The 280,282-nt window shown below is 53.5% G+C and overlaps 7 protein-coding genes across 12 annotated transcripts in view; 2 read left to right on the top strand and 5 right to left on the bottom strand.

Moving 5' to 3' along the window:
- PFKL (phosphofructokinase, liver type) overlaps positions 1 to 5,097 on the bottom strand; it is a 27,732-nt gene extending 22,635 nt beyond the window's left edge. For both annotated transcript variants that reach the window (XM_036851041.1, XM_036851042.1), the window contains exon 1: positions 4,946 to 5,097. In XM_036851041.1, the coding sequence (XP_036706936.1) occupies positions 4,946 to 5,030 (85 nt within the window). In that variant the 5' untranslated portion in view covers positions 5,031 to 5,097. The remainder of the gene's footprint in view (positions 1 to 4,945) is intronic.
- A 9,153-nt stretch (positions 5,098 to 14,250) lies between these two features.
- Positions 14,251 to 24,804, bottom strand: AIRE (autoimmune regulator). Its single transcript, XM_036851097.1, has 14 exons — positions 24,552 to 24,804; positions 23,847 to 24,021; positions 23,448 to 23,603; positions 23,006 to 23,080; positions 22,288 to 22,401; positions 21,334 to 21,476; positions 21,082 to 21,162; positions 20,059 to 20,174; positions 18,886 to 18,985; positions 18,127 to 18,309; positions 17,328 to 17,449; positions 17,074 to 17,170; positions 15,621 to 15,689; positions 14,251 to 14,524 (listed from the first exon to the last, which is right to left on the bottom strand). The coding sequence occupies exons 1-14, from the start codon at positions 24,699 to 24,701 to the stop codon at positions 14,444 to 14,446; spliced, it is 1,662 nt and encodes a 553-aa protein (XP_036706992.1). The 5' UTR covers positions 24,702 to 24,804; the 3' UTR covers positions 14,251 to 14,443.
- An 18,581-nt stretch (positions 24,805 to 43,385) lies between these two features.
- DNMT3L (DNA methyltransferase 3 like) lies at positions 43,386 to 58,348 on the top strand. The gene is made up of 12 exons (XM_036849733.1): positions 43,386 to 43,494; positions 43,953 to 44,042; positions 44,372 to 44,416; positions 45,124 to 45,203; positions 45,279 to 45,391; positions 46,194 to 46,365; positions 48,629 to 48,716; positions 49,822 to 49,910; positions 52,160 to 52,235; positions 52,679 to 52,818; positions 56,178 to 56,263; positions 58,183 to 58,348. The coding sequence occupies exons 1-12, from the start codon at positions 43,386 to 43,388 to the stop codon at positions 58,346 to 58,348; spliced, it is 1,254 nt and encodes a 417-aa protein (XP_036705628.1).
- A 5,324-nt stretch (positions 58,349 to 63,672) lies between these two features.
- Positions 63,673 to 70,874, top strand: ICOSLG (inducible T cell costimulator ligand). Of its 2 annotated transcripts, XM_036849489.1 has the most exons (6): positions 63,673 to 63,880; positions 65,271 to 65,311; positions 66,206 to 66,571; positions 67,270 to 67,551; positions 69,583 to 69,753; positions 70,702 to 70,874. In XM_036849489.1, exons 1-6 carry the CDS (start codon positions 63,867 to 63,869, stop codon positions 70,851 to 70,853), a joined length of 1,026 nt encoding a protein of 341 aa, XP_036705384.1. In that variant the 5' UTR covers positions 63,673 to 63,866; the 3' UTR covers positions 70,854 to 70,874. The 2 variants fall into 2 exon arrangements, with proteins under 2 accessions (XP_036705384.1, XP_036705385.1); XM_036849490.1 differs by lacking the exon at positions 65,271 to 65,311.
- Positions 70,875 to 134,865: 63,991 nt separating this feature from the next.
- On the bottom strand, positions 134,866 to 144,766 carry GATD3A (glutamine amidotransferase like class 1 domain containing 3A). The gene is made up of 7 exons (XM_036850896.1): positions 144,535 to 144,766; positions 144,271 to 144,323; positions 142,755 to 142,868; positions 141,725 to 141,844; positions 139,265 to 139,357; positions 136,483 to 136,639; positions 134,866 to 135,383 (listed from the first exon to the last, which is right to left on the bottom strand). The coding sequence occupies exons 1-7, from the start codon at positions 144,691 to 144,693 to the stop codon at positions 135,255 to 135,257; spliced, it is 825 nt and encodes a 274-aa protein (XP_036706791.1). The 5' UTR covers positions 144,694 to 144,766; the 3' UTR covers positions 134,866 to 135,254.
- Positions 144,767 to 147,737: 2,971 nt separating this feature from the next.
- Positions 147,738 to 162,089, bottom strand: PWP2 (PWP2 small subunit processome component). 2 transcript variants are annotated; one of them, XM_036851287.1, is made up of 21 exons: positions 162,009 to 162,089; positions 160,363 to 160,475; positions 159,153 to 159,247; positions 158,765 to 158,864; positions 157,786 to 157,929; positions 156,800 to 156,935; positions 156,394 to 156,623; positions 155,936 to 156,079; positions 155,246 to 155,316; positions 154,759 to 154,895; positions 154,251 to 154,399; positions 153,945 to 154,092; positions 153,549 to 153,699; positions 152,722 to 152,902; positions 151,575 to 151,722; positions 150,885 to 150,993; positions 150,278 to 150,343; positions 149,560 to 149,778; positions 149,256 to 149,406; positions 149,030 to 149,104; positions 147,738 to 148,868 (listed from the first exon to the last, which is right to left on the bottom strand). In XM_036851287.1, exons 1-21 carry the CDS (start codon positions 162,024 to 162,026, stop codon positions 148,691 to 148,693), a joined length of 2,763 nt encoding a protein of 920 aa, XP_036707182.1. In that variant the 5' UTR covers positions 162,027 to 162,089; the 3' UTR covers positions 147,738 to 148,690. The 2 variants fall into 2 exon arrangements, with proteins under 2 accessions (XP_036707182.1, XP_036707184.1); XM_036851289.1 differs by lacking the exon at positions 150,278 to 150,343.
- A 613-nt stretch (positions 162,090 to 162,702) lies between these two features.
- Positions 162,703 to 254,813, bottom strand: TRAPPC10 (trafficking protein particle complex 10). Of its 3 annotated transcripts, none has more exons than XM_036850264.1 (23): positions 254,596 to 254,813; positions 225,306 to 225,387; positions 221,546 to 221,705; positions 212,812 to 213,008; positions 208,144 to 208,339; positions 205,845 to 205,956; positions 203,131 to 203,378; positions 194,966 to 195,112; positions 194,226 to 194,340; positions 193,160 to 193,236; positions 192,287 to 192,378; positions 189,797 to 189,937; positions 189,384 to 189,496; positions 186,369 to 186,883; positions 185,440 to 185,581; positions 183,796 to 183,954; positions 182,798 to 183,027; positions 175,089 to 175,189; positions 173,868 to 173,994; positions 172,658 to 172,828; positions 168,982 to 169,159; positions 166,325 to 166,519; positions 162,703 to 166,029 (listed from the first exon to the last, which is right to left on the bottom strand). In XM_036850264.1, the coding sequence occupies exons 1-23, from the start codon at positions 254,660 to 254,662 to the stop codon at positions 165,791 to 165,793; spliced, it is 3,804 nt and encodes a 1,267-aa protein (XP_036706159.1). In that variant the 5' UTR covers positions 254,663 to 254,813; the 3' UTR covers positions 162,703 to 165,790. The 3 variants fall into 3 exon arrangements, with proteins under 3 accessions (XP_036706159.1, XP_036706161.1, XP_036706160.1); XM_036850266.1 differs by having other exon boundaries at positions 182,798 to 182,904; XM_036850265.1 differs by having other exon boundaries at positions 165,791 to 166,029; positions 221,546 to 221,681.
- Between the last annotated feature and the right edge of the window lie 25,469 nt (positions 254,814 to 280,282).

The raw sequence follows: 280,282 nt of genomic DNA, 5'->3' as shown, positions 1-280,282 counted from the left end.
GTGACCCTGCCCTGTCTGTGGGTGGGACGCGGCCCCGCCCAGGGCTGCAGCTGCTGCGGGCCTGGACAGTGCCAGGTCAGGGGCCAGGTCAGGGGCCCTGTGCGGGCACCTGGGGCGGGCCCAGCCTCCACGCTGACTGCCACCTGGCTGGGGCCCAGGGACGGGCGAGGGGCAGAGGGTGAGGGGGCACGAGCCTGGAATCAGTGGCTGTAGGCAATTTGCCTCAAACCTTCTTGCCCGTCACAAAAGATGTCAGTGGTTCGATACAAAGGGGCAGGCAGTGCGGCCCCCACGTCCTCAGAGAGGAAGACAGCTGGCCAGTCACCTGCCCTGGGCTCCAGCCTCTGACCCTGGGTCTGGAGGCTGGATCGCAGACACGACCTGTGCTTGGTCTGGCCCCAGGACCACCCCTGCTCCCCCGGCCTTCCTCCGGGTGGTCCTGGCCCGGAGCACATGCACATCCCGTGGTCTGTCCCTAAGCTGTGAAAGCCTTTCCTTGGAGGGGGCGGGGAACCAGCCAAGTGTGGCCGAGGCCCCAGGAGCCCCGCCCCACCCCCGGGCCCTCTGAGCTGGTGGAGGGGCAGTGCCCATCAGCTTGGGCATCCTGAGGGCGTGCCGTCACCCCCAGGGTCCCTCGTAGCTTGTGTGGTCCACAGGGTGACCCTGACGTGATGACTCTGGACCTTTACCGTACTTACACTAGTCTCACCCTGTCTCCAGCCTGGAAGGCGGGCCGAGGGGGAGCAGGTAGCTCCCAGAGGACCATGGAGGGCTGTATAGCATATGGCACCTGAGGAAGAGCCCAGCGGGCAGAGCCTACCCCAGTGCAGGCTCACGGCACCGGGCTCCCAGGAAATCAGCCCGCTGTCACCGTCCCCATTCTGCAGATGAGAAACCGAGGTCCCAGAGGGAAGGCAGGGGAGCTGCTGGAACCCTGGCAGGTGAGGGCAGTGCCAGGATGTACCCTGGACCCTCCTTGGGCTCAGCAAGCTGCCCTGTCCCCAGCCGGCAGCCGAGGCTCCTGCTGTCTGACGTCCAGAGACAGGGACTCCCGGGGCAGAGGTGCCCAGATGTCACGGCTGGCAGAGCACAGAGGCCAGAAGGGCCCTGAGCTGGCCACGCTCACAGCTGACACACCTGCCTTTAGCAAAAGAACCCCATTTCTAAAGAAATCATAAAAGTCTCACGTCCCCAAAACAAATGGAAGTGGGGTTTCAGTGACTGAAGTTAGGGGTAGGAGCCCAGAGAGTGTACCCCACACACACCCTCAGACAGCCGGGCTGCCCCAGGAACCGGATCCGAAGGGCTGACAGTCCTGTTGCCTGAGGTCAGGGGGCCTCGAGCTGCAAGCTCCCTTTCCTGCCTGCCCTCCCTGGCCTGCCTGCCCTCGCTGGCGGGGGGCAGGGCAGGGGCAAGGAGGGAGACGAGACAGCTGCAAAGCTGCCCCCCCAGCCCCCAGCAGGCCCTGGGCCCTGCAGAAGCATTCGGCCGTCTCTGAGGCCTTGGGCAGCCCAGGCTTTCCACCCTTAGGTATCTGCCTCCCCAGCTGCCCTCGCTGGGGTGAGGCCGCTTTGGGCTCACTGCAGGCTCAAGGTCCAAGCCCCACCCCTTGGCAACAGGAGGGAGGCCAGCAGTTCCGGATGGGGTGGTGGGAGGGGCGGGGGCAGTGGCTGGAGACCCAGGCCACCATCCAACCCAGAGGTCCTGGCCATCTCACTAGCCAGCCTGGTGGGCTTGCCTGGAGCCCCACGGACTGCAAAGGGCCCCAGGCTTAGGGTAGTGTGCTCAGGCTTGTAGAGGAGAACAAATGACCATATTACAGGAAAACTCTTCAATCTTAGAATGGAATTGTGCCAGCTACCATGGATACGGAGGCCTGAGGGCGTGGGTTTCCCTGTAAACCTCACTGTAAGCTGCCTCCCTGAAAGGGCCTTTTTAATTGCCCTTTAATCTGCTTTTCTTCCTCAAAATAAAGCCAGGGTGGCAGCCACAAGCCCCACAGGGCCAGAGGAGCAGGGAGGAGAGCAGCTGCATCTCCCACTGATGGACCAGCCCTGGACCCCTCCACTCCACCCTCCGGCCTCCAATGGGCCAGGGAGACTGCAATAGATGACTTCCTGTTGGAGGAAATCGACACCACAACCAAACTGATGTCCGAAGGTGGATGCCTTTGTTCATAAGGTGACTTTTCATCACAATTAGTTTCCGGGAAAACAAAATGTACAAGAAAGAGGTGATCCTGGCAGGACACGGGGCCCCGCAGATTCACACTTAATCATCAGCTGATGTGAAGACGTGGATCCAGGCTGGGACATAATGAGATGGGGGCGGTCCTCACCCGCAAATACAGGACGTCAACGTCCACACTGATCAACCCAGAAAAGGCAGGTCCTGCGCGTAACTGAGGGACAGGGTGGGGTCCGCCCCAGGGGCGAGACCGAGGGGTGGAACCAGTGGGCGGCGGGGCTATGTTATAGTTTTCTAGTCACTTTTGCACAAAGTAACATCGGTAACGACCACCTTCCCTCAACGCACGGACACCTACTCCCCGCCAACGGGAAGGGCAGAGGACGTGACTTTCAGGCTGGCTTGGAGGAACCCGCCAGGTGGCTTGTCTTGTTTACAGAAGGGGAAACTGAGGCCCGAGGGACGTACTCGGGTCAAGTCAGAGAGCTGTCCAGGCCGGCCCAGCCGGCACAGGGTCTGCCCGCTGCCCTGCCCCCCGCCGCGAGGTGGCTTGTCTTGTTTACAGAAGGGGAAACTGAGGCCCGAGGGACGTACTCGGGTCAAGTCAGAGAGCTGTCCAGGCCGGCCCAGCCGGCACAGGGTCTGCCCGCTGCCCTGCCCCCCGCCGCGAGGTGGCTGGTCTCCACTCACTCCGCCAGACGCAGACTTGAGCCTCCGGGAGGCAAGTGCAGGTCGGGCTGGGTGCCCGTTCTCCACGGCGGCTGTCAGCCCCACGCCCACCCGGGAGGGCACGCGGGGAGGGCCCGCCTGGCACCATCAGGTCCCTAGAGGTCAGCCTCTAGTTGGAAGGCAGTGGGGGCCCCTGAGGGCAAACCGAGAACCCACCGTCTGGAGCCAGCTCCCCGGAGCAGTGCTGGCGAGAGGGCACGGGCCCGGGGCGGACACCCACAGGCTGGCCTTCAGAACTTACAATACAGAAAGGCTCCCTTCCCCCCAGAGAGCCAGCTGGCCCTGGCATCTTCCCCAAGGCATCAGCCCGGGCCCTAAACTGGGGAAGCTCGCGGAGCCCTCCTCTCTCGCAGCCCCGATCAGAAAACCACGTTACAGCCAGGGGTCTAGGGAAGCGAGGACACAGCGTGAGGTGAGGTGGCCGACAGCCCAGCCGGCGGTGCGCTGACGGCCACACTCCTGGGTGTCCAGGAAGCACCGCCCGTTCCATGCGGGGCATCAGGGCCGGGCTGGCCAAGGGGAGACCCACAGGTCAGACAGGCTTTGCCCTCCACTGGCCCACCGGCCCAGGCCGCTGCCCCCACTGATCCCTCGTCCTGTTTAGTCTGTGCCACCCACCGGCTCGGCTCCCCTGCCTAAACGTGCATTTATCTTTCCCAGCCCTCCCTCCAGAGCTGTTGTCTCCATGGTGCAGACAGGAGCCTGGGTGGAGACCCCTGTGCCTGCCCGAGCGGGGAGCGGGGGCCTCGCAGAGGAAGGGCCTCTCTGGAGAGGCGGGCCCAGCCTCTCAGGAAGTGTCTGTCCTCCATATACCAGGCCCTTCCCGTGGTCCGGTCTCACAGGACAATGCTTCCCCAAGACCACCCTCCAAGCCCACTCTCCTCCCGCCTGGCCCCGGCCCACTGGCCATGCCCTGAGAGGGAGCCGCCGCTGCCCAGCAACAGGCAAGGGCTCTGGCCACGCGGGGCCGCGGACGTGCAGCAGAGCACACTGTCCGCCCGCCAGACCAGGTCCGGAGGGCTCAGCCCGAACCCGCACAGGCCGGGACGCAGGCAGTGGCTGACGTCTCTGCCTTCCCGGGCTTGCTCTCCTGTGAAAGCCCCTTCCTCCTAGCTCTTCCCTGCTTCCGAGTGGCGAGCGGGGAGTCGGGGGCCTGAGGCAGGGAGAGGAATTGTGTGTCTGCACTTTCTGATCTGGAAGGAGGCAGACCAGGCCCGGCTGTGCAGCCTGAGAGGGCCGGCTAGGTTCCTTCCAGGCCTGCTTCCTGGGCTAGTCAAGGTGTCTCCTGAGGCTCAAGGTGTGTGGCGTGGCCATGCGGCCAAGCCCCACAGGTGTGACACTGGCCATCCCAGGCCAGAGGCGCCGGAGAGCAGCAGTCAGGACAAGTCCAGGGCACCAGGACAGACCCCAGGAGGGGCACTCAGCCAGCTCTGCCAGGTCCCGGCTGCAGGACCCTGGGCAGGCCAGCAGGCAGGCCACCGCCTTCGGCCTCCCGTGTACAAGGGGGTGGGAACAGCCCTGCACTAAAGAAAATGCCCCAGAGCCGCCCTGGAGGCAGTGGTTTCGGGGAAGCACTGTGCCCCCAGGTCGTGTTTCAGAACTAGGAAGAGCCCGCGCTCTGCGGGCCTGCGGGGACCTGCCCAGCCTTCAGCGGCCTCCAGGAAATGGGGCTTCTGACACGCGCCACCGGGAAGGGGTGCGGGGCGGGCCTGGGGGCGGCCGGCGACAGCACCCCGTCCCGGCCACGGCCGGCCGCGCGGACACACCCCCGGCGGGCGGGGCGCAGAGGCCGTGGTGGGCGGCACGTACGCGGGCCCCCGGCGCGCGGGGGCGGGTCCAGGACGCGGACCGGGAAGGGGACCGGGGCTGGGAGGGGGAGGGGGAGGAGGAGGCGGGAGGCGCAGGCCAGGAGGAGCACCCGCTGACCGCGTGTCCCAGGTGCCGGCCGAGGGTGCGGGCGCGCCCCAGGGACCCGGGCACAGCAGAACCCCCGCCCGCCGGCGATCGGCCCCCGCGTGCCCGCGCCCACCTTGCGCGTCGCCGCCGCTGGTCAGCACGCCGATGGCCTTGCCGGCCCCGGACATCCGCAGCTTCTCCAGATCCACGGTGGCCATGGTGGCGCCGACTCGGCCGCACTCGCTCTCCCTCCCGGCGCCGCCGCTGTCGCTGGTCCCGCCCCGCGCCCAGCGCTCCGCGCTCCGCCCCGCGCCGTGTGAGGTCACCGCTGTCCACGCCGGGGCGGGGCCGACGTGCGCCCGGCACCTGGGCGGGGGAACTGGGCCTCGACCCGGCCGTGCCGGCCTTTTTGTTCAAGTTTCTAAACCTGTTCAGTCTAACAAGGGGCGCGTTTATTGAGGGGGCGGATCGCGGCCGTCTGGGTCTGTTAGTCACAACCTGCGGCAAAGCTGGTCAAGCACGGTGACCAGACCTGAGGGAAGGCCAGCCAGGGGAGGCCAGACGAGTCCCACTGCCAATCGCTGCCTGCCCGGCTTCGCAGGAATTTGTTATTCTAGGCGCCGGTCTATTTCAACTTCGTTCATTGCAGGAGCCACAGAAGCCCTACCCCCGACTCGGGGCAACCCCGGTGATGGCCCTCCCACCCGGAGGGGTGCATGATTAAGATGCGAAAAGAGTTAAGAGGAAAACCAGCCAGCATCCGTCCATTCATTTATCCCTCACTTCAGCAAATGTTTGCTGGACCCTTGGAAAACCTGCACACCAGGCATCGTGTGGGGTGGGCACCTGGGTCAGGACAGGGGGCTCTACCTTGGGTGGTCAGTGGGTCAGTCACTTGGAGCCACGAAGCCCCTCCCCGGATCCAGGCCCCCCGAAAGGTGGGAATCCAGCCCAGTCACCAGACAGACTGGACCCTTGCCCTCAGGAAGACTGGTCGCTGGTGGGAGAGTCCCCATGAACCAAATCGGGGTCTTTGAGGAAAGGCATCCATCGTGACAGGGCCCAAGACACCCAGTGGGGTGGGGGTGGGTAACATTCTGTTTCTTTCTTTTTATTTATTAATTAATTTATTTATTTATCTGGCTGCGCTGGGTCTTAGTTACGGCACACGGGATCTTTGTTGCGGTGTGCAGGGTCTTTTTTTTTTTTAGTAACGGCACGCGGACTCTTAGTTGCGGCATGCGGGATCTATTTCCCTGACCAGGGATCGAACCCAGGCCCCCTGCCTTGGGAGTGCAGAGTCCTAACTGCCAGACGGCCAGGGAAGTTCCGGTAACATTCTGTTTCTTGAGCTGAGTGGTGACACAGGTGTGTTTGCTTTATGAAAATTCAGCAAGCTGATCACCTATGATTTGTGCATTTTTCTTTATATGTGTTATGTTCTAATACAAAATTTACGTAAAAATATTCCATTGTGGGGGAAGGGGGAGGTATGAGTCAAAGGGAGAGAGTTTCAGTTCTGCAAGACGAGTGTGTCCCAGAGCTCACTGTCCGGCCTGGTGCTGGAAGTTAATAATTCTGTAGTGGGCACTTAAAACGTGGCTAAGAGGGTACACGTATGTTAAGTGTTCTTATCACGAATAACAACAAATATTTCTTAAATTATCACAGAGGGGAAAGAGGGACCTCATTAGTCACAGCTGTGCCAAGTCAGGCACAGATAAGAATCTGGGCCACTTGACTGAACTTCTGGCCTCAGGTTAAGAAGATGGAAGAATGGCAGGGAATCCCAGGCAGTTCTCAAACTCTCCGTGCCCTGAGGCCCCCGTCCTGGTGTGGATGGTGGCCTCACCACTGGGTACACAGCTGTCGTCCTGGGGTCTCTGTCACCATCAGTTTGCCTTGTGGACCTCGTGGTCACCAGCTCCCAAATCGTCCTCCTTCGTTTGAGCAGAGCACATCCTCCAGGAGCTTCCTGAGAAAGGGCTCAGGGCGTTTTTGAGATTCTGCCTGTGTGAAATTGGCCTTTCTCGACCCTGGTACTTGATTGAAGACTTGGCTGTGTGTAGAATCTTGAGTGAGAAATCATCATCCTACAGAATTTTGAAGGTGGCTTCCATCATTCCTTGATTCCAGTGTTGCTACTGGGAAGTCAAAGCCGCCTGACTCCTGTGTGTGTGCACAGGACCCAATATTTCCTCCCTAGAAGCGTGCAGGACCTTCCTTTCCCGGGGGCTGTGAAATTCCACAGGAAATGCCTTGTGTGGGTCTGCTTCCCAGTGCAGGGCCGGGCACGTTCTGGGTCCTTCCAAGGCAGCAATGCGTGTGTTCTATCTGGGACAAGTTCCTGCACCATTTCCCCGACAACTCTTTCCTCTCTGCATTTTCCCTTTACTCTTTCTGGAACTCCTGGTATTTACATTTTGATATCCTATATAGTTTTACTTTCCATTTTTAGAAAGTCTTAGTTTGACTTTCCTATTTTATAACTCATTTTTGCTGTACGTTCAGAGAGCTTTCTTCAGCTTGCTATGCCAACCTGGTGTAAAGTTCTCCATTTCTGCCATCATGGTTTTGATTTCCAAGAGCTGTTCCTTTTAACAGAGTCTTGTTCTTGTTTCATGAATACAGGGCCTATCTCTCTAAGAATCTTATAGTTTTATTTGATTTTTTAACATTCATTCCTCCCTTCTGAGTCTCTTTTCATCTGTGCTGCTTTCTTTCTTTCCTTTTGTCTTGGTCTCTGCCATCCTAGGGGCCTTCTTTAATGTCTGGGAATCCTTGGCTGTCTGTGATTAAGAGGTAGAACCTCTGAATGTGACAGGTGACTTTTGGTTGTTGAGTCTTGCTGTAGGGTGAGCTTTCTGGGCCATTTTTTGGGTATCCCCCAGAACTGTTGTCCCTTTAGGTTGGTCAGATTCAAGAAAAGAATCTTCCAGTCTCTTGTCTGGCGGGAAGATCGGGTCAGGAGCTGAAGGAAGAGGGGGTGGAGCCCCGCATGCGGCCTTCTGCCTGCTGATCCGGCCACGCACTTTCCACGTGGACCCCTTGCCTCAGTTGTTTATGGCATTCCCAGGTCCAGACACTCTGCCTGACCTCCAGAGTAGAGCTCCTGACCTCTGCTGGGGTGAGGGAGGGATGTGGGGCTCCACTTTTCAGCCAGCCTGACCCCTCCTCTCCCACCAGGCACATCTGCTGAGGCCTCAGGACCACTCAACGCTTGGCCGGGGGGGGCCCGTGTTTATGCCCGGGGTTCTTCTGGAAGACTGTGAGGAGTAGATCGGCTTGCATACTGGGGGACCCCGACCTTGTACTGGCCCAGCCTGGTTGTTCGCACCGGCTGCAGAAGCACTTCAGATCCCAGCCCGTCAACCACAGGGACGACCCTTTCCTGGGTTCCAACCACAGGCCTTGTCTGCCTGCTCCAGGCTCATAGTCAGTGAGCCCAGGAGACACAGGTGCTGCACATGGGGTACAAAGTTGGACAGAGACGCGGGGAGGGGACCCTGCCCAGGGAGGTGGGGGACGGGTGGACCATGAGTGCTCAGGATGGCCCCTCCGGGAGAGAGGCAGGGCAGACCTGGCTGAAAGCAGAATAGGGGTTTTGATCATCCCCCTGCAACTCGGGAGAGCCTTGAAGGCCCGCGGTCTGGGGTCTGTTGGCTTGCTTTTCCATTTTGCCATGGAGGATTCAAGCGTGCACTGAGGCAGAGAGAGCAGTAAGATGGCCCCGTGCCCCCCTCTCCAGCCCCCCAAAGGTTCCGTTCAGGACAGGGTAGGCATTTCAGGAAGACGGCTCTGAGTGGAGGATGGAGGGAGGGGTGCATCTGGGGGCCATGAGCAGTGATGGCTGTTCTGGGGCGGTGACGGTGGAGAGGGGACGGATCTGTGAGGTGTCTAAGAGGCCCAGCAGGAGGGTCTGGGCGTGGGGGTGGGGGACGAGGGAGGGGGGCTCCTGCACCCCATGGGAGATGGGGAGGCAGTCGGGGCTGGAGATCCTCTTCCCCCTGCCGCCCTGCCCTCCTGGGCGCCCCTTTAGCTCTGGCAGCACTGCTGCGGCGCCTGTCCCACCCCCATCCCTGGGGCTGCCCCTGATCGCCCCCTAAAGTAACGTCGACCCCTCTTGGAATGACGGGAGCCATTTACAGAGAACAGGGTGCCAGGAGTTCCGCCTCCTTGGGATGGAACGCTGCCCTTCAACACGTGGGAGGAGGACGCCCTTGGCTTTCCCTCATCCGCTCGTGCAGGGATCCGGGGAGCCAGGCAGCTGGGCTCGGGGCAGAAGGGGGGCAACTGCCCAGCCACGGAGAGCACAGCCTGTCCACCTGCAGCGCCAGCCCGCCTCGGCCAGGACGCAGGGACACGGTGGGAAGCAGCTGTGCCTTTTGGAAATCATACTTTTTAAGTTATTTAAAAATCAACCAGAGTGACGGAACAGTTTACAAAGGAAAAATCATCTATAATCCTTGTTTCAATACAACTGTCTTCATCTTTTCAGTGTTTTCTTCCAGTATTCCCCTCTACACACACACATACACGCATATACACACACATGTACATATGCACATATGTACGCGTGTACACACACATATTCATACATATGTCTATATACATATGCTCTCTTTTTATATATATTCTGTCTATATATATAAATATACACTTTCTAAATGTATATGTATATACAGCGGACCCTTGAAAACATGGGTTTGAACTGTGGGTCCATTTAAATGCAGATTTTTTTCAGTAAATACATTGGAAAAACTTTGGAAATTTGTGACCATTAAAAAAAACTTGCAGACGAGCCACATAACCTAGAATTATCCAAAAAGTTAAGAAAAAGTTAAGTACATCATGAATGCATAAAATATATGTATATATACATATTACATACAAAATACACGTTAATCAACTGTTTATATTATCGGTAAGACTTCTGATCAACAGTAGACTATTAGTAATTAAGTTTCAAGGGAGTCAAAAGTTATGCTCAGATTTTCAACTGTACAGGGGTAACTCCTGAGTTGTTCAAGGGTCAACTGTACATGCTCTGTCATAGATAGATAGATACGTAGATAGATAGACACTTTCTAAGTACACACATACACGCTCTCTCTATACATAAAGAGATAAGGAGATGGATAAACAGAGTGTATATATATATATATATATATATGCACTCTGTGTGTATACATAGATTTTACATATATATAAATATAATTTAATAAGTATCTGTTCACCCACCGGGCTTGTGTTTATCATTCTTATTGTCTGTCTGGATAACATCCCAATCTCTGGGATTATTTCTCCTTGGATACTGAACGTTTAGTCCATTTTCAGAGTCGGATTCACTAATTGTGCGGCGCTGGCCGGTCTGGGCTCTGTGCAAACCTTCCCCTGGCACACGCTGTCTGGAGGGGATGGTCAGAGAGCAAGTGACCAGGCAAAGGGGACTGTGCCCTGAAGGGATGGAGAGGAGGCCGTGGCGAGAACGAGGGGGTTCCCTGAGACTGGGATGTGTTATGCTTGGGATGGGCGTCCTCTGGTGGGTGGTCTCTGTCGGAGGGCTGGGGGGCTTCAGCGGGGTTGCATGGAGCTCACCATTGTGGACATCAGTTACCCGGCAGCTTAGAGCCAGGCTGCAGGAAAAGCCGCAGGTGGAACAGAGCGGCCATCAGAGCCCCCCCGGGGACCAGGTCCCCCCTGAGTGCCTGTCCCCGGGACCCCTGTGAGACCCCTGCCTGCGGTGCTGCCACCAACCTCCCAGAGGGGCTGCAAGTCCCGAGACAATTAACAGAGGTGAGGCGACCATCCTGGAAGCTGCAGGTTGACGGTCAGATGAGCAGAGCTCGGCTGACGGGGTGAATGAGGCTGCGTCCAGTCCAGTTCAGACCACCAGCCAAGAGCTCAGCCCCGCTCGGTTATCTCGACTCTGACCGTGTCCAGAGCACTGTCTGCTCCCAAGCCCACCAAGCCCCCGACACGTCCGCCTGCACCGGGCTCTTCACTGCTTGTTAGCGATGACCCCCGACCCCGTCCAGGGGTCCAGCACGATACGGTATGAAATTCACACCCCTTGTTCACAAATTGTTATCAATTTCAGAACACTGACAGCTAAGCCTCCAACCAAGTGGGGGAAAATAAGACCTTTGCCAGCCTCGTGCAGATGGAAAGAGCGACGTTGGGGTCATGGCCAAATCCTGTTCCCGTTAAAGAAACAGGTACTCGTGACACTTGCTAAGGTGGTAAGGAACTTTATTCTAGGGGGACCCCTGCAATGGGGTTGGCAGGAGGGGAGAGAGGTCCGGCTCAACTCTGAATACAACCTGGAAAGTGGGGATTTATGGCCAAGGAGCAAGGTGAGGCCAGTGGATGGAAATTACAAAGAGCAAACGCTGAGGTGAGGGGATGCGGCTAAGCCCCTCGACGGGACCCTTCCTGAGGGCGGGCCAGGTGACCAGCTATTGAGGGTGGGGATGAGAAATGCAGCAGATATCGAGAGACATCAGAGTCCAAGGGTGGGGTTTCCCCGAAACTGACTTGGCAAGATTCTTGCCAGAACTAAGGACCAAGGACAGAGGCCGAGTCTGAGCCGACTCAGAGGAGCCTGAGCGGAGTCCGGTCGAGGACAGCGTCTGTGTCCCCACCCAACCCGCATGTTGAAGCCTCAGCCTGCGGCACCTCAGAACGTGGCTGCACTTGGAAGCAGGATCTCACGGAGGTGGCCAAGATAAATGGGGTTGTTAGGATGGGCCCCCGTGTCCTCATGAGAAGAGATCAGGACACTGACCTGCACAGAGGGACAACCATGTGAGGCCCCAGGGAAGAGACAGTGGTCTACACGCCCAGGAGGGGGGCTTTGGGAGGGACCAGCCCTGCCGCACCCGGATCTCGGACTTCAGCCTCCAGGACTGGGAGAGAATAGACGTCTGTTATTTGAGCCCCCCGGTCTGTGGCACTTTATCACAGCAGCCCAAGAAACGAGCCCGGGGACAGGATGTACAAATGACACCCCTGGCTGATGCCCTCTCACCCACTGGGCAGACACACGCTTCAGGGCGTTACGTAGCCGGCAGTCGTTCGGTGCTGGATGAGCAAGACCGGCTTCCAGCCCCACAGACAGACAGACGGGAGCAGGGGATGGGCGGTCAGCCCCTGAGGAGGAAAGCAACGCGCAGGGGCTGCAGCAGGGCAGGGCCTGCTCTGGACAGTCGTCCTCTCGTCCTCGTGTCCACTACGCTTAAAATGCGGGACAAACGCAGCACCAGCAAACTCAGGCTGCTGACGGCAGGGAAGGATGCAGCTCACGGCCCCTGCGTGCCTCCTGCTTCCCACACTTCCTTCCACGCACATCACGGACGGACAGACAGACGGACTCGGGACTGCCGTGAGCACCCCCCAACCCCGTGCTCAACTCCCGAAAGTGACGTTTCCTGAACTTGTGGGAAGTGACACGGGTGCAGTGCAGGCCACCAAAGGGAGCACTGAGCCCCCGGTGGAGGGTCTCCGTGGACCCGTCCGTAGAAGGATTCTGATGAGGCCGGGTCTCCAGAGCCCAACGTGAGACCCAGTGGTGCCGGGGCTGCAGTGGGCTCAGAGGAGGGCCGGCCGAGGCTGTGCTCAGCAGCGGTGGGGTTCCTGGGAGGGTGTGACAACGATGGGCTGGATGTCTGTGACACCTGGGTTCACCCTGGTCAGCTCCCCGGTATACCCCTCCACCACTGCCATGGTACCCACACCACATCGTCCCCACCGGCCTCTGCAGACTTCATCCAGCCCTGCTTCGTCCTGTGGGTGGGTGGCGGCCGGGGGCAGAGACAGCAGCTGGGCTCTGTGGGGAGGAGCAGCTCTCAGGTAAGCAGGGCCCCCCCCCAGTCGGGAAGGGCCTCCGCTCCATTCCCCCCCTGCCTTCCCCCCGCCCCGGAGGACCCTGCTCGGGGCGTTCCCCCCACCCGCCAAGCCTCAACTCTGGTCTCCTCCCTCCTCTAGCTCTTCCCTTGTCCGCAAACGTGATCCAGCCTCCAAGCTGGGACGCTCCACATGTGACCACGGCTGCTGTGTCCCTCCTGCCATCACTCTCCACTTCCCTCTGTCCAACTGCTGCCCGCCTAGCCGGGCCTGGCCTGGAACAGATGCCTACTCATTCATATGACACTAGTGTCCTCACCAGTGGGTCCCTGTTTGAATAAACGACTCGACCCTGTGGCCTGGGGCAGTTACCCCCTACGCTGGAGGGCATCGGCCAGCCCCTCCCCAGTGCTGTCCTGGGTGGGCTGACATGCCCTGTCCCACCCCCGCAGAGGCTACCTAATGTGTGCCCGGCACAGAGGGGCTCCAGAGGGTCTGAGTGAGCCACGAGACCCCCAGAAGTCCAAGGGCTGTGTGTCCTGAGCTGGGACCCCCATTCCTGCTGCTACTCTGTGCCGGTTCCCCCGCCCGGGGTGGGGACACAAGCCACAGGTGCCAAATCAGCACACATCCCACCTCTGCCCCCAACGCACATGAGGCCTGCAGCTACCCCTCCCTCCCCAGGGCTCTGACCCCCATCAGGGCTTCTACCACGGGGGTCTCTGCAGGTGGGGGCTACAACAGCCCTGCCATCTCCTTCCACCAACACCGACCCAGCAGCTGTGCCAGGTCCTGGGGACATGGCTGAGAACCACACAGGGTCCCAGGTCCCGCAGTGGCCGCTTTCAGGGGAGACAGACACCACTAGGAAAGAACTCAGTTCTGACGGGCTGTCTCCCAGTGGTGGGCGCCACGAGCAAAATAAACATAGCGCTGTCCACGGCGGCCCACTGTGCCCCCGTCACCTGACCTGATGTCTGTCCCGGACACACCACTCTAGCTTCCAGCCCCTCCCCTGGCACACTCCGGCCCCCTGACCCCTGTCCCGTTTCCTGCTTCTGTCTGAGGTCACCTCCTCTTGTGAGTGATCTGTCACCGGAATGTCCCTCTAGGACCCCTAATGCTCAGCGTATAGAAGAGCCACAGTAAAGGTTTCCCGAATAAATGACTCTGAATGAATGAATGAGGAGCTGAGATCTCACAGGTGAGAAAACAGGCGCGCGAAGCACCGAGGCAGGGGAACTCCGAGCAGAAGGGGCAGCCCGTGCAAAGGCCCTGGGGTGGGGATGAGCTTGGCCCTGCGAGGAGCAGAGGAGGTAGGAGCACGTGGCGGGTGGGCAGAGGTGGGCGGGACCAGACCACGCGGGGCAGGGGCTGTGCTGGGGGCGGGGCAAGGCCCTGGGGGCTCCAGCAGAGGATGGACCGGAGGGATTCTGCTCACAGCATTCCCTTCCCGTTACAGCCAAATCGGCCTACACGACGGGCACCAGAAACACAGGGCAACAGACCCCCACCCCCGAAACAAGCACGCTGTACTGGAGAGCATGTCGAACCCACACAAGTGACTTTAATTTCAGCGCACACGATGGCTTTGTGCCGCCACAGGCACGGCTGCTGACAAGCTGACTGTTGACGGCACTCGGAACATCTCAGTTCCTGGTCCTAACCTCCCCCTCGGTCCCTTTCCAAGCCAGTGGCCGTGCGTATGAGGTCTGCTCCGGCTCTGGCAGCGTCCTCCGGTGCCTCCCCTCCTCCTCCCATGCCGCCCGAAGGCTGGGGTCCTGGATCAGGAGGGGAAGGTGGGCGCCTCGGCCACCGGGCGGGACATGCTCTGGATGGCCCACTGCAGGATGCCGTCAAAGGAGTGCTGCGGGACAGAGCAGAGAGCGGGGCTTGGGCCCTGGCCAGAACCTCAGGGGACAGGTGTGCCTGCCGGGCCCACATCCGGCCTGCCCTGGCCTCCGGGGCCACCTGAGTCATAAACATCGTGATGGGAAGGCGCCATCCAACCCAGCCCTCCCATTCAAAGGTGCGGAAACAGGCCCGAGGCCCCACCGGACGTCGGTCGGGGGGCACGCCTCATCCCACGCTCCTCTGAGCTTCCCGCAAGCCCAGGCACAGCCACCACGGCTGTTCTGCCAACTGGTGGCCTCTTCCCGGGTGTCTCGGCAGGGCCAGCTCCTGCCCTCACTCTGCCCAGCTCTGCGCAGGGCCTGGCGCTCCAGCGGGACTGGGGGAGCCGTGGGAATGCCCGAGATTCCAACAGAACGGGGGTGGCCTGCTCCACAGGGGCTTGTGGATCTGCCCCACTCTGCCCACCTATATTGGCACCTCGGGTCACCCCTGGCCCTCTTGGGGCCTCTAAAGACAGCTTCAGTGTCTGGGACCTGCCCATGCTTGGCCCACCACCCAAGGCAGGGCCCCCGTGGTCAGCTGGGATCCCCACCGTGCCACGCCAGGGCCCTGAGGACACGTACTAGCCACCTGGGGTCTGGGGGTGGCTGGAGGACTTTAACCTTTTCTAAAAGCCACCTTTTCTTCCCCGTGATTCTAGCTGTTCATCGTTGGGTGGAGGGGCCTGGGTTGAGGAGAGGGAGGGAGGGATCTGCGAGGGGGCGTGGTCCCAGAGTGCCTAGCTCCCACCCCCACCCCCGGAGAGAGTCACGGCCTCCGCATCAGGCTTCAGTGGCCCTGGTGCCGGTTCCTGCAGCCGCCAGCTCTCCAGGGTCCAGGCCCCCGGGACCTCCAGGGCAGCTAGAAAGGGGAGCAGCTCGGGGCCCGCTCTGGCTCGTTGGTGCGTGGAGGGCCCAGCGCCATCTGGGGTGACGCGGGCCTGTGGTGTCCAGTGTGCCCAGAACAGGGGTCTCCAGCTGCTCCCGTGGCCCGGGAGCCGGCTGCTCCAGAGGCCGTGGAGGCGGAGGCAGAGGGGGGGCAGGTGCAGCCCCAGCCAGGTGACGTGTTACCTCACTCAGGAGGGACTCCAGGTCATCCCTGTGCAGAACCGGCTCATGAGCAGCAGAATCATCCCCCGCCTGGAACCCAGAAAAGGGAGGAGGTCAACCCAACTTCCGCAGCCCTGCCGGGCTCATCCCCTCGGAAGCAGGGCTCCCTACAGAGGCAGCAGCAGGGGTTAGGGCGGTGTCCGTGCCAGGGCAGTGGGGTGCTGCGCGCTCCTCCAGGCGGGACCCTGGGAACTGAATTCTAACATCCAGCTCCATAGGCGAGGGGGCGCAGGCGAGCTCGGGGCTGCCTGCCCAGGTCCCTGCCACCCCTCTGGGGCAAGGACCAGCTGGAAGGGACCCTGTCACCGATGGGAAACGTGAGGCCCAGACAGGAAAGAGCCTGCTCCCACGCCAGCCCTTCAGCCACCCAACAAGCCTGCGGGGCCAACCGTGCCCCTGAGGGGCGAGGGCCAGAGCCGGGGACGTGGCACACTCCCCCTGGCTCGCAGGCTAGGAGGAGCAAGGCCATACTAAGTGGAGCCATATGCAATCGCCCAGTTTGTAGCTGAAATCAGCCAAATCTCGGCACCTCCTCCAGCCCTTGACGCCACCAGCCCTGGGTGAGGGCTTGGCACGCACAGTGCAGAGGGGTGGGGATGAGGAGCGAGGCTTCCAGAAGGAGCGGAACGCCAGTAGGTGTGAGCCCTCTTGTGCCCAGTGCCTGGGGTGCCCTGTCACCCACTGTGTGTGCAGGGGATTACGAGGCGGGACTGGGAGGTAGGATGGACCATGGACGGGGGTAGGACATCACCACCCTGGGCCCCCGAGGATTCTTCAGGGGCAGGGATGTGGACAGGAAGGCCCCTGCTGCGGGCAGTCGGGGCAGATGCGCCACCTTCTGCAGGCCTCTGAGCAGGAGACACACAGGACCCCCCCCCCCACCCCGGCTCTGAGGGAGCCCTGGGAAGTGAAGGTTCAGTGAGGCTAGTCACTCCTCCCCAAGGTCCCAGGGCCCAAGGCTGCTGGAGGATTGGAGGCGAGATGACACGGGTGGAGCCACACGTGCTCACTCCTGGTGTGGCGCCTCCTCCCACTCTCCCCTGCCCCCGCCCCACCCCGAGGACGGCGCTCCCTGCACGGGGCACTCTGGGGGGTGCGGAAGGGGCCAGGGCAGCTGGGGGGTTAGGGGAGCTCTGGGCCTGCAACCAACCGGCGACTTCATAGCCACTGTGGCTTGGGAGGGTTGCCTTTTTCGGCAGATTTAAGTTATCAGACGGGAGTCGATTTAAACAAATATATCGTATGTACAGAATGAACACACGGTCAGGAGGTTTGGGGCACACCCGCGAAGCTGGCGCCCGGGGCCTCCCCTGGAGATGTGCTTCCCCACCCCCAGCCCCGCGGCGTCGCCCCTCACCTGCGCCCCAGGGCCGGCGGCGGCGGCTTTGGCGGTGACCTTGGGGGTCCCGGGAGCCGGGCGGGCGGGGCTCTGGGCGGGACTCGCGGCGGGCGCCCCCTCCCCGGGTGCCGGGGCGGGGTCTCCGGAGCAGGATCTGCAGCGCAGGGCGGCCCTGGCGAGCGGAGGAGAGGCTGCACGCTGCCGGGGCTGGGGCAGGGCTGGGAGTGCCCTCTGGACACCGGAATCTTAAAGCCGTTGGGGGGCGCCGGGCCTCCCCCCCCTCCCCCTCCCCCTCCCCCTCCCCCTCCCGGTCCCGGCCGCGCACTCACCCGGGCCGGGCAGCGCCGGCGGGGTAGTGGCAGCGCCAGTGGAAGGCGGCGGCGCAGTGTGAGCACCGAAGCGCGTCCGCGCCGTCCCCGCACACCCCGCACCTCGCGCCGGGAGCCGGGCCCTGCAGACGGACCACGGCGGGGTGACCGGGGGCCGGGGAGGGGCGCACGGCCCCGGGACCCCGCCCGGGCTTGAACGGCTGGGAGGGGCTCACGGGGTGGGGGGCGAGTCTGAGGTTTCGGGATCCAGGCCTGGAGAGGTCAAGGGCGCCCCAGCACCTTTGGGCTGCAGCTTGGCGAAACTAGGTGCCCCGTCTCGGTCCCCCTTGGTGGACCCGGACCCCCTTCAGGGCTAGTCAAGGGGACGCAGAAGGGCGTCCGCTCCAGAGGAGGCAGGAGGGGCTGGGAGACCTGGGGCTGCGATCTCTGCCCCCTTTATCGTCCTGCCCCTGTGAGGGGGCTTTCAAGAGCGATGAGAGATCGGTCGCGTCCTCTGGAATCCCTCCAGCAGACCCCTTCCCTTCACCCTCCCCCGCAGAGCCCGCACCTTGTTCTGCGTAATCTAGCAACCCCAAGAGCCCCTGGGCCTCCCTCCAGCCTCCTCCACCCGCCCTCCCCCGGCCAGCCTGGCTGCTCCTGGCAGCCCCCCTCCCCCGGCCCCCACCCCCACCCCTAACCTCCATCTGAATCCTGCCTCCTTACCCCCGCCTGTCACGGTCCTGTTTCAGGCTCGCCTGGCTGCCCCTGTAGACCCTGAGCTCCCTGAAGACAGCCACCCTGACCCCAGCACACCGCTCACCTGCTGCCCCTCAGGGCCCACACACAGCAGGGGGTGCAGGGCCGAGGGGTCCAGCACAAGCGGGGGGGCTGCAGGAGGTGAGGCCAGCAGGTGCTTGTAGGTGACCGCAACATCCATTCCAGCGGGGCGCTCCCTGGGCGGTCCCCTCGCCTCCTCTCCCGCTGACCTCAGTGCCAGGAGGACCTGGAACCGGAGGGTCAGTTCTCAGAGGTGTTGCAGGGGACTTGCCCAGCACCACCCAGGAGTTAATGACCGCTGGGGCCCCGGGAACCGGGGGCTGGTGTCGGGGGGAGGAGCGCCACACTAGGTGGGAAAGGCCCGGGTGCGGTTCCTGGCTCTGTGGTCCCAGCAAGTTCCCTGACCCTTTCCCCATCTAAAGGCGGGGCCCCGTGGCCCTCACGGGCTGTCAGAGTACACACTCGGCGTATGCTGGGGCACGCATCGTATCCGTTGTGACTTTGCGGTAACAGAACACTTAAAACATTTTTGGAGAATGTTATCGGTGGTCGAAGTGCGTCCCCTGTGTTGGGCTGACAGAGCTGAAGGCCCCCAAATCAGAGTACTGAGAAGCGGGGCCGTTGTAAGGGCCGCTTCCCGGTGGCCTGCGCCCCCGTGGCCCCACGGGCGAAAGTGGAATTGATGGGGCCAGGCCAGGGTGGGGGGCACATGGCTCTCTGGCTGGGGCAGCCCCGACCCACAGGAGTGGCCAGGAGGCAGGCAGCCGGCGGACAGAGGGCCTGGGAGTGGGCCTGTGTGTACCGGGGTCTCTGCAGGCGGCTCCTGGGGCCGGGGCTCCTCAGCCCGGGGCAGGTCCCGCTGGGCTCTTCCCTGGAGGCAGCTGGCGCACCGCCAGGTCCCGCTGTTCACGTTGTCACCGGCCAGAGACATGCAGGGCGAGGCAGAGGGGACGGTAGACTCCCAAGCCCGCAACACAGGGGAGGCCTGAGGGCTCCTCCAGGTCACCCTTTCCGTTCCCCGATGGGGAAACTAAGGGGAATGGGCGGAGCCACAGGGGAAGGGCCTGCCCGGCCGGTGAGCAGGAGAGCCCAGGATGCTGGGGTAGTTACCCCAGTGGGGCAGCCCTCGCCCGCCTGGCACGTCCCCCGCGTGCTTCTCAGATGAGCCCCAAGAATTCCCGACACCCGCAAACCTGCAGCGGCCTGTGCCTGTGCCTGGCTCTCACGGGCCCTGCCTTGCAGGCGGGGCCTCCCTAGGCTGGCCTCGTTACATCCCTGGGACCCTCCCTCGATTCCCCGGGGGGACGGTGCCCAGTAGAACAGGAGCCAGTCAAGGGCAGGAAGGAAGAGAATGGAAGACAGGCAGCATTGAGCGGAGACGAGGGATGGCCTGGCCAGAGCCCCTTGTTTTAGCTCAGAGAGATGTGACCCGGTCAAGGTCATGCGGTGAGCCGGGCAGGGTCGGGGCGAGAGTGCCCACCCAGTGCTCCTCCCCGCACCCAGGTCGCCCTGACCTGCGGAAGCTGCTGGTAGTGACAGCGCTCTCCCGGGGGGCCAGGGCAGGGGGCTTTGTGCTGGACCTAGGATGGGCACCCCCCGGTCCTTGGGGGGCAGCTCTGTGGCCTCTGTGCTCCCCAGCCCGACTTGGAGTCAGACTCTGCTTAGTGCTGGTGGTCAGCTGCTTGTGGCGGTTTGGGCTGGGGGAAGATGGGGCGAGATGGGACGGGATGGCCATTCCTTGCCTTGGGCCTCGGCCCTGCCGGCCAGGCTCAGGGGACAGCGTGGCCACGCGGGGAGGTGGGTGGGAGGATCCCGGGCCCCAGCCCCACCGCCCTGCGACCTGAGCCAAGGCCCCCCTCCCAGGCCGGCCTCACTGCCCATCCCTGGCGTAGAGAGACTTCTGGGCGGCCTCCCACTCAGGGCGGGCGAGTGAGGAGGCTGCGAGGCCGGGCGGGGAGGCCGGTGCCGGGCCCACCTGGGGATCCGGTGCAGCGGCGGGGTCAGGCAGGCCAGGTGGAAGGCGCGGGGGCAGCCGTCGCAGCAGAGGAGCTCCCCGCCGTCCCCGCACGCCGCGCACTCATCCTCGTTCTTCTGACACAGGGGAGAGACACGCAGCGTCTGGGAGACCCAGGATGGGGCAGTGCCCTCCCCGAGAGACTCCCCTCGCCTGCTCCCTGCTGAAACCCCGCCCTGGCTGCCTGCTCCCCAGGGCTCCCCAAGACCCCTCTGCCTCTGAGGCTCTAGCCCCGAACCCCTCCTGGGCCACCCCTCTTGGGAAGAACGGTCCCTAAGGGAGGCTGGTTCCTCGCGGGTGCCTGTGCTCCAGGCGGCCCCAAGACTGCACGCCCACACCCATGGGGCGGCGGAGGGGCAGGCCCAGCAGTGTTCCCGTGGGCCCTGGGCCCCCGCTGTCCCCTCCGCCTGAGGCCTGCTTGCGCCCTCGCCTGGATGGCACCCACCGTGCCCCCCTGGACGCCACTTCCTTCAGAAGCCCCCCGGGGACTACAGAGCTGGGCAGCCCCTCACAGTGACGGGCGCACTCATGGTAGCAATCGCCCCCAGACCCCACCAGCCCAGGAGCTCCTGGGGGCAGGCACGAGTCCTCCTCATTTCTTGGTTCCCCGGGGCCCAGCACAGCGCCTGGCGGATCCATGGCAGAAACGGTGCTGGGAGCCCAAGGGCGTACGTGGTGCTTGGGTTCCTGGCTGCTGGCAGGGGACACAGCCACACCAAGGGCCCACCTGTGAGGCGTGGGACAGCTGGCAGCTGGACCAAATGCTGTGGCTTTAAGAGCCCGGGAGGACTCACTTGCTCTAACTTACGTGAATTTTTACAGTTGGGTATTATCAGAAAAAAATACTATGAAAAATAAGGTGCTCCATCCTGTGAACAGAAGCTTAGACCTCTGCCCTCCCGCCCCTGGAGTGACTGCCCTGGACACGTGGCAAATCGGCAGGAGGCCCCGCCCTCAGGACCCTGGGGGTGCTCTGGGCGTTACCTGGTGCAGCTGGGGCTCACTGGGGAGGGCAGGGGGGCCCGGGGCCCTGTCCGGCTGGCCTGCCCTCGAATCGCCTCCACCCTGCCAGGGAGAAGAGAGAGGGTCACCAGCAGGGGAGGCATTCGGGCGGGAGGGGCAGTCCCCAGCCCCAGCAGAGCTCCCCACCGGAGGTGACGTGAAGCTGCTGCCCTGGGTGCTGGGGGAGGGGGCCGAGGGCCAGGCCTCCCCAGGGGCGGTCCCAGCAGCGCTTACAGGGGCAGGAGCCTGGGTCCCCTTGGCTCGGACCAGGGTCTTCAGGCTGCCGCTTCGGGTCTTGTTCTTTCCCCCACCGGGGTCTTCAAACTTGCTGGGAGTGTAAAACTCCCCCCCAACCTGGATGCACTTCTTGGAGCCACCTGGGAGGAGACGGGTCGGGGGGCCTGGCAGGGAGGCTCTACAGCTTGCTGTTCCTCCCCCACAAACCCCACCCCTGTCAGCTCCGGGCCCAGGGTCCTGGACACAGGAGGGATTCTCTGCTGGGGGAAGCACGTCTCCCAAAGTCTCGTCCGCTTGGAGTCTCGGAATGCAGCCTTATGTGCAAGTAGGGTCTTTGCAGATGTTAAGATGGGCTTGCCCTGGACCGAAGTCTAAGGACAGCATCCTTATGAGAAGAGAAGAGGACGCAGAGAGACACAGGGAGGAGGCTCTGTGGCGACGAGCTGGAGTGATGTGACTACAAGCCGGGGCATGGGGGTTGCCATGAGCTGCAGGAAGCAGAGAAGACTCTGCCCTAGAGCCTCTGAGGGAGCAAGCCTGGACCCGCCCACACCTTGATTTTGGCGTTTCTGTTGCTTTAAGCCACCCAGTTGGTGGCAACTCATCATAACAGCCCTCGGAAAGTGCTGGAGGGCTCCTTGGGACCATCCCTGGTGGGTGAGACTGGAGCCCGCATCGGCTCCCAGGGTCCTCGGCGTCCCCAGAGCGTGTGCAGCACACAGAGTGGAGGAAGGAGGAGATGCAAGGATGGGCGGGCGGGGCCGGGGCCGCAGGTTGTCCAGCTTAGAGTCCAAGGGTGCCCCAAGCCCTGCCCAGACCATCCCCTCCAGAGACGGCAGACCGCCTGCAGGGAGTGGGGGCTGCCTCGTCCATGTCCCAGCTGCTCTGGAGCCACCAGGGAGCTGAGCGGGGACGTGGATCCCCTGGCAGCCCCTCCCCAGCGCCGTCTACCTGCCTCAAACACCTGCTGGATGAGGATCCCCTCCACGGCCCCGCGGGCTCCTGGGACGTCCCCAGATGACACGGCCATGGCTCTCTGGACCGAAGCGGACATGGTCTGAATTCCTGGGGAAGGGAGCACCAAATGGGGGGTAACCTATTGGGATCCACCTGGGAGGAGACGGGTCCTCGCCCCGGGCCCCCCTGCCCTCCCCAGTGAGCCCCAGCTGCACCAGGTAACCTATTGGGGAGTGAGGGGTGTCTGGGCAGCAGAATCCTTCCTTCTTTCCACACAGGGCAGGCCGGGGAGGGGGTCCAGCCCCTCCACAGACAGACAGACAGCCCACATGTAAGTGCAGAGACGGGCCATGGAGTGCGTGTGCGTGTGTGTGTACACGTATGTGGTGTGGTCTGGTGTGTGGTGTACGAGCCGTCCGAACCCAGTTGGCAGGAATGAACAGAGACGCTGGGATGTGGCCCTGGGCTGGGCTGGGAGGGAGGCAGGGTCCCCAGGGCCTGCCCTCAGGCCGGCACCAGGGGCCCACGGGAGGTCTCCGGGTCCCAGGTTGCATCTGGCCAAGGGACAGGGGGGATTCTCCAGAGGAAGCAGAGTCCGAGCTGGCCCTGAAGGATGGGGCACTCAGATGGGCACAGGTGGGGTGACCCCAGGCCAGCATGGTCCCAGCTCCCGAGACGGGCCCCTGACCCCCAGACCTGGGGCCTGGCTCACCATTGCCCAGCGGGAGGCGCTGTGGCTCTGCGTTGCTCTCTGACTTCTTGGAGGGCTTGGCCTTGGCTTGGGATCCTGTGGGGGAGCAGGGACAGCCTGGCCCTCCTCCCGCTGCTGGGCCAAGGCCAGGGGGCAGGTGGGAGAGTGCCCGGTGGGGTCTCCCGGACTCTGGTGCGTCCTCTTGCTTTACCGGGCTCTGGTGTCCACATCAGGAGAAAGGAAGTACACCCACCTGCCTACTCACAGGGCCCGGGGGTCAACAAGGGCTGCGGGGCTCATACAGGGTGTCCATCCAAGTCCCCAGAGGGACCTCTGCCAGGCTGGCTCTGGGCCAAGCAGGAGGGACAGATGCGCCAGGACCAGGTCGGGGAGGGGGTGTGGTCAGGGGGTGTAGGGCTCCGTGAGGGGATCTGTGACCCCACCGGCTCCTCAAGCTGGGTACCTGGGCTGGAGGTGCCCCTCGGGGACAGAGCTGCTGGCGGGGTGGCCCTCGGCTCCTCCAGGGCCTTCCTCTTGGTGGGGGGCCTGGGCAGCAGCACGGTGGCCTTGGGGCCAGCCGGGGGCCTCCTCCCCTTCCGGGGCTGGCTGAGGTCCACATCTGCGGGCGTGTGCAGGGCCGGAGGCTGAGCTTCAAGCCCAGAACTGACGCCCCGTTTGGGCAGGTGAGGCCTCAGCTCTTTGCTCTTACAAGCCAAGATGGTCCAGGTGATGTCCGGGGCTCCCTAAACAGCCCCGCGCCTCCCCTCACACAGTCCAGCTGGGGCTCAGAGGATGACTCCAGCCGCCAGCCCCAGTGAGGGAGGCTGAGCCGGCCGGGACCCCAGCCCCCCGTGCCCCCCACCTTTGGGGAAGCTGTCCAGGATGGGCTGCAGCCGGGTGTATCTCTCCAGGTTGTAGTCCTTGAAGAGAACCCTCCAGAAGTCCAGGATGACGGCCGTGTCCTGGGTCAGGAGCCACGAGAGGAGCGCGTGGAAGGCCTGTGGGCAGCCCTGCTTCTCCTTCAGACGCAGCGTCTCCTGAAGCAAAGTGGGAATGGGGGCCCTGCTCTTCCCAGGTACCCCCCTTCCTGCCACCTCCACTGCAGGACCAGAGGGCAAATGCTGACCCCGAGGAGGCCACTGGAGACTTGGGCACCTGTGTCCATCCCCTTGACTTGGGGCAGGTGAGGGGATGGCAGGGGGGTGCTGGGGTGAGGTGGGGGCCACCTGGAATTCATCTTAGGGGACTGTGCTCAACTTGGAGGGGGGCTTGGGAAGGGCTGGGAGGGGGCTTTGGGGATCTGGGGGGGGCACCGGAACTTGTCTTGGAGACCATTCTCTCCGCTGGCGGGTGGGGCGTGGGGCAGGCTGCGGCGTTAGCGGCAGGGACCTTACCCCTGGCCCTGGGGCTTGTGGGCGGGGAGGGGCTTGGGGGCGGGAGAGTGGGGAGGGGCGGGGCTGGGTAGGGTCCCTCTGGAGCGGGTCTTCCGCGACCTTGCCGGCTCCTGGGCGCGGGCGCGGGGAAGGCTGGGGCGCATTGCTGGGTTGCTGGTCTGGTTGGGGCCCACCTGGAATCTGTCCTCGGGGACCACGTCGTGGTCGACCAGCGCGTGCAGCAGCGGGAAGGCGCTGTCCACGGCCACGGCGATCTCCGTGCGGTGCAGCCTCAGGAGGCGGCGCAGCGCCGTGTCCCCACCGGCCCGGGCCTCGCCCGCCATTGCGGGGTCGGGGACGCGGGGCTGGGGGCCCCCTCTCCCCGCCTGGGGTCCCGCGGCCTCGGGGTGCCGCCGGACTTGTGGGGTGTCTGGGCCGTGTCAGCCTCCTGGCCCTGGCGCGCCCCCTGCGCCGCCGGGCACCTGGGCGGGCACACCTGGCCCGGGAAGAGGGAGCCCCAGGCGCTTCCTTCGGCCTCCGCGGGTCTGAGCTCACGGCCCGGGTCTCTATTATACGGGGCTCTCCTGGGAGAGAGCAAAGGCCGCTCAGCCCGAGCCAATCAGGGTCCAGGGAGCTTCCTCAGGGGCAGGAACGGAAATTTCCCTGTAACCCGAGTGCGAGATGGTCCCAGCCACCTGCCAGCCCCCTTGTGCACCCTCCAGCAGGCTGCTGGCTTTTCTCTCCTTTTTAAAGAAGCCTCTGGACTCAATTTCCAAAATGTGCTTCCAGCCAGCATCCCACAGGGCCTGTTCAAATGGGGAAAAGCCAGGACAGGTGTCTTCACCTCACCTGGGGCCGAGTGTCAGACACGAGCAGGGGCTGCCCAGGTGCCCCAGCAGCTGGGGGAGGCAGCACGGGAAGCCTCCACGGGGCTGCGCGGGGGTAGAGTCCCTGGTGGGGAGTGGGCACCGCTGCCACCGCCGCAGCAGCTGCTCAGGGTCCCAAGCCTGGGGCTGTAGGAGGAGGTACCCGCCTGATGGAGGACCTGGGGTATGACTAGTGCATGTCAGTGGGTTCAGAGCTGGGCATCGCCTGGAGGCTGGTGATGCTGGGCAAGTTGCTTTCCTTCTTTGACCCTCACTCCTCTCATTTTTTGTTTGTTTGTTTTTTTATTATTGGGCTATAGTTGTTTTACAATGTTGTGTTAGTTTCTACCGTACAGCGAAGTGGAGTTCCCTGTGCTATACAGCGGGTTCTCATTAGTTATCTATTTTATACATAGTAGTATATATATGTTAGTCCCAATCTCCCAATTCATCCCACCCTCCCTTTCCCCCCTTGGTGTCCATACGTTTGTTCTCTCTGTCTGTGTCTCTGTTTCCACTTTGCAAACACAGGTTCATCTGTACCATTTTTCTAGATTCCACATATATGAGTTAATACACGATATCTGTTTTTCTCTTTCTGACTTACTTCACTCTGTATGACCGTCTCTAGGTCCATCCACATCCCTGCAAATGGCCCGATTCCATTCCTCTCCGTGGCGGAGCACTATTCCACTGTACGTGTGCACCACATCCCCTCTATCCACTCACCCGCCAGTGGGCACCTAGGTCGCTCCCAGTCCTCTCATTTTTAAAATAAGCACACTCCACTGGGAGTCCCCAGCTGATAGCCACCTTCTACTTCCTCCAGGTGTGTTAGAAAGTAAAGCTTCTAGAAGGCAGCTGGCCCCATGGACAGACATGCCTGTGTATGGGCCATGGGAACCTCTGTCCCTGTCTGGCTCACAGCCCAGGAAGGGGCGCCCCAGGAGTCTTCCTAGGTGGGGGACAGAGGCTGGGGGACAGAAGCTTCCGGGGGGGAAGTAGGGAAGGCTTCCTGGAGGGTCGCAGCAGGGGTCCCTAAGTCCGCGAGATGGGAACAGCATCCGAGGCAACTCGTGGGCAGGGGCAGTGGACTGGGGCGTCCAGGGATGCTGAGCTCGCGGGGGCCCAGACAGCATGGTCTGGGTAGGGGGCAGGGTTGCAAGACACAGTGGGAAGGACCATCCCTGTGGTCAGCCTGCAGAGTTGGGAGGACTTCTGGAGGAAGCTGTCTGGCCAGGTTGTGTTAGGGAGAGAAGCTGGGCGCCTGGGGACGGGGCTGGAGGGTGAGTGGGGGCTCCAGGAAGCCTGGGGTCAGGGCCAGCACTGGGCTGGGACCGGCCACATGGGGCAGGGGGAGGGACTCGTGACCGATGAGATGGGGGTGTCACCGAGACTTCTTACATGCGTCGGCCCTCATGTTTTACACTGAGGTGGGAGCCCAGGGTGGGGCACTGTGAGTCCCCTCCTGACCTGGGAGCCCTGCCTTTGTGTCCCCACCTCCAGGCCCGGGCCCCTGATGGTTCAGTTCTGGGCCTCGGGCTGCGCCAAGCCTGGGGCAGCGGCGTTGGAGGTGGAGACGTGAGCTCCGTCAGCCTGGGGCCGGCTCAGGGGGTGGTGGTGAGGGCTGAGGGCATTGTCCTCTCAAGGGCCAGGACCTGAGCGTGGAGCTCTCGGGCTAGCTCTCCTGTAGAATGTCCTGGGGACTGAGTCAGGAGCAGGGCCCTGGCACTGCCCACCTCCAGGGTGCCGAGCCCACAGGCTGCAGTGCCGTGGGTGCAGCCGTGGAGATGTGGGGCTTGGGGGCCATTCCTGCCTGTCCTGCGTGACCCCAAATTTCACACACAGAAGCACCCAGATGCCAGGGAGCTGTGTTTGTGGCCTTGGGGTGACCGGCCCGCAGCCCCGATTCAGCATCATGATGGCCATCGTCACTCTACACCCAGTACATTTTCTCCCTGGGGGGCTGAGTGGTCCCTAGGGAACGCTTTAGTCACAAGCCAACGGTTCAAGGGAAATTAAAAACTGCCAAGAAGAGCAAAGTCTTCACTTCACTGTTTAAAGCCCTGATACCCTTGCAGGTGCCTCTGTCGTGAGGCTGGCCTGGCTGCTTCGGGCGTCACGCAGGCTCTGGCTTGGAGATTAGCAAACAGGCTCCTGTAGAGTTTCGGACTTTCCACTACGCCGGGGGTTTCCGTAGCAGCCCCTTACCTGCTAGCAACCTGGAGCGGCCCAGGGTGTGTGGAGACGGCCTGTGCGACCACAGAGGGGCCCCCAAGGGCCGGCACTGCCTTCAGCCAGGTCACTGCCTTCTGGGCCTGAGCCTCAGCTCCTTCTCCAGACAGCGAGCAGCCCAGCAACTTGCCCACCCCTCAGTAGCGAACCTCTGAGCCTGTGTCCTCACCTGCAAGGGAGTGAGCACAGGAGCTTCTCCTGAAGATGAGACACGCCGGCCCCACTACACACTAGGCACTGTTCTGAGTACTTTGCAATTGCCCTTGCTTAATCCCAGAACCACCCTGTTTGTTCAACATTGTTAGCGTCCCCATTCTCCATATAGGGAGATTGAGGCACAGAGAGGTTAAGGAACTTGACCAAAGTCACACAGCTAGTAAATGGCCTTAGATGGATGGTGTCCAGGTCCATGCTCTCGGCACATAGGACACTCCTTGGGTGCCCAGGTCATGTCAGGCACTCCCAGCTTGCAAGGAGGAGGAAATGCTCCCTGAGTGATATGCCCAGATATCAGGGAGGAGGAGGCCCCAGTGGCAGGGTGGGAACAGGAGGGGGTCCTGTCCCTCGGCTGCTGGCCTTGGCCCCTCAAGGAAGCCTGGACACTACAATCTTCTCCTTTTGCCCCGGACGGAGGCTTCAGTCTCTGTGGCTCCCCAAAAAGGGCTGGGGTCCCAGGGGTCAGGAATCCTGAGTTAGAATGCCCTCAGTGTCCTCAGAATGCCAGCCCAGGCCTCAGCTGGAGGAGCAGAGCAGGAGAGGCCCTTGGCCTGCCCCCTGAGGCCTTCTTGGGTGGTGGGGCACCCGGGGAGGCTCAGTCTCCTGGTGACTCTCTGCCAGGACTTTAGCACCCTCTTGTCCTCCAGCTAGCTGTGTGACCCTCTCTGCACCTGTTTCCCCGAGAAAAGATGCTCAACATCATTACTCACTACGAAAATGCAAATTAAAACCAAATGAGATACCACCTCACACCCACTAGGATGGCTATTATCAAAAAACAGACAATAACAAGTGTTAGAGAAGATGCAGAGAAATCGGAACCTCACACGTTGATGGTGGGAACGTAAAATGGTGCAGCCGTTCTGGAAGAATGTTTGGTGTCTCCTCAATGAGTTAAACATAACATTACTGTATGACCCAGCAATTCCACTCCTAGGTGTACGCCCAAAAGAATCGAAAACAGATACTCAAACAAAAGCTTGTACACAAATGTTTATAGCAGCGCTACTCACAACAGCCAAAGGATGGAAACAACCCAACTGTCCCACTACAGAAGAATGGATAAAGTGGGATCCATCCATACAATAAAATATCGCTCAGTTACAACATGCATAAACCTCAAAAATGCTAGACTAAGTGTAATAAGTCAGACATAAGACGCCACCTATTGTGTGACTTCATGTATGTGAAATACCCAGAATAGGCAAATCCACAGAGAAAGAAAGCAGATTTCCAGGAGGTGGGGGCAGGGGAAGGAGGAGTCACTGCTTAGTAAGTATGGGGTTCCTGTTTGGTATGATGAAAACGTTCTGGAAATAGACAGTGGTGATGATTAATACAACATTTTGATGTACAAATTGCTCCTGAATTTTAAACTTCCAAATGGTTAAAATGGTAACTTTTATGTTATGTATATTTTACCACAATAAAATTTAATTAATTTTTAAAAATTCAACTGGGCATATTTGTGTGGATCTATTTCTGGGTTCTCTATTCTGTTCCATTAATCTCTGTGTATGTCCGTCCATCCATACCACAAATATTTGACTACTGTAATTATATGATAAATCTTGAAGCCCAGTAGACCAATTCCTCCCATTTTATTTTTTTTCAAAATTGTTTTAGCTACTCTTGTTTCTTTGATTTTCCATATAAATTTTAGAATAATCTTGTCTCTGTCTACAAAATTATTGCTAGGATGTTGATAGAAGTTACAATTTGGGGAAAATTGGCATCTTTATTACGTTAAGTCTTCTAATCCATGTGTGTATGTTTCTCCATTTATTTAGAACTTAATTGATTTCCTTTATCAATGTTTTGTAGTTTTCAGCACACAAGTTCTATACCTGTTTTGTTATACTTACACCTAAGATTTAAATTTTTGAGCAGGTGTAAGTAGTTTTGTGCTTTTAATTTTAATTTTTGTGTCTCTATTCATTGTTAGTATTTAGAAATACAAATGATTTTTCACATGTTCATCTTACATCCTACAACCTTGCTGAATTCATTTTATTTGTTCTAGGAGTGTTTTTATTTTGTTTTGAGATTTTCTACAAAGACAATTTTATCATCTGTAAATAGGAACCGTTTGATTTCTTCCCTCCCAAGCTGTATGCCTTTTTCCCCCTTTTCTTGCCTTATTGCACAGGCTAGAACTCCCAGTACTATGTTGAATAAAAGTGATGAGAGTGGACGTCCATGCCTTGTTCCTGATCCTACAGGAAAAGCTGTAGGTTTTTTGTAGATGTCCTTTATCAAGTTTACGAAGTCCCTTCTATTCCTATGTTTTATCAGAGTATTTATGATGAATGGGTATTAAATTTTGTTATATGCTTTTTTGGCATTGATTGATATGATCATATGATTTTTCTTCATTAGGCTGTTAATATGGCAAATTACATGGATTGATTTTTTGAATATTGAACCAAACTTGCATCCCTGGAATAAACTCCACTTGGTCATAGTATATCTTGTTGAATCTGATTTTCTAATATTTTGTTAAGGATTTTTGCATTTATATTCACAAGGTATTTTGGCTTGTAGTTTTCTTTCTGTGACTGTCTGTTTGGTTTTGGCATTAGCTTCATACAATGAATCAGGACGTATTCATCCTCTTTTATTTTCTGGAAGAGATTGTGTAGAATTAGTGTTAATTCTTTTTTAAATGTTTGGTAGAAACTCCAGTGAAACCATCTGGGCCTGGAGATTTTTTTTTTGAGGGGGGTTAAATTAGGAATTTAATTTCCTTAATAGTTATAGGCTATTTTCTAATTATTTTATATCAGGTTAGTTGTGGCAGTTTGTGGTTTTTAAAGAATTGGTTCATTTCATGTAAGTTGTCAAATTTATGAATGCAGAGTTGTTCATAATCTCCCCTCATTTTCCTTTTGATGTCCTTAGGGTCCACAGTGACACTGCCTGTGTCAGTTTTAAAATTGGAAATTTGTGTTTTCTCTGCCTCTTTTTTTGTTTTTGTTTTTTTGGGTCAGTCTTTCTGGACATTTGTTGATTTTTTAAAAATTTTCTCAAAGAACCAGCTCTTTGTTTCACTGATTTTCCCTGTTGTTTTTCAATTTTTAATGTTATTGATTTCTGCTCTTATCTTTACTATTCTTTTCCTTCTGCTTGCTTTGGGTTTATTTTGCTCTTATTCTTATAGGTTCCTGAAGTGAGTGCATAATTATAACCCTCTCTTCTAAAGTCTGCATTTAGCGCTATAAACTTCTCTCTCTCAGCACCGATTGAGCCACATCCCACAACCTTTGATATGTCGTGGTTTCATTTTTCGTTCAGTGATTTTTTGAGACTTTCTCTTTCATCCATGGATTATTTAGAAGTGTGATGTTTAGTTTCCAAGCGTCTGGAGACTTTTCTGTTATCTTTCTGCTATTAATTTCTAGTTTGATTCCAAGAGAACACACACTGTGATCAGAGAACACACACTGTATGGTTTCAATTCTTCTAAGTGTGTTGAGGTTTGTTTTAGGTCCTAAGAGATGGTCTATCTTGGTTTATGTCTGTGGACACTTGAAGAGAATGTGTATTCTGTAATCTGGGGGGCATGTTCTGTAAATGTTAATTAGATCCTGCTGACTAATGGTGATGTTGAGCTTCTCTGTTTTTTTGTCTCATGGTTCCATCAATTGCTCAGAGAAGGATTTGAAGTCTCCAATTACACTGGATTTATCTATTTCTTCTTTAGGTTCTATTAGTTTTGCTTCATGTATTTGCTGCTCTGTTGTTTGTTGCATACACATTTAGGCTTGTATGTCTTTTTGGTGGATTGACTGTTTTATCACATGATGATAAAGGGTCAATTTTCATTGTTCTGGTCATTTTCTTTGCTTTAAAGTCTACTTTATCTGGTATTAATGGAGCCATGCCTACTTTCTTTTGATCAGTGTTTGCATGATATACCTTTTTTTGTCCATCCTGTTATTTCTGATCTACTTTTATGGTTATATATGAAGTGAATTTCTTGTGCACAGCATACAGTTGGGTCATTTTTTAAAAACTACTCTACCAAATTCTTTTAGTTTGTGTGTTTAGAACATTTACGTTTAATGTAATTATTGATATGTTGGGCTTAAATCTGGCATTTTACTTTTGTTTTTTGTTTGTTTTCTCTGATTACCTTTTCCTGCCCTCCTGTGGGTTACCTGAACATCTTACAGAATTCTATTTTGATTTACCTGTAGTGTCTTTGAGTGTATCTCTTTGCAGAACTTATTTATTTATTTATTTTGAAGTATGGTTAATTTACAATGCTATGTTAGCTTATGCTGTACAACAAAGTGGTTCAGTTTTATATATATACATATATTATTTTTCACAGTCTTTTCTATGATAGTTTATTACAAGATTTTGAGTACAGTTCCCTGTGCTATACAGTAGGACCTTGTTGTTTATCTATTTTATATTCTTTGCATAAATTTTTAGTAGTTGCTCTAGGTATTACACTATCCATTCATAACTTATCACTATCTACTTGTCAAGATTTTACCAGTTTCAGTAAAGTGTAGAAAGCTTACCTGTCTTTACATCCTTTTAGCTTCCTCATTTATAATATAATTTTCTTAAACATTTATTCTAAATACTTTTAGAACTACATCAGAGTTATAATTTTTGCTTCCACTGTCAAATATAAATGTATAAAACTCAAGAGAAGAAAGAAAATGTTTTTACTCATATTTTTAGTCTTCTCATTGTCCTTTCTTCCTTTCTGATGTTCCAGAATTCCTTCTTTATCATTTTCTTTCTGTTTAGAGAACATTCTTTAGCCACTCTTTTAGGGTCGGTCTGCTGGTGACAACTTTTTTCAGTTTCCTTTATCTGAGAATGACCTGATTTCTCTTCATCCCTGAAGAAGGTTTGCACTGGATGTAGAATCCTGGGTTGGGAGGGCTCTTCTTTCAGCACTTGAGAAATATTGTGCCCCTTGTTTCTGACCTCCATAATTTCTTTCTTTTTTAAAAATAATTAATGTATTTATTTATTATTATTATTATTATTTTTTTTTTTTGGCTGTGTTGGGTCTTCGTTGCTGTGTGCAGGCTTTCTCTAGTTGTGGCGAGTGGGGGCTACTCTTCTTTGTGATGTGTGGGCTTCTCATTGTGGTGGCTTCTCTTTTTGCAGAGCATGGGCTCTGGGCATGCGGGCTTCAGTAGTTGTGGCATGCAAGCTCAGTAGTTGTGGCTCACGGGCTCTAGAGTGCAGGCTCAGTAGTTGTGGCGCACGGGGTTAGTTGCTCCGTGGCATGTGGGATCTTCCCGGACCAGGGCTTGAACCTGTGTTCCCTGCATTGGCAGGCAGATTCTTAACCACTGCGCCACCAGGGAAGTCCCTGGCCTCTGTAATTTCTGAAATTGGTACCATGCAGATTTTTAAAAAATAAATCTGTATTACTTTTTATCAAACTGTTTTTTTTTTCTATTATAGGCAAGATGTCAGATGTCTCTCATTGCTTTCAAGAATTTTCCATGTTTTCAGTTTTTAGAATCTATGCTATGATATGTCTGGGTGTGTATTTCTTTGGTTCTATCCTATATGTTCAGCTTCCTGAATGTATAGGGGTTTATGACTTTTGCCAAACTTTGGGAACTTTTCAGTCATTGTTTCTTCAAGTACTTTGTAGCCGCATCCTCTTTCTCCTCTCCTTCTGGGACTCTAAGGACACAAATCTTTTATGTAGCCCTGCAGGTCCCTTGGGCTCTGTTCACTTTTTTCAGTCTGTTTTCTCAGTGTTGTTTGAACTGGGTAATTTCTATTGTTCTATCTTCCAGTCTGCTTATCCTTTCATCTGATCCCTCCATGGTGGTTTAAAAATTTTAGTTATTTAGTTATGTTCATTTGACCCTTCTTTATATCATGTATATGTATATATATTCATATATATATTTTTTTCTTTTGTTGAGACTTTCTCTTTTTTTTTTGACCCTGCAGCATGTGGGATCTTAGTTCCCTGACCAGGGATCGAACCAGTGCCCCCTGCAGTGGAAGCACAGAGTCTTAACTGCTGGACCATCAGGGAAGTCCCCCAGAGACTTTCTATTTCTTAACTGAGAGTTGCTAACTTTCCATTTGTCTCTAATGTGTTTGTAATTGCTCACTGAAACACTTTAAATAAGGCTGCATTAGTCAGAGTTCTCTAAAGACACAGAGATTATATAAATAATATGTATTTGTTATAAGGAGTTGGCTCACATGGTTATGGAGGCTGAGAAGTTCCAAGATCTGCAGTCAGCAAGTTGGAGACCCCAGAAGAGACAAGGTTTCAGTTCAAATCCAAAGACCAGAAAAGATGTCCCAGCTCATGGCAGTCAGGCAGGGGGACTTCCTCTCACTTGTGGGAGGGTCAGCCTTTTTATTCCATTCGGGCCTTCGACAGATTGGATGGCTCTTTTTGGCTGTGCCTGTTGGTGTTTCTGCGTTGCTGGCATCTCCAATAGCAGGTCTGGGGTATGAGAGGCAAAAATTACAAACAGAACAAAAGAGGGGACTCATCACCATGTTTTTCTGAGGGCCCTGGCTGGTCTGCCTTCCTCTCTCTGCCTTTCAGAGTTTTCTTATATTAGTTTTGTATATAACATCCAGGGGTTTGAGTTAGACTTAGCAAGAGGAATAGAGAAAAGCACATCTATCATTTTCCCAGACTAACACTGCTGCTTTCGAGCATGTGTTAAACGCACGCTTGTCCAGCCCGTGCACAGCTGCTCAGGTGGTTTCGCCATGACAGAAGGTTCTAGGGTTTCTTCACTTCCTCCTTTGAGTAAAAGGCGTCAGCGAGAGGGCAGCGGGCATGCTCCCTTCCCCGGATCCCAGCTGTGCCAGGAGTGCGCCGCGTGTGGACAAGGGCCGAGGAGCCCCACCCGTGCCTGTCTGAGTCTGGCAGATGGGCCCACCCGTGTAACTCACACCCCTATCACCATACAGAACATTTCCATCTCTCCAGAAAGTTCCTTGGTGCCACCTCCTGGAAGGGACCTCTGATCTACTTTGGGTCACTGTGGATTCATTTTGCCTGTTCTGGAAATTTCTGTAAAGGGAACGGTCTGGTATGAAACTTTACCCATTTGACTTCTTTCACTCTGAGTACGTCTGGGTTCTTCCATGTGGCTGTGAGTACTGGTTCTTCATTCCTTCCACTGTCCGGAACTCCCAAGCTTGTTCATCCGCTCACCTGTTGAGGACATCTGGGCTGTTGTGGACAAAACTAATGTGAACCTTCTTGTCCAAGTCCTTGTTGGACCAAGGTTTTCATTTCTCTTGGGTAAGTAAATAGCTAGGAGTGGAATTCCTGGGCCATAGGGTAGATATGAATTTAGGGAACGCAGAGTTTTCCAACACAACTGCGCCATTTTGCATTCCCACCAGCAACATGTGAGGGTTCCAGTTGCTCCACATCCTTGCAACTCCTGGTGATGTCTGATTATGGCTATTCTGCTGGGTGTATGGTGGCATCTCACTGTGGCTTTGATTTGCATTTCCCTGATGACTAACGTTCTTGTGCTATTGGCCGCTGGTGTATCCTCCTGTGCAAAATGTCTTTTCAAGCCTTTTGCCTGTTTTAAAAAATGATTTGTTTGTATCATTGATTTGTCAGAGTTCTTTACATATTCTAGATACAGATTTTTGTCAGATATTGTGAAAATGTTTTGAGTATTTTCTCTGAGTCTGGGAGTTGCCATTTCATCTTCTTAGGTTTTGGTATCTCCTGGCCACAGCCTGCAGCCCTGCCCAGCCCCTGCCAGGCCCGTCCTCTGCAGGATCAGGACATGTTAAGTGGACAAGAGGATGAGCCCTCGCCCGGCTGGGGAGCCAGCCTGGGACGTGTCGATGGCCTGGCGCTGGGAAGAGCATGACCTTGGAGTGACGGGACGGGGACCCAGCCGTCACTGTGCAGGAGCGGAAAGCGTGGAGGGAGTTTCCAGGTCAAAGAGCCTCTGGCTGGCACAGCCACACCAGTGTCCCCAGCCTCCGCCTGTGGCCCTGAATCCCCCGTGCAGATGCTGGCCACGCACTGGCCCCACTGGGAGTCTGGCAGGCTGGGACCTGGGCCACGGTGGGCCGTGAAAACGCACACTGACACCAGTGTTCTTTGGGGACATCCCTTCCAGCAGGTCCCCACCAGCTCCCGTCCCATTGAGCGTGCAGGGAATGAAGCAGAAAAGTGACCTGCTCCGGGGTCAAAGGGGAGTCCCATGAGGATTACGTGTGAGGGTGAAGGAAGGGAAACCCCCAAAATGTCCCTCAGCGGAGACAGGTCAGCATCAAGGCCACCCTCCAGACAATGGCCGAGCCAGGGGGAAGGTGGGGCGGCTGCAGGGCCCTGCACGGTGTTTACTATGTGCTGCAAATTGCAATGCGGTGTGTACAGGGTGACTCGATTCTTGTGGTGAAAACGAGAGAAGGAGAAAGAAAACCTCTCCGTCTGGAAGGAGACATAACAGGTGTGAGCCCTGGGGCAGGCGGGAGATGGTGAGATGGGGCTTCACTATTTCACCTGTACACTTAAATATGGTTTGAATTTAATAACATGCACAGATTAGTTTTTACATGAAAAATAGGAAATAAACTATAATGGAAAATATTCATAGCACCAAGTAAAATATCAGATAATTAGGAATAAAGATAGGAAGAGATCTGCTGTACCCACATTTTACGTTTTATTTATTTTTATTATTTATTTATTTATTTATTTGCTTGCATCTCTTTTTATTAAGGTATAATTAACATATATAATTTTTTAAAAAGAAGAAACAGAAAGATACACCATGCTTCTGGATTTCATTTCTTAATTGCATTTTAAAAGGCAGTTCTTCATATCTACGGAACAGAAGCAGACTCACAGTCGTAGAGAGCAGACTCGTGGCTGCCAAGGGGGCTGGGGCGTGGGGGAGGGGTGGAGTGGGAGTTTGGGGTCAGCAGATGCAAACGAGTATTTATAGAATGGATAAACAACAAGGTCCTACTGTAGAGCACAGGGAACTATATTCGGTATTCTCCGGTAAACCATAATGGAAAAGAATATGAAAAAGAATACATATACGTATAACGAATCACTTTGCTGTATAGCAGAAATTAGTACAACATTGTAAATCAAGTATACTTCAATAAAATTTTTTTTAAAGGCAGTTCTTCCTTAATTATTCTCTAAAACGAATGTAATTCCAATTGAATTACTCAAGGGGTTTTAGAAGTTGAGTCTCACGTTCTTTTGGAAGATGAATGAGCATGGGACAAGACACCTTTGAAGAGGATCAAGCTGCCCCAGATAAAGTATTAAAAAGCTACAGTGAGAAGGGCGGGAGGACTGGTGCAGAGAGACACAGATGGCTGGTGCGAAATGCAAAGCTTAGCACGAGATCCAAACACAACTGTGGATTGTTAGGTAATAAATGCCTTGCATGGAATATGTTGGAGGGGGCAGTAGATGGACCCGTCGATAAATCATGTGACACGTACATGAGGATTAGGGAATATCTTTAATATAGAGAATTCTCAAATCAATAAGAAAAAGACAAGTACTCAAGAGTTTAAAGAGAAAAAGAAACAGAGAAGAGACACTTGATTTTCATAAGTTTTATTCCACAGCCCAACAGCAACAGGGGCTGGAATTCAGCATCATTTCACCATCTGCTTTGGGACTTTTTGAATATGAGTCTATAAAAACGTATAGCCTGTGCACAGATAATAAAAATGGTGTTTTCCACTGAGTGTTTATAAATGTACTATAAGGGGACTCCCTTGGCGTAAGTGGGCTTGGAGGAAGGGCAGGTTAAATCCAGTAAGCGGGTGGGTCATCGCCATGTTCTCAGGGACATCAGTGCAATGACGCCACCATGAACGGGGGTCCCAGACAGCAGCCCTGCTCCCAAGGCTTCCCCACGGCAGCTCTGGATGGGGTGCTGTTGGGAAGGGGAGGTGCAGGGACCTGGTGCCCTAAGGCCTCTCGTCGGGCAGTTGGGAAGATGTGCAGTCACCGTTTTAGCCAGGAGGGGGGGATGTCTGGTCACTTTTGTGGGTGGCGGAGGCCCCAGCTTTTGTGCTCAGACAGACTGGGAAGGGGTCTTGTCTTTTCCACTCCCCTCATCGCTGCACAGAGTGGCCTGTCTGAGGCTGTGCCCTGTGAGGTCGCTGGCATCCACCGGGAGCACTAGGACACCCGGCTGTGAAGCCAGGCCCTTCTGAGCTGTCAGGGGCTGCCTTCTCTCTCTCTGCATATTGAAAGCATCATTAGTGGTCAAGACAGCGGCAGGCTGGGCGGAGGGTCGGACCAGAGCCCGAGGACCAGTGGGTCACCTCGTGGTCAGGCCAACACAAAGGCCAATTCCTCTTTTACCCCCACTGCACTTTGTCTTGGGGAGAAGAATGAATGTTCGTTCATCCATCCATCCATTGCCCAGAGAGCATCACAAAACACCACCACTCCCCTCCCACTAGTGTGAGGTGGGTCATGTGACCTGATGTGGTGACTGAAACATGGGCGGGTCCCTGTGTTCCCTTCCCCTGCCCTGGCTGCACATTCCAGATAGGAGAGGGCACTGGCCGTCAGTCTGCCCCACAGGGGCCAGGACCATGAGGGTCAGGAGGAGGGGACAGGACACCAGCCTCTGCTGCTGCAGCCCTGGGTCCTGGGTCGTCAGTGCTGCAACCTAAGCAGCCCACCTGCTGATGTGCCCAGCCTTGGGCCAACAGCCGGCAGCTTCTCCCACCCTCCAGAAGCACGGTCATGGGCAGCCTTGGGAACAGGATGCCCTGGTCAGATCAGTCGGGGCCAGGCTGTATACCATCCCCTGCTTGGAGGTTCACAACTTCCATCACTGAGCCTTCCATCATAAAGGCTCTGATAAGTCCCGCAGGAAACGCACCCACTTAACATTCCACTTCCCCCAACCCTATTTCAACAGAGACTCTTCCCTTCATGGAACATTTATAGACACTGCATGTGGAGTCGTATGCCTGAAGCACCAGTGGGGGAATCAGCTCCAGACACGCAGGATGACTGAGCCCAGCCGGTCTCCCCAGGAGCCGGTCTCCCTGGGAGCTTACCGTGCAGTGAAAGCATGAAGACCTGGAGTCGCGAGCCCGCTTAGTGGGGGCGCTGGGCTTTGCACCCCCCACTTCATCCCGTGCCCTGGCCCACAGCCCGGGAGACAGGGCAGTCTCTGCAGCGCCTCCGCCTGAATGACATACAAGCAGCCAGGAGCCCAGGCCTGACACCTGCAGACAAAGGGAAAGATCTGAACCCCAGTCCCTGATGGCCCTCGTGCTCTTGTGGCCTCCCTCATGCAGCTTCTGGACAGTGGTCCCATCGTCCCCCCACCAGTGTACGCTCCCAGAGAGGCACGGCTCCACCCGCTGCCAGGCCCCCCCTCTGCTTCATGTGCCCAAAAATCCTCTCCAGATGCCTGATGTGTGACGCGAGACCCCCTGCTACTCTGGGGCTGTGCAGGAATGCAGAAGGACAGCATGAGGACCGAGCAGTGTAGGGGGTCTCTCCCCATCGCCAGGAAACCTGGTCGGTGCCCCGGCACCAGGACAGGATCCTCCCAGGCCGTACATAGCCGCCCCCAGACCCAGCCTTGGGTGAGGGGCCGAGCCCGACAGGAGTCAGGTGCCGTTCAGGATGCCTTTGGGCCCAAAAGCCTGTGAACTGAACTGAGATCAAGCTGTGGGTCACCCTGTCAGGCCAGCGCCCAGATGGTGACCACCAGGCCAGGAGGGACCTAACCACAGGCCCACCGTGGCTCTGAGGGTGTGGAGGCTCACGCAGGGGTGTCAGCAGGTCCTCACTGGGTCCACGTCAGCCCTGCAGAAGTCCCGGCCAGGGAAGGCAGGGGTATCAGGCAGCCTGGGCTGGGTTGGGAGGGACTGGGGCTCACCCAGGAAGCTTCAGAACTGCCCCTCGCAGAGCGTGGCCACTGCTGGGTGTGGGGCCATAGGGGGAGGTTGAGCGGGCAGGTGGTCCCCATGGAGATGGAGGCCTGCTTTGTGTCCTGCCCTTTGCTCCCATGCATGTGATTTTTGGGTTTCCTGGGGTGTCCATGGGTGAGGACAGGGGTACCCTTGGCTGGCAGAGGGTCCTGACATGTCAGGGTCTGATGCTGGTGGTGGCCTCAGAGACTGAGCTGGTCACCAAGAGGCCAGCTCCTCTGAGGCCTGTTTCCAAACCACTAGGGCCCCCCCACCCCATGCCCCCCCCAAACAGTGCTGGTCTCTGCCAAGCTGCAGCAGGGCATACGGTGACCCGAGACCCTGACAGGAAGGCACCTGCCCGGGAGTGTCCTGGGTTCCCCCCACCCCCGTACTTGTCCACGTACCCTAGGTGGAACCTTCCAGGAACTTCTGCTCTACATCACCAGGCCAGGTGATCTTGCCCCCAGGACGCCCTCCCTGCTGTTTGGGTCCAACAACGAGAAGATAGTCCCTTCCGTGGATTTGGAATGGGCCCCTGGAATCCCCACATTCCCCTTCTGTTACAGGAACAACATGGACAGGGCAGAGTGGGGAGCAGGGGTGTGACATGGGAGTTGGGTGGTGTGGTCAGGTGACAGAGGCCTGCACCCCAGTCACTCCTGGTCCTTATAATAATTTTTAATCTGGTGTCCTAGTTAAAAAACAAAGCTAAACTAAGTAAAAGGAGGAGAAGGCAATCAAGACAATGTACTCAAACATGGGGAAAATGATTTCATTGTCATCATCAGTATTCTCTTCCCTCCACTAAAAAAAGTTTTAATAAACTCTTGTAGAATAAATATTCTAAAATATTTAGAAAGATATGCTCATGGATTGAAAGAATTAATATTGTTAAAATAACCATACTAGCCAAGGCAATCTACAGATTCAATGAAACCCCTATCAAAATTCCAATGGCATGTTTCACAGGAATAGAAAAAACAATCCAAAAATTTATGTGGAACCACAAAGACCATGAATTGCCAAAGCAATCTTGAGAAAGAAGAACAAAGCTAGAGGTGTCACACACCCTGATTTCAAACTATATTACAGAGCTACTGTAATTAAAACAGTATGGTACTGGCACAGAAACAGACACATAGATCAATGGAACAGAATAGAAAGCACAGAAGTAAACCCACGTATATATGGAAAATTAATTTATGACAAAGGAGCCAAGAATATACAATGGGGAAAGAACAGTCTCTTCAATTAATGGTGTTGGGGAAAACTGGACAGTTACATGCCAAAGAATGAAACTGGACCACTATCTTACACTACACACAAAAATTAACTCAAAATGGATTTAAGACTTGAACATAAGACCTGAAACCACAAACTCCTAGAAGAGAACATAGGTGGTAAACCCCTTGACATCGGTCTTGGCAATGATTTTTTGGATTTGACACCAAAAGTGAAGGCAACAAAAGCAAAAATAAACAAATGAGACTATAATCATACTAAAAAATCTTCTGCACTACAAAGGAAACCATCAACAAAATGAAAATGCAATGTACTGAATGGGAGAAAATATTTGAAAATCATATATCTAATCAGGGGTTAATATCCAAAATATATAAAGAATTCATATAGCTCAATAGCAAAACAACAAACAATTTGATATAAAATCTAGGCAAGGAATCTGGATAGATGTTTTTCCAAAGAAGACATACAGATGGCTAACAGGTACATGAAAATGTGCTCAACATCACTCATCAGGGAAATGCAAGTCAAGACCACAGTGAGTTACCACCTCACACCTGTCAGAGTGGCTAGTGTCAAACAGACAAGAAATAACAAGTGCTGGGGAGGGTGTGGAGAAAAGGGGATCCTCGTGCATGGTTGTGAGAATGTAAACTGGTGCAGCCACCACGGGAAACAGTATGGAGGTTCCTCAAAAAAGAAAAAATAGAACTACCATACAATCCAACAATTCCATTTCTGGATATTCATCCAAAAACAAGGAAAACACTAATTTGAGAAGATATCTGCACCCCCATGTTCAGCATTATTTACAGTATTCAAGACATGGAAACACCCTAAGTGCCCACGAATGGATGAATGGATAAAGAAGATATGGTGTATGTATACAATGGAATATTACTCAGCCATAAAAAAGAATGAAATTTTGCCATTTGTGACAACATGGATTGACCTTGAGGGCATTATGCTAAGTGAAACAAGTCAGACAGAGAAAGACAAATACCATATGATCTCACTTACATGTGGAATTTTAAAAAAAGCAAACCTGGGACTTCCCTAGTGGTCCAGTGGTTACAACTCTGTGCTCCCAATGCAGGGGGCCCAGGTTCGATTCCTGGTCAGGGAACTAGATCCCGCTGCAACTAAAGATCCCACATGCCACAACTAAGACCTGGTGCAGCCAAATAAATAAATAAATATTTTTTAAAAATCATAGAAACAGAGAAGGTGGTTGCCAGAGGTGAGGACTGAGGGATGGGCGAATGGGTGAAGAGGGTCAAAAGATACAAATTTCCAGTTATAAATAAATTCCCATAGATAGGGATATAGTGTACCGGCATGGTGACTATAGTCAATAATACTGTGTTGTTAAAAACAGAAAGTATTTTAGAATAGTTTGTATCTACGGAACATTTGTGAAGCTAGGACAGAATTCCCCAAAACCCCACCCAGTCTCCCCTATTATTAACATCTTGCATTAGTGTGATACAACTGTTACAATTAATGAACCAATACTGATACAACATTCACTACACTGATAAGCCATAGTCTACTAGATGCCCTTGGTTTTCCCCTAATGTCCTTTTTCTGTCCCATTTAGTCATCATGTTTCCTTACGCTCTTCTTGGCTGTGACAGTTTTTCAGATTTTCTCTGCTTTTGATGAGCGTGACAGTTTTGAAGAGTCCTGGGCAGGTATTTTGTACACTGTTCCTCCCCTGGAATTTTCTGGTATTTTTCTCACGGGTGGAGGCAGGGTCATGTGTGGGGAAGGAGCCCACAGAGGTGACAGGCCATCCTCATCTCAGCGCCTCCAGGGCAGTACTGTCCACTCCACTCTTGACGTCGACCTTGACCACCTGGCAGAGCTGTGTTTGTCAGGTTTCTCACTGAAAAGTTACCTCCCCGCCTCGCACTGAGCTTTTTACGGGAAGGTCGGGAGGCCCAGCCCACACCCCAGCAGAGGGGGGGGAGTTATGCCCCCTCCAGGCCCCAGCTGAGCTCCCCCCCACTGCCCCTTGGCCCCTCCCACCGCAGTAACACCCCCCCAACCTTCACCCGGCACCTTCAACCCCACCCTTGAGCTCCCTAAGCCCACTGAACTCCCTCTGCCCATGCCTGCCCTCCTGCCCCCTCCCCCAGCCCTAAGCCCCGCCCCTAAGCCCACTGAACTCCCTCTGCCCACACCTGCCCTCCTGCCCCCTCCCCCCAAACCTCAGCCCCGCCCCTAAGCCCCCCACCCCCCACCCCCGCACTCAGTGCCCCATTACTGAGCCCCCCTCACCCCGCCCGCAAGGCTCTCTTCACCCCTCCCCACCCTGGGGACTCTCCTCCCCCTCCCCCCTCCCCAGACTCCCTAACCCCACCCAACAGGAGCACACCCACACGAGCCCCCCACCCTTCCAGCCAACACCCAGTGGCACTGAGGGCTCCCCCGACCCTCCCCCCTCCCCCGCCCCCGCACGTCACGTCACCCTTCGCACCTCCCACGCCCAGCGGGCCCAGCACCCCAGGTTCCTGCTGGTTTCTGGAAGGTCCCTTCCCAGGTTCCATGGCCCTCTCCTCCCCGGGAACACTGAGCCTGGAAACCCTGGATGACTCGGACCCTGACCCAGCCCCGCTGCTGGATGGGGAGCCATGGCCCCCGCCCTGTGAAATCAGTGAGGCCCTTTCTTCTTCTCCTTAGTCCCCCTGCCTTTGAGGGTTGGGTGGGAGAGACCACAGGCTGGGGTCTGGGGGACAGTGGGGCGGCAGGAGCATGGGGGTGGCTGAGGGGCGCACGGCTGGGAGGACACAGAAGGAGGCGGGGGCCGTGGTGGACCCTGGGCCATTCGAGACCCCCTGCCCTCCCATTGGTGGGGAGAAGCGGCCCACCTGACCGCGCCCACCGAGTCCCCTCTCGAGGTTGGCGCTCCCCACCGGTCTTCCTGCTCCTTGACCCTGGGGGTCGAGAGGGGTGAGTGTCATGGTGGGAGGTGGGTAGGGGCTGGGCTGGGTGGTCTGCTCAGTCCCCGTGCTGGGGGTCTGGGGCTCCAAGACGGAGGCTGATGGGACACTTTCTCCCTGTCTGGTGCACGTCCTGTCTCCTGGTTTGGTGTCCCCACGGCCACTGCTGCAGTCCTGGACCCGGAAGCAGAGCACAGCATGGACGTCATCCTGGTGGGCTCCAGTGAGCCGTCATCCCCACCGTCACCCAGGCTCCGCAGAGGTGAGGGCTCATCTAGGTACTGGGTCCATCACTTGGGGTGCTGACCCCAGGCCTGGGCAGTGTCTAGGGTTCCCGGCTTCTGGAATACTCCCACATCATTCAGGAGCAAGAGGGCCCCACTCAAAGCCTCCCCCACCCCACCCCACCAGCTCAGATGTTTAATGTGTCACCATGAAAGGCGGAGGGGACGGGGGGAGGGGGGAGGCGGTGCTGATCCTCTGGTTCCTGTGACTTCAGAAGTCCTTCGCCAAGGACTTGTGAGGCTCATCTCTTGAGGTGTTTAAATTAGGAGACAGGCAGAGGAAGGGGCTACTTATTTTCTTTTCCAGATCTTATTGCCTATGAAGTCAAGGTTAACCAGCGAGACATAGAAGGTGAGCATCGCACACCTGCCCAGGTGAAGGGATGTCAGCCAGCTGAGGAAAGACTTGCAGCCTCACTCATTGTCCATCCCTGGAAGAGGGCAGTGGACGCCGCTGGTGCCCAGCTCGTATCCCCTCCACCTGTCCCAAGGACCCTGACACTTCATTTGAAGTGTACACTTCAGTGTCTTTTAGTGTAATCACAGATATGTGTACCCATCACTACAATCTAATTTTAGGGCATTTTCGTCATCCACAAAAGAAACTGGTACCCATCAACAGTCAGTCCTCATTCCTCATCCCTCTGCCTCCCCTCTTTCAACCCTAGGCAACCACGAATCTACTTTCTTTCTCTTCGGGTCTGCCCATTCTGGATCCCCTGCATTTACATATAAATTTTAGGATCATCTTAGCAATTTCTAAAAAAAATAAATAAAAAAAGGAAAGAAAGAAAGGAAAAGGCCAGCTGGGATTTTGAGAAGGATCTGGTTTCTCAAAACCAGATTTGGGGAGGCTCTCCATTTTAACACTATTTAGTCTTCTGATCCATGAACATGGGACGCCCTCCCATCTGTTTGATCATTAATTTCTTTCAAGACTAGTTTGTGGTTTTCAGTGTACACGTCTTGCACTTTTTTTGTTATTGTTAAACTTGTTCCTAAGTCTGTTGCTGTGCCTGACGGCATCGTGACATGTTGCCCTGTGGGTTTTCGCCTCAGACATGTGTATCTGCTGTGGAAGTTTCCAGGTGCACACGCAGCACCCTCTGTTTGAGGGAGGGATGTGCACGCCGTGCAAGGTAAGCAGGGAGGCATGGGGCGGCTCTGTGGAGGCCTCGGAGCAGAGGAGGCAGCCTGGCTTTGCCCTCACCAAGGACAAGTTCCTGGAGTGCCTCTTCTTGTACGACGAGGATGGGTACCAGTCCTACTGCTCCATATGCTGTGCGGGAGAGACGCTGCTCATCTGCGAAAACCCCGACTGCACGCGGTGAGGCCAGGGGCCCCGGGGGTCCGGGCAAGGGGTGAAGGACCACTGCCCACAAGCCTGGGAAACCCCCATTCTTCTCAGCTCCGCATCCTGGAGTCCAAGGGGGTTCACCCCCCAAAAGTATGACTTTCTCCAAAGCTTTCCATTTCCATCTCAAATGTTTCATTTAGTGTATAGCCTTGACTTAGGGGAGGGGGGTGTCAGAAGATCTGTGCTTGTGATTTTTCTTTCTGTTTTTATCGCCAAGACATAGCTGCTCCCTCCGTGGTTAAGTAGGGCAGTGACAGGAAACCCACGCGGCTGGGGTCAGGCAAGGCGTATTCATTCCCTGCTACATGCCAGCCTGAGCTTCACCCGTGGTCCCCTCCCCTCAGCCCTTCTGGGCCATCCTGGTATTTACTGCTGCCCCGCCCCAAGTCTGCAGCCCCGACCCGACCCCGCAGTGGGTGCTCCTGCAGAGATCTTGCCTGGTTTCTCAGGATCTGGAGTTTGGAGGAGGGAGCCAGCTGGCTTAGGGGAGTCTTTGAAATCTGTCACTGCCCACAGCCCCCCTGCTGTCTTCTGCCGATGGCTGGGTTCCCGTCGCTCTGGGTCCCCAAGAGGGACCGGTCCCCCTTCCCCGGGCCGCAGCCTCGCCTCCCGCCCCTGCCAGCTCCGTCTTTTCACCTGAGCCCGTGTGTGGCTTCCACCCCTCACTCCAGAGCAAGGAGCAGGCTCGCCTCTGCCTGCAGGACCACCGGGGTTTCACCTGGCGGCCAAGGCAGCGGCAGTCCTGTCGCTGTGGTTCTCTGTCTGACTCCAGGTGCTACTGTTTCGAGTGTGTCGACAGCCTGGTGGGCCCCGGGGCCTCGGGGAAAGTGCAAGCTATGAGTAACTGGGTCTGCTTCCTGTGCCTGCCCTTCCCCCACAGCGGGCTGCTGCAGAGGAGGAAGAGGTGGCGGGGGTGGCTGAAGGCCTTCTGCGACCGGGAGTCGGTGAGGACGCAGCGGGTGCTCGGGCGTTCCTTTCCTCCCTCTGGTGGCGGGCTGCGAAATGCCCGTCCGCTCCCTTACGCAATGAAGTGAAGGGCTTTTAAGCAAATGCGCTTTTCCCATCTCCTCTTTGTCCGCTAGATGCTCTCTGTCTTCTACAAGTCACTTTCTGTTTTTAAATCTTTTTCTTTTTTTTTAAATTAATTTATTGATGTTTGGCTGCGTTGGGTCTTCGCTGCAGTGCGTGGGCTTCTCATTGTGGTGGCTTCTCTTGTTGCGGAGCACAGGCTCTAGGCGCATGGGCTTCAGTAGTTGTGGCACACGGGCTTCAGTAGTTGGGGCTCGCGGGCTCTAGAGCGCAGGCTCAGTAGCTGTGGCTCACGGGCTTAGTTGCTCCGCGGCACGTGGGATCTTCCCGGACCAGGGCTCGAACCCGTGCCCCCTGCATTGGCAGGCGGATTCCTAACCACTGCGCCACCAGGGAGGTCCCTCTACAAATCACTTTCGCATAGGCAGTTTTGTTTCTTCCAAGCCTGGGAATGAGGCATTTGTAGGACGTAGGAGAGGGGCCCAGCAGAGGTGTGCCTCTAGGTCCAGCAAATGGGAGCAAACGCCCGGGCAGGGTCTCCTGGTCCAGCCCAGACAGCTGGCACGGACGTGGGTCCTTTCCAGGATCAAGGTCGGGAGCCGGGAGCTAGGCAGGAGTATGGGCTCATCATGGTGCGTTGAGCTCTGTCCCCCAAAGATACATCCAAGTCCTAACCCCTGTTACCTGTGAACATGGCCTATTTTGGAAGTGGAGTCTTTGCAGGCTCAATTTAGTTAAGAATCTTAAGGTAGGGTCATCCTGGATTAGGGTGACATGAAATGCAATGATTGGTGTCGTCTAACAGGAAGGAAGGGGACAGAGACGCACAGAGGGAGGGTGGCCACGTGATGGGCAGGGCTGGGCGCTCACCGGGGCGGCCTGGGGTCTCGGGCTGTCTCCCCTGTGGTGCGTGGCCAGGCTGGTTCTGGAGAGTCGCCACACACACGGCATTGCTGGGCCACCCACGGGGCCACATGGTAGCCCCACCACCCTGCGCTCCCTGGAACCAGATGGGAGCAGGTGCCTTTACGGTGCTTTTCGGAACAAGGCGCCTGCGCTCCCCGTAGAGCCTTCTCTAGGTCCGGTGAGCCGCAGAAGCCCTCCCTCTCAGTGCAGACAGACCCCGTGCTGGCAGACTGCAGGATGGGTTTCTCATGAAGGGAGAAGGGGTTGATGCTCAAAGCTGGTATTACTGCCACTAGGAGCACAGCGGGAAGGAGGCACTGCTCCTGCGGCTGCCGCAGGGGACCAGGACGTGTGTCCCCAGGTGTCCCTCAGGGCTGTGCCTGCGCCGGATCGCCCTGCCCTCCTCGCCTCCCCACGCCTCCCCTGGGCAGCCTGCCCTCCCCCACACTCGCCCGCCGCTTCACTCGCTGCTTGCGCTGGGCGCCGTCCACCTGCTCCAGCCCTGGGCAGACCCTTCCCCCTGGGGCTCAGGGTCTCCTGGGACCCCCCCCCTGCCCCCAGGCAGTGCCCCTGCCTAGGCCTGGAATCCCATCCTCAGTTCGTGGGAGGCCAGGCACTCCCAAGTGCAACCTCCTGGGGGTCAGGGGGCGCTGGGGTGCTTGTTTCCTGAATGGCTCCATCGGGTCTCTGCCGGCAGGGTACCCTGCGGGGGAGGGCGGGTGTTACCCGAGGCCTTCCTGGCTCCTTGTCCTCAGCCCGCTCCTTCATGGCAGGACTCAGGGGCTGGCTCAGGCCTGGCCTGGGAGACGCCTGACACTGGTAGCCTTCAGGAGTGCTGTGTGGCTTGAGGCCCACGTTCAGAGCCCGCAGAGGGGACGGAGAGGGGTCGGGTGAATTCCATGGCCGTGGGTATTCAGAATCCCCCAGGTTTGAGACTCTTCCCAAGAAATACAAGGGAAGTGGTTTCTCTCGGGATAGAATTATTTTCTTCCTCCATCAGGAAAATCCCCTCGCACCTGCCTTTCCTTTGCTAGAGATGGCCCAGGTTGGGGGGTTGGCGTGGAGGGCAGAAGCCCTCGTCCTGGGGGATGGGTGGGGTCTCACGGAGGCCTGGGGGTCAGCGCAGTCAGGGCGGGGCCAGCCGCCTCGGCGGGTGTGTCATCATTCATCAGGGGAAAAGCTTCTGCAGAGCCAGAAAGAAGTTTTCTTGTCACTCGTGAGCTCTATAACCAAGCAGTCATCAGAACATCATGTTTTTTAAAAAATAAATAGGACAGTCCCCTTGAGATGTACAAAACTGTGCCCGTGTGGAAGAGAGAGCCTGTCCGGGTGCTGTCCCTTTTTGGGAACATCAAGAAAGGTGGGTACAGTGATGTCTGAGGACTGACAATGGAAGATGGGTCTGCCTGGAGTGAGACCCACGGGGGACTGGAGGGGGTGGGCGGTGGGCGGGGTCGAAATGTCCCCTATGTTGCACTTGCTGCATGTTTGAGGCTGGGGGCCTGAGGGTCATTTTCAGGAGGGGAGGGTTGCAGGAGCACCTGGGGCTCCTTCCTTCAGCAGAGATGCCTTGGAAAGAAAATTCACGTAGCAAGACGGTGGGTGTGAAATGCTGTAGTGAGGGCCATGGGGCCCAGGCCCTCTGCCTAGGACAGCCCTGCCCACGGCCACCAAACCTCAGACACCTCCACATACCTGGCCACCTTATAGGGCTGCCCCACCCCTCGCAGGGTTCCCTGCACCCTCCCTCTCTACCCAAATCTCCCAGATTGCCCAGGCTGGTCACGTGCTGCATTCCAGCCTTGCCTGGGTGTCCTGCCCCTCTGTACCCTGAGCAGACCCCACCTGCTGGTGCCTTTGGAAATCCTGTGGATTCTCCTGGGCCCGGCAGATGTAAGAAGAATCCATGAAAATACTCCTTGTCTCTGGCCAAATGGAATGGGTGGTGGGGGTCCACCCCGCTTCTGGCACTACGTCCCGTGTCTTGCGTAGTGTGGTCACAGTGGCCTCATGCACACCCGTGTTAGGGACCTGGGGGCTGAGACGCACAGAGTGGGCACAGCTTTCCCCTGAAGGAAGCCCATGGCTGCCCAGTCTTCAAGTCCCTGCCCGGACGATGCATCCTCAGTTCAATTTGTTAAGATTCTTTCTGGGCTAGTTGTCCCATGCCCAGGCTGCAAACACCCCTGCAACTCAGCCGTGTCACACAGCCCAACCAGGTGACATCAGCGTGGACTGCCATCACCCAGTGGTTTCCTAACCCAGAGAGTGACATTGCAGCCAGGAGGGCCTGGTTTTGCAACAAATTGCTTGACTTTCTGAAATCAGTACTCGGTGGAGTTTGCCTGCTCAGCCCTGTCATGCCGTTGAAAAGATAAAGTCTGCTTGCTAACGGCAGCCCTTCAGTTCCACATTCGGTCAAAAACCAACGTCAGCCCTGTGTGTCCCCTTTGCTCCCCACGCAGAGCTGATGAGTTTGGGCTTTTTGGAATATGGTTCTGAGCTGGGAAAACTGAAGCATTTGGATGATGTCACCAACGTAGTGAGGAGGGACGTAAGTACTGCTGTGTTTCTCCAGGCACCAACGTGAGAGCAGACGGCGGGGTGGGGTGGGGGGTGCTTCGGGTGGGGGGACTGGACGGGAGGAGGAGGAGGTGCAGCCCGGATGCTCTGTCCCCAGCAGGGCCCACCTGGGGGGTGTCGACCCCCCCACGGTGGGAGAGCTGAGAGAGGCATGTCCGCGGCCCCCCGCTGCCCACCGCCCAGAGGAGAACCGTTGGCCAAACCTCCTGCCCGACGTGTTGAAATCCAAGGGGCCTATCCCACCACCTGTGATGGTGCCGCCCAGGAGGGGGATTCCCCCCCCCACCCCTCCCTCTAAAATAAAGTGCTGAGTCTTGAACACAACCACCACTGATTGTCTGAAAACGTTCTCCGAGCGCTGTCATGAAACGTTCTGGCTCCCTCGAAGGTTATTTCCTGCTGTCCTGGACGGCGGCCTTGGAGGAGGGGCCTAAAAATGACTCAGCAGCTGGGCCAGAGCCGCTGCAGATGGGAGAGGGCCAGGACGCCTCCTCTGTGGCCTCAGGGCAGGAAGACCTGGTCCGTCACCCGCTCGCCCACACAGCCTCTCACACGAGAATTAAAGCCTGTCATCCCCAGAGCCCGACAACCACAGACACGGGGTCAGAGGGGCTGGAGCACTGGCCATAGAAGGTGGCAGCAAGGAAGCAGCCAATGTGGGGGGACCCACTTCGCCCCCCGGCTGCCGGCAGGGCCTCTCAGCTCTGCTCCCCGTCTGGCCGGGGGGCCGTGTCCCAGGGGCCAGCCCTCCTCTCTGGCTGAGACTGGAGACGCCCCCCTCCTCCGTCCCCCTGGGGTCTGCCCTGCCCCAAAGCCCAGGACAGCTCTCTTCTTGCCCCTCCGGCCCCTTCGGACGTCCCACCAGGAAGCATTTCTGGAGCCTGCGCCCACCGGCACACTCGTCCCAGGCCCCCCAGGGCGGGGTCCTCCCTCCCAGGGCAGGACGGTCAAGGCGGGACCGGAGAGTGACACGAGCCCTCCCCACGTAGCAGAGCTGCAAGCACAGATCAGACACGGAGGGGCTCTCGCTAGCGCAGCCGAGGGTCTAGACACCCGCTCCCGTAACGAGCTTTCACGTCCCAGGGGCGACAGTGGCTCACGTGTGTCCTCATCTCTCGGTTCCCCAGCGACCAGTCCTGGCTTCACTCCTTTTTCACGAGGCCTGTAAAATGGGCTTTCCCACCGTGCAGCCCACCCTAGAGATGGGGGTGTCCGGCTTCCGCGTCTACACAGCCACACCTGGCTGCGGGTTTAGGGGGATTTGAAGTGCACACCGGTGGGTTCTCAGGGACAGCAGGGTGTTCCCTCTAAGACCTTGCTTCCTTCACGACCTTTCCTGGGGTCATTTCAGTAGCCACCTTCGTGGAGAGTGTTGGGATGCGGGTCCCGGGCTCCCAGCCTATGCTCACCTCCTCTAGCCCCCTTGCCCCTTTCCTGTCCAGACCCCCTGCTGTACTTGTGCCGGTCAGCAGGCTCCACTGGAGCCTGGTGCCCAGTTGCCACCAGGAGCGCGCCCGGGTCAGGGTCAGAGCTGACTGCGACAAGGCACGTGAGGTCAGGGGCACGTGAGGCCGGGGGCTAACGTCGGGTGTCGGCTTCTGTAAAGTGACTTGGGGAGCGTCCAGGGAAGCCACGTCTGCTCTGGACGGGCTGCTGTCAGATAGCCAGGGATCCAGTATTTGGGTCTCTCAATTGTTTTCAAGAAGAATGACACAGGCTAGAGTCTCTAACCGGGTCCCTCAGTCACCTGGGCCCCTGATGGGGGATGGGCATCCTCAGCGTCTCAGCTCAGGTGGGATTGTAGGGGCCTGGACAGGGCTGGGGGGCGGGGGAGGTGCAGCAGGGGCGGCTCGCGCTCGCCAGGGAAGGCTGCCTGCTGCCCAGTGACCCATCAGGGCTTCCACCTGTATTTCCCAGCAACACACAGAATCCGCATGAATCCTTGGGGGCCCCGTGTCACCCTCCCTGGAGGGTCTGTAAGGGCGACGCCCAGCACAAAGGTTCCCAGGGCTCTGCTGAGGGCCGGCCTCCCTGAGATGATAGAGAAAGCGGGGCTCCCTGCACCCCCTGAACCAAGGGGCGGGTCTGACCCAGTGGGTTTCACCACCCCCCGACCCCTTCCATGAGGGTCAGCCTGAATCACACGGTCAGACAAACAAGGTGCCCGGCCCCGGGGGGAGGAGCTCTCTGCCCTCCTGAGCCGCCCGTGTTCTCCTGCAGGTGCAAGGATGGGGCCCCTTCGACCTCGCCTACGGCTCTACGCCCCCGCTGGGCCACGCCTGCGACCATCCCCCAGGTAAGAGACCGTGGTGTTCTGCACAGATTCCAGAGTCTCCTGTCCGCCACGCCCTCCTCAGGGAGGGCAGGAATTGCAAACTGTCTGCATTCTTAAAAAATCAGCTTTATTGGGGTATCAGAGACATACGTCAATTGTCCGTATTCAGTGAGTACATTGTGGTGGGTTCTGAAGTGCGTACCCTGTGAGCCATCACCACAACCAAGACAGAGAGTGGGTCCGTCACCCCAGGGCGGCCTGGCGCCCCTCCCACCCTGTCCGCAGGGCTGTGTGTCCCTGTGGGGCGTCGCCCAGCCTCCCGCACCTGCGTTGTCTCGTACCCGGCCCGCCTGTGCCCTCGAGGCTGCGGGGAGCAGGCGGCCCCGCCCCCACCAGAGCCCCGCCCTTGCGTCCCAGGTCCCTCCAGGCAGAGCCCAGACCCACCTGATTGCCCCCCACCCCAGCGTGGTACCTGTACCAGTTCCACCGCATCCTGCAGTACGCGAGGCCCCGGCCAGGCAGCCCCCAGCCCTTCTTCTGGATGTTCGTGGACAACCTGGTGCTGACCAAGGATGACCGCATCGTGGCCACTCGCTTTCTGGAGGTGGGTGCGGGCCACGGCCTCCCCGAGGGACACTTGGGGCCCCTGGGGGGCACCGCTTAGGTCCCGGTCCCGAGGCCTGGGTTTTCAGAGTTCACAGGGCCCGCGAGGGCCATCTCACCACTGAGGTCCCAACAGTGTCTTTGCACTGCTCTGGATTTAAGATCCCGCCACCTCGGGTCATGTCCTTCTCCTCCCCGCCACCCCATCTGTGCACACGCACACTCACACGTGCACACACATCACACTCGCACACTGCAATGCGCAGTGCACCAGTCAGTTACACACACACACACGCTCAAACCCATCCTGGGGCACCGACGGCCTTGCTGTTTCTGTCCCCAGGCCCAAGTCCTGACCGTTAGAGCAGCCACTTTTGGACTCAGTGACCGGTCTGTCCAGGGCTGACCTGGCCCGTCCCTCCCAGCTGACCCCCACACAGGACAGCCCCAGGCCAGGCCCGGGGTCCCCGCAGTGAAAGTCTCCTGGCTTCCCCACCCCTGCTGTCCCCACTGCACTTGTCTTCGGGTCCTTGGCCACCTCCAGGACGTCTTCACAAACCTACACATCTGCCCGCCCCGCTGCCCTGCATCGGGCTTTTTTCACTTAACCGTTACCTTGGAAATCGTTCTGTTGGAAAAGTACCCTTCTCACTCTTTGTTTTGACGTATGTGTTTTGTTTTGTGCAGTTTTACTTTGTATGGATGTGAAAAATGCCTTTAACCTGTTCCCGGGAACAGATAGTTGGGCTGTTTCCAATCTCTTGCTCTTACAAACAATGCTATGAGGAGGGGGCGTGAGTGGGGACGTCTGCGGGGTGGATCCCGGAAGTGAGATTGCGGGGTCCATTTGCCGTTTTCAGGGATGCTGCCGCTGTCCTGGGAGGGTGTCCGCGCAGACCCACCGGCAGCCGAGCTGCCGTTTCCCTCACCCGGCCACGGGGTGTCCCCAGCTCTCTGCCCTCCCTCGCCGTGGCTCCCAAAAGTCCTGTTCTTCTTCCCTCCTCTGCAGTTGGGATTTTCCATTTTGTATCTTACTGGTTTTGTATCTTACTGGTTTGATTCAAGAAACTATTGATCTCTCTACATTAATTTAGCTTCTGCTGCCTTCTTGGATTACTTTGTGGATGATAGTGGTTTATAGTTGATTCAGTTAGACTTTCTAGGTATTTGAGCAGATTATCTGCAAGTTGTGATAGTTTTTTCTTTCTAATTTTGTACCTCAGATACGTTCTCTTGTCTCACATTGAATCACAGTAGTGATGGGACATGCCTGCCTGGTCCCTGACTTTCGCATAAATGTTTCCAGTGTTTCTCTACTAAGCTGATGCTGGCTTTGAGGTCGAGGTTGATAAATTTCACTATGTTAATGAAATTTCCAGAAGTTTCCCTTGATTTCTATTTTTTGAGCCATTTTATCAAGAATAATTGTTGGATTCTGTCAAATGTTCTTTTTTACGTCTAAGGAGATAATTAAATTCCTTCTTTAGATCTATTAATAGGATATAATATACTAATAGATTTCCTAATAGTGATTCGTCCTTGCATTCCTGGAAAATGCCCACTTAGTTGTGGTGTATGGCTGTTTTGACGGATTGCTGAAATCTGGTGAACAGCATTTTCTGTAGGATTTTTTGCTTTGACGAGCACGAGAGAGGTGGGTGTGTGAGGTTTTCTTGTTTTGTGCTATTTTTATTGGGTTGGGATGTCAATGTTAAGTTTGCTTCATAAAAATATTTTAAAATTTGACAGACTTTTCCTGTGCAGTTGCCGGGATTGGTCGTTGTTGCCATTGTTTTAAAACGGGACCAACTCTTCTGTGGGAACTAATCTGTTAAGATTTTCAATCTTTTCTGAGATCAATTTGGTAAGTTATGTTTTCCCAGACTATCACCCGTTTAATTAAAGTCTAAAAATCATTTTCATAGGGTTGAGAAAAGTGGCCTCACGATTCTCTTACTTTCTTCCGCATCCGTGGTTAATTCTCCTTTTTAGGAAGCCTGGAATTTTTAAATACTGACATGTCACCACATACCAGCAGTCATGATGAGGCTTGTAAGGTGATCTGTTTACTGAAAAATCTATGAATAGTAATCATGAGTCCAGACAAAAAGCACAGTCTCCAAACCTGGGTGCCAGCCATCAGCAAACTTGGAGGGCAGCAAGGATACCGGCTCTTGATTGTTTTGTGAGCACATTTGGTAGATTGGAATTGGTCCCAAATCAGAAGTAGGCAAAAAAGAGACCTTTCCGGGCTTCCCTGGTGGCGCAGTGGTTGAGAATCTGCCTGCCAATGCAGGGGACACGAGTTCGAGCCCTGGTCTGGGAAGATCCCACATGCCGCGGAGCAACTAGGCCCGTGAGCCACAACTACTGAGCCTGCGTGTCTGGAGCCTGTGCCCCGCAGCGGGAGGGGCCGCGATAGTGAGAGGCCCGCGCACCGCGATGAAGAGTGGCCCCGGCTTGCCACAACTAGAGAAAGCCCTCGCATAGAAACGAAGACCCAACACAACCAAAACTAAATAAATAAATAAATAAATTTAAAGTCCAAATTTATTAAAAAAAAGAGACCTTCCCACGTGTCCTGTCACTGCTCCCACCTTGCTGTGGAACCACATTCCTGCTGATGGCAGGCAATAGCTAGCCGTGCCCAATACAGGACTGTCTCTTTCTGCCCTGCGCCTGATGGTACATCCAGGTGTGAGCTCTCCTCCCGGCCAGGTGACTGGACACGGGAAGAGACTGATGTGTCCAGGGATGGTCAGACTTGGGAATGGTCCACGTGGGCCTTTCTGCACGCCCCACCGCTCCGAGTCCGGAGAGGTAGAGTCAGGCCACCTGGTTGGGTGTCGGGGACTGGATGGCCTCCCTCCTGCCACGGCTCCCCCCCAGCCCCTCCTTCCGTGACCTTCTGGTGCTTTCTAGGGAGACTGTGGCCCCAGGATCTAGGCACTCCCTTGGCTCCTGTGGGCATCGTGAAGCATCGGCCCTTTAGGAAACACTGCTGTCTGCCCACAAAGCCTCTTATCTGCCTGAGAGGATGTATCTCTTGGCTCAAAGAGCAAGGACTTCTTTGTCCTTCATGGGAATCCACCTCTGCCGTGGAGCAGGCGGGGGGTCCCTGGGCAAGGTGACCTGTGGGAGTGAAAATAATCTACCAGTTAAAAGGTCTAAAATAACATCTCGGCTTTTTTCCTTATAAGGTGATTTATAAGAAAAAAGATGTGACATGTAAGCAATGTCGACTGGGAGACATAATCGGTCTGGGAGGCCCAGGACGCTGTTCTGGGCTCAGGTGTGGTGCCCACGGTGGCTGAGGCCTGTGGGTCCCCCCAGTCCATAGCTGATGTTTTCATCCCTCAGGCTGACCCGGTGACCATCCAGGACGTCTATGGCAGTACCACCCAGAATGCCGTGCACGTGTGGAGCAATATCCCCGCCGTGAAGAGGTATTTCCTGTGCATTTGCGGTCCCTGGAATCTTGGAGGGACACCGGCTGCTTCGGGTTCACTAGGGAAACAAGTCTGAGAGTGCAAGAGAGCGGAGGGTTTTCTACACAGAGCCGTGCCCGGGGCAGCCTCTGTGCCCAGGTCAGGGGCCGCCCCACAAATTCTGGACAAGCTCAAGGTCAGCGGTGCCCCCTTTCCACTTTGGGGACCTTCTCCCTGTTTCTGCACTGGTGCCTTCTGAGTGTCTCACCTCCGGACGAACCCCTGGATGGGAGCCACGCAGCACGTGTGCCCCGGTCCCGGTCCCCACTCCCCAGGCTCCGGGCACCTGCCTCGCCCCGCACAGCCCCACACTCACAAGCGCACACTCACTCACAGGCTCACACTCATCACACACAGAGCACACACTCACACAAGCCCACATCCTCACGGGCACCCCACTGTGTGCGTTTGGGCCGCACTGAGCTTCTTTCAGCCCCTCAAACAGGCCTGCCTTGGGCTTTCACACACACACATACACGCACACGCATGCGTGCACACACACATGAGTACACACAAAGTGCACACGCACACACACACGTTCGTGCACAGACAGGCACACACACGCACACACGGCCTTCTGTGCTCCTGGAACATTCTCAGGACTGGCGATTCTCACGCACGTCCCCTCGCCACCCCTGCACACCCACAGCCCTGGTCCGGCCACCCCGCTGCTCCAGGCAGCCTTCCTGCTCCCGGGACCCTGCCCTCCTCCACTGTCCCTGCCACACACTGCCCCCCAGAGCCCTTGAGGAGAAGGCCGTCTCCTCCCCCAAGCCCCATGCGTCTGGCCTTTGCCCTTGTGTTGGACCAATGTTGCCTGGATCTTCCAGGACAGTAAGTCATGGGTCCTCCTCCTGACAGCATCTGGAAACTTCTTTTCACCACCTCCCAGTGCCAGCCTTCTCCCTGCTCACGCTGTGGCGCCCACCAGGCCCCCAGCCAGGACTGTAGCGGGGAGGTGGGGAGCCAGGTGGAGCAGATTCTGAAACATTATCTTCTCGGAAGACCTGAGGGTCACCCCACCTCCTCCACGGTGTCTCCCCACTTCTCTCCCCTGGAGGTGGGTGGCAGGGCCTGGGCCCCAGGAACGCAGCAGGTGCTTCCCTTCAGGCTCACATTGTCTCAGTCGTGAGGGAGACCCCCCTCACTGGAAGTAGGGACGGTTTTGCTGGGATGATGGGCAGCTGTCTTCAGACAGCACCGGCCTCCCTTCGACAGTGGAGCTGCCCCACGGAGGCGGGCAGGGAGGGCACCAGGAGGGGCGCTGTGTGTTTCTGGCACCTTGTCCGTGGCCTTCACCACCCCCCCCCAAACTGAGCTGAGAAATGTTCCCCGAGTCCAGCGAGGTGCCAGGCGCCACATCTGCGAGACTTGAGTCCCCAGGGTTGCATCACATGACGAGCGGGGTCCCTGCTGCGTGGCCCTCCGGCACAGGCAACCCGGGGCCCGCAGGCAGCCGTGTTCAGCTCGGGTGCAGCAGAACCCTCGGGAGGGCCATGGAACACCGCTTGACCAGCCTTGCCCGCAAGTCCCGCCCTCCCTTCTCTGTGGCTCTGCTCCGTGGTGGCCTCTCCACCCTGAAAGTGAGACCTGCTGAGCTGGGCCAGTGGTCTGCCCTTGGGGACCCTCTGTGCACCCGTCTCGAGTGACAGGCCCCTCCCTGGGAGGGGTGTGGGAGCCATCGTCCCCTACTGCCTAGGACATGCTTGTCATCCCACCATGGGGTGAAAAACTCACAGAAGGCAGGTGGGGTCTTTCTCTCAGAGACCTCGGGTAATCTAGTGAGACTGGCACCCCCCAGCTTTCCAGGTGCCCGCCCTGCCCACGGTCTCCCAGGAGCCCTTGGGTGGGTACCAAGCCCCCGCTCTCCTTCACAGCAGGCATTCGGCTCTGGATTCCCAGGAGGAATTATCCCTGCTGGCTCAGGACAGGCAGAGAGCAAAGCCCCCCACCCAGGGCCCAGCCATGCTGGTGAAGAATTGTTTTCTCCCCCTGAGAGAATATTTCAAGTATTTTTCAACAGAACTCACTTCCTCTTTATAAATGAGTCATTATACTGTGGAAAAAAAAAAAAAAAAAAAGACTTTTCCTAGAACAAAGACAACGTTCCTTACATTGTCTCTTTTTTCCTTTTCAAATTATTATTTTATTTGCTTAACTTTGGATTTCCCGTAGTTGCTACAGACCCATCATCCCTTTGGGTCTGGAGATACAGGGCCCTGACCCCACCATGACCTTTGGTGGGAGGGGGGCGAAGCCTCGGGTCTAACGGTGGACAAGACCCTGACATTATCGTGCAAGTTGTGCTGCTGGAAATGTTTCTTTGTGCCAGTTGGGAAGTTAAAATATATTTATTATGATCGTTGTGGTTCATTTTTTGGTGTTTTTGTGTATAAGCACAGCCTTTATTTTATTCTGTAGGACACAGGAAAGTATGTGAGAAAGACGAGCAGGACACATTGTTATAACCACGCGCTGCACCTCTGCCATTTGTACACGTAGCCGATGCCGTCACGGCTGCCATGTGCCTTGATGGTTAAAATCACCCACCCTGATTAGAGCCACAGGAAACATCCCAAACCTTTGCAAAGTGTAGATACCCACTCGGTCAGCCAAGTAGGACAGGCTGAACAGAGGGCACGGAGGCCAAGGCCAGGTCCACTCGTGGAGCATGTGACCTTTGGTCCTCCTTAACCCAGAGGGACTTGCCTGCACAAGGCGGGGTCCCAGTTTGCCCCGGGCTCTGGTGAGGACAGGACCATTGGAGCATTCACAGAGCCGGCTTCAAATCATGTGTGATGAATCCCAAAGGGGCCTTTCCAGGTTAACCAGAAAACTCCCCAAAGGGACCCAGACTCAGATAGGCACATAGATTCTGCTTGTCCTGGGCGTTACTCTGTGACCTGGGGAAGCTTGGGACCAATGCTGGTGCTGATAGTGGTTTGTGGAAGAAAGGTGGGGTTACAGTTGGACTTTCTGAAGGGTGTTTTAAAAGTATCTTGAAATAGAATAGAAGTTGTGATGGTTAATTTTATGTGTTGACTTGGCTGGGCCACGGTGCCCAGACATTTGTTCAAACATTATCCTGGAGGTTTCCGTGAAGGGTTTTGTGGATTACACTGATACTTAAGTCAGTGGGCTTTGAGTAAAGCAGGTTACCCTCCACAGTGCGGGTGGGTGCTGTGGTCTGAACTCATCTGTTGATCCTAACCTAACCTAACCTTCAAGGTGATCACATTAGGAGGTTGGGCTTTTGAGAGGTGACTCCAAAATGGGATTAGTGCCCTTACAAAAGAGGCCCCAGGGAGCTCCCTCCCCCCTGCCCACGTGTGGACACACGAGAAGTGTGTGACCGTGAAAGGGGCCCTCACCCGACCCTGCCAGTACCTGACCTGCCACTTCCAGCCTCCAGAGCTGCGAGCAGGACGTTTCTGTTGTTTACAAGCTGCCTAGTGTGTGGAATTTCATCATAGTGGCCGCATCAGACTGAGACAGTCCCACGCCATCAAAGGCCTAATCTTCCCTGAGCAAGAAGGAACTCTCTCCGAGCACAGCTCTTCCCGGGCCTCCAGCTGGCCAGCTCACCCTGCAGGTTGTGGGTTTATCAGGCCACCATAATTACATGAGCCAATTCCTTGAATAAACTGTCTCTCTTCCTATTTCTCTCTCTCTCTCTCTCTCTCTCTCTCCCTCTCACACACACACACACCCCACACACACACACGGAGAGCCCTAGCCAATAGAAACATCTTCATCTTCATGAAGACCGTCTCTCCAGGCTAGCAGGAGGACAATACCGGGCTCTGATGTCACAGGTCTCCCGTCCAGGGGCTAAAGGTCTGTAATGAAAACAAGGTCATGGCAGCCCCAGAAAACACGGAGGGCCAGTGGGGACAGGAGCATCTGAGCACAGATGAGACCCTCCAGGGAGGCCAAGCTCTGGGACCAAACTGACCACAGAGACGGGCACTCGTGTCGGCAGTTGATGGGACAGGGCTGGGAACAGCTGCTTCCACCCAAGGCAGCCAGTGCCAAGGGGCCCGATCTGCCAGTGTCAGCTCTATGTCAGCGTGCTCCCAGGCGGGGCCCAGAGCCTCTCAAAGCAGCTTTATATCTTCTGCTCTCTCTCAAATACCTTGAGATTCTGCCTCTAAGTATTTAATCCCACCTACAGAGGCCCCTTGTGACCCCCTGTGGTCATCTGAATAATGACCCCAGAAAGATGTTCCTGTCCTAAATCCCAGAACCTGTGAATGTCACCTTACAGGGCAGAAAAGGACTTGGTTGCTGTGATGAGATGGAAATGGAGAGACTGCTGGATTATGTGTGATCCCGAAGGCCCTCGCCAGGGGTGGCCGAGGAGACCTGACCCCATATAGAGAAGGCCATTGCCATGGGGGCAGAGACGCAGCTGCAAGACAGCAGGCGCCTGGGGCACCTGGGGCGGAAGAGTCAGGAAGGACCCTCACCTCCAGCCCCCCGAGAAGCGCTGGTTCAGGCATCCCGCCTCCAGAACTTGAGAGGGTGCATTTCTGTTGTTTTAAGCCCCGAGTTTGAGGTAATGGGGTCTTGCTTCTGCGTCTGCACCCAGAGCCTTGAATCTTCAGCACAGAAGCAACTCTGGCTTGGTTCCCAGGTTAGCCTAGATAGCCTTCCGGGTGGGCTTCTCTCTCCGGCCCCCCCACAACACACACCCCCGCCCCGCTGCCTGAGAAACAGTCACGGGTGAAGCGCAAGAGAGGAAAACCTAACCTCACCCGCAGGAAGCCTCCTGAGGGCTGTTCTGTGTGTTCATTCATCTTGAAATCCTCTGTTTATAAGCCACGTGCCAGTATTGGTGTGAATGCTTTATGTGTATTCACTCACAATCACCACGTATCAACTTAGCTGCTTTATGAGGAAGACGTTGTAACTATCACCACTTTGCAAACGGGGAAACACAGGCACAGAGGGGTTACCAGTCTGAGGTTCCCGGGGCTGATCTTCTACCCACTCCCGGGGTGTCCCTCCCCGCCGCCGCCCTGGTCCTGCTCGGATATCCCCTTCCAGCCCAGCTGCACTCCCTACCGCTTGCCTGCCTGCTCAACAAACAGCGCGTTCCTTGGGCCCAGGGTGCCCACTCTTGGGTGGGCCTGGCAGCAGCACTTGGCCCTCCGGGGTCCGGGGAGGAGGGCTGCCCAGGAAGCCAAGCCTGACCCCTTCCCCACAGCAGCCGGCCGCTCCGCGGTGTTCGCCCCCTGAAGCCCCCCACGCTCCCTCCCCCGCTGCCCTGGGGCCGTGCCCCTGCTGCACGGTAGGGCTGCAGCCCAGGACGCCAACTAGGCACCTTTCCTGCCCCGCTCCACGTGAGCCGACACTGTGAGGGAGGCTTTAACCGAGGGGGACTCTCCATCCCCCAGGACCCGAGGTTGCGTGTGGGGTCCACCCCTCCCGCTCCCCAGCACTGCGGGTAGGGTGGGGATCTTGGTGGGAGCGGGACTGGACCCAGGAAGGCGGGAGGTGTCGGACCCAGCCGGTCCCTTGTCCCTTCCTCCCCACCTGCGGGTGATGCTGGGTTGGCCCTCCCCAAACGTGGTCCTCCTCTGCCAGCTGCTGCCAACCCCGGGGGAGGGGATCTAAGGCCACCGATATCACGCCCCCTCCAGCCCTGCTGGGCCTGATACGGTGACCAGCCCACCACCAAGTGTCCCTGCTGCGTTTGTTCTAGACGCGGCATTGGTTTTCCTGCTCTGGGGATGGGCAGCGTCCTGAGACCCCATCTCTGATCTGATTTATACCCACGCCCGGTTCTCCTGGCCAGATCTTACTTTTCCTCCTGGCCCCCATCTTTCAACCCCTTCCTGATGCCCCCCACCCAAGTTCAGGCTGTCTGTGCCCTCACTGGACACTTGAACGGGAGTCCTGGCCGGGACCCCTGTCCCTTCTCCTCCCCCCCACCAAAGGGAGGATAGATCCTGCTTGGCCTCTCTAAGTCCCCCACCCCAACCTGCAGCCTGACCTGGGAGGGGCGAAGTCCCTGCGCTTTAGGACTGCAGGCCCCCCCCCGCCACCTGCAGCCCCCCCCCTCCTCCGCAGCAGCTTCCACGTCTCCCAGCCCAGCTCTTCTGCTTCCTTGTCTTGTTTGCTCTTGTCGCCACAGAAATGTTCATTTCCACCAGGCAGAGATTCTCTTATCTTAAGCTTTTCTCTTTAGGACTCACATAGGCCGCGTGTGGTAGGAGGGCGCTAAATCTTTGTTGAAAGAATGACAGCAGGTGGCTGGGGCCAGGGGAGCCCCCCTGGGCTCTGCCCTCACTTTACACCCTGCCTCTCCTGCTCCCCAAAGGCTGGCCTCAGCACCCCCACCAGCCTGGGCCGCAGGACACACCCCCGGCACCTGCTCCACCCGACGGGAGCGTCCAGACCTGAGGTGGGGAGCCTGGGAGCCCAGGCCCTTCGGGGGCGGCCTCTTGCCTCACGGCTCCACCCACTCACCTCGCCGGCAGGCACCTGGCCGGTGCGGGAGGAGGGCGGGGGAGCACTGCCTCAGCTGGGCCTGCAGAGAGGAGGCCGTGTAGACGGGGAGGGGTGGGCAAGGAAGGAAACAGGGCGTTTGCCCCTAGCTCCGGGGCTCCGCGCCGCCTTTCCCAGACGAGAATAAAAAAAAAAAAAAAAGAGTGACAAGTCCCACACGCTTGGAGGAGCAAAGACGAACTGGTTTCCACGCGGGGGGCTTTTCAGAGCCTTTAATAGGCAAATATGCTGCGGCAGGTGGCCCAGGACTGACAAAGGACGCGGCAGCACGGCTGGGTGCGGGGAGACTAGGGCTAAACTGGAAGGTGGAGCCCGCCCGCCTGCCTTCCCTCCTTCCTGCCACTCATTCGTTCGTCCCTGAACAGTCGTGGAGCTCTGACTTCACCCAGCGCTGGAGGTCCTGACTCTCAGCGCGCCGCGCCCCGCTGGCTCTCAGGCCGCAGGGGCGGGGGGCGAGCGCAGGCGGAGCCGGGGACGTTCTGCGCGACTCCGGGGCAGCGCTGAGCCTCCCACCGCCCCTCCAGCTGGGCAAGCCCTCCCGCAGCGCCCTCGGCCGCCCTCCTCCACCGGACCTTCCCTGCCGCCAACTTGCCGGGGCACCTACTGCGCCCAGGCTCAAGGCCCGGCGGACCTGGAGCCCCACCCTGCAACCCGCGGGGCCCCGACTTACGCCCCCTCCTGGGAAGGGCTGAGCTTTCGGGAGTCAGCGTCCAAGCTTCCGTTCCCTCGCGCGGGGCCCGTGGCCAAGGCCGTGGGAGGGACCGGGCCGGGGGTGGGGCCAGGGGCGGGGCCAGGATCGGGAGGGCGCTGAGCCGGCGACCAGCTCAGCGCCCAGAGCCTCCGAGGCGCGGCGGGAGCGCAGCGAGTGCTGACCGCTCCGAGGGCTCCGAGGGCTCCCGCGGCCCGAGGTCGCTCGTGCTTGTGCTCGGAGCTGTGCCGCGGCCCGACGGCTTCCGCGGCCCGAGGTCTCCCTCTGCCCGAGGTCTCTAGCGCTCCGAGAGCTCCCGCCGTCCGAGTTCCCCCGTGGCCCGGGGTCTCCGCCCCCACCATGCGGCCGAGGAGGTGAGCGTGTGCGCGGACGCGCCCTCTGGGCGCGGGGAACCGAGCCCGGCGGCGCAGCGGAGGCCTCGGGCTCCGGGAGCGGGGGCGGCACCGCGCGGGGCCGCGGGAGGCGCGGTTACCTGCCGGCGTTGTCCGCCCGGCGGCGCGGGAAGGTGGCAGTGCGCGGGTGTGCTCGGGGCGGGGTCCCTGCCGAGGGAGGGAAAGAGGAAAGCTGGGAGAGAAGACGTAGCGACCCACTCTCACTTCCCCCCCCCTCCCCTCCCCGCCCCCGGCGGTGGCCCAGGGGAAAGAAGGGTGTGACTCTGCTGCGCCGAGGTCGCTCTTATGCCGTCTGGTGCCCACCGACTGGTGACATGCCCCCCGCACGCCTGGGTTTTCCCCCTCCTGCATCAGCAAAGGCAAACTGGGGAAGGTGCCGGCCAGCTGGTCACTCCTGGTCTCTCGCCAGCTGAGGGGGAGGCAACAGCTTTTTGCCGACATGCCCCCTTCAGGGCAGTCTTAGCGTCGGCAGCCTGTGCTTCCCTTGACGAGCTGGTGAGGCACCCCATCCCCAGGTGTCCCACACGCACAGCCCAGAAGCCCACCCACCCCAGGGCCCCACCCCCCAGTCTCCCCAGTTGGAAATGCAGGTAAAGACTATTCTCTCAAGAACGGGAAATAAAAATACTGCAATGTCACAGCCATCTGCCACCCACACCCCTGAGCAGGGAACCCCGTCTGTGCTTTCTCCTATCTGACCCAACGAGGAGCGGGCTGGGGCAGGGGCAGAGTGGTGGCAGGTGAGGCAGGGGCCACCGCTGAGGCGTGCACGGCGCAGAGGCTCCCAGACTGAAGGTGCCAGGAGCCTGGGAGTCATGAGAGGGATCTGCCGGCCCCCAGGCCTGAGCTGTCCACCAGCTCCGCTGGAGCCGCCAGATCTGGTTTCAGATTGATCACGTTCCTTCAGGAGGTTGTCCTGGAGCTCACCCGACCCTGGCGGGGTGGCGGGGGGGCATCTTACATCTTCTCTGTCTCTCAAACTTCAAATACCCCGAAAGTGGGTTTTTTTCCGATTTTATACAATTTCTTAGACTCCATCCGTGCAAAGCCAGGCCACCAGGGGGCTGGTGATTCCTCTCGATATCCTTTATCACACTCTCATAATTGCTTTGAGGGGCGTTTTATTAGCTTGGGAGCTGGTCCCTTGCAGGGGCTGCCAGCCCCTTGGGGCTTGCCTGCTGGGCAGGGGAGGGGTGGTGCTGTCTCCTCTCCCTGAATTCCTGGCTGCCCGGGAACCTGGGCTGATGGGCTGGCTGTGGGTGTATTCCCGCTGGGATGGTGGGTGTAGTCGGCTCCTCACCGCGTCTGGGAGAAGCGGGGCTCACCTGCCTTTCTGGTTGTTTTTTCCCAGTCCTGGACTTCTCCTGCTGCTGCTCTGTGGCCTGCGAGCTGGTAAGTGCAGACGGTGCTCTTGCTGGAGACTTCCAAGCCCTTCAGTGCTGAGCAGTGAGGCCCGCAGGGTGCAGGTGTCAGTGGGATCCTCCCCACAGCCCTGCTTGCTTTTCCAGGGGCCCTTGTGAGAAAGCGGGGCCCCCAAGCCCAGGATAATGTGTGGCATCGAGAGCCACCAAGGGGAGCGCTCGGCCAGACCCCGTGGTTCTCGTTTTGTGTTGTGTTTGGGGCAGGCAGAGTGCAGTTCCCCCCAAGTGTTTCAGAACCTCCGCTTTCCAGAGGAGCTGGGAGCTGGGCTTCCTGTTTCTCGTGACCGCTTTGCTCCCCAAAGCCACCAGCTTCCAGAAGAGCACAGAACGGGGCTATGGCACCACAGCAGAGACTGAGGCCTTGCCTGGCCTTCCAGCCCACAGGGCGACGGGCCAGGGCACACGGCCACTTTCCCTGCTGGCATTTGAGTGGTTGTAACAGACCACAAAACCTTGCCAGGCCTTCTCTGATGGAGTTGCAAACACTACTATGATGATGTTGTTGAGAAGCTGATGTTTTCTTTTCAAATGTCTGAATTTTTTTAAAAAAACTTTTTATTTTGAATTCATTGTAAACTCCCAAGAAGTAGCAAAAACAGAGCAGTCCTGGCTGGCCCCCGACGTGAGACAGGAAACCAGCCCTGGCGATACATCAGAGCAGCTTACCGCCAGTATCCCAATTTTTAAACTATTGTTGCTTTCCTATGTGCATCTTATTATTAATACATTCCTTTCCTACTGAAATGAGTCAGAATTGGGGTTTGAGTCTTGCAACCCAGAAGCTCCCCCCGCCACTCAATAGGGTGACTTCAAAGTTACGAGTCAAGTGCGGAAGATGAATTCTGTTCTTTTTGGATGCTTGCAGAGATTCAAGAAGAAGAAGTCAGAGCGATGGTGGGCAGTGATGTCTGGCTCAGCTGCATTTACCCTAAAGGAAACAGCTTCGATTTAAATGACCTTTATGTTTACTGGCAAATCAGCGTGCCGGGCAAACGGAACACCAACTCCGTGGTGACTTACTACCTCTCGGGAAACAGCTCTGCCGGCCACGGTGACAACCACTACAAGGGCCGGGCCCGGCTGTCCCTGGACGGCATGAAGCAGGGCAACTTCTCTCTGCACCTGCACAATGTCACCCCCCAGGACGAGCAGAAGTTCAACTGCCTGGTATTTCGGAAATCCTTAGAATTAGAAAAGATTTTGGAAGTCACGGTCACGCTAAACGTGGCAGGTAAGACGGAGGAGCTGCCAAGCTGATTCCATCCCAGCCTTATGTCCCGGAAGAAGTGTCAGTAAGACCTGTTTTCTGTGGCTCATTCACCCGTGTCTTCCCTTAAAGGAAATCCAGATCCCTCTAGTGGGCCTCTGTTTAAACCATGTGCGCAGCTTAGGTGGTGGAAATACCGTTCAGCTCCTAAGAAAGTTTTCCAGTAGCCTGGAAGGTGCCTGCTTTCTCACAAGAGCTCCTAAGCTTGCTGTCCTTGCCTTGAAACTCTCCAATTCAACCCAAACTAGATGTTTTAATGAAATTAGGACGGAGTGGTATAAGGCACTAAATGAGATCAGAGTTTAGGAAGAAAATTAAAGCCCCTCCACCAAGTTGCTCGGGGCACCGTTCAGTGGAGAGACGGGTGAATTGCCAGCTGACTGTGTCACTAGACTGAAAGGAGGCCAACCCCCTTGGGGTGGGACGTGGGTGCTGGTCATTGCCCGCCCGGCTCATAGCGCCCCTATTGGTGGGTTGGGGGGTGTGACTCTGGTAGAGCAGGGCCTGTGCTGCTGCCCGGACCACAGCCTTGGTCCCGGCCCTGCTCCGGGGCCCGGGGCACGACGGCTGCCTCCCCGCTACCCTGGCCCTTGGCACTGTGTGCCCCCGCCTCTCTGACCTTCGGAACCCGGCACCCCTCAGCCCACTCCCCTCCCCTGCAGCAAACTACAGCATGCCAGTGGTCAGCGGCCCATCCCAGGACGAGGAGTTCATCTTCACGTGCACGTCCACGGATGGCTACCCGCGGCCCAACGTGTACTGGATCAACAAGACGGACAACAGCCTGCTGGACGACACCCTGCAGAACAGCACCGTGTCCCTAAACGCGCGGGGTCTGTACAACGTGGTCAGCGTCCTGCGCGTCGGGCGGAGCCCCACCGTCGACGTGGGCTGCTGCATTGAGAATGTGCTTCTTCACCAGAACCTGACCAGCGGCCAGACAGGTGAGGTCCCGGGGCCTGCACACTGACCCCAACCCAAGGCTGGGGGCCAGGGGTGACCTGGGGGTCTTCTCAGGTGGGAGACAGAGCCCCTCTGAGGTGACTCGACAGCGGCTTCAGAGGTGGTGACAGGGAGAGGAGGTGACAGGCATCACCGTGCGATGGAGGGCAGGGGCCGGCCAGGTGCTCGGGGCGCTTAATCCTCACGCACGTGGCGGGGGGCGGGGGGGGGGGGTCAGTTTTGGTGACCCATTTCACAGATGAGGGACTGAGGCTCCGAAAGGTCATGTAACATTTCAGAAGCTGCAGGCTGAGGCGGCGGCAGCGTCGGGATTGAAGCCCCTCCTGCACAGCCACTGCCCCAGCTCTTTGGACGTGTGCCCCCTGGGACGCCAGAACCCTCCTCCACCAGGGGGTCCGGCTGGGCCTGGCTGCCGTCCCAGGCCCCCTGTGGAAGGGCGCAGGCGGGTGACTCCTTCGTAGAAGCCACAGGCTCTCTCAGCCTGTGTGTCCCTGTCACCAGTGTTGGGACGCCAGCGAAGGAGGGGCAGGAGAGCTGGAGGATGGGGGTGTCGGGGCCCTGCCTGCTGCCGAGAAGCCGCCCGGCTGCTGGGAGCCCCTGTGCCCGGGCACTCGCCTTCCTGGAATGCAGGCGCAGCCCTGGGACTCAGCGGTCACGGTTTTCTGGCTGCACCAAAGGCCTCCGCTGGCCTCTGCGTCCCAGCCGGTCAGCCGGGCTCAGGGCAAGGGGAACGGGAGGGCCTCCTGGGGCCGTAGTCTCGGCCCAGCTGCTCTGGGGGACAACTGGGAAGCCTGTCAACCCCCATCGCCCCACCCTGTGCCCAGACCCTCTGAATCAGCACCTCTGGGCTGTGCAGGCAACAGGACATGTTGAAAAGCTTCCAGATGGTTCTAAGGTGCGTGGGAGGCCTAGCCACCGTCTGGCTCATGGCTTCTCCGGGTTTTGGCAAACACGGGACACTTGTAACAAGCTGCCCAGGGAGGTTATTGCTTGTCTGCCCACGAGAACCACTCTCAAGGGGCACAGTGGTTGGACACCGGCACAGGAGGATTGGCCCCCTCGTGCACTGCCAGCGGGATGGGAAATGGTGCAGCCGCCGTGAAGAACAGTCTGCTGGTTCCTTAAAAATTAGCATGTGACCCAGCAATTCCACCCCTAGGTATGCACCCCAGAGCCCTGGAAACGAGAATCAAACAAATACTTGTACGTGAATGTTCACAGCAGCTTATTCACAATAACCAAAAGGTGGGATCAACCCAAGTGTCCACGGATGGACGAAGGGATGTGTCCATCCACACAGGGGAGCGTCCCTCAGCCACGGAAAGGACTGAGGCACTGACCACGCTGCAACGTGGGTGAACCTTGCAGTTGATGCTCAGTGAGAGAAGCCAGACACAAAAGGCCACATAGCGTATGATTCCATTTGTACGAAATGTCCCGTATAGCTAAATCCAAACAGACAGAAATTAGATTAGAGTTTGCCAGGGGCTGGGAGAGAGGATGGGACGTAACTGCTGATGGGTAGGGGGTTTCCTTTTGTGGTGGTGGAAAGTTCTGGAGTTAGATAATGGTTTTGGCTGCATGACCTTGTGAATGTACTAAATACCACTGAATTATTCGTTTTAAAATGGTTAATTTTATGTTATGTGAATTTCACCATCATTATTTTTAAAGCCAGCAATTAAGCTAGAAAGAATTAAATTAAGTTTAGTTTAAAAAGCCAGGAAGACTGTACTTCCCACCATGCCCATTCCCAGGTGTGGACCTTTAGGAAGGGCTGGGATTACAGATCACACAGTTAGGGTGAGGGGGAGTGACATCCCAGGAAGAGATGAAGGCTCAACTGAAAGAGGAAACCCTTCTCTCCGTCAGCTTTATAGCTTAAAAATCATAGAATACCTGTGGGAAAATTTGGTGGATCAATACTTCCCTTAGCGCTCTCTCCTTCAGGATGAAGAAACCCCCTTTTCCTCCTGACCCTACAAGTCCTGGGTTACTTTCCTTTCCTGCAGAAACGTTCACGGGAACCAAGGACAGCATCACAGAGGACCCAATGGACGACACCCAAGATGCGGTGAACCCGCCCGTTCTCAGCGTCCTTGCCGTGCTGGTCGTGGCCGTGGCCATGGCCGTGGCCACGGGCTGGCTGTGCAGGAGCAGATGTCCCTCCAGAAGCTACGCAGGTATCGGAGAAGCCCGCGCTGCAGACACTGCACATTTATTTTGTTGGGGTGAGGGTTGGCCTTTGCCAGGATGTTTACAAGCTCTGCGTGGTGTTGCTCTCACGGAAGCACGGTTTAATAGTGCTCACGCGCGTGAGGATAGCAACCCCAGCTCTCCTGGGTGTGATCTCTGCCTCCGAGATCCTGACACAGCTGTGCCCCAGAAGGGAAGTCCGGTCTCTGGGTCAGGGGGGAACGGCGGACTCCTAATGTGGACGTGGTGTGTCTGTGGAAGCCGAGTTGCCTTCAGTCCCTCAAGGCCGTCTGTTCAGTTCTGGCCGAGCTCGAAGACAGATCCAGAAAGTCTGGGTTTTGACCGTGTAAAACGAAGAAGCAGAACTCACAGTGGGGAGCAGAAGAGCCTAGAATGTGGACCTTGGGACCACCCAGGTGTCACAAGAGGGCCTGAGGGCTGGGGCCTCGGGGGAACCCCTCGGGGGGGGCCAGCACAGTCTCCCCAGGTCGGCCTGGTGGTGGAGGTCAGCGGGCATCCCCAAAGGTCTTATTAACTAGGTCGGGCTCCTCCTGGACTCCTGGGACGGGGGGGAAAGGGGGTGCGGCTGGATTGCATAGCCCGTGCACAGTGGGAGCTCTGCCTGATGGGAAGGGTTTCTACATGCCGCCTGGAGCTTCCACTTGGTTGCCAATGCCATCTGCCCAGAAATACTGCCCACGGCCCCACTGCCAACCCAGCCAGGCCGCTGAAGGCCCTTGAGCATCTTGAAGTGCTTCCCACCCTGACCTCTTACGACGTCTCGTCCTGGAAATCAGGGCGGCCTGAGGAGCCCCTCACCCGAGCAGGAAGCTGGAGGAGCCGTGGAGTGGGGCGCTGCTGCGTGCGGGGCCCCTGGGGTCTTCAGAGAGGCCCCCTCACGGCCCGTCCTGAGTGTTTCTGATTTGTCCCAACAGGCGCCCAGGCTGCGAGGCCGGAGCTGGAGCTCACGGGTCAGTTTGCCAGGAGGGAAGGAGACCCGTGGAGGAACTGCAGGTCCACGGGCTCGGGCGAGCTGGGCGCTCCACTCTCTCTGTGCCCGCCTTTCCGCACGGGTGCTACTCGATGACCAGGAAATAGGCGTTTCCAGTTTCAGAGACAGTGAAACCCCAAGCGAAGGCCTGTCCCCCTGGCCTTCCTTGGCGTGTAAGCCCGTTCTCTTGCTGACACCGTGCCATGGGATTTTCCGAATGTACAGCTACACATACATGTTAGCAGAGAGCCTGGGACCACAGCCCGCAGCCCCTCCCCAGCTGCCCGGCTCGTCCTCCTGTTCTCCCTCCGTCTCAGCCCCACCCCTCGGGGGCGGGGACTCTCCAGCCAGTCCAGACCCTTTGTGCAGGCACCTCTCAGTCCCAGAGCAAAGGTCAGAGTGATTCCCGCCCCAGTGTGAGAAAGTAGCCACACGCAGGGCCTTCGGTTTCAGTTTCCCACTGGCAGGTGCCTCGGGCTGCCAGGGCCTTTGTGGTCAGGCCGGCGGGCTCCGTGCCTGAGGCCAACGACCATAGCTCTGAGCCCCGTTTCTCCACCTGTGAGAAGGGTCGTCAGGGGAGGGTGGGCCCGAGGTGAGCACGACCCACACGGCAGTGCCCGCCCACCTGTTCACCCAGGTGATTCCGGGCACGCGGCTGCCTGGTGCCGCAGCAGGTTCCCTCCCGAGGCCACTTTCAGACGATGCGGGACACAGCTTGCCAAAGAATCCGGGCCTGCTGACCTGAGAGTCCGACGGGGCGCCCGTCTGCAGGCGTTTTCAACCCCGTTTTCACCGTCCTGGTTCCTGAGAGGATGAGGGTCTGCTTCCGGAGTGAGAATGAGCTGACTCTGCGCACGGCCCTCTCCCCTCTTTCCTTCCAAGAGCACGTGTGACGAGAGCTCCCCCAGGACGTGCCACCAGTGGGGATGTAGGACGGCAGCTTGAGAATTGACCCGGGCAGGCTGGGCAGAGGACACCATCTGCGCCCGTATTGGGGCTGCACGCACACTGGGCCACCTGGCCTTGTGGGGACACGCGGGCGCCCCCTGGAAGGACCACGCTGACCCCAGGGAGCACGTGGCGGGCACTGCTCTGATCCCGGCGGCCCTTTCAATAGGTGGGCAACTCCTCGGGGATACACGTGCCCCCAAGTAGGTGGGCTCCCCACCTTCGCTGCCAAACACAGAACAAGAAAAGGGCTGTGACGGCTCCTTCCCGCCGCCAGCCCCCGAGAACCTGCAGCGCTTCTCAGCAGCCTGGACCGGACGGGCTTCTGAGGCCGCTCTCTTCCGGGATGACCTGTGCCAGGCCGTGTTCGCTCCAGGTGCAGGGGCCACGTGCTGGCTCTGCCGGTCAGTCTCCACCCCGAGGACCCGGCGTCTGTGCACACGTGTCCTGAAGCACTGAGCAGTTGGCACCGGAAAAACCCCTGGAAATCATGTCCCTCCAGAATGCTCCCTGGGAGGAAAACCCGACCTCATTTGTTTTGGTCAAAAGCTAGGGTTCCCTCCTCAAAAACACAATGAAAAAAAAACAACAACAACAACGAAAAAACACAGTGGAATTTTGGGAGAAGGTCTGTGCTGGGCGGTGCAGCTGGGCATGGTGGCCCGGGGCTCAGGCTCCGCTGCAGGGAACAGGCAGGCAGGGCTGGGACACACGTCTCCAGCAGACACCAGCACGGACAGGTGACCGTCACAGTCGTTCAAACTGGGGCCGTGAGCGGACGGTGGGCGGCCTTCCGGCCGCATGGCAGCCTTTCTTCAAACGCAGCAGCAATTCCCTCGAATCTTGCTGGGCAGCCCCTGCCGGCCCCGCACCGTCACCCAGGGCCCCTCGCGGGCCTCCCCTGGAGACCTGCACGGTCGTGACGGAGACTTCACCTCACGGGCCGGGTTCCTCAGAGCCCGCCGGGCCCCCTGGGCGACTGGAGTGGGGCAGTGGCCAAGTCCACGGAGGCGGCAGCCCGACGCCCTGACCCTGCCCAGGCGGTTTCCACGTTGATTCCTGGATTGCATCTAGCAGTTCACTGTTTCCAGAAGGTTCTGCAAAGGTGGCTGCCAGGTAACCCCGGTGGGCATGCCCCCAGGAAACGGGTCTGTTGCCCCTGGGGTCATCAGCACCGACGGGCACGTGAGGCCTGTGCTCCCCAGACCCAGACTCGCAGCAAACTTAATGAGGCCGGCTCAGCGCGGAGCCTGAGCCAACAGTGTCCCAGGAAACTGTGCATGTGTTTTTGTCTGTTTCTGTACCAAAGAGCCCTCACGTGGCTTTTAAATAGGTGTCATGAGGGATCCACACGGACTTTAGCATGAAAGCATTAGAAGACAAGTGTGGTTCCTCAAAGAATGACAGAAGGTGACTTGTGGCACCACAAGCAAGAAGCCCGAGGGGCCCTTGAGTGCAGCAGGTGGGGTGCGTCAGGTGATCGCAGGCCTGTCCCCAGTGACTGTGATGTGACACCAGGACGGGTGCACCTCGGGGCCTCTCCGCCGTCCTGCCCGACCCTGAGAGGCCCCTGGAGATGGTCGGGGCGGGGGTCTCAGCCCGGCAGGACGGGGCAGCCGCAGGCAGACCGAGTGTGCTTCCAGCTTTCCTATCAGAAGGGGTTTCCTTCTTGGGGAAGCGGCTAGGCCGGCCTCCCGCTCCGGCCCCGTGACGTGGCCGCCCGGGGCCCTCCCCCGTCGCGCTTGTGGGCTCTGCCTGGGCCCCGGGCTCCCGGGCGGTTGAGGCCACGCCCTCCAGGCTCCGGACCCTGAGTCATCATCTCCCCGCTGGGCCCCAGCGGAGCCTCACCGCTCCCTCCGGCCTCGGGGCCACGGGGCACTCTGCCCAGCTCGCACGGGCCACCCTTGGCCTGTCCCCCCTGGGGCCGCTGCTTGTTCCTCACGCTGTGTCGTGGACAGCGTGCGAGCGCCACGTTTTGACGTTTCTGGAAGCCTGGTTTTGGAGAATACAAGCAGTCGGCGTGCCTGCGTCTGGCAGCTTTGGTCAGTGTGCGCGCGGGCTTGGTCCACTCAGCCCGTCCTGACTGCCGTCGGGGACCCTGCGCCTGCCCCGTCCATCCTCGCCCGGGTGGCCCCGTCCCCCAGGGGACATTGGTCAGTGTGGAGACATTTTGGTTGTCACTCTTGGGGGTCCCTACTGGCTTCTGACGGGTGGTGAGGGGGGACGCTGCTCAACGTCCCACCACGGACAGGGACCCAGAGGTCAGTGACCCGAGGGTGAGGATCCCGTGTCACCTTCCCGGGGAGGGCAGGGCAGCGATCCGCTGTCCCGGTCCCCATCGCACAGGGCACAGGAGAGGTGACTCATGGTTCAGGGCCAGGCCCGGGGAACATTCCAGGTCAGGAGCCGGCTGGGCGCAAGAGTCCGAGGTGCTGGCACTGCCGTGGGGGCAGAGGCCACCTGGCCGTCCCAGCAACCGGAGTCCTGGTCTCTGGGGTCCCGTGGCCCCTGCCCCCAGCGCCCTGCTCACAGTAGCTGCGCAGGGAACACCCACCAGGGAGGCGGAGCCAGGCCGGCAGATGGGGGCTCGTCTGGAGGGCAGGGGACGGAAGGGAAGCAGCAGCTGCAGGACCAGAGCGCCTCACCCTCCCGCAGGGTGAGAAGGCTGGAGCCAGGTTCTGCCTGCAGCTCGGACCCTCCCCGTGACCGCGGCCCTCACCCTGGGGAGGGCAGCCGAGGCTTTGGAGAACCTCAGGAGAAGGCCCCCCTGCTCTGCCACTGCCCCGCGCAGCCCCAGTGCTGTGACGCTGGCCTCTGGTCAGCGGTGGGGCCCGCAGGCGTCTCCAGGCAGTACTGGGGCGTGGCAGGCACATCCTGTGTTCATCTCCCTCCAGGCCAGACTTTTCAGAAAGAGGACGCTTCCAGCGAGAAGGCAGCTTACGTGATCTGGGGTGATTCTGTCCTTGGTGACGGACGCCCCGCCCCGCAGCCCAAAGATCCTCTGGGGCTGAAGGGGTCAGTCTCGCCCCCCTAGGGTGGCCCTCCTGGCCCACAGCCATCCTGCCTGCCCCGACGTGCCCGTTCTCCAGCCCTGACACAGCCCCGCCCCCTGGATCCCCAGCTTCCCGGTGCCCCTTCCAGACTCCCGAGTCCCATGGGGAGAGCCTCTGTAGTTACTAGGAAACATGGCACGGTTTCCTTGAATCCGTGTTGGTCCTGCCGTCCTCAGGGAGAAGCAAGAGGCTGGGGTCTTCAGTGTCAGGAATTCAGGGGCTTGTCCCAGTGACCAGAGGTGCGGCCCACCCTGAGCTCTGGGGAGGGGGCTTCTGGCACACCCCTGGTGGGAGGGTACAGTGCACATTTCCTGGGGGGGGATGGGCCCCGCAAGACTGACATTGACAAGCTGCAAGGCCCAGGAGCTGCACAGGCCCCTGGTCAGCCAGCCCGTGTCAGGGCCAGACGCAGGGCCACACCAGGATCCAAGGCTCCAAAGACCCCGATCTGGGGGAGTGACCAAGGAGTGTGCAGGCCAGGAACTGACCAGGACCCTCCTCCCCTCCCCCGATGCCCTCCCTCCTCACCTTCCTGGCCCTTCTCTACCCCCTTACACTGTCCTGTGGCCTGAGCCCGGCCCTCCCCGTCCCCGCAAACAGAGTGATTCATCGCTCATCCCTGCTCCGTGGGCCTCCTGACCCCAAGGTCGCAGGTGCCCGAGGCTGCTGGGAGGGGGCCGACCAGGAAGGGGGGGGCACCTGTCACACCAGAGTGGGGTTTCCTGGGCCGGGACCAGGCAGGGGGGAGGGGTAGTCCCCCACAAAGGCATGGGCTGTGCTCTGAGAGGCAGCTGGAGGGGGGGACTCAGGAAGCTGCTGGCCTAGGGGAAGGAGAGTTTCTCAGAGAACACAGCTGTGCCCCTGTGATTCAAAATGTCCCAAATGCACTGCCCCGTGGGCTCTCAGCAGATCCAGGGCCGGTCCCCCTCACCTGAACCCAGAAAAGGACACTGTGATTTGGCTAAAATGCAGCCTGGGAGGGCTGCTGGGCCCAGACCCAGGGACCCCGACAGGCAGGGCCTCTGTGCGGGGTCTGCCTGCCATGGGGGGTGGCGGCGGGACTCGCCCAGGCTGTGAGGCTGTGCTCCTGGGAGGGCCGGGCGGCTTAAACAACAGAACCCCACTCCCTCTCCGTCTGGAGGGCCAGAGTCCAAGATGAAGTTGTCGGCAGGGCTGCTTCCCTGACCTTTCCGTGTCCCGTCCAGCTTCTGGTGGCTGCAGGTGGCCCCTGGCGCAGCCCACAGCCCTCAGTCTCTGGCGCTCTGCTTCCCTTACAAGGACGCCAGTCACTGTATTGAGGGCCACCCGACCCAGGGTGACCCCATCTTCACTAGTGACATCGGCAGAGACCCTGTTTCCAAGTGAGGTTCCGGGACGTGAGTTTGGGGGACCCTGTGCGACTCACTACAGCTCCCAAGAGGAGGAGAGAGAAGGATGGAGAGATGGGGAAGGGACACGAGGAGGGTTAGGAGACGGCAGAGACGGCGGGCAGGGGGGGCGAGAGGGAGGGTGGGGACCTGGGCACCGGCCTGCAGCCGGGCTGAGGTCCAGACCTGAAGGCACGGCCCAGCGGCCGCCGCTCCTTTGTCCCGTGTGACAGCCGCGCACGGTTACGGCCCTCTTCATGCCTCCACTGCAAGGGGTACCCACCACAAGCTGGGCCTGGCGGGCGAACCCCAGCCCTCGCCCCCGAGCGGGTTGGGTCCTGCCCCTGCCCCTGCAGGAGCGTCCTCGTGGGGCATCACAGCGGGGACCACGATTCCCTTTGCACGGGCACTGGCCCTGGCACCCCAGGTCATCCTCACCATGATCCCCACTCCTGGCCAGTCTCCTGCAGTCGGCACCAAGCCCACAAGGGTGGCTAAGGAGGCTGGCACAGCCTAGGGAGGGGCAGGCCCGCACCTTGCTCTGGGCCTTCCTTGGGACCTGTGCCCCCGGCCCGCTGGGTCGGGGCCCTTCAGGTGGGTGGGCAGCCCCCCAGGACGTGCACTCAGACGTGGCCCCGCTGCAAAGGATGCTGGGAAACGGAGTCTTTGATCTCAGGAGGCCGCAGGGGTCAGGCCACCAGGCTGAGGCTGGAGGAAGCTGAGGGTGAGGACAGGCAGGGCGGGGTGGGGGGGGGGGTCCTTCTAAGTGGCTGACCCTGGAGGAGTGACAGGGAAGATGCAGCCGTGGCCAAGGCGGCTGACGAGGGACCGTGAGAGTGACGGGGCTCAGGCTCGGGAGGACCTCGGTCCAGCAAATCCTCTTTAACCCCAAATGCCAGGCACTGTGTCCTCAGTGGCTCCCGCCCCTCCCACCTCGGCCAGGGCCAGGGTCACTGCAGACCCCCTGCCCTACAAGGCCCGGTGCCTGTGGCGGCCAGCCTGTACCCGGACCCCGACAGCGACGTCACCATCGGGATTCCGCTGCAGACTCCAAACTCAAGAGGCTTCGGAGCCACTCTTTAGTTTTTTAGGGGAAAAAGTTACTTTAAAAAAACAAACAAACAAACAAACCACTTCCTAAATAACAGGGGTGAGGTATGAATTGCAGAGCCTGGATTCTGACCAAGTTTTCACTTAATTGTGAGCGAAGCACAGCACGAGAGGAGACGGCAGCACGCCAGCATCTCAGAGAGCAGACCCCGCCGCGCAGAGCACGCTCGGGTCTGCTGTGTCCGGACCTGGAAGACGCAGCAATTCCTGCCCTGAAAGTGGCGTCCCCTCCGGGAGGGGCCCGGCCTCAGCAACAGCTTGAGGGCTGTTCCTGTGGGGACTCGGCCAGGCAGCGTGACACACAGGACGGGGGGAGGCTGCAGCCAGAGCATAGGAAGGCACGGGTCCCTGACGTCTCAGCCCGCCCGGGGGCCTCGCACCTGAGTCGCCAGGGACTTTCCACCTCCGCCCCCAACCGCTGGACACGTCGGGGCTGTGTGCACAGAAGCGTGTAGCACCTGAGACATCTTCCGTTTATACCCACGTCTGCGATCGTAACCTTGGAACCTTCTACTTTTGTTAGGTGATTGGGTTCTCTGATCATCTTCCAATGAAACTTCCAAATCTGAAAAAGAAACTCACTTCCTGGGTGTCTAAGCAGACCCCTTTGGGAAGGAAAAGTGTTCACGTCAGTGTGTGGATTTAGTGTGTCCTTTTTGGGGGGCCAGGTGGGAACGGGTAGGTGAAGGGGGGAAGGGGGAAGAGCTGGCCAGGGTCAGGGGATGTTGACGGGAGAACCTGCACTTTGTGCTTTGGAGGACCGCAAAATCTCCCCAACTTGGGAGGGATTATTTATAAACCATTACTCAATGACGGGTTAAACCTGGGACTCCCTCACCCTCTATAATAAAATAAAGCATCAAGCAGAAAGTAGTGGTAACAGAGCTTCCCTGGTGGCGCAGTGGTTGAGAATCCGCCTGCCAATGCAGGAGACACGGGTTCGGGCCCTGGTCTGGGAAGATCCCACATGCCGCGGAGCAACTAAGCCCGTGCGCCACAACTACTGAGCCTGCGTTCTGGAGCCCACGAGCCACAACTACTGAGCCCGCGTGTCACAACTACTGAGGCCCGCCCGCCTAGAGCCCGTGCTCTGCAATAAGTGAGGCCGCTGCGATGAGAAGCCTGTGCACCGCAACCAAGAGTGACCTCCGCTGGCCGCAACTAGAGAAAGCCCACGCACAGCAACGAGGACCCAACACCGCCAAAAATAAAAAATATATATATATATATTTTTTTAAAAAAGTAGTGGTAACGTATTGTGACAAAGGGCACTGAAGAAAGCTGTTAACTACAAGGTCCCAGGTCTGGGAAAGGCTCCTGGCTGTAGATGAGAGGCCCACAGTTCAGGGTGGGGCATCCCACGGCCAGAGGGAAACCTCATATTCAGAGGGAGACCCCACAGCCAGAGGGGGCCCTGCCATGTACTGAAGAAGGCATGATCCTGCATTGTTTTTCACTGGGAAGAGTCATGACACAGAATCAGACTTAGTGACTTTGACTTTAGCAAGACGTTCCTGGAAGGACTTTGTGGAGGGGACTGCTGGCTGGCGTCCTGGCCCTGGCAGTGGATTTGGTGCCGTCCTTCTTGGGGAGAGTGGCCCTGTCCACGGGGCGAGTGGGTGCCATGTGGGCATCTGCTCCAGGCGGGGTCTGGGCTTCGGGGTTGACAGCTGGTGGGTCACGGGGGCAGGTCTGCACCAGGCTGTAACCATCGTGCGCACCTGCCTGGGCCCGAGGCGTCCCTGACAATCGCCGGCCCGCAGGCTGGGAGAATCTCAATAAAGCTCAGCCCGGGTAGAGGCAAAGCAACAGACTTGGTTGAAATTACTTCCCAAACTTCCTGTCTGCCTTTAGCACCTAAAAAAGGAAGTGACACTTTCGTAGTCAAGAAGCCAAGTCAGAAAGGACCCTCTTACATGTGCAGCGCTCCCAAAGCTAGCCTGGCACTCCTCCCAGAACCGGCAGAATGGCGGGCAGTCCCTGGTTCCCAGAAGGTGTGAGGGCAGCTCTGCGGCCACAGCAAGGGGCCTGGGTCTGGGATGGGCCAGCCGGGCCCCTCCACCGGGGGCAGTGCTGCACTCTGCCCACCCGCCCACCCAGGGCTCTGTGAGGACCAATGAGAAAGAGCTTGTGATGCTCAGGAAAGTGACAGGATGCTGTTAGGATGTTAGGTCTGCATTTACGATTTTACGGTCCTCCTCCTCCAGGGAGACGGGGTGGGGGGCTGCAGTCTCTGGGGGGGCAACACTGTCAGATACTGGGGGGACGGGGAGAGCGGGAGCCTGTCTGCCCCAGTGTCCAGCTGTCCTCAGGCTGGGCTGTGACAGCTCCACCCTGGGGGAGGGACCACGAGGCCCGGCCACTGAGGCAGACCCTCTGGTCAGAGCTGGGGCAGCCTTTCTGCCAGGTGGGCTCAACTCCACACATGCAGCTCAGTGCTGCCCGAATCTCGTGCCCAGATCTGCCAGTTCCATCTCTAAGCCGTCCGGCTCCCCCTTGGCCTCACTCCAGGGGCTTCCCAGGGAGGCTGCAAGGTGTCTGATGAGAAGGTGGGCCATCAGGTTGGGGGAAGGGTGGCTCGTCCCTCCCAGACCTCCGCTGAAGTCCTTCAGAGGAAGTGGGTCTGGCCCAAGGACAGTCCGTCAGGATGTGCAGCCTGGACGCTCCAGGGTCCATCCCTCAGGCCACAGGGTCCCTGGAGCCCTGGGCTTGTCAGCAGGTGCAGATCACCGATTACCTGCAGATGTACATCCCTAGGCAGGTAGGTCAGGGAGGCAAATGCAGGCATGAAGCAGACACGGAGGTTAAGGTGTAGATGGGAAACCACGGTGGATGGAAAGGTGTGATTAGATAAGTACACAAACTAGTTTTGAATTGTTTGTATCAAATTCCAAAACGCCTGCAATTTTTTTCTGAAACAATTCCAGGCTAGCTGGACTCCACTAGACTCTCGGGCTGACCTCCTGGTTTCACCCCGTAAAGAAGAGATCAGGCGCCTTTGTTCAGACAAGAACGCCTGGGGGGACCTCAGATCACAGGACCCTGCCTGGCTCTTCCCTCCCCTCTGGGTTCAGCCAGTGGGCGTGGGGGCAGGAGAGCAGAAGGGCGGCCATCTCCCCCAGCTCCCTCGCAAGGGGTCAGGCTGTGCCCCGGTCCAGGCCTCCAGCAGGGTGGTGGCCACTCTGCAGGTGCTCACCCAGAGGGCAGAGCCCGTCACGCTCTGTCGCCTGTGTGCATGGCCCCCAGCCTTGTGTCTTCCTAAAGCCACACCGTGACTAGCGAGCATTTGCATGGCACGGAAGTCACAGCTTCCTAATAACATTGTCATGCAAGTGGGACACGCATGATTGCTGCTTCCCGGGGGAGGCCGTGCGTGACCCACCGCCCATCACGGTGCTGAAGGCAGAATCTTCCGATGCCATAGTCTAGCCTCTTCCTGCTGTGCCCAAGACGCCCCTGCTGCACCATCTGGGCTGCCGGGTGTCCCCCAGTGGGTTAGATTTCGGGTACACGCCCCAGGTCCCATTAAGGCTGCCTGGGAGCTTTCACCAAAGTTGCAAACTGGGCCAATTACACCGGAAGGCCTGGGCTGGGCCGCAGGCTAAGAATCGCTGCTGCCGATGCCCCAGGAAACCTGGCTCCCGGGACTGGGCAACGCAGCTAACCATGGCTCCCGCCTCCTAATTTTACCGAAAGAAGACAAGGCCCGGGGGGCTTGCGAGCAAGCCAGTGACTGAGCTGGCCCGAGAACAGGGCCGCCCCCGGCCGAGACAAGCAAGGCACCAGGGCACAAAAAGTCCAAGGTGGGCTCACCCACGGACCCGAGGCTGCGCACTTGAACCTGCGTGTGCCTTCCTCCTGCAGCTGGGCTCTCTGGGCACCACAGACCCCAGGCGGTGGGAAACAGCCTTAAACATTCAGTAAGTCTGCAGCCGGTTGTGATAGGGCTGGTAGCTTGCAAATAACTGCAGGGAGAAGCCAGGCACACACATGCGGGCTGGGGTAGGGCAGGCTCCCGGGTCTCTGATGCCCGCTCTTAGCTCAGGACCCTCCCCCAAATTAGTTATCTGGATCCTTGCATTTCCTGTCCTATTGTCCTACCCGGTGAAGTGCTGTTCTGTCCCCCAAAATCCCCAGTACAAACTGGCCGAGGGCACTTTCCCTAAACAACGCCCCTCTACATGGGGCCCATCATTTATTTGCCAAATCCAGGAACAGATTGTCGGTGTCCTTTCTTTTTTAAAGACTGTTGAGTGCCTGCAGACCTTCGCTCACAGCCTCTCCCCTGGGAAGTCCCCAGAGATGGCATTCTTTGCTCAAGAAACGGTCCTCAGCTCCTGGACATCGCTTCTGTGGCTTGATTTGTAGCAGCTCCTTTCGATTAAGGGAATTTCCATCTGTTGGTTAAAAACACTTTTTTAACGGCCTCTATTTTTAACACTGAGGTTTCTCAGCCTAGGCCCCCTGTTTGTCTGGTGAGGCTCACGCTCCCAGATATTTCTCTTCTCGGGCAGCTGGTCCCCTGCAGCACTCTGGGTGCCGGGCAGGCGCCAGTTCTGTTCATTTACTCATCCATCCATCCAGGGTCACTCATTCAGCCCCACCCCAACCCCCAGGAGGGGACGTGCTCACGGAGAGCGGTGTAGGGGGCAGGAACCGTTCCAGGCATCAGGTCATAGGTGAGCCTCACAGAAGTCAGGTAAACATGACGACACGGAGAGATCACAGGTCTAGAGGGAATAAAAGAGGAGATGGGGCTGAGGGGCCATGTCTTAGAGTTCTACAGGGGTTTCTTTCTTTTTATTTTATTTTATTTTATTTATTTATTTTTATTTTTGGCTGTGTTGGGTCCTCATTGCTGCGCACAGGCTTTCTCTAGTTGTGGCTGGTGGGAGGAGGGAGTTCTGAGGATTTCCCAGGCTGGTCAGGAGCTTGGGGAACATTCTTCCAGAATCTGCTTCCAGGTGATGACTCATGATGTGCTCTGACACAGCTGATACCCCTGTGCTTCAGCCAGAGAAAGGCCTGGAAATGACCTGTCAGTGCCCTTGGCTTTCAGAGGTCCCAGTGGCCACGTCAGGTGTCCACGTGCAAGTGTTGGGGTCCTCTTCTGTGGTTCTGACCCCCAGGGACCATCTCTGAGGCTTTGACACCCCTGGGGCTCTGCTCTGTGGTCCTAAACCCCCCAGGGCCCATCTCTGTGGTCCTGACCCCCACCCCCAGTGCCCTTCTCTGTGGTCCTGACCTCCCAGGGCCCTGCTCTAGGGTGATGGAACAAGCCAGACATTTATCTTCTGACCTGGAGGTACGTGAGAAAGCAAGATTTAGAATAAGGAGCCCAGAATAACCCCGTAAGAACAGCCCTGCCTGTGGGCCCAGGGAGACTTGCACCTGTGCGAGCAGACAGGCATGGGAGGGACATGCGGGAGAACACCTGCATGGGGACATCGTCCAGATTAACCTCCCGAGGCTGGGCCTTCACCCCCTCCTCCCTGGTCAGCTTCACACACCTTCCAGCCACACAGCTGTGTCAGGGGCCCCCGTCCCAGACCTGCAGGGCTCCGTGCCCCCTGCTCCCTGCACGCCCCCCTCCAGGGGCTCAGGCCGTCCCTGGCCGCCAAGAGACCCTGTTCTCACCCACCACGGGCTTCCCCCCAGAGCGTCCCTCCCCTGTCCGGCCTCTGCTCCCCTCCTGTGCCCACCAGCTCCGAGGCCCCATGTCCCTGTGGAGCCTTCCCCGCAGCTCCAGTGGGGAACTGATGTGACAGGAGCCCAGCTCCTCAACAGGAGGCAGAAAGGCCATGTGGGCCCCGTGGGTCCCCAGGCCTGGCCCCGGGGACACAGAGCCATCAGTCCCCCAGCCATGGGGCTCTGATGCACCGGGCTGACACCTTCGCCCTCTGTGGTCCACTCGGAGGCCGTGCACCCCAGGAAGGAGGGCGGGAGGCCCCCCAGAGGGGCCGGGAGCAACGTCTCCAGGGGAGGGAGAAGGAGGCGGACGCAGACGGCGGGCCCACGGTGCAGGGCTGGAAAGAGAGAAGAGTGGGCTCGCGGGTGTGCTGCCGGGGCCGGTCACGGACGGGGCGTGGCCACTGCACAGACTGGGCAGCGGGCGCAAGACAAACTCAGTCTGAGGAAGTCAGCGCATCTCTAGTCCAGAGCAGGGCCCCCACACAGCACCCTGGACGTTTGGGGTCACGTCGCTCTGTCCCGGGCCCTGTGGCTGCTGAGCGGCACCCTGGCACCACCCACCGCCTGGCAGTGACAACCCAAAATGTCTCCAGACGTTGCAGGTCAAAGTCACGCCAGGTGAGAACTCTGGTGTCCACCGAGCCGCATCCCCAGACAACGACCGTGTCTGAGCCGCCTGCCCCCGGGGTCCGAGTCAGTGGTCCGGCCGCCGGTGGGGGTAATGCTGGCCGCACGCTACGCAGAGCAGACGCACCCGCCTCCCTGACCCCAAGCCGGCGCTGGGGACAGACACGCCGGTGAACGAGCCGGTGAAAGAAGAACGAAAGAGAGGCCAGAGGAGATGCTATGTCACCCCAGCCCTGGCCCCCCTGCCCTGGAGGTGAGGTCACCGTCCCACTTTGGAAAACCCCTCCAGAAAAGTCGAGGGCAAGAGCAGGTGTGCGTTTATGCTCGGGAGGAACCAGAGACAAGGGTGACGCACCAACGCTTGGGCGGCCACCTGCAGCGGGGTGAGAGGACCCCTCTCTGCACAGATGTAGGGCTCCGAGCCCAGCTGGTCCCCTTGCGCCCAGGGCGCCTTGCTGGGCTGCTGAGTCTCTGGGCCAGCAGCTGGGGAGTGAGTGGGGTGGGCCCAGGACAGAGCCAGCCTCGGGAGAGGGCAGAGGTCACCACAGTGTCCCCGTCGCCCACAGAGCCATCCTGAGCCCAGCCTCCACCGACGCCCGCTAGGGTTACTATTACTGCCTTTGTTGTCATCTGTGCCTTTATTGATTTCAACAGCCTGGGCTGTAGAGCTGGCATTTGGGTGGAGGGACATGGAAGGAGGGAAGGGGAGGCAGCAGGGCTGCGGGGCGGTGTGCTGGTGGCAGTGGCCGGAGACGGCAGCTGCCTGCTCGGCCTGGGCTGAGCCGGGGCAGCGGCCTGCGGTTCGCGGCCCGGGGCTCCAGCTGCGACGTCCCCGCACTGCCACCGAGGGGACCCCGGGGACACAGAGCCTCCAGGTTCTGGCGGGGACGCAGACCTGCCCTCGGCCCTCAGCGTGGCCCTGGGCCGGGGGGCCTGGGGCAGCCCGAGGAGCCTCAACGCCAACCTCACCCGCCAGGCCGCCTCGTTAGGAAGCCAGCCGGTCCCGCCAAGCTGGCACCCGACGCCCGTCCCAGCCGTTTCCTGAGGCTCCCGTGTGTGTCTCCTCCTCAAGGCCCCACAGCCAGGGACTCACCAGACCCCAGCAGACCTGCTTGGGGGTCATTTTCTTCTGGTTCCAAAGCTGATGTGCCTTGTGGGGTTAAAGCCACTTTGACTTAGTTTTTTATTTTCCTCAATCACGAGTAAACGATGGGGCAGGTGCTCAGATCAGCAGCCAAGAGACTCGTTTCACATCCAGAAGCTTCTATTTTGCCATCCCTATATCATTCGTGTAAAAGATAATCTTCAAAAAGAGGCAAAATCGTGACTCTCAAGCAGGTTCAAAATGAATGCACGTTAAAGATTTTATTTAACTCAGTTTAGCGAAGGAACTGGTAAGGTGGTCCAGCCAGTTCAAAGGAGAGTGAAAAAGCATCAATTTACAGGGAGAAAAGGAATGGACGGAGCCACGGATGGGGTGGAGGGAAGTCGACTGGCTCCGAATTCATCTGCATGCCGACTGGTCTCCGGGGCACAGACTGACAGCTTAAAACAGCAGAGATTTGCTCTCTCACAGTTCCCGAGGCCAGAGTCCTATCAAGGTGTCACAGGTTGATTCCTTCTGGAGGCTCTGGGGGGATCCTTCCTTGCCTCTTCCAGCGTCTGACGGTTACCAGTAATCCCTGGTGTTCCCGGTCCTGTAAATACAACGCTGCAGTCGCCGCCTCCATCTTCCCATGGCTTCTCCCTCTGTGTTCACGTGCCTCAAATCTCCTTTTCCTTTCTCTCGCGAAGACCTCAGTCATGGCGTTTAGGGTCCACCCTAAACCAAGATGATCTGATGCCAAGATCCTTACCTGATTACATCTGCAAAGACTATTCCCAAATCAGGTCACACGCGTGGGTACCAGGGTTTAGGGCGTGAACATATCTCTTTGGGGGCACCATGCAACCCACTGTCTATAAGTAAGACTTACCTGTATTGCTATCAGTTATCTAATGTTTACAGAGGCAATAAGAGACTAGACTCAGAAACCCCAGAAGGAGTCATTGCCCCTCGTCTCTGAATCTCTGTTGCTTTTCCAAATTTCCTTACACTTGGTCCTCAGAAATCATTTCTAGGCTCCCAGAATGACAGACGTGATTTTATGCCCTTTGGTCATCAGGGGCTGCAGGCACGGGACCTGGGGGACCTGGTAGGCTGTGTTGTGAACAGGGGGTCTGAGGGTCCGAGGGACCCACCTTGAAAACCCAAACCACCACCACGCAACCCTGACCTTCTGCCCTCTCCTCCTCCCCTTCCTGCAGTTCCTTCAGCTGGCCGAGGGCACGCCTGCCTCAGGGCCTTTGCACTTGCTGCTTCCTCTCCTAAGGGGTCGGCAGACACACGCCGCTCACTTCAGTTGTTTCTGCTCAGAGAGACCCACTCTCCCCCTGCACCGCACTCATGGCCGCTCTGCTCTGCACTTGCCTCAGGCCCGAGCTCCGGGACTCTGTCCTCTCCACCCCGTGTCCCCAGCGCCCAGGACAGTGCCTGTCCCGTAGCCGTCACCGTCAACACCTGTGGAAGGATGAGGGGCCACCCTCGCTCTGGGCCTGGGAGGGGAAGTGGCTCCCTCCTCGCCTCCCCTCCCCCATCCCGGGTCATCTCAGTTGCAGACCCGCCCGGCTGCAGGCCCCGTGGGGACCAGCCCACTCCCCCTGGTGAGCAGATGACTGCCCTGCCCTCCCTCTGCAGCATCACTGAGGCTGCTCCCCGCTGGCCTGGGGACCAGGAAGCAGACAGGACGAAGTCCCAGTCCCCCCGGAGCCTGGGTGGAGAGTGGAGAGGTTGGGGGGAGGAGGGGATGGACAGCCCAGCAGGGACACACAGGACGCAGCCCCTGGCTGGCGGGTGGGCGGGGGCAGCAGGTGTATTTCCAGCCCAAGGGGTGAGGCCACCACAGGTGGAGGAGGAGGTGAGAGAGGACCCGCCCTCACTTAGAGGTGGGGAGGAGGGTCAGCCAGGATCAGCGCAGGGCAGCGCCGGCCGAGAGGGCGACCCTTCCTCACCCTGCTCAGCATGTATTTATGCACAGACTGCCCAGCTCCCCCGGGAGAGGGGCCTGCTTGGGCGTTTCTCAGCTGTGGACACATCCCAAAAGCAACTGCTCTTTCTTCTTCCTTGACATCCTAGAGTTTTGAAAATCCTCAGTGGTTTTTGCCTCCTGTGCCTTGGGGAGAAGGTTTGGCCAAAGTGTTAAGGGGACCCAGGGCACAGCCCCAAGGGACAGGAGACGCTCGGTGGATGCCGGCACGACACCCCCACCCCCCACCAGGGATCTTCACTCCCAGACCCCTGCTTTGCCAGGCTCCCAAGGTGGGCTGGGCAGGGGTGGCAGGGGGCAACAGTCCTGGCCTGGGTGGCTGTCTCAGGAGCAAAATGAACCCCTGACACAGTCTGTCTGCATTCAGGAATTTAGAGGGCCCCCAGCACGAGGTCAGTACCTCCCCCTGGATCCTTATCGTCTCGTTCTTGGAGACAGCAGACAACCAAGGGTCATCTGGTGACATAAAAGAGAGACCAAGACACAGAGGAAAATAAAGATGCTGAGGGAAACAGGTAAGTCAAGGAAGGAGGAGAACTTACCAAAGTCGAGCACCCAGCTGCTAACGTCCTCACAGAAGACGTTGCCTCCATAAACCAGGACTGAGTGCAAGAAAAAGCTTCCCGAAAACTAAAATAAAAGCACTACTGAAAATTCAAGGGGTTGGAGATAAAGATGAAGTCTCTCTGAAAGCAGCAAAGGAAGACAGGAAATAAGAAAGAAAGGACAGGAGACAGTGAGGATCCATCGAAGAGGTCCCAAGACCCGAAACTCTGGCCAGGGAAGCCAGAGAAAAATGGGTGAGGAGGCTGCCAAAGATGCAACAGAAGAGACTTTCTCCAGCTGAAGGGATGTGAGCTTCCAGGCTGCAAGGATCCACTTGAGCGTCCAACAAAATGAATGATAACAATAATAAACCCCCCATCAGATGCACCATCGTGAATTTCAGAATATCAAGGGGGAAAAGGAGATCCTGAAAGATTTCTGAGAAACAGAGTACACGTCACCCACCGAGAGCGAGGATGGACTGCCTGCAGCTCGAGAGGCTGGAAGGCAGCAGGGCAGTTCCTCTGGATGCTGGCAGGAGTTATTTTTGCTGAGAATTCATTCACCGACCAAACTATCCATCAAGCGTGAGAGTGGATAGGGCTGTTTTTAGGCATGTAAACACCCAGAAAATGTACTGCCCACACACCCTTTCGTAGGACACTCCTTGAGGACACACTTCAGCAAAATGAGGAGATAAATCAAGAAAGGAAAAGACATGGGTCCCTAAAACAGTCTCTCCAACTCATGGGGACAGTGTCGGGAAATCCAGGAAAATCCTTTCAGCAGGTCTGGAGAGCAGCCCGTCCAGCGTGAAGCAGGAGGGTGGAGGCTCTGGAAGGAAATCCCGGGGGAGTGTGATAGGACACGTGAGGTTATGGGTTGAGTTGTGTCCCCCAGAAAGATATGTGTAAGTCCTAATCCCTGGTACCTGTGACTGCGACTTTATTTGGAAATTAGGGTCTTTGCAGATATAATCAAATTAAGGTGAGGTGATACAGGGTCGGAGTGGGCCCTAATCCAATATGCCTGGTGTCCTTATAAGAAGAGGAGAGACAGACACAGAGAGAATGCCATGGGACCACTAAGGCAGAGATTGAGGTGATATGGCTTCAAGCCAAGGAACTCCAAGGATTGTCAGCGACTGTCAGAAGCTGCAAGAGACAAGGAAGGACCCTCCCCCAGAGGCTTTGCAGAGAGAGCATGGCCCTGCCGACCCCTTGATTTTGGACTTCTGGCCTCCTTAACTGTGAAAGAATAAATTTCTGTTGTGTTAAGGCACCCAGTTTGTGTACTTTGTTTCAGCAGCCACAGGAAACTAACACACCTGGCATGATGGAGAGTTGGAAATAAATGAGGATATGATTAAAACAGTGTAAGGAAAAAAACAAAGGCATGTAGAAAGGCCAGGAAAAACATAGAGCAGTATCAGAAAAGAAGTGTAATCATAGTATACCACTGGCCTTTGCTATAAGCACTATTTTCAATCAAAATAACTCAAACATTATTTATTGATTAAAAATCATGACATTGAGAGGATAAGGAGGAGAAATTAGGGTGCAGAAGGGCTAAAATATAATCATTCACAGCAAGAAGCCAACAAATCAGTCTAAAAATTGTAAGCCAAGAAGTAGCAGTATGGACCTGGGTTTCCCTCTCTGCTGTGACAACCCCTTCCCCACTGCCCTCCCCTCCCCATCCTACTGACTGGCAGAATGGGCTATGCCATGGCTGACCCTCTGGGGTCCCTATAGTCAAAGAGTCATACCATGAAAAAAAACGACATTGACTATCTCAGGCCACAAATAAGGCGTTACTTCTCCAATGAATTGATCAGGAGCATGCGGCAAAGTTTTATTTCTATTTGGCCAGGAAGAGAACCAGTTCCGTAAAAGCTTGTACGTGGATTCTTCTTGCCAGAGATATTTTAGAGAAAAGAAAAAAGATGGTTGGCTGATTGCTGTTAGACTAAGTTTTAAATAAATATATACGTAAAAGCATCCCACAAAGCTCAGGGTCCTTCGGTTCCCGGGCAGACCAATGATTCGGGTGGAGTAAATCTAACTTCTCAGAGAGGGGTCTCCAGCCCATCAAAATCACTCGGAAACATGCTCAAGCATTTTGTCAGGAGTGCCAGTCTCTCCCTAGAAGGGATCCAAAGGGCATCACACAAAATAACACTCTGCCCCAGACCTGGTCTGGGAACATCTTCTTTCTCAACAGTCTATGTGGGATTTTAATATTTGTTTTAGAAACCAACATAGATTAATTTTATTTTCTTGTAAGAAGCAGCAGGAATGGTAACAATGAAACCCAGTCTTACCACAAAGAACAGCATTCCAAAGGAATTTCACATTCCAAAAAAAAAAAAAAACAACAAAGTAGAACTTTTGTTTACTTTGTTCCATCTCATAAACAGCCTCAGCCCTTGCTGCTGATCAAATCACTCCCAGCTGTGAGTGGGACGCTGGCCCGTCCTGAGGAGCCCCTCGATGATGGGGGTCCTGCGAAGTTTAGAGAGAATGACAATGTGACAGATCTGGGTGCCTCTTCGAGGTGTCGACCCCAATGGTTCAGACGCAGGGTGCAAAGCAGCCTGCGTTGTGCTGGTTTCATTTTAGGGGCTCCCCAGACCCCAGTGGTGTGGGGGCAGACGGGAGGGAAAGTGGGGCTGGTCCCCCTTCAAACTCTCCCACCCCCACTGGGCCTCAGTTTGTTCCTGGAGTGACCAGGCTTCCACAGCAGAAGCCAGCTGGAGCCTGTTTTCCCCGGACACTTGGAAGCCAGCTGCCGGGGTCTGGATAGCTGTGTTGTGCTGCGGCTGTCAGCAAGAACACAATGCTGAGACTTCCCTAATAATGCAACTAAGATGAAAGTCATCTGACTCTTTTAAGTGGCAAAATAAACATCAGTGTCAAGGTTCTGGACCGAGGCCACTCCATTTGTTAAGATGTACTTGCAGCTGTTTATTATTATTAAACAATTATGTCTCATTTTTAATTTGGTTTTTCTTAAATGCAGTCTTGTTATACCAGTTTCTGTAACCACTACACAAATGTCTTCAATCATGCTGCTTAAGAATGTTTTATGGGTATTTTGATAACAAGAGTATATTAGTTTCCTAATAAATTACCGCCACTGAGTGGCTTAAGACAACACGAATTTACTATCTTGCAGATACAGAGGTCAGGGGTCAACCTCAGTGGGCTGGATCGATGTGTGGAGGCTGCATTCCTTGGGGCGGGGGGCGGGGAGGGCACAGGGTAGGGTCATTTCCTGCCTTTTCCAGCTCCCGCAGGCGCCTGCCTGTCCTTGGCTTGTGGCTTCCTTCTCCATCTTGAAAGACGCAGCGTCACGTTTTCTGCCCTCTCTGGTCTGTTTCCATCATCACTTCTCTCTCTGACCTTTCCGCCTCCTGATAAGGATAATCTCCCGTCTCAAGAACCTTAATTTAATCCCATCTGCGAAGCCCTTTTACTCTGCTAGGTGACATAGTCACAGGTTCCGGAGATTAAGATGTGAACGCCTCTGGGGGACCACGATTCAGGGCACCTCAACTAGATTTTGTGCAAGTTTGCAGCAAAGCTTTCCAGTTAAATAGGGAAGTATTTGACAGTGAAAAAAATACAAAGAACAGCAGAGATGACCCTCAGAGAAGAGCTAGACGTGGTCATCTCAGTGGGCCAGCCCCAGAGGGGGAGGGGTGGGAACAGAGAGTGTCTTGTACATTCCAGATTTGTTTGTTTGTTTCACTAAGTGCAGTTATTATAAAATAATATTTCTTCAATTACAAAAAAGAATGAATGCTATGTCCCCCTTTTCCCAGGACGCTGGCAGTCGGAGGAGATGCGCCTACATGTGATACACTGAGATACATGTGACCGTGCAGTGGAGGAGCTGGTACCCAGGGCCAGGTGAACCCCAGGGGACGAGGGGCCAGGACAGAGGGGGCTCTCTAGGCTGGTGGCCTTCAAACTGGGGGCACAGAAGTGCCGAACTCTTTCCCGGGGAACAAGGAGGGGACCAGGTGCCGGAGCTTCAACATCCCTGTGTTCTCTTCTGGAGTCAGCTCACAGGGGGTCCTGCCCCAGCATCCCTGGTGGCCTGCACACGTCCCCAGGGGTTCTGGAGCGACCCCGAGTGAGGGGGCAGGAGGGGAGGCGATGCTCTGGGCCCCCCAACTGTGGTCAGGGAGCCAGCCCCTGGGGGACCCCAACACTGACTCTCCAAGTTCAGAGGTGCCCACCTTCTCGGCTGATCTCAACACCCCTCCGAGGGTGTGACACGGGGGCAGGAAAAGCACCCAGACACCGACGGTTCAGGCAAGGCTCTGACCTGTGAGTGGGTGAGACAGCTTCCTGCACGGCCGCGTCTTCACGTCACCCTGGGCAGAAGTAGCGTTTCCTTGTCCGGAAGAAGCAAGCTGCTTCCCAGCCGGGTCCCCACCCGCAGGATGTGACACCTGCCCCCTCGTCTGCTGAAAACACTGGAAAGCTGACCTCTGGGCTGATGGGGTCAGTCATGCTACCTGATTCACACCGGATCCTTGTTTGATAACTGATGAGCATGGAGTCCAGTTCACCCCCGGCACACACACACGGGCACGCACACGCACGCTCCTTCACGGGCTCACACGCGAGCTCTCACACACACACACCCCTCACCAGGAGCACCATGCCTGGGGCAGCTCCCTGCTTCACAAAGAGCCCACCCTTTAGCCACGCATGACATTGCATTGCTGAAACACGGTGACAGGACAAAGCATGTTGACTCTCCGTGTTCACGATTCATTGAGGAAGTTAATTCCGAGTGACCCTCATCTTGGCCCATACAACACACGCTGGCACTCAGTTAAAAGAATGACCTCGGAGGTATTGTCTCAGTGTTGGTTTCTACAATATGTCAGATGCTACCACTTAAACTTAGGAGGAGAAATTTTAGTTGTTAGAGACTGAATTTCCCCATGGACCATGGCCAGACAACACAAAAGATGAAACTCTGACCCACAACCTGCAGCCACCTGCCCGGGTGGCCAAACCGCCATCTCCAGGACCAGCTGGGACGGGCCTGTGAGTCACAGCGGCTCAAGGCCAGACGGCGGTCATCTGCGAGTCCAGGAAGCCAGATAACAACCAGTAAAAATCAGCTGAGAACGGATAAGACTTGACCTGTGACCGCCAGCTTCCCTAATTTCTCTCCCTGCTTCCAACTCAGGACCAACGGGAGGGAGCGGATGTGCTCCGGGACAGCCAGGCAGCTCCTGGACACCCCCTGCCCCCCAGGCCCTCGGCGTCCCTAGGCTCCCCGACTCCCCCTTCCCAGCACCAGGCCGCCCCCTCCGCTGCCTGCCCGCGAGTCCCTGCCCAGCACCCTGAATAAAGAGCCTTTGACTTGGATGGTCTTTGTCTGTTTCCTCAGCTGTTAACTTAAAAATGTACTGGGGGCCACAGAATTTCTCAAGACTCCTTTAGGGGCCTGTGAAGGACACTGGTCTGGGAAAGGGGGGGAGGGGCAGTGCCGGCTGGGGAGGGGTCTGGAGGCCGCCTGAGACCACGTCGGTGGGGGCATGGGGGGGGCAGCACTGGAGACCCAGGGGCAGGTGAGCGGCAGCCCTGTGCACAGCCGGGTCAGCCTCAGCACCCAAATGTCACCCCATGGGCCATCGGGGACCGAGGGGCTCACAGAAGCTGAGAGGTGGGTGCCTGCGGAAGAGCGTGCGAGCCGCAGGTGGGGCCCAAGTGGACCTGCAGACACAGGAGGCGGCCACCTGCTGGGGCGGGGTGGGGGTTGCGCCTCACTCTGCCCCACCCCCCCAGGCTCATCCTACGGCCAAGGCAGGCCTCCCGTCCCCGGGGAAGCGGGTGCCTGTGGTTTAACTCCAGGCAAGTTTGCATCTTACCTGGTCAGAGTCCAGTCCAGTTTGTCGGCTCCACGCAGCCCCTGGGGGTCCCAGGCTCCTCCCCTCTCATGGCTCTGCCCTCCTCGCACCCAGACTGGACTAGGAGGAGTTGGGGGCTCAGGCGGGGGAGGGCTTTAAGGCCAGGCCTGGGGGGGACACGTTACTTCCGCCTGGATGCCACCAGCGTGCACTCAGACCCACACCTGACCGTGTGGGAGGCTGGGGCATGGATCAGCCATGTTCCCAGAAGGAGGAGGACCAGCCTCGTACTCATGAAGGCCATCAGGGTCACAGGCGAGACAGAGAACACTTCTCCATCTCCAGCCCTGCCCCTTGGAACTCCCTGCTGGCCAGGATCAGATGATATGTCATCCCCAGAACCACCTCTCGTGTGTTTTCACTGGTCACTTGAGTTTGGATTCTGGGTCCTCCCTGCTCACCACCCCCTGCCATGTCACTAAGTACTGTGTCCTCCTCATTTATTTCATGGCCTCTGTCATGTGACACGTTGGTATCCTCTCTCAAAATAAATTTGGCATCTCAAATTCTACTGTTAGCTATTCTTTCCTTTGGGTTGTTGTAGTAGTCAGCGTTTGCTGCAGTAACAAACAGCCCCAGCAGCTCAGAGGCTTACGTTACATTATGTGAGGACTGAGTCCACTCTAGCAGAGGGCTTGGCTGGCTCCAAGTGACTGCTTGTTCCAGGATCTCCTGGGACCTCTGTTGTCACTGTGGACGAGAGAGCAAGAGGGGAAGAACTGAACACGTGGACTATTCTGGCTCAGACATGCCTACATCCACTGGCCAAAGCAAGTCGTGTGGTCAAGCTCAATGCCTGTGGGGTCAGGGAGACACTGACCACTGTGGGCGAGCAGTGCACTGGCCACACTCCCCCATCCATCTTCCTTCAAGCCACATCCATGTCTCCCACAGCAGCGGGTGGATTAGGGTGTTGGTCACTCCTCCCTGCCCGCTCCCCAGCAGAAAAGCATAAATGGGATGCATGGAAACGGGCCAGGGAGCAGGACGGAACAGGAAGGGGCAGGGGAGGGGAGGCGAGGCCCCGAGCCAGGACAGCCAACAGCTTCTGTCATCACCGACCTGGTCAGTCTCTCCCAGAGGGACCCTGAGAAGAGCTGCCTCCCAAGGTGGTCAGGTCCTCAGGTCCAGATGTGCCTGGGGTGGGACGTTCTCCTGCAGGTCCAAGGGGCCCTTAAGACATCAATCCCGGGTGCTGGGGGCCTGGTGGGGGGAGGGAGGCCAAGAATCAGTCCGGGGCTGCTCGCAGGTCCATCTGGGTTGGCGCCCTTCCTCTTGGGTTTCCTGGGACTCTGTGGGGACAGAAAAGAAAGACTCTCTGCTGCTTCGGGGACTCTGAGCGGAAGGCCTTTCTGGACACCAAGCCTGGCGACCCCTGGGCACTGGCTTGTGACGTCTGAGCTTGTGCATCTGGGGAGACCCGTGGGAGCCACATCCACGCCTGCAGCTGCTGGACGGTTCCGAGACGGAAGCTGGGTGGGCGGAGGGCAGTGCACCAGGCAGCCCCATCCAGGCAGCGGGGGCAGAACCTGGGTTTTCTGAGGCTGCGAGAAAGCACCTGTCACCTTCCTAGGTGTGGCCCTATGTCTGGCCGCCACCACATGCTGTGGGATTGAACTGAACAGGGGCAGAAGAGGACCACACCTGGAGGGACCCGGCTGCAGGTGTACAGCTGGGCCTGCCCCGTGGCCCGAGAAGTGAGTCCACACGGCCCCCCTGCGTGGAGCAGGCCACCTGTCCAGCTGTGTTGCCAAGCCCCTGCGACACAGAGGAAGGACACAAGCCCCTCCCATGGGGGAGGAGGGGGACCCCTTGCCCCAGGGAAGTCCAGTCCCCAGGCCTGACCCCCAAGAGGGCACCCATCTTGGTTGGAACCCTTGAGCTGTGGAACCAGAGCTGGGACACCTGCGTACGCGGGAGCCCAGAGAGGATGCCATGGTCTCTTGGCCATGAGGCTGGTGTGAGACGGGCCTGGTAAGGGTGAGGGTGAGGACGCAGAGGCCCTGCCACTTCCCTCTCTGCTTCCATGTTCTTCCTCTAAAAAACGAGCATACGACAGGTGCCCCGGGGCATCAGTGTGGTGTCACCATGGTGCCATGCACACAGGGTCAAAGCACAGCCAGCCGGGGTCGGTGCCCCACTGCAGCCACCCACCCGGACGACCTGGGGTCCCCCTCCCAGGCCCACTCACAGCCGCCTGGTGCCCGGGGCCCCTGCTCCGCATCCATTCATGTGACATCACAGCAGTGGATGAGGGAGATGCCTTTTCAGCCCTGTGTCCAGGGAGGGAGGGGCTGCTTCCTCTGCACAGGCTCCCTCCCTGGCCCCTCCCCGGTCCCCAGCCCACAGAAGGTGCCACCTCCCCAGAGACCCCAGATAGCGCCCGAGCCCAGAGCACACAGGCCCAGAGATGCGAACTGTGCATCATGCAGCCATTCCGGGTGACAAACGAGACCAAGAATGACCTGCCGTCAAGGGCAAGACCTGTGACCAGACCGGGCAGCCCAGCAGGGACCAGCCCAGGCCTATGGCCAAGCGAGGAGGGGAGGGCCAGCAGGTCCAGGAGACTGGCTGGTGTGTCTCGTGGTGAAGGGAGCCCAAGTCCTTGCAGAGGAAGAGGAACGAGAAACATCATTCAGCAGCCACTGCTGGGCTCTCCGGCTCATCCAACCTCGGCCGTCGCACCTGGCCAGTGAGCTGCGTGCGGCTCTCAGCCTTTCTCAGCATCCCACTTCCCTTGCCTGTCTGCTGCTGGCTTGGGAGGAGGCCAGGCGGGAGGGGGCCGCGGGGCAGCCTCAGGATAGCGGGGACCGGGGGTACCACAGTGTGAACAAGCCAGAACCCATGCCCTCATCCAGCCTTTCCACTGTCAGTGAGCAAGCAAGGAACTGGTACAGCGGCAGGACGTTTCAGATTTCCATCCGTATGTGGATTTTTATTGTTTTTAGCTGAGACTCATCAAGTGGTTTAGGATGTCTAGGACTGTCTCTGTGTTTACTTGCAAATCCAAGCCAAGATTAAACAAATGGTCTTAATCAAACATTCACTCTGTCCCAGGCCCACAATGTGCCAGAAGCACAGCTGGAGGCAAGCAAAACTAGAACGCAGGAAAATCTCCAGTGAAAAAGCACAGTTAACTCTTCCTGAAGAAGCCCACCAACATATTCACGAGCAAAAGAATGAGGCTGGGCCCTCACCTCACGCATGGCACATACAAAACTTTTCTCAAACCAGACGAAAGACCTAAATGTAGGACTAAAACTGTAAAACTCTTAAATGAAAACAGAGGAAAGGCTTCATGACATTGGATTGGGCAATGGTTTCTTGGATCTGACACCAGAAGCACAAACCAACAAAAGAAAAAAACTAGAGAAATTAGATTACATCAAAACTTAAAACTCTTGTGCATCAAAGGACATGATCAACAGAGTGAAAAGGCAAACCACAGAATGAGAGAAATATTTACAAATCATGTATCTGATAAGGGGTTAATATACAAAATAGACAAAGAACTTCTAAAACATCAACAACAAAAACCAAAGAACGCCGATTTAAAAATGGGCAAAGGACTGGAATAGGAATTTCTCCAAAGAAGATATAAAAATTGACACTAAGCACATGAAAAGATGCTCAGTATCACAAATCACTGGGGAAATGCAAATCAAAACCACACAAGAGGGCTTCCCTGGTGGCGCAGTGGTTGAGAATCTGCCTGCCAATGCAGGGGACACGGGTTCGAGCCCTGGTCTGGGAAGATCCCACATGCTGCGGAGCAACTGGGCCCGTGAGCCACAACTACTGAGCCTGCATGTCTGGAGTCTGTGCTCCGCAACAAGAGAGGCCGCGATAGTGAGAGGCCCGCGCACCGCGATGAAGAGTGGCCCCCTCTCGCCGCAACTAGAGAAAGCCTTCGCACAGACACGAAGACCCAACACAGCCAAAAATAAAAATAAATAAATAAATAAATAAATAAATAAAAATTTAAATAAAAAAAAAAAGGAAGGACAGTCTGACACCTGCTACCACATGGATGAACCTTGAGGACATCATGCTCAGTGACATAAGCCAGACAGAAAAGGACAAATCGTGTATGATCCACTTACTTGAGGTCCCTGGAGGAGCCAAATTCACGGAGCCAGAGCAGTGGTTGCCAGGGGCTGGGGTACGGGCATTGCTTAACAGGTGTAGAGTTTCAGTTTTGCAACATGAAAAAGTCCTGGAGATGGACAACAATGATGGTTACACAACAAAGTGAATGTACTTAATGCCACTGAACTGTTCATTCAAAATGGTTAAAATGGTAAATTTCATGTTGTATACATTCTACCACAATTTAAAAAAATAAAGAGGCTAAACTTAACTACATATATATTTTATAATAGAATGTTAAGCTTTACAGAGCAAGTTCTTTATAGACGTATCAAAGTTAGCATTAAGCTATAATGTAGCGAAACAACAAAGAAATTTGATAGAAATAATGCACTATAGAGGTATCAAAGTTAGCATTAAGCTATAATGTAGCAGAACAACAAAAAAATTTAATAGAAATAATGCACTATATCAATGTTCTTGTATTAGTTCTCTTTAAAATTAAGTTTAGGAATGACCTATTATTTCTATTAGAGTTGTGATTTTAATCTGAGAGATGTTAAATAATTTAAGTGTGTAAAACAGTATTAGAATGTGTATGTTAACTTAATTTGTTATAAGCCTAATTTATTACATAAATAAGAGTAATTTAAGTGTTTGAGAGGTTTGGTGTGTTTGTGGTGTAAATGCTTCTTGTCAGGTATTTGAAATGCTTAAAAAGAAAAAAGAATATACTAAATTATAATAGAATTTAAGACATTAAAGGGAATTTAACCTTTATAAAAAGCTGATGAATAACAATCAGTGTTTAAAGGACATGAACTGTGCATTAGGAAGGCTGGAAATTACCCAAGCTTGCTGGCCCTGAACTTGATTAACCAGTTTTCAAATAATAAGATAATATCTGGTGAAGACTATTCCAAAGTGGTGGGGTAGGAATGGCATTTGCTGATTAAGACGGCAATGCTAAATATAACGCCCTTCTCACCTGTCCCTAAAAATGTCTGTTATTGTACTGCCCTGAAAACACACCCCACTGTTTTCTTCCAAAGTGAGAGTGTCCTATCAGTAAGCACAGCCATGTGACAACCTGACATAATCCAAAGGGAGACCTCGGACCCAAGCTGGACCCTTGGCCCCTTCCCGGCCCCTGCCCAGAGTCGTGGTAGAGGGGTGGGCAGGGAAGCGGGGCTGGGCAGAAGAGGGAGTCAAGCCCATCCCCATGAAAATATGGAGGAAATGGTTGCTCTTCTAGCAAAACAGAAATTACCAAAATCAATCCTAGAAGAACTGGGACATTTATAAAGTCCAACTTCCACAGAAGAAATTAGAAAGGTGACTAAAGATCTATCTTTGGAAAAATTCCAGTCCTGAATTTCAAATTCAACTAAATTTTATTTACTTTTAAAATAGATATTTAAAACGTGTGTAAACTTTTCTAGGCCACAGAAAAAAGATGGAAAGCCTCCATTAATTTATGAAAACATAACTTTCATAAAGATAGCATGTGAAAATGATGCTATTTCACTTATGTCTATTGATGCAAGCATTCTAGATCAAATAGTTGCCAAAAGACTCTACCAATGTATTTAAACATTGTGCCAAAGTATCCAATCATCATACACAATCACCAAGAAGGGTTTATGTTCGCAGTGCAAGGACGGTTCAGAAGCAGGACAACTGTCATCATTAAGAAGAAAAATTAGTGAAGGAAGAAGATGCAGAGAACCCAGGCTAAGCATCAGAGAACAAAAGCCCCCTGGGAGGCCTGAAGGAATACAGAGGGTGTCTGTGGCCTGAGCCAGGGGTGAACGAGGTGGGTGAGTGACAGGAGCACAGGACCTCCACCAAGGGCCTAACCAGGGGGCTCAGTGAAGGCACGGAAGGTGAAAAATCAGTCCTGTGTCCAGATGGGCTGGGAAACTTCTGGGAGATGGAGAACATCGTGTCGCTGGAGGGACCGAAGGATAGGAGAAGGGTTTGCTCTTGGTTGTGACAGTTTGACTGCAGGTCACGGAACGCAGCTCAGTCTTCCAGATGCAGACAGGGAATACATGAGAAGGGTGACTGGGGTGTCCCAGCCCTGGCCGGAAGCAGCAGATGCCCAACACGTGGACTCTGGTCTCAGCCCTCCTCTCTGCTCCTTTCTGGGGCAGGACACCCCCTCCCATCGCCCTCTCCTGCTCTAGTCCGCAGGGTGAGAACTTGGGCCACCCCCAATCTGAGAACGTTTCACCCTCAATCCAGGCATCGTGGGTGGGCGGCTGTAGCCGCAGCTCCACGTTCCTGAGGAAGGGGTCTGATGGGCCTCTGGGCCCCGTGCCCACCGTGGTCAGAGGTCAGGGCCAGGCTGTCCATGGACAGGAGTTTAGGCAGAGGACGGGCAGGTCAGAGACCACCTCTCTCCCCCGTACCCGCATCCTCTCCTGGCCCCTCCGAGGAGGCCAGCAAACGGCTTGCCAAGCAAGCTGGGCTAAGAGCACATCAGCCAAGGTTATGCTGGGGCCTCAAAGAAGATGGAGTGGTTTGCGTCTTTATTTGGTGGTCACGATACTAGTAAAAATAAGCAAAACAGCTTTTTTGACCTTCCCGCTCGGCCGCTGGAGGGGCACCATAACTGCCTCTAAGTTGCAGATGGGGAAATCGAGGCAGGGAATGGTTAGAGAGCTCGCCCACGGCCAGACAACTAGCCACCCAGGTGACCAGGCTCCTCTTCGGGCTCCTGAGCCCTCAGCTGCTTAAGTGACAGGCGAGGACAGCACAGTGCACCTGGGGAGAAGCCCCCCGTCCCTGGGCCCAGGCTCACTGACACACCTTCACCTGTGCAACTGTGTGAGCCGGGCTCTCCTGGGCCCATGGGGCATGGAGGAGGGGCCGGGGGTGCTGGGTCCCGGAGCTGGGTGTGCAAGGGCTTGTGTCTACAGGCTGCCCCCCGCTCCTAAGTCTCCAGGTCCCAAAGTTCTGGGACAAGTGTCTGTACACGGGAGCAAACTTGTGCCAGTAGTTTAGGGACACTTGGGGGCCCACTGACAGCAACAAGGGCCCTGCTCCTGTTCCACCCAGGCTCACCTGGTTGGGTGGAAAGCTTCCCAAAGTGCAGACAGACCACAGGGCCTGTGGAGCTAGGGTGCCCCGTGCACACCATTGACTGAAGCCCAGGCGTGGTGGGCCTGTGAGCGGAGGCCTCACCCAGGGCCTCCTGGACGCTGGTGCCAGCTGATTGTTTCAAAGGAAGATGACAGGAACTGAGGGAGAGGCGTCCGGGACCCCAGCGCCCCTGGCGTGGCGGCTGAGCTATGAGGGCAGCCAGGGCCCGGGCAGGGGACCTCAGCACCTTGGGTACAGGTGGCAGAGCTGGAAGCTCACGGCGGGGCCGAGCAGCAAAGTGCTTCCCCGACCGGTGACAGCGCCTGTCAGAGCTGGGTCTGTGCCTGTTGGGCCGGAAGTCTGGGCACGAGCTCCCTGATGGAGCAGGGCTCAGGCGGGACAGAGGAGTTTCTGGCCCAAGTGGAGGGTGGAGGGTGGACCCAACCTGCAGTGGACCCGGCCCACGCTGGGCTTCAGTCCACAGGACAGAGAACCATGGAATTTCCCAGGGCCCCTCCTCCACCCCGTCCCCGGAGCAGCTGCAAACACCGCCCACGAAGTGACAGCAGGAACCAGGAACGTAGCCACCAAATGCAAACGGAGGAGAGTCAGGAAGACCCGCTCTCCCTGTGTCGGGGGAAACACCAGCCTCTGTAAGATTCTGATTGTCCAGGGAGCAGTAAAAAGAAAAATAAAACCAGCACGGAACCATTCATTATTCTGTTTCATAAACCCAGGAAAACACAGCACCTACTCATGAAAAAAAATTCCGAAGGAAGAATAATACATCCGGGCTGTTATTTTCAGTCAATAAAATTTAAGAAATCCTTTAATGTAGGAAATAAGGGCTGAGATGCAGATGAAATAGACTGAAATTGAGCGCAAGTTGGTGGATAGACAGATGTCCACTGAGAAGAGAGCAGACGAACTAGGGAAACAGTGTGGAGTAAAGACACAGTCATGAGTTGAAAGGACATTTGAAGACAAAAGCTAGACACTCGCCAGGTACAGAATTGCTCTTCCAGAGGAAGAAACATGAACAAAAAGAACAGAGACAGTAATCAAAGATACAGTAGAAGAAATTTTCTTGAACTGAAGACCAATCTCAATCCATTTAACAGAAAGTCTCATTGGGTACCAAGAAAAATTAATGACAGTCTGGTGAAAATCTCAAGTATAAAACATCAGGCAATGGGCTTCCCTGGTGGCGCAGTGGTTGAGAATCTGCCTGCCAATGCAGGGGACACGGGTTCGAGCCCTGGTCTGGGAAGATCCCACATGCCGCGGAGCAACTAGGCCCGTGAGCCACAACTACTGAGCCTGCGCGTCTGGAGCCTGTGCTCCGCAACAAGAGAGGCCGCGATAGTGAAGAGGCCCGCGCACCGCGATGAAGAGTGGCCCCCACTTGCCGCAACTGGAGAAAGCCCTCGCACAGAAACGAAGACCCAACACAGCCAAAAATAAATAAATAAATAAATTAATTAATTAATTAAAAAAAAAAAAGAGTTCATGGTTAAAGCAGGAGATAGTTTAAAAAAAAAAAAAAAACATCAGGCAAGCACACACAAAGAAACTCAGAGTGGCCCAAGAGAGTTCTGCACAAATACCAGGAGACAACAGAGGATGGCCATGGCGCCATGGCTGCAAGCCCCAACTTCTGTACCCAGCCAGGTCACTGTGGGGTGACCTTCTGCACGTGAGCAGGCAACAGAAAAAAAGGTTCTCAGGCACCAGGGGCTCAGAAATTGTGCTAAGAACATTCCCTTCCTGAAAAAACAACTCAAAAAATTACCCAGGCAAACAAGAGGTGACTCAAAATAAAGACCCACAAACAGGTCAGGGCAAGCAGGAAATGGTGAATGGGGGAATCAAGGTGATTGAAGCTAGAGTGAAGTTCAAGTAGAATTTGTGAATAAAATCCAAAAATTACAAAAGAACTATTGCTAAAGCTAAAACCTTCACCTTTGAAGGAACGATGGCTCTTGGGGGTCTCACTTCCTAGCAGACAGGCATAATCTGGTAGGTAGAACCTGGGAGTGGTGGGGATGCTGTCATGGTCACAGCTAGCACCAGAGTCTCAGGGTCCCCTGCCCACCCCAGGGCCCTTTGACACAGGTCCTATAAGAAGGAACACCGGTCCCCATCCCACTCCCATGACCTGCACCCTTATCTCAGCAGTCTCCCTCCTGCCAGGTCCCTCCATACTTTCTTGTGGATTTGCAGCTTCTTGTAACATTCAGTCTACCCATTTCTCTTGTGTATGAGACAGGGTTCTGCAGAGAAACAGAACCAATAGGGGATATGTCCACGTCTATGTCCCTATCCATATCTATATCTATATTGGTATATAGCTATGCAGAGAGAGGAAGAGAAGGATTTATTTTAAGGAATCGGCTCATGTGCTTGTGGAGGCTGGCAAGTCCAAAATCTGCAGGGTGGCTGGAGCCCCAGGAAGAGTGGGTGCTGCAGCTTGAGTCTGAAGGCCATCTGGAGGCAGAGCTCCTTCCTCCTCAGGGGACCTCAGGGTGTTTTCTCTTATGGCCGTCAACTGATTAGATGAGGCCCACCCACATTTTGGAGGGCAATCTGCTCTACTCAAAGTCGACTGATTTAATGTTAATCTCATCTAAAAACAAATCTTCATGGCAAGATCCAGATGTGTTTGGCCAAATATCTGAGTACCACGGCCCAGCCAAATTGACTCATAAAATTAACCATCATGCCTTATCAATCCTATAAAAATTACGTGGTTGAAGAAATTATAAGGAGAGGCAAATATTCTCCTTTCAGAAGAGTGAATCACCTAATCTTACCTCACATAACGTGAGTTATTTCTACCATTTGTGTGTATGTTTATTATTACATTTCAAAAAAATAAAGTTTCATTCTGAATTACATACTTGGAGCAGGGGTAAGGGGACCCCCAAAGGCATTAATCTCACCCTAAATACTGGCATATTTTCTTTCTACTTTATTAATGCTGAAGAATTTGACAGCACACCACAGACATCATGCCATTCCTCCCTGAAATACTTCTGTTTGCATCTCTAAAATAATACAAATATTTCCCATAGACAAAGAATATCATCACCTTAACAAAATCAGGACAAATTCTTTCATAATGTCTAATCCCCAGTTCATGTCCTGATTTCCCAAACTGCCCAAGAATATCTTCCACAGCTGGTCTCTCTCGAAGAGGACTTGATCCAGACCGCACACGGATTGTGACAGCCCCGGGCATGGCGTTCCCAGGCCACATGCCATTTCCATGACACTGATGTGTGGAGCCAGCGCCAGTGTCCGGGAGAAGCCCCCCTGCCTGGGGTTGCCTGGTCGCTGGTTGTCCTGTCCCTTGTCATTCCTGCAGCTGGAAGTTCGCTCTGAAGGCCTGTTAGACTCAAGTTAAATAGTTTTGGCAAGAGTGCCCCGTAGCTGATATTTGTGGACTTGTACCACAGTATGAGACACAAAATCCAGTCGTCACCTTGTGGGGCGAAGGCCGACTTCAGGATCGAGCTTCGGTCAGTGATGCCAGCTCACCGCACAGGACAGTGACAGCCCCTGGCCCGCCTGCCGCCCGTCCAAAGACCACTCGCAGCCACTGGTGAAGAGTCCACGGGTCAGCAGCACACCGGCAGGGCAGGTGCGCGCGAAGCTGGGGGCCGTGCCGCCACCCTCCCTGTCGCCGGCTCTGTCGTTGTGGCCTTGCAGCTCCGGAGTGGCTGGCCTGACTCCTGCATGGGCTCTGCGGCTGCTGGGCCTCGGTCCCCACCCGGGTGAGCAGGGCGATGGCCAGACGGGGTGGGACCCCGGCCGGGGGCCACTTTAGCTGAAGAACTCCACTGAGACCCCCAGCACCTCACGGGTCCCCCACTCCCACACCCCGCAGCGGCGTGGGCCCAATAAAAGCTTCCTTCATTGAATCATGTTTCAGAAATGACCGAGCAGGGACGGCAGACTTGCCACCAACACACCGTTTCTCCAAGCGCTGCTCACGCCTCTCGTTTTCCCCAAACGGCTCCCTTCACACGACTGCACCCGTCCCACCCTGGGTCACAGAGCAGCAGCCCCAAACTCGGCCCCTGAGGCCAGCACAGCACATCCGCAAGCACCAGCCCAGGGGGAGAGGTGGACAGAAAGCCACCCGCGTCCCCAGTGGGGGGCCAGCAAGAACCGCCAGGCTCTGCTGCCCAGCCACCCCAGGGACCAAACGGCCTCTCCTGGGAGAAGAGCCCTGATTTTTCGCATCTGCCACTTTCCACGGTGTAAATACTCCAGTGGGCATGGGTGGGGTGAGGGCCAGGTCTGGCCAGCGTCTGGGGGGCCAGGGCCCCAGAAGACCTGGCAGGATGAAAGCAGAGACCAGATCCACTGAGATGTCGGCACACGGCCCCTGAAAGTCAACCTCCCATCTTCACAAATGTGATTGTTGGCTGTGCTCTGTTTATCCACTGCTCTGCAACGGACACCCCAAAACCCAGTGGCTACCGCAATGGCAGTTGTCTGTTTAGCCTGGTGGGTGGAACATGGCAGGGCTCCACGTGGCCAGCTTGCCCCTTCTCCGTGGGCATCAGTGGGTGACTCCGAGGAGGGCTAGGGCTGGAATCGCCTGCAGGCTAAGCTCAAACCCGTGGAGATGGGGCGCAAGCTGCAGGATTCGCCCAGGAGACACCAAGGTAAGACCAGGGCTGCTCAGACTGGGGCAGGGGACCAGGAAGTGGGGCGGGTGCCACAGGTGGCACCGAGTCCACAGGGCCATCAGGGACCCGAGGTCCTCAGTCTCCCTGTCCACGTCGCACGGGCCACGCCAACCGCACCATGTAACTGGGAAGTGCCGTTGTGCAGATGGACAGGCTGCTGTCCACGACTAAACTGCTGGCATCCTGCAAACGCAGGCTCGAGTGCCACGGAAAAGCCCAGTGTGCCCCGCCTGGGGCCTGAGTTTGGCCACTGGACATCCCTGTGCCCAACCTGGGGTCTGGTGCATGTGCTCCAGAAGCAGGCCGTCTGGGCAGCGCTTGGTGGGCGGCCCAGGCCCGGGCTCCTCCTGCCTCCCCGCTGACCCCAGAGCCCTGTGAGGCCGAGAGAGCCTCCACTACCTGCAGCCGAGAACCCTGGCGGGTGTCAATTGCTCCTCAATAAAATAGGGGGGGAAATGAACCCTGAGTGGTACAGCAGATATGGCTAAAAAGGGGCAAAAAGTCAGAAAGACGCTCACACAACCAGACTCTGCTGCAGAGACGCGGTGGCACAGAGGCACCGAGCCAGGAGCAGCGGCAGAGCGGAAGCTGGGGGCCTCCCGCTCCCCCGGGGCCACCCCACCCACGGGCCTCGGCCTGCAGGCCTGCACGGGTCCACCCTGTGTGCAGCCCAGGCTCCTGGAAGCCGCTCGGGTCCTGCTCTCCCCAAAGGGCAGGGGGCAGATCTCGGGGATCGTGGGGTCCATGTGGGCTAATTACCAGCTAATTCCTGCTCTGCCCTGCCCAGCGGTGTCGTCGGGGCCGGAACATGCCACCAGCAGTATTCTGCCACCCCGGGGTCTGCACGGGCTACAGCGCACACCCGTACACATGCACACACATGCACACACTCACAGATACAAGCAGACACAGACACACACACAGATGCACACACAACACACAGATACAAGCAGACACACACACACAGACACAGATACAAGCAGACAACAGACACACACAGATACAAGCAGACATCACACACACACTCACAGACACACACACACACACACACACACACAGACACAGCCTCCTGAGCATGGCAGCTGGTGGGCGGAGCCATATTCCGACCAGGGCCACATTAAGCTCAGCTTGGGAAGGCAGGGGGGGCTCGTTGGCCCCGGGTCAGGGGTGGGGTCGGATAGTGCCTGTGGGGAGGGGGTGACACAGGTGTGAGCTCTGGACGCACTGCTCAGGGATGTGGACGGCAGCCTGGGCACTGTGGGAGGGTAACCCCGGACCCCCGAGCTGCACCTGCGTCTCGTGGGCTCCCGTGACTCAGGCGCAGTCCCTCCTGAGAAGGCCTGGAGGGACTCAGGCTGAAGGGACAGCAAGCCGACCCCGGCGCTCCGTCAGCAAGGGGACTGGGGGGTCTCGGACCCATGCTGCCCCGGTGATCGTGGACACTTGGCAAAGAGATCCGAGCCCGTGATTCCGTTACGACCCCACGGACCTTCATTAGGGAGAGGATCGGGGGGCCTCGGGACACAAGCCCCTTGAGAGCAGAGAGTTCTCCCCGCGGGAGTCGACGGGCCGCTGCTGGCTGGGGTACCGAGGGCCACCAGGAAAGGACCTAGGATGACGTCCAGGTCAGAGAGCAGCTCCTGCCCAGCAGCGAGCAAGAAAAGGGGGCTCTCGGTCCTGCAACCGCAAAGACCTGAGCTCTGCCAGTGATGGCATTGAGCGTGGAAGGGGCTCCGAGCTCCAGCCGAGGACGCAGCCTGGCCAGCACAGGCCTCGCCAGCGACCTCGAGCGGGACCCAGCCACGCCGGGCTGGACTTGCCACCTACACAGTGAGCTGATAAGTGCCTGCGGGTTCTCCCGTTTACTCATTTATTTTTATTGTGGTAAAATACACACCACATGAATTTACCATTTTAAATATTTATTCAGTGGCACCAAGTAATCCACAGAACTGTGCAACCATCACCTCTGTTCCACAACTGTCGTCTCCCCAGACGTGGTGGGTAGACGGACCCCAAATTCAGGTCTTTGAGGAAGCACTTGGAGAAAGTGTGGGTCTTGGCCAGAAGTCATAGGAGCCTCGGGAAACCCCGACCCGGCCACTGGGGCGGTTCGTTTCCTCCGGGCAAGCCCCGCTGTGTTTACTTTCTCTGAGGCTCCCGCCTGGGAAACTCCACACCCAGCACATGGAGACTAGCTTCCAGGAGAACATTCCACCCCCGCGAGCACAGGCTCAGCGAGGAAGTGAGCGAGCCCTCCTCCAGACCTGGAGGGCCCCGAGCAGGCGCTACCTGCTCGGCGGGAAAGAGGAAGGCGTCTGCCCGCCCTTGACCTTGGGTGCCAGGGCCAGCCGGCCTCCTTCCCCAGGCCTTCCTGGCACCCTGGCTGGCACCTGCAGCCCCAGGGTTTCTCCAGGGGAGCGGCAGGAGGGGGCTGATTTGCACTTGACCTGTCTTGGCAGTGGTGGGGGGCGCTGCTGAGGGCCCCCCAGGCAGCCCCTCTGGGCAAGCACTGCTGGTTCAGGGCAAGAAGCCTGTGGGAAGGCTGCTGTTCTCCGACCTTCCTCAGCACCCATTACGCCTCGGTTACCTCTGATCTGCTGGGCCCATGACAGCCTCCAGATAAAGACGCCTCCGTCCTGGAGCAGAGTTGCTGAGTAGACGTGAATCCACACACAAACACGCACGAACACGAGGGCACACGCACCTGTACGTAAATGCACGCGGGCCTCAGAAGTCCAGGGCCAGGAGAGCGCGGCCGCCGCACCACGGGGGTACTGCCTTCCTCCCCGGGACCAGACGGGTGGGCGTGGGCGGGGAGAGGGCGTTTCGGCTCCTCTGTTGACCTCACCGAGACGCTTGTCCCGGAGTCTTCTTTCTGCCCATCGAAGTAACTGGAAATGTGATCAACTCCCCCTTCCACTCCCCCAGCCTCAGCTTTCTCATCTGAAAGTTTTCCTTTTTGCAGGAAGCCCGCATGAAGGCGGGGTGGGCCTGGCTGAGTGTGGGCTCCTGGGTCTGTATGGGGTGCAGTGGCACCAGCTCTGGGAGGGTCTAGGGAGGATCCTGTGGGCGGACGGACACCCGGCCATTCCGCCAGGGCTCGGGAAGCCGCCTGCCACCGCACACCTGCAGAGGGGCCCGCGTTCCCGGCGTGACACGACGCACTGGACGTGAGCGCTGGGCACGGGAACCCGGCCTGTGTTCAGAGACGCGTCTGCTCCCGTGAGGTCACACCACAAATGCGGACGTGTGCGGCTTCAAGACACACCTTTCCCCGGCTGTTGGGATGCATGATATTGTTTCTGATGCACTTTGTGGGGAATTTGGAAAGTCTAAAAGAGTGCGGAGAAGAACCCCAAATCACCCAGTTTGTGGCCAGCCCACGCCAGCTGTCAGTGTGCTCCGGCCCAGACTCCAGAGGGGTGTTTTGATTAACCCAGGGCCGGTCATATAGAATGGCGTAACGGAGATGTTCACTGTGCCAGTGAGGACGGGAAGCCTGTTAAATACGACAGGGAATCAGCGCTCATTTTCCGCCCCCCCGACCTACGGCAGCAGCACAAGCCGGGGACAGAGCAGGCAGGGCTGGAGGTCCCTGACCGAGGAGCAGGGCAGGCCGAGGGTCCCGGTGGGCGGGGACAGGTGAGGGGTAGTGGCTGGCGGTTCCCTGGCTCTGTCTGCGGCTGTGTCCCTGGCTGAAGGTGGGGACAGGCTGGGGGTGGCAGCTGGCGGTTCAGCTGCCTGCTGTATGGGGAGGTTCCCCACCCCCCAAAGTCCTGGCCCTCCCCCGTCCTCACTCCGGGGTTCTGCTGCCCCAGGAGCAGTTTCCCAGACCCCAGGATGGACCTTCAGGACCCTCGGGTGGACAGCTCACCAGTCCCCTAGGGGCACATCCCCTCCCTGACTGCCCCTGGGGCAGGGACGAGGAAGACTCCAGGATGGAGACCAGGCGGAAAGGGCTCGGCCCCCAGTTGGGACCCTCGGCCTCCCCAGCTTGCAGCCAGCAGCCCTCTCCGGCAGACTGTGACCCCAGCGCGGCGCTCGCCCGCACGCCGCCCTCACGCTCCCGGCCCCACCGCAGCCCCAGGAGCCCCGGCATCCAGCCCTGTCCCCCAGCCTTCCTGGCTCACAAACCCCTTCACCATTTTGCTGTTTTCAATAAAGACATGCGTTTAGGCTAAAAAAAAAAAAAAAAAAAAAGAGTTAATTTTCTATCTGCATCTCACGACAGCTTTATTTAATAAAATTTAAACTAGATATAAAAAAGGCCAACGTCAGCCTCCACTCAACGAGCGACATACATCGCTTATGTCATTTCTGTAAGAACACGTATTTTTGTAAGGGATAACATTTTTAACGCACCGCAAAGCGCTTGGTCTGGGAGCGAACCTGCACTAAAACACGGGTGACATCTAACTTCCTGTCACAGCTGCAGGGCCAGCACACCGTCCTTGGTCACGAATGTCACACTGAGAAGTCACCTGGCCGGGTTTCATCGTGTCCGAGTTCCGTCTCCAAGTGCTGAGGGCGACGCTGCGGGTGGCTCGGGTGCCCTGCTCGGCAGAAAACGGGGCGGCGGTCTTCGGGCCCAGAGAGCAGCCCGTGGGCCACGCCGGGCACGGACCCTTGGCACCAGCTCCGGCTCACGGGGCAGCCAGATGCGCGGTGGGAACTCCCACCTGCAGAACCACTGTGGCCTGTGTCCTGTCGCCTGCAAATGAAAGACCCGTCCTGAGTCCACGGACTCTGCGGAGGAAGGAGGTCAATGCTGTAGCCGACGTTTCTCAATGATGCGTAATACGTATAAATCAATAAAGCTGCGCGGACACAAGTCCCAGGACCGAACCACCTGAAAAGAGATGGGCCCGAGGCGCTGCGGGGTCCAGGGCTGGGCAGGGGGACCCAGGTGAGTACCCGACCTCCAGCAGGCTCATCTGAGCCACCCTCGGGGCACACGGGGGTCTTCCAGATCGCCCCGGGTTTAAAGGAATGTCGTCTGTCCAAATTCTCCTGCAAGTCGGTTCCTTTAGAAAAATCAGATGCTGCCCTAATGACAACAGGCCCTGGTCCTGGCCCCGAGGAACGCTGCCTGGCAGGAGGCTGATTGTCCCCAGGAAGTCACGCCTGCTGCCCACCGGACCCACCCCTCCCTCGCCTGAGGCTCGAGGCCGGTATGGCACTATGCCTGGCTGCCCACGGCCAGGGACGCGGTACACACTCTCCCACGGCCGGAGCACCCAACCTACCTGCGAACCTACCTCCCCTCCCCCTCCCCAGGTGCCAGGATGCCCTGTGTACGCTGGGCGCTGGGCGGGGAGCGGCAGGCACAGCCCAGAGCCGGCAAGTGCTGGGGGCCCTGGGCCGGAGTGGATGGAGCGCCAGGGGCCTGCTGGGCACCCGCACCCGTCCCCGCCACAGCGACCAGAGGCTGCAGGTTCTACTGGAGGAAACTGAGGCCCGGCGAGGGGGAGGCCCGGGGGGGACCCGCCTGCTCCCACGGCCAGGAGGGCTGAAGCCCAGGCTGCTGGTCTGGCTCTGAGCACGTGCCTCTGTGACGACCGCCGCCAACCTCACTGACCAGCAGTGCAGGGCCCGCCTCCGCAGGGACGTGGCACTCAGCACACGCGCCCCTGGCCGCCGGGAGCAGAGGCGGGCAGTGCGCGGGCACACGCTTGGCCGCGGCGTCCACCCTGCCCGGCGCCGGGCCGGCCAGGGCCTCAGAGAGAGCAGCTCGCTTTCTGCTGCTGCCTGTGCCAGGGGCCGGCTCCCACGTGGAGAAACAAAAAGTCAGGCAAGTCCCCAGGCCGCTTCCCAGGAAAGTCCCGACAAAGTCCCGCTCCCTCCGACATTTTCAAGGCTTATTTCAGCCCAAGTAGGAAAGGGGATTTCTTCCTCAGGCGTCTGAGGGGTCTGACGGGCAGCGCCGTGCCCGCCATGTGTCCTCACCCCGCCCTGCCGCCCGTCACCAGATCCCGCTGCAGCCACGGAGCCGGAGCTTCCAGAGGGGGGCCGACGAGGCTGCACCCACAGAGGAGGAGAGGGGCCATCCCCCAGGCCAGCGCCCAGTGTGCCCCAGGACTGGGGGACAGGACACCCCAGGCCAGCGCCCAGCGCGCCCCAGGACTGGGGGACAGGACACCCCAGGCCAGCGCCCAGCACGCCCCCAGGACTGGGGGCACTAAATGCTCGAGCACAGTATGTCTCCCCTGAGCAGCTCGCATCACGCCCCAGAGACGGGCGCTCTGGGGGCTCTGACCCAGGCGGGGTACCCCAGGACGCTGGCAGGCCAGCACTCTCCCGTGCCGCCGGCTGACCTGGTGACCTCACTTTCACACGGGGTTTCCCCGGGAGTGTCTCTGTGGCAAAGGAGCCTGACCAGGAAAGTCCCAGACCACAGTCAACGAGGGAAAGTGGGCTCCAGGCCAGGTTGGGCAAGCCAGGCCAGCAGAGCCCTGCAGGACTCCTGAGTGCGGGGCTCCAGCTCCTCCGAGGGCAGAGGGGGAGGCACCGCGCGGCCGCCAGCCCTTGTGACACCAGCGGGCCCAGGAGGCGGCTTCCATCGGGCCTCACCCCTGTGCCTGGCGCTGGCCTCCTTGCCTCCGCGCTGCCCTCAGTCCAGACGTGGGCGTGGCCCACGGGCCTGAGGGCCCGAGAGTGGGTCGCCCTCTGGGAGGTGACCCCAACGCTGGGGAGCGGGGGGCGGCCGAGAGCAGAGGCGCGGGGTCTGGGGCGCGAGGAGCACGCCCCCAACCTCGGGTGGCCGAGGTGGGGTTCAAAGGCACGGGGGAGGGGCGGCGCGGAAGGAGGGCTCAGAGCTCAGCGGGTGACGTGATGGAGGAGGATCAGGGCATCTGGAGTGGGGGATGACGGGGAGGGGCCTGCGGGCGCGCCTGGCAGAGTGACAAGCAGCAGGTGCTCTCACCCTGGAGGCCCTGCCCCACCCGCTGCAGCCCCGGAGGCCGGAGGTCAGCGCACGGACGGCGGCTGTGCTGTGATCACAAGCCAGGCTGCGAGGCGGGGTGCAGGGCTGCGATAAAGGGGCGCAGTGGGGGCCACGCGCAACGCCGAGGGACGGCGGGTGTCCTGGGCCCGGGCTGCCCGCCAGCTCCGGAGAGCACGGGGCAGCCGGCATGGCTGGGGCTCCGGAGTCCCCACGCACTCGCCCGTGGGGTTCCTGTGGACCAGGGGGCGGGTGGAGGCCACAGTCCTGAAGGGAGGAGGGGACCCCCCCTCACCGAGGGAGAAAGCCCAGGCCTCACCATCGCCCCTAGAGGCCGTGGTCAGCGTGTCCCCCCGTGCTGCCTGCTAGCCGGGTCCCTGCTGGACGACGCCCTTCCTAGCTCCTTCCTCACCCCTCCCGCTCTGTCCCTGCCCTCAGGACCAGGGTTCCCTCCGGGTGTGGGGCCCACGTGGAAGGCGCTCGGGTTCTCCCGACGTGACCCCACTAACCAGCGTCCACTCAATGATGGACCTCACTCCACCACCCCAGGCTCAACAGCTGCTCCTCCTGGGCCCCGGACAGTTGGGGTCCCGTCTGACCCCTGCCCCGGGGCCTCCACCTGCTGGGGGCCAGCCCCTCCCCCGTGGCAGCCAGCCCTCTCCTGCCACTCCTCCCCCAGGGAAATCTCCAAACCCGTGTCCAACCTGTGCACGGGCTGTGGGGCTGCCTCCGCCCTGATGTCACCTGGGGTGAGAACCCAGCCCCCGTCACCCCAGAACCAATGACGCTCGAGCCCCGACTTCCGCTGCTGGTCTTCTCGGCCCCGCTGACCACCGCTGGTCCACTCCCCACGCCCCGCTTGGCCTCCCCAGGCCCCCTCCACGGCAGCCGGGCGACCCTCTAGATGCCACTTCCCGCCGTCCCTCCCTGCTGACTCCAGGGTGACCTTCTGACGTTGCCGCCTGAACGCGCCCCCACCCCCTGCCCCATGTGGCTCTCCCCCCCCCGTCGTCCCTCTGGCCTGTGCCCTTAGTTCCGTCTGCACCCTGGTGGGTGCACCCTTGGCACAGGGCTGGCGTCCTCTTGCAGGCAGTGGCGGTAGATACCTGCCACGTTTGGATGTGAGCGGACCCTGACCCGTCCCACGGAGTCCACTCCCTGGTGGCCTGGCCAAATCCTCACGTGCCAGGGCCCAAGGCTGGAGGCACCCGTGCCCCTCGCCTGCAACAGCGACCTGACCCCCCCCAAACCCCCAAGCGCCTCAGGAAGCAGCTTCCTTATTTTCCCCATTTCACACGTGAGGAAGTCGAGGTCCAGAAAGGTGGGCGGCTTGCCCCAGGCCACACAGCGCGGAAAATGGAGCTCGTTCAGAGAGAAGGGGCCCTGCCCGGCCCCCACCCCAGTACTGCGGGGCCTGACCGCCCGACCAGTGGGAAGCGCCCCCCAGAGGGAAGCGTGCAGCTTGGCAGGAGAAAGCCCAACACCGGCCAGCTCCTGACGACATCCTAGGACACTTCAAATGTCAAAACATTTTCAAAAGCGGAAAGACGTCTGTGTGCAAAGCATTGCTTTTGGTATCTTGAGGAAACATGGCTGAACGTCAAACACTCTTCAGACTGCTAACACCCGCCCCGGGGAAGAGTCCCTGCAGGCAGCCCTGAGCGTGTGCTTCTAGCCGCCGCTCCTCAGTGGGGCCCGCGCTGAGCACAGAGAACCACGAGGAGATCCAGGCTGCCTCCGTGCGGGAGACCGAGGCTGGTATCGCGGAACCCAGGCCTGTGAGATGGAGCAACTGAGTAATATCGCGAAGTTCTTAGAAACCAAGAGTTTCAGCGCGAGAAAAAGGTTCACACAGCCAGCCAACCAACGCGGTCAAGTGCCCTCCTGATGTTACGCTTAAGTGACAAGGCGCCGTGCACGTGTTCACCTGTGTGTGTGTTTACTCTGTGCTCTATATTCTAGGCTAGTTCGATGGAACGGTCTAGAAACAATGACACCAGAGGCATCTGATACTTGCCTGGGCCTCGATTTCAAAACCCTTTCCCTCCCGAAAGGAAGCAGGCAGGTGGTGGACCCGAGCCCGAGGGGGGAGCACAGGGGCGGCGGGGGGGACGGAGCTCGCCCCCTGGGACCGTGGGGGGCGAGCCCAGCGGCCGCACTGTGGACAGCGAGCGTCAAACAGAATAAAGGCGGTGATTCACTGTGACGCTCCGAATGAATAAAAGTCCGTAAGTCCAGAGAGGTATTTTACAAACTCTAAGGCTAAATCTAAACAAAAAAAGCAAAAGAGACTGGAGGAAGGGAAACAAAGGAGGCTCTTCTTCACAGGGGAACGTCAGCCAATAAACGCAGAGGCGCTGATGAAGTGACGGCATCGCTACCTGTGGCCCCAGTGTGACCACCCACCCACCCTCCTGGGACGGAGGCGGCGGCGGAAGCCACCAGGTGAAGGGCTCCTGGGGACCAGCTATCTCTCGGGGCTGAAGCAGGGCCCCAGGTGACTTAGGAGTCGGCAGGGGCGGTGCACTTGCCCCAGGGGAGGGGTCACAGGCGCTCCTTCTCGGCTGCCCTCCTGCACTCGCTGCAAAGACCTGGGCAGAGGCGTCTGACCTGGAGCTCGGCAGCCTCCAGACCAGGGGTTCTCACCCGCGGCGCTGCTGACCTTTGGGGGGCTGCCCTACACGATGCAGGGCGTTGAACAGCACCCCCTCCGCTGTGATGGCCACAAACGTCTCTTGAGTGTTGGCAAATATCTCCTGGGGGCAAAGTGAAGATTAAGGACGGCCACTCTAGAGCCAACCTCCAGGTTACGGGAAGCAGGCAGGAGAGCGCGGGCAAGCTGGAGACTGCAGGGGAGCAGGGACACAGACCCAGAGCGTGGACACTGTCCTCAGCCAAGGGAGTGTCATCGAGAAGAGTGCAGCCCAAGGCTGGCTGCGACCCCCGTGCACAGGCTGGCGGCGTCTGTGGGGATGGGGGGCAGCTGCTGTCACGGGTGCCCTGAGGGCGTCGAGGTCGCTATGGTATTGTTCTCCTCATCCCAGAAGTCTGCTGAGGGATCTGGTGTCCAAATGTCTACAACTTGCTTTTAAAATGGTACATCCAGAAACAACATGTATGTTGATATCGAAAGAGGTAAAGTGAACTTGGTAACTGTTTTCTTGGGATAAAGGATGTGGGCATTCAGTCTCCCGGTCTTCAAACTTTCTAGACACTTAGTAGTTTTCACAACACATCCCCATTAGGAAGGTTATGACATAAAAACAAAGACAGAAACAGAAACACAAGTGTTGGTGAGGATGTGGAAAAATTCGAATTGTTGGTGAGAATGTAAAATGGTGCAGCCGCCGTAGAAAACAGGATGGTGGTTCCTCAAAAAATTAAAGATAGAATTTCCATATGACCCACTTCTAGGCATAGACCTCAAAGAATTGAAAGCAGGGTCTCAAACAGGTATTTGTACACCTGTGTTCATAGCAGCATTACTCACAATGGCCAAGGGGTGGAAACAAATCAAGTGTCCACGGGCAGATGGATGGATAAAGGAAATGTGGTCCATCCACACAGTGGAGTATTATTCAGCCTTAAAAAGGAAGGACATTCTGACACCAGCTACAACATGGATGAACCTTGAGGACATAATGCTTGGTGACATAAGCCAGACACAGAAGGACAAACACTGTGTGATTCCACTTACATGAGGTCCCTGGAGGAGCCAGATTCACAGGGACAGACAGCAAGACGGTGGGGGCCATGGGCTGAGGGAGGGGATGGGAGGGAGTGTCTCATGGGGACAGAGTTTCAGTTTGGGAAGATGGAAATTCTGGAGACGGACGGTGGTGATGGCTGCACAACAGTGTGAATGGACTGAATGCCACTGAGCTGGACACTGTAAAATGGATAAGACGGTAAGTTTCACATTATGTATATTTTCCCACAATTTTAAAAAAGGAAATACTGGTTCCAAAAAAAGTTTTAACAAAGCACTGGAGAAAACTTCAAGCTGACCCCTCTCTCAGACTCCAGGGACCTTTCTGGAGAGAAGTTCCAGTCACGTCCGCCCTGCTCATGCGGCCGCAGCCTGTGAACGGCTGTCCAGGGCTCGGGGGAAAGGGGAACGGAGCCCTGGCAGCTCCCGTCGCTGGGCCGCCACAGGGCCGGGGGGACTTCCCCTCTGCCCTCCCGAGTGTGCAAGCTGCCCACTCAGGGCTCCTGAAGTTCGGGCCCCACCGCCCACCAGCCTCCCAGCACGTCCCCAGTATTCCCCGAGACCGCGGCCCGATGCTCAGCTCCGAGGGCGGCAGGCCCTGTGGCCGGAACACGCACAGCCAGCCGCCCGCGGCTTGGAGCCCCGGGGCTTCTCTCCACTTCCCTCCAGGGGCAGCTGCCTCGTCCACCCCTAGTCCTGCGGTCCGTGCTCTCCATCCCTCGCTCGTCCAAACCTGGCGGGGCCCGTGGGGCCGGGCAGGTGGCCGTCACGGGGCCAGGGCCTGGCTGGCGGCTGCAGTCACCCCCGGGCCCCTGGGGGGTCGGCAGGGCGGGCACTCCGCTCAGCATCACGGCCCCCCAGCCTCCGGCCAGGCCTCCCACAGGGCTGCGCTCCCGGAAGGGCGGGGGCCCCCCTGAGGACGGGGAGGAGGGGTTCCGTGAAGCGGCTCACCGAGGGCTCCCCCCCACTCCACCCGCCTGCCCCTGTAGCCCCGTCACCGCAGGCCCCATCCCCTCCCCGGAGGGACGTCCTCTCCCCTCTGGAGGTGACCGGCAGCTCGCCACTCCCGGGGGTGGAGGTGGACGGAACAGTCAGGCTGTGGCTGCGCGGTGCCGGCTGGCGACGAGGGGTCGCGGGTCAGAGGGGCACCCGGATGCACGGGGACCCAGGGCAGCAGGGTGCGGGGGAGGGAGGCGTTGGAAGAGGCCGACACAGCACTGGACCCAGGAACTGGGGGTCCCTTCCCCGGGCTCGCGGGGACGCCACTCTGAGCCAGGTGGGCCCCACTGCGGGGAGGGCATGGGTCCCGGCAGGGGGCGGCCCCAAGCCCGGTGCTTCCTAGTGAGTCACTGCACGGCTTTGAGGACAGGCTGTCGTCGGTCACACCGGTCACAGCACAAGGATGGCCTTGGTGGGATCCCCAGGGTCCGAAACCCTTCAGAACGGGAGGCATTTCCTCTGCCCCCGCCTCAGGTCACTGCGGGCAAGTGGAGAGATGGAAGCAGTGGCCACCCTCTGCTGGCGCCGGCGCCCGAGGCCACTGGCTCTGAGCCCCGGGGCGGGGGCACAGCGGGGGTTTGGGGCAGCCTCTCGGCACAGAGCACCCCATCCCTCCCACCCCTCCGTGGTGGTGACTTGGGCCGGATGCAGACATTCGGCGGAATCCACATTTGAAGTCCCCTGGTGGATACACCGAGGGTCAGGGTCAGGTCAGGCAGGGAGTGGCCCTCAGGTCCCTCCTCTCACGAGCCAGGCTCCCTGCCGGGTCGGGTCCTGGAGGGTTGAGGGCGCCCGGTCAGGCAGCAATGAAGGCCTTTGTTTCGCAACAGAAGACGGCCTGTGGTCCAAGTTCAGCAGCCGGGGCAGACGGGAAGTCTTGTGCTGACGTCACTGAGAGGAACCTTCCGGTAGGGGAGTGGACCCCTCCCTCGGCGACCGCACACACGAGGCTGAGGCCCCGGCCGGACGAGAGTCCATCCGCCCGTCCCCACACTCGGCGATGATCCCACTGCAAACCCCGACTGCCGGCGACAGGCCCCCACACGGCAGCCCCGCCCCCGCCTCAGGCCTCGCCTGTCCTAGGACCTGGTGGACCCTGTGGACTCCGGGAGACAAAGCCGACCAGGGAGCTGCCCGCGGGCACCCAGCTCCCTCCCTGACCTGCGTCTCTCGCTTCAGGGTCAGGCCCTGACCTTCCTGTGACTGGCTGTGTTCCACTCAGAGTCACATCCCTTTGGCTGGTTCTAGAACGTGTCAGGAGCCCCCCCACCCCCCCTCCCCGGTGAATGCAGGCAGCTCCTGCGGGGACACTGGCCTCCAGGTGCAGGCGGGCACCCGCCGTCCTCAGCGTCAGGACTGGGGCTGCTGGGCACGGGGTTCCCAGCCTGGCTGTACAAAGGGGGCCCCGGGGAGCTTTGAACACCCTGCTGCCCAGCCCACGCCCCGGCCAATCCAAGCAGGGCGGTGAGGGCGGGTCCCCCAGGGCACTCTGGAAAGCTCCCAGTTGTGTCAGGGGTTCTGTAACAAATGGTTTCCGTCCCAGCCACTCGTGGTCCAGAGCCCACCAGCACGGAGACATCGGAACCAGTGGGAAACCCGGTCTCGGCCACCCAGTCACTGAGGCCGTCTGCTTTTCAGGAGGGTTCCAGCGACTCTGTGCTCAACAGCATTGGGATCCGCTGCTTAGGGAGAACTTGGGAATCACCGTGAAGAAGTGGCCACGGCTAACCTGAGCGGGCAGCCCGCACCCCTGGGGGCTTGGGTCTCCGTTCAGTGTCCTATCAGCTCCCTGGAGGTGCTGTAACCAATTACCACACACTTGGTGGCTTAAGGCAACAGAAATTCATCCCCTCGCATTCAGAGGGCCGGAAGTCCAAAACCAAGGTGTCTGCAGGGCTGGTTCCCTCTGGAGACTCAGGGAGAATCCGCTCCAGCCTCTCCTCCAGCTCCTGGTGGCCCCAGGCGTCCTTGGCTGTGGCCACATCACTCCAGTCCAGCCCTGTCCTTACAGAGCCGCCTCCTCTCCCCACGCACTTCTTACAGGGACACCCGTCACTGGATTCAGGGCTGACCCCAGTAACCAGGACCATCTCATCACAAGGTCCTTAATTTAATCACCTTTGCAAAGACCCTACTTCCAAAATGGGGTCCAGGTGGACGTATCTTTCGGAGGGGGGCCACAATTCAACCCTCTACAGGATCTGGGATGAATATACTCCTTGCACGGAAAAGCAGCCGCGTCTGGACTGTGCCCAGCTGTGGGGCAGACGTGTCCGCTGGCCAAGCGTGGGCTGTACTCTGCAGGCCCAGCACCTTCGGGGGACTGAGGGTTGGAGAGCGCCCCCCAGCGAGATCACAGCCAAGGGGTCGGGGGGTCGGCCGTTTAGGATGCCAACACTTTTAGTTCAGTTCCCAGGACAGAGTTCCCCAGGGCAGGTCTCCATGAACAGGACTGGAGCAAGATATGGGCAAAGAAGAGGGTCGGTGGGGCCAGCGGGGTCCATGACCCTGCGAGGCGCGTCTCTGGGAAGCATGCGTAGGGCCTGAGATGTTCTCCAATAAAGACGCCTGTTCAGCTCCGCTTAACCTGCGTTTTCCTGCACAGGAAGGGCCACTTGCCAGGACGTGTGCTGGACACCACCCCCACCCCCCAAAGTGGGTGGCGCCGTGGACCTGGCCCTCCTGGGCTGGCCCCGCATCCTGGGGGCTTCCCCTCGCTGCGTGCCCTCCAACCAGGCTCTCCCTCGTCCTCACCCCAACCCTGGGGCTCCAGGAAGTCCTCGGGTGTGACACGGGAACCAAACCAGCTCACAGTGCCAGCTGCTGGGCTCGGGACAGACGCCTGGAAAAGGACTCGGGGTCGAGGGCCGGTTGTAATTTATGACCCAGATCCCCCAGCTGAGTCTGGAAGGAGCCTGCAGAGGGAGAAAGCCTTCCGACGCTTGTTAACATGGGAAGGAAGTCACTCAGGACCACGGCTCAGCCCGAGTACCGTGGAGACAGAGGGGGTTCGCTGCTCAGAGACCCCCGAGCGGACAGGACACCTTGGGGGATGGCGGGGGAGGGGAGATGCACCACCTACAGAGGGTGGGGTTCTCCCCAGATGCCAAACGGACTCTGCAGGGTTCCTGCTACGACTGGACTGGGCAGGGATGGACCCGGAAGCCCGAGGTGGGGGGGTCCCAGTTGGGGGCACAGAGAAGCCTGGCTGGTTCATCCAGCTCCCGGCTCTTGGTCACAGTGTGAAGAGGAAGGAACACATCTGTCCCCGGACAGAGGCTGAGGCTGGATGGGGGCGGGCACGAGGCAAGGGCACCCAGGACAGGAGAGCAGGTGGGGCTCGGAGACACAGTGAGGGGGGATGGGCGGGGGGGAGGCACCACGATGGGCCGAAGCTTCCAGGAGAAAGGCTCACGGGAGGAGGGGACCCTGAGGGCTGGGGCCTGGGGCAGCCACCCGGGGCCCCCAGGGCGCAGAGCCCCGAGCGTGCTCTGGCCTGCCTGAAGCTGGGGGTGATGGTGGGCCACGACAAACGCGGTGACGGGGTCGGAGGGCCGGGAGGCGGGCCCTGGCCTGTCCTGAGCGGCCCCGCCTGCCCTCGGCTCCTGCCCAGAAGCACCGTCTTCACTTACTGGCCCGCCACCCGCCCACACGTGCAGACAATGTCGAGTTGAACGTGTTCACAACCTGGCTCCTCTTAGACTAGTACAGAGAAAGGGGCCCCGGCAGCCGACCCCCGTGCGCCACCCACCCAGGCCGTCGGACTGGAGAGGACACGTGCCACGGGGACTCCCAGCGCAAGCCACCAGCCATGGCCACGACACAGCGGCCTGGCGCGGGGCTCCCAGAAGGGAAGGCCTGGGGGCCCTCCTGCCCAGGCTGAGGATGCCCAGCCCCCCAGGACCCCGGGACCCCAGCAGGCCCGGTCCTGGCCCATCAAGTTGGAAACGTCCTCCGACGAGCAGCCCTCGCGTGGGAACCTCTCCACTCTGCAGCTTGCCTGTGAAACGTTCGTACCCATGATCCCGCAACCCTGGTCCTGAGAAAATACCCTGAGGAAAAAGCCTTAGAGGCCAAACATCCTTCCCAACATCATTTTAATCAGGAAAATTGCAAACAACCCCAATGTCAGTTATAATAATGGAACGGGGGAGGGAGTTTTATGTCAACACCCCTTGAAAAAACACCACGGGGCCGTCCAGAAGTCCCCACGTCCCGGCAGGGATGTCAGAAAGGCCGTGAGAGCACAGGGCTTGTCACCCAGGCTGCGTCACGCACACAAGTCTACGCGCACGAAACGCACCAAACACGACGAGGCTGCTTCGGGCGCCCCCGACGGTAACAACACGGTTGAACGCAGACGGCGGGGCAGCTCAGTTGTCGGAGAGCCCCTGGACGGCCCTCCTCGGCTTCCCATGCCGGCGTCGTGACTGGGCTCTTCCCTATCGGGACCAGGTTAACTAAGGGCCTTTCCACAGTGAGGACCGCCTGCGTGTCCATCTGGGCAAAGGGCGGCACGGCCACCACCTCCGGCCAGGCACCCACCTCGGCGAGGGGCAGTGCTCCCCACCGCCCGGCCTCACAGCTCGAAGACCCCCCTCACCCGGCTCAGCCTCCCGGGAGGCCCGAGGGGGACAGCAGCCGCCCACTGTGACCGTGGGGCGTCAGGCAAGCCCCTCACCGGGACAGTGCCGTGAGTCCTGGCGTCCTGGGACTTGGCCAGCGACGGGTCGCCCGAGTCCAGGCTGGAGGTTCCACGGGGCCCTCGTGTTTGCTTTGGTTTCCTGTTGTCTGGCTTAGCTGTGATCGCTGGGGAAGAGGGCAGAAAGCCCACCGAACGCCCCCTCAGACGTGCCCAGAAACCCTGTTTAATCTGGGCGCCCCAAGGCGTAGTTGACACATAAAATGAACCACACCAGACGGGCATCAGCCTGCTGGAGGGGCTGGGGAGCTGGGCCGGGGAGGCCTTGCCTTCCGTCCTCCTTCAGGAGCTGGCTGAGCCCCGCCCAGGCACAGCACGGGACCTGAGATGCTGCAGCCGCGACTCTAAGCTCTAAGGTGACTCACTTGATAAGGGACTGACCTGGGGACTTCCCTGGCGGTCTAGCGGCTAGGATTCCACGCTCCCAACGCAAGGGGCCTGGGTTCGAGCCCTGGTCAGGGAATTAGATGCCGCAGGCCGCAACTAAGGATCCTACACGTGGCAGCAAAGATCCCACACGCCGCAACTAAGAGCAGGCGCAGCTCTGGAAGGACTGACCTTCCAGAAGCATCTATAGCACCTCCATAACGGCTGGCGCCTGGATGGAAATCCCCCTTCAAAACCCCCAGCGGGCTCCCGAGACCAACTTCCTCCTCCAGACCAAGCCGAGGGCCCTGACGCTGGCTGTCAGCCGCCACAGCTCCAGACTCAGTGCCGGCCCCGCCCTGCAGGAGGAGCCGGGCCGGTGAGAGGACCAGGTAGGTCCCACCCAAGGACGGCACGGGCCCCAGGCTGCTGGAGGGGCGGCACTCTCCCAGACCCCCTCTCGGCTCCTCCGTCCTTTCGTGCCCCCAGGCACCCACCCACCTGGGCTCCCGTCTGGGCGGAGTCATCTGGGAACCCGTGTCCCTGATGGATGGCGTGGGGTAAGGAAGCCCCGCCCACCTTGTCAGCTGGGGCTCCTGAGGCCCCTCCAGGGCCCGGGGGGCCAGTGATCACCTCGGACCTGCCACGATGGCCTCCCCACCTGTCTGCCCACCTGTGCGCCACTCCTCCAGCAATCCCTCGGCCGCCGTGTCTCGGGTGGCTTCTGGAGGTGGCCTAGGGCAGCCAGTGGGAGCCCCGGCTGAGAAGAGGAAACCCCTGTGGGCACCGCGGGGTCATGTCCCAGCCCTGGGGGGGCGGCCACAAGAGAGTGGGCCCTGGGGACAAAGCGGCCATCAGGCAGCACCGCTCGGTGCCGGGGCCCCGCTGCCGTGCTCTCGGAGCAGCGGGGAGAGGCAGAGTGCACTCTGGAGGCCGAGGCCCCACCGCTGTCGGGCAGAGCTGGGACCCGGCACCCAGGCGGCCTCTTTCTTAATTTCTTCTCTGAGCCCCTGCTCAGGAGGGTGTCCACGATCCAAAACCCACGTCCACCCGGAGTGGACGAGTCCTCCAGGCGGGCGGGCAGGCAGGCGGCTGCCGGGTGGCGTCTGGGGACCCGGAACTGACTCTGGGGGCCGCACGGCACTGGGACTGTCCTTGTCACCACCAAACCGTATGCTTCAAAACAGCTGAAGTGGTAACAGTTATAAACAACAACAATCCCTGTAAAGGGATTTCTCCCCACGAAAGCCCGGGGGCCGGGGGAGCCAGAGCCCTGTGCCCCGCGTCCTGGGCTGTGCTGGGGCCGCCTTCAGGCAGGGGCCCCACGAGCCTGTCAGGAGGGTCCCAGGTGCAGCCTCATTCAGAGACCGATCCAGAACGAGCTCTGCTGTTAGAGGGGCACTGCCTGACCCGAGGTGCTCAACAGCCACACCTTCAGCCCTGGATTGACTTTTTAAAAAAGACGGTCTGGGGGCTTCCCTGGTGGTGCAGTGGTTAAGAATCTGCCTGCCAATGCAGGGGACACGGGTTTGATTCCTGGTCCGGGAAGATCCCACATGCCGCGGAGCAACTGAGCCTGTGCACCACAACTACTGAGTCTGTGCTCTAGAGCCCGCGAGCCACAACTACTGAGCCCGCGTGCCACAACTACTGAAGTCTGCGCGCCTAGAGCCCGTGATCCGCAACAAGAGAAGCCACCGCAATGAGAAGCCCGCACACTGCAACGAAGAGTAGCCCCCGCTCGCTGCAACTAGAGAAAGCCCGCGCGCAGCAACGAGATCCAACGCAGCCAAAAATAAACAAATAAACAAACAAATAAATAAAGACGATCTTATGGGCTGACTTGTGTATCCTAAATCCATTTGTTGGAGCCTGGCCCCCAGCACCTCAGAATGTGACCGCTTTTGGAGGTTACGCCTTTAAGAGGTGACTAAGTTACAATGAGGTCACTGGGGTGGGTGCAATTCAACCTGACTGGTGTCCTTATGAAGAGGGAAGGTCGGGACACAGACGCACACAGAGGGACGACCGCAAGGGGACACAGGGAGGGGACGGCCACGGGCATGCCCAGGAAGGAGGCCTCAGAGGGACGCTGTTGACGACCTGATCTCAGACCTCCAGCCTCAACTGTGAGAATGAACTTCTGTTGTGTAAGCCGCCCCATCCGTGATGTCTGTTACGCCGGCCAGAGATGAGCGGCTTCCCAACTTCCCCTTTGATTCTTGTAAGGTACAGGTGTCGTCCCCAAGCCAGGGATGGGCCCCTCGGGCTGAGAGCCCAGTGTCCCTGTAGGACCCCAGGTCACGCGCACAGAGCCCACGGTGGACGCGGAGCCTTCCGGCGACAAGTCTCACGGAACTTCCTGTTCGGGGCCGGATCCGAGCACCAAGAGACACTTGGTGAGAAATATTTTAGTACTTCTGCTATTTGACCTCAGCCCAAACCAGGAAGTGCAGGGAAGCATGAAAATGAGACAGAAAATATTAAAGAGAACATTTTTTAAAAGAAGCCACAGGTTATGATATTTGAATTCCATAAATTCTTCCCAAGTCCCCCACTGTGTCCCTGGGCCTCGGCCCCCAGCAGGAACACCCTTCTGGCGCCAAGAAGTAAGGCTGCACATCGTGCGAGGGGCGGGCAGCGGAGACACAAGATCCAAGCGGCTGGAGCGCAGACCAGAAAGGCCAGGGCCGACCGCTGTCTCCGTGTGGGAAACGATGGGCAGGGATCAGAGCCTGAGCTCAAAACCGGGTACCTCGAGGCCCCATGGCCCGTAGTCTGGAGGCAGAGGCAGGAGGCTGGGCCCGCACCGTCAAGGGCCCCCGGGGGCTGGGCCAGGCCCCATCACAGAGGAGTAGATCACTGATTCTCACCTTTAAAAGCAGCCTCCACCCCTAGGGGGGTCAGGACGCTTCTGGCTTCCTGTTTCAGCACAGCCAGCCCCCCAAGTCCCCCTCCCCTCCAGGTAGAGAGGTGGGAACCGGCTTAGCCAGGGCCCCCAGGAGCCATGAAAGCCCTTCTGAGCAGGGCAGAGGCGGGGGTGTGGCTCTGAACTGCTGTTGTCACAGCAACAGGGAAAGCTGGATCCTGAGGTCAGAAGTGACACCCCTCCCCCACCCTGCTCCCCACACAAGGTTCTGCTGCACTTGGCCGCCAAGTCCAGGGGCTCGAATGACTGAATGGTGATTGTTTTTCTTGTGGCTGTATTGGTTTCCTAAGAAGGTAACTCGTGCTGTGAAATAAAAAGTAACTACTGTTTCTGCAATGCCTACAGGCTGGCATCTCCCTGACTCTATCCTAGATGCTGACATATGTGCACACATTCGTGCCCACACATAACACGTGTGCACACACACCTACATGCATGCATGTGCCAACATCCACACACAACTACACATACATGCCCCCCACACGGACATACACAGCTGTACACATGTGCATACATGTGCGCACACACACACACACACACACACCCCAAGTCCTCTCAAGCCCCCGTGAGCAGGCGTTGTCACCTCCATCTCCCTGTGGCCTCAGCAGTCACGCGACCTGCCTGAGGTCACGCGGGAGGAGGGATGAGGATCCAGCCTTTGCCCAGCGGCGCCCTGGGCGCTGGGGCGATGCTGCTGGTGGCCACGGGGCTCGTGCGCTCACGGCGCCGGTCTTCCTCCGGCGGCACCAGCGGATCACGGAGCGCCCGACCTCCTCCACTGCTCAAGCTGGTGCCAAACGTCTACCTGGGAAACCCGTCCCCCTCCCGGATATCCAAACACCTGACCTCAGTCCCCAGAGGACTAGCGTGGGGCCGCCGGACCTGACTGCAGAGCCTGTGGCCACCTGGGTGGGCATCTGGGGAGCTGGGTCTGCCTCGCTGGGGACACCTGTTCTAGAAACACCTGGCACCCACCCCTGGCAGCTCCTGTCCACACGTGGATGAGCCCCGAGCACACACAGCACCTCAGGTAGTTCTTCCTTCTAGAGTGAAACCACTCTACTTGTCTCTTGGATGGACAGCGGCTTTGCATTTTCACATCTGTGACCCTCCGAAGTCCCTCACCACTCCCTTCACTGGGGACTCGCCCAGCAACCTGGCTGCAGGGCCCTCTGCCCCGTGAGGCCCCTCCTCCTGACCCTCAGAGCCCCGCTTGGGGGGCACGCATATGGCACAGCCGGCGGGGCGGGGGGGCGGGGGCAGACTCTGGTGAGCAGGGCCACCCACACAGGCAGGACAGGCCCGAGCCCCACCTGGGCAGGTGTGGTGCTCACCAAAGTCACAGACGATCTGTCCCTTTGCGGACCACGGAGGCGCGCGGCCTCTGCTGCACCCCAGCCGCAGACGGGCCGTGCCCCAGCCTTCCCTTTGATCACCCACCCGATGTACAGGTGTCTGGGGACCTGCTGACATTTGGCACAGACCGTTCCAGATCCCACCCCTGCTGCCTCGTCAGGTCGGGGAAGGCGCCTGTGGGGCAGCTGTGGGAGCCCTGGGGTATTCAAGCCACTCGCTCACGCCGCAGACCCTGGCTCAGTGAATTCCTGACCCAGGCCCTGTGCCGGGGGGTCGGACTCGGTGTGAGCAACAGCCCCGTCCGTGGGGAGACGGGCCAGGGGACAGACCTCACGTCAGGGGAGTTGAGCGTGGGCAGCCTGCTGGACGGGCCTCTAGCCCAGCCTATGGGATGTGTGTACCAGTTATCTCCTGCTGTGTAACAAGCCACCCCAAAAATCTAGTGGCTTAAGACAACCATCCTTTCACTGCTCATGGCTCTGCAAGCGGGCAGTGCGGGCTGGTCTCCCCCAGGGCCGCTCACGCCTACAGTCACTGTCTGTGCAGCTGCCAGGCTCTGCAGTTACAAAGACGTGCAGTGCAGACACCCCAGCCCCCCGCCGAGAGCGGGACCGCAGGGGTTCATGCTCCTCATCTCCAAGGCCCGGCTCTAGGCCCGGGCGGGGCTGAAGGACTTGGCACACACGGTACCCGCCTGCCACCCGCCCCTCACCAAGGTAGCCGTGGCAGCTCTCCAAAGCCAGCATGCCCCTCCCCCAGCACCCACCCACTCCCTTCTCACGGGAGTGTTTCCAGGTCTGTCAGGAACAGACAGAGCGGGACTTCCCTGGTGGCGCAGTGGGTAAGACTCTGCACTCCCAATGCAGGGGGCCCGGGTTCAATCCCTGGTCAGGGAACCAGATCCCACATGCACGCTGCAACTAAGAGTTCGCATGCCACAACTAAAGAGCCCGTGAGCCGTAACTAAGGAGCCTGCCTGCCGCAACTAAGACCCGGTGCAACCGAATAACTAAGTAAATAAATACATATTTAAAAAAACACAACAGGACAGAGCTTCCAACACTGCACCCCACCTCCTGCAAAGGTACCCAGCATGCAGCAACGCTGGCCCAAGGCCAGGGCCAATTCCAGAACCGTCCGCCTGACTTGGATGCGGGGCCCAGGGGTTAAATCTCACCCTTATCACAGCACAGGTTAAAGGTGACATCATGCCAAGAACCTAGAACCAAGCACATCACAGTCAAACTGCAGAAAATCAAGATAAATAAAAAATCCTGGAAGAAGCCAGAGAACAGAACACCTCACCTACAGAGGGACAAAGATAAGAATTACATTTGACGTCTCCTCAGAAACCACATAAGCAAGGACAGAGTCGAGTGAAATATTTTAAGGGTTGAGAGAAAAACCCACCTAGAATCCTATACCCTGTGAAACTGTGAACTTTTATTTTCCTTATTCTCAGTAGATCTAACAGATGGCAGTTTGTTCAAAATAATAATAGCAACAAGGTGACCAATGATTGTGGCTCACGGACAAGTGAAGTGAAGGACAGCACTGGTACCAGGGTGGGGGGGAGGAGTGGGGAATGCTCTGAGGTACTTACACTACCCATGAATCGGCACAGGGTTACCTGAAAGTAGACGTGGAAGAGATGTAAACCTATCGCAAACTCTAAAGCAATTACCGAAACAAGTAAAAAAGAAGTAAAACTGATACGCTATGGAAGGAGGGAAATTGGAATCATATAAAATGCTCAGTTAAAACCATAAAAGGCAGAAAAAGAGTAGAAGACTAAAATAGGAACAAAGACCAAAGGCCATGAGCAGAAAATAGTAACAAGTATGATAGATATAATGGCCAAAATACAGCAATTAAAACACAGAGACGGTCAGACCCAACTACATGTAGCCTACAAAAACCCCACTTTAAATATAAAGACACATATAGATTAAAATTAATGGATGGAGAAAGATTTACCATGTGAATACTAATCAAAAGAAAGCACGATTAGCTGTATTAATTTCACACAGAGCAGCTTCACAGCAAGGAAAGTGATCAGGGACAGTGAGGGGCACCACACAACGATAAAGGGTCAGTTCTCCAAGAGGACTTAATGATCCTGAACGTGTGCGCACCTTACAACAGGGCATCAGACAACATAAGGCAAAAAGCGATAAAACTGCAAGGAGAAATAGATAGTTGAAGACTCTGACACCCCTGTCTCAGAAATGGTCAGACCCAGCAGGCAGAGGACCAGTAAGGGCACAGTTGAGCTGACCACCGCCATCAATCATCAGGATATAATTGTCATTTCTAGACTACTTCAATCAACAACAGCAGGACACACATTCTTCTCAAGCTCACATGGAACATTCACAAAGACAGACCACATTCTGGGCCATAAGACACATCTTAACAAACTTAAAAGAATAAAAATCATACTCTTAGACCACAGTGAAATTAAACTGCAAAGACAGCTGGAAAAGCCCTAAAAACTTGGAGATTAAACAACACACTTCTAAATAATACACGGATCAAAGAAGAAGTCTCAAGAGAAATTTAAAAATATTTTGAACTAAGTGAAAATGAGAATACAACTTAAAATTTGTGGGATGTAGCTGAAGCAGTGCTTAGAGGGAAATTTATAGCATTGAATGCATATATTAGAAAAGAAGAAAGATCTAAAATTAATAATCTAAGCTTCTACCTTAGGAAACTAAAAAAAGAAAAGAAAATTATAAATTCAAAGCAAGCAGGAGAAAAGAAATAATAAAAATTAGAGCAGAAATCAATGAAATTGAAAACAGTTAAGTTAACAGAGAAAACCAATGAGACCAAAAGCTAGTTCTTCTTTGGAAAAACCAGTAATATTGATAAGCCTCTAGCCAAGCTAACTAAAAAGAAAAAAAAAAAGATGCAAATTACTAATATGAGAAATGAAAGAGGAAACATCACTACAGATCCCATAAACATTAAAAAGATAATAAAGGAATACTATGAACCATCTATACTCACAAATTAACCTTGATATAATTGATCAATTCCTTGAAAGACACATCCGCCAAAACTACGTAAGAAGAAATAGACAATCTGAATAGACCTTTATCTATTAAAGGAATTGAATCAATTACTAAAAAATCTTCCAAAACAGAAAGTACCAAGCCCAGATAGGTTCAGTGCTGAATTCTACCAAACATTTAGAGAAAAAATTATTACCAATTCTCTACAATCTCTTCCAGAAGACAGACGCAGAAGGAATACTTGCTAACTCATTCTATGAGGCCCAGTGACACTCTAATACCAAAACCAGACAAAGACATTACAAGAAAACTGCAGATCAATAAATCTCATGAACACAGATGCAAAAATCCTCAACAAATTAGCAAATCAAATCCAACGATATTGAAAAAGAATGATACACCACAAGTAAGTGGACTTTTCCCAGGTAAACAAGATGGGTTCAACATTTGAAAATCAATTAATATAACCTATCACATCAACAGACTAAAAAAGAAAAATGACATAATCACATCAATTGACACAGAAAAAGCATGTGACAAATTCCAAGACCAAATTATGATAAAAACTCTCAGTAACTAGGAACAGAGGGGAACTTCCTCAACTTGATAAAGATCATCTACAAAAACCTACAGCTAACATCATACTTAATGGTGAGAAGCTAGAAGCTTTCCCACTAAGATCAGGAAAAAGGTAAAGAAAGATGTCCCCTCTCATTACTCCTTTTCAACATCATACTGGAAGTCCTTGCTTAATACAATAACACAAGAAAAGAAAATAAAAGTTATTCAGATGGAGAAGGAAGACATAAAAGTGTCTTTATTCACAGATGACAAGAATCAACAAAAAGCCTCCTGGGAACAAAGAAGCAATTACAGCAAGGTTGCAGGACACAAGGTTAATGTACAACACAATACGGAAGGAGAACAACTTGACTTCAAGACTTACTACAAAGCTACAGTAATCAAGACAGTGTAGGATGGGTAACAGAACAGAGAACTAGATCAATGCAACAGAATAGAGGCCAGAAATAGACCCATGTAAACAGACCCACATAAATCAACTGATCTTTGACAAAACAGCAAAGGCAACGCAAAGGAGCAAAGATAACGAAAGGTGTTGGAACAACTGGATGCCACATGCAAAACAATGAATCTGGACAGAGACTTTACACTCCTCACAGAAATTAACTCAAAATGAATCACAGGCATAAACATAAAATGCAAAACCATAAAACTTCTAGAACATTAGAGAAAACCTAGGTGAGCCTGGATACGGTGATGCCTTTTTAGATATAACACCAAAGGCATGATCCATGAAAGAAAGAACTGATAAGCTGGACTTCATTAAAACTGAACATTTCCGAGAATTCCCTGGCGGTCCAGTGGTTAGGACTCCGCGCTTTCACTGCCGAGGGCCCAGGTTCAATTCCTGGTCGGGGAACTAAGATCCCGCATGCCACACGGTGCGGCCAAAAGAAAAAAAAACTCAAACACTTCTGCTCTACAAAGACACAGTCAAGAGAATGAGAAGACAAGCCACGGGCTGAGAAAAACAATTGCAGAAGAGATATCTGAGAAAAGGCTGTTACCCAAAACATACAAGCAACTCTCAAAACGTAACAAAAAGAAAATGAACAACAGATTTTTAAACAGGCAAAAGATCTGGAAAGACACTTCATCAAAGAAGATATACAGATGGCAAACAAGTATATGAAAAGATGCTCCACGTCATAACGTCATTAGGAGAGGGCAAATCAAATAAGCTACCACTCAGCACCTATTAGTATGGCCAAAATCCCACACCCTGACAACACCCAATGCTGGGGAGGACGTGAAGTCCTCATTCATTGCTGGCGGGAATGCAAAATGGTGCAGCCACTGGGGAAGACTGACTGGTGGTCTCTTCCAAACTAAACACGCTCTCACCATGCAATTCAGCAGCTGTACTCCTGGGTATTCACCCAAAGGAGCTAAAAACTTACGTCCACACAAAAACCTGCACACATGTGTTTACATCAGCTTTTTCATAATTGCCAAAACTTGGAAGCAACCAAGACGTTACACAGTAGGCACATGGATAAACTGTGGTCCATTCAGACAATGGCGTATCATTTCAACATTAGAAAGAAATGAGCTACCAAGTTAAGAAAAGACGTGCAGGAAACTTGAACGCATATACTAAGTGAAAGAAGCCAATCTGAAAAGGCTTCACACTATATGATTCCAACCATATGACATTCCAGAAAAGGCACAACTATGGAGACAGTAAAAAGATCAGTGGCTGCCAGGGGTGGGAAGAGGGGAGGGATGAACAGGTGGAGTACAGATTTTTAGAGCAAACTAGTCCGTCCGATACTACAGTGGTGGGTAAGCGTCATCACACGTCTGTCTAAACCCGTGGGACGCACGCCACCAAGAGTGAGCCCCATGGAGCCTGTGGACCCGGGGTGATGACGACGCATCTGTGCGCGCGCATCGACTGTAACGGGCGCACCATCTGGTGGCGGTGCCGACAATGGGGGAGGCTGTGTGCGGGGCGGGGGAGGGTACGGGAACTCTGTGCTTTCCAGTCAACTCTTCTGAGAACCTAAGACTGCTCTAAAGAATAAAGTTTATATAAAACAAACCAGAAAACGTGCTATCAAGGAAGTCTTGCAGGAAAAGGAAGCTGTGGAAGGGCAGGTGCCGTCCGGCGGAGGGGCCACGGGGGCGGCCTGGAGCTGGGCTGAGGGCGGCACCCAGGCCTCCGAGTAAACCCCACGCTGGCCAGCGAGCCTCACGCGCGTGCACACGTGAGCGTGCGCACACACAGGCCACAAACCGTGAGCTGTGGCAAGCCCTCCGCAGAGGGGCCCCGGGGCAGGGAGCTGAGGGCCGAGGGGGCTGGCGATACAGACGGGGGCCAGGCTTTCCAGGTGGAAGGGCCTGCAGGGGTGGTGAAGAGGCGCCCACGAAGGGGCCCAAACAGACAGGGGAGGGGGCAGGGACGGTGGGGTCCAGGAGGGCCGCGGGCAGATGACCAGCCCTGTCCCCGCGGTGCCCGCAGGAGGCGGCTGGGGGGAGGCTCAGGGAGGCCACCCAGCCAGGCCTGCTCAACCCTGGGAGCCTTCACCAGACCCAAGGATGGCTCCGCAGCGCCCCCGGCGGCCTGGCCCCCACCAAGAAGCCTCCAGGCACCCACACGGCCCCGGCTGTCCGTGAGCTGCCCGGCCGCCCGCTGGGACCGCTCTGCACACACAGCCACCTGCTCGCCCCGCCTCTGGTCCTCGCGGAGACGGTGCCTGTCCCCTCCCTGAGCACCCTCCTGCCCGGCGGGTCCCCCGGTACCCTCAGCCCCTGGCTCGCCTGCCCGCGGACCCGCCGTCCCCCAGCCCGGGCCCCGGGAGGGCAGGGTCGTGTCCCCGTCCCCTCCCCCCCACCCCCGGCTCTGCGACGCTGCCTGGCACGAAGCAGGCGCTCAATCCTCGTCAAGCGAATTCGTGCCTGGACTCCCTCTGGCTCTGGGCTGCTGGGGCCCCTCTCGGGCTTTGGAACGTTTCAGACGTTTCCAGAGCCAGGTTCTCTGCCGGTCCTTCTGCCTGAGCCGGGACCCCCCTTCGGGGACCCCCTCCCAGGACTGGCGCCAGGGTTAAGCGGGCAGATGCAATGCCGACAGGACAGTGTGTTGGCTGTCACCGGACTTCACCCCCGCGGTGGCCATCCTGGACCGGGCGACCGGGCATGTCGTGTGGAAAAGTCCAGGGTGGACAACAGGGAACTGTGAGGCGACACCGAGCGACCACACAAACATTCTCTGGGGACTTCCTTGAGAGTTCGCCCTTCCCCCTCTGGTCGCGGGCCCTCTGGCGGGTCACAGCAGGTGGCGGCAGAGGAGGCGCAATCCAGGCCGCCTGCTCCCCGGGGGTCTCCACCCGTCGGGCACTGATGCCCCACCGCCCCCGAGACCGCCCCCGCCCCGCTCCTGCGAGGTAAACTCAAGCCAGTGGGGCCCCAGGTGGCCTCGCGGTGACAGCTCTCGGGCCACTGCAGCCCACTCTGCTCTGCGGGCACATCCCCTGGCGTTTCCAGAAGCGATGAATCAAATGCAGAGCAGGAGGACTCATAAACACCAGTTCCAGACGAACCGCGGATCTAAACACGGGGGTGAAACAACCGTTAACACGATCTCAGAGGATAACACGGGAAAATGCCTTCATCCCTGGGGGAGGGAGTTTTCTTCCACAGAAAGACAGAGAAACACAAACAGTAAAGGGTGATCAACAGGCCAACATTAAATCAGGAGGATCTGCTCATCGAGACCACTTGGAACGAAAAGACAAAGTGGGAAAAACACGTGTGGTCCATTTAACTGACAAAGGACCTGTAATCAGAGCACAAAGTAGCTCCAATCACCAAACACGGACAGACAACCGATAGCGAAACGGCCCGAAACTCCAACAGACACTTTGCCAAAGAGGGTCCCCAAAGGGCCAGGAAATAAAGAGAGAGGAGATGGGCCTCAGCAGACATCAGGGAGAGGCCAGAGGAAACCACGGGAACACCTTCCACAGCCACCGGGGTGGCAGGAATGAAAAAAGAAGGTCCAACAGACCCCAGGGCCAGAGGCCCGTATCCTGGGGCGGGGCACACGGGAGCCGAACACACCACTCCACCCCTGGAGCCCAGGGGCCACACCCTCGGCACACCCCCCAGTGGCCACGCTCACGGGACACGGACGGCCAGCGGAGAACCCTCCAGAAACGTTTCTGTAAAGGAAAGTCACGCAGCCAGGACACACACCATCGCCTGGGCACCCCCCTGGAGCCGAGCGGACCCGGGCTGGTGATGCTGCGGTCTCTGGATCCAGGCGGCAGGTCATTCCATGAAAACGCACCAAGGTGCACACCTGTGACTTTGCCTTCTTCTACGTGCACGTGCACGTACACACACACACACACACACACAAATCTGTAAAAGATGTTTCCGTGAACAAGTTTCTTAGGGTGAGCTGTCACCCTCAGGTCCCTGACCTCCGACGGGCCCTGCAAGGCTCTCCTGAGCAAGGACGACGCCGGCCGGTGTGGCTGGTGCCTGCAGGTGTGCCTCAGGGGCTTGCGTCCCATGGGACCCAGCGTCGTGGGAGAAGGACAGGCCACCAGAGAACAGAGTTCCCATGCAGGGAAGACTGCCTGACATGAGATACCAAGGGAGCTAAGCGGATCAGGTGGGCGTGGTCTCAGGCTCTACGGCTCCTTCCACAGGCCCGGCCCTCCCCGAGCTCCCCGAGACCCTGGAAAGCTGCTAGAGGCGCGTCCGTCGTTTCACCTGATGTGGCGGTGGAGCGGGGTGAGGGGCGGCGTGGGTGACCTGTGACTGCACTCCACCCCCAGGCCACCAGGACACAGCTCCGCGTGCGCTGAACCCGACTAAACAGCCCGCGGCGTCGGCCCCGGCAGCTTTCGCGGGACCAAACGAGGACGCGGCGGCACCGAGCACCCGGGGCGCCATCCTGGGTCACGGAGGACAGGCCGGCGGGGCTGTGCTGTGACGGGCGAAGCCCCCAGCGGAGCGTCCCAGGACAGAAACCACACGCCCCCGGAAAGGCGCCAGCCAGACTGCCGGCTCACACTTTGTTGCTCCTCCTGCAGGTCCACACACAGGCTGAGCACCTGCACCCTCCCTTCCTGAAACAAGGAGACCTGAGTCTAAGGTACGGAGCCTCGTGTGTGCCCCTCACCTGCTGGGCTCAGGGGGCCTGGAACGGAGCTGCCCATGTCTGTTTCAGAAAGAAGTTTCCCCTCCCCAGCCAAAGGGCCCGCCTGTTCTAGAAAGCCGCTGAGTGTTCTAATTAATACGTGCTCACTCCAGGTTAGAGAAGCTTTAATTGTCAATGAGATGGTATTCTGGTTTCCTGATTAGATTTGCAAACTTAAAGAATGTTTCCTTCCAAACACTAAGTAAGGTGCTCTGAAGCGAGTCTGGCCTAGGACTGCGGTCCTCTCTCTCCCTGCTGCTGGCGCAGAAGAGCAGACTTGATCTTAAGCTTGAAGCTGCACACGCGTCCAGGTGCCAGCGCCCCTCTCAGAGGGTGGGCCCTGCCGCCCTGGCCTCACTCCTTGAGAGGGAGTCTACCCCGACCCCGAGCATGTCGCGAGCGCCCTCCTTACAAAGACAATGCCTGCAGGTTTAAGCAAAGAAATCAGTTCCTGCCCGGTTCCAAGCTGACAGGCAGCAGCCCCGGCACCGAGGGCCTCACGTGCTGGCGAGCTCCAGCACCTTCCGCACCATGGCCCCGAGCCCGTCGTGAACGTGGTGGAAGGCGGTGTCACACATGAAGGCCGGGGTGGTGACCACCTTGTTCTTCTGGTCCACATGGGCCTCGTGCACACAGGTTATGGAAGAACACCGCACGGCCTGGAGCAGAGCCCACCCCCTCCCAGGTGCGCATCCCACCCCCACCCCAACGGCACCTGGAAGGGGCTTTCTGCACCCCCTGCGCTACTTTAACTGAAGACCCTGGAACCTGACCCCACAGGCCGCATCCTAACACACGTCCCAGCAGCGGGCCTCACGGGACCCACGGCTGCAGACGCGGGCCGGACGCCCGAGCACCGGCCGGGACCCCGGGGCCTCCCTGAAGGCAGCGGCAGCACCGCCATCCTTCGCATCGAGAGACTGCATTAGAGGCTTGTCCGAATGCCCGCTGTGAGAACGCGGCAACCGGCCCCGGGCCCCAGCCTCCGCACAGAGGCGCCTCACCGCCTCCCTGAGACCTGCTTCCTGGGCCAACGCCAAACCCCAGGCCCAGGGCTGGCCGCTCTGTGCTGGACGGGGAGGGACATTCACACCTGAAACTGCCTGCAAGTAGAGACACACCGAGGAGCGCGCGCCCCGGCCAGGACAGACGCCGGAGGATAACGGGCTGGTCTCCTGCGCCGCCTGGGGCCCCACACTCTTCTGCTCCTGACTCCGGCCCCCACGGAGACCCTCGGGTCCAGGCACAGAGCTGGAGGGCGGGCAGCCTGTGGCCTGAGGCCTCTACACCCGCAGCGCACCCTGGTGACCTCAGGACACAGAGGACCCGCTTGCGGGAGGAATGGGGGCGACTCTCCATCTGTGCCACCCAGGGGACTGCCACCAGATAAAGACGCGCAGCCCCCTTGCCTTCCACCCCAGCCTCTGGCCTGACACCGGGTACTCACTCTTCCTCCGCCACAGGCAGCGCCCTACCCCACCCCCCGCGAGCCCACGCCGTCTCCTCACCCGACCCACCGAGCCCCGGGCCTGGGGTGTGCTGAGCTCAGCCAGCGTCACTGCGGGGACTTGGGAACGTGGCCACTGGACGGCGGAGGGGTCACAGCCTCGGGCACTACACCCCTCCACGCACATGCCCTGGGCGCCCCGGCTGTGCAGCACCCCAGGGCGGTCCCGAGGGGCCAGAGTGGGTTTTCCCACGTCGCCCCCGCTGCTGAAAGGATATGGTCACTCCCGTCACACAGTGCTTGGCACCCAGGGCTTTGATGACCTGCGCGGTCCCGGCATGCGGCCACTTGCCGCCTTCCTCCTGCTCGTGGCCCACGGTGACCTCGACACCTCTGAGCACTTTGGCGGCGAGGACGGGAGCGATGCAGCACAAGCTGAAAGGCGAGGAAAGGAGGGTCAGCTCGGGGCTGTGCGTGTGGCCGCCAGGCCGGGGGCCCAGCAAGGCATGCTCAGAGAACGCGGTCAGCCTCAGAGAGGGGCACAGACACCAGTGCCGCGGGGACGGAGGACCCAGGCCAGAGCCTCTGCCAGCTCCGCGGGCTGGAGCCGGCCCCTGCCCCCGGGCTGCCCGTGGCGGCTGTGACCGGTGGAGCATGGCGGAGCCTCCAGGCACCCGGCGCCAGGCTGGAGAGTGGCGGAGGGCAGCCAGCTGAGCCCCGGCTGCCGGACACGCACCAGGCACCTGACACGGCGCCCAGGGTGCAAAGGTCCACCCGGAGAGAAGGCCACAGACGGCGGCGCTGTCTTCGGCCCAAGCTTCAGGGTGGTTTGTCGCACAGCCGCCGAGAAGCCCAGCTGTGCTGACCGGCTGAGGCCCAGACCCCTTCTCTGGAGGGGGCGCAGGAGACCGGGGCACACGGTCCAAGCAGCAGCCTCGCCTGACCCGTCGGTGCGGAGCCAAGGGCCCCGTCCTAGCAGCGTGCCGAACCCTCCCCGACCCCCCGTGAGCAGGCTGTCCCCAGAGGCGTCCGAGCCCTGCAGGTTCACGCGGGACGCCTGCCCTCGGGGCTCCTCCGAGGTCCTGCTCTTCACCAGGGGGCCCAACCGGCAGCTCCTGAGCCCCTGGATCAGCCAACACGGAGGCCTCCAGCAGCCAGGCCTCACCAGTGCCCTGCCCCCCGCGAGAACACGCATGACACCTGCCACAGCTGCTCCAGCCGGGCCGGTCCCCACTCCCCTGGGGTCCACACCCCTCTGGGCTGTGCCCCACCTCCCCGTCTGCTCAGCTGGTCCTCTGAGCTGACGCAACACAATGTGGTGAGAACACACCTACACGCTCGTGCAATGCCGAGACAACCGCCACAACCCCTGTTCAGGGACCACGAGACAAACCCCCTCAGCCCCGAGCAGGTGAGCGTCATCGGGATGGCCATCTCGGGAATCTGTCACGTCACCAGGTCCCCAAGCACCTGACTCTGCGGGCGACGCCCGAGACGAAGGCCAGGCTGCCTGCCCGTCCTTGGCCGGGGACGCCGACACAGGCTGCCGGGGGCTCCCGCACGGTGGGGAGGGAAGCACGGGCCCGGCGGCAGAGCCGGCCGGACCCCTCGTTCTGTCCGTGCTTCTGACGAGCAGGTCAAGGAGTGACAGGGCGGCCCAGAAGGGGGGTGAGAGGTGCCCTGGCCCGGAAAGGGTGTTTCGCATGTGGCCAGATGACGCTGCTGCTTTTGGAGACAGACAAGTGGCCTGCTGCACGAGGGGCTGAATGGAGCTGCCCACGGTGACACGGCGGCCGGAACAGGACCGTGTCGCCATCCTGCACCCCCCACCCCAGGGCGGGCCGGGTTCTTCTCCAGCTCAGCTGAGAAGCGTCTGTTCACTCAAGAGGACACGGTGCCCGCCGTGAGGTGGCCGAGCTGCTGGGCTTCTGTCCCGTTTGTCGTGCTGACTTTCTAGAGAAAGGAAGCTGGGTCCCCGCCCCGGGCACTCGCCCCCACACACTGGTGCTGCCCTGGCGGGGCCCCCGGGAGGTGATCGGCTGGGCGCTGCGAGGGCAGGCATGCTCCTGGGCTACGGCCGCTGGTGGGGGGTGCCCAGGACGCTGAGCGGGCAGGGCCTCCAGTGAGTGGCCGCAGGTCTGGGAAGGACGCTGCCCCTGGTGGACTGTCCGCTGCAGCCTCTGTGCCCTGTTCAGACCCAGTGCTCTAACATCCTCATTCTCCAGCTTCCAACAGGAGGCGGCGAGTAGCCATGTGATGGAGAGCCTGGCGGATTTTGTTTTTAACGCATCTGTGCACTGCTGTGCTCCTGGGACGGCTTCCCCGGCCAGGGACGACTCCAAAGCGTGCGACCCACACGCTCCAGCACCGGCGTCGTGCGCCGACGCCCACGGCAAAGCAGCACCGAGGAGCCCTCCCCCAGGACGCTCGTGGGAAGGGCAGCCTGACAAGCAGGTCTGACGACGGGGTCGCCGTCACTTGTCCGCAAGCGCCTCCTGGTGTGGGTTACGACTGGCCTCGCCTGTCTGCCAGGCCGAGGACCCCGGGCCGGGCTGTGAGCAGTGGCTGGGCCTGTGAGTGTGGGCCCAGGGTGTGGCCACCGCAGGATCCAGTCCCCAAAGAAGGGCAGCTGAGAGCGACAGGGGTTGGGAATGGTGCTCACGGCAGCCGTGGCACGAGGAAGGACAGGGGCCAGCTAGCCGAGGGGCTGCTCCAAGCCAGGACGGGAAGGCGGAGGCCAGGCATCGGGAGAGGACTGGCATAGGCTGGGGGCCACGGAAGAACTGGAGAGCCTTCTAGACCCTGAGAGGATCATCCCCTCCCCTCCTCACTAAGTCATCAGGAGAAATTAACGTAACCACACGACCGCAGAATTTTCAGAGCTGGAAGGCACCTGTGAGCTCACACGAAACCCCCTCAGTTGTAACAAGGAAAAGGGCTGAGAGTCTCCAAGACCACACCGCTCCAGGCGCCATCTCCTGGCTGTGAGCCATGGCCTCGGCCACAGGCTCCGCCACCGCCCTCCCTCCACCACTGCCGGGCCCGCTGGGCCGCACGTACCCGATGGGCTTCCCGGCCTGGTGGAACTCCTTCAGGACGCGCTCCACGTCTTTATTCACCTTGCAGTCGCCCCCGTCTACGGCGAACGTGCTCCTGCCACGAGAAGAGGCTTCCTTAGACCGCAGGGCTCAACATCTGCTTGCCTGGGGAGCCCCCAGCCCCACTCCCCACCCCCCGGGATCCTGTGTGCTCCGCAAACTTCTTAGCAACTGCAGAGAGTAACACGTGTGTGCAGGTACATGTACACGGCCTTTCATGTAATTACACGTAGACGTGTGTATTTTTCTCTGTTTTTTGAAACATAAAGCGGCATGGGAGGGTGAAGGCAGGGAGGCCAGCAGAGGCGAAGGGAAGCTGACACGCAAGCGCTCGGGCCGTGAGCTCAGCCCACCCAGGAACAGCAGGACGTGCCACTGGCCCAAAACCAGTGACAGATCCTGCACTTCACTAACAAGGACAAGAAACCCGAATCAAACAAGACCCCGTCTTCTTCACCAGAGCAAGACCGCTGGGGCGTCTGGAACGGTCCCCCTCCCAGTCGGTGGGCTCACACCAGTACCATCTCTTTGGAAGGCAAACTCAGACCCATCAAATTTCAAAGGCCACGCCTCTCTGCCAGGAGCCCCATCCCGGGCTTCCTCGGCCTCGTTCACGTGGTCGATGCCTCTACCCCGGGCACCCGGGGTGTCGCGTGCACGACGGGACAACCTGTGGGCGTGAGGGATGCCGGCCACCCTGGAGTGCTTTCTCAGGGTGCGCAAGCGTCTCAAACAGGTCAGATCATATGCTTCAAATACATGTACATCAGTCGTACCTCCAAAAGCTATCAAGACAAAAGAGAGAACGGGAAGTCCCGGAGTCCCATCAGCACTGGGTCGCCTACGCAACGGGATCTGCGTGTGTGGCTGTCAGACATTTAAGGGACAAGCCTCAGCGTTAAGTGAGAGACACAAAGTGCAGAAAAAGAGGCTACCATCTGGTTGGATTTTTAACGCAGACATATACGAGAATCTCTCGGAAAATGAAAAGCTGGCAGCGTTGCCGGAGGTGATCCTGGGGTCCCAAGCAGGAAGAACTGGGTTTCCACAGTGAATATGTCACACTGACCCTGCCTGCTGCCCCCTGTGCACCGCAGAGACCGCTGATGTGGAGCCGGCCTTTCCTCTGGAAAGGTCAGGAAGGCTGGGACCAGTGGCCAGAAATCACAGCTTCCCCCAGGGGTCTAGGAGGCCACAGACATGGACGCTGACCCAAGGCCCTGCTTCCTTGTGCACCGAGACGCACCACCACTAAGTCACCCAAGGCATGTTGTCAGCCTCGTCAGAGACATAACCCCAATGAACCCTCAAGCTACCCTCACGCCAGGCGAGGTCTAAGGGCTGAGGGAAGGCACAGGGTCTGTGAATCCAGCTCATCTTTCAGAGAAAGAAACCCGGTCCCGTAAGAAGGACAAGCCCAGCCGACACAGACTGTGATCCGCCATCTCCCGCAGGGGGCTCAGGAGGATGGCGATGCAGGGAAAAGCACTCCCAGGCTGGCTCTGGGAGAGGGAGTGGACACGAGGCGGGGCAGGGGTCCGGGCGGGAGGAAGGACTGTGGGAAAACCGGTGGGAACGTGGAGAAAAGAGGTGCTCTGGTGAGGCCCGCAAACAGAAAGGAGCCTCAAGATGTCAGGATGCGGAAGGACCGAGAGCAGAGGTGGACCTCAGGGAACGTAACCACCTCTGCCCCCGCTCCTGGGTGCACGGCGCCCGGACAGACAGAGCGCCAGCTGGGAGGCCCTCGCGCTGCTGCGGGAACCTCAATGATCAAGCCGTCAACTGACCAAAACGCATGTAGTCCGGGCTGTGACGCACGCTGCACCGTGTTTAAAGCCCCAAAGCCGCGGGGCGCAGCTGCTGGGTGCTTTCCCGCAGCCCTCGAGCCCCCTCCGTCACGGGAGCAGCAGCCCCGTGCCATGTCGGAAGGGATGTGCTGGGCCAGCAAGGCCAGCGCAAGAGAATTTCTATGAAACGCGGAGAAGAAAGAAAGGAACGAGAGAACAAAGAGAGAACCTGAAACCCAAAGCACATCACGGCTGCGGTGTGACGGCCTCCCAGGCTTGAGGTCCGGTTACCGCGGCAACAACCCAAAGACCAAAAAAAAGAAAGATCTCCCTTTCTCTGGTCAGGACCGTCCTCCAAATGGCCCAACCGGAAAGGCACCTTTCCGCGCTGCAAGGTCCACAGGAGAGCAGGTGTCTGCGGGGAACACGTACAGGGACGGGTTCTGACATGACGAGACCCCCAGCACCGCACCTGGATGGCCAGGTCCCAGGAGCCTCCTCCCACCTGGGTTCCCTGTCATGGGGCAGCTGCGTCGTCGCTGGGCCAGACCCCCAAACAGCTGCTCCCATCACCACCGCGTCCCCATCTAACGGTCCAGGGGAAAAGCAGGAGAGCCCCGAGCCGATACACGTACAGGTTTTTGGCGGCTCCGAAGCCCCCGGGGAAGACGGCCGCGTCGTGGTCAGCAGCGCTGAGTTTGGCCAGGTCGGTGATCTTGCCGCGGGCGATCCTCGCGGACTCAGTCAGAACGTTCCTGGGCAAGGGCAGAGGGAGGCCCCCAGAAGGTTCAGTGTGTGCACAGACGGGAGAACGGGGCAGGAAGGCGCCTCCACGAGACAAGAGGACCTGTCCTCCCGGCTCACAGGCAGCGCGGGTCGCTCCCTAGAAAAGGCGACACAGCGACAGTGACCACAGCGGGTCTGTGCTCGAAACGCCCTCTGGAGCCCTGTCCGATGGGCGCTTCCAAACCACCACGCCTAGTCACCCGGACTCCTGCGTCAGGCAGGGCCACCAGGCAGCACTTAGCGCTGGGAATGGATGGTGATGGAACCGCGGGGGGAGCGTTAAGAAGCAACTTCGAGGGACGAGTGAGGCAGCCCCAGGACCGGCCGCAGAGGGAGCTCCTCCTAGCCCCGGCTGCGCGGCCCAGGGCCAGGGTCCTGACTGGGCCGCAGTCCCAGAAGACGGCAACGCGGCTCCTTCCCACCGCCCCGTCTCTCACTGTCTGCACCCGCTGGAGGGCACCTGGGAACCACAGCCCCCAGGGGTCATAGTCCTGCAGTCTGGGCCAGGCCGGAGCGGGGAGGTGGGTCTCAGCGGACGCGAGGCCAGGGCCGCACTCCCCTCAGGAACAGAAATGCTGGTGGCAGTTGCTCACAGATACGTGGGTCCAAACGGGTGGATGAGGTTTCAGACCAAACGAACGCACATGCTTTCGGTCAGAATGAAGGTATGAGGAGCTCACTCGGGGGGAACCTTCCTCCACTGCTCCAACAGTGCTGGACGGTGAGGAACGTCCTGAGGTCCAGCACAGCCTCAGGACCACTGCTGTGAAGTCCACTTAAACGTGGACTCGGCTCCCAGCTAAGATGAAGCAACCGCGCGCAGGTTCTCGGGGAGTTTCAACCCGTCCACGTTCAAGGACGAGGAGGAGGGGCCCGTACCTGGTTTCGCCCTCAGAAGGCTGCCCCTTGGTGTGGTCAATCACGTGCATCTGAGGGATGTCAGGAGCAAAGATCTGGACCTCGGCCCCCGCACGGCTCAGATGAACCAGTATCCTGCACAGGAGGGAATCAGGCCAGACTCTGACATGTGCCTGGCCCAACTTTACCTGCCACCAGGTGTTTAAAAACAGGGTTTTAGGTGACTGACAGGTATACACTTCTCAGGAGGAGGTTAACAACCTCCTTGCTTTGCAAAAAGTCACGATTGGCTTGCTAACGACCCAAATGCCCTCTATTTGAGTTTGCTGTCACTGTACTGGCCTGTGGAGACCAGCTAGCCTCCCCAAGCTCCCTTTACAAACCAGGCTGTAGGGAGGGGTGACCTGGCAACTATCACAGCCTGGATGTCTGCATTCCCAGGCTCCTTCTGCGTGTTCTTCCTCCCATGGGCCAACTGACAATGGCCTCGAGGGGTTGAGGAGGGCTTTTGGTCTCCAAAGTAAGTTCAGTTCCTGGTCTCCCCAACCTTCCCCTCATGGGGGTGGGAGACACGCAGGCGACCCTGGGGGCTTCTGACGATGCCAGCATCTACCAAGGGTTGCTCTGCGGCAGGTCCGAGTCCAAACACTGGCACGAAATCTGTCCCTGGCAGTGCTGTCACTACCCACTTCCAGAGAGGGAGGAGACACGAGACCCCAAGACAGATCACAGCCGTTCCCTGGCAGGGCCGGGACCCCTGGACTTGGGTTCAGCTCCTCAGAACCTCGCGGGCACTCGACCTACAACTCCTCGCTCTGCCCAGGAGGTTTCAAGCTGCTGGCTATTCCTCGCCTCCTCCTCTCTCCTGCCCCACCCCGCTCAGTCCCCCTCAGGAAACTCCTGGCCCTCTCCACCCACCAGCCCAGCACGCTCCGAAGTTCCCTCTCTGTCCGGCCACCGCCAGCACACGCTGGCCACGCCCAGCGGCCACCCCCAGCCCCCAGCCTCAGGCTCCTCCCCGCGCTTGGGAGGGGCGTGCTCCCCAACCACTACCTAACCCTCCCCTTCCACTAACTCTGAACCTGACAGCCCCTCAGTCCTGATCGCAGGAACTTTTAAAATAAATCAGTCAAAGGACAGACCACTCGGCAACAGCTGACAGGCTACCCCAATGACATCTGTCTACAGCGAGGTCACTGCACAGCCCTTAAAAATCATGCCGTAAAGACGGAAAAGAGCTCTCTCTGATTTCCAACACGCAGGACCGTGTGATGCCAATGTTTACAACACGTGGGTGTGGAAAAACAGCAGAGTAGATGTAAGTGGCTACCACTGTGTGACAGCATCACAGATGATACTAAAAAGCTCATTTTGTGTCTCCCTGTACGTCACACGCATTGAGTTTAAACGTTGTCCTTCGCGCCTCCCTGAGTCTCCAGCAGGCCTCTCTGCCTCCCTAACCAGCAGGAAGGCTTCTCCGAACGGTTCAGGAAAAGGGGGACCGCCCCTCCCGCGGGCGAGCCCCCCAGGGGCTTACGATGAGGCCTCGTGGAGCTCCGTCCCGTCGTAGACCCCGCATCCGGACAGCACCTGCGGGGATGGAGGGCCGGTCACGGGGGTCACGCGGTCCACCGTGCGGGCCGACCGCCTCCAGCGGGGGGGAGGGGCCGACCTGGAGGGGAGGGAGGTCAGCGCCAGGGAGGCGGTGGGCGGCGGCGGGGCCGCCCGCGGGCACCGGGAGGGTGGGAAGGCCGACCTCGGCGACCCGCCCCTCGTCCCCACGCCCCGCCCGTCCGCTCACCACTGCGACCCTGGCCACGGGGCGCGGCGCGGAGGCGTGGAGGGCCGCGCGCGGAGACGGCGCCGGTCCGCCGAACGGCAGCGGACGCAGGCCGGGGCGCGGCGCGAAGGCGGGGGTCAACGCCAGCCTGGACGCCACCAGAGCCCGGATGGCCGCCATCCTTCGCGAGGACACCGGGGTCGCAGGGTCACGGTGAGCGGGACCGCGCCTGCGCACAGCCGCCGCCCTGCCCGCGAGCGCGCCGGTGGGCGGGGCCGCACCTGCGCAGTCGCCCGTGGCTCGCGCTCAGCCCGGCAAGGGCGCGTGGCTCTGCAGTGGGTCCGCGCGGCTTCGGATACCGTCCACGTCCCGCCCCGCGGGGGCGTCGCCGGGCGGCGCGCAGGGTCGCGGTTGCCGAGAAGCGCTGCGCTGAGATACGGGCTCTGGAAAGTTAACTTCAGTGTCGTCATGAGGCCTCAACGTGACTCCGCGACACCGAGTGGCCGGCGCCCAAGTGTCCAGTTCTCATCTGCGCCCCCCTTTCCCGGCCGCTGAGTCCGGGCCGGAGTGAGGCCCTCCCACTGCAGCGGTCCGGCGCCCCTACCCCTGCTGCTCTTCGCGTTTCTATTGACGTGGGTCCTTTTGTAACCCAGCTGGTTGTGGAGAGGAAAGGCCAGGTATGAGGCCGGGTCTTTGCAGAGAAAGAGGTTTATCATAGGGGGGGCCAAGCAAGAACGGACGTAGAGGTCCGATGCAAAGCTCACATCTGTGTCTCCGAGGGCTGCTGAGGGGGTATTTATCAGGAAGTAGGGAGCAAGAAGGGGAGGGGGCTCGGATATGATTGGTGGAAAGTAAGTGTAAGTTTCAGTGTCAGTATCAAGAGCTCTCCTGCGCAGGCGCTGGGGCTGCTTGTTAAGCCTCTGACTGGTCGCGGGTGCAAATTGGCGGTCCCGGGTGCAACATGCAGTGGGGTTTTGGCCCGTGACGTCAAAAGGTCACTATTGTAGTCCCTCGGTCTAGTCCTTCAGTGTGGCTGCGCAGTGCTCAGTCGGCGGGGCTGTCAGCAAGTTTGTTTCCCTGGTCCTCTGCAGAAGGAGCTTGGTGTTCTCTGTGTCATTTTGTTTCTACCTCGTGGGCCTTATAACTCACAAGTGGTGATTTCAGTCCATGCCTGTCTTTGGATCCTTCCTCAATCTTGAGGGATGAGGGGTGACCACCGCTCTAGCTGCTTTCTGCTGCTAAGGATGAAGGCCCAGCAGGGGCTTGAGGAATGAAACTGTTTGGCGTCTAGCTGTACACATTCTAGGGTATTCAAACTGGACTGTTGGAGGTGTTGGTATGCCCCCAATTCAGGGTTGACACGACAGAGGCATAATCTGGTGGCCTGCAGTCTTTGAGAGACAAACTTGACGTGGAAGTTAAGAATTATAGGCCCAACAGAAGAATCAGTAGCGCTGTGACTCAAGGAAGTGTCAGTGGATGGAGTAAATGGCCGACTTACTGGGGAGAAAGCCCTTTATAGAATTCCATGCCTCCGGGGCGCGATTACCAATGCTGTGTCACCAGCTGGCCTGTTGGTGTTATTTCCTTTACACTGGGTGGTATGTGGTATTTGTCCACACGCACCAGCAGGTGTTGCAGCCACACAGACGCCGCCTTGTTCTGCCACGGGGTAACCGAAGGCTGTTCGGTTATCCATTACTACCTTGGCTATGGAACTCACCACGATCTTCAGTCAGTCTAGCTAGAGGCTGGCGTTTTGGCCAGTTCCTCCACTGAGGCAGGTAGATTTTGAAGGGTGGCCTCGTGACAGGCACCCCCGTCCCCGTGGGGCTGCTCATCCTGGTGCTAAGCCCGTGCCCGTGACTATTAAGTCTGAGGCCGCCTCCCTTTTGTCTGCTCTCCTGGGGTGGACGTGTTACCGACCCTTTTGAGTCGGGCACCAATAAGCATCCTTCTGCCCAGTGTCACTCGCACCAGTAGACAGAGACCAGGTTCAGTTGAGAAGCAAAGGAAAGCTGTATTCTTTGATCAAAGAATGGAGAGACGGGAGCTTGCTCTACAGCACAGGGTCTCCCCTGAAAGGCCCAGGGGCGGTGCTGCTTTATAGGGTTCTGGCAGAGGGAGGGGTGGAGTCATTGTGGGTCAGGCGGGTGCAGCACTTCTGCGCACGGCTCACCCAGTCGGGCTGTCAGGCAGAGCCGCTTTGCACTGGGAACACTAATCCGACACGTTAGGTGGGAAGCCTCTGCACGAGGCCCCCTACAGCCAAGTAAAAGTAGAATAAACACAAAAGAGGTTGGACCGTATCACCTGGATTCCATCCTGTTTTTCCCGGGGGCCCCAGTGGGCTTTGCTGGGGACATTTCCTTTCGGTTTGGGCTCTCTGGGCCCCACAGAGGAACACACAGCCTCCTGATGTCCACATCGTCATCCACGTGTGTTTCTGCAGAGGCCAGAGAGCTGGGGCCAAAGAGGAGTTAGTGGCACGTGAGTGACGTGAGAATGGGGCCAGCTTGTAGGGTCTGGTGAGCTGCAGGCTTCTTTGTTTGGGAGCCTAGTACACCAACTCTTATTTTGGTGTGCTTGAACCCATTTTTGCCATTTGATGGGCTCTTGGTAGGCAGTGTGTTCTAAGGCCCTCCAGGCAAGTTGGGAGTATCCTTGGAAGGCTTGACCATCTTTGGTTCGGGTCAGTTCCTCTTCTGGCTCATTTTAGATTTCTCCACAGAATAGTTACAAGTTGGAAGGTTATAGTTTTCAGTGGCTCCCACTTGCTAGGGTGTCCTGGCTTGTGGATGAACGGTGGTCCGAGCTCTGTAGGGAAGCATTTAAGTACATCGTTAAGTGAACTGTAAAGGGTGCAAAGGGAGGTCAAATTACACGAGAATTTTGCTTCGGGAGTGGGTATTAGGGTAGCCTCTAGAAGAACGTCAAGGTTATATTATTTAGTCCTCCTTTAATCATTAGTGGGGGAGCCTGGGAGAGGGCTGGCGGGGCTGAGTGTATCTTTCCCCAACTGGGGGTTAGGATGACAGACCCCACTGCCTTTCACCCCCTGCTGCAGTGGCTTTTGAGAGGTGAGTCAGTGTTTGTGTCTCAAGCTCGGTGTGTGACAACCCCTGGCAGGAAGATGGGAGGAGGAGAAAAACAGGGTCCATCCCAGTTCCTTTCAGGACCACGGGGATAGTTTACAGATGAGTTATTTGCATCTGAAAATACAAGACTATCAATGTATTTATTTTCTACCTTAATACCCAAGAACAGAAGAGGCTCTGATAGACATCATATTTACAAAGGAAATGACTCCATCCCGAGATAGCACATGCGTTTCATAAGCAGATAGAAGAGCACACAGCCCCACCAGACTAGCAAGAACCTGCCTGCCGTCCATCCTAATAATGGTCCAGTGACTCGTGGCCGCACCTCTGGTGACCTGCAGGCTAGGGCCTGTGTCCTGACCCTGGAGGCCGTAGCTACCAAGGGACCAGGGGCCTGGCTGTGATCTAGGCTGCCCTCACAGTGACCCTTCCCAAGGGGCATCACAGGATGGAGTCTTCCTCTCAGAGCTGGCCAGCAGGTCTGATGGGTCTCCCTGGAAAGCCTGTCCAGGCCCAGCCCCAGGCCCCTCTCCAAGGTCAGAGTCAAGCAGATGTTCCCTGCCAGACCCTGTGCAGGGATGATGGGGCTGGCAGCCTAGGCTGGGGCCGTGAGGGCGAGCCACCTGCCCTGCTCACCTGTTCCCTGGCACAGAGGTGCCAGCAAGGCAGGTGGCCCTGATCCCCCAGCACGACGATCACACCCAGGACACGTTACAAACATTTCAACTTCAGACTTAATACCTACAGTGTAGAAATACGCATCTTTTTCATCTCTAAAATTATCAAAACTTTATATTAAAAACATAAAAACTCATACAAAGTTTGAGTCTGTACACGTGAGCCCATTCACCTCTCTGCAGGGTGCTTTTGGTGGCAGACACTCCTGGGCCCTGGGTGCCAAGCCCGTGCCTGCCAGGGACCCGTCAGCTCACACACTGACCCCGTGGCCGCGTGTGGTTCTTGCAGAAGAGCGAGTCCTGGCGACAGTGCCCTTGCGTCCCGGCTGCCCCCCGCGGTGGAGGTCCCACCTTGCCCAACATCCCAACCGAAGCCAGCAGGGCTGCGGGCGGCCGGCCCTAGGCCAGCGGCCCGTCTGCATCCCCAGGCCCCCTCCGGAGCAGGCGCAGGCTGCCGTCACCGTCCTCGGGTGCATCTGCTTCCTCCTCGCCGCCCGGTGGTTCCAAGGGCCGCTTCAGGCCCCGCTGCTTAGAAACGGCCAGAGCGTACTGCATATTGTAGCGGTTCCAGTCGCAGCTGCCGAGGGCACACGGGACTCACATCAGTAAGGCCGACACTGAGGCCTTCTGTCCCCACATCAGACAACACAGGGAGCGGCCCTGGCGCGGAACCAACTGGAACCTGCTGGTGCCAGTGAAAGCCCCGCCCTGCCCATCAGCCACTCCTGAGACACGTACAGTTTGGAGACGTCGTCCCAGTGGCGCTGGATGCTCTTCTGCAGGAACTGAACTGCCGGCAGCAGTGTCCCCACTCTGGAAAGGAGACGTCCCTCAGCGTGGCGGCCACCACCAGGCCACCCGGACCTGCTCCGCGCTGTGCGCTTGTGAAAGCCTCCCCTGGTCTGTGCATCCACACAGACAGCTGGCCCAGTGACAGGTGGCCAAGGGGGCGGGCGGGTCGTACCTGGACTTGAGCTGCTGTCCGTGGACCATAAGCAGTTTCTGAGTCCATATGAGGTAGAATTCTAGATGGCGAGACTCTTCGAAGGATGAAGCTAAAAATTCCAGCACCTTCTCCACGTACACGTCAGGCAGGGAGGAGCTGATGACCCCAACTGGAAGAGAAGGAGGAAAGTCCCACTCAGCCCGCGAAGAACCTGTCAGGAGAGACGCGCTCACAGCTCTGCACGTGCAGAGACCCGGCCGCCGCGTGTGGCCGCAGGGCCCCCTCGGCCCCGCGGGCCTCCCCAGCCCTGGCCCGGGCTCACTCTCGTCCCAGGGCACCGACTCCAGGGCCTCCTGCAGCAGCTTCCTCTCGTTGAGCCGGAAGGCCATGAGGATGGCCCTGGTGAAGTCCCGCTGGCACAGCGCCGCCCGGATCTGCGCAGGCGTGACGCTGGTGTCCAGCTCGAATGGGTCGAAGAGCATCCGGGCGTCCAGGGAGTAGATAAGGAGCCCCTCGGTGGTGGTGGCCGCCCAGCAGCGCCCTGGGAAATCAAGCAGACTTGACAAAGGCTTCCTGAACGCTTATTCCCGCTTTTCCCCATGTTTTGAAGGACAGGCACTGAATACGTCCCCGGGGTCCTGAGTGCAACGGGGGGAGGGAGCCTGGGGGACGCCGGCCCCTTGGGAAGGAGCGCCCCGTGAGGGTCAGCCTGCTGCAGCCCCGCCCCCCTCCCTCCCCTGCCCGACACTCCTGGGTCCGCCGACAGGCACACGGGCAGGGCGCTCAGGGCAGGGGCCTACCTCCCCGCTTGGAAGCTGGGCGTGTCTGAAGCCACAGCTTCCATGGCCGTCCGCCAGCGGGGACAAAGATGGCCACGTCTTACCCCCGGGGGTCGGCGGTGCCCAGAGCCGGCCAGAGGCTCCCTGCTGCCCTCGCCCCGGGAGTGGGCTGACAGGCCCACCGTGCACACCGCAGGCCCGGAAGGCCCTCGGGACCAAGCCCACCCCTCCCACATCAGTGACCCGACAGCCAGTGCGCACCGGTGGGGGAGAAGCGGAGCGAAGTCACCCTGATCTCAGGTTTGAAGTGCCGGGAGCTCATGTCACCTGGGAACAGAGGCACCGCCCGTCACAGGGCAGCACGTCCCTCACCACTCGCCCCACAAAGGGAGGCCCGCCCTGCGGACCCAGCGGGAGCAGCAGCCCCATGTCGGGGCCTCAGGTGCTGCTTCGTGGGCGCTGCCGGCCTCCACGGACGAGCCCTCAGGGCGGCCGCTCTCTGGGCTCCGGCCTGGCCAGCAGCCGGCGTGTCTGTTCCAGAGAAAAGCCCTGCCCAGCCCAGGCTGCGAGGCAGGTGGTTCCAGCCCCTCAGGGCCCTCAGGCCGGGGAGGCTGCCAGCCCGACACTGGGCTTGCCCTGAAGCCCCCCCGGGGGCAGGCGCAAGGCACAGGGCTGGGCACCGGCCAGACGCCCAGCCACTCGCAGGGGGGACCCCGCGCCCTGGCCACCAGCGCCAGAGTTCCTGGACGTCAGTCGCCGCAGCCCCGACGAGAGCAACACCGCCCGCCATCCCCCAGGAAAAGCAGGTGGTGAGCAGGGCGGCCTGCCGCGCCCTGGCCCGGGGGACACACGAGGACCCTCTGCTCACCCTTCTTTACGCCCGGCAACGGTATCGTGACCCCGCCCTCCTCCGTGGCGTCTTGGTCAATGAGCGCCAGGTTGCCAAACTCTGTCATTTTCCTTCGGTTCAAAAATTCCTAAAGGGCGAAACCCGGACATCTCACTGCGGGAGGTGCAGGGAGGGTACGCTCGTCTGCCCCACCTCCCTCCTGTGCCGCCAGCACAGGCTGGGGGGCGGCCAGCCCTGCCTGCAACCCCACGGGGCACACGGAGCCTGAGACAGGACAGGGCAGCGCCTCCCCCGGGCTCCCGCGGCCAGCCCCGTGGTGGGCGGATTCTCTAACCCGACAGCCGAACGAAGGGCGCGCGTGAGCCTGCGAGGGAGCCGCACGTGGGGTGGCGTCTGCTGCCACCTGCCACAGCCCGTCCTGCTGCGCGTCCCGGGGACATGACGAGGACAGCCCACCCCGGAACACCCAGGCGGGCGGGCTTACAGCCGCACGCAGATGCCCCTCGCCCGGCAGGGGAGCCAGAGCAGGTGAACCCGGGCAGGCGCACCTGTCCAGAGGCCGCCCACCCCCCCAGGTCCCCGTGGAGCCGGGGCGTGAGCAGGGCCATGGGCGAGGCCGGGCAGCCCCGGACGTTCGCAGCAGGGACCACACAGGGGTCCCGTGCAGCCCCCCGGGCCCTGCTCTGCGGCCTTGCAGCACTCGCTCACCTCCATGGCGTCCAGAGAGAGGTTGCAGGAGATCTCGAACTTCTTCCTGAGAATCTGCTCCTTGACGTGATAGATGCACACGAACTTGGACATCCCTCCCGCCAGGATACTCCGGCCGTCCGCAGAGTAGCACAGAGTGGTGAAGGCCCTGCGCAGAGGGGACGTGGACTCAGCTGCCACCCAGAGGCGAACAGCGCCCTCCCCGCCATCCTCCAGGGCTCTGGCCTAAACCCTGCGGGGTCAGAACCCGTGGCCCAGTCACCAGGCTCCTTCCGGGCAGCACGGCGCCTGGAGGAGGGGCAACGCTGCAGCTTCCGAGAGGCAGGGCGGCTCCCAGAAGGGCCGCGGGGAGGGGGGGGCCCACCCGCCCCGCTCACAGTGGCGCTCACTGCCCTGCTGGCTCACAGGACTCGAGACGGTGACCTTGGATTGGGCAGAGGATTCTTAGATACAACACCGAGAGCACAAGTGACAAGGGAAAAAATATACAAGTGGGCCTTTGTCACAATTAAAAACGTGCTTCAAACAACACCTTTGAGAAAGTGCAGACGAGCCACAGGAGGAAGAAGATGAAGATACTTGCAAAGTTTATATCTGATGAGGGTCTCATGTCTCAAGTACACAAAGAGCTCTTACAACTCAGCAACACAGACAGACAGCCCATTAGAACAGGCAGATGCTCTGAAGAAAAGTTCCCCAAAGCCCACACACAAATGGTCCACCGGCATGTGAAAAGATGCCAAGAACTTCATTGCTCAGGGAAACGCAAACCAAAACTATGAGGCACCAGCTCACACCCACCAGGACAGCTGGGATTTTTAAAAACAGGCAGGAAGGAGCATTGCTAATAATGTGGGGACAGCGGAAGCCCCTGCCCTGGGGGGATGTAAACTGTGCAGGCTCCTTGCAAAACAGTCTGGCGGGGGCGTTCCTCAAAAGGTGAAACAGAGTCACCAGTGGGCCCGGCAATGACACTGGCAGGGATGCACCCGAGAGAACTGAAAACGGGCCCCCAGATTCTGGTCCTCGGGGTGGGAGGATGCAGAAGCCTGTTCATCCACACGGACCCCGCCAACACCCTGCCCCTCTGGGAGGGGCCCCCGCTGAGGAGCTCCTGGGCTCCGGGACAGCCCCACCGAGCACGCACTTCCCCTTGGCCGAGTGCTTGGCAGTGGTTTTGTCCAGCTCCTTCCTTCCCGTCTTGAGGTCGTGCCTGCCCTCGACGGAGCCCGTCTGCGCCGCGCTTTCGGGGTCCCAAAAGGTGATCTGCGAGTTCAGCGTGGCCACAGCCAGCTCGGCACCGTCAGGGCGAAAGGTCACGGCCAGAGCTGAGAAGAGGCGCGGAATTAGGGCCGAGGAAGACCCTGGGCTCCGGGCGACGGGCCACGCTGAGCTGCCCTCATCCCGGCACCCTGAGGGCCTGGGGGCCGCAGGACGTGCACAAGGCATTACCGAGCAGGGGCGGCCAAGTGGAGGGCTCTGGGCGGGAGGCGTCACATGGAGGTCACGGGCAGGCTAGAGACAGACTAGCTGGAGGCGGGGGTGGTACAGAGGCCCCCAGAAGACGCAGGGGGCCAGTGGCTAAAAGCCTGAATCAGAGCCGGGTCGGGTGGCAGGAAGCAGAGACCACCACAGAGACCACAAGCCCCGGGGCCAACGACCGGGTTCCGTGAGGGCCAGACACGGGCAGCTCGGTCTTCGCCATGACCCATCAGCTCTGCAGCCCGGCCGGCTGCGCACCAGGACGCTTTGCCCCCGAGCGCGGGCAGTGGGGCTCCAGGACAGGGCCTCATGCCCAGGAAGCAGCAGGAAGCTGCTACAGCAGGGCCCCCGGCTTGCTCCCCTGGGGGAGCCCCATGCCAAGTGACAAAACCAGGCCGCCAACCCTAACAGCCCACGGCGCTTGGAGCCCTGGGTTTATCCAACCACGCGCCCGAGACCGGGCCTTCCCCCCAGTGCCCGGGTGCCGCTTACCGTCGGAGGTGAGGGCCAGCGTCTCTGTGGTCCTCCAGCTGTCCGCCATGTCCCACAGACGTACCGTCCTGTCCCAGGAGGCGCTGGCCAAGACCGACTTCATTGGGTTAAAACACAGACCACTGATGGGCCCCTCGTGGCCGGACAAAACCTACGGCCGTTCAGAAAAGAGCTCTGAGGACGACAGACGCCCAGCGGGCCACCCCGGGTTGCACAGGCCGTGGCCGCTGGGCTGCGGTGTGGGCCAGGAAGGGGAGCCCACCCAGGAAACGTGTGTAAACGGTGCTGCCCGTGCCCGGGATGTGACTCTGTCCCCCACTCCTCTCAGGTCAGCCAGGCCCCCTCCCCACCCCAGCCCCTGGCCAAGAGCGCAGCTCCTGGACTCGCGGCCCTTACGTCGAGGAGCCTGCCTGTCTGCATGGACCAGATGAGGATCTCAAAAGAGTCCTGGGCCCCAGCAGAGACGATGTCCCCGCTCGAGTCCACGGCCACACAGGAGAACTGGGTGGGGCGCGGGGACGTGAAGGTGCGGAAGTTGCGGTACCTGCGGGAGGACAGCCCGGTCGGGACGGTTCCGGGGCCCACGAGCTCTCGTGGGCCTCACCCTGTGTCTGACCGACGAGCCCAGAACCCTCAGCCTCGCTCTCACAGCCCAGCACACGGGGAGAGGCTGCGGGGCAGGCATCCCCGCAGGAAGGTCACCTGTGAAGGTCAAAGGCGCGCACGGTCCCGTCCATGGAAGAGGTCACGATGACGTAGCCAGTGGTGGTGAAGGTCACGCCGGTGACCCCACTCGAGTGCTCCGTGAAAGTGATGAAGCAGAAGCCACTGAGGGTGTTCCACACCTTGACCTGTGGCGGGTAGCGCCACGGCTCAGGACACCCCACGGGGGTGCCCCTGCGAGCGAGGACTGGGGGGCTGCGGGGGGGTCAGCCTCCCACATCAGAGAGCAGCTGCTGGCACCATGGACCCCTTAGACGTGCCCAGAAAACCGAGCCAAAAAGGGGGAAACAGACACCCAAAGCCTCTCCACTCAGACCGGGCAAGTCTGCAAACGGCTTCTCGGGAAGCCAGATGAGGCCGGTGGGCTCTGGAGCTCCAGGCTGAACCCAAGTCAGGGCCTGGCCACGGTGCTGCACCCCGCCTCAGCCAGGCCAGCAGAACAGGGACAGGACCCCTCCGGCGCCCCCTCGCCACCCCCGCGGCCCACCTTGCTGTCGTCCCCGCCGGTCACAATGTACTGCCCGTCGGGGGAGTAGGCCAGGGACACCATGCTGTTGAAGTGGCCCTGCTGCTTGAGCACGTAGGACTCGCTCTGCCACTCCCACACCAGCAGCTGGCCCAGGCCTGCGGGGCACACGGGGACTGCTCATGACACCGCTCGCCCGTCTCGGCCTGAGGCAGGTGCCGTCAGCCTCCACCTGAACAAGGAGCCCCAGCACGGAGACGCCAACCTCCCGCGTCACCCGCCCGAGGCCAAGGCGACAGGCCAGGTGCTGCCGAGGGAGGCCAGGATTCAGGCGGCAACGGGACTCAGGACTCAGAGGAGCCTTTGTGCAGGAAGTTTCAGCGGCTGCTCCTTCGTAGTGAGCCACCTGGCTGCTGGCCTGGCGCGGCACCTTGGGGGGAGGTGGGATGGCCGGCAGGCTTCCCGGAGGAAGAGTCCCGCTCCTGTCCTCACAAACCCAGGTACCAACCTGAGCACCCGAAGGCGATCCAGTCCCCAGAGCCGTTGATGGCGATGGACGAGACCCTCTGATCCGAGATGCTGCGGAGAAACGCGGGGCTCGGTCAGCACAGCAAGGGCCCCCATCCCTTCCCCGGGGTGGCCGTGCGAGGGAGGACAGGGCCAGGTCTCCCTGCTAGCAGCACCCACTTCCTCCCCACCCGTTTACTAGACACAGACGATTCACTTCACTGAGTGCATCAGAAAACCCAGAGTTTTCTTGCCCCGCGTTCAAAACCTCGAAGCTGCGTGACTTCGGGAAACCAGTACTTTTAGTTTTCTCAACGTTCCAAAAAAGCAAGAGAAGAAAAATGAGAACAGGAAATAAAAACAATGTGATCTACACGTGGAACCAAAGCTCCCTCTGACTGGGGGGTGGATGGGGCCCAGGGGACTGCACGTCTGAGATGGGGGCAGGGCAGCAGCGTCCCCAATCTCTCTAATCCAGGACAGAGGAAGGGGCAAGTGTCCTGGGAAGCCATCTGTGTGGCTGGACGGGCCTCCTGGCCACTCCACGGCCCTCGGTCCAGACGGGCACAGCACGGCTTCCACCTTCCCCCACTGCCCGCCGGCGGACAGAGAGAGCGCGTGCGCGCACACACACACACGCGTGCACACACACGCATGCACACACGTGACCACACAGAGCAGAGTCGCTGACCTCAGGGAGTGGATGAGGTTGAACTCCGGGAGCTCGTGAAGGTGGAAGATTCCGGAAGCAAAACCAGTGACCAAGAGGTGGACCTTCTTGTGATACGCTGCAGCTGTCAGATGGTTGAAATCCCCTTCTTTATTGAAGAAGTACCTAAGCAGGCAGGGACACAAGAACTGTGGGAAGAGGACCAGAGAGCTCGGCTGGTCCCACAGCCCCACCCCGACCCCCAGGGCACGCAGAGAGAGGGCAGCCTCACAGCACTGCCCTCATCCTGAGGATGACCCACCACGTCCTCACACTCGCAGCTCTGCGCTCCCAGCTCCTGACCCTTGGTCTGCCTGGGACCGCACATCCCCAGGTACCCCCGACTCCTCACCCGCCCGCCCCCACCTGGGGCCCCGGGGCAGGAATCACAACGCGCCCCAGAGGGCGCAAGGCCCACCCCGTGCAGGCGGGAGACCTACTTGGCCACCCGCGAGTACTGCACTTTCCCCCGCTGCTCCTCGGCAGCCGGGGCGGCCTTCCCGCGGATGGTGGTCTCCCTCTCCGCCCCGTCCTCGTCCTCGTCCTCGTCCTCGCCCTCCCTCTGCAGCAGGTCCGCCTTCCAGCCTGCGGGGGCTTTCAGCCTCAGGCCCTCAGGGGGGGTGTCACACTGCCACACGCACAGGGCGCCGTCCTGGCTGAGTGTGTACAGCTGCGGGGGGAGACGCGAGAGCCTGGGTCGCCCTGACCCCCAGCCCGTGGCGGCCCAGGCTGCACAGGCACCTCCCAAGCCTGCCCCGGCTACCGCGGCCCCAGCCTCCCCAGGGAGCCGGGAGCAGCCTCAGGGGAGGGCCCAGCGCCCACTCGAGGCTGTGACCGGGGACGTACGTCCAGGCTGCTGGACTCGAAGAAGCAGCCCACGATGGCGTCCTTGTGTCCCCCCAGCGCGTAGTAGATGAGGTTGTCCCACCGCTCGGCCCCAAACACCCACGTGGACATGTCTTTGCTCCCGACCGCAAAGCACCTAGGGGACGGGGAGTCACAGCTCAGCCTCAGGCGTGCAGGTGTCAGCCTCCCCGGGGGGTCCCCGGGCACAGGGGAGACGCCCAAGGCTCCAGGCGGGGACAGCTCTGGTCTGCTGCCTCCACCTGTGCTTCTCCCGGGACCAGGAGCCTCACTGCACGTGTGTCACCGTCCCTCCGAGCAAAGCAGTCTCTTGGGGGGCAGCCCAGGGGAGCCTGAGAACCGACCACTGAGCCCGTGGGGGGCTGCCTGGGGACCCTGCTCTTCACGCCTCCCTGACCTGCCCTCGATCCCAGGACCCGTGGAAGGGCAGGAAGGCTTGGCTACGGGGCGCCCGGTCCTCCCCGCAGACCCACCCCCGAGGAGCCCACCCGCGTCTCCAGCGGACGCACTGCGCGCCTGGGGGCTGCGCGCCCCGCACTGTGGCCAACCACGTGCGAACAGCCCGCCTGGTGCATGAAGTGGCAGCTGCCACCAGCCTCCCCTCCCGCTCCCGGCGCACAGAACCCAGGCAGCGGGGACGCAGCCAGCCCCTCTCAGGGACGGCTGGGCGGCGCCCGCCAGCTCCCCTCCTGCCCGCAGCTGCCCTGGAAGCTGGGCCACCGCATGCTGGCTTGTCGCGGTCCTCATCCAGGGCCGCGCTCTGCTCTGGTTTCCGGTGACAAGGGCCAGACAGACCTGACTCAGACCCAGGAGCCAGGCCTGCACCCTGTGCCACACGAGGCTCGTGAGAGACCATTTGAAAACAAGACGGGGGTGCGACAAGTCACCCCGAGTTCCCCAACAAGCTGCTGTTTACAGGTTCCCCTCGGGCCCCTCCTATGCCCAGCCCCACCCCAACCAGGCCTCACCGGGAGTCGTCTGTCCAGTCAATGCATGTGGTCTCATCGTACGGCCCGAAGTAGGTTTTGTCCAGAACAAACGCGTTGAATTCCCGCTTCCTCCCAGGGGCGTGGTACATCTGAGCAAGGTTGCCTTTGGTGACAACAAATTTCCTGCCGCAGAAACGGGTGCCATCAACATCCAACGCCAGTGAGGGCCCCGAGCCCAGCGCAGAGCTCCAGAGAGGGCCGCTCTCCTGCTCCGAGGCCAGCCCTACAGGCGGCAAACCTGGGGCCCTAACCCTGCCTCTCACGGGCCCCGAGTCCCCCCTTCTCCGGGCGGACAGAGTCAGGGAAGAAGTGGACAGACCCCGGGCCCTGCCACACCTCTGCCCCGGAGCAGAGCCCCCTCAGGTGTTCCCGTCGGCCCAGGGGGCGGTCACGAAGGCCAGGCCAAGCTCAGACAGCCCTGGGTGGAACCGAACGCAAGACACAGACAGGCCCTGTGACAGGACCCGGGCGCGGTCCCTGCCCAGGACGCCTTCTCCGGGGTCCCTGAGGGTGGACGTGGGGCGGGGCTCACGGCTGACTGCTGGAGCCGCCCCTTCCACGGCACAGCCGGCCAGCGTGGGCGTGAGCAGCCGGGACAACCCCCCTTCCCACAGCCCTGGAGCCCAGAGCAGGCCCGGGACTCGCCACGTCCTCCTGCCAGCGGGGGTCAAGGCCAGGGTCGGTGCCGCTCAGCACCAGGGCTCCTTCATGACCCCGCTGTCTGGGGGCACAGCTTCCCTGGAGACGGTTTTGGACAAGAACCTGCAGAACCTCCCACTCGAGGTGTGAGCACCAGCCCCGGGGAGGAGAGGAGGGGCCTGTGCAGCCCGGATCCAGAGGGGGACCCAGAGGGGCGCGGGCTCAGGGACTGCCTGTGGCCGCCGCGGTGACGTCCGAGCCCGCCAGGCGCGAGGGAGCCTGCAGCTCGACAGCTCCCGCCCCGCCCGCAGCTGCGTACCTGCCATCGGGGGAGAAGGAGACGCTGTGCACAGCGCCCTTGAAGTGGAAGCGGTGCAGCACGGCCCTGCAGACCAGGCTGGCGAGCAGCGCGTCGCCCCCTGCGGGAAGGGAGAGCAGAGCGAGGCCCCGCACGTCGCACGCAGGCATCAGGTCGTGAGGCCCGGCCCCGCGGTGCTGGCGGCACACGACCAGGGAGGACACCCCGCATGCCCGCCCGAGGCCCACCGGGGCCCCAGACACGGAAGCAACCGAGGGAGGCGCGGGGACCATGAGGGCCTGGACCCCCAGGGGTCTTAGTGTCGGCCTCGGGTCAGCTGGACACCCGCCCCACCCGCCCCGCGGTCACCACCCCATGCCGTCGCCACCTCTTGGCCGAGGGCGGTTACCTTCATCGACAATGATGGCGAGGCGGCCGTCCGGGGACAGCCCCACACACTTGATGTTGTACCGAGTGGCCAGAGGCAGAGTGTCGGACTTGTTGCTGGGAGACAAAAAACCAGAGCTGCGCTGCTGCTCTGGTGTCATCGGGCGGGGGTGGGGGAACGGGCCAGCCTGGACCAGCAGCACCCACCCTGCACCTGTCTCCCCGCCCCCCAGGCCTGCCAGAGCCCCGGACTCCGCAACCGCCCCTCCCTCGAGAGGGAGAAGAAATTAGACAACGCCCTGGAGAAAATTTCGCTAAGCATGTAAAATCCTTAAAAGGGGGTTTCGAACGTGTCAATTTTGCTTCCAGGACCTCATCCTGAGAGGACCCTGGAAACATATAGTCAGGAAACCAGAAACAATCCAGCTGTCCAACGGGAGGGTGAGCTCAGGGACAGCATGCCCGGTAAAGCTTTTTGCAGAAATGCAAAAACACAGAAAAATGGAAAGCTAAGTAAAAATAAACAACCACCGGATTACATCCTAATTTTGTTCTTTATTATATAGTGCCACCACGTGGTCATTCCTCTAGATAGCCCCGTCACCATCGACACCAGTGAGGACCCCGCCAGCAGCTGGCCCTGGGTGCAACCTGCACTTCAGGAAACAACTCGCAAGCAAGGCAAGTACTACGGCCCCATCTTACAGACTCGGAAACGGAGGCCTGCAGAGACCCAGGCAGCCTCTGCAACAGGAGGGTCTCGCCCAGGCCACACATGTCTGCAAAGGGGTGACAGCCTCCCCCCGAGAAGACAGAAACGGAGCCACGTGCTTGCTCAGCAGGAGACAGAGTGAACCTGAGCACACAGAGCTGGTCCCGGCGAGCACGCCGGCCGGACGGCAGTCCAGGGCGGCTCCCATGCCCCAGGCACCCCCTCCCAAACGTTTCAGCCAAGTGACACGCAGCTACTACCCTGAAGGGAAGATCAACAACCTCATCACATCGGGTTCAGCTGAGAGACTAGAAGGGAGAAACCGGGATCCCTACAGCCAGTCCCACTGCTGACCCATCGGCACTATGTAAATCCCGTAGCCCCCTATCAGGCGGCTCTGTCTCCATCGCCTGTTTAATAGTAACAGGTGTGCTATTAAAAAGAGAGGTGAGGAAAACACTGTGTTTCTACCTGCTGACTACAATGATCACAGCTGTTAACGTCATTTTAGTGAACTTACTTTTTTAGGTCAAACACAGTGACTCTGTTTCCCACGGGACTGATAACTGAATTTCCATCACACGTAAAATTTAAGTTTCCACACCGATAGACTGTCCCCAGCAAATTTGAAAACTGAAAAGAAAACAAAGCTGTCTTAACACAAAGAAAATACAACTCCGGGAAAGGGCTAAGCGAGGTCTCCGGTCAAAGAGATGGCGCAGAGACCCCCCGCAGGCTCCCTGATCATTTCTGGGGTCCCGCTAGCCACCCCCCCACCCCCCGGGACACTTCCTGGGCACCTACAAGGCCAGGCCCTGAGCAAGAGAGAGGAGGAAGTGAGCCCAGTCCCCAGGGGCCCAGAGCTCCTGCTGGGGTGGGTAAGGGGCACGGTGAGCGCAGGGAAGCCTCTAGACAGGGTGTCTGCCGGGTGGAGGACAGGACAGCACCCACGTTGCAGGAAGAGAACAGCTGTGACAACGGAACAGCGTCCCAAGTGCAGCCTGGGTTCAAGGCTTCCTGAACAGGGTAATCTGCTGCAGCCCATCCATTCAATCATTCATTCAACCATCAGCCGCCCTCAGGTTCCACGTCGGGCAGGCGGGCGATGGAGACAGAGCTGTGATTGCAAGGGCGCCATGCTGCACAGACAGCCAACCCCGTCGGCAGGAGAGGAACTTCAGAGGGTGGTCAGGGAAGGACCCTCAGAGGGGCCACCTGAGCTGGAACCCAGATGACAAGGAGCATCTGGAGCTGCAGGCGGGCAGGGCGCTAAGAACCCCAAGGAGGCCACAAGGAGAGTCCGGTCAGCCAATGTTTTAAGCAGAGGTGAACCATGATCGATCCCCTTTTTCGAAGGTCATGCTAAGTGACCCCGGGAGCCAGAGGAGATGCAGGGAGTCAGTGAGCCTTTGGTGCCATTCCACACAGAAGACAATGGTGTCGGAACTGGGGAGATGATCCAAGGAATGGAGAGCGTGGATGAAATCAGGCCCGAGAGGAGCTGGTCAGCGGGAGGTTTGGGTCACAGTGGGGAAGCAGTCTGAGCGGGAAGACCAGGTTGGGTGGGGGCAGCGTGGGTGTGGGGTGGAGCTGCTGGAGGCCCGCGCTGTGGCCAGGGCCAGGCCAAGCCTGTAAGGAGCTGAGACCCGACGGAGGGGGAAAGGCCAGAGGCGGCGGCCCTGCGGAGGAACAGCCTTCAGGGGAGTGGCAGCAGCGGGCGGGGCCGCGCAAACGCCCAGAGCTCCAAACCCGCGGGTGGCCCACTGTGCCAAGGGTCCCGAGAGGTGGGGAAGATGCAGAAGCGCTCCAGTGGGCTCGGCGCCTGTCCCCCCGCCCTCTGTCCCCTCGTGCTCCCCACGTCGCGCGCTGCGGGCTCCGGGAACCAGGACTTCCGTCCGGGCTGGTTTTCGCTGCCCTCTCGGAGCTCAGCCGGACCCTCCCGCAGCGCTCCTGCTCCTCCCGCCCACGCCCGCCGCTCCGTCCCAGTCCAGGGCGCTGCGGCCCCTCGCCCGGCCTGTCTCAGGCTGCATGGTAAGGGACCGACCGGTGCTGCCGGACCCAGCCCACCCAGGCCCGGCTCCCTGGCCCCGAAGGAGCAGTCTCGAGCAGCGACCCCACCGGGACCCCGGGCTAAGGACCCCCCCACCACCCCCGGCCCGCGCTCACCCGGTACGCGAACTTCATCGCGGCCGCCACACGTGTGTTGCTTGCAGCCTCTGCGCCCCGCCTCCCGGCCTGCAGCAAGCACTTCCGGGGCAGGAGAGCGGTCCCGCACCAACGCACCACAGCGCCCCCCCGGGGCCCGGAAGAGCTGCGCCGCCGGAGGCTGGGCCCCAGCCCGCCGGCCCCGCCCCCGAGGCGTGGGTTCCTGCCCGCCCGCACCGCCCACCGCAGTCCAGTCTTGGATCTTCACGGGCTTGGGCCGGGCCCTGACGAGCCGTTCAGGCACCAAGGAGGGTGAGAAGGTCCAACCCCACGCTTATTCGTTCGAAAGCTCTCGATTATGAAGTGGGGACCAAAACAACGAGACTGAATAAACTGAAAACCTTTTCCGAAGAAAAGAAATTGTATTAGCGATGCTACCAAACATGACAGAGGCAGTTTTACCTTGTCAAACTTCAGGCTGGCAAATAGGTCTACAAAAAACTCGAGAACTCTGAACACTGAAATGTCTTACTTCTAGTGAGCTACTGGGTAATACGTTGTGAAAAAATCCCTAATGCTCCCCCAAAAGTAAATAATCTATGCTTAGAGTCAAGAACAAGGATTAGGGAAAGAAAACAAGAAAGTTCTTTAACTTTAGACACTCAATTTTCACACTCCACAGCAAAAGAATGAAGTTCACAGCAGCAAGTTTCTTCTTAAAATGTGTATTTTCAGAATTATAATGCTTACATTTTAAACAGTCTTAATACAATGGCTTTAGTCTAACAATATATTACAGAATAATGTGAAAAATGACTTTCATAGTAAACCATGAAAATGGAGTTAATACCTGCAGTATCAAAGTCACCAACTTGTCACCTTTTCCAGCCACAGAATCCCAGCAAACCATATCAACAATGCTTTTGGGTCTTACAGCCTGACGCACAGGATGAATACATTTAGAGAAAGGGGCATTTTCATGAAAAATCAAATTTTAAAATCACATAGGAGATTTCTTTTAAAGATCACAGTTGACAATAAAACACTTTGATCAGCCTAGTTTGTTCTTTTATAAAAAGTTGTATAAGTTTTCATTTTATGTACACACCTGGAGTGTTTAATTTCATTTTATAACTCTATTTTAAACACTAAAGAAAAATTGACTAGAAGCCTGTGTGTCTTTTCTCCACTAACCCTTTATGGGATACCCAGCCCCATCAACTAAGACGAATATGGGAACCCGACCCACTACAGGCTGGGCTGACAATGGAACTGTAGGTAGAAGTCATTTTCAGATTAAATACAATTTCCACATTACAATCAGAAGAGTTATAATTTTTCCAATCATAGGAGACCCTATGAAATTCACCAAAATTATAACTTATTTTCTTTTTCATTTGCTAGTATTTACATCTTCCACAGATATTTGTAAAATGGCTGCATATTCTGCTTCTTGATGCACATTCAGTATCTGGCTTCACAATTGTTTAACAGCTGCTACACCTTTACCAACAAAACCAGCTTAGCTTGTCTCAAACACATAAGCCTTATTTTAAACAAAACAAAAATCCAATTACAGCCTTTTAGTTGGAAAAAAAAAAAAAAAGACGAAGTTTTAGGTGACATTCTTCATTTGTGTTAAAAACAACAACAACAACAGAGGCACCCATGTAACTTAGATTGCAAAAGATCTTTTGGGTAATTAGGGGGTAAAAAACAAACCTGTGATAAATTTGACTTCATTCAATTTCCAGACATAAGAAACTACCATAAACATTTTGGATTTCCCCTCCATTTTTTTCTCCTCTAAATATGTAAGTAGTTACAGAATTTCATCCTGGGATCAGAACCCAGCACAAAAGTCAACCAAAAATCAGGGAAGCACTGACTCACATTCCCCCTCCAGAAGGTGAGAGAGAACGCTACATTACACACGAAGCAAGGGCGCCTTCCCTGGGCTCCGAGGCTCACCACGTGGATGAGAGGCTTTTCTGACAGAATCAGATATCAAAGATCTCTTCATTCACAAGGCTTGGTGGATCTGTAGGGCAATCATCAGTTTTTACAATAAAACAAACTTATGTTAGAAACCCTAAACTATCATTAGATTGTGAACTTCTAATTTGCCTAGTTTATTAGTTTTAAACTGCACATAAGGAAGGTAAATTTCTGAAAAGTTTAATTAAACATACAAGCATTTATCTTCTTTGTACACTTCTCCAATTTCTACAAATGAAAACCATGTGGGGGGGCGGGGATCACCACCTTTATTTGTTAAGCGAGCTAAAGACCACGCACAGGAAGCAACTGCTCTGCTCTACATTCACTTTGCCCTGTGCCTTCTTGCCCCACACCACCAGCAAGTGGCATGCCAGGACAGTGGCAGCTTCTGCAGAAGGCTCCTTCTTCCCTACCACTCACACGCTTGAGGTTATTCATGAGGCCCCACCCTCTGCTGGACCGGCTACACTCACATTAATCTGGTCAAGTTCAATTCCAACCACACTTTCCCAGTGAATTAAGAGTTCTCTATTTCTTATGTACAAAAATACATCGTTTTGGAGAGCTGGAAAAGGTTTAATACATACAATACTTATTTACAAGCTGTGACTTTCACACCAATAAAAACAAACACACGTTTATTTTGTCCTTGATTTTTGGTGCAACTTAAACATTACATCAGTTAGTTTGTACTTTTAAAAATAATAAATCGACCATATGTACAATTAAATTTACAACCTAGAGCAAATTAATCCATTTGCATGGTATGACTGCAATGTAGTGGAGAGCAGAGAATAACAGTCCAAGACTTTCGTCCTTCCTACAACCAGACTAGAAATACACTGAGAAGACCCCTCTAATCGTCATTTAAATGGAACCTCTTAATTTCTGAGACTTAAGGTGCAAAAGAAAAATATTCATTATACAGTTACAGTTACACGTAAAGACTAAGTTTAAAGGTGAGAGAAAAACAACGTACTAACCCCCACAGACACAATTACAATTAAAATAAATATATATTTAATTCCATGTGCATATAATACCTAATCAACATCGGGGGAGAAGGGAGAAAGGGTTCCAGAAACATTTATTTCCAAATTATTTCAATACTGAGTTCTTTCTCATGCCCTGGTCTAGTCTTAAAGTACCTTTAAAATGGCTCCAGCTGATGAATGCTCCAGGTCCACCCAGTTTGACATCCCAAGGCACAGAAGGGGTTTTGTTCTTTCCCCACCCACCCCCCAGCGCCATCCCCCTGCCCAGAAAGGGTGTTATTCTAGAAAAGCACAACTAGATGATCTGGGGTAAGGAACTGTGTTTTACCCCTTAGGAGACATACAAATCCACCTGGTCCAGAAATCGGGCAGCCGTGTGACCAGAAAGGCACACACGTGTCACTAATAAGCCTGCAAGGCCCGCTGTGAGTCTACCTGGAAGACCCCTGGGCTTCCACAGAGAACCAGCAGGTGGCAGGCTGCTCAGGTGAGAGCACTAGAAGCTCCTTCCTGAGCAGAGGGTGAGGGAAAAAGCGGGGCTCTGGGCAAACACGGGAGGACAGCAGCACAGGGACGGGGAGATGAGAAAACAACAAGGCATCTTACACCCCAGACAGCACACAAATAACGATGCAACTCAGCTGACCAGCTGTACACTGAAATTCTCTGATGCGTCCACGGCCAGGCAGAATCACCAAAAGTCTGGTTAGAGCGAGAAAGTTACAATCGAGGCAGGATCCCTTCAAGCGTGCGCATGCCCGCACGCGCGCACGCCCGGTCTGGGGACTGTGTGAGCCCTGGGCGTGGTCACGTGACGCTGACTTCGAGAACGTGGTCGTCCTGGCTGGGGATGACCAGGACCTGCGTGCCCGCGCTGGCATTGAAGGCCTGGCCGGGGGGCAGCGCCCGGAGCCGGGGCATGGGCAGGCCCTTGTGCTCGCTGCTGGCCACCGAGCGCACGCTGCCCCTGCTCTGGACGCTGCCGCTGTCCAACTGGTCGTCCACGTGCTTGTCCACCGAGAGGCTGTCGTTTTCTATCCAGCTATCTGCAAAGCGCACAGGAAGTGAGACGGAGGCCGCCCCGTGCCGACCTCTCCCCACCCCGGGGAGCCGCCAGCCTCCCGAGTCGCCCTTCAGGGCACAAGGATGTCAACGGCGGCCTCGCCTTTGAAGAGAATGTAGCGCCTGGGTCCTGGGCGGATTGCTCTCCAGACCAGGGCCCAGGACGCGTAACCCTGACTAGTGTTTGGCCCTGGACCCGGGCTGTTAAGCAGCAAGCCTGTCCCCATGCTCATCTGTGGCCGCTCCGCACGGACGGTGCCTTCACCGCAGAGTCCTTACCAGCATCCAGTTGTGACGAGTGCGCAGAGTGATGGGGCAGGTATTTAAACAGCCTGACGTCGGGGAGGGGCAGGTAACCCGCAAAGAGGGGCATCACCTCCATGTGGACTCTGTGAGTGGCCCGAGCAGCCACAGGCATGGAGATGACCCCGGAACTCTTCCCGCACACTGCCCAATTGCTGCTGTTGTCGACAACTGAAACAAGGAGGGAAAGCACCGTTGTTACCCCAGAAAAGGACCTTCAGCGTTCACACCAAAATAAGAGACATCAGCAGTCTCACACTCCACAATGTGAAGTCCAGAACCGGAGCGTATACTCTGTATCTCGACGCCTTGTAACTGCACCTCAAAGTAAAACACATCTGATTTAATAAGCAAGATACAGGTTGGGTGCACAGGGAAAAATCACTTTTTCCTCCTCAAGTTAATAAATGAGCAGTGATTCAATTCTGCATTCAAATCCCCTTCAAAGCGCCGTGTGATGCTTCAAGAGCACGGTCGCTCCGGCTGCAGAATGGGGGCGGGGCAGGGAGCTGGCTCCTCTGGGGGTGGGTCTGACCCCAACTCTGCCACTCAAAGAAGCCTCTGATGGGACGGGAAGAAAAGATGCAGGTAAAGCACTTAGTTCCTCCACGCGCACCTCGGAGAGGCTTACTATATGGCAGGTGCTATTACGAGCGCTAACTTAAACCACGACCGGGATGTAATGCAGCGCGATTCAAACACCTAACCCAGCAGTCATGCAGAAGTTAAGCAGGACAGGTGCTGCTTGTCCTCGAGCAGCGGATGACCCTGCACAGAGGTCAGAGCACCCCTGCCATGGGACACAAAGCACGAGCCCAGGAGCACGTGACGCTCCACGAGCAAAGAAGGGGTGGCAGAGGACCAACTTCCCACAGGTGGGGCCGGGGGGCCTTCGAGGACGGGCAGAAGCCAAAGCAGCGTCGGGGAGGGGCACACGGGGCAGCGGCTCTCGGGGCTGGTCCTCAGGGCACCCGCGAGGGCACATTCCTGCCTTCCTCACAGTGTTGGCACGCCCTCTGGTGGGAAACGCGAGGGCTGGAGCGTGAGCCGGGGCCCCACATGCACTCAGAGTCAAGGCACTGTGTTCTTCGCCACCACAAACTCAAACTTGCAGGAAAAGACCGCCAGTTTTAGTTAAGGATGCCCTCGTGAAGCAGTCAAAATCAATTTAATTTTATTAATTCAACCCTTTCGTACACATCTCTTTTTTTAACTTTAATTTTGAGATGATCAGAGACTCACAAGAACTTGCAGAATTGTAGAGAGAGGTCCGTGCACCCGTCACCCTGCTTCCCGTAACAGGGAAGCGGGCCTGGGCACAGCACAGGCCGCCAGGCCCCTGAGCTCGCTGGGGCCTCACCAGCGAGCTCGTCAGCCTCAGGCATCCGGCAGACGCCTGCTTATAAATGAATGGCACGAGCCTGGCACTTCAAAGAAGTTGCCCATGATACAGTTCGAAACTCTGATCAAAAGTTAGCATTTTGGAAAACCTGCCTTTGCCACTGTGAGCTTGGCAGGGTCCCGGCACTCCAAGGCTCTCGTGATGGGCCCAGCGTGAGCCTGAGACCAGCACGGGTTTGTGGCCCTGAACAAAGAAAGGGGCTGCACAACTCAGGAACCGTGTTTCACAAACGACGGAGGTGTGGGGCTACAAAATGCGCCCGGGTAAAAGATCCTTCCAAAATGCAAGGCAGATGACAGGACTGAATGAAACAGCACGAAACGCTCACTCATGTGATTTCAGATTCCACGTTGTAACCAGCCTGTCAAAAACCACCGCTTGCTGAGTTTTGGTGGAGCATCAGGGAACGTCCACAGGTATCTGAAGGCTGTTAAGAGAGCTCCCTTCACCAAGTACAAATCTGTGCAAGACTGGAGTTTCCTCATCTACCTTAACCAGTACAGGACATCACCAGACTGAATGCAGCAGACAGGAAAATTCAGTACCTGCCATGAGCCAGACATTAAAGAGATTTGAAAGGCTGCAAAACGCCAGTCTTCTCGCTCTATTTACTGTTCTGGAAAATAGTTCTTTTTCAAGAGTATTATCAGGTAATGGCTTCCCTATTATTTTAAAATAAGTAATTAATATTGGCCTCATTAATTACTTTTAGAGCATTAATGGCCTGACGCCCAAACCTGAGAACCGCTACTGAAGAGGCCCATGCCCAGGAGGAGGGGGGCTGCAAAGGGGTGTCTGGCAGAGACTGGGGAGGGAGGAGGGCCGGGCATGTCGGGGTCGGGGTCCGGGTCGGGGTGCGGGGAAAGGGAGTGGAAGGAGGCTGGAGGGAAAGGGCAGGAGCATGACCACAGGGCGCCCGGCCTGCTAAGCGACGGGGTCTGGGCTCTGCTTCGGGGGGACGGGCCTCACTCCCAGGGAGAGAGGACCGCGCAGCTCTAGGCGCCGCTGTGTGCTCAGCCCCGAGCCCCACGGCTGTTCGAGTGCCTGTTAGCAGAACGACTCCACAGTAAGCAGGCTCAGCATCCTGCGGGCCCAGGACCAGGTCATACACGGGAACATTCAGATGTGCTCTTTCAATTCTAGAACGCTCTCTCTTCAGACGAGGAACACCACACCCTGTGGACGGCGGGGATGCGCACAAGAGCCAGTGGAAAGAAGCGTCCAGACCCACCTTCATACATAAGCTTCGTTGAAAAGTACTCGGCGCGTTCTGTCAGCGCCTCGTCCTTGTCCGCCTCCGAGAGGCCCGAGAGCCGCGTGACCGACACCTCCAAGCAGCAGAGGGAGCCCGTCCTACAGAGCTCCGCGCCCGGCGGGGGCGATATCTCCGCCCTCACGCTGTACAAGGTCTGCGCAAGAAAGGAGAGAGAAGGGCCAAGGACACACGTAAGCCACCTGAAGAAATGCTGCTTGGGGCCACCACGGCGCCGCCCGCACACTCGAGAGAGAACGGACCAGAGCAGGAGCCGTGCGCCCGCGCCCCCTGGCCGCTGACCCCCCCCCTGCAGAGACGGTGCCCTCGGGAAGCCCCGCCGCGAGAGCCTTACACTCTCTTCCTAACGAGAATGCATCCAAGCACCTCAGGAGGAGGCAGGACGGCCCGCGACTCTGCGTGGGCCTGTCACCCACAGTCAGGGTCAGATCCTGCTTCACGAGCCTCCGCTACTCATCGATCCACATTGATTTATCTGCCAGGCTACTTTAAAGCAGATTCCAGACCTGTCACTTCACCCATATATATTTCAGGATGCGTTACTAAACAGTACGGACGTTTTCTTAACAAAACACAATGCCATTATCACAACTAGCAAAATTAACGGGAGTTCCTTGGCAAGGGCCATAATGAACCTTCTCCATAATGCTTCTTTCTCCGTGACCTGCCTGGTAGTCACACGTGTTCACACTTGCCCACCACCCGGGACAAAGGCCCCAAGCCCGCACGAGGGATCACAGCCCGGGCCCCCCACACGCGGCTGCCCCCATTCTGAAGGAGAGAACGGCAACACCAAAGGGGCCGATGGAAGAGGCCCTGGCCCGAGAAGCTCACGGCCGGAGCCCGCACGGTCCACAAGGGCTGCGAGGGCAGCCGGATGAGCACGACTGTGCTGAGAGCTGGAGAGGCAGCTCCAAGGGACAGAGCAACGAGGCAGCTGCGCTCCTAGGTGTGTGTCCTCGCACACGGCTTTCTGGCCGCGCTCGGCAAGGAGGGGCGGCTGAGCCTCAGTCAGCAGCAAGGGGCCTGCTGACAGCAGCCGCGGAGGCTGCAGGTACAGCGCCTAGAAGTAAGCTCCCCAGAAATCAACTCGGCAGATTTTCAACAAGGGTGCCAGGACCATCCAACGGGGAAAGAAAGGTCTTTTCAACGAACGGTATAGGGGCACCACATGGAAAGAATGAATCTGGACCGCCACCTGTCACCATACATAAAGTTACCTCAAAGTAGATCGCAGACTGAAATGTAAAAGCTAAAACTATAAAACTCTTAGAAGAAAACATGGGAGGAAATCTTATTGAACTTGGAATAAACAATGATTTCTTAGATCCTACACCAAAAGTACAAGAAATAAGAGACTAAGGTTGGACTTCACCAAAATTAAAAACTTTTGTGCTTCAGAGGACACCATCAAGAAAGTGAAAATACAACCACAGAATGGGAGAAAATATCTGCAAATCATATGTATGATAAGGGACTGAACATACAAAGAAACACTTACAACTCAATAAAAGGACAACCCTACTAAAAAACGGGAAAAGGATATGAATAGACATCTCTCCAAGAAGACACACAAACGGCCAAAAAGCACAGGAAAGATACTGAACATCATGGGCCATCATGAGAGACCAGCTCACGCCCACTGGGATGCCAGTGATCAAGGGGCAGCAAGAACAAGTGTTGGTGTGAATGTGGAAACTGGAACCCTCACAGGTTGCCCGAGAGAATATACAGTGATGTTTCTTTAAAAAACAGTTTAACAGCTTCTCAAAAAGTTAAACATAGAGCTACCATATGACCCAGCAACTCCACCGAGGAATTTACCTAAGAGAATGGAAAACATACATACACATAAAAACCTCCACAAGGATTTTCACAGCATTATTATTCATAACAGTCCCAAGGTGGAAACAACCCAGATGTCCAGCCACAGGTAAACGGAAAACAAAACGTGGCCTATCCACACAATGGAATATTATTCACCCACAACAAAGAATGGAGTCCTGAACATGCTGCGAAATGAATGAGCTTTGGAAACATCCTGTCACGTGAAAGCAGCCAGTCTGGAGAGGATCACACATAACACGACTGCACCTGAACAGGCAAAGCACAGGCACACTTGCCTCTGGATCACGGGTGGCCCAGGGTGAGAAGAGGAAGGAGAGGGGGTGAGTGTGAACGGGGCACAGGCTTCTTCTTGGGAGGATGAAAGTGTGCTAAAACACGATCATGGTGCCGGTAGCACAGCTCTGTCAACACGCTAACTTCACTGACGTGCACACTCCAAACGGGTGAACTTCATGGTATAGAAATTAAATCTCAATGAAGCTTTTTAAAAAACGTGGTATCTGGGGACTTCCCTGGTGGCGCAGTGGTTCAGAATCTGCCTGCCAATGCAGGGGACACGGGTTCGAGCCCTGCCTGGTCTGGGAAGATCCCACACGCCGCAGAGCAACTAAGCTCATGCGCCCAACTACTGAGCCTGCGCTCTAAAGTCCGCGAGCCACAACTACTGAGCCCACATGCCTAGAGCGCGTGCTCAGCAGCAAGAGAAGCCACCGCAATGCGAAGCCCGTGAGCAGCAACGAAGACCCAACGCAGCCAAAAAAGAAAAGTGGTATCTGTACTTCTCATCCTCAGAATACTGGTTTTGAAGAGAGCAATCCACCAGGTATTTTTCTCTGGCCTTTAACTAAGCTTGTTCAGTTCTAAAGGAAAGTTTTTCCTATGCTCAATTTGAAAAGGAAGCAAGAAAGACAGAAAATAGAGGAAACCACTAACTAGTGTTAATCATCATCTGCAGTAAGGAAACCAGATTGAATTTATGCAGACTCTTTACCATATGAATAATTTAATGTTCTGCTGCTATTAACACATCAAAAAGGCATCTGTTTACCCAACAAAAAGAGGAACTATGCTAGTGATTATGTTTAACTCTAAAGCTAATAAGGAGAGCTCAAGGAAACAGGAGGGTCGAAACAAATGGTCTTTTGGTTGGAAGGAGGTGTTGAAAAAATTGCTAATGTCAAGAGCTATACAAACACCTTCTCAAATAAAGTGTTTGACAATCTCAGTCGTAAAGAGAAGAAAAGGGAACACCACAAAGTTGTGTATCCATATTTTGATTTACCTAACACCAAACCCAATCATCTCACTAAAGAAACAAAACACAACTATTGCCTTTACTCACCTAGGTCTAGGCTGCTTTTAGCTCCACACCCAATGTGCAGGTTAAAGAAAATCTGCTTTAAGTAAGTTTCCATAATACCTTCAGTTTTTCTTCTAAAAAACTAGAGACGTAGCAGCTAATGCTCAAGATAAAAGGACTCTAAGAAACGGGTGCAGGACACGACTGAGTCAGCGTGAGGCAGAGAGGCGGGGGTCCTGCCTCTGGAGATGATCGCGCTCAGCGCGAGCCGCGCAGGAGGGCACGAGTGTCGGACACGCCACCTGACCGGACCGCGGGCTCTAACTAGCCAGGCAGGGCCTCCACGCCCCAAGTGCTGGCTCTTTTCTGCAACTGGTTGCTTCATTATATTGAAAGCTTTTGTCTGATTTACAGAAGGTAAAGAATACGATGCCTTCTTCCATCTTGCCACCACACAACCCCACCAGAAAATAAGGCAATACATACCAAAAAATTGTCCACTTGAAATTCATAGGTATAGGGCTTTAAGGAGACAGACAGCCGCTCCTCAGAAGCTGGGGAGAATCCAACGGAGAACCGGCAGTGCAGGGAGGGGGGAGGCTCCTGCGTCCACTTCAGCTCCCAGACAAAGAACACCGCCTGCTTGCTGTGGATGCGCTGCAAGAGAGTCGGCCGTCACTGCGCGCGCACGCAACACAGGCGCTCAGTCCCAGGGGGCGCCTCCTGCCGGGGGGGCGGGAGGGTCGGGGAGGCGGTCCCCCAGGGCCCGCTTCCCCACAGGCCACCTGCACTGCCGCGCCCGCCTCCCCAGCACTGCCCTCAGCTGCCCCGAGCTGGTCAAAAGGGTTTCAGCCTTTGTGATTCCATAAGCTCTACAGCACAGGGGATTATTCTAAAAAGCATAAAGAACAGTTACTAGTATTCAGCATCCCATACATTCCCGAAGTGAGAAATGTCATCAAACAGTTAAAGGGACATCCTTACACCCACGCCAACTACTGTGTATTTGCCACTAAGTTAAGTGAGGAAGGGAACTGGCACCACCTCAGGCAACAAGTCCGTACCTGTAAGCACAGTGACAGACCCGGGAAGCATTCGAAATGGGTCAAATGTTGGGGAAAATCCTTTGAAAATGCTAAAGATCAGATGTCCATTAAGAAAATCTTTGATCTTCTAAATACTCAGCACTGTCTGTCTAAAAACACACGCAACCAATGAACAGAAAAAACAGGGCCAGGATTCAGCCAGGCAGTGTGAACATGAACGTGACTCCTTTACAGAGCGACCCCGACACCTGAGAGCCCGTCGCTGGGCAAGGCAGGCACGTACGCAGCAGCCACTGTTGCTGGGGGTGACGGCGTCCACGCACTCAGCGTGAGACTGATCAGGACAAGCTTGGAATAAATCTGTGTGTGGAGTCTGACAAATGTAAGATTTAACTTTTCTAAAAATACAAATATCAACCTATTTCCTACCCCATGTGCTGTGCCACCCGGCCCACAGCGGACCGCAAACATGCACGTGGCAGCCACGCAGCTGCACGGCAGGGCGTGCTCCCCACTGACCACCAGCAAGGTCGTTCCCTACACGGAAAGGCTCAGCTGAAGCACACGGTCACTTCCATCAACATCACTACACTCTCGTTCTCCGCTGTGTTCTGCTGAGAGGTTCGTGCTGGGTTCTAGGAAACGGTCACCTGTTCGGATTCCGTGTTCAGTGGTATTAGTCGCAGGTCGGTACTATCACCAGTATCCACAAGATGACTATCTGACAGCTGAAAGTCAAGTTCTGACAAATTCTGGACACACACTTGAACATATTTCCTAAAGGAGAAAAATAATAAGATTTTGCCATTTAAGAACTTTATTAAATATATTTTGGCTGTATTAAGAAGATGCTCTGTAAGGAATCAAAAAAGTGACACAGGAAAATAAGAACCAGTTGTTAACATGTATTTCTACTTTTAATTTCACATGTAAAAGTGTCAGAAAAAGACAAATCTTTCTAAGCAAGCTATCTCTTAGGAAAAATGGGTCAAAGAATACTCTATTTTGGATACATTATTACACGACTGTAACTGATTTTCCTAAACATACAATAGCTTGCAATGAGTCATGGAAGAAAGAGTAACAATTACTCTTCATCTATAGAAGTAACATACTCACTGAGAAACAAGGTCAGTAAAGAATTCACTTGAATTTCTGTTACACGTAAAGAGGGGTTTTGAAAAGCCAGGCTCAAATACAGCAACCCAGATTCTCCGTAGAGCTGCTGTGTTTTTAACCACCACACACTGAGTCTCCTGATGTGGGGACAGGTGAAGCACAGGATGACACCTGTAGACTTCCTGGTCCAAAAACTGAATCTGAGCCTAGTCAAGCCTCTAAAGCAGCAGATCTCAACTGGGGCAATGTCTGGAGACATCTGTGGCTCACACTAAGGGTGCGGAGGGCGAGGAGTGCCCCTGGCAGAAAGCGGGGGGCCAGGGGTGCTGCCAAACAGTCACAACACAGGGATCTGACCGAGCGTCGGGAGTGCTGAGACTGCAAGGCCCTCTAGAGGTGACAGACAGCAGCTGACAGGGAGCTACTTACACAAACCCACGAAAACGTGACCAGGGGAATCCAGAATGGCAACTGACCCAAGTCTAGCAAAGGGCCAATGGCTTGAAAACAGGGGGAGGAGGGATAAGAAGGGATCTCAGAAACAGAGGGGACCGTGTTTGAATCCCACATCCTACAAACCAAATCTGAGTATGGGCTGGGCGCTATGGGACCCAGGGAAATACTGCGAATTTTAACAGGTGGACAGTGGCATCATGGCTATGAGAAAACATGCTCAGTGTCACCAAAGCCAAGCTCTGAACAGTAGGGCCTGCAGGTAGCGGAGCCTGGGAAAGGGGCCTGGGGTCCTTTACCGTGTCCCGGATGACAACAGGGAGTGCGTGGTCCCAAAGGGCATGCTGAACGTCAGCGCGATGACAGTGGAGTAGATGGACCACGGGCAATCGATGGACACCTGAGGAGAGACGGGGGGGGGGGGGGACAGGTGTTCAGACACCTCATCACCTGGGACAGGCACCGCCACCACCATCCATCCAGATCTGTGGTGGCTGCCAATTTCCTAGACGTTTGATGTCTTTACCATTTCTTATCCAGAGAGATAAACCCCGTTAAACATACACACAAACAAACGAGAGAAAAATGAGCCATCAGCACGGTATCAATGGCTCCGAGCAGACGCCGCAGCCTGCAGCGCAGACCCTACCCCGCTATTCTCACGGGCGTGTGGCCACAACGCCAAATGCGTTTTTAATGTGCAGGAGGTTATGACAAAGTGCTTTTAGTCACTCATGTGCAGATGATACTATTCAATCATTAACTATTACAAATCAAGTGAATTACCCAAACTCTCAATCCACAAGACACTGAATACATAACTGAAAACCAATCTGGGGCTGTCATGTGGACCAAACTATTAACTTCCTTAAGGGCAGAAACCAGTTCCCAAACTTGTATTTTATTTCCCCCCACGGAACAAAGGAATACACTGAGTACAGAACATGCGCTTATTGCTGTAAGTATCATCTCTGCCTCCTGAACTCTGTATCAGATAAGGAGGGAAGAAATTCCAAGGACTGAAAATTAAGACATTATTTTTGAGATCCTGCCTTGTCTGGTATTCTATGCCGTAATCCCTTTGAAATGACTGCATTTATTAGCCTTTTATCCTACTGCTTTTGCGCATTCACTTCTTTTTTTTAAATTATTCAATTTATTTAAACTAAAACACAAAAACAAAAGAACAAAAAAACAACTCATCCATTTCTCTCAACGCCTACTCCACGCCTCGGGCAGCCACCAATACGTCCTCCTTATCTATGAGCTTGGTCTTTATTTTTACTTTTTAGATTCCACATATAAGTTAGATCACATGGTATTTGTCTTTGTCTTATTTCACTTAGCATAATGCCCTCTAGATCCATCCACGTTGTTGCAAATGACAAGACTTATTCTTCTTTATGGCTGAATAATATTCCTCTGTCTCTGTGTGTGTGTGTGTGTGTGTGTGTGTGTGTGTACACTCATCTTTATTCATTCATCCATGGTGGATGCTTAGGTTGCTTCCATATCTTGGCTATTATAAATAATGCTGCAGTGAACACGGGGGTGCAGATATCTGTTTGAGTTAGTGTTTTTGTTTTCTTCAGAAAAATACCCAGAAGTGGAATTGCTAAATTGTATGATAGATCTATTTTTAATTTTTTGAGGAACCTCCATACTGTTTTCTACAGTGGCTGCACCACTTTACATCCCCACCAATAATACATGAGGGCTCCCTTTCTGCCGACACTTATTATTTGTTGTCTTTTTGATAATAGCCATTCTGACAGGTGTGAGATGATTATCTATTGTGGTTTTGATTGCATTTCCCTGACGATTAAGTGATGTTGAGCATCTTTTCATGTACCTGTTGGCCTTCTGTATATCTTCTTTGGAAAAATGTCTGTTCAGATCTTCTGCCCATTTTTAAGTTGGATTGCTTGGTTTTTTTGCTACTGAGTTGCTGCTATTGAGTTGAGTTCTTTATACATTTTGTTTATTAGCCACTTATCAGCCATACAATTTGGAAATATTTCTTCCATTCAGTAGGTTGCCTTTTCATTTTGTTGATAGTTTCTTTGCTGTGTAGAAGCTTTTTAGTTTGACGGAGTCCCATCTGTTTATTCTTGCTTTTATTGCTTTTGCTTTTGGTGTCAGATTGAAAAAATCAACATCAAGGCCCACGTCAAGAACTTAATACCTGTGTTTTCTTCTAGGATTTTTATGGTTTCAGGTCTTACTTTCAAGTCTTTAATCCATTTTTAGTTCATTTATGTGTACAGTGTAAAGTCCAGTTTCATTCCTTTGTATGTGACTCTCCAGTCTTCCCAACACCTTTTACTGAATGTCCTTTCCTCATTACACATTCTTGGATCCTTCATAAATTAATTGACCATACATGTGTAGATTTATTTCTGGGCTCTCTATTCTGTTCCATCGATCTATGTGTCCGTTTTCATGCCAGTACCATACTGTTTTAATTACTATAGGTTTGTAATATATTAATAGTTTGAAATCAGGGAGCATAATAACCTCCAGTTTTGTACTTCTTTGTCAAGATTGCTTTGGGGACTTCCCTGGTGGTGCAGTGGTTAAGAATCCGCCTGCCAATGCAGGGGACACAGGTTCAACCCGTGGTCTGGGAACATCCCACATACTGTGGAGCAACTAAGCCTGTGTGCCACAACTACTGAGCCTGTGCTCTAGAGCCCACACGCGACAACTACTGAAGCCTGCATGCCCTAGAGCCTGCACACCACAACTACTGAAGCCCATGCACTCTAGGGCCTGTGTGCCACAACTACTGAGCCCATGCTCCACAACAAGAGAAGCCACCGCAATGAGAAGCCCGTTCACTGCAACAAAGAGTAGCCCCCGCTCAACGCAACTAGAGAAAGCCTGCGGGCAGCAACGAAGACCCAACGCAGTCAAAAAAAAAAAAAAAAAAAAAAGACTGCTCTGGCTATTTGGGGTCTTCTGTGGTTCCACACAAACTTTAGGATTGTTTCTTCTATTTCTGTGAAAAATCCCATTGGACTTCTGATAGGGACTGCACTGAATCTGCAGACTGCCTTGGGTAGTATGGACATTTTACAATATTAATTCTTCCAACCCATGAGCATAGACTATCTTTCCATTTATTTATGTCTTCTTCTATTTCCTTCATTAATGTCTTCTGGGTTTCAATAAACAAGTCTTTTACCTTCAGGGTTAAATTTACTCCTAGGTATTTTATTTTTTGATGCAATTGAAAATGGGATTGTTTTCTTAATTTCTCTTTCTGACAGTTCATTATTAGTGTAAAGAAATGCAACAGATTTTTGTGTATTGGTTTTGTATCCTGTAACTACTGAATTTCCTTACTAGTCCTAACAGTTTTTTGTGTTGGAGTCTTTAGATTTTTCTCTATATAATATCATATCATCTTCAAATAGTGACAGTTTTACTTCTTCCTTTCCAATTTGGATGACTTTTATTTATTTTTATTGCCTAACTGCCCTAAGACTTCCAATACTATGTTAAATAAAAGTGGTGGGCATCCTTGTCTTATTCCTGATCTCAGAAGAAAAGCTTTCAGCTTTTCACCGCTGATTACGATGTTGGCTGTGGGCTTGCCATATATGGCCTTTATTATGTTGAGGTATGTTCCCTCTATTCTGGCTTTGTTGAGAATTTTTATCATAAATGGATGTTGAATTTTCTCAAATGCTTTGTCTGCATCTATTGACAAGATCACATGATTTCTAATCCTTCATTCTGTTAATGTAGTGTATCACATTAATTTGTGGATATTGAACCATCCTTGCAATCCTGGAGTAAATCCCACCTGATGATCGTGTATAATCCTTTTCATGTTTTGTTGAATTTGGTTTGCTAATATTTTGTTGAGGATTTTTGTACCTATGTTTATCAGAGATACTGGCCTGTAATTTTCTTTTCTTGTGGCATCCTTGTCCGGTTTTGGTATCTGGGTAATGCAGGCCTGTAAAACAAGTTTGGGAGAGTTCCTTCCTCTTCTATTTTTTGGAAGAGGTTGAGAAGGACTGGTATTAATTCTCTGAATGTTTGGTAGAATCACCAGTGAAGCCATCTGGTCCTGGACTTTTGTTAGTTGGGAGGTTTTTGAAAACTGATTCAATGTCCTTACTAGTAATCAGTCTGTTTAGATTTTCTATTTCATCATGACTCAGTCTTGGTAGGTTGTATGTTTCTAGGAATTTATCCATTTCTTCTAGGTCATCCAATTTATTGGCATGTAATTGTTCATAGTACTAGTCTCTTATGACACTTTGTATTTCTGTGGTGTCAGTTGTAACATCTCTTTTATTTCTAATTTGAGTCCTCTCTCTTTTTTTCTGGTGAGTCTAGCTAAGGTTTGTCAATTTTATCTTTTCAAAGAACCAGCTCTTAGTTTCACTGATCTTTCTATTATCTTTTTTTTTAAATTTTTTTTATTTTTGGCTGTGTTGGGTCTTCGTCTCTACACGAGGGCCTTCTCCAGTTGCGGCAAGCGGGGGCCACTCCTCATCGCGGTGCGCGGGCCTCTCACTATCGCGGCCTCTCCTGCTGCGGGGCACAGGCTCCAGATGCGCAGGCTCAGTAGTTGTGGATCACAGGCCCAGCCGCCCCGCGGCATGTGGGATCCTCCCAGACCAGGGCCCGAACCCGTGTCCCCTGCATTGGCAGGCAGACTCTCAACCACTGCGCCACCAGGGAAGCCCAATCTTTTCTATTATCTTTTCAGTCTCTATTTCATTTGTTTCTCCTCTGATCATGTTATTTCCTTCCTTCCACTAACTTTGAGCTTTGTTCTTTTTCTAGTTCCTTGAGGTGTAAAATTAGGTTGTTTGTTTGAGACATTTCTTGTTTCTTGAGGAAGGCATTTATTGCTATGAACTTCCGTCTTAGAACTGCTTTCACTGCATCCCATAAATTTTGATATGTTACATTTCCACGTTCATTTGTTTCCAGGTAGTTTTTTATTTCTCTTTTGGTTTCTTTTTTGACCCATTGGTTCTTCAACAGCATGTTGTTTAATCTCCACATATTTGTGCAGTTTGCAGTTTTCTTCATGTAATTAATTTCTAGTTTCATACCTTTGTGGTTGGAAAAGATGCTTGATATGATTTCAATCCTCTTAAGTTTATTAAGACTTGTTTTGCAGCCTAACATATGATCTATCTTGAAAAATATTCCATGTGTACTTGAGAAGAATCTGTATTCTGTTGTTTTTGGACAGTATATTCTGTAAATATCTGTTAAATCCATCTAGTTTAACATATTTAAGGCCGATGTGTCCTTATTCATTTTCTGTCTGGAGGTTCTATCCATTTATGTAAGTGGAGTATTAAAACCCATACTATTATTACACTGCTATTCTCCCTTTAGATATGTTAATATTTGCTTTGTATTTTAGGTGCTCCATATGTTGGGTGTATAAATACTTATGAACATTACATTTTGTTATTGGATTGACCCCTTTATCATTACATAACACCCATCTTTGTCTCTTACCACAGTCTCTGATTTAAAGTCTATTTTGTCTGATATAAGTGTAGCTACTCCAGCTTTTTTTCGTTTCCATTTGCATGGAATATCTTTTTCCATTCCTTTACTTTCGGTTTGTGTGTCCTTACATCTAAAGTGAGTCTCTTGTAGGCAGTTTATAGATGGGTCTTGATTTTTTTATCCATTCAGTCACTTTGTCTTTTGAGTGGAGAATTTAGCCATTTAAATGTAAAGTAATTATTGATAGGTGTGCGCTTATTGTCATTTTCTTAATTGTTTTCTGGCTGTTTTTAAAGTTCCTCTCTGTTCCTATCTCCTTCTCTTGCTCTCTTCCTTGTGGTTTGATGACTTTCTTTAGTGGTATGTTTATATTCCTTTATCTTTTGTGTATTTACTATAGGTTTTGCTTTGTGGTTACCATGAGGCTTATATGTAGTAACTTACATCTATAACAGCCTATTTTAAGTTGATAACAACTTAAGTTTGATCCCATTCTAAAACTCAGCATTGTAACTCCCCCCTCCAACATTTTGTTTTTGAGATGTCACATTTTACATCTTTTTTATCTTGTGTATCCCTAACTAACTACTGTAATCATAGCTATTTTTACTGCTTTTTTTCACCTTCATACCAGCTTTATAAGTGATTAATCCACTACATTTATCAAACAGTTACCTTTCCAATGAGATTTATTCTTTCATGTATTTCTGTTACTAATTAGCACAGTTTCTTTTCATCTTAAAGAAGTCTCTAACATTTCTTATAGGGCTGGCTTAGTGGTGATAAACTTTAGTTTTTACTTGTCTGGAAAACTCTTTATCTTTCCTTCAATTCTGAAGGATAACTTTGCCACACAGAGTATTCTTGGTTGGAAGTTGTTTGTCCCCCACCCCCTCCCCCAGCAAGCTTAATATATTGTGCCACTTCCCTTCTGGCCTGCAAAGTTTCTGCTGAAAATCTGCTGATAGTTTTATGGGGTTCTCTTGCACGTAACAGATTCTTTCCTTGTCTTTAACTTTTGACATTTTACCTATAATGTGTCTTTGTGTGAGTCTCTTTGGGTTCATCTTGTTTGAAACTCTCTCAGTTTCCTGGATCTGAATGTCTCTCTCCTTCCCCAGGGTAGGGAAGTTTTTAGCCATTTATTTCCTCAAATAAAATTTCTGCCCCTTTCGCTCTCTCTCTTCTCCTTCTGGGACCCCTATGATGTGAATGTTTGTCTGTTTGATGTTGTCCCGTAAACCATCTTCCATTTTTTCCAATCTTTTCTCTCCTCTGATTGGACAAATCCCCCTGCCTTGTCTTCGAGTTGACTGGTCCTTCCTTTGCTTCATCTAGTCTGCTGTTGAACCCCTCTCGCATATCTTTCAGTTCGGTTATTGTGCTCTTCAGCTCTGAGACTTCTATTTGGGTACTTTCTTATAAGTTTCTATCTCTTTGTTGAAGTTCTCACGGTCTTCCTCCATTTCCCCTCCAGTCCGATGAGCGTCTTTATGAACATTACTCTGAACTCTTCACCAGGGAAATTACATATCTCTGTTTCATTAAGGTTATTTCCTGAGGTTTCATCTTGTGCTTTCATTTGGGAACATGCTCCTCTGTTTCTTCATTTTGCTTGTCTGTGTCACTTTCTGTACAGTAGAGGAAACGACCACCTCTTCCAGTCTTCAAGGAGTGGCCTCGTGTAGGAGATAAACCTTGTTGTTCAACTTTGCCCCAGCTCTTGGTTGTCTCTCAAACCTTTGTGCTCGTCTAAGCAGCCTGTTATATTTCTAGTGGTTCCCAGGAGTTGAGGGTGTGCCAAGACCTGTCAGTGTCCCAGAGGGGAGGGTCTCAGCAACTACCTTCAGGCTGTTTGGAAGCCAGACCCTCAGGGAGCAGCTTTTAACAGTATGCAAAAAATACAGTCCCATGGGACCACAAGCACACACTTCTACACTTGGGTTGTTCAAAAGCCCTCAGAACTGATATCTGTATTATAAGACATGGACAAACTCAGAAAAAGCATGATGCTAGTGACTGGTTCTGTGAGCTGACGGACTGTGGATTTAGGATCAAAGTCATGGATCTCTCAAATAACTGTCAATACATACCAGCACCAAAGCATAAAATCTTAGCACTTCTTCCTTGCTAAGTATGATGTGGTGTTTCAGGGAACAGAAAGTAAAGCACACCAAGACACAGAACCCCCTCTAGCCTAATCACCAGGACAAATGGACCACAGAGGCAAAGTCACTGCCCTCTAAGCAAAAACTGTATCTCTTACAATAAACCATCCTTCCTCGAGTTGGGACAGAAAAGTTAAGAGCCGGTCTGTCTTTGTCTTTGCAAGATGCACCCCTTATCTAAGAAGGGGTGATTCACAGCCATAAATGTTAAACCCAACCCGAGCTTGTGGTACAGGGACTGGAAACCTGCCACCCCAACAGAAGTCATCTTGTGTGTACTGTCTTTCAAAGCAAGCAGGACACGCAGAGGCTGGCCCCAGGGCTGCACCGTCCCGGCCCCTCCTTACTTTGTGGTCCATGGTAGCCATGCAGTGGCCAGCTTTGTGTGTGTCCTTATGCTTCCCATGGGGCTCTGTCATCCCCAGCATGGTGCTCTCCCCTCCAGTTGCTGGAGCTGAAGGTAAAGAGAGAACTTCCAGTTCAAATTCAATCACGTGGTATGCAGGCGCAGCCGGCAGGCTGATGCTCGTGACCTTGTCGGATGACTGAACCCGGAGCGGAGCGTCAGAAGCCTTTTCTAGGGGAGACAGAAGAGGTCACCTGTAACACAGCCCCCCTGTTTCCGTGCTCCTTCTCCTGTCGTAGGTGAGGGCTCAGGAGTGAAGCTCCAGCCCAGCTCCTGCTGCCCGTACACACACGCAGGAGTGTAACCGGGAAGGATGACAGAGGGGGGAGGCAGGAGAATCAGGGGCAGAACCGCGTGAAAGCTGTCCAGCTGAGCTCGGCTCAGAGAACCGCCACCGTGCTCAGTCTGAAGACAGGAAAGAGACGCTCTTCACACAGCCCACCCAAGACTGCGCGTGTCCCCACAGGACATGCTCCCACTCAGAAAGAGGGCTGCATCCTTCCCTCTCCGTACCTCGTGGCTGGGGACTGTGGGAGACGGGACTTTTTTAGGGCTTCCAACCAGTGTCTTAAAAGGCTGGTTTGCTTTTTCTTTCTGCTGAGGAAAGCTGAGGAGGGTGGAAGGAGGCTGGAGGCCAGCAGGGCACCACCACGGAGCATGAGCCCAGGCAGTAACGCTGCATCACAAGACCACAGCAAGGTCAGCACCACCTGGCCACTGGGCATGTGCACGGCTCTAAGCCTCTTCCCTTCAAATGTAACGCCCCACCGAGGGGAAGGGCTACGGTCCCCCTACAGGTGGAACGTGGCCATGAAAGAGTTGCAAGGAGAAGCGGTCCTCAGATGCCACCTGAGGATGGCGGGGACGACAAGCTCCTCATATCCTCATAGTGCATGACAACGCCAAGAGTCCACCTGCTCCAGGTGACTGCTGCCTTACCTCTCATGTTGGAATAGATCACCGCTCTGCTCTCTTCATGACACAGGATAAGCATGGCTTCCACATTGCTGAGCTGAAGGCTGTCCCCGTGTTTTACTGTGTAATGGCCAGTAGTGACAGTGAACTTGACCTTCTGAGGAATACCAGCCAAAAGGCTATCTGAAGGGAAGAAGACAGCCATGAGCACCCCTCCCAACCAAGAGCACCAGCGGAAGGCCTCCCGTGGGTCAGAGGCACGCTGTGTCTTCTACTGGAGAGACCTGCTCACTGTACATATCCACAAAGTCGCTCAGCGCCCACCCTGACTGCTCATCTCAGTTACGCGGTCTGCAGCGCTGAGGGGGTCCTCGCTAGGCACAGGAGAATCTGAGAGCCTCAGGGACCTTATCACCACTTCCGTTTAGAGAGTCAGGGATCGTGGTGGCAACCGTGTCTATGAGGGTCTCAAAATTTACCCGCTAGCCAGTTATTGAGAGAAACTCAGATAACGACACTAAAGAAAAAACTAATGAAACCGCATGTGCTGCTGCTATTCAGATTTTTCCTCTGGCCTTTCCAGGTTAGGCCTCTTCCAGATCTCTGGTTCAGAGCAGCTGATAGAAGATACGGTACACTTTCTCCTGGATGGAAATGGAGGGCGGGAATGGGCTGAGGTTTCTAAGAATCGGTTCCAGGGAAGGCAGAAGGAAGAAGGCAAGAGACAAGACACAAGGAGAAGGAATAACAGACAAGAGGGAGAGAGGGAGGAGAGCCGGGAGGTGAGAAAGGGAGTGCGGGGCCGGGGCAGGGCGAGGCGTGAGCCAGCACCTCCCAGGCTCTCCCAGCCGCAGGGCTCAGCCTTTCTCACAAAAGGTTCTCTGAGGGAAGAACCACTGAGAGACTGCTGTGTTCCACACCTGAGGGCCTTTCCAGGTAGCCAGGGGAGAAGTTTAAAAGCATAAAAATAGGTAGTTTAGAGAGATTAAATAGAAAAAAAAAAAGCTTTCCTTGATTTTTTTTTTCCCAAATGGAAGAAGCAAGCAAATAAATACATTGTTTCTAGCCTAAACCACAGAGACACTCACTCATTAGTGTTTTACTGAAATGCCATGTGGTCTTCAATACTTTGTTTACACCAACTCCTCCTAATTGTGGGACTTAACAAAAAGGACAGCAGCACTGAATTTCTGAAATGCCATGCGGGGGGGGGGGGGGGGGGGGGGGGGGGTGGGGGGGGGGGGGGTGTCAAGGTTAATCAACAATCCTTTTCAAAGGAAAAGACTTTTGATCAGAGCATAGACCATAACTAATCTAGCATTCAGCCTCTGAAATGGAACTCTAAGCAGGAAATTGTATTTACTTATTAAATTCTCTGCAGCAGACATCAGCTGAGATTTAGCTCATTTTTCTCAGTTAATGTTTAGTAAACATGAAAGCAGCAATTACAGAAAAGCAAATATTCAGATGAACAAAAGAGCCACAGCCAGCTCCCCGGCAAAATCTCCACGAGGCTCCCCGAAGTGTCTCTTACAGAGGGACACGGCTACAGAGGGCCGCAAGCGCGACGCTGCAGAAAGCCCTCCTTCCACGTGCTGCCTTAGAGTAAAGGAGCCAAGTGCGGCGCAGAGCCCCGCAGAGCCCCGCAGAGCCCCGCGGCCCACTCACCGGCCAGCGGCTCCACGTGCAGCTGCGGCTCCTGCGAGTACACTTCATACTGCACCAGCGGGTACACGTGAGGAAGGACGAACCACACCGGGCCCACCGAGGCGCACAGCTGCCGCAGCGTGTAGGTTCCCGGCTCCTTGGCCTGGGGGCAAAACCGAGCATTCGCACAGCCGTCCCAGTGTCCCCGTTCCTGCAATGACGAGCTTCTCAAGGGGAGGCTGAGCCAGAATCTCTGAAGTGACCGTTTTTCTTACCCTCTTTATCCTGCTGCTCTGTGCTAACACGTCTACACGCGGGTTGTTCAAAAGATCCCTCAGCATCTCTCAATGGAGGATTTTCTGAGTAACTGATGCTTAGGTTTGACTTTACGCTTAATAATGCATTCTCAATTTAATAAGCTTTATCTGTGGCTTTCTCTTCTGGAAAAGGTATTTAATGGAGACAGGGAGCATGAAATTTAAGACCTGCTCTAAGACCAGACTAAAAACACACGTGGCAAATAACTGTACTTTCCACTGGCCTCTTGGGTCAGTGGAACTAACAGAACCCACTGCACTGGAGGAAGATCTGTATCGCAGCGGGGCAGAAGCAACTGTTTTGACAGCCATCCATGCAGCCATGAAAGGAAAAGAGAGTTTAACATGAAAGTGCCATCTTCTCTGAAACTTCCTCATTTTAGTAAATCCCGTGAGAACACAAATAATTACCTATGTCAAGAACTTCATTCAAAATTTATCAACTGCCTTAAAATTATATAAGTACAAAAGATTTTTTCAAAAACATCAGTCTGTTTTTCTTTAAGGATAAAAGTCAAAGTCAGGTTAACAGAACAGAGGCGTCTACTGGCTTCTCAGCTTCTTCAGAGGGTTCTCGCAAGTGCCACCGGCTCCCGACCACCTTTGAAGCCAACTCCCCAGCCCAACACATACCTGCGTCCTGAACGTGATAGTGTTGGGCCCTGGCTCCAGGGTCACAGCGGTGCACTTCAGCACGTGGGCCCCAGCCTCCAGAGCGGCACCGGAGGGCGCTTCCAGGGACGCGCCGCTCTCCTGCTTCCTTAGGAGCATGTGGACGTTTTTGCAGATAATCCCTGTTGTGTGCAAGGAATTGTCGGAAGGACTTCTCTCGAACATCTCGCACAGCTCCAGCGCGGGCAGGCTGTTCTGGGATGTGGGGAAAGGCGCGGTCTCTGCCGGGAAGCTGACAATCCCATTGGCCGTCTTGTGCTTGGTGAGCCACTCGGCAGTCTTCCGGTAGTTGTTTTTCTCGATGCTGAAGTGGACGTTGATGGCAATCTGCTCCACGTGGACAGGCACGGGCATCTGACTGCACACGGTTATCTCCACGGACAAGGCACCACCCACATGGACCACGGCATTGGAAGGGGTAAAATGGAGATCTCTCAGTTGTGCAAAAGAATGCATAGGGAGTACTATTTTGTGACCTGTAAATACACAGTACCATGTTTTACTTCCTAAGTCACACTTCCAGATGCTACAGAGACTGCAGGACTGGGCCACTATCGGGCCCGCAGGAAGCAATGACGTGCAAAAGAGATGGTTCAGACCCTCCCAACCTTGTGCCTTCTTCACACACCAAAAAGAGTTATTCTGTCAAAAAGAGAACAGAAACACATGCCTAGATAACTCCTGGAAATCATAATACCTGAAGAAATTAACGTTTCTAACTCCTGTTTTGGCAAACCCAAGAGAAATACAGGTCAACTAACTCCTCAATTTCAAAACAAGATTTGTAAAGTCCAATTCCTAGAGCTGTTTCAGGGAATTCCACCACCTTCCCACGCACATAAAGATTCTCCAGTAAAGATGCCCAAATCCCCCTGTACATCTGGAAATAAACCCAGGTGTGTGCCACCCTGTGAGGTCAGCCAGTGAAGTGAGGAGCCAGGAGGGCAGCAGGTCCCCAGCCCCACAGGCGCCATCACGGGGGAACCCACTGCATCCTCCAATTTCCTTTCCACAAGCACTGGTGTGTCCAGAACATCCACAAGGCCACTGGACTGACCGGTAAGGGAGGCGGTGCCGAGACTGATGCCATAAAATCACAAGGAGGACAATCACAGAATATTTTCTTCACAGAGACGCCACGGAAAGTTGGCAGGAAAAGCGTTAACTGCACAGTCTCACGCACGTGCCACACACAGCAGATTCAGCACACAGCTCTACAATGACCAGTCTGGGCAAATTAAAGGCTCTAAAACACAAATCAGTGCCACGTTGCCCCTGAGAGACCCATGCAGATGGCTCGACGTGCGTGACGCGCACCCCAGCAGGCAAGGACCACAGCAACCCGAAGCCAAAACCTCTGGAAACACTGGCTTTCAAGCAGTTAGCAACGGCTATGGACTGAATGCGGTCCCGCCAAAATTCTTAAGTGGAAGCCCTACCCCCCAGTGGGCCCTCTGGGAGACAGTTAGGGTTTGATGAGGTCATGAGGGATGCATGCCCTTGTAGGAGGACGCACCAGAGAGCCCTCTCCGTCTCTCCCCCCACCTCCCTTCCCCACTCCCTCTCTCTGAGTCTCTCCATTTCTCCCCCATCTCTCCCTGCACCTCCCTTCCCGCTCCCTCCCTCTCTCTGAGTCTCTCTCTCTCCACCTCTCTTCCACCACACCCCCACCCCTTGCCATGAAGGGACAAGCCAGGAAGAGGGGCCTCATCAGAAACCCACCCTGCTGGCATCTTGACCTCAGATGTCAGCCTCCAGAACTGTGAGAAAAATAAACACCCGCTGCTGAAGCGTCCAGTCTGTGGCATTTTGTCATGGCAGCTCGAGCTAAGACAGTGACTATTTTAAATAAATACTCTTCCTGATAAACTGAACATGAGAAGCTAAATATTACAATAAATTTAATCTTACTACACGGCAATTCTTCAAGTATATTTGCCAAAACATTTAGCCTGAACCTAAGGCTTTGAGATCTACCTTGCTGTTGGACATTCCCATAAGGAAATACTCAAGAAACTTCAGACGGTGAGATAGTCTATGAGACAAGTGGCTCGATGTCTTTAAAAAGTCAGTGCCGTACAACCCTGTTGTCAAACAACCGCTGAAGGGATGAACGCAGTGTGGTCCATCCGTACCATGGAATATTATTCAGTCACAAAAAGGAATGAAATGCTGACACACGCTACAACATAGTTGAATCCTGAAAACATTGTGCTGAGTGAAATAAGCCGGTCACAACAAAACACATATTGTATGATTCCATTTATGTGAAATATCCAGAACACGTATCTTCAGAGACAGAAAGTGGATCAGTGGTTCCCGGGGACTTGCGGGGGATGGCGGGTGGTAGGAGGTTGGGAGGAAATAAGTGTGGGGTTTCTTTCAGGTGATAAAAATGCTCTAACACTGACTGTGGGATGGGTGCACGTGTCTGTGACAACACCAAAAGCCACAGAGTCGTATACTGCACGTTGTGAATCCTATCTCAATAAAGCTGTTGTATTTTAAAAGGTCAGTGTCCGGAAAAGAGGAAGAAAACGAGATGGAAAGACTGTTCTAAGTTAAAGGAGAACTGAGATACAACAATCAAATGCAGTGTGTGACCCCTGAGTGGACTAGTCGAGTCCAATTATTTTGCATATAAAATAATTTGTAAGAACACTTTTCACGACAATGGGGGAGACCTGAAGAGGGGCTAACTTGGTAGCCCGACTTAGAACCCTGTCCAGCTGTGGGCAGGGTGGTGAGGGGATCACCTCTGTTTTCAGAAGATGCTACACTGTTCCAGGGTCTGGAGCTGCTCTGAAGTTCAGCAAAAAGACAAAAGAAAGATAGAGACACACGTTTGCTACATGGCAAAATGTTAACAACTGCTGAATCTAGGTGGTCAGTATAGAGTACACACGCTGTATTATCATTTTTGCTTTTCTGTCACATTTGAAATTTTTCATAGTAATGTCTGAAAACAAGCCTTACCTGGGCTGTCTGCCTGCCGGCTGGCGAAGCTGAGAATCTCTCTGCAGAAGTGCTCCCGCTCGCTCTCAGTCAGGTGCCGGTCGCTGGCCAGGAGGCTGCTGGTCTGAAGGTAGCTGAGTGCAGAGTCAAGGGGCCTCAGAGGACCGCACACTGGGGCGCTGCACCCACAGCCCCTCCAGTCCCCAGAGGGTGCATCCCGACGGTGGTTCCCCTTTCTCTAGGGTATTAGGAACTCAAGCAGAGGTCAGATACGCTGACCAGGCACCAGCTTCTATCCAACACGGTACGCGTGTCAAGGCAGGCTTTTCTCCCCAGTTATCAGGTACTCATTAAACCCTCAATGGTGGGCACTGCTGCCGTACAAAGAGAAAGCAATCCTCCTACTTCATGAACGTATTCAACTTAAAGGATACTTTTCAATTTGTCCAAGGTGTTTCTGACATTCAGCTAGTTGCTTCCTTGTGTGTGTGATAGGCAGTGCCCAGCCCTCAGCCAGGTAATTCTTCAAGGCTCCTTGAAGATAGATTTCTGCCTTCTGGGGAGACTTCTTCCTCCTTGCAAATCAACAAACAGAAGCTTTCATTATGGGTCGTGATAATCAACAAACTCAGACATAACCTTTCATGGCCTGCTCTCCACCCGTGACAACCCCACACCATGAAACTGGTGCCACCTGCAGACAGTCCTTCTCTGACCACCCCCCATACGAGAAAGAACAAGAAATCAGGAACACCTAACAGGACCAGAGAAATGCGCTCAAGCTGAGAATCCCACACACGCTGTTTGCCCAGCATCCTACACCAGCCAAAGAGCCTTCAGAGTTGAATCTCTGGATAAGAACGTGAGGGCACCATTCACGATTTCAAGCTGACATAAGAACACCAAGCGTGAAGAAAGCGGAAGGCTCTGTCTACAGGCACACAACTAGTTATGGAGGAAGCTTCGAAACCTGGGCTCGGGGCCACACTACCTGCTGAAAACAGGCCAGCACAGAGGGTCTACACAGGCCAGCCGACAGGGGAGCTTGACTCAAGTCAGAAACTCAGGCAAAAGCAATGAGCAGGTTTCGAAGATTTACAGAGAACTATGAGGAATTTAAATATCAACACTTATCACCCAAATGTAAACCCTCAAGACGTTCAGAATATAACAAAGTTTAAAACCCAATTAATGAGAGCGTGCCAAAGCTTCAGTGACAACGTGGATGCCCTGGCCTTTCCCAGAGGGCTGGGGTTACTGACTTCACGGGACAAAGGCCAGCACCAAACAAGCACTCGCTCTCTAAGCATCCTGGGACAACATCCCAGGCTTACCTCGGAAGCAATGAGAGTTCCCAAATTCTCAAATAAATTTTAAACCTATCAATTACATGTGTCGGTTTCTCTAGACTTTTATGGTCCCCTCCCCCATTTTTTATTTTATTTTATTTATTTAATTTTAAAAATAAATTTATTTATTTTTGGCTGCATTGAGTCTTCGTTGTTGTGCGTGGGCTTTCTCTAGTTGTGGCGAACGGGGGCTGTTCTTCGTTGCGGTGCACGGGCTTCTCATTGCGGTGGCTTCTCTTGTTGTGGAGCACGGGCTCTAGGTGCGCAGGCTTCAGTAGTTGTGGCACGTGGGCTCTAGAGCGCAGGCTCAGTAGTTGTGGCTCGCGGGCTCTAGAGCACAGGCTCAGTAGTTGTGGCGCACGGGCTTAGCTGCTCCACGGCATGTGGGATCTTCCCAGACCAGGGCTCGAACCCGTGTCCCCTGCATTGGCAGACGGATTCTTAACCACTGCGCCACCAGGGAAGTCCTCCCCCATTTTTTAAAGGGGTCAGAACCCTCTATATACTTCTTCAGTTACTATCTCCAGCCAAAGATTCTTACACTTACACTGGAAGGGAGACCATCTGTCATCCAGTCCCCGGAGACCCAGGCCGAGGGTCACCTGGCTAGTCCATGGTCAGGCCAGAACCAGGACCCAAGTCTCCAGTTAGCAGGCCAGCATCACCCCACTGCAGCTCCAAGCCTCAGCTCACAGCACCTGAGGACATGGCTACTGATTCAGTCATGAGATACACTAGCTGGAGACTCAGGAGAGCCGACCTCCAGCTCCAGCATTACTCAGCTGTGCAATTGACTCCCTGCTCCAATCACACCTGAAACACTAGGAAGTTCACTTAGATGATCTACAAATCCCTTCGGAGCCCTGCAATCAGTTAAAGTAAATTATTCTTTCTTGTTTCATCTAACGAAATGACTAACTATAGATTTCAAGATACCATTTCAAACACACATTTCTTTTGAGAAAATGTAAACATCTTTTCCCTCATAATCTGTATCTCTTCCCAGTGCTTTGAACTAGCAGTTACACTGGCAGCAGGGGTTCTTTATCAAACACGTGAGAAATATGCCACGTTTTTAGTCTTTTCTCTGGAATCCACTCCAAAGCTGGAGCCAGACTAGAAATGCTCACAGTGTTTGCACACCCCAGCTCACAAGCACTCACGGCTCAGCCCTCTCTCACGGACCTGACACATCACGTGCTTCACGTCACTGACCTCGAGGCTTTCAATCCTCTGAGGAGGCACTTAACAGCAACTAGAGAAAATGCTATAGAACACATACTATGTACTGCATATAATAGTATACATATTATCTACATGTATATAATATTTACATGTAAGTTCATTAAATTAATTAAATGAAGGAAACACAAAGATCAGTAACAATTATTAAGGGTAATAAGCTGACCTCACTCTGGCTTTTTCAAAGAAATTCTCTTAAGAAATGATGATTGGTTAACAGTTTACATTTTTTGTTCTACAAAGTTATGTACACTTCATATTAACTCCTACATAACAAACCTCTTACTACACGTGAGATGTCTGAAATTCAAAGAAAAGTTCAAAATCAATTACATGTAAAACTCCGCCAAATCCTTTCCAACGAACTTAGCGGATCGAATTCTCCCAATACTCGTATACATTTCAATGGTGGCATGGGACAAGTCCTGCGGAAAAGCAAAGAACCAAATAATTCTGTACTTTAACTTTAATGTTAGACAAATCCTACATTTATTTACCCAAGGCTGAAGCAAAAGACTTCCTTATTAATATAACATAATTTTTTACTTTGTATCTCTTTTTGTGTTATTTGAGTTTTTATGTAATAGTGATTTATACAAAGTCATTAACTTGTACATAAACTATAAAGCATAATAATAAAAGAAACGTGAACTCAGCAGGCACAGAATAGTTTTTTTCGAAGTATTTTCCATCTGTGGGTAACATTTTTAATATCTTTCTCACATTTTGGATGACAGAGACAGTATTATAGACTACTGTCAAATGCTGTTGAATTAACCGTGACTCGGGAAGGCAGACGGTCCACCGAGCTTCTACTGCACTGCTTTCTAAGGCTGTCCAAATTTAAGTCCTTTAAAATCAAGTACAATAGCTCTGTTCAGGTTCAAATTGTTCCTTTGTACACAGAAAACCATTCACTATCCTTTCTTACAATTTCTGTTCTACTGAATGAGCAATACCATTGTGAACAAAATTATAAATACCTAAAGATGCTTTTATGCCTAATTATGGCACCATGGATACTAATAAACCAACTATTCCAGGTTTCATGCACAACTCCCTAGGGTACCACAGAAACTTCAAAGGCCAACAAGAAGGAGGTTCCAAATACCAGCTCATTCCCAACTCAAGAGGTCACAAAGTAGTAAAGTCTAGTAGAGGCGGGCTTTCTGCCATGGGTAGACAGGGAGGATTTGTAATACTTACTAAGTAGTGTTTTTCAAAAGCTTCTACTGATGATAACGCTTCTTTGAGCTTCTTGTACGGACTCTGAGCAGCGTTGGCTTAAACAGAAGGAAGTAAGAGCCCTTATTCATCTTCACCGTGTCCAGTCATGTGAGCTTACACTCCGCCTCACATGTCACAGCTAAAGGACTTTGTCTGATGCTTATGGAAATCACAAACAGCCCACGCTGACTGAAACTACGTTATCACTTACATTCTTGTCTAATTAATATACTCATGAAATAGTCTAAACCCTTCAAGTAATACTTTTATCTTTAATAGAGACTAGAATTTTTTAAGTATGTGTTACAAATCCTACAATGAATTAAATTACTTCCGAAATGATCTGATGTGGTCTCAGATGGAAACAGTGTAATACACACATAACGCATTTTCCCTGACAAACTGATTCAATCCAGCAAGAGGCCTCTCAGGCCATTAGGTATGCTCTACTTCAGCAACAGTTTTGCTAAATCATACTCATCACTGTGTTCGTACCTAAAAGAATTAGTAACGTTCCTTTCAAAGTGCTTTACTACCTAGGGGTAATTTACTCAATAAAAGGATTTGTCGGGCCATATCGTGAGAAAAATAATCATCTGTAATTCAGAGGAAGATTGGTGCATTTAAACTTCACGTGAGCTGTAAAAAGTCATGATCAGCTCATTTAAGCCTACAAGAAACTCAAGACACATTTTTAAGAATCGTTACAATTTCTTTTTTTCTTTTTTTTTTCTTTGGCCACACCGCACAGCGTGTGGGATCTCAGTTCCCTGACCACGGATGGAACCCGCGCCCCCTGCAGTGGAAGCGCAGAGTCCTAACCACCAGACCGCCAGGCAAGTCCCACAATTTCTTAAACTATTTCTGACATTTCTTTATGCTATTAAAAGGTAAAATATCCTATGTATTAATCTGGTCAGCTAATAATGAGTGTAATTTCCCAAATGGTGAGTAATTATATCACGGAACCCAAATTATATGTGCCAGTTACAGCCGACATTCTCGTTGCTTTCCACCACGTGTACGGGGACATCTCAAAAAGTACCTGTTTCAGGCCGTTCAGCTCCCAAGCCCGCCAAAAGATCAACCGTCCTGTTGAGGTCTTCTGAGTTAGGTCCCTGCTCTGACACAAGTCCACACAGATAGCCCAAGGACTTTAGCTGTTGAGATAAACCCCAAATTTCAATTAATTTGCCGTAAGAGTCAGCAGAGAATTTACAAATTTAAATATAAAGTTAAAACCATCTAAATACTAGAAGAAATTTAGCTTTCCTATCCAAATGATTCTCATCTGGATATGAAAATATATCTTACTGGGATCACTTCAAACTCAAACCTTCTACGTAATCATCCTCAGAGTGGCTCTGACGCTGGTCATTCCCAGCCTGTGCTGTTCACCACGCTCTCCCAAGCTTGCAAGGTCTCCCACTGCGCCTGCCCCACCTCAACCCCTCCCGCGGCAGGCCTTCCTGATGCACGCTCGGGACTACTGTCATTTTCTGCACTTCTGCACCTGGCTGCACACTCACCCTGCTTCGTCCCCCCACCCATTCCTGGAGCAGAAGCCCGCCTTTAGCACGAGCGCAGCGAGTGTCTGATGTCTGCCTGATACGGTGATACCGGCAGGGAACGACTGCACCCACGCTGCTCCAGACGCACCCTGGAGTAGCCAGAGCTGCCTGTGCAGGGACTAAGTGAGCAGCACTTCTCCGAACAGCTAGCTCCGTCCCCCAGCCCCGCAGGAAGAGCCTCGGCCGAGGCTCACATCTGAACTGGGGCAGTTACCTTCTCTGTGGCGTAGCTCCACAGACCCACGGTGTGGGCAATGTTTGAGTCTATCTGTGCCCGGTCGCAACACCCTTCTATCCTCTGCAGCACCTCCAAGCAGCTCAGGAACACCCAGCAATCCAGGGCACCGGGTGGCACGGAGACCTGGGGGCACAGGCGCGGGCGCGTGAGGAGAGCGCTGGGGGAAGCACCTGCGCCCGCTCGCCCTCCTTTGCCCCTCCAAGCAGCTACCCAGTCTCTGCAAAACTACAGCAAAGAGAAACGGGACCTGTACAGCAGTCCACCTACGGGAGGAAAGGAGCGATCTGTGTCCAAATACTCTATTTGGTGTCATATTTCTGATGATACTGAGTGACTTGGCAGGGATATAACTTGCAATAATGTACTTTAAAAGCTTATTAACAAAAGAAGCCTACAAAAAGGCCGACTGTCATCACTTAGTCTACGTTTGAACACTGGTCACCTCTCAGTTTAAAGAGCATATAAGGTGAAGGTGGGAAGCTAAGACCTCAGATGACCACTTGATCACATTCCAGAAGATCACATTCAACGCTAGAAATCTAAACATTAAGTAAATATTGGATGATATTTAGAAATTGCTATTAATTTTTTAGGTGTAATTATGTTTGTAAAAAAGAGCACCTGTTGCTTAGAGATACAATAAAATGTCATCAGAAATTCAAAAGCATCTACCGTATATGATTGATTCTCAGATGGACTTTTTTTCTGCGTTTCAGTGTTTTTGACATAGGAATGCCTCACAGTCAAGGGCATCTTAACACTCACACTTGGCAGAGTAGACTGTCTTCTTGGTGGCACTAATATCATGAGGTATCTTACAACTGGTGTCCTAGCTTTGGTGAGACGCTAATTAGTCCTATTCAAAGTGGGACAGTAAGAGGTGCTGCTGCATCAGGTGACAAGGGAAGAGCCGCATAAGCTGATGAAACTGACTCATGTAAGAAGGACTCCTTCAACACACCCTGAGCACAAGCAAAAGGACGTGGCACCAACCGGAGAGAACAGAGGATGCTATCTAACGTTCCTACAAACGCTAAATTACCCAGTCTTTGAAAAATGAGACAAACTGCTTAGATCCTTTGAAAAAAATCAGTACAGAAAAAAAATTACATGACCAGAAGCAACTTTCATAAAGTGGTACAACTGACTCCCTTGCCCAGAGTGGAGCACCCTCAAAGGGACACACAGAGCGCTGGTCGGTAGGATGCAGCTCGGGGACCCTGGACAGAGCACGTGCCTCCCCGCAATCGAACTGGGCGAGCTCCGCAGGGCGCACAGGGCGCACGCACTCCAACAAACACACGAGGGGTGCCAACGGCCCACAAGGTTCTCACCCAGGAGCCACACGTCTACAGATGGCAGCAGCCCGTGTCCCTTTGAAGGCCGCCCACCCCAGCACCCACGTTGCCTGCACCTGGCAAAGAGCAAGCCCTGCCCCCGCGCGAGGGCCAAGCCCCGGCCGGAACCCTGCGGCGTCTCACAGCTCACACGCCCTAACAGGAAGGGTGCGGGCGCCTTTCCATGGGCTCCGGGTCCCTCTGGACAACTTCCTTCGTGAACAACAGACTTTTTAAAACTGACTCCTTAACATGCACCCTTTAGTTTTCTCCGAGCCTCTCTCTTCTTCTGCTATCAGTGTTACTGGTAACGGCAAGAGCCGCTTTACCATTTTCCAAGCATACGATTAAAGGCATTCTTTTCATTCTCTTTTGCTAAAACTACCTTTTTTAATATAACCCAAATACTGAAAAACCCAGCATCCTAACGTGAACCCTGACGGGGCCGCCCCGCTGGAGGGCCGCGGCCGCCACACGCTTCCCGACACAACATCTGTGCTTCCTCTTGCACCTGTACACGAAATCAACAGGCAGGTATTCTTCGGCGTCTGACCACTCCAGCTAAACTTTACGTTCATGAGACTCCAGGTTCATTCGTTCCCACTGCCAGACGCCAGTCTGCTGTCTGAACAGACGGCAGTCACTGTTTCCCTTGTACGTGATGGACATTTGGGTTATTTCCGGTTCCAGCAGTCACGAATGACGCCACCACGAGCATCCCGGCACTGTCTCCTGGACACCTGTGAACACCCTCCCGTGCAGACCTGGGGGAGACTGCCGGCTCACAGGGCACGCGCAGGTTTGGCTCCAGCAGACACCGCCGAACCGTTTTCCAAAGTTGTGGCGCCAACTCCCACGCTCCTCGTCAAGGAGGGAATTCCGGCTCCTCCCCCGTCACTAACACTTGTCAGGTCTTTCTACTTCAGCCACTGGGGGGGCTTCACTGTGGTGGTAGTTTGCATTTCACTATAATTAATGAGATTGAGCACCTTTTCATATGCCTACTGGCCATCTGGATAGCTTCATTTGCCTATTTTCTATTGTCAGTCTTTTAAGCTGATCTGTAGGAGCTCCTCCCATATCCTGGGTAAGAGCCCTTCCTGACCGCACAGCTTGCGGCCCCGTCACCCCCTCCGTGGTGCTGACTGATGAAGAGCAGCTCTGATTTCCATGCACTTCCCTTCTGGCCAGTGCCTCTGTGTCCTGTTTAAGAACCACCTGGTAACCTCAAGGACGTAAAGATGCTCTCCCATATTATCTTGCAGAAGCTTTGTTGTTTTATCTTTCATAAAATAATAATCACTCGTGGCTGGTGTGAGACTCAGCTGACTCGGAACCGTGTATTCATTGAATAAGTTTTACCTCATGTACTCAGACTCTACCCCAGCGCCTGGGCTCAGGCCTCACCTTCTCCTCGGACTCCGCTGCACCTCGGACTCTTCTCCACGCCTCCTCCTAACCCTTCGCTTCTCTCCACCTCCACCTCCAGGTCCTAACACCTTGCACGGCACCCCAGCTTCAAACCCAACAAGGGCTTCCCAACAGCTACAGAATAAAATCCAACCCTCCAGATGACGTACACTTTCAAAACCTGGCTTCCAGTACCTCTGGAGCCTCACCTCCAAGCCCTGCCTCACCCCTTAAGTTCTAGCAAGACTAAGCTCCTTTAGAGTTCTTCAAATAACAGTGAATTTTATCTGCCTGAAACGCACTCTACTCTCTCTGCACCTGCCACCCAAGCCACGTCCACCTGTGGATCCTGACTCAGCCCGTGAAAACCAAAGCTCCTCCACAGGGCAGGGGTTGGTCTGTCTTGCTCTCTGCTAAAAACACAGTGCCTAGAATAAATGCTTGCTTGGCACAAAACAGGTGCTCAACGAATAACTGCCGAATGAATGAATCTTTTAAAACCTAGCTCACACAAGACCACCTCTGCAGACCTTCCCCGGCACAAGTCAGGCGCTGCGACGCGCCCACGCAAGCTGCCCCTCCCTGCTTGGCACCCCGCCACCTCCCGGACATCCCGCTCTCACGGCCTGGCGGCCCCGGGCGCTGCCGGCCTGCTCACCTGCTGGCCCCGCGCGCCCCGTTGCGGGTCTCTTGAGGGTAGGTGGGACCCATTTCTTGCGCATTTGCGGGCCCTCTCCCTCACCACCGTGTTTACCACAGTGCCCAGCAGGTAATCAACTGTTTCTTGAACGGTACTGGGCAGTTCCCCCTTGAACGCTTTTTCCCTTTTCCTGGGAACCACTGGCTTTCCCCGGTGTCGACACCTTTCACGGCTACCTCCTCCTGTCCGCCCCTACTGCTCTCCCAGTTCAGGGCCGCAAGGCTCAAGGTCACACAACGACCCCCACCTATCCACGTGGGGAGGAGCCCAGCAGAGTGGCTGGTACACAGCAAGCACTCGACGACCCCGAGGTGCGCTCCTCGGCCACACCTCTGCTTTTGTCCTCTGCGGGGCCTGAACCTTGGAGGAGCAATGCCAGCTGGCAGGCCTGGGTGGCTCGCCTTCCCCCTCCGGGTCAGCCTGGAGGGTCTGCCCCACACGGCCCCGCGCACACGGCCAGCGGGGCAGTGGCCGCGCACACACAGCACCGGCCTGTCTCTAGACCCTGAAGAGTGCTGATCCCTCTTGGCCCGCCCTGCCTGTGAACATACGCAGAACCGAAGCTGATAACAGACAAGTCAGAGCTGAGGCGGACACATTAAAACAGAAATCCTCTGGGCAGTCATTGTGACAAAAATAAAACGGCCTTCTAGAAAATATCTTCCTTATATTGTTCTCGTTTACCAATCTGGTAAAGATTAAAATATACACACACATTACTTTCTTTCTTACCATAGATGCAGGAAAATAGCACTGCTAGTGTAACTAAAAATGGGAAGATCTTTCTGGAAGGCAATTTGGCGATGTACACTAAAAGCGTTAAAGACATATGCATCCTTGAACTGGCCATTCTACTTGTATGAATGCACTGCATAAAGATGACGTACAAGGATACACACTCCTGCAACTGCAGACACTGCTGAACAATCCAAACATCCGAAACAGGACCAATTAAACAAACAGCAGCTCTTCTCCAGACAGAAAGGCCACAGACCAAAAAGGGAACCTCTTGCTTTAGAATAAGCAATGACATTTTCTTCTGTATATTTGTCTGTATTTTCCAAATTTATACAGAAAATATACTCAACTTTTGGTAAAGGGGAGGAAATCTTTTAAACGTTGTAGACAAAAAAGGAATACTCTGTAATGGAGTCACTGGAGCTCACACAGAACTGACATAACTTTCCGGGTGTTACTCCTTGACCCCAGCAGCTGTAGGGAGTAGGTACAATTTCCACGTTCACACATTTGCAGTCGGGGAGCCGGCCCCAGGCCTCAGGTAGCACCCCTGGGGTGTGACTCCAGGCCCCACCCCGGAGCTGGCATCTGGCCACCACAGTGCCTCCTACTCAGAGAAGATATTTTAAAATCAACTGATAAGCCAACCAGGAAGTTACCAGGGCATGATTTACAAGCCACAAGAGCAAACACACACAGCATTTTCTGCAGAAGAAATGCTACAATGAGAAATGCACAAGACGGCTGCAATACTTAGGCTTTTGGCTTTAAGAGGATGAACAAGCGTGGCCTAACCCTAGAAGAACCACGTACCAGCTCAGCCTGCGCGTTGCCTGACGCCCTGGCCTCTGTGCCCGCGCGGCTCCGCCAGGCCCTGTGCAGCAGAACCCAAGGCTCCATGCCGGCCTCTGGCCGTGGACGTGACTGTGAACAATAGTCACCAGAAAGCTAGCCAGACACAGGAAATGAGTCTAGTTTGGAGGGTACAATCAAATGTACAGAAAAAGTAAACAATTCTGAGTCTTGAATTTTCATTGTTTCCATAAAAATTTAAAGAAACTCTAAGAATAAACTTTTCGGGTTAACTGCCAACTGCAAAGCTTAAGCTGTAACAACCCCCCGCCCCCAAACTACCTAGAGAAAGAATCTCAGTTGAGAAAGTTGAGAGAAGAATTCTGTGTGTGAAGTCCTGCATGCCCTCTGCAGTGTCATCTTTTCAAAGAAAGAGCCAAGAAGACGCCAGTAAGGAGTGTCCTCACTTGCCTGAAGGATGACAACGGGCTGACCACCCTGAACTCGCGTCACCTCGTGGGTCCCCGACCCACAGGCAGCCACTGCTGGGCGCCCATCCGCAGGGCCGAGCGGGAAGGCGGGGGGCGTCCCGTGCAGGTGGGCTGCTCGGGGCCCACGCTGCTGGCCTCCGAGCTGCACTGTCGCCCTGCAGCTTGCCCCTCACGAAGGGTGCCTGACTCGGGACAGGAGCCACGCTTGGGGCGAGAGCGGAAGGCACCTCTGAAGCACAGCAGACAGGACAGGCGGCCCCACAGGAGCGCCGCGCCCGGGGCATGCCAGGTGCCCGCCGGGACCAGCGACGGTGGCTGAGGAGGCACCTCAACGGGCCCGGCCGCCCCGTCTGCTGCCCTGACACCAGGGGACACCAAGTGGGGCACGGTCACACAGCACGAGGGGGACAGGGAACGGGAAGCCGTGTCCTCGGGGAGGAGGGGACCACAGTGCAGCTCCCTCCCCGACTCCAGCACCCAGCTCGCTCTGCAGCAGCAGCAGACAAGCGCCAAGAGCAAGAGCGGGGGGAGCGCCTTCACGCAGGGAGCGACCACCGCGCTCGCTGGGGAAAGGGAAGAGCGCCAGCCGGGGCGGGAGCTGCAGGGAGCACCCGGCCCGGCAGCAGCCGCCCTGGAGGACAGGCGTCCCGGCCGCTGCCCCCGCCCCGGCTCACGCCGCCCGCCACCATTCACTCGGTTCTCTTTCCAGCCAAGAGGGTAAAAACTGACCCGTTCCAGCGACTTCTACAGAACTCGGGACACAGGCCAAGCCAGGGGACCCACCGCACAGCAAGTGAGTAGGACACCGTCCCCACACGCGGCGGGCAAAGATGCTAGTGGCATCCGCTCCCCACACTGGCTGTCCCGGCCGCCTGCCTGGGAGCTGAGTGTACCCCGTCCCCGGGCGCCCTGCCTTCCAGCTTCCAGAAGGCCTGGAGGGGAGGAGAAAGAAGTGTGGGCGGCACCCTGCTCCTTCCTGCAGGGCCAGAGGCCCCCCGACGCTCCCTCTGCTCTCTGCAGCCTGGCAGTTGACTGACTAGTCAACTGTCTAAGGCAAGAAAAAGAATTTGAAAAAGAGAGTTTGTGACCGGCTGGGCCCAGCACTGAACAGGCTGGCTCCGACCACCGTCCGTGGCTTCCCACACCTGCCCACATCCGTGCACGTCCTGAAAGTCCCTCCTGGGGTGACCCCAATTTGAAAGCGCCACGGCTGAACTGCCTGGACTCTAATACACGCCCCATGTTTTTCCCCAGTCCAGTAACAAGACAAAATCTCTAAGTCAGTAAGCTCTCTAGGCACCCATGAACACAGGCAGCCCTGCCCCATTAAATGAAGCAAAGCCCCCGCCCACCCCAGTCTGTACAGCTACACAGGAGTAGCCAAAGCAGATTATCGAAATCTACTCGGTGACAGGCAGCCACAAGAGTATCATCTCAAGGTTGAAAATGTTATTTTTCCTCATACGCTTGATTAGATGTCCAAGGACAAAAATAATTTGATAAAAAGTCTTAAATTCTCAAGTTTGTGACTCAGCTAGGCTAGGCATCTCTTCCTTAGAAATTAACTAAAACAGTGTCTCTTCATTTGGGTTTTAAAAAAAACGTGCAGACCCCTTAAGGTCATTTCAAACTAAGTGTTGAGCCACCTATTTAGTTTTCTAGGGAACACAAAACAGAAATTACTATAACATGAAAACTACCCCTACCGCCGGCTACCCTGGGTCTTCTGTAACTGAGCCCCTGCGAGCCCTGGTGTGGAGCACGACAGAAAGGACAGCGGCCTGGCTGGGAGGATCTGATTCTGTGCCTAGCTATGTTACCTACAGGTCATCTAACCACTTCCAGACCCACCTTCCTCATTTACAAGATGGAATTAGACCATCCACTTAGTTCTTAACCAGGGAATGGGGGTGCCTATGAATCCTCTGAAATTATGTGTAACATTTTGTATGTGCATATGTGCATTTTTCCATGTAAACAGGTCACTGAAACAAAAAAGGTGAGAACCCTCAGACTGGACAGTCATTAAAGTTCCCTTACCTCACTAAAATGTTTATGATGCTATGGGCAAGAAAAGAGTTCAGTAGCCCTGGAGGATATTAGTCTATAAAGACAAATATTTCACTATAAATAAACAACTTAAGCCCTCGCTAACTGGTTTCTTTCCTACAGACATGCACACACGTACTCATAACGTACATCCATGAAACTTCGTGCTACTAATTAACATGGCACAGCTTGCTGTGTATCACTCACATTGTTACCGGCATGTTCATGTGCAAAATCATTTATCTGAAAAGACAGTTCTGAAATAAAACAAACGTCTACCTACAAAACCTAATTCTGTGTGTCCACCAGGCAAGTAATCTTTATCGGTGAAGACCAGCTTCCACAGAATAAGCCAAAGTTACCTTAAAAAGAAAGTGATCTAAGAGGCTCGCTTTGGGCCAACATGAGTGAGCTCCACCGTGTTGAAAGCAGAAATTACATTTTCGAGCAATTAGTTAATCAGTGTAAAGAGTAAGTATGCAAATAATATAGTAAAAATTAAGGACACTGACAAAAAGAAAACTCTTTCCTAAGCACATACAGTTCAATGCCTGGGATCGAAGGTTCCGCGTTTTCTACGCCAACAGTCGGGAAGCGGGTAAATGGGGAAAAGAGACCACTCACTTCCAAGAGCTTCAGCTCCTGCACACAGCTGTGCAGCAGCTCTAGGGCGCGCTGAGCCACCTCCCACGGCCTCTGCAGGAAGAGGAGCAGGGTGCACTGGCGAGAGAACAGGTAACTGCGCAGATCTAACAGGGTGGCTTCTTGCCTCTGTATCAATCCGCGCTTCTCCATATCTATGGGCTTTCGGAGGATCAATCCATTCCAGCTCTTCACCGGCTGGCAGAAAAAAGTCAGCCAGTTGGCACCATCTAAACAAACACACATCGTGAAAGGCGCTGACTGCAGATTCCTCCACCTCACTGCGCAGGACCGTGAGCCCTCGTGGACCGACAGGTGGCTCAGCTACTGGATAGGCCCGAAGCGCCGGCCCACCCCTCTGTCTGTGGGGACCCCGTCTAGGGATGCGGGACAGGGTGGTGACCGCAAGAACACCCACTGGGTACCTGGCACCTGGTGACGAGCACTGGGGGACAGGCCGTCGGCCACGGGGCACAACGCCGTACCAGGCCCAGAAGGTCCTGAGCAGGTCAGGATGCAACCAGAGGCTGCCAGGCCGAGGGTCAGGGACACCTCAGGCTCTGCGGTCGGTCGGCCCCAGGAGGAGGGGCGAGGCCCGGGCGGCAGCAGGCTGAGCGTGCTGTGCGGCTCATCTTCCTTCATTTCCGCACTTTGCCTGACTTATTTAAGCCTCGTGCCTGCCTCAGCTCAACCATGTCAATACCTGGGTCACGCTCCTAGAGGAAGGGACGGCAGGCACAAGGAAGACGTAGTAGCAGGAAGCAGAGGAGAAAAATTCTTTAACTGTCAAAAATTTCCAATAAGACTCCTCGATTTTAACTTACAGCCCTAAGACTCAAATGTGATCTTAAAATAAATATAAGAATCTACAGTAACAAGTCACTCAATCTTTATGAAAAATTTTTTAATCTACCCTTCTCAATCCAAAAGAGAGGTGTCACAGCCATCTAATTGTATGTTCTCTTCAGGAAGTGACTCAACACTGGCACACCGACGTTACTATATGTCTGAAGTGCCAAATACAGCAGAGCATCCTTTACTGATCTGAACTTAGACTCAGCTGATTCAGTGCCCACTAAGTGAGGTGTCCCCCACCCATCAGGGTCCCCTCCCCAGCAGGTCCCTCTGCCGGGGCCCCCATCCCCAGCACTCTCCTGGCTCCCCCCACATTTCAGTCAGGCCTCTCCTCAGAGAGCCTCCCAGGCCATCTGTCTAACACTGAACAGCACCTACCGTCACCCTACCTCTGCACCTGTGTCCTCTTCTGCAGGCCACACTTACTAGTCTCACTACCTGACTTTAAGTCACACTTTTGTTTTTCTGTTTCTGTTTCCCCTTCACGTAAACTCCATGAAAGAAGGAATTCTGTTTTGTTCCCTACTGTATTTAGAACAGGGCCTGGCACAGAGTGGGCTCTCAGGAAGTATCTGTTGTATGAATGAACAAAAATGAACAATATTATTTAGCTGCTAAAGTTGGTCCAGGCTTACTTTTGGATTTTAAATTGCTCCAGGTTTATTTTAAAACTGAGAGAACAAAGAAATTATGTGAAATATAATGTAAGAAACATGTGAGCTATTTGAGATATATATGTATAATATGGATATGTAAGATATAAGAAATGGAATTTTACCTCTTCTAAATTTTTAAAACTTAATTGGTAAATACTTTGCTTTGGTTATATGCTTATGTTTGTGTCTCAGCAAAGTAAGGAGATCCAAACCTGAACTGCATAAAAACTGTTTTGGAGTGGGACTCAATGGGTGACATTTCATCACTCCCAGAACAAGGGCAGTGCCCACAGCCCACGCTGACTGTCCCAGCACCTCACTCCCTACAGGTCTCCTAGCAGACACTACAGTGGCTCCTTGGAATCATGCCTTTCTTCAGACACTGTGACAAAGCTTCTCAAAAGAACCCCCAACAAAGATGTCTATCACAGCACTGCTTGTGGTAGCAAGAGCGGAAACAACCCAAATGTCCAACACCAGTGGGCTGAATAAAGTCTAACGAATCCACACCGTGAAGCACTCTGCAGCTATTATCAGAAATAGCTTAGAACCTGATCTGTTAGCTTGAAGAGATGCCTGTGACGGACTGTTAGTAAGAACAACAAGCTACAGACAAAGGTCATGATAATATGATGCCATTTCTTTCAAAATAAACACCAAGCAAAGAAAAGTAAGCACAATTATAAACTTTTTCTTTGTATATGGGTCACTGTGCTAGTTCTGTATTTTTAGAAGACTTTAAGACATCATTTAAAAGTTTAAAAGAAAGATGAACACCCTTTACAATGGTGTCATGTCGGACTCACTGTAATGAACTCTCAAATATTATAAAGACAACCTCTCAACAGAAGAAAAAGATTCCCACTCTTATGCTAGCAAGGAGACACAGAATCAGAAGCCTCACTAGCCAGCTGTAGGTTGTAGAAATGACACTTTATATCTAAAAAACAACTTCTTAAACACTTTCATTACTCAAGAGTCTTCTACAAGTGTAAGTGACTAATTCTTAATTCTCATTTCATTTCCTATAGGAACCATGCGAATATATTGTATTTAATGTTTTTTAAAAAACAACAACAAAAGATGATTTAATCATTAGGTAAATAAACAGCAGCTTCCATACTATTCAAAAGTGGGGAAAGCTATATTGAGAAAAGAATTTGTTTCTAAAATTTCATTACTCACCCCCAGCACCAAAGTTGACAACATACTGAGAAAACAGAGCGTCCAGCTCATCGTACTGCACCAGGGCATCTTCAAACTGCTGCAGCATCTCAAAAACAAAGGCAAGTTCCTCCTATTTACCCAAAAAAAGTTAAAAAAAAAAAGCAAAAATATAAATCAGTGTTTTGAAACAAGTAGCTATGAAAGATTACAACAGAGAAAAGCATGCAGCATAATGAATAACGCTTGTGCTATACCAAGAAAAGATCAATTTAATGACCACACATGTCAACATTTATGCACACACAGAGAGAAGACCAGAAAGAAGCAGGGAACGGCCAACATGATCCCCCGAGTCTCTGCGTGACCTACCAGCAGACGGGGCCTGACTGGTCAGCCTCTCGTCCTCAGTGTTTCCCTGGCCCCCAGACACACACTTTTTCATTAGAATTCTGCTATATGGAAGAGCAGAATTTTCTCCTCCATTTACCTATTTATTTATATCTATATAGACTCATGGATATGAATTTTACCCCACGGGTTAAAACCGAAGTCTGTTAGTACTTATTTTGTTGCACAAACTGTTCCCGCTTTGGCCATTGAGGGGGCTCCTGGAGGTGGTGCGTATCTTCTTTTGACAGACCTCCACCTTTCTTGTGCACCTCTTAACTTTCTGGTTCTACACGATACTGTATTTTCCCTACACCAGCCCTGCAATCAACCACTTCCACAGGAGCCCTGGCACCTTTTATTGGAGAATGCAGTTTAGAAACCAAGAACTTGGCACTGAGTGTGTTCATTGCTACTGAGGTGTCATTTTTTTCTAGGCCCCATCAGAGGAGAGAGCAAGGAAATATATGTATATGTATTAACCCTCACCTACACATACCTCTGTATTTGTGAATCTATCTAGCCAGCAGCCGTCCAACCATGGGTTCACACTGATTCTAAACCAGCACCACTGGGTTCATTTAGACTCCCTCTTTCCTGGTTTGTTACTCTTAAAAAATAAGCTTAATAAGCTTGAAGGGTAAAGAGACAGGGAAATCTGAAAGATCTGTCATTGGTCAATCATACAGGGAATTATGAACACATTCAAATTCCCTTATGTGACCAAAATCATCCAAATACCACTAAGACAGAAGCATCAGAATAAGAGATAAACTTCAAAATTTCTAATGAGAATTGGTTTTTTACTTATTCAAAGTGCATTATTTCTTCAATGATTAATATACAAGTGATGTTTAAATATGAAAATTACACTTTTTCAGTCAAAACACAGTGAACAAGAACAAGGAACCCTAAGAGCAACATTCTTATCACTCTGCAGTATTAAGAAGGTCTCCTCCCCCAAACTACTCTATTACACATCCCTTTGTTCTCTTAAGACTTTTCTTCTTAAAAGAGAAAGAGTTGGGACTTCCCTGGTGGCACAGTGGTTAAGAATCCGCCTGCCAATGCAGGGTACACGGGTTCGATCCCTGATCCAGGAAGATCCCACATGCCGTGGAGCAACTAAGCCTGTGCGCCACAACTACTGAGCCCGTGCTCTAGAGCCCGTGAGCCACAACTACTGAGCCCACGAGCCACAACTACTGAAGCCCGCGCACCTAGGGCCCGTGCTCTGCAACAAGAGAAGCCACCGCAATGAGAAGCCCGTGCACCGCAACTAAGAATAGCCCCTGCTCGACACAACTAGAGAAAGCCCGCACACAGCAATGAACACCCAACGCAGCCAAAAATAATAATAATAATAAATAAATAAATAAATAATTTTTTTTAAAAAAGAGAGGAAGAGTTGATTACAGACCATACTTCTGTAAACTAGAGTAAAGAAACCAGCTTAAGACAATCTTTTATTGGAACCCAAGGTTATAAAACAAAACTACAGAGGAAACGTTCTTGGGAAGTCACAATTTAATCACAGCGCCAGGCAGGGAGTGGACGTCTTTATCATCAGGATCATCACCACTGCTGGGGCTCCTCTGCCTAAGCCATGTCCACGGTAGACACCCCAGGAGGCCCGAGACACTAACAAAACCAGAATTACTCTGAGGACAAGGCCACTTCATAAAAGGCTAGATGCCAAGCTGTGAAGCAGCAGGGCAGCTGACAGAATGATTACTCAGCAGACCATCTCTGATCCTCTGCTTAAGAAGCCAAGAGAATGAAGCATCATTTGTTACCTACTGTACTGTCTTTTGGTTTTAAAAACTATGTCAATATGAATTACCAAAAGAGAGCTGCCTTAGTCATGAAGAATGAAAGAGGGAGCGAGAGAAGAAGGAGACAGCCTAGTTCTATACTACCAGCCACGTACCTGCACCACGAAGTAGTCACAGAAGCTCCAGCCTGGCTCAGTCCTCTTCTCCCTCAACGTTCTCATGTCATCCTCAAACTTGCCCAGGTTCTTGGTAAAAGACATAAGAAGCAACGTCCTGAGTTTGGTCAGGAAAGCATTCCAGGATTCCTGAGTTCGGGAGGAGTCCTTCAAGGGGTCGGACAGCACGACACACCTGTGGAGAGATGAACGGACTGTGGAGAAACCACCGCAAGCACAGAACCGCTGCCCCACGGCTACCACTTTCCTGGGGTGCAGGTTGACTTCCTCCCTCCCCTTCCTTTCTTCCTTCTTTAACGGGTAAAAAACATTAGGCAGGTGGTGAGAAATCAGATTAGGAAAAGGCTTCATCGTGAACTGGTCTAATGCCACATGAGCAGTCGGTGCTGTTCCTAAGAGTGTTGCTGTAGAATGGACTGGAAAGGGGGAGAGGGATTTATGATGAGTCTTGAGTCTTAGATCCTGTCTCCAGGGCTCTCTGTAAAATAAGGTGATCGTATCTCACTCAGTTCCCAAACCCCATTTGCCCTGCCCCCCTTCAAAAACCTTTTGGTTCCTTGTAACTGACAGACTAAACTTTAGATGTTTTAACATGGCACACGAGGCCCATGACAACACGGACCAACCCAGCTGTCCAGCTTTGGTTCCTACTATCTCCAGCTCAAGCCCACTCAGCTTCTCATGCTCTCCCGTCTTTTTACCCAGCACCTTCCCCGCACAGCCCTGCTCAGCCGACACACCCTCACTGAACCTCTCCCCCAGCCCCGCCCCCGCTGCTCTGCGCTTGGCCCCACTGCGATTCCACGATTCCACGACCACAGCAGTCAGTGTGCCCTGGAAACACCTTCTCTCTTTGCTGGTCTGTTTCTCCCACCAGACTGTGAGCTCCTCGAGAGCAGCGTTAATAAATACTTGATAAATAAAGGCTTAGAAAGATATTGCTTAACTTGTAGGTATAATACAATTTCACTACAAAAAGACTTCGTATGCATGGTGTAAAAATATCAAAGGCATAAAATTACAAGTGTTTCCAATGGATTTGGAAAAGGCAACACATTCATCCGAGAGATTGGAAGAGGTAACTTTCTTTATCCTTGATAACAATAATTCAGAAAGATGAATACATCTGAACACAGAAATAACTTTTAAATATTGATGCTATGAGTTTCAACATTCCTCCTCCGTAAATATTTTACCTGAACTACCAGCAAGTAGCAAAATGAACAGATTCTAAGTTTCATTTTCTCTGGGCCCCATCATACCTCTTGGAGGGAGGACTAAAGCTATGGATTATAAATCAGTGGACAAAGGGTGAATGAAACAGCCATAGTCTAGGTGGTCCACCAGGTGAGTAATCAGTACCAAGAAGAAAATTTTTAAGTCAGTGGCCGGCTTTAATCCAGTCATTCCATCCCCACTAGATTCTGTTTCTTCCCCTGAAAGATAAAGGGGTCCAGTCAGCTCACTCCTAAGCCCCCTCCCTCAAAGGACTAACGTGTATTTATTCACTATATGAGCTGCGAGGGTCTATCAGCTCAGTAGTTTCTCCTTAAGGCATTCTCAAGGATTATAATCCATGTTTATTCCTGACCAGACACAGAGTTCTCTATACCTACAAGGGGTAGATGAAAAAGGAAACTGACGCAAACACCAATCACCAAAACGATATTTTCCTTCAGTGACCTGGAGCTTATCCATCAGAAAATATATTCATTACACTCTCCATCCCTTATTATGCCCTTCAACATTTACTGTTTCTACTACATCTTCTTCTTCTCTTATCAATTAATACAACAAACTATGCTTCAGAAATTCACATCGAGCGTTGTTAACTGAGAAAGGGAGAACCCAAAACAGCCCCTCAAGTCAGGGCTGGTGGAGTCCGATCTGGAGTAGAGCAGCGCCCACAGGGCACGTGGCTGCACGGCAAGGAGCTCCAGGCCGGGGTCTCCGCCAGTCACGGGAACGCTGCTGGCACAGACAATTAACACACGACCCTCTGTTTCAGCATCACTTACCAAAAGCCTGAAAATGCACAAAAACTTTCACCAAGCAATTTTCCTTTTAGGGAGTTATCCTAAGGAAATAATTAAGGATGTAGATAACATCTGAGCTAGAATGATGTTTATAATTTTATAATAATAAGTAAGCAATAACTTATAAGTCCAGCAGAGGACTGTATAAATAACTTATAGTGCATTAATACTATGGACTACTCTATACTAACTAACAATAATAGCGTAGAAACACAGTTACTGTTCAGAGAAAACATTCTGTATTAAGTGAAATCTATACTTTAAGAGTACAGATTTGTCAAAGGTGGCTTTGCAAATTCATGAAAATCAAAACGTTAGAAGGCATCTCTAAATACTGAAGATGAAATGTTAAAAATTTTAGTAAGTTATATTTTTCGTATAAAGAATAGTCAATAAAAGCAAGTTAGTTTTAAATGGGCCTAGCAGAAACATACTTTTGGAAATTAGATAAAATTATAACGTAGACAAAAGTAATCAATAAGCACTTCAGAAAAATTATTACACAATTTGAACTCTTCATAAGTTTAGACTAACACACCCCATTAGTACCAATTTATTTACTTAACAAAATCCCAAACAAATATGATTTCTTTTGTTATATTAAAAACCACTCAAGGACTTCCCTGGTGGTGCAATGGTTAAGAATCCTCCTGCCAATGCAGGGGACATGGGTTCGAGCCATGGTCTGGGAAGATCCCACATGCCACGGAGCAACTAAGCCCCTGTGCCACAGCTACTGAAGCCCGCGTGCCTAGAGCCCGTGCTCCGCAACAAGAGAAGCCACCGCAATGAGAAGCCCACACAATGCAACAAAGAGTAGCCCCTGCTCGCCACAACTAGAGGAAGCCTGCATGCAGCTACGCAGACCCAATGCAGCCAAAAAATAAATAAGTTAATTAATTAAAAAACAAAACAGAACAAAACAAAAAAACACCACTCAGAGGCCATTCGGGTTTGACTTTGGGCCCCCCATCTCCGCATTCCCTGCGGCCCACTTCCCTCAGATGGTAAAGCTGCTCTCTTCCCTCCAGGCCTTACGGCCGTCCACTCTTCCTTCAGAACAAAAATGTTAGTACACCTAACCACAGAGAGGAAAAGGACACTCAGTAATGGAGCATCTAGCAGAATGTTAAACTGACTCCTTTGAGATAACTAATGTATGAATAACAGACCTCAGAAAAAAAATCCCCAGAAGTCCAGATTGAGTGAGATTTCCCTAAGATAAACTGTAAGCTCAACCATCTAATTCAAACTTTATTTTTTTTTTTACTTTTTTTGTTTGTTTATTTATTTTATTTATGGCTGTGTTGGGTCTTCGTTTCTGTGCGAGGGCTTTCTCTAGTTGCGGCAAGTGGGGGCCACTCTTCATCGTGGTGTGCGGGCCTCTCATTATCGCAGCCTCTCGTTGCGGAGCACAGGCTCCAGACGCGCAGGCTCAGTAATTGTGGCTCACGGGCCTAGCCGCTCCGTGGCATGTGGGATCTTCCCAGACCAGGGCTCGAACCCGCGTCCCCTGCATTGGCAGGCAGATTCTCAACCACTGCGCCACCAGGGAAGCCCTAATTCAAACTTTAAATAAAGCAAGTGTGAACATTACTGTGTACCCAGTATTGTGTGGAACATAGAAAGGAAGCCCACACATGGCTCCCTCCCCGAAGAACTGTCAGCTCATCAGGTGGCCCTGACACAGGATGCGGTCACGTGGCAGCCACGTGGCAGGGTCTGGTTGGGACTCCTGGCCGCACACACCCAGGATCTCTTCCCTTAACTCCTCGCACGTCCTTCATTTCTTAGCCCCCAGAGCAGGCCAGCTCCCCTACTCCCAGCTCTTGCCGCACTCTGGAACCTTCTGTCTGAGCATTTGCCACTGTGGTGACCACAAGTGTGATGACTTGGGTGTGAAGTAATGCCCGCCTCTGCCACTAGACCACGCAGTACCAGAGCAGGGACGAGGCTCACCACTGCAGCCCCAGCACCTCAAGCGCTAAACTGGCCGGGTGTTAAGAGAGGCACTGGCCGGCACGGCTAGGCGTGGACTCACTGGAGAGGCGGGAAGTGAGCTACCAGCAGGAGAGATCAGGGCCCAGACACGGCTGAGCAAGAGGGGAAAGTCAGTCCAGGCACTGAAGTAGCCACCAACGTCTCAGGTTCCCTTTTAAAGTTTCTGAAGAAGATTAAACCAGCATTTTATAACTTCTGTCTTAACGAACTCTTACTAGGTGTTAAGGTAAACAAAACACAGGGTCCCAGCACCAAGGAACGCCCAAGGGGCCCTGCTGCACACAGGCTGCAGACTTCTCAGAGCCCTTCCTGTGCTAACACCCATCACCGGCCTTCCAAGGGGACCCACTGTGGTCTCTCCCACGGTCACCAGGCCTCGGGGCCTCCCCTGCCAGGCAACCCGCTGCAGATGACTGTTCAGAGTTTCTCGCCAGCCAGCCAGGAACTCCACGAGGAGAGGGACCTGGTCTTCTCTTCAGCACCCATCACATGCTCAAGTGTCAGGCATAGGACACGTGCTCACAGAGCAAATATTTACTACTACCTGGAAGCCAGTAAACTATATCATTCAGACATCAGCCCAAAGAGGTAAAATGAAACATACACTTACCTGTCACTCTGTTTATTACAAAAATCGTTTCTTATTTTGTCCACAATAGAAGTTCGGGGAAGGATGTTGGTTTTGTTTTTTTTCTTGGCATCATTTTCAACTACCACTATTAACCAGTCCACGGAGCTATGAGCTTTCAGAACATTCTGCCACTTGGTGAGGTCGTCTTTTACTGTAGCTTTATACACTTCAGTATCCTGAAAATAAATAATTCACTGTGAAAGCAGGTTAATTAATATCCTTTAGTTTACATGCCAAATGTGTCTAATAACAGAAGACAGCGTGCTTTTCTGCTCCGGGACGGGGAGACTGCACGGAAAGCCCGGCGCTGGTCCCGGCTGCTGGCACTCTGGACAGGCTCAGCACCACGCCCCACGTGTGCACCGTCCCCCAGACCAGGACGCCGAGGGGAGGTCTTCCAGCGCTACAGAGGAAGAGGTGGAGAGGCAGAGGGCCGAGCAAGCTGTCCCCAGCAACACAGTCTGCTAAGTAAGTTGGGACTTTAAAAGGCCCCCCAGGTCTGCAGGGCCAGAGGCCCTGGGCCCAAGCACAACAGGGTCCCAACACAGTCACAGCCCCGCCTTGATGGGAGAGGCGAGTGGCTCGTCCCACTGCAGGCCAGCTGCCATCCCGGGGGGGGGGCGGCCTCCCCATGGTTCCTCCGCAGCCCCTCAGCACTCTGGGAGCCCCCAGAACCACTCCAACCTCAAGGCCACGTGCAGGCCACGTCAGGGGCAAGGCAGCTTCAGAGGCGAACCCGAGTAAAGCGGACACTCTAGGGCTTTTGAAAGTTGTTCTCATTCACGTGGCTCGATAGGGGAGCCGGCCTGGGCCTAAAAGTCAAAGCTGCTCCTGACTCAGAGCACCACACCCCAGCCTGCTAAAGAGCGCCCCCCGCCTGCACGAACGCCAACGAGGCGAGCCTCGGTTCTCTTCCAGGGAGAAGCAGGGAAACAGAAGTCTTCCTTGCTTTGTAACTGTTTACAACTGACGTTATGCTCCATCAATCCACTTAGCAGATTCAGAGTGAAAAAACCAAGGTGCTTAAGTCATTTCAATATCAGGCACTTAAAAACCTTTGGAAACTATAATTAATAGCTACTGTCTAAATATATGCTTTCCCCTCTTTTAATAGAAAGATTCCTTACTATCCTGCCTATATTTTCTCCGGATTTTTTAGTCTCTCTCGAGTAACACTCATGTGATTGATCCATGAATGAGTTAAATCTCAAATTCTGTATCAAGTCCCTCCTTTCGTTTAATTAATAAGTGAAAAGTTCCAAAAGGCAGTACTTAAAAATTTTAAAAACTGCTATGTCCTCAGTTTAAATTTGAAATAAGTACAATCTGAAAAAGATCTTTTGGTTAAAAATTAAAAGGAAAACCATCCTGCAAAAATCTAATTTCTGTGAATTAATATCCAACAGTAACATACACATATACTGCATATTTTCCATACAATGGCAGTGCTTAGGACTGGAAGCTTAGATTTTACAATGCTGGTGTTCTGTCGGAACCCAGATGCATGACGCCTGGAAAGTGAAACCAAAAGGCCAGGGGGCTGCAGCCACAGACCCCGGCAGCTTTAAAATCAAGGCGCAGACACAAATCACAGGGCGGACAAGGGGCGGTGAGGAGCCCTGACAAGCTCCAAGACCGTCCCGGGGCCAGTTCAGGGCGCCCTTCACCAGAATCCACACTGAGGAGAGGTGGCCGCACCCCAAGGGGACGCCAGCCCCTCTCCTGGGGACATCCTGTGGCAGCTTGCGGGGACTCTCGGGAAGAGGCCTCGCTGAGCAGCCGGCTGGACAGAGTCCCCCAAAGCTCTGGCGGAATCGGGAGGACAGAACCCAGTCCATCACTCACGACGGTGAGCAAACAGCGAACGTTCCTAAAAAGACTCGCTGACTCTGCAGAAGAGGAACCCCAGCTGAGCCACTGAGGTTAAGGGTCTCTCAGGAAACCACAGCGAAGAGAGGAAGACGCCATCACAGGGAAGGAAGGGGAACGAGGGGGTCCTAGTGGGGAGCAGCCGCCCCGGTGCCAGAGCCACGCCAGGTGAGGAGGGCATCACAGAGCAGATGACGAAGGACTGGGGGCTGGCTTGGGGTGTCCCAGGCCAAGTAGGGCAAACAGGGCCTCCGAGGGGGGTCATGGGTCACATGAGGTGGGGAGGGGGTGATCCAGCAGAGCATCAGCCCCAGAGCCGGGGGTGGGGGGGGCCCCCACGCCACAGGGCAGCAGGACGGCAGTGACGGGAGAAGGTTCACAGGCAGCGATGATTCCAATAAGCAAACCTACAGAGGATAATGAGTGCCTGGCTTCTCCAAGCCGGAGAAGGGGGAGTCACAAGGATGGAAAGGGAAGGAACTATGTCTCAAGTAGTATAATATGACTTGGAGGAAAGAGGTGTAACTTCCAGTGCATACTGTAAACCAGAGTTCCCCAACCCCCCGGGCCAAGGACTGGTACCGGTCCACGCCTGTTAAGAACCAGGCCACACAGCAGGAGGTGAGCGGCGGGCGAGCGAGCAAAGCTTCGTTTGTTGCTCTCCATCGCTCCCCATCACTGGCATCACCACTTGGACCATCCCCCCACCCCACCCCCATCCTTGGAAAAACTGTCTTCAATGAAACCGGTCCCTGGTGCCAAAAAGGCTGGGGGCCGCTGCTATAAACCCTAAAGCAACTAGTGAAATAACATAACAAAGAGTTTTACTTTTAAATCTAAACTCCTAAACATTGTCAACTTGCTCCAAAAAATTTTCTTAACAGATGGTAATCAAAACTATCAATAGGAACTTCCCAGGTGGCGCAGTGGTTAAGAATTCACCTGCCAATGCAGGGGACACAGGTTCGAGCCCTGGTCCGGGAAGATCCCACGTGCCACGGAGTAACTAAGCCCGTGGGCCACAACTACTGAGCCTGCACTCTAGAGCTCTCGAGCCACAACTACTGAGCCCGCGTCCCACAACTACTGAAGCCCGCACGCCGCAACGAAGAGTAGCCCTCACTCCCGCAACTAGAGAAAGTTTGCGCGCAGTAACAAATACCCAACCCGGCCAAAAAAATTAAGTAAGTAATTAAAATTAAATTAAATTTTTAAAAGACTATCAATAAAACAAAACAAAAAAACTAAAACAAAACAAAAAAACCCCACAGGCTCCCTACTAGAAAACAAGTTTAAGGAAAAAAAAAAAAAATCATCCATAATGCCCACAAAAACTACACCTAGCAAAAAAATGCAAGACTTTTATGAAAAACATTATGACATGTTATGAAAACATATAAAAGCCATAAAGAATGGAGAAACAAACCAGGTTCCCAGAGGAGAAGATTCATGATCATTAAAATTCTTCTCAGATGAACGTGTAACTCTTTCAAGACAATCCCAATCAAAACACCTCAGTCTTTTGTTGTTTTCTTTTCAGTCACTGTTCCAGTTACCTATGGCTTTGTAACGAACCACTACAATACGCAGTGGTCCAGAAGATTTGCTCACAGACCTGCACCCTGGAGATTTGGTGGACAGCTCGTGTGCCCCACATGGTGTCATCTGTGGCACTGGAAGGCTGGGAGCGCGAAGGCAATGACGTCTGCTGGTGGACGCTAGCTTGTTGACAGGATCTGCCGGGGCTGGCAGTGCACACCTCCAGATGGCCTTCCCACAGGGGCACTGACTTCCTCTGAGAATGGTGGCCGGGATCTGACAGCAAGCATCCCAAGAGGATGCAGCAGAAGATATATTCCCTTTTAGGACAGTCTCAAGAGTCACAGCTTCCCTTCTGCCAGTCAGACCCACCCAGATTCAATTGGAGGAAACACAGACCCAGGCTCTCATGGCAGGAATGTCACTGCCGTGCAGAGAAGAACACGTGGGATGGGAGATACTCGTACAGACATTTTTGGAAAATAAAATCTGTACACCTAACAATCGGATTCTAAAATTCATATGAAAGAGAAAATGCATGCTAGCCAAGAGATTTATTTTAAAAGAACAGATATTAATACATATTATAAAAATGTAATTAAATGTAATTAAATGTCTGGTCCAGGCATAGAACAGACAATGATTAATAGAACTGATGTGTCCAGAATATTGTGCATAAAGGATACTGCTTTAAAATAAAGGTGACGGGACTTCCCTGGTGGCGCAGTGGTTAAGAATCCGCCTGCCATCCCCCATGCAGGGGACATGGGCTTGATCCCTGGTCCGGAAAGATCTCACATGCAGCGGAGCAATTAAGCCCATGTGCCACAACTACTGAGCCAGCGTGCCTAAAGCCCGTGCTCCGCAACAAGAGAAGCCACCACAATGAGAAGCCAGTGTACCGCAACGAAGAGTAGCCCCTGCTCGCCGCAACTAGAGAAAGCCCGCGCGCAGCAATGAAGACCCAATGCAGCCAAAAAATATAAATAAATAAAAATAAATAAATAAATAAATAAATAAATAAAATAAAGGTGACATTTTCAATAAGTGGGGAAAAGGTAGATTATGAAATGATATTGGGTCAAGTTGCTCCCCATTTAGACTACAAATTAGACACTGAACCCACACTGCTCCTACCATATACAAAAATAACTTGAAGCTATACAGATCCAAATATAAAACACAAATTATAAAAATATTAAAAGAAAATATAGGAGAAAATCACTTATTATCTTCAGATAGACAAGGCCTTCCTAAACATGAAACACTACTCAGAAACCATGTTTTTAATGACATATTTCATCCCATAAAGATTATAATAGTTATTAATATCCATGCACTAAATAATACATCAACTACCTATATGAAACAGAAACTACAGAAGATGCAGGAGAAATAGAAACATTCTAATAATAGAAGACTTTAACATACCACTGTCAGTTAAAGATAGATCAAGTGGACAAAACAAAATATAAACGACCTCAACAACATAATCAGTACAATAGCTCTTATGGGTACATATTTAATATTACAATCTAAAAACAAAGAAAATACATTCTCAAGTACACATGGAACATCCACAAACACTTTATTAGGTCACAAAGAAAAAAAATTTTCCTAATAGCAGAAAATATTAAAAACACTACTCTAATCACAATGCAATAAAATTAGAAATGTTAAAGTGAAAATATTTTTAAACTTCCTTCTGGAGATTAAAAAACTTTCTGTTAAACTATTGAGTGTAAGGGGCGATACAAACAGAAAATAGAGAATTTCTGAAAAATAGTTAACAGAACACGGGGATATATTTAAATTCACATCTTTAAAGACCTATATCACTAAAAATTTAAGAATGAAAATAAATGCACTCCCAACTTGAAAAAACTAGGAAAAGAACAAAGTAAACTATAAGAAAGCAAAACGAAGGAAATAATAAAAATGGAAGCAGAAATTAATGAGATAGAAAACATGCTACTAGTATATCAGATTAATAAATAAAACTCCTGTTTCTCTGGGGGGGAAAGAAACAACTAGCTAATTTAATCAAGGAAGAAAGGAAGAAAACACAAATATACAAAGAAATAATGATGGGGAAATATCTATTGACACAGAGCATATTTTAAAAGTTGAAAAAAGACCACTTCATACACCTCAATGAAAAGAAATTTTAAAACTGAAATGTATAATTTCTAAGAAAAATACAATTTATCAAAATTGACAAATGGCTGAAACAGACCAATTTCCATGGAAGGGATACAGAAAGTGATCAAGGAACTATCCCACAAGAAAGTACCAGGCCCAGATGGTTTCTCAGGAGAACTCCATCAAACCCTAGAGACCAGACAGTACTAGTGCTACATAAATTGTTTCAGATATAGAAAACAAACAAAAACTTCCAAGTTATTTTTATGAATCAAGTATAACATTGATACCTAAACCTGACAAACACAGCAGAAAAAAAAGTTATAGACCAATCACTTGTGAATATGTTGATAGATGCAAAAAATCCTAAATAATGTGAACCAATACCACATTAAGAAAATAATACTTTGACCAAGTGGAATATACCAGGAATGCAAGTATGGTTCAATAATAAGAAACCCATTAATGTAATTCAACAAATTAGTAGACATAAGTGGGAAAAATCATATGATTATCTCCACCAGGTATGAGAAAGCCTTTAATAGGATTCAACAGTGTATTCCTAATAAAAACCCTCGAGAAGGGGCTTCCCTGGTGGCGCAGTGGTTGAGAATCTGCCTGCCAATGCAGGGGACATGGGTTCGAGCCCTGGTCTGGGAAGATCCCACAAGCCACGGAGCAACTGGGCCCGTGAGCCACAATTACTGAGCCTGCGCGTCTGGAGCCTGTGCTCCGCAACAAGAGAGGCCGCGATGGTGAGAGGCCCGCGCACCGCGATGAAGAGTGGTCCCCACTTGCCGCAACTAGAGAAAACCCTCGCACAGAAACGAAGACTCAACACAGTCATAAATAAATAAATAAATAAATAAAAGAACATGAATTTCTTTAAAAAAAAAACCTCGAGAAAATAGGAACGGATGGAAGTTCCTTCACACACTCGCTCAAATTTACCTTATTCCCATAGCCAGCACCCTACTGTGGGGAGACACCACAGGCATTCCCACTGAAGTCAGGAACAAGGAAAAGATACCCACTGTCTCCACTGCTACTAGACAATGTCTTACAACAGGAAAAGCAATTTGAGGCATAAGAACTGAAAAGGAAGAAATAAGACTCTCTGCAGGTGACAGGATAGGATATCTGGAAAACCCTAGACTTTGGGGTCTAGAGAACCAATGATAAAACTAACTCAAGCAATAAAAGAATTCAGCAAGGTTAACATGAAAAAAATCAATGTCTTCATATACAAAAAAAATAACCAACTAGAAGATATAATGGGAGAGAAAACCCCGTTGACAATAGCAACTAAAAAGTAAAATACTTAGAAAAGTAATTTGATACTAAAATCCATGTGGAAAAATAAACATGCCAGAGCAACTAGGCAAACACTGAAGAGCATGACCCCTGAGAGAGGACCAGCCCGAGCAGGTATGGATGTGGACTGTCGTCTAGGGAAAGCACGAACTGCAAACAAACTCTGAACTCTTCACAGCAGGTTTGTCCCCGGCTGTAGCACAGGTGTAGCCATTCTGAAACTATCCCATGCATACTGCAGGACTGAGCAGGTGAGTGAACGTGTTGACGCGTCAGAGCCAGGGTAGATACAAACACGGAACAGGGTAGGGCAAGAAAGAGCCCTGTGGGGTTAGGCTAAAATCAGAGGCATCAGCATCAACTCATGATTTCTAAGACACATGCTTGCCTAGCCCTGTGTAGTCAAAAGGCATAGAAGCGGGGACACTCCCACAGTGCCAAGGGAACCAGGGCTCTGTGAAAAAATGGCCGATGCCAGCACAAGGGTAGCAAAGGGACAAGAACCCAGAATACCCTGTTGTGCTGGGAAGTTAGGAAGCGCTCAAAAGGACACAGGAGCCAAATTGAAGTGACTCTCACTGGCCAAGTCTGGGACAACTTGAACATCAAAATAAGTAAGGATAATTGACTATAAAGCACTAAATAAAACAGAAGCCCACACAGGCTCTTCCCTAGAGTAGAGCGCTGACTGATAAATTTGGGGAAGTGGTATGTGCAAGCCTTGGTAATGACTGGTGCAGGAAGAATCATCACTGGGGGCTAAATCTAGTCTGGATTTTGGAGGGGTTCCCGTCACTGTGCGATAGGGGTGCCTCCCTGGGCGTAAACTGTGCAAACAACATGGCTTATGCTGAACATCTGCATTCCCCCGGGAGTCTAGCCACCCCTGGAGTTTTGCTGTGTGCCAGGCGGAGGCTGCCTATGTGCCTGGCCCAATAAAAACCCTGGGCGCCAAGTCCCCAACAAGCTCCCCTGGTGGACCGCATCTCACATGTGCTATCACACTTGTTCTCGGGAGGAAGCACATCCCACGTGACTCCACTGGGAAAGGCTACAAAGCAAAGTCAGCAAGGGCAACAGGTGCACGGTGTGAAGGGGAGAACAGGCGTGAGCTTCAAGTCCTTTCTCATTAAAACTACAAAAATTACTTCTGTATCCTCAGTTTCAGGTTAAAATGTCACAATATGTAACGATTTATATATTTTGTATACTGCTAAATGCTTGTTTTATTAGAGTCAAACAGACAGGAAGAAATGACCCACAGAATTTTCTATTCGTTCATGAAAGAAGAATTCCGTCAAGAATGGGTTCACCAACACAGAACTGCCAAGTACGAGTAAAGGCCGCAGTGCCCGCAGCTGCAGCGTCCCCTCCCTCGATGGGCATCCCAGAGCGCCTCCTGCACCAGACACGGATCGTGAGTTAGGAGACACAGTCCCCTGCCCCCAGAGAGCCCGCAAACCAGAACCAGAGACAAACAAGGATTCGCAAGTACAGTAACTGTCATGATGGTGAGTACAGGGTGTTAGGAAAACAAAGCTCAAAGTAAATATTAAAAATACCTAGTGCCCACTAGGCCACAGTGAGATGGCTCACAAGAACTGGAAACACAAGTAAGACTATATTTGGTGATCACCACGAGTGCCCCGCGCTGGGCCAGAGCAGAAAATAGGCCACGGCAAAGCCACACGCTTGGCTGAAGGATGGAGAAAAGAGAAGACTACCAAAAAATTAAAATTAAAAAGTAAATTTCAAAAAGTATAGCTGTCTTAGCAAAACCCAGACCTCTGAATCTTAACCCCATTCCAAGACACGTTCTTGTAACTTTTCCCTTTAAATGAATACTTACACAGCATTCCGTCCAATAAATATGAAGAAAGGGGAACGTGAGCAGAGCTTTGTTTCCTTCTTTGGGCAGCAGCTCCTCTTTGAATTGAACAAAGTTAGATTCTAGGTGAATCATCTTTGGAGCTCGGCCATAGGACCTATAAACAATTTTTAACAAGTCACTGAGAAAAATGAGAATGTTTAGCAGAAAGAAAAGGAGAAAACGACAACAACAATTTAATCATATCTATGAGTTCAGAAGTACACATAGGGCACTAAGCCTGAACTGTAGCGATTACATACGCTATCCGAAAAGACGCTGTAACTTAGTTTAAACACAGCCCACATGGACATGTCAAGGCTCCCCATAAATCTGTCGGCTTTACTTTGCTTGCAACACAGACTTCTAAGAAAAACGGATGTTAACCTACAGTCACTTTTAAAGAAGAAAAGAGTTTCCCAATTGTCAAAAGTGCTGTGTGAAGCTATCAAAGCTTTAAACTGCTCTAATACTTTTGTGACAACCCGTATTATCCAAAAAAGAGAACTGTCTGGTGAAAAAGAACAGGTTTCGTTCACATAGCATAAATAAAATAGTGGTAACCACCCTCCTCCATTTCTTCTCAACCCAAGAACAAAGGACACATAGAGAAATCCCACAAGCTGCACTCATCTAATCTATGGCTATCAGAGGGTATGGATGCTGTTTTATTATACTTATAAAAATAAATTATGCTACATACATCTTTTTTCCATACCTCTATTTTCCACCTCTAGTAGTTGTATCTCTTTTAAATATCTATAGCTGGATTTTGTACTTTTTATCCAATCTAAGGAGTCTTGGTGATTAATAAGCTGAAACCAACCAAATTTAATGTGATTATGCTTGAACTTGTGGATTTTCTATTTCAGGCTCTCTATTTTTTTCTGTCCTTTGAGAGATTAATCAAGTTTTCTTTTTCCATCCTTTTTCTCTGTTAGTTTGAAAGCTTAACCATCTATTTCTTTTCTGCTGTTGGTTACATTTTAGTTTTTAATATGCATAAACTTAAATTTCCCTCTCAAAGACTGCAGTAAATGTCTACCTCTCCTTGAACAAGACAAAGATAGTACACTGTCTTCTCTCTGCTTTCCTCCACACTCTGAAATTTTAGATCTCTTAATTCTTAAAAGCACTGACACCATAATATAGCACAGTGTTTATGACTTGCTTGCTGGCAGCTGCTTCCTTTATCCTGTGAATTCATGGTTCATTTCCCTTTTTCTTGAGATACATTCCTTAATTATTTCACAGAGAGTAGTACAGTTTCTGATCATACATGTCTGAAAATGTTTCCCAACGATCTCCATCCAGTGGCAAGCAGCAAATATAAGATGTGAACAGCACTCTGGAGAGAACACGTGTGGTGCCGTGCAGCCAGAGTGGCAGATCAGGGCCCCCGGCCATCCTGGGCCCAGCTGGCATCCTGTCTCTCCCAAGGCCCGGGGGAGGCTGAGGCAGTCTTCCCGCTTGTATGAGTGTGAATAATACAGAACTCTAGATTCAGAGGTACTTGCCCTCAAGACTCTTCTTAAATGCTATATTTTATGCTACATTTTAAATGCTGTTAGAGACTGCAAATTTGGTTTTTCTTTTCTCCTTGTTGCTTGGCATGGCTTTTTGTTTGCTTTGTTTTGTTTCCATTCTGCTTGACATTCAGCGGCCCCTGCAATCTCCGAACTCACCGCTGGGAAAATCTTGATGCCAGTTCTTCAACTATCGCCTGTCCTCCACCCTCTCTATACTCTCCTTCTGAAACAGCTTCTACAGGGACATTGAAACTTCTGGACTTGGCCTTCACGGCTCAGCTTTCCTTTCACACCTCCAACTCCAGCTCTCAGCATTCAACTCCAGAGTTTCCAAGCGCAATCTCCCAACTCACTACTTTGCTTTTCAGCTACACAGCAGTTCACTGCATCAAGTAAAGTTTCTGCTTCAATTTTTTTCCCCGAAGATCTAATCAATTAATTTAAAATTTCATCAAAGTAATATATATACACTTTAATATGTCAAATAGTACTAAAGAGCTTTACACACACACACACACACACACACCCACGGCAGAAGGAACCCTGCCCAGTCCTTCTATCACTCCTTTCTACCCCTCGCCTACCAAGGTCCTGGGCCCTGGGCCCTGTCACCTGTCAGGGACTCGCCTGCTTCTCAGGGAGCCACCTCTGCAGACACATGGGCTCAGCTTTCCCTCCTATTCCTCTGTCCATCCTCCTTCTCCCAAAGAGGCGTCCACGTCTCTGCTGCCGCCACTTCTGCCCTTCTCTGCCCTTGAACATTTCTCGTTCTTTTTTCTCATTTAGTTTTCAAGAAGGTGAAGAGATGAAAATACATATTAAATCTATGCAGTGTCTCTATTTCATTTTTTTCCTCATAACCCCATTTCCTGTTTCTTCTATCTTTCTGAATGTTTAAATAACGTATACTATTGGAAACCCTCTACAGATTACTCCATTTCTTCAGGTATTAAACTCTTCCGTTTGCTGGACTGTTTTCTCTCATTCACAGCACTGGGCCTCTTGAGATGTTGAATAATTTTTCTGTAAGAGAATTCTCCCACATTCTGTACACTCTTCATACTACATGTAGGTAATTAAATACATTCCTTGTAACACTATAATCGGGCACAAAAATTAGACTAGATTCAATAGAGAGCCTGGATAAGTCACCTAGAATGTTAACTCTTCACGTTAGTAGATTACTAACTGGTGATCAGAAAGGAATAACATAGCAAGAAGCAGAATTACAAGAACATGAGTAACAACAGGAAATTCTTCATACACCTTGGTTAAAATCAGATTACCGGTATTAACAAGTCACAATCCAAACATTTTCTACAAATAATATCTAATCTTACCAGAAATTAGTCTTCCAGTAAGATAATTCAAAGTCAATTATTTCCTCAGAACAAGTCATTAGAGGAACAATTACAAACAATAGGGCAAACGGGAGGATTGATCTGGTTTCCCTCCTAATTTTTTATTAATAAATTTATTTATTTTTAATTTTTATTTTTGGCTGTGTTGAGTCTTTGTTGCTGCACGCGGGCTTTCTCTAGTTGCGGCAAGCAGGGGCTACTCTTCGTCGCGGTGTGCAGGCTTCTCATTGCAGTGGCTTCTCTTGTTGCGGAGCAAGGGCTCTAGGTGTGCGGACTTCAGTAGTTGTGGCACGCAGGCTCAGTAGTTGTGGCACACGAGCTCTAGAGTGCAGGCTCAGTAGTTGTGGCGCACGGGCTTAGCTGCTCCGCAGCATGTGGGATCTTCCCGGGCCGGGGCTCGAGCCCGTGTCCCCTACATTGGCAGGTGGATTCTTAACCACTGTGCCACCAGGGAAGCCCCTACTTCCGAATTTTTAAGTTAACATCTTTCTGTACACTTTCTCATCCTTAAGAGAAGAGCCAGGGGCTCAGGGCAGAGAGAAGGCCTCATAAGACAGCAGACAGAGGCACCTGCTCTAATGTGGAATCGGAGTGCGCGTCTCCTTTCCAAAATGCCATGAGGGATCAGAAGCCATTCTTATAAAAGCGGACCTTCAGCTCAGAAGAAGTGTCCCATTTCCACCATCCTATGACTTGTCAAGAAAATCAACACATTCCTTAGAGAAGAAGGCCCACGATTACGTGGCTCCACTCAGTTTCCTGAGAACTTAGCCTTTAACTCTTACTACTTCACTTGCTCACACAAATGCCTACAAAACGAGGGAGACGCAGCAAAAACCAGAGGCGCCATACCTTCTCCATTCCATTGGTTCTCTTGGAAGCTGCTGGGAGAGCGTCGGATAAATAGAGGTAAATAAATTCTGATCTCCAGCACCTACAACAGGAATAAAAATGGCATTTTTAGGTAAATATAGGAAAAATGGCTCTAAAATTTATTAATTGGAATTTTTAGGCAACTTAATAATTTAGCAAAATGACATCACAAAACAAGATTTTTTCATATCTTTAAATAAGTGGTCTCAAGAAAACCAGCACTTGACACGTGATCTAACTAACCCTCGCCTGGCCTCTCTGAGGTGGGTATGATTCTCCCCACGAGGAGGAGGAGGAGGAGGATCAGGAAAGTGGAGTCACCTGCCTGGGGACTGAAAGCTAAGGAGAGGCGGAGCGGGCCCAGCTCCAGCCAGTCTCGCCCCAGTGTCAGCTCACACAGCCGCTGCTCTCTTCAACTTGGACAAAACAGCCATGAAACTCCAGGCAGAATAGGAAACCCGGACAAGTGAACATGAGTTTCTTCACCAAAATAAGCTCGATACGCATCCAAATGCCACTAGGAGCCGAGACGTACAATACGCTCTCTGTGCCCACGCCACCCAGGACACCGGACACGCTTGCTCTCATCCAGTCCACACGGGAAGTCCTGGAGGCAGGCCCGACCTCACGGCTGAGGCGGGGGAGCACGAAGCTGGCTGGCTGCGGAGACCAGTGAGGAACCCAGGAGTGTCTGACTTCGCATGCTAAGCTGTGAATTCAGCTCTTTCATCCTAGCTTCGACGGAACTGAAAGATCCACTTAGCTCTCATAAAATGATAGCATAACCATATCGTACTTAGGCTTAAAAAGAACCTTTCAGTAGATGACTCAAATTCTTATACTCAGAGGATCCTCTAACTTTAAGCAAAACCATTTTCCATTTGCTTTTGTGTTGATCTTAAAGAAATCATTGGGAATTGATATGGGCCATTAACACATTTGTTTATTTTACTATCATGAGCCCCCCAAAAAAACCAAACGAAAACAAAACGAAACGTTCCCCAAACCACGTAACACTGTCAAGTGACTGCTGAGAGGAACAGTGTTTCTGGGCAGCGGAGCTGCTTATCCGAGAGGCAGTGGGGCACGGTGACTGGACACAGACGCTGAAAGGCTGATGGCCTGGCTCCCACCTGAGCTCCACCACCTACCAGCTGAGGACGCACGGGGAGACCACCAAGCCTTTCTGTGCCTCGGGGACCATCTGTGAAATGGGAAAATAAGAACAGCTCCCAACAGGGCTGTGGTGAGACTGAGTGAGTCAACACAAATAACCCTGAACAAGGCCTGACACAAAATAAATCCTTAATAAGGGTTCTTATTAATAATTTATTGTTGACATAAAAACAACTTTTATGTTTTAACTCATCATTTTTCGTCATGTTCATTTATTTGGTAGTTGTCTTAGAAATCAAAGTAAGAAAACCTTCAGTTAGCTTCAGATTTCTTATCTTTGAATGCCAACCCCTGCTGTCTCTTTTAAAGGTTCTAAGATTAACATATAAAAATCACTACACTTTGCTAAATAGAAATTAGGGCAAACACATAGAAGCTTTCTCCTTTTTTACTTGGTTTTATATATATATATATATATGGTCCTTGCAATAAAGTCTCACATAAAAGTACAGAGGGCGGAGTCAAGATGGCGTACTAGGAGGACGCGGAATTCGTGTCTCCACACAACTAGGGCACCTACCAGGCACCAGTGGGGGACCACAGACACCTAAGGGGACGGGAGGAACCCCCAACAACCAGGTAGGACGTGGGGCATGGGGGGAGTGAAGGGGGAGGAGAAGTGGAGGTGGGAGGGGACTGGCGTCCCTGAGGGGCGGCTGGGGGAGGGGAAGGGATCCCACGCCTGAAGGGGGAAATTGGGGGACCACTGGGAGGGCAGAGGATCAAAAGGGAGCGTGGCCAGGTTTCCCCTGCCCAGGAGCCTGCTGAGATCCCGGGCCCGATCCTGTGCCCACCGAGGCCTCCTTCAGCCACGAGGGTCCTGAGGGAATGGGAGGGAGGGAAGGGGGAGCAAAAGTAAAGGCCGGACCTCCGGGACCAGCACCCCTGAGGGGCGGCTGGGGGAGGGGAGGAGTTCCTACACCCAGCGGGACCCACCCACGGTTAGGGGTCCAGCAGCGACAGGGGAGATCCTGGGGGAGATGGTGGGGAGGGGTGCGAAGGAACGGACGGGAACGGGGCCAGTACTTGCCCTGTCCACTTAGGCACCAGGGAGCCTGTTGGGCTCCCGGGCCTAATCCTCTGCCCTCCCAGCCTCCCTCCTGCTGTGCAGAGCCCAAGCCCCGCCCCTACACTCGGAGACCCCCTCTGAAACCCCCTCCAAGGCACTGGGACCAAGCCCCGCCCACACACCCCCACTCAGGGCCCTACCTCCAGACTCTGGAGCTCCACACTCCAGAGGCCCTCCTTCCACGTGCTGCCTCTCCCCTTCCGCCCTAAGCAGAGGTCCCGCCCCACGCTCAAACGTCACCCCCCCACCCGCCTTGGTCCCGCCCCACCCTAAACCCCACCCCTGCCTAAGTTCCACCCCCACCTGAACTCCGCCCTCATAGCCAAGGCTTCTTTTTGTTGTTGTTGTTTTTCCCTCTTTTAGACTGGGGATCTGTTTCACCTTGTTGATTCATTGTTGTTAATTCTTTTAGAATTTTATTTTTCCTAATAAATCTTTTATTTTTCTAATTTTATTTTATTCTTTATACTTTGTTAGTGATCTCTCCTTTTAGCTTGTTCACCCCCCCTTTTCTTTTTTTTTTTTTCTTTTTTCTGTTGTGGTTTTATTTTACCTTGTTGCAGTTGTTTCAATTATAATTTTATTTTTCCTAATATATCTTTTATCTTTCCAATTTTATTTTTTTATTCTTTGATATTGTACGGCACCTTTTTTTTCTTTCTTTTTTTTTTTCACAGTGCCACAAAGCTTGCGAGATCTTGGTTCCCAGACCAGAGGTCAGGCCTGAGCTCCTGTGGTGAGAGCTCTGAGTCCAAACCACTGGACTGACAGAGAACCTCAGACCCCAGGGAATATTAACTGGAATGAGGCCTCCTGGAGGTCCTCATCTCAGCACCAAGTCCCAGCTCTATCCAACTGCCTACAAACTCCAGTGCTTGACGTCTCAGTCCAAACAACCAGTAAGACAGGAATACAGCACCACCCATTAAAAAAAAAAAAAAAAGAAACGACAAAAAAATGTTACAGATGAAGGTGCAAGGTAAAAATCTACAAGACCAAATAAATGAAGACGAAACAGGCAACCTACCTAAAAACAAATTCAGAGTAATGATAGTAAAGATGATCCAAAATCTCGAAACAGAATGGAGAAAATACAAGAAACATTTAACAAGGACCTAGAAGAACCAGAGCAAACAAACAGTAATGAACAACACAATTACTGAAATTAAAAATACTCTAGAAGGAATCAATAACAGAATAACTGAGGTGGAAGAACGGATAAGTGAGCTGGAAGATAAAATGGTAGAAATAACTGCCAGAGAGCAGAATAAAGAAAAAAGAATGAAAGGAACTGAGGACAGTCTCAGAGACCTCTGGGACAACATTAAACGCACCAACATTCAAATTATAGGGGTCCCAGAAGAAGAGAAAAAGAAAGGGACTGAGAAAATACTTGAAGAGATTATAGTCTAAAACTTCCCTAACATGGGAAAGGAAATAGTCAATCAAGTCCAGGAAGCGCAGAGAGTACCATACAGGATAAACCCAAAGAGAAACACACCGAGACACATATCAATCAAACTATCAAAAATTAAATACAAAGAAAACATATTAAAAGCAGCAAGGGAAAAGCAACAAATAACATACAAGGGAATCCCTATAAGGTTAACAGCTGATCTTTCAGCAGAAACTCTGCAAGCCAGAAGGGAGTGGCAGGACATATTTAATTAAAGTGATGAAAGGGAAAAACCTACAACCAAGATTACTCTACCCAGCAAGGATCTCATTCAGATTTGACAGAGAAATTAAAACCTTTACAGACAAGCAAAAGATAAGGGAATTCACCACCACCAAACCAGCTTTACAACAAATGCTAAAGGAACTTCTCTAGGCAGGAAACACAAGAGAAGGAAAAGACCCACAAAAACAAACCCAAAACAACTAAGAAAATGGTAATAGGAACATACATATCGATAATTACCTTAAATGTAAATGGATTAAATGCTCCAACAAAAAGACATAGACTGGCTGAATGGATACAAAAACAAGACCTGTATATAAGTTGTCTACAAGAGACCGACTTCAGACCTCGGGACACATACAGACTGAAAGTGAGGAAATGGAAAACCATATTCCACACAAATGGAAATCAAAAGAAAGTGGAGTAGCAATTCTCGTATCAGACAAAATAGACTTTAAAATAAAGACTATTACAAGAGACAAAGAAGGACACTACGTAATGATCAAGGGATCAATCCAAGAAGAAGATATAACAATTTTAAATATTTATGCACCCAACACAAGAGTACCTCAATACATAAGGCAATGCTAACAGCCATAAAAGAGGAAATCAACAGTAACACAATCATAGTAGGGGACTTTAACACTCCACTTTCACCAATGGGCAGATCATGCAAAATGAAAATAAATAAGGAGGACTTCCCTGGTGGCACAGTGGTTGAGAATCCTCCTGCCAATGCAGGGGACACAGGTTCGAGCCCTGGTCTGGGAGGATCCCACATGCCGCAGAGCAGCTGGGCCCGCGCGCCACAACTACTGCGCCTGCACTCCAGAGCCCGTGAGCCACAACTACTGAAGCCCGCGTGCCTGGAGCCTGTGCTCCGCAACAAAGAGAAGCCACCGCAATGAGAAGCTCGCACACCGCAACAAGAGTGGCCCCGGCTCGCCGCAACTGGAGAGGACCCGTGCACAGCAAGGAAGACCCAATGCAGCCAATAAATAAATTAATTAATTAATTTAAAAAAAATCATTGTGATTAAGCAGTGAGGGGAGGGGGGAAACAGCATTATAAAAAATAAAAATAAAAAAATAAACAAGGAAACACAAGCTTTAAATGACACATTAAACAAGATGGACTTAATTGATATTTACAGGACATTCCATCCAAAAACAACAGAATACACTTTCTTCTCAAGAGCTCATGGAACATTCTCCAGGATAGATCATATCTTGGGTCACAAATCAACCCTTCGTAAACTTAAGAAAATTGAAATCGTATCAGGTATCTTTTCCGACCACAACGCTATGAGACTAGATACCAATTACAGGAAAAAAAACTGTAAAAAATACAAACACATGGAGGCTAAACAATACGTTACTAAATAACCAAGAGATCACTGGAGAAATCAAAGAGGAAATCAAAAAATACCTAGAAACAAATGACAATAAAAAAACACGATGACCCAAAACCTATGGGATGCAGCAAAAGCAGTTCTAAGAGGGAAGTTTATAGCAATACAATCCTACCTCAAGAAACAAGAAAAATCTCAAATAAACAACCTAACCTTACACCTAAAGCAATTAGAGAAAGAAGAACAAAAAAAACCCAAAGTTAGCAGAAGGAAAGAAATCATAAAGATCAGATCAGAAATAAATGAAAAAGAAATAAAGAAAACAATAGCAAAGATCAATAAAACTAAAATCTGGTTCTTTGAGAAGATAAACAAAATTGATAAACCATTAGCCAGATGCATCAAGAAAAAAAAGGGAGAAGACTCAAATCAACAGAATTAGAAATGAAAAAGAAATAACAACTGACACTGCAGAAATACAAAGGATCATGAGAGATTACTGCAAGCAACTATATGCCAATAAAATGGACAACCTGGAAGAAATGGACAAATTCTTAGAAAAGCACAACCTTCCGAGGCTGAACCAGGAAGAAATAGAAAATATAAACAGACCAATCACAAGCACTGAAATTGAATCTGTGATTTAAAAATCTTCCAAGAAACAAAAGCCCAGGACCAGATGGCTTCACAGGCGAATTCTATCAAACATTTAGAAAAGAGCTAACACCTATCCTTCTCAAACTCTTCCAAAATACAGCACAGGGAGGAACACTCCTAAGCTCATTCTACGAGGCCACCATCACCCTGATACCAAAAGCAGACAAAGATGTCACAAAAAAAGATATCTCTGATGAAAACAGATGCAAAAATCCTCAACAAAATACTAGCAAACAGAATCCAACAGCACAGTAAAAGGATCATACACCATGATCAAGTGGGGTTTATCCCAGGAATGCAAGGATTCTTCAATATACACAAACCAATCCATGTGATACACCATATTAACAAATTGAAGGATTAAAAAATCATATGAAAATCTCGATACAGAAAAAGCTTTTGACAAAATTCAACACCCATTTATGATAAAAACCCTCCAAACAGTAGGCGTAGGGGGAACTCACCTCAACATAATAAAGGCCATATATGACACACCCACAGCCAACATCGTTCTCAATGGTGAAAAACTGAAACCATTTCCTCTAATATCAGGAACAAGACAAGGTTGTCCACTCTCACCACTATTATTCAACATAGTTTTGCAAGTTTTAGCCACAGCAATCAGAGAAGAAAAAGAAATAAAGGGAATCCAAATCGGAGAAGATAAAGTAAAGCTGTCACTCTTTGCAGATAATGTGATACTATACACAGAGAATCCTGAAGATGCTACCAGAAAACTACTAGAGCTAATCAATGAATTCGGTAAAGTAGCAGGATACAAAATTAATGCACAGAAATCTCTTGCATTCCTATACACTAATGATGAAAAATCTGAAAGAGAATTAAGGAAACACTCCCATTTACCACTGCAACAAAAAGAATAAAATACCTAGGAATAAACCTACATAAGGAGACAAAATACCTGTATGCAGGAAACTATAAGACACTGATGAAAGAAATTAAAGATGATACAAACAGATGGAGAAGTATACCATGTTCTTAGATTGGAAGAATCAACATTGTGAAAACGACTATACTACCCAAAGCAATCTACAGATTCAATGCAATCCCTATCAAACTACCAATGGCATTTTTCACAAAACTAGAACAAAAAATTTCACAACTTGTATGGAAACACAAAAGATCCCGAAGACCCAAAGCAATCTCGAGAAAGAAAAACGGAGCTGGAGGAATCAGGCTCCCAGACTTCAGACTATACTACAAAGCTACAGTAATCAAGACAGTATGGTACTGGCACAAAAACAGAAATACAGATCAATGGAAAAGGATTGAAAGCCCAGAGATAAACCCACACACATATGGGCACCTAATTTATGACAAAGAAGGCAACAACATACAATGGAGAAAAGACAGCCTCTTCAATAAGTGGTGCTGGGAAAACTGGACAGCTACATGTAAAAGAATGAAATTAGAACACTTCCAAACACTGTACACAAAAATAAACTCAAAATGGATTAAAGACCTAAATGTAAGCCCAGACACTATCAAACTCTTAGAGGAAAACATAGGCAGAATACTCATGACATAAATCACAGCAAGATCCTTTTTGACCCACCTCCTCGAGAAATGGAAATCAAAACAAAAATAAACAAAGGGGACCTAATGAAACTTAAAAGCTTTTGCACAGCAAAGGAAACCATAAACGAGAGGAAAAGACAACCCTCAGAATGGGAAAAAATATTTGCAAACGAAGCAACTGACAAAGGATTAATCTCCAAAATATACAAGCAGCTCATGCAGCTCAACATCCAAAAAACAAACAACCCTATCCAAAAATGGGCAGAAGACCTAAATAGACATTTCTCCAAAGAAGGTATACAGATTGCCAACAAACACATGAAAGGATGCTCAACATCACTAATCATTAGAGAAATGCAGATCAAAACTACAGTGAGGTATCACCTCACACCGGTCAGAATGGCCATCATCAAAAAATCTACAAACAATAAATGCTGGAGAGGGTGTGGAGAAAAGGGAACCCTCTTGCACTGTTGGTGGGAATGTAAATTGATACAGCCACTATGGAGAACACTATGGAGGTTCCTTAAAAAACTAAAAATAGAACTACCATACCACCCAGCAATCCCACTACTGGGCATATACCCTGAGAAAACCATAATTCAAAAACAGTCATGTACCACAATGTTCATTGCAGCTCTATTTACAACAGCCAGGACATGGAAGCAACCTAAGTGTCCATCGACAGATGAATGGATAAAGAAGATGTGGCACATATATACAATGGAATATCACTCAGACATAAAACGAAACGAAACTGAGTTATTTGTAGTGAGGTGGATGGACCTAGAGTCTGTCCTACAGAGTGAAGTAAGTCAGAAAGAGAAAAACAAATACTGTATGCTAACACATATATATGGAATCTAAAAAAAAAAAATGGTCCTGATGAACCTAGGGGCAGGACAGGAATAAAGATGCAGACGTAGAGAATGGACTTGAGGACACGGGGAGGGGGAAGGGTAAGCTGGGACAAAGTGAGACAGCAGCATTGACATATATACACTACCAAATGTAAAACAGATAGCTAGTGGGAAGCAGCTGCATCACACAGGGAGATCAGCTCGGTGCTCTGTGACCACCTAGAGGGGTGGGATAGGGAGGGTGGGAGGGAGACGCAAGAGGGAGGGGATATGGGGATATATGTATACATATAGCTGATTCACTTTGTTATACAGCAGAAACTAACACAACATTGTAAAGCAATTATACTCCGATAAAGATGTTAAGGGAAAAAAGAAAAGAAAAAACTATGTACAGAGTAAACAAATGAAGTGCCTCTTACACGCCCCCTCCCAAGTGTCCCCCACAGGAAATCCTGTTATATGATATAAAACTTGTCTACGTGGAGACTATAAAGTAACAATTTTTCCTATATTCCATCATGAAATAAATCTTTAATCTGTGTCCTAAATTTAATTTTAAAAGATTATAGGCCAATTAGCACATCTGTCAAGGGCAAAGACGTCATCTGACAATAACTGGGGACTTAACAAGTGACCATTTGATCTCAGCGCCTGTTAGGAGCTAAACTGTGTCCCTGCAAAATTCATATGTTGAAATCCTAACCCCCAGTACCTCTGAATGTGCCTGTATTTGCAGATAAGGTCTTGAAAAGCTGATTAAGTTAGAATGAGGGCTTTAGAATGGGCCCTGATCCAATCTGATTGGCATCCTTATAAGAGAAAATGTGGATACACAGACTCTGGTGTGGGAAAAGACCACATGAGGACACATCAAGAAGAAGGCTGGCCACCTCCAAGCCAAGGAGGGAGGCCTCAGAAGCCAACCCTGTCGACACTTTGATCTGGACTTCCAGCCACCAGAAGTGTGAGAAAACAAGTTTCTGTTGTTTAAGCCACCCAGTCTGTGGTATTTTGTTATGGCAGCCCTAGCCAACTGATACAGCACCCCTGATTTACATTTGAAGGTCAAATTCTTCTCACCCATTGAAATTCTACATTGACTGAACATGAAGAAAAGCCTCCATGATTTTCTCAGAATATATAGCTATTATTAATGATAATACTCCTAAGTCTTTATATTGAGTATTATGAAAAATAGAGATGTCTTTGAAAATGAGCTATAGAGAGCCAGAGCTCTAAAAGAGAGGGACAGGAAAGAGCTTAGGTGTAAAACCCCAGAAGAATTAAATCTAGGCTTATGTGATAGGTAATTAAATTAACAGTGTATACTTTGTAGCTCCCCAAAATAGCCCAACCACCTAGCAGAAAAGCCATTGGAGTTCTGAGGTCTGAATTGTACGAGCCACTTCGTTTTGATCCCATGGGCAACAGGGGCATGAGAAAACCCAATAAGGATTCAGCTGTTAGAAAACAGCTACTAGAAGCAAAAATGAGGCTTAAGATTGATGTGTTCAGAGAACCCTGTTCAGAAAACTGATGTGTTTATTTTTCTTACCCAAGAGGCCTATTAAAAGAGTCAACTCAGACTATTTATTTCAACAACTAAGATTTCTTTCTTTCTTTTTTTTTTTGGTGAGAGAGGGGAAACTTATCAAAATAATTTGTAAAAGTAATTCAAAGCACAATCCCATTAACACTGGGTTGGCCAAAAAGTTCCTTCAGTTTTTAAGTAAAAATAAAAGACATTTTTCATTTTCACCAAGAACTTATTGAACAATGTATTCACTGTTTTGTCCCACTACCTTCTGCCATTTTTCAGGCAACTTCATAATTCCATCTTTCCAAAACTTTTTATCTTTTTGAGCAAATAATTGTTCCAGGTGCCTTTTACAGTCTTCCAGGGAATGGAAATTTTTTCCATTAAGAGAATTTTGTAAAGACTGAAATAAATGGAAACCTGAAGGTGCAATGTCTGGTGAATATGGCGGATGAATCAGAACTTTCCAGCCAAGCTGTAACCGTTTTTGCCTGGTCATCAAAGAAACATGCGGTCTTGTGTTGTCCTGATGGAAGATTATGTGTTTTCTGTTGACTAATTCTGGACGCTTTTCGTCGAGTGCTGCTTTCAGCTGGTCTAATTGGGAGCAGTACTTGTTGGACTTAATCGTTTGGTTTTCCGGAAGGAGCTCTTAATAGAGAACTCCCTTCCAACCCCACCATATACACAACATCACCTTCTTTGGATGAAGACCGGCCTTTGGTGTGGTTGGCGGTGGTTCATTTCGCTTGCCCCACGATCTCTTCCATTCCACGTTATTGTACAGTATCTACTTTTCACAGCCCATCACAACTTGTTTTAAAAACGGAATGTTTTCGTTATGTTTCGGTAGAGAATCGCATGCAGAAATACGGTCCAGGTTTTTTTCGCCTATGTGGAACCCAAACACCAAAGCGATTCACATAACCAAGCTGGTGCAAATGATTTTCAATGCTTGATTTGGATATTTTGAGTATGTCGGCTATCTCCTGCGTGGTATAACGTTGATCGTTTCTCAATTATTGTTTCGATTTGGTCGCCATCAACTTCAACTGGTCTACCCGACCGTGGAGCATCGGTCAGTGAGAAATCTCCAGCACGAAACTTCGCAAACCACTTTTGGCACGTTCGATCAGTCACAGCACCTTCGCCATACACTGCACAAATCTTTTTTTGTGTTTTCAGTTGCGTTTTTACCTTTCTTGAAATAATCTAGCATAATATGCCAAAAATGTTGTTTTTCTTCCACCTTCAACATTAAAATGGCTACACAAAAATTCACCAATTTTGGTAAGTTTTTTTTTTTAAACGCACGCTGATATGACAGCTGTCACAATACAATCTACCAAATTGTTTCAAATGAAGTTAAAGACAACTAGGCGCTACCAGAGCCATCTTACGGAAAAAACGGAACAGACCTTTCGGCCAACCCAATATAAATCTCTCTCTCCCTGTGTGTGTGTGTGTGTGTCTCGTCACTCACTTGGGGACATGTGGATATGAGGCTGGGGCAAGTCAGGGCACCCACAGGCAGCTCCAGGGGCGTCTGCGGACCGTCAGCATCGGCGCGTGGCAGCACCCAGGCAGGAGCAATGACTGACGACAGGCAGAGGGGCCACTCAAACGTAAAGGGAAACATCAAGGGACAGTGGCCTTGCTCTGCAAAGGGACGCAGGCACTCCGTCTGGATGGTGCCCAGGCTTGCTGGCACCTGACCCCAGGCTGGGCCTAAGCCCAAAGGCTGAGGAAAGCCCAACTCAGACGCTCCCGAAGAAAGGGGGGCAGAGCCCCGGGTTTCTGATTATCTGAACCTGTTTTCTTATTTATGCCAGTTGTGATTAGATTTGCTGTTCCACGCAATCAGATGACTGATGCAGATCTTCACTATTTCCTGAATTATGACTGCACGCTCTGAGATTTTTAGAAGCATACATTTCATGCATTAATCATGTAATTTTAAACTTTCTATGTTAAAAGCAGATAAGAACTAATTAAACACGGGGTGGGGGAAGAATTCAGAAAGATGATTTCAGTGACTTAAGCATAAATGGGTCATAGTTCAACAAACTCAGCTTACCATTTTCTTAAAATTTTTAAAACAGAAGAACAATTATAAAGTAGTTAACTTTTACCAACGTAAAAAGACACTAACACATGTCCAACAAAACATAAATAACTACAGATAAAGATGTATCATTCAGATTTTATTTATTTGATTGTTTATTTCTGGCCACGCTGTGCGGCTTGTGGGGTCTTAGTTCCCCAACCAGGGATTGAACCCGGGCCACAGCAGTGAAAACGCAGAGTCCTAACCACTGAACCACCAGGGAAGTCCCTCATTTGGATTTTAGATGACCAACACTAAGACAGTAAAAAGCTGGTTATTTTTGAAACAACTCTAATTTTCAAAGAAGTCGATTATACCTAAAAATAGAAACGTGTAGGCGAGACAGTCTTTTAGACCCAAGATGCTATCACTAAGATGAGAGTCTAAGCAAAGCTAAGTAACAGGCCCAGACAGACGCATGAGGATGCGGCAGACCCAGCTCGGCCGGCCGTGGCCAAGGCCAGTCACAAACTGTCAGTCACACATCATCTGTTGCACCCTTCACCAACCTAAAGAGCAATGAAAACTTTCAATCATTTTACGCACAAAACTTTTATTTTAGGGTCCACTAGAACTGCAAATCCACAAAGTTACTTAGTGTCAAAGCATTTTTAAAATTCAGATTTTCAACTCTTAACAGTCAATTGCAACCAGAACAGAATCAGTCTTACGTTGATACGTAAAGAGCAGAGGACTGAGTCCACAGCCCTGCTCGGTGTGAAAACGCCTCCCGCAGACAAGCAAGCAGTGAATGCTTCATCCTCCTGGAAATCTACAGCCAAACCAAACCGCGCAAAGTGGTTCCATCAGGCGGAGGAGATTTCAGAGGGGCTCACAGTCTGCATCTCAGGAATGTGCGATGTCCAAACTAGACTAAAATAAAGGCACATATTCTCTTAATCTAGAAGAAAAATGTTTGTATCTATGTTCAAAAAGCCATACATTCGTTGTTGCTAATGTTCCTATAATGTTTATGTAATAATTTTTTAAAGATTTTAGGACTCGGTTATGACATAAGATTGAATTTGGCACTAAACAGTCTGCAGAAAAGGTAGCGTAAGTTACCAAACGTGGTTTGAATGCTCCAGAGCTACCAATTATGCCTCGGGGGAAACTGAAAAAAGTCACCTCTCATTTGGGAAGGACACAGGGTTTTCATACTTATAGAATCATTATTTCCAATGGTTCTCTCCCAGACGCATGTTACGGGCAGTCGGAAATCTACGTAACTGGCCTATTCCCTGGGGCCTGGGAACATGTTACATTACATGGCGAGGGAGAATTAAGGCTGCAGGTGAATTAAGGCTGCTAGTCAACTGACCTTAAAAAGATGATCCTGGATTATCTGGACAGGCCCATTGGACTCACAAGGGTCCTTAAGTAGGGAAGAGGGAGGCGGAAGAGCCACAACCAAAGAGATGGCATCACGAGAAAGACTGAACTGGTGTCACTGGCTTTGAAGGCGGAGGGGCCCAGAGAGCCAAGGACGCGGGCACCTCTAGAAGCCAGAAAAGGCAGGAAATGGATTCTCCCCTGGAGCCTCAGGAAGGATCAGCCCTGCCCACATCTTAATTTTAACCTAACTAGACCCACGTCAGACTTCTGGTCTCCAGAGCTCTGAGAGAATATCTCTGTGTTACTTTAAGGCACAAAGTCTACGTAATTTGTTACAGTAGCCGCAAAAAACTGACAACTATGAAAAGAGTATATAAGCAGACTTAAAAGGGAAAAATAAAAGCATTTGATTTGCGCTGCCGCCCCCCTGCCTCCCCCCCACCCCCGCAAAAAAAACTATGTAATCTGATCTGATGATCCGGGAGGATGTGCTAACTATAGAGGGTTTGGCCCCAGGTGAGAACTAGCTAACGAAAGTCAAGAGAGGGCCCGTCTGTTTACCGTGCATTCGCGGACAGCACGCTGCACAGGCGCCCCGAGCCCTCCCAGCAGCGCCGGGACCGAGGGCCACCCCACACGTGGAGGCCCAGGCACCCAGCACCTGCCCACCCAGCTGAGTCAAGCGGCTCCCGAGCACCAGGGCTGGGCCGAGCCGCACCGGGCAGCCCACTCTGAACTCAACGTTCTTGGCTGCCGCTCCGAGCTGCTTCTCTGCCTCCTCATTTTATTGTTTCCTACGGAATCTGCAGGGACTGTGTTGACACCGCTTGGCTGAAAACACAGGTTCCAGAAGACCTTCCACCAACAAGAGTGCACCTTTCTGTCACTGGCATCCCACTGTTACCAGTGCTTAAACATGCAAACTGTGAAGGTCCTAACACAGAAGTATGAAAGGATCAGGAAGTTACAACCATGAGAAAGTGGCAAATAAAACCCAGTGTTCAGCCAATCTGCCGCTGAGGTACAGCTTTCCTAAACAGCTGCGACCACATATTTTCAATATCAGTATCTTTATTCGGAGACTTATGTTGGATAAAAGATCTTAAATAAAGATTTTAAATATTTGTTGATACTCTCATACAGTACAATTCTTCTTCAAATTCTTTAGTGTAAGTAATCTCAGTAAAAGGAAAGAGTAACTTTTCTAATAAAATGCATCTCGTGTTTTATCTTAAATTGTTGAAGACATCCAGATTACTTAGTCTGTTAATACGATGGCTGTCTTCAACTATCTAGCGGGCAACGTCTTAACTTAAAAACAAAGGGTCAGATTTATCCCTTAGGGCTCCACAGGCTCCACAGCACTAGTGGGTGGATTGCGGCTCCACGTGAAGAAGCGTGTGGTGTAGACAGAGGACCTGCCTTTGGCTCACCCGCACCTGACGATCTCCTAGTTGGGTCTCTGGAGACTAGGCCGCTGTGGAGTGGCCGGACTCGGACTAGGTAACCTACCTCAGGCCCTTCCAAGCAAGAGATGCTATGATTTTACTTCAAAAAAATCAGAGGAAATATATAATTTATCTAACATTTGCTTTATATAAAAGTTTATAAAAACAGCCATTCGTTAAATATGCTGTTAACAAAATAAAGCTACGCTTCACAGTTAGGCAGCTGACTCCTAGTTGAAAACAAGAAGTGTTAAGGAGGGCACTGTCTTTAACCCGAAGCACACGTGCGCTCACCCTCAGACTGTACGTTCCTTAATTTCTCCTCAGCAGCTTCTAGTACAACAGACCTTCAAATGGACAAAAAAATGTCCAAAGTCACAAACTGGGAAGTCATTGCAGCCTATTCAATAATATGTAAAACGTATTTGCCATAATTTATGTGTAGTGTCAATGTAGTAATAAAATTGAATTAATGCCTCAAATTGGTAGCTCTTTCATGGGGAAAACTAATATCAAATGTGTACTCCTGGAACACGGAAGCCCTCCCCAGGGGTCTTCCCAGTGTATCTGTACATGAAAGGCTTTCACATTTGGGGGTGGGGGCAGGGAGTGAAGGCTAATGAGAAAGAACAAAAAAGACCCAGATGGTATCCAGATTCTGCAAGTACTGATAGAAAGTAAGGTTCAGCCTGTGCCCGAAAACAACCAGGCAACTGATGGCCCATTTCTACGCGTAAACACTGCACTGCCTTTACTGGAAGGTGCATACTGAGAAGAAAAGCAAATGAACCCTCCCACAGCTCTGCGCCGCAGAGGCCAAGCTTAAAGAACAGTAATTCCTCCAGTCGACATGATGGGAATCGCCTACACTTGGTCATCAGTTGTCACAGATCCCCTGCGTCAGGCCTTCCAAAATGACGGTGATTTTAAATCACAACTCAGCACGCCCTGCCATGTCATCACTAGCTTTCATGTTAGGCTGTTCCATCCAGCTTTCCCCCGAGCCTGACTGTGACAGACACACGTGCTCCCCTCCCCCACCCTGTGTCCCTCACTCCTGGTACCCAGTCTACGCAACAGTCACCACCCCGCAGGTGTGACCAAAGGGACAAAGTACAATGTGTGAGTGTTAAGTTTCATACTGTGGGAGTTTGCAGAAAAGGAACCACAACCAATACACAGAGACCACTCACAAGATAGAAAGTCCCGAAGTCTTTCTTTCTTGACATGAAACAAGTTAGCACACATGCCAAGCGTTAAGGAGGTCTGAGTACACACTTCTAACCAGGGGGACAGCAGTCACCTTCTCTAGCACTCAGACACCACACTAGACTTAAAACTGAAGAGTTCCAACAGAAAAAGAAAGATCGGATAAATGCATCTAAATATGAGAAGACTGAAGAATCAGCCTTTGAAGATTTACATACTTTTAAAATAAAGGAAATACAGTAAGATTGTAGCAGTTTGAATCACAGCATTTGCAAGTTCAGGAAGAGCTCTTGCTCACTCCAGGCACGCCCCTGACCCGAGGCTTTGGACAGAAGGGTTCCCAAACCGCTCTTTCCCTGGATTTCCCCTTCACCTCCTTAAGGTCTGTTCAAAGATCACTCTCTTTCTCAATGTGGTCTAACTGCAGTTTTCAAAAGGTGCGCCATTATGAAGGGGGTTTGAAAATATCTAGCAAAACTAAGTGTTTACCACAGTCCCAGCAATCCTTGCAGCGCTCTACCCCGACAGGTACACAGGGAAAATGAGAAGACAGATGCACACGCAAGGCTATTCAATGCAAGACTATGTCAAACAGCAAGAGACGAAACCATTCAAATTCCACTGATGGGAGACCGGTGGAATAAACACGGCACACGGACACGACAGAGTTCTAGGGGACTATAAAAAGCAATGGGAAAGATCTCCACACGCTATGTCCACCAGGAAACATTGAGGGAAAAAAGCGAAGTGGGAAAATGTGTATGTAGTTTGTAATCTCTTATGTAAGAAAGGGAAATACAAATATGTATGAATGTCTCCGATAGAAGACTATTTAGGTAAGGGCAGGGATAGGGTAGAGAGGACAGGGGTATATGCTAGATTGTTTTAAATGTATCGTGTTGGTAGACTTGCCTTTGGAAGCATGTATTTTATATACTTATAAAACAAATTAAATTTTAAAAAAGCTTTCCCTAAAAATATCAGGAAAAATAAAACAAATGAGGTTATTAAATGTATGTGCAGTTGGCAGAAATTTGACTATTCATTCCTAGTGGGGTAACAGATCCAAATGCCACAAAGAACTACTGAAAAGGTTTTAAGTCTGTCTTCACTAGTCACACTGTTGATGGCAGAGTTAAAGTGTTATTCAGAGGCTGTGGAAGGTGGAGTAAGCAGTTCCCTGGACCTGCAGCACCAGCACTGTCCGGGTGTTTGTTGCGAGTGCTGGCCCCCAGGCCCCACCCCGTACCTGCTCAATCAGAAACTCTGGGGTGGGGCCTGGCCTCAGGTTCCAACGAGCTCTCCACTGGATTCTGATCCAGTCTGAGAACCTCGCTCTAACACTATCATCCCCAAGCATCCCTGAAAACTGGAAGAAAGAAAACATAAAAAAGCAGGAAGAAAGCAAATACAGAGGACAGAGCGGTTAAATAAAACCCTGAAGTCCTGAATTTGAATTGAAAAGATCAAAGTGAACCCAGGAGGTGCTTCCACCTTTAAATTCCTAGCTCTGCCCCCTGAAAAAGCCCAACAGCAACTAGAAGCCCAAGCACACAGACCGGGGTCTCCAAATACCATATCCCACTAGAAGGAATCAGGGCTCCCTGGAGAATGGCTACTCCTGGTCCAGGGCAGGAAATGCATAAAATGAGTCTGGAACATTGCATCATACCAGAGAGCAAGGAAACTAACAAAGATTCCTACACTCACAAGCACGCTGGCAAAGAGGGCACTTGCCCATCAGTAAGGATAACAAGTGCGATGGACTGAAACAAACCAAGCACGTTTAAATCCTTAAGTTCATAATGATACTATAAAAATAAAATAAAATAAAAATAAGTAAAAGCTAATTGATCACCAATGAAGAATACCAGTGAACTAACTCATTTTGAGAAGTTATGTAAAGGAGAAGAATCAAGCATTTGGTCTGCCTTTCCTATACAAACTATACCACTAGGTAACCGAGTAACATAAACAAATGTGTGTGTGTGTGTGTACAAATACACACTCTTTACAGAAATCTTTCAGATAATAAATGAAGAAACGGTAAAATTAGAATAAATAGCACGGTTTTGCAACCCTTAGGGAATTAATGATGTGAGAATAAATATCTGCTAACAACACAAAAAGAGAGACCACCAGACATCATTGCGCCTACTGATGGAAGAACACACCACCACCTGTGCAAGTCTTGCCAGAAAAATCCAAACTGCATTCTGATCCAGATTCGGGCTCTGACACCCTACAGGAAACAGAGGACAGAGGATGGTGTTCAAGGACACCACAGGACACAGCTGGCACAGTCCAGGGAGGGGACCACAAGACACACCCCCTGGGCTCTTCAAGAAGCTGCAAGGAGCAAAAGATGGATGGGGGGAAATCAAGATTTCAAGAGAGACTGAAGACATTTATCTAAAAACCTTATTTGGATGCTAAATAATTCAAAGAATTTTTTAAAAAAAGACATTTCAGACATGTTGGAAATGTAAACGCTGAATATTTGATACTAAGGAATTGTTTTATTTAGATGCCACAAAAGTTTTGCAGTTATGTTTTTTAGAAGTCCTTATCTTTTAGAGATCCATACTGTCTTAGCTGAGGCTGCCGTGACAAAACACCCCAGGTGGAGTGGCTTAAACAACACAAGTGCCTTCCTCGTTCTGGAGGCTGCAGTGCAAGGCGCCTGCCTGGGCCCCCGGGGCGGGCTCTCCTTCCTGACTTGCAGAGTGCAAGCGCCCTCCCACTCTCTCCTCCTCTTTTTATGAGGCCAGTGACCCCACCATAAGGTTCCACCCTCATGACCCAAGCCAAACCTGACGACCTCCCAGAAGGTCGCATCTCCAAGTACCACCACATTAGGGGCTTGGGCTTCACTATATGAATTTGGGCGGGACACACAAATATTCAGTCCATAACACATACATTTACCGATAAATGTGTGATGCCTGAGATTTGCTTCAAAATAACACAGGATTGGAAGGAATGGGGGGTATAAAGAAGCAAGATTGACATTCATTCAATTGTTGAAGTTGAGTGATAGGTTTGTGGGGTTTCTTCACACAATTCTATTTCTTTTTACATATTTGCAAGTGTCTGTAATAAAAAGTTTGAAATGTTAACAATTCTGCCATTTCTCTTACCCTTTTCTCTTTCTCCTTTTTTGCCTAGCACGTATCACCGATTACATTACATAATTTACTATGTATGTACACTGTCTATCTCCTCTTGCTGGAACGTAAGCTCTAAGAGGGCTGGGGTCTTTGCTCACAGGTGTAACCCAAGCACCTGCAACAGCGCCTGGCACAGAAGAGATGCTGAGTACACCTTCGCGGATGGCAAATCTAGCCCAACTCCCTCATGTTCTACGCTAGACAATTCAGGGCCCCCAGAGGACAGGATATCCTACAGCAGATGCAATGACGGTGCTGGCTGTCAAGTTCTCAGAGTATGAATTTAATTTTAGAATGAGTAAGATTACACTAAAAATTTCCAGTACGGCTGCCCTACTCAGTTCTTCGACTGCTGAACTAAAGGAAGTGATATTTTTATTTTACTTAACTCTATGGCAAAGGCTTTCTCCCAGGGGTGACTTTGGGGACAATCCCCCCTTCCGTGTGGGCAGACAGTGTCTGACACACCGACCACGAAGAAAGGTCGTGGTGGAGGAGGAGTCGCCACCTGGCTGCTGGTCCTCGCCGCGCCACCAAACACTGAGGGGTCCTGGTCAGGCACAGCAAAATTGGCCCTCAGGTCTTCAACCTCAAAATGACCTGACAGCCCTTCCCACTGTGCACCTCAATGCCTAGAAACTTCTGAGCTGACCCAGCCAGACTAAGAGTGCCTACAAACGGTGAGCTACAGATGTAGTAAAAATTGTTACCACAGGGGTTATTGTTAGTTACAAGGTTCTACCTAAAATTTCAGCTCTGAAACTTATGCAACAACTTCCAAACACTAAACAGATCTGTTAAAAATAAGAAAACTTCCTAACATATCCCACTCCCTGGTGAAACCAACGTCTAAGCCTATTGTCAGTTTCTTCATAATTTCTCTGCTCACTTTTTAAAAAATTTTGCAAACAAAGGCCTAAAATAATATTGAGGAATGAAACATCATGTAACACTTGTACAGGAAGACAAAAGCATTTATTTCCCTAGGGGAAAAAAGAGGGAAAGAGAGATTGCAGAAAAGGTTCATCTTTTCCTAAGAGATCATCCCACCTTGTATCAACATCTCAAGCCCAAAATTCCAGATACCAGGGAACTGCTCCTTGGTCCGGAGCACAATGAGGACAAGCCTCCAAGGACAGAAGAAGTGATATAAAACCAAAGACACACGATGGATGCCGGCCGATGTGCACCTGAATGCCAATGCAGACACTGTAATGAAGGAGCTGAACGGGGCGCCCAAAAGATCTGTCCACGTCTTGACCCCCCCAGAACCTGAGAATGAACCTTATTTGGAAAAAGGGTCTTTACAGATGTGATTAAGCTCAGGCTCTCAAATAAGATCATTCCAGATCATATACAGATGGGACCTAAATCCAATGACAAGAGGTCACTTGTCAGGTCAGATAAGAAACAGAAGGGAAAACACAGGGAGAGAGAAAGCTGTGTGAAGACAAGGCAGAGATTGGAGTGATGTGGCTACAAGCCAAGGAATGCCAAGGATTTCTGGGAGCTGGAAAGAGGCAAGAAAGGATTCCCACCCCGCACCCCCCGCCCCGCACCCTGGCCAAAGCCTTGGGAGGGAGTACAGCCTTGCTGATACCCTGACTTTCAACTTCTGGTCTCCAGAACTGTTAGAGAACAAATTTCTGTTGTTTTAAGCCATCCAGTTTCTGGTAACTTGTTACAGCAGCCCTAGAAAACTAATACATATGGTATAAAATACAAAAATAGAATGTACATCTTTCCTAGTGCTATACCAATTCATCTTTTAGGTATGTTTTTGGCCATACTTCTCATATGTCAAAGTAAACCCAGATGAACAAGCAATTCAGAAGAGGTCCAAGCACGAATAAACACATAAAAAGAACCTCATTAATTGTCAGGTATATAACACCAAAACAACTCTGATGGCCTTGGGCTGGGCAAAGAGTTCTCAGGTATGATATCGAAAGTACAATCCATAGAAAAAAAAAAAAAGGAAACTGGACTTCATCGAAATTTAAAATGTTTGTACTTCAAAACACATTAACTGAAAGACAACCAAAGATCAGGACCAAATATTTGCAAATCATATATCTGATAAAGGACATATATCAAGAAAATATAGCGAAACCTTACAACTCATGCAAATGTACAGAGCAGCATTACTCATGACAAAAAGTTGGAAACGATCCTAATGTCCATCAACTGGCGAATGGATAAACCAGATGTGGTCCATCCACACAGTGGAATACTAGTCAGCAATAAAAAAAGGAGCAAATTATAGTTGGTGCAACACGGATGAACCTCAGAAACACTGCAGAGTGAAAGAAGCCGGGCAGAAGACAGCATATTACGTGATTCACTTCTTTGCAATGTCTAGAAAACGCAAATTTATAGGGACAGAAAGCAAATTAGTGGCTGCCTATGTCTGGGGATAGGAGCAGAGATTGACTACTAAGAAGTTCTTGGGGTGATGGAAATGTTCTAGAACTGAATTACGGTGATGGCTGCACAACTCTGAATATTTACTAGCAGTCAGAGGATTGTACATGTACAATGGATATTAATTTTATAGTATGTAGATTAGAGCTCAATAAAGCTGTTCAGAAAAAGTCATCCATCAGACTGGCAAAAATTAAAAAGATGACTCCCATCCAGTGGGGCAGAGGACAGCTTTTTCACAGGGTGATTCAGGAGCAGGTTTCAAAATTTAAACTGCTCCCCCCTTCTGACCCAGCAATTACACTTCCAGATTCCATTCTTTATAATGAAAATGTATTCCTGCTTTTATTTATACACATTTAAGGTTAAAGTTTCATTTCAAAAAGTTACAGCTGTATCTTCTTTCAAGGCTTCATCCAAATGCCAGGTTGACAGTCCCTCAATCCTAAATGTTCCACAGCAGAAGCTGAATCATCAACCCGAGAATGCTTTGTTTTGGTCATAGTTAAATTTCTACTGACTTGTAGTAAAGAAAACATATCTGAACACAACTCAGAAGGACCATGTCAAAGATTATGGTCCCTACCATACCACTGAGCTTTTCTTTTACTGGATTAACATGTATTTCCTCAATTCAAAAACTCCAAACAGAGAATGTCCCAGTATCAAAAAGAAAAAAACAAACTAAGGGCACAGCAGTTTACCTAAAAACAAGTCTGAGCGATCAGGATTCAAACTCTACAAAACGATCTCGATGAAGACATGTATTTAAAGAAAGTAACTTTACACCATCAGAGCGCCTACCTTATGGAAGCATTCAATGACACATAACACAATTTTTCCTTTACAGTAATGTTTACTCATTTATTGATTTGATTTCTTCAACAAATACGTCCTGAGCACCAACTACGTGCTCAGCACCGTCCAGGTGCCAGAAACACAGCAGTGATCATAACAGATAAAGTTCCCGCAATTCTGAACCTCACATTCTAGTGAGCGGGCAGCCTGGGTTAGGGGTGAAGAGGAACAATCAACCATGAAAAAACAAATGTTCTATCATGGGGGTGCTGAGCCAGTAAGACTGAATAAAGGGCTTCCCTGGTGGCGCAGTGGTTAAGAATCTGACTGCCAATGCAGGGGACACGGGTTCGAGCCCTGGTCCGGGAAGATCCCACATGCCGCAGAGCAACTAAGCCCATGCACCACAACTACTGAGCCTGCGCTCTAGAGCCCTCGAGCCACAACTACTGAGCCTGTGTGCCACAACTACTGAAGCCCGCCTGCCTAGAGCCCATGCTTCGAAACAAGTGAAGCCACCGCAATGAGAAGCCTGCACACCACAACAAAGAGTAGCCCCCGCTCGCCGCAACTAGAGAAAGCCCGCGCACAGCAACAAAGACCCAACGCAGCCAAAAATAAATTAATTAATTAATTAAAAAAAAAAAAGACTGAATAAAGTCGAAGCGATGCCAAACCCTAAGCAGGCCTGGGAAGTGGCACATGAGCAGCCCCGGGAGCGGGAGGGAAGCACCCAGGGGGTCAGGAAAGCAATGCGGGCACCACGGGAACAGGGGCTGCAGGGACTGAGTGGTTAAAGGCACTCAGCCAGGAGGCCAGTGTTGGGGCCAGGGGGCGGTAGGCCGCAGAGGGTCTCAGAGCCCATGGGAAGGTCTGGGAATATTATGCTGAGAAGGTGGGTGGCCCCTGGAGGGGCCTGAGCAGAGGAATTACATGCTGTACTTCTCTCTTAGAGAGACTGCCTTCAACCCCAGAGAGAACGAGCTTCAAGGGCCAGGCTGGAAATGGGGTGGCCAGCTGGGAGGCTGCTGGGGTCCCAGGGAGAGATGAAGGGGGCCGGGGTTTGGGGGAGCAGCAGTGAAGGTGGGGAGAAGGGGCTGAATTCTAGATCAATTCAAAGACAGAATGCTATTTGCTGGTAGACTGAATGTTGGTTGTGAGAGAAAAAAAAGAAGTTGGAAATGACTACAAGGTCATCAATTTTAAATTTAAAAACCAAATATTCTCTAAGTGCAAAATACTGTGAATACATTTAAAATTCAAGTTAAGAGCAGTTCCAAAGGAACGATTTGACTGAAGGCGGGGACAGAAGGGAGGAAAGACAGAAGGAAAGGTGATATAAAGGGAGGAGAGAAAGCCCAGGATGCTGTGAGAGAGAGGGGTGATCGGGAGAATCTGAGGCTGCGCGGTCCCCATCCCATGGTCTGTCATCGAGATCCGAAGCCCCCAGGCCAGAGCAGAGGGCCTGGAGATCAACAGGGAGCCCCTGGGAGACCACGCACCAAGTTGTGCAATCCATGTGAAAAGACACTCCACTCCGTCAACTGGCAAAAAAGTTTTTTTAGACAAAAAATTCTTTCGTAAGTCACTGGCCTTTTCAATAAAAGGTAACCAAGGTGGCCTTTCCTACCTCTTGTTGTGTGGACCAACCACCATGCTGTCAGTTCCTTTCTAGGGAAAGACCGGCTCATGTGTTATGTCTGCCATGCTTGATTACTTCAGAGATTCATCAGTGCTTAAATAAAAAAAAAAAATCAGACCCGAGTCTCATTTGCATAAACCAAACTTTACTAGAAACTCTTCAGAAACACATCTTGTAAATCAGGCACATGAGCTGACGTTCAAGTGGAAAAGGAAGCTTTTCACTTCTGAATTATTGGTTCAACTGAATCCACCCTAGAGTTGGGCTGACATACTAGTAACATGGGTTCCCAAATGTGTACCCAGGTGCCTCAGGGTACCCCAGCAAACCCAGAGAGGGCCCAAAGGATGTTCCAAATTTCTGAGGGGAAAGAGCAATACTGAAGATGTCCCAGGCCCCAGCTGAGTTAATCAGTCTCAATACTACATCATGCTACAGTTCTTTCAATGACATCATTATCATCACAAAACAGGGTAACTGCTGTAATGAAAGGCCAAGAATCACCCCCCACCACCCCCCACCCCCCCACCCCCCGTCAAATAAGCAAAGCAGCAGTGTCCAATCTGATTCCCAGGTTAGAGAAGTTGTGCAGTGCCCAACAGGTGCAACCATCCCTAATATGTTATTGTGGTTATCTAAGAATGAAATAAAAATTTTCTTCCAATTTATGTGTATTTTTTTTCAAGTAACTGTTAGGATATAATACTTAATAAAATTATTTGAACCTAACTACTTAATAAATAGAATTACTAAATATTCTTTTTAGCCTAGAGGTGCCATGAAAAAATTACTGAAGACACTAAGGCCACCATGAACAGAGAAAACCGAGAAGTCTCTCCTGAGTAGCTAACATTCTTTTTGCACATTCATCACTCTTCTGAGTGCTTTACACATATTCATTCAATCCCCATATCAACCCTCTGAGACTGGTACCATCCCTGTCCCTATTTCACAGATGAGGAAGTAGTCACACAGCAAGTCTTGCCTGTTTCTAACCACGCACAGGTAGAAGTGATTTCTTCTTTTTTTTTTTTTAATTTTTTTTTTTTTTTTTAATTTTTGGCTGTGTTGGGTCTTCGTTGCTACACGCAGGCTTTCTCTAGTTGCGGCAAGCGGGGGCTACTCTTTGTTGCGGTGCGCGGGCTTCTCACTGTGGTGGCTTCTCTTGTTGCGGAGCATGGGCTCTAAGCACACGGGCTTCAGTAGTTGTGGCATGCGGGCTCAGTAGTTGTGGCTTGCGGGCTCTAGAGCACGGGCTCAGTAGTTGTGGTGCACGGGCTTAGTTGCTCTGCACCACATGGGATCTTCCCAGACCAGGGATCGAAACCGTGTCCCCTGAACTGGCAGACGGATTCTTAACCACTGGACCACCAGGGAAGTCTGAAGTGATTTCTAAATGAAGGGAAGTACAGGTACTAATGCCTCAGTCCCTGCCCTCCAAATACACCCCATGGAACCAAGGTTTCCTAAGGAGAAATGTTTCTCCCACTTCTCAATAGCTGATTCCCTACTGGCTTAAGGATTCAATATGGACCAAGACCTGCATTTATGTGTATCAGTTTAAAAAGAGGACATTTTAAGTTACTTTTCCGGCAATGAAACTGAGAGTGGTTAAATCACAAGCACCAGACTTTCATGCTTGATAGAAAATTGCAATGGGCAAATTTAAAAACTTTAACCTACAGGGGGGAAAAAAACAAAACCCACCCAGGTAAAAAGCATTACGGATCTGCTCAGTTATGCTGCCTTTTTCCCCCTTTGAAAATACATAATGTCGGATCCGGAACCCTAAATATAGAGATTGAGAAAAATTAAAGCAGCACCATTCGATGTGACTGGGTGAGAACAGATCATTCGAATGAACACTGTTGTTTTTCAGATACTACACAATTCCACGTTGATAGTTATGTGCTATCTTAAGTAGGATGCCAACACCAATAAAGAAAAGCCACAAATCAGTGGAATTACAATAGCTTTGTCTACTAAATGAGATAGCTGGAAAAGGAACATCTCTTTCCTAACATACCCTTGGACCAGAAACCTCAGTCTTTATTCCAAAGCAGAGAACTGATCCAGTGGTTGAAAAAAAAAAATCTAAGCTCTAACTTAAGTTTAGATCAAATGGATCTGCTGGATTTGTTTCAGTTTCACTGTGCATCTTTCATGATTAGTCAGTTATACTACAGGTATTCACATTGCTATGACCAGGTGATTTATCGCCCAATGTCATCACACCACTAGTACCGCAGACTGCTCGCTGGACACCCCTGTGCATTTCAGACACAGCCTCCAGTACTCAGAAGCTTCACCAGGCCTGGGAGCCTAAGCAGATCCTCCACAGAGGCCGTCACTCTGCACCAGAGGCAGGCAGGCAGCAGCTTCGGGAAATTTTAATTACAGACTAACGGCCATTAATACTTTTAGGTAGCTTCAGAATATTATTTAAAAAATTTAGCAAGGTTTTCAAGGAATGATGTATTCTGTTTACCCCTAATCTCTGGAGACTTTCCACTCTTCTCATGGCCACAAATGAACAGTTCCTAAATTTACCTGAACTGGTAACATTCTACATTCTTTTCAGAAAGGCTGATGCACAATTAGCTTTCACTCAAAGTAAAACGTTCTAAATCCTATGAAAAAAACTGAAATCGAGCACAAACTCTGCTATCATTTTACAATGAACAAACACAGACCTCCTCAGGTGCAATGGCTGGAAAAGTATTAAACAGACAGAAAACTAAAATGCTGCATACTAAGGGAGCTATGTACACAACAGCAAAGCCTCCAGATGGATTTTTTTTTTTTTAAGGAATTCCTTTTTTTAATTTTTTTTTAATTTTTGGCTGTGTTGGGTCTTCGTTTCTGTGCAAGGGCTTTCTCTAGTTGCGGCAAGCGAGAGCCACTCTTCATCGCGGTGCGCGGGCCTCTCACTATCGCGGCCTCTCTTGTTGCGGAGCACAAGCTCCAGACGCACAGGCTCAGTAGTTGTGGCTCACGGGCCTAGGTGTTCTGCGGCATGTGGGATCTTCCCAGACCAGGGCTCGAATCTGTGTCCCCTGCATTGGCAGGCAGATTCTCAACCACTGCGCCACCAGGGAAGCCCCAGATGGATTTTTTTAAAGCAATTTTCCTACTACCTTTGTCTACATTGCTTACACTAGCAGCTCCCTTCAACACATGTACAGCTGAAAGAATGGAACAAGATAAAGAAAGTATAACGTGAAACCAGGACAGCAAGTGCTTTTACCGCAGCTTCAGTCCCAGACACACCAAAATGAAGTCAGCCTTCCTAAAACTTAAAAAATCTTTAACTTTTAAAGGGATCTTTATTTTTCAAGGTAACTTTCTCTGAAAGTTTACTGAAGCCACTTTCTTTTCTGAGACTCCAATGAATGAATGGTTGTGCCTTTTAAAACAGAGATACCATCAGTACAGACAACAGTTTTAAACACCGGAAAAACCTCCACCACCATAGCTTTTACAGTAAATCTGTAGGAAAGGAAACTATCCTTTAGCTGTCTGTCATGCATGCGGGTATGAAACTAAACACTAGACCCACATCTCAAACACTACTAGGATAACGATTTACCTGTTTAGTCAAGGTTGAACCCAACCCAAGGTTGAACTTTCTCTTCAGATACGTATTTACATAACGCCCATAGAAGCACTGCTATGAGATGAGAGCTAAGGGGTATGTATGAGACATAATTAGACTTGTTAATGTCTCTACGGGCAATACTGACCCAGCACTCACAGTGTGCAGGGCACGTGGGGAGGAGTCTCCAGGGTCTGGAAGACACTGAAACCTAACAGGAAGACCACCCCGAGCCTGGCTCCTCTTCCCTGAGGGTACAGAAAGCACCTGGGAATTAACTGCAGGGCCTCCCGATCAGCTCTACACACACCTGTTCCCTCGACTAAAGGTGTAGTCTTGAGCAAGACTTGCAGCTGTCCTGGTGAAAAGAGAAAACAGCTTCGAACTATGCAAGTGTCCAAATTTAGATGTGACACCGTCCATTTCCCGGAGAAAATTTATCAGCTAAAGATAAAGCAACAGACTTCAACTTTAAATATACAATTTCTCAGGGATCTGACAAGAGAAAGCATACAAAGAGAGTATCCATTAATCAAAAAAAAAAAAAAAATGAAAAAGAAAGAGAAAGAAACAAGAGAGGGCTTAAGACCTACAGAACCATCTACTAAGGCCTAAGTGCCTGCCCGGATGTTGCTGTAGAAACAGTGCTTCCTTTCAAAGTGTGGAAGACCATTTGAAAAAATTAACTGAAAATAAGAACACTGTCAAAGGTCAAAAATCCTAACAGTCTGAAACAACTGTCTGCAAGTCATCAAAATGTCAGCCAACATTTCAACACTTTCCATAAGCTCAGTGTTTTTCAAAGTATTTAATTCCGAAGTTATGGCTGTAAAAATTAGAGGAAAATTTTCTGTAACAGAAAAACAATTCCTTTGTGGATGCGTAAATGTGGCGTCAAAAGAAAAAAAACCCGACACTCAAAATGAAGAGGCACCAGTCCAGTGGTCCAGAGCGTGGATGAGCTCACCTAACCTTTGCAGCCTCATCTGTGAAATGGGTTTCTGCTCTGTGCCAGCGTCTCGGAAGTGCCTGAGCGGCCTGCGGGGAAGAGCCCTGGGTCGCGGTCCCGGCCCGGCAGAGCCGCTGTGCCCAGGCAAGTGCAGCTGGGCACGGCCGACGGGTCCCCTGCGTCTTACACTACTTAACACGTTACTGAAGTACAAACCCCCATCTCCTAACAAACACGACAACCGCACGCAAACTTCGTCCACGCTCGCAACCGAGAGCCAGGAGACCCTCTGCAGGACCGGAGAAAACAGTGCGCCTGGAGGAGACCGTCCCCTCCGGGAAGGACCGGCCCGCGCGGGGCGAGCTGCCGAGCCTGCGGCCGGACGGGGAGCACAGCGGGGCCCCCTCGGGGCGCGCCCTCCGTCCTGGGCGCCCCGCGCCCCGAGCGCTGTCCAACTGCAGCCGGACAACCGGAAGAGCGTCCCCGAGGAGGTCAGAGGTCGCCTCCAGGAGAGAGAGATACGAGGTCGGCCCCGGGGAGGTCGGAGGTCGCCCGCGGGGTCAGTGCCCCGCCGCAGCCGCCGCCCCGGCCACACCTCCATTCCAGGAAGCGGCCCGGCCGGGAGCGCGGGGGCCGGGCCGCGGGGGCCGAGGGGCCGGCGACCGGGGCCGGGCTGCACGTCGCGGCTACTGCCCCCTCCCGCGCCGCCGGGCACTTACAGGTGACGATGGGCTTGTTCTCCATGGTGTAGATCACCGGCGGCACCGGCTCCTCAGGGGCGTCCATGGGCGTCCGGCGTCACCGGCCCGGCCTCCTGCGCCCCATGGGCAGCCCGAGGCCGCGCCGGGCCAGCCCGAGCCTAAGCGGCGCCGCAACCGCGACAGCGACCCCCGCCCGGCCGCGCGAGGTAGCTCCCGAACCGGCCGCCTGCCGTCGCCGCCCGCCGGCCGCATCCGCTTCCGGTGCCGGCGCGCGGTGGTACCGCTTCCGGGGCGCGCGCCTTAAAGGGGAGGCCTTTCCGCTGCGCGGACGCGGTCCTCCGACTGAAAGGCGGTCCGGGCTGCGCGAGTGTCGGCGGAGGTATCCTCCACGCCTCGGGCCCGAAGTCCGCGCGGGCCGGACGTGGGCGGCCGTGGGTGCCGCGTGGGGCCCGTACCGTAGGGACTGGACGGCCGGGAGCCGCCCCCCAGGCCGGCGCCCTCGGGCGGACGGGGCTGGCGTGGGGAGGGCAGCCGGGACTCGCCGCGGGGCGCCCACAAGCATCGCCCGCAGGAGTGCCCGACGTCGAGGACGGCCCCGGGGGTCGCTGACCCGGGGCCCGTGGAACCACCCGGGGGTCGCTGACAGCCGCGTGCGGACACGGGGACCACCCGGGGGTCTCAGACACCCGGACACGGGGACCACCTGGGGGTCGCTGACACCGACACATGGACCCCGGGAGTCACCGACATCAGCAAGTGGACACGAGCGTGTCCATTTCTCACCTGTGTGGGACTGCCGCCCATAGCCTAGCATTGTTATTTCTACCAGAGGCCTGATGCCTCGGGGGAATCAGGACACCGGGTTAATTCCCACCACTGAGCCGAATGGCAGTTACCCCTTGCAACACTCTTGGTCTTGTGTTTCTCGTTACATTGGTTTTATGAAGTAATATTGCTGCCATGAAGTAGAACAACATTATATACCTTCTCAGTACAACCTAGACTCTCCAGCACCCCGGTCCTCCTCAAGGCGCCCCTGGGAGGCCGACTCCCACAGACTCTGCCCCGCGGTTGGAAGCAGCCACCTTTCTTTGCATTCCCACTAGTTTCCTGTCTCCGTGACACTGTAAAATTCTTGAACTAGGGGCTGCCTTTTACTTGTGTCCCCACCCCCAATACCCAGCCACACAGGGCCTTCCACGGAGTAGGCACCTTCTGAGAATGCCACAAGATAAAACCTTACTTTAACTGCATGTACGTTTCTTATGCAAGGAAAGTAGGTTTGGGGTAACTTTTGCAATTGAAATAAGGTAAATGTATGTGAAATAGTTTGAGTGTGAACACAGCTGCTAAATGTGTGTGCACAGGGCAGCGCTGTGCTTTGAGGCTGGGTGAGCAGGCAGAGGTCAGGGTCTAGGACAGCTGGAGCCGGTGAGGCAGGGCAGCGGAGAAGAAGGAGGTAAGGATGGGAGCCAGAAGTCTGCGTGGGGTCAGTGTAAGTGCTCAGCCTCAGCTGTGCTCAGCACTCACTGGATGAGGTTCCACAGGGCTTACCAGGAAGACAGTGAGAAGAGGGCAGAAATCCACAAATTCGATGGAAAGCATTGAATTCTTGACTTACAGATCGAGAAACTCAGGAAAACCTCAGTAGAATACCTACAAAGAGGGACTTCCCTGGCGGTCCAGTGGTTAAGACTTCACGCTCCCAATGCAGGGGGCACGGGTTCAATCCCTGGTGAGGGAACTAGATCCCGCATGCCACGCGGTGAGGCCAAAATAAAAAGATAATAAAAGGTAAAAGAGAGAGAGGACCACCACGAATAGCCAGTTATCACATGAAAAGATGCTCAGCATCCTTTAGATACCCGGGAAACGCAAATTAAAGTGACAACGACATATCACTTCACGTCTACTCAAATAACAGAAATAAAATATGAAACAGAAGATACCAAATGTAGACTCCAAGGCCAGGTCTCCACGTCTTTAGTCTATTCTAACAGAGAACTAAGTCCAGAGAGACTCTGAGAAGACAGACACTAACAATTCTTCCTTCACGGCAATGCTGTGGCCTGGCCCCACTGGCCAACTCTTGTTTGGAAGAATTTTCTTTCTGGATGGAGGGAAGGGGAGGTCAAAGCTCTTCCACTCTGTACCAGGCAACGCTCCGGCTCAAAGGCAGTAAGGGGACTCCTGGGCTATTTTTCCCCCGAGCAGACCTATCAGAGATTTTTTTTTTTTCACATGGGAATTTAGAAAATGCTTGAATTCAGCACACATACTGGTTTAGCAATTCCTTTCAATATTGGTGAAAATGATGCTATTTCTATTCATCGATGTCCATTCTTCTTTCTTTCAGATCCTTTTCTGCTGAGACATTTCTTTTTTTAAAGGTTGCTGGAACTTGAGCCCAAATGGTCTTTCCTGGTAGCCCATTACATTGTCTTCAGGCTGCAGAGAGCCTGTTCAATTATGTATTGGGATATTGCAGATGCTTTGTTCTAAGGGGAGGCCCCCCTGGGCTTGCTCTGCCCCACTGCTCAGGCCCTCTCCACAGAGGGCTGTGCTAAAACCGAAAGTAAGCCAGCACATGTTCACAGCGGGTTTATTACTGGTAGCTGAAACTGGAAACCACCCAGGTGTCCTTTGACGGGTGACTGGTTAAACGATCTGTGGTCCATCGGCACTGTGAAAGACCACGCGGCAACAAAAAAGACTGAACTATTGATACACACAACCACCTGGATGGATCTTGACAGAATTATGCTGAATGAAAAAACTCTAGGACTTCCTTAGTGGTGCAGTGGTTAAGAATCCGCCTGCCAATGCAGGGGACATGGGTTCGATCCCTGGTCTGGGAAGATCCCACATGCTGCGGAGCAACTAAGCCCGCGAGCCACAACTACTTACCCGCACGCCGCAACTACTGAGCCTGCGTGCTGCAACTACGAAGCCTGCGCACCTAGAGCCTGTGCTCTGCAACAAGAGAAGCCACTGCAATGAGGAGCCCGTGCTCTGCAACAAGAGAAGCCACCGCAATGAGAAGCCTGTGCACCGCAACGAAGAGTAGCCCCCGCTCACCGCAACTAGAGAAAGCCTGCGTGCAGCAACGAAGACCCAACGCAGCCAAAAAATTTTTTAAAAGAAGAAAAAAGAAAGAAAAAACTCTAACCCCCAAAGGTTATATATTATATGATTCCCTTTATGGAACAGCCTTGAAATGACAAAATTATAGATGTGGAGAACAGTTTATTGGTTGCCAAGGGTTAAGGGGCGTGTGGGGGTAACGAGGGAGTGGATGTGGCTGTAAAAGGGCAGCAGGAGGGAACTTGTGTGCCTGGAATGTTGTGAGTCTGGACGGCACCAGTGTCGGCATCCGGCTGTGATATTGTGCTAGAGTTTTACAAGACACTGCCTCTGGGGGAAACTTGGTAAATGTTACCAAGTCCAAGCTCGTACTGCTTGCCGCACACAGGCCAATAAATCGAGAGATGAGGTGTTGGGGCAGGAAGAGCGACTTTATTGGGAAAGCCAGCAGACACAGGAGAGGGTGGACTCGTGTCCCAAAAAACCGTCTTGCCCGGGTTTGGATGCTAGTTTGTTTTATAGAGCAAAGAGGGGGAGGTGAGGAGGTAAAGTTATAAAGGCCATAAGTTGTTGCAAATATTTCCTGGTTCCAGCCAGACTCCCCGAGGGGATGTGTCAATTTCTGCTTTCCTGCAGCCATTTACAGGTGGGCCTGGTCAGGGTGTTTCTGGTGAACTGAAGAAAAGGTATTTTAGCTTAAGCTCACGCATGGGAGGCAGGGTTCCCAGAGATGGGCCATTATGTTTACCTTAAGTTATAGGCAACATCCCTTTACTGATTAACTTGTAGCAAAAGCAATAGAACATAAAGATTAAAGTGAAAGAAAGATCCAGTATGAAGTCAGATTTGTTTTTCCCTATTACATAAAGGGTGCATGGGAGCTCTACATACATCTACATGGTCTCAAAATAGAAGTTTGATAAACTCAACTGACTTTCAAGATGTAACACACGAGTTTCCAAAGAATCCACCAGGTGAACTGTGTATTGCTTTTACCATTCCACACAGATGCCAGCTCCTCTAACTGCACCTCCTTCACTCACCAGATGTTCAGGAACATCGCCACGGGCAGCGCTCGGCAGGGCAAGGCAGAGTGGTCCTGACCCTCTGGGGCAGGTGTTTCCTTACATTTAACCAAGCCTTCCCTAAATGGTAGCCTCAGGGGAGCAAATAGTCCACAAAAGGGAAATAAGAGTAGTGATAATTATGTGGAGAAATAATCTCCCTCATGAGTCATAGAGGAAATGCCATATAAACTTTTTTTCTACTAAATTAATAAAAACTTGGTTGGGGGGTGGGGGGAGGCTGAGGAAGGTGAGGGTGTGGGAAAGCAAGCAGCCTAGCACATCTGGACAGCGGTTTCTCTGCCTCGGTGGATTCTCTGAGATGCCACCTTTTCAAACAGCAGTAGCACCCTTTCATCCTCTGACCCAACAATTCCATTTCTAGATCTCTTTAAGGAAACAGTCTCTCCCAAACTTTTATGGATAAAAACACACGTGGCAGCATTGTTGGCAGTAGCCAAACATTGAAAACAATGAAAATAAATAAAAATGACTGTGTTACATAAATTATGCTGTGTTTATTTGATGAACAATTATGTCACCATCAAAATAATGTTTAGAAGGTGTTTATGATAGTCTGGAAAATCGTATAATGTTGATTGTTAAAGTGGATCCCTGGATCATAAAACTTTCTCCCTTGCCATGACGATGATTGCTACTAGCACTGTATTTCCCCTCCTTATTGGCGTGGTACCTTTGATGACGTATGCTGAAAGTTGGAGGAATCCGCCACTCCCCAGCTGGAAGAGTCGTGGAGGGATAGAATTGAACAGGTTGAAACTGAGGCTTTAGCAACAGAGAAACCAACAGTCAGCGCCTGCCTGTTATCTTATCTGAAACCTGGATATCTTTAAGGCCTTTGGACCTTTTTAAAGTCTCTGGAGCATTTTAAAAGGAATAAACATTGGCTTTTAAAAAGCTTAAAAAAAAAAGTCTTTAACAAACATGAAAGTGTGATATGATCACCACTACATAAAAGTAAAAAAAAAAAAAAAAGAAAAACTATTTCAAAAGAGATTGGACAGAAATGCATCAAACTGCCTTGCCCTGGCAGTGACTTCCTCGCCCTTTTTCCACCTTATCTGCATTTCCACTTGTCTGTAAGGAGCCCAACTATGTACAAAAAAGAACAGAGCCGCACTGCACCGTTGGTTAGGTAGCTGATTCTGAGCAGGATACTTGGATTCCAAATCATTCTTCCCTTTTCCTGAGCCTCAATTTTCTCAGCTGAATGCAGGGACCGTGATAGAATTTTCCCCTCCAAAACGTGTGCTATGCACTTAATTCCCTCAAAATCCTTGAGACAGGTATTCCTATCTCCATTTCACAGATGGGGAAGTGGAGGAACAGACAGAGGAAGTGCTTGCCCGGTGGCAGCTCAGAGAACAGCCCCCGGTGCTGGGCCTCTCCGGGAACACGGTGAGTGGCGCTCGGGAGCTCCCGGAAGCCACAGCTCCGGGAGGTGGTGCCTCACCTCATCCCATTTTATACACGAGGAACCCGGGGCACAGCGGGTTAAAGGGCAGAGCTGGGGGACAAACCGGGCAGAAGCCCCAGCCCACCTGCCCTCCTCTTAGTCTCAATAATGGGCTCAGTTCACTGTTCAGTTACTGGCTTTGTGCATTACTTTCCACATTTGTTTGTATAGACACAGTATCCTCTTCCCAGGTTTTATTCTGCATAATGTGACTTAAATAATTAGCGATAATGAAATCCAGCCTGGCACTGTGGATGGCATTTCCGGACATTCTGTTCAATGCTCCTATTTTTAGCTCAGTTGCTTCTTTCTTGGCTTTCCGACAGCCTGGATTCTCGCCCTCTCCTTTCAAGCTGAGGTTATCCCCCAAGAGGCCTTTCCGTGCCCAAACCTCCTGTCCCTCACCTGGGTCCCTGCCGGACGCGGACGGGAGGCAGGGGCGGGAACCACCACCGTGCGGGAGGTCCCCACACGTCCTCCCTCCACCTGCTCGGGCTGTTCTCCAGCCCCAGGGGCCGCCCTCTTCCCTGGTGGCAGAAGCCCGCTGTGGGAGCAGGGCTAGTGGCTCTTGTGCCAGCTCCTGGCACACCTAATATCGGGGGCCGGGGGCAGAAGAGAGTGGTGGGCGGGAAGGCTGAGCCACCCAGAATGCCAGCCTCCAAAGGCACCAAGCTCCATGGGCATAAGCAGGAAGGGCGGGGTCAGCTAACCCAGATCTCCAGGTGTGTCTCTTCCCCCGTAATCGTCCGGTCACAGTGGCCTGCGTGGTGACTCAGACTCCAGCAGACGCATAGGGTGCCCCAGGCCCCATGCCTGCAGGTCGCTCTGATTCAACTGCAGCTGGGTGGCCCTGGCACGGGTAGGGTGCCCCCTCCAGGACCCGCTGGGGCCTCCGGAGCTGGCTGAGCAGGAAGTGGTGGGAAACTGACACCACCAGGCCCTCCCTCAGTGAGTTGGGGAATCAATGTGCAAACCTCACAGTGTGGGGTGCACAGCTCCCGAGCGGGCCCGGCGGCGGGTCGAGCCCACGGAGACAGCCAGCTCAAAGACAGTCACTGTCACGCGCCTGGTCCTTGCCCCCCTCCCCCTCCCCCATGCTCTTCCTCCTCTTTCTGGGGCCACCGACAAAGAAAGCCCACCTGCGCCAAGTCTGGCTCACACCCGACCTAAGACGCAGCCTGTTCCGAGTCGTGAAGGAGGCATGCTGCCCTAAAGTCTGAAGTAGACGCAGCCGTGGCCTGGTCACTGAAAAGCAGTGATTCGTTGATTACCTAAATGTTACATGTTTAGTGCGCTGACCAGGAACTTGGCTGGCTCAGAAAAATCACACGTAATAAATGCTTTGTATTTTTATTTAAAAAAAAATTTTTTTTGGCCTTGCCACGCAGCTTGTGGGATCTTAGTTCCCTGACCAGGGATCGAACCCATGCCCGCAGCAGTGGAAGCATGGAGTCCTAACCACTGGACCACCAGGGAAGTCCCCAAATGCTTTGTTTTGAACATCAAGAGTACTTAATAAATAGAAAACCCCGTTTTCCCTTGAATCCTTTAATGAATGTGGAAGCAATATTTGAGGAACACGGCCCTGAAGGAGGCCTGGCAGTTGGCATGGCCTTGCCACCCTCATACCTCTGCCAGCTGTCCCTGACCGGACAGGCCAGGAGCTCCAGAACAAAGGTGACAGAAGGCGACAGAGCTGGGCCCACACAGTGTCGGTGGTGAGCTTGCCAGTGTCTGTCTGCCCTGCTCTTGCCGCAGCTGGCACAGAGGCCCCAGGTAGGTTTTCTGAGTGAGGGGCCCCCTGTTGTCTCTGGGGTCCTTGCTGCTGTCTGGGCCCCAGGGCTGCTTCCCCAGGCCCAGCGGCCACTTCTGACCCCGGCTCCTCCTCGCCCCTGCCCTTCCTTTGCAGAGATTTCTACAGACCCAGGCAGCCAGATAAGATGGCGTGGGGGAAGGAAGATACGCTGTCCTCCCAGAAACCTCAGACAGAGCATGTTCTTTCTTCAAGGCTACTGCATGGAGGAAAGGAGTAGACCGTTGTTTAAGATACAACCTCAGGGACTTCCCTGGCGGTCCAGTGGTTAAGACTCCACGCTTCCACTCCAGGGGGCACGGGTTCCATCCCTGGTCAGGGAACTAAGATCCCACATGCCGCGGCATGGCCAAAAAAAACCCCAAAAAAGATACATCCTCATGTCAGGAGACACAGAGAAAGGCTGGCTCTGTTGGTAAGAGGGGCGTTGACTCTGCCTCTTAGTCCATGGCAGAACCAGTGCAAAAGCAACCATATTCACAGCCCAACAAGATGATCAGAAAGGTGGACGTGAGGGAGGCATTTCCAGCATAGCTAAGGGACAGGCACCACCTCTCCACGTGGCCCTGGAACATTCACAAATGCCGACCGTACACTTAGCCACAGAGAAAACCTCAGTAACTTTCCAAACGGTAGGAAAATACAAGATTTTCTGATCATAATGCAATAATACCAGAAATTGATAACAAAATAAGGAAACAGAAAAGGCATCCTACTTGGAAATCTACAAATTTTTTCCTAAACAACTTGGGTCAAAGGGCAAATATAAAGCCAACTGCACAATTCCTAAAAATCAAAGATAATGAAAGCACTACATGTTAGGACCTGTGAGCAGTGCTTCATGGAAAACACATCACCTTAAATTCAAATATATCAATTTTTAAAAGAGGAAGAATGAAAACAAATGAATTCATCACTGAATTAAAAGATTAGAAAATGAAAAACAAAAATAACTGATAGGAGAGAAGGAAGGAGTTACCAAAGAAGATATACAGATTGCCAACAAACATATGAAAGGATGCTCACCATCACTAATCATTAGAGAAATGCAAATCAAAACTACAATGAGGTATCACCTCACACCGGTCAGAATGGCCATCTTCAAAAAATCTACAAACAACAAATACTGGAGAGGGTGTGGAGAAAATGGAACCCTCTTGCACTGTTGGTGGGAATGTAAATTGATACAGCCACTATGGAGAAGAGTATGGAGGTTCCTTAAAAAACTAAAAATAGAACTACCATATGAACCAGCAATCCCACTACTGGGCATATACCCAGAGAAAACCATAGTTCAAAAAGAGTCATGTACCACAATGTTCATTGCAGCACTACTTACAATAGCCTGGACATGGAAGCAACCTAAGTGTCCATTGACAGATGAATGGGGTAAAGAAGATGTAGCACATACATACAATGGAATATTACTCAGCCATAGAAAAGAACTAAAATGAGTTATTTGTAGTGAGGTGGATGGACCTAGAGTCCATCATACAGAGCGAAGTAAGTCAGAAAGAGAAAAATACTGTATGCTAACACATATATATGGAATCTAAAAAAATGGTCCTGATGAACCTAGGGGCAGGACAGGAATAAAGATGCTGATGTGGAGAATGGACTTGAGGACACGGGGAGGGGGAAGGGGAAGCTGGGACGAAGTGAGAGAGTAGCATTGACATATATACACTACCAAATGTAAAATAGATAGCTAGTGGGAAGCAGCTGCATCTCACGGGGAGATCAGCTCGGTGCTTTGTGACCATCTAGAGGGGTGGGATAAGGAGGGTGGGAGGGAGACGCAAGAGGGAGGGGATATGGGGATATATGTATACATATAGCTGATTCACTTTGTTATACAGCAGAAACTAACACACCATTGTAAAGCAGTTAGACTCCAATAAAGATGTTTTTAAAAAAAAAGGGAAGGAGTTAATAAAGACAAAAGAGGTGATAAAATAGAAAGCTGTAGAAAGAAATAATGTGGCACTTTGGAAAAAATAAGTAAGTGACTAGCTAATTGGGTGAAGGAAAAGGGGAGAGAAAGTACAAATACACAAAATAAAAATGACAAGGTGAGAAATAACCACAGAGACAAAAACATGTCTTTAATTTAAATGACTAATTTGTACTAATTAATTTAAGCAACTATTTGTTTAAAATAAAATTTAAACCAAGATGACATTTAATTTTCTAGGAAAAAATTGACTCATAAACATAGGAAGACCAAACAGATAATTTCCAAATAAGAAATAGAAAAAGTAGTTTAAGACCCACCCCAAAATCCCACCCAATCAGACAGTTTACCAGGGAAAGTCTACCCATCTTTAAAGTACTCCATAACGTAGACAAAGAAGGAAAACTTGCAACTTTTTTTAACTGAAGAAGTATACTATTGATGCCAAAACCTGATGAAGACTGCACACAAAGAGAAATCTAGAAATCAGTGTAACTTACAAATATCAATGCTAAACCCTTAAATAAAATATTAGCAAATAGGATCCATCAACTCTCTTTTTTAAAATTAATTTATTTATGCCTGCGTTGGGTCTTCGTTGCTGTGCGCGGGCTTTCTCTAGTTGGGGCGAGCGGGGGCCACTCTTCATTGCGGTGCGCGGGCTTCTCATTGTGGTGGCTTCTCTTGTTGCGGAGCACAGGCTCTAGGTGCGCAGGCTTCAGTAGTTGTGGTGCACGGGCTCAGTAGTTGTGGCTTGCAGGCTCTAGAGCGCAGGCTCAGTAGTTGTGGCGCACAGGCTTAGTTGCTCCGCGGCACGTGGGATCCTCCCCGACCAGGGTTCGAACCTGTGTCCCCTGCATTGGCAGGCACTCGTAACCACTCTGCCACCAGGGAAGTCCGATCCATCAACTCTTAAAAAATAATCTATTACCAAGTAGAGTTCGAAGCAAAAGTGAAAAGGCAAGTTAATATTAGAAAATTTATTCATATAACCCATCATATTAATAGATTTAAGGATAAAACCCTTATGATTATCCCTATTAATTCAGAAAAAGCTTTTCCCAAATTCAACATTCTTGAATTTAAAAAAAAATGCTTCATAAGATAGGAATTGATGGATTCTTCCTTAACTTAGCAACATGTATAACATTATACTCATATAAATACCAGCCCCAAACTCAGCACTGTACGTAAGGAGGGGACTCTGGACTTATTCCCATTAAAGTTAGAAACAAGACAGGACTCCCCAATACCATTACCCCTGAGTAACACTGAACTAGGTACCCATCACCAGCGTCATCAGGCAAGAGAAAGAAGTTAGAGGCATAAAAACGATCACTATTTTGGAAATCAGATTCAATAAAGAATCCATTTTAAATGACCACGAATAATAAGAGAGTTTAGCAGATTTCTTTTAAAATTAAAATAAGGGCTTCCCTGGTGGTGCAGTGGTTAAGAGTCCACCTGCCAATGCAGGGGACATGAGTTCGAGCCCAGGTCCGGGAAGATCCCACATGCCGCAGAATGGATAAGCCTGTGCGCCACAACTACTGAGCCTGCACTCTAGAGCCTGCGAGCCACAACTACTGAGCCCACGTGCCACAACTACTGAAGCCCCTGCACAGCAACGAAGACCCAACGCAGACAAAAGAATAAAATAAAATAAACTGGAGCAAGTTAAAAAAAAAAAGCCCCCCCAAAATAAATTAAAATATATTAAAATTAATAATATATTAAAATTAATTAATATTGTGTTAATATACAGTAGACTTCATATATGTCTATAGTGATCAGCAGATTGTGTGTGTGTGTGTGTGTGTGTGTGTGTGTGTACCGTATAGAAGATATGGGAGAGAGAACCTCACAATAGCAACAACAACAAAAAAGTTAAAGTATCTGTGAATACCTGTAACAAGGAATGTGTGAAATATGTATGAGAAAAACCTTCAAATACCCCAAAGTTGACTTGCATGCTCTTGGCTGGGACAACTCAACATCGTGGATATGCCAATTCTCCCTAAACTGACTTCTAAATTTAATGCAAGCCTTATAATTAAAAGTACCAACAAGCTTGTTTCTCTGCTTCTAGAAAAGCTGATTTCAAAAAAATGATATGAAAACTAAACAAAAGAGGACAGCCAGGAAAACCCTGTAAAGAAGAGTAACGAGCAAACCCTAAAGCACCCTTGTAAAGCATTCCACGAAGCCTTAATAACTAAAACGAGTGCAAGGGACTATGTGCTACCCACAGAGCAGTGGAACAAAATTAGAAAATTGGAAATAAACCCAAATACATATGGGGATTTAGTATGTGATAAAGTTGGAATTTCAAATCAAAAGGTAAAAAAATGGACTTAAATGAAAATCATTTGGAAGTATAAGGAGAGATTGAGAGGCACTGAATAAAGAAGTATAGATTGTACTTCTGTTCTTTTTATAACTATTTTCAGCAATGGGGCCGAATTAGTGCAACAACACAAGCAAGAAGACTTTCCTGTTCATTTATCTGCCTGCTGCCCTGTGGCCACCACACCACCCGGGCTGATTCTGTGATTCTGTGTCTCAGAGTGATTCTCATTGAGTGCAGTGATTTTTAAAAATGCCATCTATTAGCAGTTACTGGGTGCTAAGGGATTTACATACATGTATCTAATTGAATCCCAACCACTGATAAAATAGCTCTTATCTCCATTGTATCATTTTGGATCTATTTATCAAATGGAATCAATACCAATCTTATAGCTTCTGGGAGGCTTATCAGATATTTGAAAAAGAGTCATCAAATAGACAGACATTTAATAAATTATGTTGGGACAACTAAGTACCCAAGTAGAAAAAGATCAGATTAAATCCTCGCCTCAGGGAGATCAAAAATTTACATGTAGAAGGGACTTCCCTGGTGGTGCAATGGTTAAGAATCCACCAGGGATTCCATTTGATCCCTGGTCCGGGAAGATCCCACATGCCATGGAGCAACTAAGCCCGCGCGCCACAACCACTGAGCCTGTGCTCTAGAGCCCGTGAGCCACAACTACTGAGCCCGTGTGCCACAACTACTGAGCCCGTGTGCCACAACTACTGAAGCCTGCCTGCCTGGAGCCCGTGCTCCACAACAAGAGAAGCCACTGCAATGAGAAGCCCATGCACCGCAACGAAGAGGAGCCCCCGCTCGTCACAACTAGAGAAAGCCTGTGTGCAGCAACAAAGAACCAATGCAGCCAAAAATGAATGAATGAATTTTTAAAAATGTACAAGTAGAAAGTGAAACCACGAAATCATTAGAAGAAAACACAGCAAATTTCTTTATGACCCTGGAGTGAAGAAGGCCTTTCTAATATGTGTCAAAATCCAGAGACCAAAAAATAAAAGACTGATGAATTTGGGTAAAAATAAAAACATATGCCTGGGAAAAAATATCATAAGCAAAGTCAAAAGATAAAAGACAAGCTGGAAAAAAAATGGTAACATATATCATAAAGGGCTAATCTTCCTAATATATAATATATAAAGAGCTCCTACAAATCAAGAAGAAAAAGAATAACCCAATAAAAAGAGGTGAAGACATGAACCACCCCTAAGCCAGTTTATAAGAAGTAGTTCCTCAGGTTACCCATAGCTTTTGCCCAACTTGGCCACCAATTGAAAGTTTCCGTGACCCCCTCCTGAGTCCAAATAATTTGCTAGAGTGGCTCACAGAACTCAGGGAAACACTTATTTTCATTTACCAGTTTATTAAAGGATATGATAAAGGACACAGATGAAAACCCAGATGAAGAGATACACAGGGCGAGGTCTGGGAGGGTCCTGAGTGCAGGGGCTTCTGTCCCCGGGGAGTTGGGGTACATTACTCTCCAATTATGTGGATGTGTCCACCAAACTGGAAGCTCTCCAAACCCACACTAGTGGGATTTTAGGAGCCTTCCTTATATCGGTGTAACCGATTACTAACTCCATTTCCAGCCCCCTCCTTCCTCAAGAGGATGGGAGGCAGGGCTGAAAATTCCAAGGTCCTCATCCTGGCTTGGTATTTCTGATGACCTGCCCCCACCCAGGAGCCACCCAGAGTCACCTCATTAGGACAAAAGATGCTCCTGTTGTTCTTGTCACTGGGGAATTGACAAGGGTTTCAGGAGCTCTGTTCCATGAACCCAGGACAGAGCCCAATATAAATTTTCTGTTATCTCACACCCATCAAACTGGCAAAAATCCAGTCTGACAACACACTGAATGGGTGACAGGGTGGGAAACTGGCCTCACGTGCAATGCTGGTGGAAGGGGGAAATGCCGCCACTTTCGTGGGTGTGGACTGGCGTGTCCATCAAAACGGCAGGGCCTTCAGCACCACCGGATCCGACCGCCAGCTGCTCGGAGGAGGTGTGGCCGCCAAGCCTGCCTGTAGACGGGGAGTAGGGGCAGGAGACACGGGCAGACAGGCTCTGGGAGACTGGGACCTCTCTATGCGTGCTGGGTTATAGGGAGAGTGCATTAACTACTCAGAAAAAGTGGATCGACTGTATTTAACCTTTCCTCTCATTTAAGAACCCTCCTCGAGGGCTTCCCTAGTGGCACAGTGGTTGAGAATCTGCCTGCCAATGCAGGGGACACGGGTTCGAGCCCTGGTCTGGGAAGATCCCACATGCCGCGGAGCAACTAATCCCGTGAGCCACAACTACTGAGCCTGCGCATCTGGAGCCTGTGCTCCGCAACAAGAGAGGCCGCGATAGTGAGAGGCCCGCGCATCGCGATGAAGAGTGGCCCCCGCTTGCCGCAACTAGAGAAAGCCCTTGCACAGAAACGAAGACCCAACACAGCCATAAATAAATAAATAAATAAATAAATTAATTAATTAATTAATTAATTAATTAATTAATAAATTAAAAAAAAAAAAAAGAACCCTCCTCGAAATGGAGTGATTTTTCTCATCTGAACTTTACACGCAGACAGACATCCCACTCAATAAAACTGGGTGGGTTTGAGGTTCTTTATAATAAAGCGATGTCTTAAGGACTGTCTTTAAAAGCAGGCAGGCCCCTTCCTCAGAGGCGCAGCCCTTGTGTCCCTGGCAGAGGATGTATGGTAACCACGGCAACTGCTGCACCCAGCCTTTCGCAGGCATCTGTCACTTCCTGCTGTCACTCACTGGAGGGTCCTGGGCCCACGGGCCCCTCACTTCCCAAATTCCTCGCCAGCCAGTTTGCTCAGGACTCACTTCCACCAGTGAAGGTTCAGCCTAGGGGGCTTTGGGCTCTTAAGACTCCCTCCAGGCAGCCCTCCTGACAACACAGGTGCTGGGAGGCCATGCCCGTTGGGGAGATGGTCGCCTGACACCCCACAGCCTGTCACGGCCTCTGCCGTGGACGCTGCCAGGCCACGCGTGCACGTGTCCAGCTACCCTCCAGCCTGGGTTGGCTGCACAGACAACACGCTGGCCCTGACCTTGTCAAGCTGCAGAGCAGGTCAGCACGGACCTGGATCTGTTCTCATTGCGGGCAAATGACTCGCTCCTTGTTTAGGCCACTGTTAGGGTTCCTATCACTTGCAGCTAACGCCATGAGAGCGGGCTCTGCTCTGTGATGACTAAGTACTCAGACAAAGCGCCACCTGCTGGGCTTGGGCGCAGAGCGTGGCCGGCTGGGGCCCCGAGGTGACGGCAGGGTGCTCTGGGCTGCACTGGTCACTGCAAAGTCCTGCAAGAGAAGGCTGGACTCAGACCAGAGGGGCCACTGTGAAAGCAGAGACGCACAGAGGCAGCTCCCACCCGAGAGGAGCCTCCGTCCCCGGCCCGGGAGCTGCGACCCCCGTCCACACGGTGTCCCGTACCCTGGCGCCTCGCAGGATCGCCAGAGCCAGATCCTGCAGCCTAAGCTGAGTCTGGGACTCGCTGGGAGCCGCAGGGGGTGGGGATGGGAAACGGTATGTGTGGTGCTCTTGGTGCACTTGGGTGGGAAACGGGCCAAACAGCAGCCTCAGCCCTGGCAGCCCGGGGTCCGTCCCGGTGCCGTGTACCCATGCAGACCCGAAAACCCACTCGCTCGGCAGACACCCCCGAGATGAGAGAAGCCGGTGACAAAGCTCAGGGCGGCAGCATTTGCCCCAAGGGGGGCGAAGGGAAGGTGGGCAGGAGGTGGAGCAGATGCTGATTCCAGGGCCCTCGGGAGAGACCTCAGGGATCGATCCTCCCAACACCACCCAGCACCTGGCCGGAGCCAAGGTCATGAGTTTTTAAGTGGCCATTAGTCTGGGCCACCCCCTAAGTGGGTTGTGTGGCCACGGATGCGCCAGCTGGGTGCCAGGAAGGCCCTGGGTGGCTGCAGGATGTGGTTACCCCTCCAGAAACAGGCCACTGTGTTTATTATCTTCGCTCTGTCTGTGTCCCCAGATGACTTCTCAATCTTTGCTGGAAAATCAGGCTGTGAGTGAGAGGAACGCTGCGCCCGGGACACAGTCGAGTGCCCCAGGTGAATCTAACCTCGGTTCCTGAACTAACCAGTCTCACCCCCTGTACATCTGTGAATTCTGAACTCGGCATTTTTAAAGTAAATGAAACCACCTGTTGCTCACTGTTGGGGTCCTCGGGTTCCCCTTATCTGAACACAGTGTTAGTCATGAGATGTCTCCCTGGTTTAAATGACGATGGTCCCGGCCAGTTCTGGTTTCAGGCAGCGCACTGGCCGGGCCCTCAGCGGGTTTCTCGGGTTCTGTCCCTGGACAGTCAGTCACCCCACTTGTAATTGGCTTGTCCAGAAAATCGGGCCCAGGTGACTGACTGCCCATGACCGGGGCGTTTGTTCCCGAGGATGTGGGACTTTCAGGGCTAGAACCAGGACAGTCTCAGGGACACTGGGATGGTTGGTCACCTGAATTACGAGAGAGGCACAGCCCCAAGGCGATCTAGCCATGCGACTCTGACGGGTCTCCCGTGCTGAGGACAAGGCATGGGGTGGGAATGGGACCCCGAGACTCAGGAGGGAAAAGCTTACCCAGTCGTGAACTCCAAGTTGCCCCGAGCTCTGGGCTGGCAAAGCAGCCTCCGTCTCCCTTATGCGGGAGAGCATTCCCCCTTCCCTGGAGACCTGCAGAGGCCTCCCCTGAGTCAGGCGCCCCCCAGCTGCCACCAGCCCTTGATTCCAGAACAGCCACGAGGGCCAGGCCTGAGCCTAGCCTGAGCGGGGGAACGCGGGCTCTGCTCGCTTCGCTGCAGCGTCTGGCTCCTGCGTGGCAGTGGTCCTTAGGGGGCTGGACGGTAGGGGCAGGGGTGCAGAGCGTACGGCCGGGTAGGGAAGAGGCTGCGGGGCTGGGCGCTCTGCCCCAGAGCTCGGGATCACTAGCGTGCTGGGTGGGGTGTCTGGGGTGCTCCCGACGTGCTGTGGACGGGCTGCCCTGGGGCATGGCCATGGTGATGCCCTGTAGCACACGGAGATGCCAGCACTGCCTGGGCAGAGTGTGGAGGAGGGGCCTGGAGGCTCAGGAGGTGAAGAGTTCTAGCAGATTCACACGTGCGGTTGGAGAACCCGCCATCTGACTAGTGTTCTGAGGAAGGTCAGAGGTACCCCCCACTCCACTAAGGCAGAGGGGATGCAGTAGCGTGGGGCACTGCCATCGCGGAGAAGCTCAGGTGGCCGCCCTCTGCGGCCAGTATGGTGGTCGAGGATGCTTCCACCAAACTCAGCTCCCTGGTGGCAGCGGGAACAGCCCCACAGGAACGTCGCAGCCCAGGACCCTAGGACTCTGGAGTGATGCCATGCCTTCTGCATCAGGGAACTAAACACTGTTTGCAAAGCAGATCTTGGGTCCTGGTACTTCCTGATGGCCTCAACATGGGATGTCAGGTGTGATTGGAACAGTCCTTCCCGAGCTAGGTGCTCTCAAACCAAACCACCGTCCTTCCCAAGCTAGGTGCTCTCAAACCCCTGGGTCACAGGATGGGCAGGTGCAACAGCGTCTGTCCCAAGAGGGAAATGGGATGTTTGGTATGAAGCCTGAGCACGAAGAAGTTACACAGACCGTGGTCCCGCCCCTCGTGTCACCTCTGTCACCCTGACACCTCCCTCTCAGCCACACCTTGCCCCTTGGGGTGTCCCCTAAGTCCTAAGACGCTGCTAGAGGGAGCGTCCGAGGTCTGATTCATGAGTGGCTCAGCCTGGTATGATGGCGCCAAAGGAACACGCACAGCGACTGCACCCCAGCGCACGCAGGTGGCCCCGAAGGCCAGTGGGCAGCGATTAGAGGGATCACTGTGCCGTGCCTTTGGACAGAGGGAGAGGTGGCTTGAGGTGATGCCATGGGAGGACTTCTGGGCAGCGATGAATGGCTTGGCTCACTACTCAGTTGCCTGGAAGCAGCAAAATCGGAAGACCAGATCCAGACGGTCTGGGGGAAAGGCATCCGTGGGATGCCTTAGGGAAAGTGGATTGGCCTAAGGGGGTGGCACAACACGTGTGGATCTTTGTGTCCCGCCAACGGCCACAGAGAACATCCATCGCAGAGAAAAACAGGTGGACAGGTGGCTCATCGGGCCATCGGGCGGGTGTCAGCATCTCACTCACTGTCCACTGCACGAGACAGCTCCTCCTCCCGCTCTCCGAGGATGGTGTGGCCGAATGTCCAGCCTGCCAGCAGAAGACTCTGATGCTGAGCCCGTGACAGTGGTCTCTTTCCCAAGGAGCCCAGCCAGCCAGCTGGGGGTAGATTGGTGACAGGAGACCCCCATCCACACTGGAGAGGGCAGCGAGTCGTCACCACCAGAGGTGACATCAGCTCCAGCCAGGGGCTTGCTCTCCTGCCCCCAGGGCCTGGGCCCGCCCTGCCATCCAAGGGTTCCTGAAGTGCCGAGTTCACAGTCAGGAGACCTCACGCATCACAGCCTCAGGTCGGGGACTCACTTCATAGCAGAAGAGCTGTGGCCACAGAGACCACTGCTCTGTCACTGGTTCCCCATCCCCCAGGGCAGCCAGCCTCAGAAAAGGGCCGTGCGGAGCCAAAGCTCAGCGACTGCGGGGGTAGGGCGTTAAGCTCCAGGACACGGTCTATGTATTTAGCCGATAGCGGAATGTACAGCAATGTCTCCCCATAACCAGACTCCCCAGTAATATGCCATCGGGGACCCACGGTGGGGGGTAGGGTTGGGTCCTCTCACCATCGATCCCAGAAACCCACTTGCAAAACGTGTGCTTCTCATCCCTGCGACCTTAGATCCTGTTGGGTTAGAGGTTCTGGTTTGGGGGAAGCGTGGAGGGTGCTCCATGGGGGATACACTAGGTATTGCACAGAAATAAAGCTACAGCCACCTCCGGTCACTTAGCGTTCCTCATGCCAACGGCCTCATAATCAAAGAAAGGAGGTACCTCCCCGGAGAACGGCTTGGCCCTGAGTGTGCTGGGTGAGGAGGAGTATTTCCAGAACTCAGGGACTCTTGGGGCTTAGCCATTCGTGGTTTTGTGGGTCCAAAATGTTTCAAGTGTTGAAAGAACAGCAAAAGCACAAGGCGGAAACATGATACTATATGAAAAAGAGAAGTGTTTTTTCTCTTTTAAAAAAACATAGTGATAAAAATGTAAATTTTAAGACTCGGTGGACAGTTTAGAGAGCAGATTAGCTGCGGCTGCTGAGAGAATGTGCAAACCAACAGATGAACAGAAATGTCCGTGATGCAGTGCAGAGAGACACAGAGGTGGCGCCCGGGAAAGAGGGTCTGAGACCTGGGGCTGGAAAGGCAGGTATAGCACACCTGGCTGGAGCTGCAGAGAGAAAGCGAGAGGGAATGGGACAGAGGCAATATGTGAAGCACGATGATGGCTGAGAAATTTCTAGAACCGATAAAAGACTATATTCTCAGATGCAAGGGGCAAATCAAATTTCAAGCCAGATAAAAATAAATTCATGCTCAGACATATTCTAGTGCCGCTACAGACAGCGAAGATAAAGAGCGGGGAGAATTTTAGATCAGACAGAGAGAAAGGACGGATTAGCAACCGGTGAGGGGGGGGGGACGATAAGATCCTGTCCGCTGACCTCCAGGCAAGAAAAGTGGAAAATGTCTTAAAATACTGAGAGAAAGCAATGATACCTTGTAATTATCGCACAGCTAAACTCCCATTTCAAAACCAGGATGAGATAAAGACATTTGCAGAAAAGCTAAAATTGAGACGTTTACTACCACCGGACCCACTCAAGGAAGTTCCCAAAGGTTTGTTTCGAGGAGAATGAGCCCAGGGTGGGGTCCTAAGATGAAAGAGGGCCGAGGAGCCCAGAAGCTGCAGATGCGGGGAAATCCAGGCAAATGGGAACTCTCTGAAAATAGCAACAGTGACTTTGGGGGTAAAAATGAGAAAGAACTGCAAATGCTGGAAAATATTCGGGGTGGGAAGGGGAGCGACAGATGTGACACTGCCTTAGGCACATGCATTGGTAGGAAGGAGAGTGAAAAATGCCCATGAACCTCAGGGCTCGTTACCTTAAGAAAGTATGTTAAATGGAAACAACCTAAATGTCCATCTACAGATGAATGGATAAAGAAGATGTGGTACATATGCACAATGGAATACTACTCAGCCATAAAAAATAATGAAATAATGCCATTTGCAGCAACATGGATAGACCTAGAGATTGTCATACTAACTGAAGTAAGTCAGAAAGAGAAAGACAAATACCATATGATATCATTTATATGTGGAACCTAAAATATGACACAAATGAACTTATCTGCAAAGCAGAAACAGACTCACAGACGTAGAGAACAGACTTGTAGTTGCCAAGGGGGGAGAGGGGCTGGGGGAGGGGTGGAGTGGCAGTTTCGGATTGGTAGATGCGAACTATTACATATAGAATGGATAAACAACGAGCTCCTACTGTATAGTATTGAACTATATTCAATATCTTGGGGTAAACCATAATGGAAAGGAATATAAAAAAGAATGTACGGGAATTCCCTGGTGGTCCAGTGATTAGGACTCTGTGCTTTCACTGCCGAGGGCCTGGCTTCAATCCCTGGTCAGAGAGCTAAGATCCCACAAGCCATGCAGTACGGCCAAAAAAAATGAAAATAAAAATAAATAAATAGGGATTTCTCTGGTGGCACAGTGGTTAAAAATCCGCCTGCCAATGCAGGGGACACAGGTTCGAGCCCCGGTCCGGGAAGATCCCACATGCAGTGGAGCAACTAAGCCCGTGCGCCACAACTTCTGAGCCTGCGCTCTAGAGCCTGCGAGCCCCACTACTGAGCCCGCATGCCACAACTACTGAAGCCCGCGTGCCTAGAGCCCGTGCTCCGCAACAAGAGAAGCCACCGCTATGAGAAGCCCACGCACCACAATGAAGAGCAGACCCCGCTCATCGCAACCAGAGAAAGCCCGCGCGCAGCAACAAACACCCAACGCAGCCAAAAAATAAATAAAATAAATAAATAAATAAATATATTTAAAATAAATAAATAAAATATAAAAAGAAAGTATATATGTGTATAACTGAGTCACTTTGCTGTACAGCAGAAATTAACACAACATTGTAAATCAACTGTACTTCAATATAAAAACTTTAAAGAAGAAAAAGTATGTTAAGAGTAGCCACTAAAAGAATAAAAATAACCAGTAGAGTAGGAAAAGTGGGGGAAAAAACCTTAAGCAGGAAGCAGAAAAGAGACACACAGAAAATGCTGAAAAGATGGTAAAAATAAAGTCCATAATAAAAATACATGTACATAGTTTAAGCTCACTGGTTGAAAGGTATTTATTTTCTTACTGTATTAATACCAAAATAGACCAGTACCTGCTGCTTACATGCTTACAACAGATACGAGAGACAAACCTCAAAATATAAAGACACAGATAAGTTAAAAGGAAGGAAAAGTTATACACTAGGCAAGAAAAGTAATATGTAGCTCTATTAACATTAGATTAGATTTAGAGCAAAAAGCAGCTCACCAAGAAAATGGAGCAATTGTAAATTCATAGGCACCAAGCCATAGAAAACAAAAACTGATAGAACTTCAAGGAGAAATGGACAATGCCAACTTTGTGCGGAATTTTAATATCCTTCTCTTCATGATAGATTAGCAGGTAGAAATGAGCAAGGATATAGAAAATTGCAAAAATAAAAGTAGCGAGCTTGATTTCAGGGACACACATGAGACTCTACAGCCCAGAATGGGTGGCTGGTACTTATGAACAAGAGGTGTGCATAATCTGTATGGAAAAATCATAAAACTTTATTGTAAGACATGAAAGAGGACTATATGAGAGGAGGAATAGAATACTCACACCAGGAAGAATCAGTGTTGGAAACGGCCATCTTCCCGGGTTAATCCAGCCTCACAATGCCAGGGAAAGTTCCAACAGGGTTTGTTGGTTTTTAAATAGAACTTAGGAGCTGATTCTAAAATCTGTGTGGAAGAATAAAGGTTGTTGAATAACCAAGAAAAATTTGAAGAATAAAAAACAAGGGCTTGCCTTACCAGATGCCTGGACTTCTTGTGAAGCCACAGCCATCAGAAACGTGGGGCCAGTGGGCCAACCGCATGAAATAAGGGCCCAGAAGCAGACCCCGCATGTCACGTCAGGAGGCCTGCGGTGACCCTGGGGGCCCTGCTGATCAGTGGGGAAGGGCAGGATCTTCAAATGGTCCTGGGGCGACCTGTTCCCCAGGCAGAAAACGTAAAATAAAATAGGATACTTACTTCTATTTGCCATCCCCCAAATTCAGTTTCAGGTGGATTTCGGTTCCAAATGAAAGCTAAACATTACAATTTTCAAAATAGAGTGTGAGAGAATCAGTTATGACTTCAGGAAGGGAACGGATCTCTTAGCAAGACACACAGAGTCCAAAACCACAAAGGAAACGATGAATACATTCAGTTCCATTCAATGAAAAAAATTCTGTGCATCAAAAGACACAAAAATCAAGGGAAAAAACAAAGCAGAAATGAGAAGACTTTGGTAATGAATAACGCCGCCAAAAAAATGAGTGCATCCAACTTACATAAAGAAAGTCTAGGAATCAATAAACAAAAGGCCAGCAACAAATTCGAAAAGGGAGGGAAGTTACAACACCTCTGCAGAGGAAGCTCCCACAGCCAACACGCATGTGCTGGGGCTGCCCCCCCCCAAGTGGTCAGGGAGGCATAGGCTGAACCACACGGGACCCCTCGCACCCCTGGAGGGGCAGCACCTGCCCTCGCCGTGGACCTGTGACCGCACACCCATGGTGGGGGTTGGGAACAAAGGGAAGATCTGGGAAAGCAGGGCCTCCTTCCTCCTAGATGTAGCCGTTCTAGCCCCAAACATACGCCCGAGGCTCTCGCACCAGAACCAGAGCACAGAGAAACGTGGACGGAAGATTCACTGCAGCCAAAAATGGTGCACCTGTGAGTCCAACAGGAAAATAGACTCTGACATGTTCACACAAGGAAGCATGATACGGCAGCAAAGCTGGACCACAGCTCCTGCGTGAGTCCCCCCAGCAACGCTGGAGGACAGCAAAATGCAGGGTGACCCCTCAGTGCGACCCCATGCCGCTCACCTGGGTGACGTCCTGAGAACCAATCCCGTGGAAGGCAGGGGCTGCAGGCCCGGGGTACCACGGCCCGGCCCCTCTAGCTCTGCCACCTACTGCGTCAGTGTTTCCTCCTGGTTTGATGTGACATTTGAGTTACCGCATGTGAAGCTCCCAGAACACGGCCTGGCCCACGGAAATCACCACGGATGGGCCTCCGGCTAGGATGGGCAGGACGCCCGAGGCTGTATGGTTTACGGACAGGCACATGGGCAATCTTTTCACTATTCTTTCCATCTTTTTGTCTGTTTCAAACGCTTGATTGTATGGTTGCTTTGTTGGGGGTGCTTTGTTTTCACTTCAGCTCTTTTTCCTTCCGAAAGTTCATCTTGGGGCTTCCTTTTCAAACCACCCCACCCCCTCCCAGCTCCAGGCCTTTAGAGCGACACAGAACAGCCCTGGGAGCGTGAGAGCACGGGTCACGCGTGCTGCGGGGGGACTTCCTCTGTAGTGGAGCGATTCCCCTTGGAAATTCCCCGCCTTCCCACTCTGCCGTGACCTTCCCAAGTTCCCTCCGGCAGCTTCTGTGCACGTTGGCTTCCCTTTGCTCTCCAGCCCCGGTGACCCCGCTTCAGGGGCTCCGTGCCCCTATGCGCCACGCCAGAGGGCAGCTAGCAGGACGGCCCTTGTCCCACAGCTCCTTCCGCAGGGTGGTGAGATCTGCAAAGACTCTGGGACCAAGGGCTCTGTCCAAACCCCACACTGAGACCGACCCAGCTCTGCTGACCCCTGCCTGTTCCAGCCCCGCCTGGCGATAGGTGGGGGCCCCTGGAGCCCCTCTCAGGGCGGTTTCTCGCCGGCTTGTGGTTACAAATCCTCCCCCGCCCTTCACCTTCAGACGTAAACCTCCCCGCCCGGAGCCGTTGCCCTGAGGACCAGGGAGCAAACGCTCAGCACGCCCCACGCTCTCCCCGTCCCGTCCCGTCCCGTCCCGGGGGAGGTCAGGGCCTACCCTCCGGGCCCCTCGCTCCAGGCGCACCACGGCCTCCTGTCCGCAGGGTGCCTCGGGCACGTCCAGTTAGCGCGCCCGGGTGGCCTGGCCTCACGGCCCCAGCCCTGCCCCGTGCCCTTCCTTTGGGGCGCCCAGCCTTCCGGAGCCTCCTGCCTTGGTGTGGGGAGCAGGGCTCAGGTCCCCCTGGCTCTCCCCCTCCTGCAGCAGCTGTCGCGGAAGAAAACCTGCCTTGGCCGCCTTTGACTGGTGACCGGCTACCACCGTGTCCCGGGAGCGGCCCCCCTATTAACCCCTCCTGACTGGGCGGCGCGTCTCTGTCTGTCTCCTGCTGGGACGGAGCCGTTAGCACAGGCCTTGCCAGGCGTGCCCGGCACGAGGCCAGCTCTCCTGCTCCTCTGGGTGCTGCAGGCCTGAGGGACCCGGGAGCCATCTGTTGGCTGAGACCCAAGGTCCGTCTCCCAGTCCCCTGCTTCCCCCAACCCTGGAGACCTGGATGTCCCGGCCGAGAGGCGTCCGCCCTGCTGGCTGCTGCCGTGTCCTGGGGGAGACCTCCAGACTGTAGGCCAGCGCCCGCCTGGGGTGGGGTAGCAGCCCTTTCTGGGACGAGCAGGAAGAATGCCCAACGATGCCGCGTGGGTCACTTACATCCTACAAGTGCGAGGGGCCTTCTGGAGGTCTCCCCGGGAGATTCCACGCAGTGATCTGTTAACACGTGGTTGTGACAGAGGACGGAATTCACTCGTGCTAAGGACACTGGAAAAGGCACTGCAAAAGGTCTAAGTGGGGGGACTTCCCTGGCGGTCCAGTGGTTAGGACGCTGTGCTCTCACTGCCAAGGGCATGGGTTCAGTCCCTGGTCGGGGAAATAAGATCCCACGCGGTGCAGCCAAAAAAGAAAGTCTAAGTGGGAACAGCGTTCAGGACAGTAAAATGAGTTTCCCTCCTTGGGGACAGGGCGTGGGAACAACAGAAGGGTCAGCCCAACTCCGGATGGCCCTGCGCAGGGCTAGACTCTGCGGCGCGTCTGCCGTGCGGGCTGCCAGGGAGCGGCACGTGTGCGCTTTCACCTCCACCCCCAGCAGCTCTGCGGGTCATCGGGTCCCGGAGAATGTGCAGCAAACTGAGCCGCCAGGAAGAAACGCTTCTCCTCACGCTTGTCCTGACTCAGCGCCATCGGGGCGCCGAGGACACTGGCGATGTGCGGGGCTGCCCCGGGGGAACAGCAGGGCTGAGGAGGGGCGTCTGGACTATGTATCTCCCACGCCCAAGGGCGGGCGCCTCTCCAAACCCGGAGTCCTGCGTGACCCCAGGGGCAGCCCCATGCCGGACACGCCCCCCCCCCCAAACCCTGAGCCTCCCCAGAGCCCATAGCGCCCACCTCCTTCTGCACCAAATCTTTCCCTGGAGAAGGAGCCGATGCAGGCTGGCCCCAAACCCTATTTTCTGTTTGGAGCCGCAGAAAACGGGGTTGAGCAGGAGGGGTGGGCGACAATGCCTACCTGCCCGGCTGACTTCGGGCACTGAAGGTCCATCCTGAGACCAGGAGCACAGCTCCGTGTTGTGTCCGGACGGCACAGTCCCAGGGTGGCAGCCAGCGCCCTGCCTTTCATAGGGTGGAGGGCATATCCACGGCCTTGGGCTGGCCCAGTGGGTCAGCTTTCTTACAAAGTCCTGGGCAGGTGGGACCGACCGTTTACTCAGACATCAGTGGAATCCTTTACCAGTAAGTGGTGATGTTTTAACACAGTCTGCGGGGAACTATGTTCCAGAGGCCTTCTGGTCCTGAGTCATGACTGAGGAGCTTGGGGTGGGGGGAG

Source organism: Balaenoptera musculus, chromosome 4 (genome assembly GCF_009873245.2).
Source record: "Balaenoptera musculus isolate JJ_BM4_2016_0621 chromosome 4, mBalMus1.pri.v3, whole genome shotgun sequence".
Lineage (NCBI taxonomy): Eukaryota > Metazoa > Chordata > Mammalia > Artiodactyla > Balaenopteridae > Balaenoptera > Balaenoptera musculus.
This window is presented reverse-complemented; position numbering and strand designations above follow the sequence as displayed.

Coding starts and splice junctions, on each gene's coding strand:
- AIRE (XM_036851097.1), bottom strand. CDS start 24,701: ATGGCGGGCGAGGCCCGGGCCGGTGGGGACACGGCGCTGCGCCGCCTC. Junction 23,604..23,846: donor CCTGGACAGCTTCCCCAAAG/GTGGGGGGCACG, acceptor ACACGCCCGCAG/ATGTGGACCTCAGCCAGCCC. Junction 21,477..22,287: donor CCAGCAGGTGTTTGAGGCAG/GTAGACGGCGCT, acceptor GTCTCCTCCCAG/GTGGCTCCAAGAAGTGCATC.
- DNMT3L (XM_036849733.1), top strand. CDS start 43,386: ATGGCCCTCTCCTCCCCGGGAACACTGAGCCTGGAAACCCTGGATGAC. Junction 43,495..43,952: donor GCCCCCGCCCTGTGAAATCA/GTGAGGCCCTTT, acceptor CCACTGCTGCAG/TCCTGGACCCGGAAGCAGAG. Junction 52,819..56,177: donor TGGCCACTCGCTTTCTGGAG/GTGGGTGCGGGC, acceptor TTCATCCCTCAG/GCTGACCCGGTGACCATCCA.
- ICOSLG (XM_036849489.1), top strand. Junction 65,312..66,205: donor GCTCTGTGGCCTGCGAGCTG/GTAAGTGCAGAC, acceptor GGATGCTTGCAG/AGATTCAAGAAGAAGAAGTC. Junction 67,552..69,582: donor CCTGACCAGCGGCCAGACAG/GTGAGGTCCCGG, acceptor CCTTTCCTGCAG/AAACGTTCACGGGAACCAAG.
- GATD3A (XM_036850896.1), bottom strand. CDS start 144,693: ATGGCGGCCATCCGGGCTCTGGTGGCGTCCAGGCTGGCGTTGACCCCC. Junction 141,845..142,754: donor CCTTCTGAGGGCGAAACCAG/GTACGGGCCCCT, acceptor GCCCTTGCCCAG/GAACGTTCTGACTGAGTCCG. Junction 136,640..139,264: donor CAGGCCGGGAAGCCCATCGG/GTACGTGCGGCC, acceptor CTCGCCTTTCAG/CTTGTGCTGCATCGCTCCCG.
- PWP2 (XM_036851287.1), bottom strand. Junction 157,930..158,764: donor TCCTTCTCCCCCGATGGCAG/GTACGCAGCTGC, acceptor TTTCTGCGGCAG/GAAATTTGTTGTCACCAAAG. Junction 148,869..149,029: donor TGGGACGACGTCTCCAAACT/GTACGTGTCTCA, acceptor TGCCCTCGGCAG/CTGCGACTGGAACCGCTACA.
- TRAPPC10 (XM_036850264.1), bottom strand. CDS start 254,662: ATGGACGCCCCTGAGGAGCCGGTGCCGCCGGTGATCTACACCATGGAG. Junction 225,388..254,595: donor GAACAAGCCCATCGTCACCT/GTAAGTGCCCGG, acceptor TTCCTGTTGTAG/GTGCTGGAGATCAGAATTTA. Junction 203,379..205,844: donor TGTCAACTTTGGTGCTGGGG/GTGAGTAATGAA, acceptor GTGTTTGTTTAG/ATGGTGCCAACTGGCTGACT.